Source organism: Opisthocomus hoazin, chromosome 13 (assembly GCF_030867145.1).
Source record: "Opisthocomus hoazin isolate bOpiHoa1 chromosome 13, bOpiHoa1.hap1, whole genome shotgun sequence".
Lineage (NCBI taxonomy): Eukaryota > Metazoa > Chordata > Aves > Opisthocomiformes > Opisthocomidae > Opisthocomus > Opisthocomus hoazin.
Genome location: NC_134426.1, coordinates 18,837,682 through 19,059,147, shown reverse-complemented (window position 1 = coordinate 19,059,147; position 221,466 = coordinate 18,837,682). Strand labels below are relative to the sequence as shown.

Sequence of the window (221,466 nt, the reverse complement as noted above, 5' to 3'; positions counted from 1 at the left end):
AAGATGCTCATGCAGGTACGTAAAACCAGGCAGGGCAAGTGCTGTTAGCATGAAGGACCCTCACGCTTCTGCCTCTGCCTGACGCATTCCCTTTTCACTGCTTCTGAAAAGAGGTTTGGTTTTAGGAGGGAGTTCTATAATTTTAATTTTGTTTTGGTGGATGGTTGGTTGGTTTGTTTGCTTCCAAATAAATACATCACATGTTTCCCAAGTGGGAAAATATGAAGAACTGCATTGGGGCCAGAACTGAAGGCTTGGTAAGGCTCGCTTGAAAGAAAGCGGGGAGGTGCCCCAGAATAATGGACAGCCAAATCGGGAAGATCCCTGAATGCCAGGCAGGGTTTTCTAAATACAGTGACTTTGGAGCCCTGCCTCAGCTATAAAAAGTCTAGATGGATTGTGACTTTGCTGTTGGCGAGGCAGAACCTTCTAGAAAATGGGCTTCCAGCTCTATCTGTGGATACTTTGGAAAACAATGGACCTCCTTGGCATCTTCATTCTAGGTGATCCTTCTTTTTCCTCCACATTAACTGTAAATCTGCTTTTTCTGTTAACGGAGAGCAGTCATTCGCCAGCGGTGAGCTCTTCTTGCAGATCAGCACTCCAAAAAGCTGCTAGAATTTCTGTTGCTTGGAAGAAGAAACCTTTGCCCAGCTCCAGTGTGTGTCTCCGCTGTCCAGGGCAGCAAGACTATGAAGTGTCCCACCAAGGCCATGCTGTGTGTATGAACCCTTCAGTACAGCAGGAAAATGATACCATTTGGAATGTGTCTGTTGCATGCTGACAGCCCTAGAAAGTGGGAGACACTGCCCAAAAAAGTTTATAATTTAAGAACAGGCATATTGGAGCTGTTGGGAAAAATTATACAGTTTAATTACTTCAGTTTTTCTCAACAAAATTTCTTACTGACACTATATGTTTTGTAAAATAGGCAAAGTCTAGGCTCTTTATTCCTGACTTTTATTCTCTCCCAGTGTTCAATCAGGTTATTAATCTAACAGTTTCCTTGGTCTCAGTCAACATTTCCTGTCTTTCACAATTTCTTTCTCGCTCTTTCCTCGTTTAAATTCACCCATTCTCCATCCTATGGGAAAGAAATGGCTAATGGAACAGCTTTTCTTAAATATGCTCTCATCAGTGTATTAATTTTGACAGTCCTAATTGAGTTCAAATTATGTGGGTACTAAAATCTGACTTGCTTGCCCTAAGATTTGAGCCCCAGATTTCTCTTAGAATTTCTTAGAATTCCAGTGTTTGTTTGCCTCTAATGTTTGTTGGCTAGATGGTGTTTACTGGCTAGTACGTTTGGGTGCCTTTGAAGAAAAACCCCTGCAGGAATTTCCTTCTGGGAAGCAACTGAAAAGGGTGCTGATGCAGTCCGCTCTTGGCTTCCAGTAAGATCCACAGTAATGTCGGTACTAATTTGCTGCACACCAACGCTCATAACGTCAGGTCTTGATAGTCTTAACTTTATTGCCCTATTTTCACCATTGCCTTGTGTCTGGGTTGGCCAATCCGTTTACATCTCTGACCAGCGGGCATCATCTTGGATGATGATGACAGAATTTTCCTTCCCTCTTTGAGTGAAGTCTAGGCAGAGACAGCCAATAAATCCAGCAGTATGATATAAATAGTAAGGTTACAAAACTGTCATGTAAGACACCAAAGGTTAAAACCTGATTGCATCCACCTGCTCATGGAGAAATCTTTATGAGGGAGGGACAGCATCAGCCTGTATTTTTCTTTCTGGAATAATACATGCAGGATGATGAGGACCGAATGTCCAAGGACTTGTTACTTGTAATTTGAATTTTGTGGAAAGCCAAGAACTCTCAAAATGCAAGAATTTGATGGAGACTGAGACAATTCTGGATTCAAAGTTCTGCAGCCTTCTGTCCTGAAAATATTTAGGCTGCTAACAACGCAGCAGAGGACACCTGTGAGTCATTTTATCTGCTTCGTTGTACATCGTTGGGTTACAGGCTGTTGACAGTTCTGGCATTTATTTTTATTCCCAAAGCTGCACTTGGTAATATAGGGGAGCTAGGAGCTAGCAGCATTTGTGGGTGCTAATCCTCAGTCCCTGCCTTTGGGATTCTCCTCACCTCAGCACGCGTGCTCAGAATGGCACCACAGGCAGGGTCAGTGACAGCGCAGCAGCCAGCCTCGCTGCGGCCAGCCTGCCGGCTGCCACCTCCCACCTCCTCTCCACATGCTCTGTGTTCGGTTGTGACTGAGCCAGGCAGAAAGAAAATGTTAATCACAAAAGACTGTATCATGATATGGAGAGAAGGATGTCCTTTCCTAAACAGCATAGTTGCAGTAATTCAGCGATGTGTTCATTTTTGTTGGTACGCGTGTAGCAAGATCTAAGGAAATGAAACTGAACTGCAATATTAAGCAAAGTGGGAAAGCAGGTGGGAAAACTCCTGCCGTGTTAGGGTCCTGTTACCAACGCACCAAACTTATTAAGCCACAGAACAACTCTAGTGTGCTACAAACTGGCATTTGTGGCACTGCAAAACTAGCCTTGTTCTCAAAAGACATAAAAATGGCCTTCTAGATACAGAAGTGCTTTAGCAGGGCTGCTTTCTCCCTCTCCTAATTTGGTGGCAATTGTCCCAGCTGAGCAAAAATATCACGAGGAACCTTTGTCCTGAATCACAGCAGAAAATATTAAACAGCGATTCCTCTGCTTTTTATGCCCATACTTCCTCTTCATGCTCACTTATATCAATCAGGGAATATCCTCCTATACCAGTACTGTTTTCAGAAATCCATGTAAATTATAATCTAGCTTCTCTATCTGACCCGTCATCACTACTGACTTTGAAAAGTTTTTATTTTCATATTTTCATGAGCCATATCCCTCAGCAATTTCATGTGCCTTCCACACCATGCATTCATTACTGAAATTTGTGTGATTTAATAATTTCCTGGCACAACGATTCCAAACCATGTGGGAGGAAAAATGGAGAAGGATTTTTCCATCTCCAGGTGTTTACTTTATTGCCTGAATCCTCGCTCTTGACCCTGTTGAATGGCTCTTTTGTTGAGCTGTGTCCTGCTTGTCCAGCTCTGCGTCTGAGAAAGACGATGCGGTCAGACTGTCGTCCTTGCATCTGAAGGTGGTGGAAAGAAAGCTCATTCTTAGGAATCTGTGCTTGACTGCTCTAGCATTTCTAGCTTTGAATTTCTGGAGCTGTCTTCCTTTCTGCAATCTCCATAAGCTAGACAAACACTTTTTTCAATAGCCTGCTTTGCTAATCAGTGTTTGACATGCAATATTGAGGTCTTATTCCCCACTCAAGCTAACGTGTTATGCTGGGTTTACAGTGGCAGCCTGCCAGAAACCTGAGGGCTTCACCTGTGCCCAAGTGAGGTAAGATTATGGAACCATTAAGGTTGGAAAAGACCTCCAAGATCATGAAGTCAAACCATCAGCCCAACACCACCATGCCTACTAAACCATGTCCTGAAGTGCCACATCTACATGTTCTTTGAACACCTCCAGGGATGGGGACTCCACCACTGCCCTGGGCAGCCTGTTCCAGTGCCTCACCACTCTTCCAGTAAAGAAATTTTTCCTAATATCCAGTCTAAACCTCCCCTGATGCAACTTGAGGCCATTTCCTCTCATCCTACCACTAGTTACATGGGAGAAGAGACCAACACCTGCCTCACTACAACCTCCTTTCAGATAGTTGTAGAGAGTAATGAGGTCCCCCCTCAGCCTCCTCTTCTCCAGACTAAACAGCCACAGCTCCCTCAGTTGCTTCTCATAAGGCTTGTTCTCTAGACCCCTCACCAGTCTCGTTGCCCTTCTCTGGACACGCTCCAGCAACTCAATGTCCTGCTTGTAGCCCCAAATTGAACACAGTACTCAAGGTGTGGCCTCACCAGTGCTGAGTACAGGGGCACGATCCCCTCCCTGCTCCTGCTGGCCACACTATTCCTGATACAAGCCAGGATGCTGTTGGCCTTCTTGGCCACCTGGGCACACTGCTGGCTCATGTTCAGCTGGCTGTCAACCAGCACCCCAAGGTCCTTCTCTGCCAGGCAGCTTTCCAGCCACTCCTCCCCAAGCCTGTATCATTGCATGGGGTTGTTGTGACCAAAGTGCAGGACCTGGCACTTGGCCTTGTTGCACCTCATATAGCTGCCCTCAGCCCATCGATCCAGCCTGTCCAGATCCCTCTGCAGAGCCTTCCTACCCTTGAGCATAAGACGAACAGCACAGCCAAAGCAGCTCTTCACCATGGGGTACAGCAGCACATTGCTGGTTTCCATGTATCATCAGACACCAGCAGCTAGTGGCAATGACAGAGCAGTGGGGTTTGGGTGCATTAGAAGGCAAGAAGCTAGAGCCTTAATCCAAGAATGTCCTTACTTAGAAATAGGTGCATATTTATGTTGAGCGCCACATTAAAACCATCAAGCTTCCTTCTGTCTTGGCAGTTCGGCACACGTAGATGTATTGCTGAGTCAGCCTGGCTGTGTTAATGATTTGCATGACTCTCCAGGGAATGTCTCTGCTGCCTCAGGTCTTTCAAGTGTCAGCATTATGAAGTTAAGTCCTGTAAGAACAATTTTCATTTGTTATTTGAGAGAACCATTAATTCTGACTTAACCCTCCTTGGACTGGTGATAAATAATGGAATGGAATTAGGTAACATTTGTCGAGAGATTTGTTAAGTCCTGTTACATACCTCCCCAAAAGTACTTAAAATTAACTTAAGAAAAGGAAGAGAACATCTGATGGCAGTCTTAGGTGCTCTGTTGTTTAATTATTCAGTCATATGTAGGCCATGTAGTATAACATAATGTAGTTTTATTTTGACTTTCATCAGCTGTTCTGCTGTTGTAGTACCCCTGTCTGTAGTAGTAGACTGGAAGATTGCTGAGTAAAGGCAAGGCTGTGCATGAGCAGCCAGGAGGGATAATACGTAAATCTGGTGGAAAGAGGCAATTCAAGGCAGTGTTGAGATACAATGGAAAATAGACAATATTGAGCCTCATCAGAAATACCAACGTAAACAACAGCTACTGTACACTGTCTCTGAAGTGAACTTCATTGCTTTAAATAACTGCATTCTAGAGAAAACAGATGGATTATGAAATCTGTGAACAGACTTACAGAAAACAGTTTGGTCTTCAGGAACATGTCCATGTTGATGTTCAGCATATCCTCCTGGCACAAGGGGACAAAAGGCTGCTTCTCCCTGCTGTTGTATTTACATAATGCAGAGAGGAGCTGGAAAGTTTGATTACATGCAGGCTAAATATAGCTGAAAATAATACTGCATATCATATGTAACTATGAGCGGAGATGAACAGAAAGGAAGTGATATCTGAGATAAGTAGTATAATAAATGCCACCTTGTTGCTTCGTAACCCACAGCTGAGGAGGTAACACACCAGTGAAACGAATCAGGAGGCCTGACTAACCAGAGGGATCATGTCGATAGCTTACCGGAATCTTGGTATCACCAGCAAATCCAGCTGCATTGTTGTTTGACACGAGTGGTTAGATCGGGAAGGGGCAGACCATTCCAAAATATTTAACTTTGTATTAAAATAAGGATGGATTCAGGCTGTATTTTAATCCTATGGCCTGTATTTGACCATGCTTGTTCTGGTATAATTGATCAAAAAGCTCAACAGGGTTTCCTGTATCCTATCAGACACTTCTACAGTGATTTGTTCGCTCACTTTGTAATAAGCATGATCAGTCACAGCCCAGACGTAGCAAATCAAACTCCTGTTTGCAGGCACAAACTTGGCAGTATGCATTAACTGAACACAGTTCTTGCATCAGGCAACACATCATGTGCTGTCTCAGTCACATTCTGAGCTAGAAGAGAAACATGCAGATATTTAAGGATCTCTGGAGGGCCCATGAAAGTGGTTATTTCTTAACACTAAACTTGTTTCTCTCAATTCTTTAGTTATCTTCTTCCAGCATAACCAAAGAAACAAAAGAAGAGCTGCTTACTATTCTGAACAGTTAGGTTCCAGTCTTCGTGAAATGAAAATGGATAGAAACACACAAAGACAGTCCAATTCTGATGTGCTCTGGGGACAGAGCCTTACTCGATCCAGAATCTTAACCATGTCCACGCTAGGCTCTGGCTGAGCCTGAGCAAATGGCTTGTGGAGAGCCAGGATGGAAGAAGGAGAGCTCTGACACTGGGACTAGAAATCATTCCTTTGCTTCCTGGATACAGTATCACGTGGTGCAGAAAGAGGGAGGCAACTAAAAGCTACTGCATAACTGGACCTCCACACATTCTTTTTTAAATCAATACTTTACTAGATCACATTTTTCCATGATGAGCACGAAAAATCTGCAAAGAAGCATGACCACAAAATGCTAAATAAATGGTTTAATAAGCACTTTGTATGCTCCCCCCTTTCATTTTTGCATTTGCTAAAGATACTCTACATATCTGGAACAGTATAGTTTGCCAAAAATTGATATCACTTTTTTATGTTGCAGGGTACCTCTCAGGCCTTTAGAAAAGCAGGCAGTACCAAACAGTCTTTAAATTCAGGAAGATCTTCCTAGGAAGACAGGTATTTATAAAAAGATTGTTTACACTCTAAAAAGACAGGATAGCAAATTCCCTCTGGTGCTTGTTAAGACTGCCTCTGCACAAGAGGTTTTCTCCCTTTACTTAGCAGGTAGTATCAGTTACACTGAAGGCCCTGGCACAAAGGGGCACAGTTGTCTTAATCATTGTGTCATCTAAATTTGTTCTAGTGACAGGGTGGCAAAAGTGCTTACATATTGCTTCTGCTAGCACCGGTAGGAATTTTTTTAAAGCTAATTTAGACATTTCATTAGGATGACTGAGCATCAAAGTCTTTACTTACCTACATTTTATTCTAGCTTGGCCATCTTGCCTGTTATTTTCTCAAAAATCTAAAAGGTAGCAAACATGTATGGCTGTTGAACATCTCTGGGAAAAACCTTTTTGTATGTTTGTGTCTTGAAAATTCTAGTTAAGACTGAAGTTCTAGTAAAGCCAGTCTGTTACATTCAGGTTATAGATGTCATTAAGAACCATGAAATGCAAAGAACTTCCATTATAACCTGTTCCACAAACAATTCAAGACAAAGAAACCCCACAGTGAGTAAGAAAATTCGGGTGACTCTTATCTTCAGCTTCCTGAACTCCTACAAGCTGATAGAAACAAAACAGGGCCTTTGTGTTGCATAAAATAGCATTACGTGGTCTAGTAAAAACCTGTTTTTGAAGGGGAGAACACAGTTCAGGAAATAATTGTGTTTTCAGGAAGGGATTTCTGAACCTATCTTTAAACTTAACGCAGACAAAGTACAGATCATACAAAAGCAAGAATTTGGACATGGAAAGGGAACAAAAATATTTCACAAACAGCAAAATAATTCAAGAAGGCACAGAACTTGGTCAAAGATTTTTTTCCCCATGATTTGGGTTCACTGTTTCATAGATTTGCCAGTAAGGGCTGAACTCTCACTTCAGCCATTCTTCCCAAATAAAAGTCTCTCTCCACTCTCTGGCTGCCTATTTTCACGAAACATGCAGAAATCTACTATCTTTGAGCTTATTCCTCTCCATCACATATAGCTGAATTTGGCAAATGGTCTCAAAACTTACCGTGGTGGGGAAATGGAAACAGGCAAACATAGGGAATGCACAGTCATAAAAGACTTGTTTCCTTCTGCGGATGGGGGAAATTCATAGCTTATGAATTTAGAGAGTGCTTCTTTCCAGGATTGAAAGAAGGGGAAATATATTGTAAAGGCCCTGTAGAAAATTAAAAGTCTGTTTACCATCTGCATGGTTTACTGCTATACTCTAAAACGTAATGGGGTTTCTGCTTTTCTTGGCTTTATTCGGTTTCCTGGATGATATAATAATGTTAAGAACTGAGGTTTCCCTGTCAAGAGTCTATTTCAAAGGAAATGGCTCAAAGGCCCCAACAGTCAATATATTCAGCATTTCCCAAATCACCCTGTTAATCTGCAGTTAGAAAACATTGGCTCATTCAGCCTTGCTGTAGGACCGAAGTAATAACCAGAAGACCCCTTCAGGTCCTTTCCAGCCTTTCATTCTTGTATCCTACTTATGCACACTTAGCAGTTATTCTCCTAAATGGTATTTAACCACTCAGACCATTTAGACTAAGATTTTACTCAATCTGTTTATGTTCTGTAGTTAGGTTTCTGTCATTCCAGAACTAGTGAAATTAGCAATAGATGCACACTTGATATATATTAGCTACCTCATTTCTTTTCATTAGTTATATTTTCAAAGAACATGTTCAGCCTCTATTCACTTGAGGGATGAGTTGCCAGAGAAAACATGCTGGAGGAATTCAGCTTCTAAAAAGGTTGACATAGCAAGCAGCCCTGACCCATCTGTCATGACTTTGAAGACAGATGTTGACTCCCATGCCCCTTATTCTGCTTTGCGTCACTGACCAGTAGACCTCTGCTTTACAAGGCTGGGCTGGAGGAGTTGCAATTTCAGCTAATATATTGCCATGCAAGTAATTCAGCATCTATGCTGCAAACACAAGTGTCCAGAGGAGAAGCAAACGACTACGTGAATGCACACAGAGCACGAATGTCAGCGCGCTGCAGAAATGGCTTCTTTCAAGGGAAGTGTTTCCAGGAGGAAAGACAGGCATATTGTTTGCAAGTTACAAGTAAATTATGTATCATCATGGCATTAGCTCTGTGGGGAAACTGAAGACCTCCAGCCTGCACTGCTACTGCCTCTAGACACTTCTGTTCATTTTGACATTAAATGCCATCAATATCTATCATCTCCAGCAGAGCTTTCCATGCACAGGGAACACAGGATGGGGCTTCACATACCAAATGGAATTCATAAAGTGACCTTTACCAAGAACATGTCAGGAGTTAAATCTACTATAACCGGCAATTCCTTTAAATGCTAAGTGTGTACAACGACATTCTCCAGCCAAAGAACTAGAGGGAAATCAAACATTAGACAGTTACACATAAAACAACTCTGCAACAAGCCCTTTACATTTCAAATAATTTCTTCAAAAACACTACATTTACAATTTTAACCAGCCTGCTCTCAGGAGCTTGTGCAATGACTTACAAAAAACACAGAAGAAACTCATCCAGAGCCTCAGAGTGCTTTGTATGACCCAGAGTTATGCATTCAATAAGAAGAACAGATGGGAAAAGGAGAATTGAATTCCAGGGGAAAAGAACATTATTTGAATGGAATTTTGCACTAAAATGGAGAATGACTGCAGGACAAATACAAGGAGTCAGTTCTGGATGGGAGACAATGAGAGGAGACAGCTCTTGACTCAGCAGTGAGGACCCTGTTGGAAGGAGAGAGAAGAGACGGAGGAAAGGGAAGGGCTACACCGTCTCCAGGAGACAAGCTGGAAAGAAGTCCAAGGAGTGAGGGTGTGGTTTGAAAAACAAGGAGTACAATTTCAAACTGGATCCTGAAGCAAACAGAGCAGTCAGTGAGGGCCTTCAGATGCAGGAAATGTCAAATTTCTCTGTGAGAGACCAAAGCAGAACTTTTGGAGTTGTTGTGACGCTCTGTCTTTGCTGCACCACACCACCTTCATGCTGCGACTGCTGATACAGCGTTCCTAAGGTTTGCATTTATCTGTTAGGCCAAACATTGACGCTCAGCCGGCACCCGTCAGCACACAGCTGGGAACAGACGCGGATCACACTTTCTGTGTTCAGTGCTGTGCCACGCACATCAGCTCTCCAGCAGTTTGTAGCGGTCAGCTGCAAGGACGGGCAAGGCCAACCTGCCTTGGGGTCACTTGAAGCTTTACTTGTTCACACGCAGGCAGGTCTCCCGCAGTCAGCGAGTGGATGCTCTATCCTATAGGCCAGACTATGTGCTAGTGGCTTTTTTTTTTTTTTTAATCAAAACAGTAAAGTGGCCAAACATTTGCAAATTGAACACTTTGGTAGTTAAACGGTGATTTGAACTGATGTTGTGGAGCAAGACTCGAAGAGGAACACGTAAGAGAAACACACGTTGCTTTTTCAGTAAGACTTCCTTGGCTGATTCTGTGAGAAGAATACTAGCACAATACATACAACATTTTTCCATGTAAATAACAGCCTCTCCAAGGCAAAAATGCAGCTCTTTTCAGGGCTGTTCTCAAAGACTGAGAGCATCAGGCTGCCATCCATAGGAGGAGCCAAAAAACCGAACATCTGGAGGAGAGCAACCTCTGAAAAAATAGAGAAACATTTACTAGGAGCTTTTCCATTTGCGTTTTTAAAGGATTGCTAGGGATTACACCCTTTTCAGCTGCTAAGTACTGGGGCTCTGCCTTTTGTGAAGGAGGAAGAGAGCAGCAGTTAGGTAATCAGAGGTGTACCAGCACAGCAAACAATTAGAGACTTGAGGCCCTTTAAATTTCCTTTTAATGAACTGTAGGAGAAATACCTTAAATAAGGCCAGTAGTGGCTTTCCATTGAGAGATCCCAAATTAAACACAGAAAACAAGGTTAAAAGACTCAGTTAAAGCATCCATGCACACAGCTGACTCTGCAGAGGTCAGTTTCTTTAGCTATGGAAGCTCAGCTGCTTGCAAAGTGGAGAAGAGATGGCAAAATACTTTTCCCATTTTTTTGATTTGTGTCCAGATTTCAAAGACTATCAGGTAGCTCTTCAGAGATGATCACACTTGTGAAGAATCTAACCCTTGTGATCAGCAAGGCCAGGTGTTAAAAGGAACAGGCAGTTAAACACAGAACAGCACAAGGAAGGTACAGGTGAGAAAGACATCAGCAGAGAAAAGTGTGGCAAAGCACGTTTACATAAAGTGAGACGCTTTTTTTACTACAGAAATTATGGGATGTTGTAATTAGGATTTGGCCAGCTGGGAGTGGGCATGAAGCATTATATTATTAAAACTGGATTGCAGAAATATAACAGACCTTTATTTTAATTATACTTTAAAAGAGTCTTGATTTCCTTAGCCAGTGATGTCCCTAGTTCATGTCAGCAGTTTAGTGCCAGACTAAGAGTGACTGCACACAGTACACAGGGATTTTTGTGCATTTGTAATCTTGCTAATAAAAATGTCTCCGAGACAAACCTGCTGTTTCTTTCCTTTGTCACAATTTAATATATAAATGATATAAAAATACATATTCTACAACTATCTACATTACTTAAGAGGTCCTACTTCATTTATGAAATAAGTGATAAAAGTCTGTGGCTCGTTTTTTTTTAACAGAGGTATTTAGCTATAAATTAGAAAGCAAAAGCTAGCAATTTGAGCTCTGGATATAAATAATTAGCAGCCATAAAGTGATTGTGAGGGAGGGCAGCTGACAAAGGCAAAAAGAACAGGTTTATCACACCAAAACGGGCTGGTGACAGATCATGTGCTGACACCCCACTGATGGTCTTGTCTCTGCAGCACTGCTGACTTGCCCTCATTTAGGAATTTAGAACTCACTGTAAATAAACTGCTACAGAGTAGATGCTACTCAGACCCCTTCTGAGAAAAGTTGTCTCCACCTCAGCTCCCTTTTTTTGCTTGCTTTTGAGAGAACAGACCTTGGTGCCGAACCTCAATTGTGAGTCCTCTGGGAAGAGCTACAGATCCCAGACTCCGCGAGGGATGGGGCTTTAGCAGCACCTCAGTCCCAGCACCTTCTGCCAACTGTTCAATGGGCTCTTCAGGCTTTCCTCAGTCCAGCCGTAGACCTTCACATCTCCCACGCATGGCAAAGGGGTCCCCACGGCTGCAGCCTGCGGTTGTCCCCACCAGTAGGAACCGAGGTGTCTCTGCAGAGCAATGCCTGCGATTCCTTTGGAAAACTAAACCAGTTCTGGCAATTCCCAGCTCCATGTATTGAAAATGAATGAGGTTAAGTAAAAATAATGAGGTTTTACATTGTAATGTATTTGGAATTGTTTTAATCTGCCTTCTGGTTTTGAGTCTTCAGGGGGCCATTCTTCAGCTTTTCTTTGCAACCCACAGCATGAGAAACTCATTTAGAAAGAATTAAACTGTAGATTCTCCTGTAATCTTGTTTCCCAGAGCTGGGCTCTCTGGGAAAATGTGACCAACATGATGCTCTGGATAGAACTGCTGGAGCTAGCAGCACCGCAGCAATCAGCTTCCATCTCGAAGGATTACTGTAATTTAAGAGAAATAGAATAGCAGTAATGTTACCTTCGCCTCCCTCATCTGATGCTAATGGACTGACTAGGAGCCAGGGTAAAAAAAAAAAAAAGGTGTTGGTATACGTCCTGCATGTTGGACCCTTCACGTCTTGGTTATTCAATAACTTTCCAATTTATGGTGTCAGCTCCCTGGGGAAGGAACCCTACCTCCATGTAGAAATTCAACAGGGGAGAGCAGCAGCACGGCTTTTCGAACATACCTGATAACCAGTCGTAAAACTCCTCGCCTACCCCGGGGCATGGCAGCGGGCACGGCCCGTGCGGCACTACGGCCCAGCGGCGGGCCGCGGGCAGCCAGGCGGCCCGACCCAGCCAGACCCAGCGCCGGCGGAGCCCGCGGGGCTGGCGGGGGCTGCCCTGGCCCTCCTGCCCGAGCCGGGGGCCGCGGCTGCCCAAGGCCACGCGTGCCTCTGCTTCCCTGCGGGGCCGAGCCGGTGCCCGCCCCGAGCGGAGCGGAGCCGCTCTCCGCCACGGCCAGCCACGGCGGCAGGTGCGCGGCAACCGCGGGGCCCGCGGGCACCGGGCGCGGGAGGCAGCGCCTGGGAGCCCCTGCCCTGCTCCTCACCCGGGGCGGGAGACCCGGCAGAAGCATCACCGCCGGCACCTCCGCCCTGCGGGAGGGGACCCGCGCAGCGCGGCGGGGCGGGCACCCTCGGGGTCCGTGCCCGGCTGGGCAGTGCCCTGCGGGGCCGGGCGCCCACCCGGGGGCCGCGTTACGTGAGTGCGTGTGGCAGCAGCGGAAGGATACCTGAGCTTTGGCAAGCCCTCCCGTCCCTCTCCGCTGGCCGCAGTCGGGGTGGAGGGAGCCCCCCCTCCCCAGCCCTGCCCCTCAGCGGGAAGCGGCGGGGGGAGAGGAGGCCGGCGCGGGGTGAGGGCGGGCGAGAGGCGGGGGCGATGGGGCGGGGGAAGAAGCGCGGCGGAGAGGGACTATTTGAGGAGACCCTGGAAGGCTGGTGAGGTGCGGAGTGATCCCGCCGCCGGAGTGAGCGGCCCCGAGCTGAGGCAGAAAAGAGAGACGAGCCCGCCGGGGCGCCATCCCAGCGAGGGCACTGCGCCTGCGCCGCCTCCCCCTCCCCTCCTCTCCGCCCCGCTGCCGAGTGGGGTGCAGCGGCCCCTGCCCCGCGCCCCTGCCGCGGGGAGCTCGCCCACAGCCATGGCCCAGATATTGCCCATTCGCTTCCAGGAGCATTTCCAGGTGAGCTGCAGGGAGCAGTGGAGGTGCAGGGCCAGGGGTCCCCCCGCTCTGCCTCACCCCGTCCCTCAGGGAGGGAGGGCTGCGGCCTAGCCGGGGGCGCGCTGGGGGGGGGGAGGGCCAGGCTGCGGGGGCGCTTCCCGCGGTCGCTATGGCGGGGAAACCCCTTCGCTCCCCCGCTCCGGTGCGGGGCCGCCGGGCGCCGCGGGAAGGCGCGCGGGGCCGAGCCCGCCCCCGGTGCGGGTCCCGGGCTGCCGCCCCCGTCCGTTCGCCCGTCCCTCGGGTGCCTCTCCGCGGCGTGCGGGGCGGCCGCGATTTGTGCAGAGTCACTCGCCGCCTGAGGGACCTCCCGCGCCGGGGAGGGGGAGGCGCCGGGTCGGGGCCGGGCTGTGGGGCCCAGAGACTGCGGGGCTCCCCCGCTTCGGCTTAGGTGGGCGCCTTAGCCTGGCAGAGGGGTCGAGGCTTTTCTCTTGGCACCTAAACGAACGTCAGTCTCCGGATCGCGGAGGTTCCTGGGAGCCTCTTGCCGTGCAGCTGCAAACTGGGAGGAAATTGGTGAGATGAGGTGCAAGAAACCATTTGGACTTGGAAGCTGTACAGCCTCTGTCCCTCTTTCCAAGCATAACAATATTAAAAAAAACCCAAATATCTCCCTGAAAATGACATAGTTCTGTTCTTAATAGCCTGTGAAAACCATAATGCCAGCGTTGGAAAAGATCCATGACTAATGGATGCAGCACAGACAAACCGGTTTATCTGTTTCCTTGTGAACTGGTGGTGAGGGAGGGTTGTAAATGGAGTGAGACAACAGCAGTCTCTGCACATGCAGTTTGAGGCAGGAATTAAAGGAATTTGCTAAATGAATGAGAGAACAGGAAGTGGACTTGGCAAGTCATCCTCCTGTCTCTGCACCGCCCCTGCCTGTCAAATCAGGCATCCATTGCAAACTGTGAACTGGGTATCATCCTTCCGTGTGGACTTTGTGCCACTTCAGGCATTTCAGCCTGGGAAATGGTTGTGGACACTTCCAGGTCCTTTTGGCAAGTCTTTTTCTGCTTGACTGGAAGAACAGTCTTGTTCACGCCGGAAGAAGCCCTAGCCTGAAAAAGAGTAACAGGGCTAGCAGAATCCAGCAATAGCTAATCTGTGTGTGCAAGGGAACAGACGCGCCTATCTCTTCAGAGTTTTTGTGTGTTAACAGAGTTTAACATAGTGTGAAGAATTATTATACTGTCACTGCCCCCCCCCCCCTTGCCAGCGTCCAGTATAGCAGTGATTGTAGTAACCTTGTGATCAAAGTGTTTTTGATGTCAGACTCTCCTTAGAAAGAAGCATATAGTTTTTAACAAAGTAACACTAGCAAATGTAATCAGTCCTGCTGATTGTGTTTGGTCTGTACAAGAATGGTGAGAGAACATCGTGCTTAATGCGATGGGTGTAGTGTGCTGCTTTGCATATTAGATGACTGCTTCTGTTACAGCTGGTGTTGTGTGTTTTGCAATGTTAGCATAGTAGTACTTCTGTTTTGGGTGGGGGGCTAACAACTTCTCAAGGGATTTGTACTGAAGTCATAGTCTATTTTTTGCTACCACCTGCTTTTGCTCTTAAATAATTTGATCTTACTGGAAGGACTAAACCTGTGCTTAAGGGACTTTTTTCCAGCATGGAGGCTGCATAGAGGAGTAGGGGGAAGCCTTGGGACCCCTGCCACTAATGTATAGGACCAAACTCTTCTTTGGGATTCACGCTTTCCTGCTGCTCCCCTCAGTTTGAGTGCAGTAGCTCCAAGAGTACTGAAGAGTACTAAACTGAGATTAGTTGTAGCTCTAAGTAGGAATGCAGTCACACCTCCTCAGTGCTTCTTCTGCGGTTGTCTGTATGTGGTGGGATAAATGGGGAGGGAAGTTGGAAGGAATGTGGGAACTAGTAGTGTTTGCTCTGGCTGAGTATCTGTAGTACAGTTTTATCAGCTCTAGCTTAATATTATGTGTTGTAAATGTCTAGAGTCATGAATGAATGATATGTGGTGCTTATTGTTGACTAGTAGGGAATTAATGAAAAGATTAGGCCTGCACTCCTAATAATGCTTCACTATCATCCATATTTAGCTTTACCAGCTTAATCTCTTCTGTTTCCCCCCCCACGGTACTCCTAAGAAATTGGCTTGGCTACAGTTAAATGTCATATTTAAAAGTAGTGTAACAGATCTGCTGCTCTGCTTTAGGATGTTAAATCCACAAAAATTACAATTCTTTAAACTCATGCTGTGTTTCAGTGATCCTACGTTAAATCTTTCTGCACCTTAAGCTGTTCAAAGTACTATTTATACCTGTAGCCATTTTAATTAATATAGCTTTAAGTAGCCAGAATAGCTGTTAGCGCTATAATTGCTCAATTCCACATCCAGACTGTTGCTTATGAAACATTTCACTTAAGTCCAGAGTCTTCCCCAAGATAGTTGTATGTACTTTACTAAAAGAAGAACCAAAGCACGCAGAAAGTGTTCTCCAGAGTAACTAAACATAAGTTGTGGTGCTAAATACTGAACTCTTCTCTCCCACGCTTTCTAGCTGGAAGTGGATAAATGATAGTGTGAAGTGAAACAGTGATCTTGGTCCATGTAAAATTGGAGGAGTACTAGAGATCAGCAGACTATTTACATTCCATGTGAAGCTCATTTTGTTTTATGTTGATCATTCTGCTGACTGAACTGTAGCTCCAAGCCTGTGCAGGAGGAATGACTGCCAGCCACAGGGCACATTAAATTTGAAGTTGTTGTAGCTTGTACGTTCAAGTCCTGTATGAGCATGTGGGCTGAAAGATGGAGAATAGCTGCAGTTAAAGAAAGTATCGAGGTCTTGATGTGGTAGTAGTCAAGCTGAGAATGAACTCAAGCCTTCCTGTTTGTTTAGCTCCGTTTAATGCGATGGAATGGTTGTGTTTAGATGTGGACTCTGTAGCTATGAGTCTTCACAAATTCATAAAGAACTTGCATCTTACTTATCCTTCCCACAGAGGGTATCGTAGTTAAGTCCCATAGTAAGGGAGGGGTATAAAAGATGAGGACTTGTTTTTTATCTGTCTGGTGGCTGACCAGCTGCAGCAGTACAAACTGTGCCAGCTCTGCTATAGTGAAGTACTAGCACACACTGCTTAAGCTACTGTGATTTAGTTGGGTTCTTAACTCCAGTGCTTCTGTTGAAGCAATGAATTATAAATTATTTACCAGCTTGAACTCTTCAAAAGGGATTGTAATTTACAGTGGAAGTGCTGTAGAAGACTAAACATACTGGTACACAGACTGGAAGCAATACTACTGGAATTCGGTGTGCAAAGTGTTCTTAATCTAAAATTAAACTTTTCCTTTACTTAGTCACTGGTTTGCTCATAAAAGCTTGTCTTTGTCCCCTTTTGAGCTTTCTGTCAGTCTTCACTAGCAAAAATCTGCTTGCCTGCAGAGAAAGCTGTTGCTTTTACAAAGTCTCAGGTTCCTGGGTTGAAGGCCTCATCGCTGAGATGGCACATGGATCTGTAGACAGGGTTCTGCTTTCTCTTGAGCAACTAATACGGGCTTTTGAGCACAGCCAACTAATGTGGAAAAAGCATGTGTGTATGACATGCTTTTGATGCACAGGTTTTGTGCATCTTGGTGTAGCACTGAGAAGATATCCTGGTTTTAAACATGAAGGATATAGACTCCTGTTGTTTTCAGGACAAAACTACTTTCTATTTGGATAGTCTGAGATGTCTTGTTAAGAATTACTATCTGTTGTGCAATAGGCATGACTGAGATGAAGTGTAATGGCTTTCATGAGTTTGCTTTGGCTAGACATGTGGACTTAAAAGCACTTGATATCTGCAAGCTGTAAATGACTTTTTTGACTTGTATTCAAAAGGTAGGGCTAAATATCATGACTTAATTCAGCTGTTTAGTATTGAAGAGACCATATTTGCTCACTGGATTGAAAAGTGCCCTACATGTGGTAGGGGGACTTGTTCAATAGATGATTTAATCCACATCACAGACACACAAGAACAGATTTTTGTCTAGGGGGTAACTATCATTTAAGATGAAAGCCTAATTGCAACTGCAACTAAAACCTGTGAGCTGGTGGTCTTGCATGTTTCAGCTCTTCCATACTTCCCTGATGTCCCTTGCTTGTCAGGATGGGAACAATAGCAGGAGATGAGGTGAGGGTGGGCAATTGAGAGGGAATATCCAGCAACTGTATGCAAATTTTACTGAGCATGATTGTAACTTTATATAGTCACATGAGTAAAAGAGTTCTGAGCAACTGTCTTACTGTATTCTCGGTTTGTGTTATGCTTAAAATGATATGCGCTTACAGAGCTTTTAGCAGACAGTTCTTAATATTTGGATACGTATAGCCTCTGTTCAAACCTTACTCTTTTCTAAAGGACTTAAAAAACAAAACAAAAAAAAAAGTTGATCACCTCTAAAAAGTATTTCCACTAGAGCTGTGTGGCATAAGACTGAAATGGGATGCTTACTGAACATTTGAGGGATCTTAAAGTCAGAGTTCCACTGACTCCAGCATTAAACTGGTGATATGTCCCAAGTATTAGACTACCAGCTTTGAATGGACAGTAAGTTAGGCCAAACTCTTTCCCATTAGAGAAATGGACTTAGTTTGAAGTCTGGTAGTATCGGTGTCTGAGCTGGTCTGTGCTGGCTCACTCTGAATCACTGTACTCCACAGAAAGTGAAGTGCATTAGAAGGCACAATATTCAGTAGAACTCTTGTGTTAAAATGTCTCAACTCCATTTCTTAGCAAATTGTACCATGTCAGTAAAGTATAATGGGGAAAGACTAGATCTCAGATTAACAGCTGTATTTTATCTGAAGTGTAGGACTTGTGTATCTTCATTCAGGTTGAGAATCAAATAGTGCATCTCAGGTTGATCTTTACAGTGTCAGTAAGTTCTCAGTATCTATAAAATACCAAACTTACTTTTACGTATCTAATCCAGCCTGCAGTAATACTAGATATCCATGAAGCAAAAATCTTTATCTGTTTCATTCAGCCTGATAGTGAAGATAGTTCTACCCTGTTTGTGTAGATAATGGGCATTAGGGTGTTATTTGTAGAACAGAGCGTTATCCTTTCCTCTACAGCGAGGCTTACAGTAACCTATGTGGGGATGCTTGGGAGGTTTAACTGGATTACCCAAAAGTAAAGTGTGGGGTAAAATCATGGAAGCAGGCTATCCCCATAGTAAATGTTCCCGGAATGAGTTTGTGATATTGAATCCTCTTCAGAAGAAGGCAACATCAGTGTGAGTACTGCTTGCATAAGAAGCATAATAAAAAAATCAAAACTTGGTAGCAATTGAGAGGCCTGATGATCACTCTTTATGAAAATAAACTGCAAAATCTCTATTTAATATATACCAACTTCAGTATTGACCTGTAGTACCTTCACCTGAGGCCTTTTAAGATACATAGCTAAATGCTTGCTACCTACTGTAATAGTTTTCTTAAATCTGTGCTTGAGGAAGGGGTGAAGGTGTTTTAGAACAACATAGTCCAGATTGTCTTGGCAGACTTGTTCCATCTAGGATAGAAGCAATGCTGGCTGATGTCCCTTAGTTGGTTGTAAAGGGATTGTGCTTATGTTATGTATAGTCATTAGGAAGATGCCTCTTGCACTGCTTCCATGTTACAGGAGCACATATGATCTGATGAAGATACTTATCACTCCCCTCATGGCAGGAATAGTCTTCAGTGTTTCAGACTTCTAAAATTTGAAGTGTTGTCATCATTCATTGAGGCTTGCAGTATTCACTGTCCTTTAGGAAATAGCGTCATTTTGCTTTTAAAAGGTGTGACTGACTTTCCTAATTATAAGGATGGCAGTGATACTCATGCGGAATTTAACATTGTTTTCTGAAAGCTTTGCTAGACTTTGACAGCTAAAACAGGAAATATTAATACCAGAAATTGAAGCAATATCTTACCTTAATGAAGATACCTAAAGTATTGTTCTTCAACATGGACCAGATTTTGGAGTTAATAACATTGAGCTTAAAGCTGAACTTCAAGTAGGCTAATGCCTCAAGATTTTCGCTATGCAGAATGAGTAGCCAGGGGCTGTCTCTTGAAGAGTAGGTCAAGCTGAAGCATAGTAATTGAGAAGAGACCTTGAAAAGGCTGTGTTTCTACTTCAGTACTCTGGAAATACATCTGAATTTGGATTAGATCGTTGGAACTCAGCTATGCTGCAGGTACGTCTTTTGACCGCTATTGTGACACTTAACTTAATCAGTCTCTTAGAACATGAGCCGGCAATGTGTGCTTGCAGCCCAGAAAGCCAACCGTATCCTCGGCTGCATCAAGAGAAGTGTGGCCAGCAGGGCGAGGGAGGTGATTCTGCCCCTTTACTCTGGTCTTGTGAGACCCCACCTGGAGTACTGCATTCATCTCTGGAGCCCCCAACATAAGAAGGACATGGGTGTGTTGGAGCGGGTCCAGAGGAGGGCCACAAAGATGATCGGAGGGCTGGAGCACCTCTCCTATGAGGACAGGCTGAGGGAGCTGGGCCTGTTCAGCCTGGAGAAGGCTCCGGGGTGACCGTAGAGCAGCCTTCCAGTACCTCAAGGGGCCTACGGGAAGGATAGAGAGGGACTTTTCACAAGGGTGTGTAGTGGTAGGACAAGGGGGAGTGGCTGTAAACTAAGAGGGCAGATTTAGTTTAGATATTAGGAAGAAATTCTTCCCCATGAGGGTGGTGAGGCCCTGGAACAGGTTTCCCAGAGAAGCTGTGGCTGCCCCCTCCCTGGCAGTGTTCAAGGTCAGGTTGGATGGAGCTCTGAGCAGCCTGGTCTAGTGGAAGATGTCCCTGCTGATGGCAGGGGGGTTGGAACCAGATGATCTTTAAGGTCCCTTCCAACCTTAACCATTCTATGATTCTATAATGGACTATAGTCTGTTGGTAGATGGACTGGGATCATGCTCGGTGTTGAAGTGCTCAAGTGTCTCCCATGTAAATGTGTAATTTGTCACAGTAAGTGGATGTCCAGTTTAGAGCATGTGACCAAGAACAGTGGAATTAAGAGCCCATCATTTACTCCTCTGTTGTCCAAGGTCACAGAAGTTGATGCAGCTACAACTTCTGTGTTTGAGTACTAAAACTTCCTACACTACACCTGAAAACTACGGGAGTTGTCTTGTTGTGGAAACTTCTTTCCTTACTGATACACCTGTAGTAGCTGCATGCCCAGTGGACTTGTTTTCAGAACTGTACTTGCAAGCAGTTTCTGATGTTCTTGTGAGTAAACTTTTATTCACTTTTGGAATGAATGGCACCTACTGAAGTTTACTATATTGAAGTATTTACCTATAAAGTGAGGTGTTAGCTGAACGGGTCTCAATTTTGCTGAGACACACTTGTGGGAGGAAGTAAATGTCTCTTTACACATGCATACATTTGGCTTGTATTGCATTACTGAAACCCGAGTATGTCGAGACTAGCAGGTACTGAGCTGAATAGCTTGTCATGAGTAAGCTGAACAGAAAACAAACAATTCCTGAGGCGTTCTTGGGCGCAGTCCTGACACCACACTTCTAGGTATCTCTGTTACGTACTCAATTTATGATTTAGTGAGTAGCTTTACAGAAGCTGTAACAAGGCATGATCAGTCAGATCAAAACACACTAAAACAATGTTTGTGACACCATCATGGGACTTATTGCCCAGGGGGTATACAAAGGCCCTGGTGGTATGTAGCAAAGGAGTCCAAACACCTTGGTGATGCTGGTGGTCGTTTCTGTCCTGTCTCCTTGAAGGCAGTCATTTTTCACTTGCAGTGCACTGAAAATCAGTGTAAGTTAATCCCTTAAGACGCTTCAGTGAAGCTGATACAGTTCATCTGCTTGAAAAGCATTGCTTTGGGGCATAAAGCAGGTGCTTGGGCTTGTCACAGTTACTGTTGTATAAAATGCAGCTTGCATACATACCAAGCTGGGGTGTGCTGCATAGGTAAATCTGTTTTACTGCAGACCAGTTGAAATGGTGATACTCTTTCACTGCCACCTCCCCCTGTTAACCTAAAATTAGAAATGAATGGAAACAAAGCTAATGCAAAAGGATGAAAATGAGAAATAGCTGTCTTCTAGGGCACTCTATTCAGTGGCACAAAAAGACTTTCAGTTACATTAAGAGTAACTGCTTTGTACCTACTGTCATGTGATCACAAGTTATGTTTTGAGAGTTGGACATAAGGCAGGAGGGGGTCTGCATTGCAATCCCTGCCTTTGTTGAGCCAAGTGGCGTGACGTGTTGGGCAAGGAGAGATGGAATGACTGATTATTTGAACAATCTTTCTTAGCTTTCACTGGTAAGAATTAGAACCTAAGAAGCAAGATAAACAAGTCCACTTTTAAAAGTAGGCCATTTGAGACATGCTGTGTAGACTTCATTCCATAATGTTGCTAGGAGTGGGTCACGTAAGGGTAATTGGCTCTTTCCATAAGACCCACTGATGCTGTCCATTGTAGTTCTGCCACTTAATAAGTTTACCAGCCTTGCTAAATCTAGAATAGTGATGCTACTGATAGTATACAGCCTATCGCATTACTAGAACAAGGTTAAGCAATAAATGTTTAAATTAAAACTCCTTTTAGTTTGCATCAATAATACAATTTTGGAATGTCTTTAGGACTTGAATACTGAGAACTCTGTAGCTCTTTATCTATGGAACAAAGAGAAGCAGAAGATAAATCGTAGTTCTATAATAGTCTTGTCAGAGAAGTATGCCGGTCTTGCATTTTCTTCTGGAGGAGACCTTAGATGTGGAGACTTGAGTTAGACCTTCAGCATGGAACAGATAATAAAGCACTCTCCATCCTCTTCCTAGCTCCAAAATTTGGGCATTAACCCAGCAAACATTGGATTCAGTACCTTAACAATGGAATCTGACAAGTTCATCTGCATCAGGGAGAAGGTGGGAGAGCAGGCACAAGTAGTGATAATTGACATGAGCGATCCAACGACACCAATCAGACGTCCAATTTCTGCCGAAAGTGCCATCATGAATCCAGCCTCTAAAGTAATTGCGCTAAAAGGTGAGTAACCCTTTATTATTGCACTATGAAACCTACTGTTTAGCTGTATTACTGCTTACATATATTCTCTTAAGATTTATCTGAACTTTCTAAGAAGAATGTGTATGAGGATAAGAATTCTTGCCTGAGCTTGCATGCTAGATTTTTGGCAGTGGATTTTTCATTAATATTTGGATAATTTGCCTCCAAGTAGGTGTGAGATGCTTCCTCTTGGCACTGCAACCTTCTGTTTTCACTATGGACCAGGTCAACATATGGTACACTTTCCATTTAAACAGGTGTTGTAAACATAGTGGACACTTCTAAAGGTGATTAGAGGTGTAAAGCCATTCTTGCTCTCTGCTCAGTCCTGGCCCTTTCTTGTAGCTCTGAATAGCTTACTAGATACCAACAAAATGTCATAAGGATGGCCAGTAACTGTGAAAGTCTGAATGTACAAGCGTTTTAAGTTTGGCAGTCATGAGATTGTGCAGATAGAAGACCTCTGCTTACTAGGACCTGTGGTGTTGATACTGCCTTTAAGTAGCACTCAGAGCTCAAACAAATAATTTTCCATACATCTCTGGCTCTTTTCTTAAATGACCAACTTCTGGTATTTAATCTCAATAACTGTTACTGACTATGTACTTTTCTTCCTGCATCTTATCTAAACAGATGGTGAGTGAACTTTGTTGTGGCATTTCATGTTTCGTAGTACAGAATGGTCTAATCTCATAAAAAGTACTGAACTGCAAGGTAGCCATTTGACAGCTCACTTCATAGCCAGGTGGGGGATCTTAATCCTCAACTGGTGTTATAGTGAAGATGTTCTCCCTTGGCTTGTTGCAAACCATTTGGTTGCTTTGGCTATTGACTGTACCAAGTGAAGGAGAAGAGTGTGCTCTTAATGTTTGTGTGTGTGTATATGTAAGGGAGGTACAGTTGATAGACAAAATCAAGTTGCAGTACTTTTATGAGAGACCTCTGCTAGCATGTCCTGTATGCTGTTCATTTCTGCCTGTGTTTTTATTGTGAAAAGTTGTGGTGAAATTACTTACGGGTCCAAGAAATAACTGTCCTCAGAACTGGCACAAAACCTGTAATTTTTTGTCTTTGATCTCAGGCTGTACTGACATTAGGGGAAAACTGGTGTGTTAATGTTTGACTTGAACTGAATCACGATTCAGCTGAGATACTTGTACATCTTGCAAAGGACTGCCTTACCTGGGGTGTGGGTAAAAGGTAACAATGTAAAGAGTTCACTGTTCTTAATCTTGGACCCCTTTAAACAAACAATATTGGCAAGGAAAGTGCCTTCTCTACACTAGCAGAGCTTCGTCTAGCTCTTAAAAAGAAACTATATCATCTGTTTTTAAAACTAACCTGCTAGCTAAATGGATTATCATCAGCTTTGAAGAATATAATTTTATTCTTGCCGGTATTAAGACTTGCTCAAAAGAAGTATTATTCTGTCCGTACAGAATGAAGCTTGTGCTCTGAATGTATAAGGTTGAGTAAATGATGTCACATTGACATGCAAAGTTGTGTTGTCAGGTATTGCAAACTCAGTGATCTCTTCTTCTATCCATAATCTAATGACCAAAGGGTTGAGGAGAAAAGAGGGTGAATAGAGGGTAGCTAGCCAATGTGTTGTTACGATAACCAGCAAGAACTACAGTGAACTGCACTGAAGATGTGGTTTAAGTCAGTCTGTCCCGCCAGGCTTTCCCTGCTGATTGACTGAGGCTTCAGTAGTCAAAATTGTTGCAATTGTGACTCAGTGTGCCATGATTGGGAATTGCTCATAATCTGAGGATTAATGAGCAATAAACATATACAAACCCTAAGAAAAAGAAATGAAATGGTTCTTGATTTAAACTGAAATATAGTATGCACAATTTCATTTCTGGATTGCATGTGGCATTCTTGTGGTGTACCAAGGTTTATGCTTTGTCCTTGTGTTCATGAACCTCTTGCTTTGCTCTGTACTGACAGTACTGCCCAGTTGGTGTAAGTGAAGAATGCAGCACTTGGGGTGCTTCCATTCTTTGTGGAATGGAGAAACTTCATGCTCCAGTGAACTGAAATGTAAATTCTTGTCCCAGTGTTCAAAAAATGAATCTGCTTACTTGACTACACCTGTAGAGAATAGTCGAAGTAGACTGATCAGTCTGGTAGCTTGATCAGGAAAACTTATAAGGGTCTGGCTTTTGGTCTCGGATCTTGTCTACTCGGAATGCTTTCTTAGGCCATAAGACTCACACTTGTTGTCACTGACTTTTATGGCACATTCTGCTCTCTTAATCCAAAGAACGGATTTCTTTTTGTAGTGTAATTACAACCTAGAGTTCTGAAGCTTGAGTTTGTTGCCACACTTAAGAAATTACATTGCCATGGCTCCTGTGGCACCCAACACGCAGAACTAGGTGCCTGATAAAGCTTCTAAAGCCATTTCCAACTGTAATATAGCAGTCAAATTTAGTCTAGGAAATAGAAAAGCGTGAGCTTTTAGCTTGTTTTAGTAGCTTATTGATTTTTTTCTATGTTCTTAAAACTAGGAAGGACATCCTGCTTCCTTTTCAGGAAGACTGACTTTGTGCACACAGAAACTGCTCTCGTATTGATATTCCTGTTTAGATAGTGACCAGAGCCCTTCCAGAACTGCTTATCTGCCTTCTGCATGTGAGGCTGCATACTGTGGAAGTCTGAAATCAATCACTTGATAGCACCACTCCACTGCTGGATAAATTGTTGCCCAATACAGTAAATATGCTGTTTCGAACTATCAGTTTACAGCTGGTGTTAGGCCTGGGCTTGTTACATTTGTGTAATGCAGTAAGTGCATATGCAGAGTAAGGTGGTCAGAAACAGGCTGCTTTTGGTCCTAGGAAAGCTAGCAGGCCGTCCTAGGAACTAGTTGATCAGGTTAGCAGTTCTTTATGCAGTTAATCCAGGGAGCATAAGTACTGCATGTGGTAGCTCTGAAGTCTTGTGTTGTATCTTGGCACTGCATTAAACTAATATGATTAATTTATTGTGTAAATTATGCTAAAACATTATAGAGCAGTCTGAGATGCATATTAACTTAGGGTTAGTATCTCTCGAGAATTATTCATCAGTGGCCAGCAGCCTTCATCTATCAAAACTTCACAGTAGAAGGAACATCTACCAGTTTGACAGTCAGAAGTGTTACTAGCAGGGAAAACACTTCTGAAATGTGGATAAAAATTATGGCATTACAAGCCAATACTCTAGCAGTCTGAGTGGGTGTCTTGTGAACAGAAAACAATATTCCTAGGGCTGAGTTGTGTCATCTGCAGTGAAGTAAAACATGACTTTGACTTTCTGAAAGGAATAGAGTTCCTTATTTGTTATAGGTTGGTTCAATTAACATTAGTTCTAAGTCCGTCCGTACTAGCTGCTTCTAGTAGTCCAAAGGAATACTGAAGTCAAGCTTAAACCTGCAATATTGTTACTTAAATCATGAAGCGGTAACCTTAACTGGAACTAAAGCTCCAAACCTTTCCATAATCTTTCTCAACTTTGGACTGGCCTCTTCAGTAGGCGCTTGATTGTATTACTGTTGTACAGAGCCTTTCCATCTCCTAGTTAAGTGCACAGTTTGTTCAACAGAAAACTAGTATGGAAGCTATGGCTGTCTCAAGACCTGCTGCAAGTCTCATGCTGTTGGACTCAGTCCAGGTCATCTACAGCAGCTACTAAATTGACACAAACTGGAGCCATTCTTTCTATTAATTATACTGAATGACATCTGCTAGACACCTACAATTTGGCATACCAGTGCTGCTACCTAAACGAGAGTTTACACAAGCTCTGTAGCTTTGACTGTCTTAACTACAGCTTATAGTTAGTTAAAATGTCTATGCTTGTCTGTTATTGGAATGTCCATGTAAGTGTCCATAAGAAGCAGACTTTCTTGTTTCAGGGATGGTAGAGGTGTTGGGTGTGGGGAGGGGATTCTATTTGATATGTCAAGTATCAAAGGAGACTCAGATGTGACAGGAGACCAACCTGTCTGTAGCATCACTGGAGCAGAGGGTTAAACAGGGTGCTTGTAAATAGACTACAGAATGGCCATTGTGGTAATCTGTCTGTGGTGTCTCTTGGGTTTTGTCATACTAGCTGGGAAAACACTTCAGATCTTTAACATTGAGATGAAAAGTAAAATGAAAGCCCACACGATGGCAGAGGAAGTGATCTTCTGGAAATGGATATCTGTGAATACAGTTGCCTTGGTGACAGAGACAGCAGTCTACCACTGGAGCATGGAGGGAGAATCGCAACCCCAAAAGATGTTTGACAGACATGCTAGTCTTGCAGGCTGCCAAATTATCAATTACAGAACAGATGAACACCAAAAATGGCTGCTGCTGATAGGAATTTCAGCACAGGTAAGTTACCTGGAAATAGCAGGCTATGAAAAAAATCAGGAAAGCCCTAGCCCTGCTTCCCTTAACAGTTGCTATAGTTTCTTAACTTTGGTTTCTGTAGATCAAAAATTCAAAAATATCTTTTGTGTAGGAATAACCTTTAATGGGATTAAAGCGTTGGAGGGGGGGTGAGAGGCATTTGCTGCTTTTTAGTTTAAAAAAACTAAAACTAAACTTTTTAGTTAAAAAAAAAAAAGAGGACTTGTTATAAACATTTGAAATCTTATCTCTGAAAGCTGACCTTTCTTCTTTCTAGCAAAATCGTGTGGTTGGTGCAATGCAGCTGTACTCAGTTGATAGAAAAGTCTCCCAACCTATAGAGGGCCATGCAGCAGCCTTTGCAGAATTCAAAATAGAGGGAAATACCAAACCTTCTACACTGTTCTGTTTTGCCGTGAGGAGTCCTGCGGGGGGCAAGGTAAAGACTGCAACTGTTGTCCTGTTCTGCTGTAGCAGAACTCTGTCCTACAGAACTCCAGTGATCAGTTTAGTATATGCTTTCTGAGGAACAGCTTGGGAAACATGTACGCAGCATATTTGGTCAGAAAAAAATACTTGCTTTCAATAGGATAGAAACTGCAAAATATCAGAGTTGCTTAGTGAAACTTAGACATAAGAACAAATGTAGATGCAGTGAGAACTGAGCTCAGGGTGTCAAAGCATCGGTTGAAGCCTGTGTGGAGTTTTATGTGTATGAAGTTAAGTCATGAAGCAGCCTCTTATGTCTTGAATCCAGTACAGAAAAAGACTCGATAAGCTTTAGTGCTGTAGGTAGGTTGTTTGCATCAAACCGATAGTGGAATTCAGTAGCAGTTGAATATGCTAGAACTGCTGAGCAGTCTGTGAAAAGCTGAGGTAACGCTAGTCTTAAGTTTTCTAGCTTTGTCCTGCAAAATTATTGATGAACTGGCAAGTCTCACTCAAAACATCTTGAACAAGTAGTCTTGAATAGAAATAGTCTGCTTTCATAGAAAGTGTAGGGTTTTTTCTTTTTTTGATCCTTTCCTTGTTTTTACTTGTATAAAGCTTCAGAAAACTTGTCCCCCTGGTGAATATCTGGAGCACAGCACCCCAGACAGTGTTGGTTTAGGATTGGGCAGATATTCATCGGCCAAGTATGGCAACTGACTTCAGTAGCATATCTGAAGAGAGGAACTTCTTTCATGAGGCTATACTTGCAGGCAGTCTTGTGACATGTACTCTTTTTCTTCCTAGCTACACATCATTGAAGTAGGTCAGCCAGCTACTGGAAATCAGCCATTTGTTAAGAAAGCTGTTGATGTGTTTTTCCCACCTGAGGCACAGACAGACTTTCCTGTGGCAATGCAGGTAAATGTTTGACCCTCAAAAAAAGCAACTTTATAGCCTGGCAGGTAGCCGCCATCTCTGTGGTAAAGAATGCTTTCTACTAGTGCTTTGCTGTCATTCCTTCTAGTTCTGGGTGGGGTAATAATAGATTTGTGGGTGGTAGCCTGGACATTAAAATGGTAACTCAAACACAGATACCTAGGCTGTTCCAATATTTGTCCAGCTATGTTAACTTAAGGTTGTAGTTTAAAAAAAAAAAAACACAAAAAAAAAACCACAAAGCCCCAACAAAACACATACCATATCCTTCCCCAACAACAACAAAAAACAGATCCAAAAAACACCCTCAGTAGTGTCTTCTGATACAATGTTTCCTAACGTTGCTTTGTCTGCTGAATTTCTACTAGTGTTCAGAGTTCTAGATAGGACTGTTATGGTGCTTGATGCATGGCTTCACATGAAAGCAGCGTTTTGTCTACAGTAGATGTCACTGTAAGAGACAAATGAAGTGGGGAGTCCTGCATCAGCGTACCTCCTGTAGTAGCAGCACAGAAAAGGCAATCTGGGGCATTAAAGAGAGGTGCTTTAGGAAAGAACATAGCTGGTTGCCTTCACGGACCAAACTTCACTTAGCATGTCTGTAGGACTAGGAATTGTGTAATAAAAGCATACTATCTCAAAGCATGCAACTGCTGTCCAGTCTAATAGACCAGCTTCATAAATGAACCGAGAGATGCCTTAAACTGAGGTAAGTAAAGCAAGCTGTTACACGGCAGGATTCATGTGGCTTTGTACTTCAGCTTGAGGCTTAATTAACAAAACATCTGAATACTTGTTACAAAGTGAAGATAATTCTTTGTCTGAAGACTGTTTTGGCTTGAAAGCCTCCTCAGTTTAAGTGACTTGACACGTAAACTGGGGTGCTCAGTAGCTGAGCTGCATGTTTAGGTTCTGCTGGTGCTTTGGGTAGACCTTGTTGGAAGAGAGTGGGATTATCTCATTAATATTTCTGAATATAAACTTGTACTGACATGTCTAGACTAGAATGCTAACTGTGCCTAAACTTTTTCCCTCAACTTGGCTCATTAGAATGAGGAGTATGTCCTTTGCTGCAGATGAATTTTAATTTCCCTTCAACCTCTCATGAGTGGAGCTGTGGCTCCAAGTGGCAAGCAAAACTGTTCATTGCTTTAAGTCTGTAAGGAAGAAGCCTGGAGCTATATTTGTTCTTAGTGTCAATGTGAAAGCATGCCACTGCAGTACTGTCTTGTGACTAGGCTAAAGGCAGCTGTTTTAACTGTTACACTCTTAGTCTTGACTAATAAACATTCATCTTTTGGCAGATTGGAGTTAAGCATGGTGTTATCTACCTGATCACAAAGTATGGATATATTCACATGTATGACTTGGAGTCTGGAGTGTGCATCTACATGAACCGTATTAGTGCTGATACTATCTTTGTCACAGCTCCTCATGAACCTACCTCAGGCATTATTGGTGTGAATAAAAAAGGACAGGTAACAAATCCAGCATTCTGTTTTTGAGCCTTCTAAAGCCCAGATGGAATGTAATAAACCTAATGAGTGACTTGAAGAAACAAACATCATGGAAGGGAGCAAGCAACTATTTGATTAGTCAGTTTTTAACCTCTCCTAGTACAGAACTGTTTGGGGAGTAACTTTATTTTTTAATAATATATTATTTCACTAATGGCCTGCATAGCTATTTGGTTGCTGTATTTCATAGTAGTTGTGGAAAGGTCAGTACTACTCTATATGCCTTTTGTCCTTTCCAGGTGCTTTCTGTATGTGTTGAGGAAGACAACATAGTGAACTATGCTACAAATGTCCTCCAGAATCCTGACTTGGGACTGCGTATGGCTATACGTAGTAATCTAGCTGGGGCAGAGGAATTATTTGCCAGAAAGTTCAACACATTGTTTGCTCAAGGAAGCTACGCAGATGCTGCTAAAGTAGCTGCATCTGCACCAAAGGTAAATAAATCCAAAGGTAAAGCTTAGAAGTCAAGGGGGTTTGCCTTAGCTTAGTGGTCTTGCTTAGCTCGCTTGCATTTCAGTACATGACATTCGTAAACTAAAGTGCTGTAATAATAGCCTTAGTTCTATGCAGTTTGGTGGTTGTTCTGACTAATGTATTCTCCTGTATCCCATAAAGGAGCATCTGCTATACTTTTCCAAACATAGAATGGACTTGCTGTGGCCGCTGACTTGTTGCTAGAATGTCATTGGTTTGAAGATCTCCACCTTGAAAGCCAAAGAGTAGATGCTTCAGTGTATAGCTTAAAGCCTGTTTTTGGCTGATACTACTCAGCCTTCACTAATTAAACATTGCTTCTGTCTTGTGCCACTTCAGGGAATTCTACGTACAAGTGATACAATCAGGAAGTTCCAGAGTGTACCAGCTCAGCCTGGGCAGGCCTCTCCCCTGCTCCAGTACTTTGGAATATTGCTTGATCAGGGACAGCTGAACAAGTTTGAGTCTCTGGAGCTCTGTCGCCCTGTCCTACAGCAGGGCCGCAAGCAGCTTCTGGAGAAGTGGCTGAAGGAAGACAAGGTAGGCTCAGTCATGACACTAGCTTAATTCTGTTGCTTTGTAACAATTGAGTGTGAACAATACATGTGTTGATACTACATCTCTAAATTCTGCTGCTTGACAAAATACCACTTCTGACTTCAGCTGGAGTGCTCAGAGGAGCTGGGAGACTTGGTGAAGACAGCTGACCCAACCCTTGCACTCAGTGTCTATCTTCGTGCTAATGTGCCAAACAAAGTGATTCAGTGCTTTGCTGAAACTGGTCAATTCCAGAAAATAGTGCTGTATGCTAAAAAGGTAAAGTTGTTTATCACAAACTGCTAGACTCTATCTTATGTTTAACGTGTACATTCTCAAGCTATCTTCTGTGAGATAAGTTTGATTTCTGTCACTTAAAACTGATAAGTAGGTAAGATTGAGAAACAGTGTTTTCTTTATTGTCCTAGTGTGTGACTAAGGTCTGAGCAGTTTGCAAAAAAATTAAATTCGGAACATCCAGAATTTTATGAACTATCAGATTAATGGACAAGCTCAAGCTTATTCTAGAGAATAAGGATAAGATTCTTCCTAAATTCAAAAGACTTTTTTTTTTTTTTTTGGACAGATTACAGAACAGTTTGCTTGATGTCCATTTGTAGGTTTGGGACCTTACTTGATAGTGCCTTAAAACTTTTGAAAGATTTTTTCTACCTAGCAGAGAAATGTCCTGGTGCAAGTTCAGTTACTAAGTAGGTGAATACTGAATTTCTGTCAAAAGACAAGCCATGCTTTTGTCTGAGAATTCCTAGAAGGTGGGGGATGGGCATGGCAACATGACAGCAGTTCATAGTGCCTCTGCTAAAGAACCTGAAGGCTGAAAAGATGTATAAAGCTTCCCAAATATGCATGATTCTTTCTGAAATCTCTAGGTTGGCTATACCCCGGACTGGATCTTCTTACTGAGAAGTGTAATGAGAGTTAGTCCAGAGCAAGGCCTGCAGTTCTCTCAGATGCTGGTACAGGATGAGGAGCCACTGGCTAACATTAACCAGGTGATGCCTACAACAAGAGTACTGGTCTCTTTCTAGACAGAGGTAATAGCATAGTACCATTTTGGGGACTGGTAAGGCCAGTTTTAGGTCTCTAGTTGGCTTGGTTAGAAAAGCGACTAAACTGTTCTAGTCAAGTTTGATTACCAATAAGCCTGTAGAGGCAAGTGTGCTCTCAAGTTCTTGTGGAAGCTTTCTGGCTTATTACTGTAATATTGATAGTGAATCTGCCATAGTCCTATTCTAAGCAATAGGGTGTTACTGTTGTACTGTTGGCTTTAACAGAGCCTACATTAACTCCTTCCATGCAGAGAATTTACAGGAAGATGAACAAATAAACCTAAGTTGAATGCTGACTGCCAGTGGCCACTTCTAGCTAAATGGGCAGAGAAATAAGGCAACAATTTGCATTATTGAATAATTGCAGCTGCTTAGAAAAAGTAGTTTTTCTTGTAGCAACTATCCCAAAAAAAGAGAGAAGGGATGGGGTTTGCATGATGGGTTGAAAATAGTGGGTGGCAAAATCTGGCATAACAGCTCAAGGTAATGTGCTTCTTACATTCTAGAGAAAAAGAAAACAGTGTGAAGCTTTTCTCTTACTGTGGTAGTAATCCTATGAAAACAAAGGGAATATAGCATGCTAGGTGCTGTGGTGAGCTGCCTGCCTAGCATTCTGGTCAGGCCATTAGTATGTACAGATAAATGTGCGTGTGTGTGTAGACCCCCTTCTCTAACTTGACCAATCTCAACAGATTGTGGATGTATTCATGGAGAACAGTCTTATTCAGCAGTGCACGTCCTTTCTATTGGATGCCCTGAAAAATAATCGCCCCGCAGAAGGCCACCTTCAGACTCGTCTCCTGGAAATGAATTTGATTCATGCCCCGCAGGTAAGACCCCTCAACCTCGTTCCTCCAAAAAGTGAAGCAGAGACAGTAGTAGGCTTGCACAAGAACATGATGTCTGATACTGGTATCTACAAGTAGTTTAGCAACATCAGACACTACTAATGTGTCACTGTTGTGACTTTTTGACAACTTTTAGGCTGAGTTGCTGTTATTCTCTGACAGTCTGATTATAAAATGTGACCTCCTAGGTTGCAGATGCCATTCTTGGAAACCAAATGTTTACACACTACGATCGTGCTCATATTGCCCAGTTGTGTGAAAAGGCAGGCTTGCTCCAGCGAGCTTTGGAACACTACACGGATCTCTATGATATTAAACGTGCTGTTGTTCATACTCACCTCTTGAATCCTGAGGTAAGTCTGTTTAAGAAAGTGAAAGCTTAACTGAATACTGTTCAGCACTTCTGTAGCTGCTAAAATACCTGCAGCCACTATAAGATGGTTTGTAGGTACCAAAGTAGCACACGTAGCTGTTTATTCATGAACATTTCTCTAGCTGATGATTAAAGTGTAATCTATACTTTCAATGGCTTAAATATGATCTCAGTTTCCCAGGTGGACATTTGACATCTTACTTCCAAACTGCATTTTTGTAATTGTAAAGATGGTGAGTGTGTTTCTTTTCTAGTCTTTGGTCTTAGCGCGTGGAAGACTTCTCTCTAGTCGCTGGAGTAGACACTCTGGCTAGTTGCCACATTTTAGAAGTCAGTCAAATTCTGTGTAAGTTCCTGAGTAAAATTTCTTTCTCTTTGCAGTGGCTTGTGAACTTCTTTGGCTCTCTCTCGGTTGAAGACTCTGTGGAGTGTTTACGTGCCATGTTGTCAGCCAACATTAGGCAAAACCTACAGCTCTGTGTGCAGGTTGCTTCTAAATACCATGAGCAGCTTGGTACCCAGTCTCTTGTGGAGCTTTTTGAATCTTTCAAAAGCTATGAAGGTACAGTATTGGAGGGAACCAGATTACTTGCAAACACTGCTTGATTGATGCTATTAGTAAGGATTGTAGCTTTTATGGGAGAGGTGCTTATCACATGGCTGAACCTTAGGGTGCACTTATCAAAGTGAGCGAGTTCTAGGTGTAGCTCTGTTCTGGAAAGTTTCTTAACCCTCTTGAGTAAAGATCAGAAAGAAAGATGAAACCTGAAAGAGGAGGGGGCTAAAAAATCCTTCTGATTTTTCCTGTAGTTGAATGAAAACTAGTCTCTCGGCAAGGTTGAACTAAGTCACAAGCTGAAGCCTGTAACAGTTTGCACTTGCTTCACTTACCTTTCTAACTGTGTTAACACATGACTCTTTCTAGGACTGTTCTATTTCTTGGGTTCCATTGTTAACTTCAGCCAGGATCCAGATGTTCACTTCAAGTATATCCAGGCAGCTTGCAAGACTGGTCAGATAAAAGAAGTGGAAAGAATCTGCCGTGAAAGTAACTGCTATAACCCAGAACGGGTCAAGAACTTTCTGAAGGTAAATATTCTGTCCAATAGATTGAGTAGTCCTCGGTATGTTTTGCTTGGCAGCAGAACTACAGCCTCCTAATGAAGGGAAATACCAGCTCAAGGTTTAGCTGGCGTGGCTGTGAGTAGTCTGCTGTGTAGCTAGAATAGGAGTCTGATCCTATTTGAGGCATATAATAAATCCTTCTAGGCTGTCTCTGGGAAAACAAGCCTGAATTCACCATTCCTTTAAAACTAGCCTGTGTGATACAACTTGTACCAAACTCATGTTGTCACCTAACAATAGGTGAATCCGGGTTGGCAGAAGGAAAGACTACGCTGAAGTATTCAGCAGGAGCTTTATCAAGGTTATTGGCTAGGCAAAGCTTGTTAAAACTGGAGTCAACGTGTACTATAACACTTCACATGCTTTGTGACTGGTAAAATGAGATTTTTAATGCCACTTCATTTTGCATTGTTAAGTTCTTGGCCTAGCAACTGTTGTTAATTAAGCATTGGTAAATGAACTGATAGTCATTTTGAAGCTAGCGATGTTGGTCTAATGTGGCACTTCATGAAGAGCCTAAACTTAAAATTCAGCTGATAGACTGGCCACATGATATTCATAGTGGGTAAATTGCTTTAAGTCAGTTGTCTGCTTGGCAGTCTTAAACTTGAATGTATTGTGATTTCTAGTGCTAAGGGAACTTGGTCAGACTTTCCTGCTTTGAAAACGCTTCAACAAATGGTGGTTGCTTGCCTTTCTTTTGTTTGCACAAAATATAGGAGGCAAAGCTCACAGACCAGCTTCCTCTGATCATTGTCTGTGATCGATTTGATTTTGTTCATGACCTGGTGCTCTACTTATATCGCAATAACCTGCAGAAGTATATAGAGATCTATGTACAGAAGGTAAGGAGAATCCAGTTTTAAGCTCTTTCTCTTTCCTTAGAAGGAACTTAAACTTTCAGTAAACTAAAGCAGAATCTGTTACGTCTCTCTTGTGCTTATACTTCTAGTGCAGAGGCTTTTCAATAAGCCTTTTGTCTATTACAAACCTGTAAGTGTAGTTTTTCCTGGAATGTAAGTGCAAATGTGTTAGTAACTTAAACTATGCTTTAGAGCAGTGAATTTTAAAAGATTAACTAGAACAAGTCCATGTGGAAGAGTGGGTGTGTTATTAGTAATGCTAATAACTAGTTTTGATGATTCTGCCTTATTCTAGGTGAATCCTAGCCGTATACCAGCAGTGGTTGGAGGGCTTCTTGATGTGGATTGTTCTGAAGATGTCATTAAGAACTTGATCATGGTGGTTAGAGGCCAGTTCTCAACAGATGAGCTGGTGGCTGAAGTGGAAAAAAGAAATCGGTAATGAAAATGCATCTGTATACACCAGTGTTAGGCTTTCCTGACCGTGGTATATACCTGAATTTTAATTCAATGCAGTTTTGTTGTATGATACAATGCTAATATTGTTTTATGTTTCTTACAGAAGAGCAGCTTAGATTTGCTAGTCAGTCTATTTGATTATTTGGGTCATGTAGAAATGCCTGACAGCACTGCATGATGGATAACGTGGCTTTTGAACAATTCCTGTACAGCTAACCATGGGATATACCTTTGGAGTAAATCTGGATAAAACTGTCTTGACGGTCTTGTTGTAGGCACACAGCAACTTGTGTAATTACTTGTGGTTACCTGTAAAATGAACAAATGGCTTTAAGCATGAAAAGCCGGGTAATAGAACAGGAGTTGAAAGGAAAGATTGCAAAACTAATGGCATCTACAACTTTCTCTGATGTTAAACTGCAGATCTGGCCTCCACTCATTTTAAGACTCATTAAAAATAAGTGGTTGGTCTCCATCTGCTTTTAAGTCTGACCAGCAGTCTTCCTTAAAGGGTATTAACGGGTAGCTGTCAAGCATAGCTCAGTCTGACTTCTAAACCTGAAATATTTGCTTCTTCAAAGGCTCAAGTTGCTGTTGCCATGGCTTGAATCAAGGATTCATGAAGGCTGTGAAGAACCTGCGACTCATAATGCCTTGGCCAAAATCTACATTGACAGTAATAATAATCCAGAGCGGTTCCTTCGTGAGAATCCTTACTATGACAGCCGTGTAGTTGGCAAATACTGTGAAAAGAGGGACCCTCATCTGGCCTGCGTTGCTTATGAGAGGGGTCAATGTGATCTGGAACTCATAAAGGTTAGCAAAACTGCATTTATAAACACGTTAAAGAACAACTTGCTGGCTGAAGTGGAGGCCTAGCTGCCTATTTGTCTTAACATTTGCAGAATCCTGTCTTGCAGTCTCACTCAGGAGTTGACGTAGGCAGGATTCTATATAGAGACAGTAATTTTTATGATCATAAAGAAAAACTCTTATGCTGTATGTCCAAACTAAAATTGTATAACTCTGCAGCTTTAAGGTACCATTCATGTGTCTCATACATGGATTTTGCCCAAAATTAAATTGTTTATTGGGCCTAGCTAGTGAATATGCTTACTGCTAAACCTTTGTTAATTTGTTTGGTTGGTTTTTTGAGCCTTGTGCCTTCGGTGAGCAGAGGGGACAGGCTGTTGTCTAGCCTTACTCTACAGTAGGAGGAAAAGCTTCCCTGAAACTAGAAGGGGCTTGTAATTTTCCCTTATTATGGTTGACCCTTAGGGTTGCTACAGTACCTAACTAGAAATGAGGAAAATAAATGTTGACAGTCAAACTGCAAGGACCTACTCTGATAGCATTCCTCTCCTATCTTAAACTTGTTGATTCCTAGAACCTCCCTCAGAAGTTCAAGGGTGAGTGAAATTCCCAGGGCTCTCCAAACACATCCTAGTCTCAGACTGAACAGCAGAACTTAATGACAGATTGTAGCGCTTGTGACTGTGAAGAATAAACAAGTTCTCCTACCTGCGCTTCTGCACTAGTATACGCAAGGAATGTCAGCTGTGTAGGGGTGAGAACTAGTTTGTTTTGCCCTTTGAAAGGAAGTAGACACTGTTCACTGGCAAGGCCTACCCTATGAGTGTTTCAGCAGCAAGCCTAGATTATACCACCATTCTAAGTGGATGACTTTCCAGCCAGAAGCTGTTATTTTTGAAGTAATACCTCCTCTGTAGCCTTAAAAAGAAAAAACAGCACGCACAACACCAAACCAAAGAATGGCTGGCTACATTTGGCTTTATTTCAGGGTATGAAGGTGGCTCAGAGTTGTTGTTTCGCTAGGGTAAGCTTTAACATTCTGGTTAACCATGAAAACCTGTCAGTACCAGTTTCTTGCTTGAACTGATGTTCTGAGCAGGTGTTTCTGGTTATGGGGAAAAGATCTTCCTGAAAGAATTATTGAGACATTATTGCCTCTTATAAGAGGGCTCATCTGCTGGAACTAATAGATGTACAATATAAAGCAAAACTGTACTACTACTAATTTGCTTACAGCAAAATACATGAGATTCCAAGAGCTAATTTGGATACTAACAAAACATGAATTGTTAGTAGAAGATGGAATAGGCCTTCAGGTTTCAACTCTTCTAGCTTGAAATTGAAGTGGTACTAATAGGCTCATAACTCTTCCTTGCTGCACTTTTTGTAAGTGATTTCATGTTTACTCTGTACCCTTAACACTTTAACAGGGGGAATCCAAGCCACTTGCTACTCTGCACGCTTCTAGTGTAAAGCTAATGACACCAAATATATTAACCTATTTCTAGCTTTAAACACCAGCACCATTTCTCAGTTCACTACTTAACACTGCCCAAGCAAGTGGCTTCCTTTCTAGATTAAAAACTTAAGTTCTTCAGGCTTCTGCAGGTCTTCACTTCAAACAGAAGCAAATAGTTACTGTGAGGCCACTGTCACAGTATTTGTGTGTCGGGCAAAACCAAGAGAAGCTATAGAAAGTCTGCTGGAGATCTTCTCAATGAGCCTTCCAGATCAGAGGTTGGGTAAGAACTTATCTGTGGCATTTAGCATTGGTCAGCAATTAGTTCTGGTCAGTCTTCTAGACTGTCTGGTTCATAGCCTAGCTAAACCTGTCTTGTGGTGCTAGCCCTTAACATTAACACTGATATTTGACTTCTTCAGGTCTGCAATGAGAACTCACTGTTTAAGAGTGAGGCTCGCTATCTGGTGCGCAGGAAGGACCCTGAGCTCTGGGCAAATGTTCTGGAGGAAAACAACCCATTCAGGCGGCAGCTTATTGACCAGGTACAGCACAAAGGCTAAACTGTCAGTATGAGGAGATCCCATGATGTCGCAGAAGCACTGTGGAGCATCATGGTAGCTGTCTTCGTCCACAAGGGTCCCTTAAGGCTCCATCTCAACCATACAGAAATTTCTAAGAGTTTGAGTGGCAGGTGTTAACTGACCTTCATAGTCAGAAAACTTAGTTACCAGTAAGATATTATTTCTGTCCTGTGGAGTGACCTACTTCTAGTGAATTTCCTCCCTATACAGACCCAAGGTGTGACTTTAATGCTGTGCCTAGTGTAGAAGTAGCTCTTTCTTGCTGTCTGTGACAAGATACTCTCGAAGTTCTGAGGCCTTAATTTGTAGTTCACTGGAATGGGTTGGCAAATATCTCATTTAGGGAAAACACTTAATTCTTTCCTGCCTTCAAATCCAGGTTGTCCAAACAGCTTTATCAGAGACCCAGGATCCAGAGGAGGTTTCTGTAACTGTGAAAGCTTTCATGACTGCTGACCTGCCTAATGAATTGATTGAGTTACTGGAAAAAATTGTCTTGGACAATTCTGTATTCAGTGAACACAGGTAAGGGGTGAGCTTTGTCCACAAGGTTAGCCTGTTCAGTGTCTTTGTTTAGGTTGTGAAGTGACCCAAGTTATTTGTGGGCCTCTTGGTTGCAGGACCTAAGTACTCTAAAATCTGCTTTTTCACCTGATTATACATATTTAAAAGTGTCCTGTGTTTTAAGAGCAGATCTAGTTCACACTATGCAATTGGCAGTGGTGAGAGAATAGAACAGTGTTACTGGTAAGCATTTTCGTTTTGAAAGCAAATATCAGTGCTGCTTGCTCTGGGGATGAAAGGTGGTTGCTAGTGACAGCAAGAAGATGTATTTTTTTGCACGTATGGTATGTGTCACTTAAGCAGGTGTTACCGTGCAATGCTTATAGTCTTTGCCTTCTGTTAACCAAAGGAATCTCCAGAATCTGCTGATCCTGACTGCCATTAAGGCTGACCGCACTCGTGTGATGGAATACATCAATCGGCTGGATAACTATGACGCCCCAGATATTGCAAACATTGCCATCAGTAATGAGCTGTATGAAGAAGCCTTTGCTATATTCAGAAAATTTGATGTTAATACTTCAGCAATTCAGGTGAGGCCTGGTTCTTGCATGAAAGTATAGAATGGTAGTAGTAGAGAGAATGGGAAGTGTACTGTTATATTGATTTTCACTTAAATCATTGGGACTTGAGAGTACAATTTCCATATGATACCAGGTTGCAGGAAAAAGTGGGATTATGCACAAAGCATAGCAAAACAAAGTCAAAATACTGACTTCAGAGGCTGATCTGTTCAAAGGAATCACAAAATATTGGGTTGTTGCACTGTACGCTTGGGGGGGGTGTGCTGCATTTGATTGGGAGTGGCTGCCATAAGGCAGAGGGAAAACAGCAGTAAGAGTCTTATTCTTGCTGCTTATACTTCACTGGACAGAAACGGCTGTTCTAAAAGCAGTTAGCTTCATATTGCTTACAGAGAACAGCATATGCAGTTGAAGGAAGAGTTCTGCTAAAAGGACAGTGTTAGAAAGCTTTGATTTTTAACCTGCAACTTCAATTTTCAAACAGGTGCTGATTGAGCACATTGGCAACTTAGACCGTGCTTATGAATTTGCAGAGAGATGTAATGAACCAGCAGTATGGAGCCAGCTAGCCAGAGCACAGCTTCAAAAGGACCTGGTGAAAGAAGCCATTGACTCCTATATAAAGGCAGATGATCCATCTGCCTACATGGAAGTTGTTCAAGCAGCTAATAGAAATGGTAAGGCAAAGCATCCTCAAACTAAAGACTGTTTGGATATGAGCTAGGCTATTGCATCTACATCGAGCAGCAGGGATTCTTGAGACTTACAAATTCTGTTTTGGAGGAAATGGGAGCAGTCAGTACATGGAATGGGTGAGTCAATTGGATGAGTTTAGTGAGATTCCCATCAACAAGCTCGTCTGTGTTGCTACACCAAAGATAGACCTTCACGTGGAGATAACTTACTGTTACATAAAATATAGCAAAGCATAATATTTAGTTGTTTGTGGCAGGATTGCTTGCCAGCTGGATTGTAGAATTGTTCCAAGAAGTTCAACCTTACATGAAGGTGACTTGGTGTTTAGCAGGGAATTTCTTAACTCAGATGCAAATGGCTTAGTATCATGGTGGAGTCGATCCTTGAAACTAGTGAAAACCCTAAGGTGAGCAATACAGAATGACTAAACAGGATCTTAAATATCTCTTCTCTCCAAGATAACTGGGAGGACCTAGTCAAGTTCTTACAGATGGCCAGGAAGAAGGCTAGAGAGTCTTATGTAGAGACGGAACTTATTTTTGCTTTGGCAAAAACTAATCGTCTGTCAGAACTGGAGGAGTTTATTAGTGGCCCTAATAATGCCCATATACAACAGGTATGTCTTGATCCACAGTTCTATGTATGACTTGCTGCTTAGTTGACTCCTGATTCTTGCTGTTACCCTTGTTACCGTGGACTCCTAATCCAGGTCGGTGATCGCTGTTATGAAGAGGGGATGTATGAAGCGGCAAAACTACTTTACAACAATGTATCTAACTTTGCTCGTCTGGCATCTACCTTGGTGCACCTTGGAGAGTATCAAGCAGCAGTGGACAGTGGCCGCAAAGCCAACAGCACAAGGACTTGGAAGGAGGTAACTTAACTTGTGGTTTTTAATAGTCTGCAGAATGTGTTCTACTGTTGTTTCTGAGCATGTTGCTCTAAAATGTAATTGGACTTTCTTGCTCTGTCAGTAATGAGGGAATTAAAGAATAGTTAATTCATAATGATTACAATTAGCTGTGATAGTAGCTTGGTAACTTTCTGGCTACAGAGTGTGTTTGTAGCTTTAAGGTGTCCTCTTAACCGTGATAATAGAGCTTAATTTCAAAACAGTGTAAAATGAATGCCAGAGATCTTAATTCTAGAGCAAACATTATGGAAGTACCTATTTGGAACTGTATGTAAATCTCAAATTTGTAAAGTTTTGCTAATTTTCCCTTTAAGGGGATTAAGCATTGCAGTATTCTCCTGTAGCTGACTGTTTGCTAACTCTGATTACAGGTATGCTTCGCCTGTGTGGATGGAAAAGAATTCCGCTTGGCACAGATCTGTGGCTTACACATAGTCATCCATGCTGATGAACTTGAAGAGCTGATCAGTTACTATCAGGTTAGATCATTGTTAATATCCTAGAGGACTTCAGACAGCATACTTTTATCCACTAGTAAAGCGTTCACAGATAAAACGTGATGCCCTGTGGGGTGATCTTCAAATTCTTCTTCCATCTCCATTTCCTAATAGCTGCATGTATTTTCTTCTGTAGTAAATGGAAGGATGATAGCTTTCGCTGTCCCTTCTTTCACAATTCTGCTGACTCATTGGAGTCATGTCTTACAAGTCTAAGCACTCTCATTTGGAGAGAAAATCAAAGCATGTTGAATTTAAGGAAATATGCATTTTAGCAAGCTTTAAGTGCCAGCTGGTCATGAATTTGTAATTAATCCTTATTTTCCTAACATCCAGGATCGTGGCTACTTTGAAGAACTGATTGCCCTTTTGGAAGCTGCTTTGGGCCTAGAGCGTGCTCACATGGGAATGTTTACTGAACTTGCAATCTTATACTCCAAATTCAAACCTCAGAAAATGAGGGAACATCTGGAGCTCTTCTGGTCTAGAGTTAATATTCCAAAGGTATGTAGTAAGGTAGCTACACTGCATGTGAAGTTGGGAAGCTGTCAGTGGATCAAGCTGACTGATTTCTTGTTGTATCAGGTGCTCAGAGCTGCAGAACAGGCTCATCTGTGGGCAGAACTTGTATTCCTCTATGACAAGTATGAGGAGTATGACAACGCAATAATTACTATGATGAATCATCCCACTGATGCCTGGAAAGAAGGGCAGTTTAAAGATATAATCGCCAAGGTGAGTAACTAGTTAACTGAATCGGTGCTGAAAGTTTCTTTAAGAACAGAGGCAAAAATGCACAACAGAATCACAGTTGCGAAAATGTTTGGTTAAGCTAATACTCAGTTTTTCTGCTGTACTTTGAACAACTTCCAGTCAGTTTAGTACAAGAATTAATCTGATAATCTTATACCCTTTGTCTGCTGCTGTGCAGTACATTGAGTGACAGCAGCTAGGCCAGGATGTTTTCAGAGACTGCTCAGGATCACAGGGCACAAGCAAGAGGCATAACCTCCTTAATACCTTTGAGCTGACTGCTGTCTTACTCCGAGGCCGTGACTGTGCTTGAAAGATCTCTGCAAATGTTTCCAGCTGTTTCGGTGGGACAGTTGCAGTGGGCAGTCCCATGAGTGCAGCAGACAACAGTGAATTGATGCATAGTTTAGACAAGGTGTTGAAGTCTCAAATCTTATTGGTCTTCTGGGTTTTAGGGTGACAACTTAGACTGGTTAAGACTACAGCCTTTACTGGCTTCAGAAGATCAACAAATGGTCACATTAATTCTAGTGGTCTGCTTGTGCCAGGATCTCTTAACTAGAGGGTTAGAGTTGGTTTGTACTACCCCTGGTACCTTGTGACTTCACTGTCTGGAAGCAGATGCCACAAAAACGATCATAAGATTGAACAAGAATTCTGCATGTAAGTGTGACACGTCTGGCCTCTAAAAGGAAACTTAAGCTTTTGAGTCATATAAACCTTGTGCTGAGTTAAGTGATCCAAACTAAGCACCTTAGGCTTACTTGTGTTTGAAACTAACTAGTTTCTAACCATGCAGGTGGCCAATGTGGAACTGTACTATAAAGCCTTGCAGTTCTACTTAGACTACAAACCTCTGCTGATCAATGATCTCCTGCTTGTATTATCTCCGCGACTGGATCACACCAGGACTGTCAATTTTTTCTCAAAGGTGAGTTTGGTATGTAGTAGATGAGTAAGAAATCCTGTTGGTTGAGACACTCCACTCCCTCTGGCTGGAAAAAAGGTTTGACATCCATCAGGTGGTTCTGCCTCCAGTGTAAAGGACTGAGAAGCAGTCCAATCATAGCTTGATATGGGAAACACTGGAAGAGTTAGCATAACTGTCTTAGGAGGCTGTTTTACTTCTGGCAATACAAGGTGCCTTGTCTGAAGGATCCTGATGGTAAGCACAAACTCTTGTAAATAACAAGTAGGAACCTGTTTCAGGAGTATGAAGTGACGGAATTGATATACTTAATCTTGTATTGGAATCACCTTAATTCCAGGTTAATCAGCTACTTTTGGTAAAGCCTTATCTGCGCTCAGTCCAGAACCACAACAACAAAGGAGTTAACGAAGCTCTGAACAACCTCTTAACAGAGGAGGAAGATTACCAGGTGAGCCCCATAAAATAGATTGCTAGGCCTGAGGGATGCTCCTCTTTCTGCAACAAAAACAGGCCACAGTTTGTTTGTTCCCCATCTGGCACAGTAATTCCCTTGTGTAGAAGATAACTTCTGCAATGCAACAGTAGTGGGGCTCAAATCAGACCCTTTGTGGGCAGGAGTCTTGAGACACTCATTATTTGCAGACAAAGCAGATGCCACAGTTATTTCTCTCAGAACAACAGACTTCAAAGATCTATATTAGGTATGTACTCTACTGGGCAGCACTTCTGTAAACACACTTGCTTCTGGCCCGATTGGCTGCTATTTGGAAGAATACGCTTTGTCTTCTGAAAGTAATTAGCTTTTCTGTTCTGTCAAGCGAAGTCAGTATGACTGAGTTAGCATCTTGCTTCGTTAAAAATAATCTTGTGGAGGGATACATGAAATAAGCAGGGTAAACAAGCTGTAGCCGTAGTGTCAACATCCAGCAGGCAGAACCTAAACACTTGTGCACCATGCTTAGATGCTTCTCTACTGTAGTTCTTGCCTGCTACCACCTGGAAGCATGTGTAACCACAGTTCTCTCAAACAGGGCTTGAGAGCTTCCATTGATGCCTACGACAACTTTGATAACATAACATTGGCTCAGCGTCTGGAAAAGCATGAACTAATTGAATTTAGGCGTATTGCAGCATACTTGTATAAGGGTAACAATCGCTGGAAACAGAGTGTGGAGCTGTGCAAGAAAGACCGTCTCTATAAGGTGAGTTGATGCAGCCTTTCTCTGACTGTCAGGAAGTGAGCCATGAAGTATAGATCTCCTGAATACTGAATGTGTTTTGTTAGTTCCAGATCTGGAGTTCTAATTAGTCTTAGCCCTTCAGTTGAAGTTTAAGGAAAGACTCTTAGAGCAGAAGCATTTGCAATTTGAAATGCATATCGTATATCTGATTTCATAATTTTATCCTGTACTTGGAGATCTGTCTGTATCAATCAATGGCATCTGTACAGTTTTCCATATCGGCAAGGAACATCCTCTGTGGAGCTGAAGACTTATGCCCTTGTCAGGATACAGATGAAACATGATTACAGTGGTATAGTCTTCAAGCCTGTAGTGAGTTCACATGGGCCGGTTTTTGACTACTCTGTAGGAGAGCTGGCAAATAGTCTTCTGTCCTGATGCGTAGCAAGCAGTTGATGCAATAATCTCTTCTGCTCTGGGTGATCTTTAATGTCTAATGGTGAAGTAGGTAGGATACCAGAAAGATTGTTTATCTTGTCTGTTACAAAACTAAGCAAAATCTCGTCAGGCCACTTCAAGTACTTGAGGAAAGCCTGTTGGATACTGTTAATACAAGTATCTGGGTTGCCTCAAAATACGATGACATAACTGAGTGTGTGTACTGTAGCTTGGCTTCTACAGAACATGCGTGGTGTTGTTAAAGACTAACTTCATGGTATGCCAAATACCTGGCTTATCTAGCAGTAACATGCACATAATCATAGAATCGTAGGTTGGAAACAATCTCTAAGATCATGAAGTCCAACCATCAGCCCAACACCACCATGCCTACTAAACCATGTCCTGAAGTGCCACATCTACATGTTCTTTGAACACCTCCAGGGATGGGGACTCCACCACTGCCCTGGGCAGCCTGCTCCAATGCCTGACCACTCCTCCAGTAAAGAAATTTTTCTTTATATCCAGTCTAAACCTCCCCTGATGCAACTTGAGGCCATTGCCTCTCATCCTACCACTAGTTACCTGGGAGAAGAGACCAACACCCACCTCACTGCAACCTCCTTTCAGATAGTTGTAGAGAGTAATGAGGTCCCCCCTCAGCCTCCTCTTCTCCAGACTAAACAGCCACAGCTCCCTCAGTTGCTTCTCATAAGGCTCGTTCTCCAGACCCCTCACCAGTCTCGTTACCCTTCTCTGGACACGCTCCAGCAACTCAATGTCCTGCTTGTAGCCCCAAATTGAACACAGTACTCAAGGTGTGGCCTCACCAGTGCTGAGTACAGGGGCACGATCCCCTCCCTGCTCCTGCTGGCCACACTATTCCTGATACAAGCCAGGATGCTGTTGGCCTTCTTGGCCACCTGGGCATACTGCTGGCTCATGTTCAGCTGGCTGTCAACCAGCACCCCAAGGTCCTTCTCTGCCAGGCAGCTTTCCAGCCACTCCTCCCCAAGCCTGTATCATTGCATGGGGTTGTTGTGACCAAAGTGCAGGACCTCATATAGTTGCCCTCAGCCCATCGATCCAGCCTGTCCAGATCCCTCTGCAGAGCCTTCCTACCCTCAAGCAGATCAACACTCCCACCCAGCTTGGTGTCATCTGCAAACTTACTGAGGGAGCACTCGATCCCCTCATCCAGATCATTGATAAATTTATTTAACAAGACCAGACCCAAAACTGAGCCCTGGGGAACACCACTTGTGACTGGCCCCCAGCTGGATTTGAGTCCATTCACCACCACTCTCTGGGCTTTGTCTTTCAACCAGTTCTTTATCCAGCAAAGAGTACACCTATCCAAACCATGGGCAGCTAGTGTCTCCAGGAGGATGCTGTGTCAAAGGCCTTACTAAATTCCAGGTAGACAACATCCACAGCCTTTCCCTCATCCACTAGAGCAGGTCACCTGGTCATAGAAGGAGATTAGGTTAGTCAGGCAGGACCTGCCTTTCACAAACCCATGCTGGCTGGGCCTGATCCCCTGGTTGTCCTTCACATGCCTGGTGAGCGCACTTAGGATGAATCGCTCCATAATCTTGCCCGGCACCAAGGTCAGGCTGACAGGCCTGTAGTTGCTGGGATCCTCCTTCTGGCCGTTCTTGCAGATGGGCGTTACACTGGCAATCCTTCAGTCATCTTGGACCTCCCCTGTTAGGCAGGACTGCTGATAAATGATGGAGAGTGGCTTGGTCAGCTCCTCTGCCATCTCCCTCAGCACACTTGGGTAGATCCCATCTGGTCCCATAGATTTGTAAGTGTGTGGGTTGCATAGCAGGTTGTTAACTGCTTCCTCCTGGATTATGGGAGGTTTGCTCTGCTCTCATTTCCTATCTTCCAGCACTGGGGGCTGACTACCTTGGGAATAACCAGTCTGACTATTAAAGACTGAGGCAAAGAAGGCATTAAGGACCTCAGCCTTTTCCTCATTGTTGGTGGCAGTATTCCCCCTCGCATCCAATAAGAGATGGAGATTCTTCTTGGTGTAGAGCAAGATGCTGACAGGCAAGGGTCAAGTTTAACTGTTGTTTTTTTCCGTAGGATGCTATGCAGTATGCTGCAGAGTCCAAAGATGCAGAACTAGCTGAGAAGCTGCTTCAGTGGTTCCTGGAAGAAGGCAAGCAGGAGTGCTTTGCAGCCTGCCTTTTCACATGTTATGACTTGCTGCACCCAGATGTAGTCCTTGAGTTGGCATGGAGGCATAACATCATGGACTTTGCAATGCCTTATTTCATCCAAGTGATGAGAGAGTACCTTACCAAAGTGAGTATTGCATAGGCTAAAAAGTTCAGACTTCTAGTCTTCTGGATGACTGGCATTATGCAAACCAGAGCTCCTTGCATGCATTTGGAATATTGTTGTTCCTCATAAATTAAGTCTGCTAGGAAGTTCTGTGGGTGTAATAGCTTCAGGCTAGCTAGTGAAATTGATAAATATATGCCTTGGGACTTGAAAGAGGTCTAGTTAATCTCTTGCTTTTAACAGTGGACATAAGCAACTGTGTGCTTTTCAGAGCAGATCCATAATTGATGAAGCTGAAGACTTGGTGAGGACAACCTGTATCACTCTGCTTCATGTAACTATGACAGTACTCTGATTTCTTGTTACATAGAAGATAGATTTTGAGTAACTAATAGTACACACTATTCCTGCATCAGCTGTAGGAGTAAACTGCTGAAGATGATTTCTTATTTTTTAAGTGGAAACAGAACTTTAGATGCATATTCTGGCTGTACAATTCGGGTACCAATATCCAGTCCTCAGTTGAGAGAGAAGAGAGATTCTGATCACGTGTGGTCCTGAAATGCTTGTCTCGACCAGCTCTAAGATAGTAAACTAAGATGCTTCCTTAGAAGGCTCTGGAGTTGCATAGGGCATCGCAGTAAAGAACTTTATTAAAATGAATAATCTAAAAGTGACTACTTCAGGTTGCCTCTAATCAGTCATGTTAAGTATTCCCCTCTGAATTTTCTTGCAGGTTGATGGGCTGTTCTATAAGGTGACACTCTGATTTCAAACTCTTTGTGTTCATTTGTGTCCCTCAATATCCTAGGATTCTTTTACAGGAATCTAGTTGTAGCTTCTGCCAGAAGAGCAGTGTAATTTAGCTCTAACTCATTTCCTGTTCACTGTCTAATGCTAAAGGATAACTATTCACAAGCAACTTGAAAATCCAACCAGATGGATGATTCTTCCCCTCCTCATGGGAAACAGAAGCAAGTGATTGAAGAGAACTTGAGTGTTTGGGCTCCTGTTCACTGCATTACGGATATCTTGTGGCAGGGAGGATGTTGTTCATGAGTAAACAAAAGTAGTTGCCACATAACAGGATGTGATCTAAGTGCACGTTGCTTATTATGCTGTAAATTACCAAAGTGTGCGACCTTTCAGGCATGGTGAGTTTGAACAGTAGCATAAAGCTTCTTTAAACTCCTTGCCTGTTACCGTGATGAAAGTACTTGTGCAGATCTTAAACTCCTCCTCTTCCTCATATTCCACTAAGGAGAAACTTGCCACACAAGCTCACCTGTACCATTCCATGTGAGGTTTAGGTCTATCATCATGGTATTTAAATGGCTGGTTGGATTTACAAGTAATCACGTGTACTAAATACGGGATAACTTGCCAGAAGGAAAATCTGCATGGTACAAGTGGTTTACAGCAGAACTAATTTAGTCTGTTGAATTAACTGCAAAACATGGAATTAGAGAATGGGCTTTATAAATGTGTTATGTCTAAAATTGTCATGTAACTAACTTCAAAAGTCTGAAAGAATAGATTAGTTTGTCAGCGGGGGTGTGTATATCTTCTAGAAGTTATCTTCCTTTTATGCAGAAGAAAGTGTTAAAGCACAGAATGGCATATGTCCCAGAAGGGGCCAGGCACACAGTGTGATGATACTTGTTTGGAAACCTTTTGAACAACTTCACTTCTAGGCAGCAAATCAGACGGATGTTTATAGGCTTTCCTGGAGAACCTTTCTTGTCCCTTCTTCAGGGCGGCTGCTCTCAGCATTCTTGTTGTTTCTCCAACAGAGGGAGTAACTGCACTTTTGTTTCAAGTTCCTTAGTGCTTTAGGGGCAGTAAAGAAGAAAGTGTAGTCCAGGAGAGAGTAGGAATCCCAGATCCTGAGTAAAGCAGTACAGTAGTTTGAAACTGGTAGCTGTCAATTGCTCTGATGGTAGTATGGATAATGTTTCTAATATAAATACTTAGTGTTATCCTGAAGAGCTGTTAAGCTGACATCTATAAATGAACCAGTTAAAGACCTACTGCCACTCAAGTTGTTGATTTGGGTTGCGGACTTCAAAAAGTCCAGGAAACCATTAAATGCCACATCTAGATAACATCTCGAAAGTATAATAGAGACCCCTCTTGCAGCACTCTTCAGACAAGATAAGATTCTTGCAAGGGGAAAGGAGGATGAGGAGCAGCTGAAATATAGCATTGGGCTAAATGTAGGTTTGGCCAGGGTGTTAGTACTGCCTGTATATACGCGTGAAGCTGTGTGATTTTTATGCCTGACAGTCTTAAATCTCGATGGTTTGTTTATGGAAGATATAACTTGTTAAACCTGAGAGAAGGAAGGTCTTGTTGCCATCTCAGATTACTCTCCCCACCCCCAATTCAAAGTTGTGTTCAGGCTCCTGCTTTACTGTAGCACTTTCACAAATGTGTTTAGCATGAACAGAGCTTTATTTGGCAAACACTGGGATCTGTATAAAGCTGATACTACTAGACCACTTTCCATGAGTGTTCTAGTTTTCTCTGAAAGGAGTCTATGTGAATACTAGTGCAGTTAAACCATTACCCTGCAGCCCAGGTTAGGCTGTAGACCTAGATAAGATCAAACTTCATGGGTCTGGAATATTTTGGCCCTCTCATTGAAGGGGAGAGGGATTGCATGTTAATAGATAAGTGTAGATCAGGCCCGTTTGAGATGATGCTTGAAACTGCAAGCTCCAGCTGAACAATCTGATGGGCTTGTCCTCTGGGCTGTAGAGTTACCAGTGACTAGAATAGGGCCCCAAAAAGTGCTTCATTTGAAGGTAATTATGATTTCTGCTGCATTTGACAACTGTTGGTTATTGCAATAAACCTAAAGCAACTGCAAGGGCAGGTTTACAGTGTAGCTTGCTCGGAACAGGCAGACTTTTGTAGTGTCCAACTTGGACTAATAAAAAGGACACCTTAGAGCTAAGGTACCAGGCATGAAAAGCCTCACATGATGGTGCAATTCCTAGACAAGGCCTTCATACATCTCCTGTTCACTTCAATGTAGGTGGATAAACTTGATGCTTCTGAAAGCCTAAGAAAAGAAGAGGAACAAGTAACTGAACCCACTCCAATAGTATTTGGTAGGTGAAAGACTTGGTTTTAATTGATTACCTGTTGACACTCTGGTCTATCTTTGTAGAGGTAACTTAAATGACTACCTCCCGTTGAAGTAAACTGGTTTCAACTACATAGTAAAATGGTTGTCTCTGCTAGATGAACTGCATAAGTTGAAGTGACATCTCACTCTTACAGTACTTCTACTCTTCAGCTAAAGTATTGCTCCTCTTACATGGCTTAGACCTCTAGCTTAGGAATAGTCTTTTAGTAACAGGATGGGGAATACCAAGGTGTGCACAGCCCCAGGAATAACTTACAAAGCATGCAAATTCCTCCTGTTATTCCTGTCTAAGAAGAATGTCTGCCTTCTGCTCTTCCAAGTAGAAAGGCAGACTGGCTTTCTAGTTCGCCCATTTTGAGACATGTGCAGCCAAAAAAACATGGCTGTCCTCAAGTGTGCTGCTATTTTAGAAGCCCTTCTGAAGAGGCATTCTGCTAACAAGCACCTAGAAGTTGCTGGTAAGGGAAGGATGTGACTGGTTCATGGTCTGATGTAAATGTTAACCTGAATTTAACATATGCATGAGGCATGTGTGCTCCTAGTGATGAAGATGGATCTGTCAAAGTATGTTTGGGCCTTTTGCAACACTCTCCAGTCTGAGACCTAACAGACCTAACTTTGCTTCAATTGCTTTACTTTTCATTTCTGACCACGCATGGGTTAAATAGTATCAGTTTGTTCTGATTTTCAGTATGGTCTCTTGAAAACAAGCCAGGTTTACCATGCCCTCAGGATCAGTTGATACTCATCTTCCCTCTGATTCCTGCCTTGCTTTTGTAGTTTCTGGTAGCAAGAGCAGATGGCCTGGGTGCACACTCTGTGGTGCATGTTGAGTAATAGTGTGACTTGCTAGCGTATGCTTGCACAGTGGCTGATTTTTAGCTAAAGCCTCATAATCCTGTCCCATAGTACAGCTAGCATTAGGGGAAGCTTGGGTTCTTGAACTAACTTTGTTTTTTTTCTCATGCTTTTCTAGGCCAGCAGTTGATGTTAACAGCAGGCCCCAGTGCAGTACCTCCCCAGGCAAACTTCCCATATGGATACACAGCGCCAGGATTCACCCAGCCACCTGTTTATGGTTTCAATATGTAACTAGTTCTGACAGACCTTCACTGTCTCTGTTCTCTTCCTTCCCGTCCCTTTTTAACTTCTCCAAGAAGTGTACAATGGTCCTAAAGGCACAGATGACCTTCAGTTGGCTGAACACACTTGCTGCCTGGCTCAGTGAGGAGACTTCAACAGGATGCCTGCTACTGTTATTTATTGATTATTGTCCGGTTACATTTCAGCCTCTGAAAGGCAGCTTTTGTTGATGACATTGTGAGACTCTTGTCTGAAGTTAAGGCACTATTTCACTAACTCATATAGCAATAACTGCTTGAAGCCAGGGGGAAGAGAGCATATTTTTCTTTCTTTTGCAAAGCCCATTGAAGGCAGCTGGGAAATTGCCTGGCACCAAGTTGTTAAAGCTTTAGCTGAAGCTACTGAAGTAGCAGGGTTGTTAACAATTCAGTGAAGCATCTCGTTAATAATGAATTGTTGAAAGCTTGTGTACATCTGACTACCCCATTTTATTTGCAGTCTTATGTGCAAAAGAAAATGGGCTTTCTAATTGTGCTCTGAATGTTTAGAGGAATATTGGGAAAGCTTCCATTTTCCTGGACAATAATGCTGTTGGGGTTTGCTGTTGGAGTCTGTTCTATATTTTCTGGAGTAGATATGAGACTTGAAGAAAATAAATCTTCTCATGCCAGAGAGCAAACACTTCCCAGATCTTTTTTGTATAACAAGAAGAGAGCATGTTACTTGTTGATGTTAAATGGTACTAAAGGAGACCTCAGCTATGTGTGGCAAGTGAACACAGGAGTGTGCATGGGTTGCCAAAGTACTGGAGATGCAAGAGCACAGTGTTAGGGTTGGGGAGGGGGACAGACTGCTAAAACATTGAGGCAATAGGCAGGGCCATAATCCTGACTCTTTATTTGCACCTTTAACTGATTCTGGCATTGGCTTCCTGCCACACCATGTTCTGACCCTTTCTGGTGGGCAGTCAGCACCACCTGAATTAACAGGGTGCAGTGACTCAGTTCTGCTATGCTGCAGTAGTATCAACAGCGTGTCCATCACCCACCTCTCTCTTTGAGAATGCCAACAGGGATGTATTATTACTTTGTGCCACTCTTCAAATACATGTATCATTAACGTTTTATGTACTTAGATAATGTATAATTTATGGTTATGAATCTTGTGCTAATTTTGAATATTATAAAAGTCCAACTATAAATGTAAAACTGCAGTATCCACTGTGTGGTTCTAGTCTTAATATCTGAGGGGTGGGGACCGGTTAGTAATAATACACTACCACTGCTAGCATCAGGTTTCTTCATCTGACAACTAAGGATGCCAGGCAGGAAAAAGGGAAACTGGTGGCAAGGCACCTAGCATAGATGGCTTAGCAATTAACTTGAAAGGGAGCTGCAGTCTTTTCACCAGACGCATCAGCACAGTGTCACGTGTGGAGGTCATGCTGCAGGAGGCAGTCACATGCTTACATGACTTCATTCACAGGACTGGAAAAGCTTCAGCCCAGTGCTGAGGGAAATGCTGCAGGTAGTCTTCCCCACTGAAATACATTAAGAGCAGGAGCAGTGGTAAGCTCCACCTCATACTGAATGCTGTTTGAACAGAGCAAAACATCTTTAAATGCCAACCACTAGAGACTGCCAGGGTGGTGAAATCGGTAGCAGCAGTGTCCACTTTCCTGCTTATGGGCCAGAGTGCGCCAAGAGTTGACGTAACATACTAACCTTAGCTTTGTACTGGTCAGCACTCAACAGCTTGAAATAATACTGAGCAGCTAATGAGTTCAGGCAAATCTGCACTCTGTCCAGATTTACTTGAGGCAGGAATTACCCAGGTAGCATGCTATTTTCCAGACACATGGTGCTTGTGTTTTCTAACTACTTCCTTGTGGGTCAAAAGTAATTTGGGTGAGGCAGCTGGAACTGAAGACCAGCTGGATTAGTAGGACTGTAGAAGTTTCCTTTCTTTCAACTTGAAAACTTGCTGTGAGTTCATAGCAACAATTACAAGCTGATGGTGGAATACAGTAAACTGCTAGATTAAATACTAGAACAGCTCATGACCTGTAGAGAATTGAGCTAGCCTGGGGATCTCAATAGCTGCAGTCTAGAAATCTAATTACTGGAATGACTGAGTTCTCAAGGAAAGGAAAGCTGCCAGCTCTGAACAGTCTTGCTTTAGTTGCTTTGGGTGGTGTCAGGAGGATGGGGCCAAGCTCTTTTCAGTGGTGCCCAGCAACAGGACAAGGGGCAATGGGCACAAACTGAAGCAGAGGAAGTTCCGTCTGAACATGAGGAAGAACTACTTCTCTCTGAGGGTGATGGAGCCCTGGAACAGGCTGCCCAGGGAGGTTGTGGAGTCTCCTTCTCTGGAGATACTCAAGACCTGCCTGGACAAGGTCCTCTACAGCCTACTGTAGGTGACCCTGCTTCGGCAGGGGGGTTGGACTAGATGACCCACAGAGGTCCCTTCCAACCCCTATGATTCTGTGATTCTGTGCTTTCCTGGCTAACTGTAATGGATCTTATAAATTTTGTGATTTTGCATTCTAAAATGCATCTGGAAGCATAAACTCCCTGCCACTGCAGTGCAGCTGTACCTAAAATGTGGAACAAACTCTTGCATACCACAGTACTTCACTGTTTCTGTAACAGTGAAGTCATTCTCAGCAGGAAATAACCCCTCTCTTAGTGGGTTAAGTGAAGGACTTAATCCAATTTATGGAGTTGTAGTGTCTGTCCAAGTTTCTGAAAACTTGGATAAGATTGTTTTGCCGAAAACCTTTAAAACTAAGCTCCTCACTAATTCCCGCTGCTTCAGTGAGATGGAGCTAGTGCTATCATGTAGAATGATCTGTTCACGCAGCACACAGGGCAGTGTGTAGCATCTGGAGACTACTGGGCTTATGATACTGTCAAATAGTAACTTGCTTGAACCTGCTTACAAGCTTTTATTGACTTACGCTTTTACTGTCAGAAACAGTATGGATTTTCTTCTGTAATAGCTCTTGCTGTTTGTTAGACCTCAGGGGAATTTTCTCCAATCTGGCAACGTTTGGGCAACTATAGATCTGGCATCAGAGGTGACAAGTAATTCGCAAGCATTGCTGTGCAGCTGCTTTAATGTCTTGTGAGCTAGGTGGAAACTGATCTCTCCACAAATGACTGCAAGGACATGTGCTCCTCTTGGCATAAAATTCTGAAGTGCGTTCAGCTGCTCACTCTGTGCTAGCGCATGAGCTTTTTTATACTGTCTTCTGCTCCCTTGCATCTTCAAAGGTTAATGGTTTCTGTTGGTACAAGCACCAAGCGAAAGGGGAGAGGAGGAAGAATGTCTAACAAAACTGCTATTAGAAGCAGAATTCTGGTGGAGGCTGCTGCTGTCTGCTCTGTTGGGCCAGATGAGCCAGCCCCATGAACTCGGGAGGAATGCATTGCTGGGTAAGTTCTGTTTCTTATCTACCTAATGTTGTATTTTACAAGATTTCTATTGCCCTTCTCTCCTTTTTAAGGCTCTACAATTAAATGGTAGTATAGCAGGAAAAAATGATCCGAAGTAATTTTGCTCATTATGAAAATTATAGGCAGATAAAGCCTATCCAAATTATGGGAATGACAGTGGAAAGACAGTAGTAACTAAGTTTTGGACCTTAATTTTGATTTAATAGTTTCTTTTATTAGCAACTGCAGTGCTGAGAGCTGACACTTACAGCATGACATGGATCCCTTTAATAAGGCTGCATGAAACAAGGAACAATTTTTTTTCCCTAGCAAAACCAGCAACAGTTACTCAGCAGTATGAAAGATATCTTCTGTTTTTTAAAACTGACAAACAAACCCTTTGTCTGATGCCCACTTAGAAGATCATGGATAACTTTCGTACTTGGGCACATATGCTATATTTGGGCAAAGCTGACTGTTCAACTGCTGTATAGTTAATGTTTATGCTTCAATGTCACACTTTAATTGGCAGGCTAGGACTTGCCACTGAGAAACTCTTGGTGTGATTAAATCAGCATGACAGTGGATCCAGTTTGGACTGAAAAAAATTGAGGCTAGAACTCTGGCAAATCTTTGAACAAGTAGCACTGTATATACCAGGTTCCCTACTACCTTGTGAGAGGGCATATTTCCTATCTGTAGAGCTACTTGCAGTCTTTCTGGGTCCTTTCTGTTCTGCTGCAAATGGTTTGGCTTGTCACTTGTTTCCAAACTATTTCTTTTTTGGCTCTATGGAGCACCCCAGTACTGCTTCAATCTCACTTGTTCCCACAAATTAAAATTGGGGCATCTTGAATTTGTGATAAAACCTTATGGAATATAAGGCTGGAAAATGTTTAATGACTCCAGAGTGCTTTGTGCCACTGATGTATAATTAGGCTGTGATTTGCTGAGTGAATTAACACTTGCTATGGCAACCTGCAGGTGCACTAGTCCAGCTTAATGGATCTGGAGTCGTCTTAGTCTGCTACATCTTACTTCAGCAAGCATTCAGCCTTCAAAGAGTTTGTTGCTAGTATAGCATTCATGGTTTTCAATACTATGCATTTTCTGTGGGCATCTTTCCAAAGGTAATGACAGATCCTGACTCATATTTACTAACAAAATGCTGCAAAATTGTTGGCAGAGGTGTGTGTTTCAGGCTATATCTTTCAGTCTGGAGCATTTGAGATCTTTTGAGAAGACAGCAAAATCCATCTGTTTTCTTCCAAGCTAAAATAGACAATAAAGTTGCCAGCTTTTAAGTGTTAAGATGGTGTGAATTTGAAATACAGTCAGTGAAGGGTAAGCCTTGTCTTGCATTTATGTGTCAGAATTTAAAAATTGAGTCAAATTCTGAGTTTATTCAGTCATGCATTCTCCTGCATGGTTCAATGACTCAAGGAGAATTTTTTTCCCCTGTCTGCTGTGGTTTTAATGAGGACTTTAAAAATCATCTAAAAATCTGTATTTCTCCTTTTTGCCCTAGTGGTTATGAAAGGAAGGAATTACAGACTCATCTCATGTGCTCTTTTCTACAGCAATGAGGTCTCCAATACTACGCAGAGCACAAATTCCCAAAGTTCTGGTTATCCAGCTGGGAAGCTAGGAGTGGGTTTGGGTGTGAAATGGCAGTTGGTACATCCTTCAATTCCTTTCTTTTTGGAAGACACATTTTTATTTTCAGTTAGAGGGTGGGGAAATGGTCTCATCTAGGGTAAACTGCTAACAGGGTTTCTCAACGGGAGTAGTTTCTTTCCATAATATATCATGCTGTGAGGGAAGCATGACCATGATCTGGTAGCAGAAGGATACCCTGTAAATGCTGTATGCGGTACGTGGATTTCACTCATTTGCTGAGATGAGCCAGGCCCACTCGGCTGCTAAGGTAACAGGGACTTCTCTGGGGCTCTCGAGGCTCAGTCTTGGTAATCTCAACGAATAATCTTGAGTATCAACAGGAGATCTTTGTGCATCTGTGCTCAAGTGGGAATCATGCAGGTTGTTTTGGAATAGCATCATCTTTCTTACAGTCACAGTAGCTCCTGCTGCACGCACTTGAAAGTTGGGGAAATGTTGAATCAAATCGTCAATGCAATCACTTCCCCTTGAAGCCTGTTATGCGCAGGATCTGTTATGCATAAAGGAGTTGTTTGGTCTTGTCAGAGAACTTGAGAGGAAATGAATTTTCTTATTTTACCATGAGACCCGGAGTTATGGGGATTAATAATGCATGGAAAGGTTTGTAGTAGTTAATGAGTTGTAACAATTCAGATAATACAGCTGTTTATTCAGTGAATCAAGAGATCCTCAGATTCGAGGGCATATAATAGGAAGTTATCTGCTCCATAGTGACTACTCATGGGCTCTGAAACCATGGTGTGCTGCCAGGTGCATCAAGCTGTGCCAATTAAATAAATTTAATAATTTGGGGGAGGGGCAAGGGGGGAGTAAGTTGGAACTGATCAAGTGTGGTCGCTGTTTACATGCTTCCTATGATCCAGAAAGCTCTGTCTACAATTGGTTTTCTGTTTAAAGGAAAAAAAAATCATGGAAGTTGCTTTCATCTTCATTAGTTCTCTTTTTAATTCTGATTATTAGGGCCTGGAGGGATGCCATGAGGTGTACAGGCTGCAATAGCACCTGACTATATTTCACAATTCTCCTATCTTTTTATGGCAGCAGAAACAAGCACCACCCATCAGCAATGGAAATGGGTTCAGGTTGTCAGAGGGTTGCTTCCATGAAAGTTCCTGAAGTGAGGGCAGCAAGATAGAGGACCTGATGTCCTGTCTGTAGCAGTAGCTTCTCTTTCATGATTTGACCACCCGTTTCCTAGGAGATGCTCTTGACCGTGCAAGTCTGGTCAAGTCTTTACTGTCATGTAAGTCACTTAAGGGACTTAAAGTGCACCTTTTGCAGCCTCTGGTCTTTCAGGGATTGCTTATCTTCATTAGATGCTCTTCTGCTTCAGGCTTTCTGCTGACAAGTGGTGTTAGAAGCTGCTTGGAGGTCAAGCTGAGATGGCTTGCAATCTGCATGCGATTAAACATGAATAATCCTTTCCCTGTTGAGCAAAGCAAGCACTGCTGTGAATCCTGTTGAGGCTGATGAGAATTAAGCATTTGGCATAGTATTTTATTGGGCAGAATGAGATTGTGCACAGGCCTTGCTGACTTGATTTGGGAATCTGTAGGATCCAGTGTTTGTTGTGGAGGTAATCACGGCCTCGCAGCAGTGGGTATACGTTCTACAAGCACACAGGAATGTTATGGTAACTTGATGGAAAGGTGGCGAGAAGGTGCAGAGACTAATTAGAAATCCAACTGCATTTCCATTTGTTTGCCATCTTTGAAAGGATTTATCTTATTTTTGCCATTCCAGTACTGCTAACTGGAACACAGAGTAGCTGCTCTGCATCTGTGACTGGGACTGTGAATGTTCATCCCTTCCATGTACCCTTCAGGTGTTAATTTTGTCCCCTTCCTTCCCAGCACTGGAGGTGGGTGGCTTTAGACTTGGCAGGAGGCCACCTCAGCGGATTTGCCGCTGTGACTTTTAGCTCTGTTCTGAAGCCAGGAGCAGTTCTGGCCTCATCAGGGGATGAGTTCTGCAATGCAAGTACATGTTTGTTTGCTTTTAATCCTGGCAGAATAACGGTGCTTCAGTTTCCCAGAGGGTCTTTCTGCAGCTGGTTCAGCCACGAAGCCTCAGCTGTATCACTGTGCGGTAGCTGCAGAGTTTGCTTTCAGCTGAGGCTGGCAGCCAGAATCCGGCTGCCTGATTGCTGAGCCTTGTTAAGCAAAAACCATGTCACAGAATGCACGGAGAGCAAGTCCCGACAGGAGCACGCTCTGTGCGTGGCCGGGGCAGCTTTCTTAGGCAATGTCTTCCCCCTTTGGACTAGGGCAGCTGCTCCAGGCGTGAGGGAGAACACAGCTCCGGCGTCCAGCTCCGGCGCTCCCTGCTTGCTGTGAAAGCCGGGACAGAAAGGAAACGGCGCTGGCTTCTCTCCCCAGCACTGCTGTAGCTACAGCTCTTCGCTATGAATTACGGAGGGCTGTCTTCCTACGGCTGCAGATACGGCGAAAGCAAGGAGGGGCGTGCATTTAGCAGCAATAGATAACAGATGCCCCCTTAAAAACTAAACATTATCTGAAACGAGCCCAAAGTGTCTCTGCGCTCCCAGGCACTCTTTTTATGGAGTATGTTTTGCTTTCTCTTCCGCTTACGCTGCCGGGCGGTCACATGCGCTGGCTGCCCTGGGCCTTCCCTTCGCTCCCCTCCGCACTACTGAAGCGTCGATGCTTCAAGCGAGGGGAGGAGAGGGGCAATACGCCCCGTTAAAGTGCCCTCAGCCCCCTCAGGGGCCCATCTCCCTGCGGCCGAGGGCAGCCAGCGTCCTGCTGGGACCATCTTACTGACCGGGGGCTTCTCCGGGTCGCCCTGGCCTCGGGGCCCCTTTCGGGCGCAGCTTGCCGCTGCTCCGCGGGGAGCAGGCACTGCTGGGCCCGGCCGGGGGGGGGGAAGGGGCTGGCACCTCCTCCGCCCCCCGCGGAGGGCTTTTTCCGTGCATTCTGGGGAGCAGGGTGCGATCCCCATTTTCGGGCGCGGTACCAGCCGAGGCGCGCTGCCCGCCGGCTGCTCCCCCCGCCCAGCCCCGGGCGGCCGTTCCCGCAGGCCGGCCCCGCCCCGCCGCGTGAGGACGTGACGCCGCCGGCCCCGCCCCTCCGTGGGCGCGGCCCTGAAATAGGCCCCGGCCGGCGGCGGGCAGCGCAGAGCGGCGGCAGCGCGCGGCCATGCCCGCCACCGCCGCGCCCCGCCGCCTGGCCGCCGCCGCGCCCGCCGGCAAGGCCAAGCTCACCCACCCCGGCAAGGCCATCCTGGCAGGTGAGCGACCCCGGCCGCGGGGGGCACCCGGGGGGGGGCCGGCACCCCGCAGGCCCGGGCGTCGGCTCTGCGGGCGGGGTCGGGGCGGGGCTGGCGGCGGGGGGGACCCTGGCTGCACCCCGGAGGCGTTACAGGGGCAGCGAGGCGGCGGCCGGGTCCCTGCCGCCCCTCGGCACCGGCCCCGCGCCTCCCCGCCCGGCCCCGACCGCTGCCGTGGGGTCCGGGCGGGCTCCGGGCGCGGCGGAGCTGCTGCCCGTCCGTCTGCTGGGGGCTGGCTGGAGCTCCGGGCTGAGCGGGGTCCAGGACAGCCGCGGGCCCGTTAAACCCCTTTGCAGCCGTTCGTCAGCTCCCCGCTTCTCCCGCCGCTCGCGGGACGGTTCCAGAGCAGAGATTCGCGTCTTCCCTCGAAAAGGAGCCGTGTGGCGTCGACGTGACTGGCATGTTTAGAGCTTTGGTGTTTCTCAGCCAGTTCCTCCTCCGACGAGCGTGCCTTTGTCTGTCTGTCCAGCTCCGCTGCGCTCGAGCGCAGAGCTCCAGCCTCCCGTGGCAGGGTCCGGGGGCAGCGAGGGTCTGCCTGCCCTCCGGCTGGGCACCGAGAGCCTCGCCTCGCCGCTCCGCCTCTGCCCGCTGGCGGTGGCCTCCGCCTCGCATCACACGGCGACGGAGAACTGCTGGAGACGGCCACGCGGCGGGACACGGGCGTGAGTGCTGGAGCCTGCCACAGGGTAATTGGTTACGGGCAGAGGTCCAGCCAAGCCTCTATGGCCTCTAATTGTATTAGAGAACCACAGAGATGGGAGAACGCTGCTGTTAACTCCCTGCCCCCCGGCCTGCTCAGCCCACCAGCCCATTGCTGGGGGGATGCACTGCCGTTTGTGGCTGTCTCTACTGGCTTTAAGAGGTTTGCTAATGCTCCCAGGGATTCTCATCTGACATCTGTTTGTACAGCATTGGGGTGTGCTCCAAAGCTCAGCCTTCTGGAGTGCTGGAGGTGTTCAAGATGGACCATTCCTACTGTGCTGTGCTTCCTGAGCCTTGTACTGGTGGAGTTAAATAAGCAGCCGTTATCCCTGCTTGGTTGCGTATCTTCTCCCAGACCTTGTGGTGACAGAGCTCCTCTGCCAGGGAGGCACAGCTCCCTTGCGCTGCCCGCACCTGGGCAGGCTGGGGCTGGCTCGCTTCTGAGGAGACGCAAGTGAAGCTCTGGCTGCCAAGGGCTCTTCTCCTTCAGTTGTCGCAACAGACAAACACAAAGTTAAAAATTAATTTGCTAATGGAGTCTCGCTTGTCCAAGCAGTTGTCGTGTGCCAAGACAGCAGTTCATCTTGCTGTGACTACACAGCCGGTGCTGCGGCCGTGTGTGGCCTGAGCACACCAAGGCAGCTCGGCTGTCCTGGTGTCGCTGCCAGGACTCGGTCTTGGGGGTGCTCCCTGCAGACTGCGCTTCCAGAGGGCAGAACGGAGTGGATGTGGGCCCCTGTCACTCCTCAACCCCTTCAAACCCCTCTTTGCAAGGGGAATAGCCCCCCAGGCTCTGAACTGAAGTTCGGAGTTGGTTTGGGGTACCTGGGACTGGATCAGAAGTGACACGGCTGAAGAACACTAATGTTTGGTGTAATGTGGCTTAGCTTAAACTGGCTTAAAAGACTGGTAAATATGCAGGCTTTATGCCAAAACCGGTATTGTCTGTCTTTCAAACTCATTTGCTGGCTCAGTTACCTGTTGTAAAGCTGGTGTAATTTTCCTGTGAACTCGTGAGCTGGCTTGGGGGCCAGCCCGTGTCTCTGCTGCTGGATGATGACCTGTCAGGAGGCAGACCCAGGAGTCCAGCCGTGTCTCTAGCCGCCTTACAGCCAGCTTTCAGCTTCTGTGCCGTGGTGTCCAAACAAGCCCTTTAGCCCGCCGGGCTCCTGTCCCTCCCAGCATGGGGCCAAGCTGCGGTGGGCAGGCAGGGAGCCGGAAATAAAGGCAGCAAGTGGTGAGACAGGAGCGCTGGCTGCGGGGCGGTCGCCCTGTGTCCCCAGCGGGCTGCTTGCTGGGCCTTCGGGCACCACCGTGCTGTTAGGTCAGCTGGAGCCAGCCCGTGGTGGATGATTTAGAGCCCAGCACAAATGGTCCTTGCTGTTTTGCAGGCAAAGCCCCGCACCCCTGCCCTCCTCTTGAGAACTTTGCTCCTGGTTAGCAGTGGCCATTTGATGAAAGGCTTTGCCTGCCCTGCGCAGAGTTAAGTACAGTCTTACTCTGTTTTTAGCCAGCTTTGAAGCCTGGGGTCTGCTCCCTCCCACGGAGAAGCTCCCAGCTGCCTCGCTCTTCGCATGGTACCTGTGCTCGCCCCGGGGCTGGTGCACAGTTGCTGTTCCTGCCTACACCTCATCCTACCTGGTCGGGGAGGCAGGACACCTGGATGTGGTCCTGCAGGGTGCTTGATTTGGAAAGAGCTCGCAACAGTCATGGCTGCTGCTCTGGTGTTTGCCACAAACATTGAGTACCACTGGGAAACAGCGGTGACGTGCACCAAGCTCTCAGGAGGAGCGTGGGCAGCGGGGAGAGGGACTCTGCGGGGAGGAAGAGGAGGGCCTGCAGGGTAGGGCATGAAGCACACATTTAGCAGAGAGCCCAGGATCACGTGAGAAACAAAGCAGTAATTAGAGCTTCGGTTTTTTCTTCTTTGTTACTCTCTTGATAACGATCTTTCTTAGGAAGTGCTGTACATACAGAGGAGAGGAGTCAGGGACTGGGTGTGAAAGCTGAGACTTGCTTCTTTTGGAGTAGGACTCCTTTACCAAAAGTCCCAAGTCCACCTGGGCTTCCAGGGCCATTGCCCTCCTGGGAAGGTGGGAGGGAGGTTGTGCTGCTGGGAATGGCCATGGTCTGGCACATGCTCTGGCTTTAGTTGGACGCCTGGTGCTCACAGCAGAGTAGGGGACGTTCACCCCCTTGATACTGAGCCGCAGGAGCCGAGTGGTGGGCTGAAGAGGGCCGTGGGGGAGGACTGGTGAGCGTGGAGGGGACTGGTGTCGTCACGTCTGTTGGCCCTTGGTGCATCACGCCTGGCCCTGGTTTCCCCTGGGGTTCCCTCCGCTGGCTGTCGTCTGGCTGGGGAGTGGGGCCCAAGGAGCACGCTGGCCTCGGGTGCGTCCTTGCCTGCCTGTGAGCCCTCGGGGACGGCGGCTGCTGCGGAGACCTAGAGCAGCCCCAAGGCTCCTGGTGGGCGGGCCTGTCAGCCCAGGACTGGGAAACCACATCGGAGTGCCCTGCTTCTTTGGTCTGAGTGAATTCCATGTGAGCTGGCATTTACCCTGGGCTTTGAAATGTGGGGTTCTGAGATTTTCACATGCCTGATGCTCTGCTTAACATTCAGCAAGCGACCATTTTCTCTGGGTTGACGTAAATGATCGGAAGGAGCCATCCATTTTCCCGGAGGCGATAAGCACCGCGAGCTGACAGCTCGGGGATGTTGCAGTGTCTCTCATCTCTGATGGCCTTGTGCGGTGCATGCCAATGCACCCTCCATGCTCCTGCATGGGCAGTGGTGACCCTGTGCTGGTGCCCTGAGTTCTCAGGTCACCGTCTGACAGCTGGGGTTGATTTTTTGCCATCTCTTTTCTCTCGCTATGCTCCAGTGCTTGGTACAGCAGTCATTCCCTTGCGCTGGTGGCGGGGGGGCCAGAGCCTGTCCCTGGGGAAGCCTTGGTCCCGGCAGTGGCTCCTTCACCCAGCTACAGGACTGTACAGGGGAGGCATCCAGCAGCCCTGGGCTCCGACGTCAGCTCCCTGTCACCTGTCTTTAGAATGATTTTTGGACTCTTAAAAACTAGGTGTCAGAAGCAGGGTGATGGGATGGCCAGGAGCCAGCTCACAGCAGCAGAGCTGGGCCCTTGAGGTGTGCAGCGCAGCAGGGTGAAGGTGAGTTGAACCAAGGTGGGGAATTTGGTTGTCCCCAAAGCTGGAGTCGGCACTGAAGGCAGATGATGTTGCGACTGCGAGCAAGGGAAATGGCTTCTGTCATTGTACTCACAGCCAACAAGTTTAAAATATAATAATGAATTATTGCAATGTTGGACCATTGAGAAGTAGATGCAAAGAGGTGATGAATGAGCGGGTTGTGAAAGGATGGCCTGTTGAAACAGGACAGTTCCAGTAAGATTAGGGACATATTACTCCATCCCATCCATGGCATTATCTGCAGCGCTGTTTGCACAGGGCTGTTTACCCACCCGATGTCACAGGGTACAGAGAGGCGTGTTTTGTGTTTGTCGTGCTGTGTATCCCCGGTGTGGGGATCAGACTTTCGCCAGCCTGGCCGTCGCACGCTCCCGTGACGAAAGCGGCCACGTGTGTATTTACCGATGGGCATGCTGAGCCCCCGTGCCCCCCACCGGCCTTGCCCCTGTCAGGCAGGAGGCTGCCCAAGGGCCCTAGCCCCAGCGCAGGGGATGGTTGCAGGACATGTTTCTCCCCTTCTCATGAAAACGCGGGTGATCTGGCGGTCTGGTTTGAGGGGAGCAGCCATCCCCAATCTCAGTGCAGTAGAAGACCTTTCCCCGTGGAGCAGGCTGCCGTGGTGGTTTTCCCCAAGGATGGGGCTGCAAGCGGGCAGTGAAGGGCTGTGTGCGGCTGGCAGAGATGCCCAGGGGAGGACTGTGGTGCCAGCCCTGCCGAAAGCCAGCTCGCTGGCAGAGCACCGTTCCCAGCAAGGCGCCCAGCGCTGCCCCGAGCCCGTTTCACAAGATGGCTCGCGGTGGGACTGTGCGGGGAGGGTGCAGCCCGTGAAACCCGTTTCACCACTGCAGGCGCGGTATGATTTCTCCACCGCCTGTAGCTGGGTTGTGTCAGTGGGACGGCTCAAGAGCAGTGTGAATGGCTGGAGGTGGGCATTTCTGGCTCGCTGATTTGTAGCACCCTGCTGGTCTCCGATTCTTTTTTATATTTTATTGCCCCAGTTCTGAAGGCTATCCTGGCTGACAGGGCAGGGCACCAAGTCCCTTGGTGAGGGTGGGAACCACGAGTGCAGCGCAGGGGAGGCAGGCATTGCCTGCTCTGCCCGCAGCCTGTGGTTTGCGTCAGCAGTCTCCGCTGCTCAGCTCGCCCCGTGTCAGCAGGCTGGGTGCCCTCCGAACAGGGCGCAACGCGGGGTTCGGCGCTCGCCGGTGCTGGGACTCTGGGGGGCTGAAAGCCGGCCTGTGCCTTCCCACCAGGCTCGAGCTGCACAGCCACACAAGGGGTGCTCAGGCATGGGTCGGCCATGCTGCTGCCACACCATGAGAGCTCTGCCTACCTCTTTGCTGCCAGGCCCTGAGGAATAATTTCCTCTGGCCTGAAAGGATCCTTCGAAATCTGAAGTCAAAAGGAGCTTTTTGTATGGAAATCAGGTGCTTGTGTAGCTGCAGGTGAAATTACCCTGAAACTGGAGAGGCTGAAATTGCTCTCCAGGTGCTCACTTCTCATCAGCGCTGCACAGACACCTGCTGCTCCATCCCTGGGAGTGGGATGCTTCTGCAGGCGCTTGCGCTGCTCGCTGGCTGGGGGCTTGCAGGGGTGGCAGTGCCAGCCCCGGCTGCGCAGCCTTGGTTTGCATCGGTCCCCGGGACCCCGCTCAGCTTCCCCGCTGTAGCTGCATCCTCCTGCCCTCGGCACCCACACTGTCCTGGCCAGCAGAGCTGGGGTCCCCGGGGCAGGCTGGTGGGGGGGGGGGCTGGTGGAGTCCCCAGAAGCTGCTCCCTGGTGGGGTTTGCGGTCATTAGCTGAACCTGTCTGCGCCAACGCCATCATGCGCTGCGTGAGCATCACAGGGGCAACACCCTCCCACTGTCCCCGAAAACCCTCTGTTCCCTCCTGCCAGCTCTCCCCAGCGGTGTCCAAGGGCTGCAGCCACATCCTCAAATAACTCTGCTGGCCCCTCCACGTCAGAGAGCTAAACTTTTTCTGGGAAAGCCATGCCAAGTGGCTGACAAGCAGGTATTTTTCCCTTCTCTCCCTTCCCTTGGAGCCTGCAGGGTTGGAGTTGCTGGCAGCCAGGGTGCTTGCAGGCTTGCTGCAGGCAGGGAGCCATTCCCGGTGCCCGGAGCGGGATCCCCCGGCCGGAGGCACCTTCTCTGGGGCCAGGCAGAGCGACCTTCCCCGAAGGACGTCCTCTCTCCTCTGGCTCCGCTGTATCCAGCTAACAGCCGAGAGCCTTGGCTCGGCATCTGGGCTGCCCCGCTTGCTCTTTCACCCCGTGAGCGCTCGCTGCTGCCTGTTCCTGCTGACTCCGCGGTGTTGCAAGAGCTGAAGCTGCGGGTTAAAGTCCTGGTAAACAGGTTGCAAAGCCCTCGGCAGCCCTGGCAAGGGAGAGGGGTTGGAAGAAACTGTTGCTCATGGGCAGTGGGGTGATTTATTTGCATAGCATAAAGTTTCCGCTGGAATAAAATAGGGTGGGGAGAGGACGCTGGACAGCAGAGCAGGACCGCCAATGGGTCTTGCTTCCAGGGAGCAAAGGGGCTATAGGGCGGGTGGTTTGTGCTGCCCTGTCTCTCTGCAGGCATAGGAAAACAGGATAAAACTACTCCAAGGCATGGAGTGCGTCTGGAGTTCCTGCTCCGTGCACCTTCCTGTGGGATCTGGAGCCTGAGCAACACTGGGGGGCAGGGAGGGCAGTACAAGCTCCCCTGCAGCGCAGGCAGCACAAGTCACCCAGCAGGGTGGGGGAGAAGATCCTCCTCTGGGTGGGTTTCCCTGAACAGACCTGTCTGCCTGCCCTGTAACTTGGCTAAGGAGCATCGGAGTCTGTCCCGGCTGGGCAGCAGCAGGGCAGCCTGCAGGCAGGGTCTGCTTGCCTGGCCGTCCCCGGTGAGCAGTGACGGAGGCAGTCCGGGTGCCAGCGTCCAGCCATGCCCCAGCCGCTCTGCGCAAGCCTTGGCGTGTCCCCTGCTGCGACGGGGCGATGTGTGTGCTGCGGCGTGCAGGGAGGCAGCCACTCTCAGTGGCTCTGGGATGGGGACACCTTTTGCATCCAGCTCCCCAGTTTGCTACAGGGAGCCAGTGTGGACAGCCCGTTCCTCCTTCCTCAGCTTAGGCAGCCCCAGTGCCCCAGAGGCTGCTGGTTCCCAGGTACAATGTGTTGTCCCTTTGCCGGGACACTTCACAGGCTCCTGTGGATGCAGCTTTGCCTGGGGATGCCGGGCAGAGCCTCTCTGCCTCCCCTGCAAGGAGAAATGCGGTTAATCCTGGTGGCTGCTGAGGCCGTGGGCAGGTTGCAGGAGGTGCAGCGTCCCTCCGTGTGCCGTTTGGTGTGGCTGCAGTGGCCAGGGTGCTGGGTGCCCCTGGGCTGGTGCTTGTCCCGGGTGTTTCCCTGCTGTCTGGCTCCCGGAGGTGCTGGGGCAGCTGCTGGTGCTGGGGGACCAAGAGGGAGCAAACATTTATGGCTCTTAAAATGTCTGGCCCTTCAGTTCTGCAGCGCAGGAGGGAGGGAGGTGGCCTTGGCAGCACCTGGGGTGTTCGTGTGGCTGTGGTGGCAGCGAGCTGGTGGCACAGTAGTGTGTGGCAGTGCAGAGGGGTGCAGCTGGTGCTCAGCTTTTCGGGGACTGTTGCACCTAGCTGGAGGATGTTGCTCCTCGTCACGCTGCTTGCCAGGGACCTGCCAGCTGCGCTCGCAGGAGCTCTTTGACATTGCAGGAGAAATGACAGCGCTTGGCAAGCCGCTGTGCCTTGGGGCCAGCAGTGTCTGCCGCCTCTTATGGACATGCCAAGGCCAGGCGAGGGTTGAGGGGGCAGCAGGAGAGCTCTGGGGACCCTGGGGCTGGTGGCTGTCCCTCCCTGGTGCCCCGGGGGAGAGCCGGCAGCTGGCCACGGTGGCGTGAGCTGGCCTTGCCGCGGCTGCCATGGCTTCCTCCCGCGCTGCCGGAGCACAGGGCGCGGCGGAGGCGTGAGGGCCGGCGATGGCTGCCCGTCGCTGCCTGGCCCAGGCTGAACAGCTCCGGCCACTCCTGGGAACGCCGGGGGAAACAAGGGGCCTTTGTCCACTGCAGCAGAGCTGGCCTGGCCTCCCGCCCCGTCCCCGGCGCCCCACGGGACTGGGGTGCTGCCAGCTGGGCTGGGGGGCTGGCGCTGGGTGCTGCGGCGTCCCCATCCCTGCCGTGCCTGCGGTGGGAGGGAGACGCTCCTGGAGCACAGGGCTGGCCGTTCCCGTCGTCCCGGGCGGTGCTGGGTGCTGGCACGGCTGCTGGGCTGCCGCGGGGAGCAGGGCCGCAGCCCACTGCTGCTTGTGCCTGCGGCAAAAAGAGGGGATGAGGCTGTTCGAAGGTGGGTGCTGCCCAGCTGCCGGAGGGAGTGCGGCGAGGCCGCTTCGCTTTCCCTCCAGAAGGACACGGCTGAGAGAAGGCAGCAGCGCCCTGAGGGATGCCAGCCTGCCCACGGGGACGTCCCCGCGCTGGGCGAGTGGCTTTTCTGGTGGCACTCTGCAGGGGAGAGCTGGAGGCAGTGCCAGAGAGACGAAGGGTCTCTCTTGTAAATTTGGAGGCCGTGCAGAAGAAACAAGACTATGTGAGAAACTGCTCTGGCCCGAGGAGCTGGGGCCACCTGCTGTTGTCACAGGGAGCAGCCGTGGCCCCGCTCCCCGTCTCGTGGGCTGCAGTGTTCCCCGTCAGTGTCCCCTCGCAGGGTGCTCTGGAGGGTGCTGATAAGCAGAGCTGTGCTCTGCCGCGTGGCACCACGGAGCAGGAGAACCCACTGCTGCGTCCTGCCCTGGCGCTGGCCCTGCTGCCACGGCAGCACCTGGGGACACCAGGCTGTCCCCTGAGCCGTGGCAGGGCTGTGTCACTCCGGGCTGTCCCCTGAGCCGTGGTGGGGCTGTGTCACACCCGGCTGTCCCCTGAGCCATGGCAGGGCTGTGTCACACTCGGCTGTCCCCTGAGCCATGGCAGGGCTGTGCCGATGTGGTGGCTGTGGTGGGAGCTGTGGTGCCGCTGAGTCACACTGAGGATGTGGCCGAGCTGGAGGGGCTGGCAGAGGTGAGATGGGAGCCCTGTGCCTGACTGGGAGCTGGCAGCCATCCTGACCCCATGCAGTGCTGTGTCCCGTGGGTCTGGGCCCCACGTCACCCTCCCTGGACAAGGAGCCGGGAGGCATCAGGGGCTGCTCTGGTGGGTGCCTGGCGCCAGCGGCAGCGTCCAGGGACTCCCCAGCGTTGCACAGTGCAGCACCCGGTCCCGGGGACGCCGCCGGGCGGGGGCTTTGCCCTGGTGCTGGCTCGTGCCCTGGCCTGGACGGCAGCGGGGTTTGGCCCTACGAGGACTGGGGGGGCTTGGCTGGGCCCCACACTGGAGCGGGCCCCACGCTCCCTCCTGGCACCGGCACACAGAGCTCCCGCCGCGCTTTGACGCGAGGAGCCGAGCTGCGCAGCCGTCTGCCGGCCGGGGCGAGCCCAGCTCCCGGGCAGCCCCGGCGTGGCTGGGCTGGGCTCTGCTCCCCAAGAGCGGCTCGTGGCGGGGCCGGCTGCGGAGCTCCACGCGAGCCGAGGGGAGCCGGGCTACCGAGAGCTGGCGTTGCTGGCTGCGGTGGGAAGGGCTCAGCTGGTGCAATCAGCACCCAGCAGCCGCTGCCGTGCGAGCCTGGAGCAGTGGATGAGCTTGATGATAATTGTGCTGGCATGGCCCCGTCTGCAACGGGCTCCCGCCGGCGCTGGGGAGCGGTGCCGGGCCTCATGCAGCGTCGTCGGGCTCTGCCGGGTGTACAGGTCCCCGTGCTGGCAGCTCGCCTGCGGGGTGCAGGGCTCCAGAGGGGAGAGGCACCTTTGGGTGGAAATGGTGCTGGAACAACGGCCATGTTTTGCTGGGTTTTCTCACCCCTTTGGCCAGTCCCCTGGCCAGCTCTCGCCACGGGCAGGCGGTTCTGCCCTGCTGCCGTGTGAAGTCCCCGGGGGTTTGGCGAGGACAGGGACACTGCATCCCAGCCCGGACCTGGCTGCCGGAGGTCTCGGGCTGAGCTGTGGTGGAGCCAGCAGCAGCCGCGCAGAGCTGGACAGGCACAGTGCTGCTCCGGGCCCCAGCGTCCCCTCCGCTCCCACCCAGGTGGCCTGGCCGGAGGGATCGAGATCTGCATCACATTCCCCACCGAGTATGTGAAGACACAGCTGCAGCTGGACGAGAAGGCAAACCCTCCCCGCTACAAGGGCATCGGTGAGTGCACGCCCGGCGCCCCGCTCCAAGCCGCCGGCCGCGTTCAGAGGCTCCTGGGAGCGGGGCTGGGGCTGGAGGAGGGCGCGGGGCGCGGTGGGGCTGGCACAGGGGTCCTCGGTGTGGGGGTGACGGTGGTGCCACTGTGCTCTGCCGCAGGGGACTGCGTGAAGCAGACTGTCCGTGACCATGGCGTCCGGGGGCTGTACCGGGGGCTCAGCTCGCTGGTGTACGGCTCCATCCCCAAGGCCGCCGTCAGGTAGGTGTCCCCCATGGCGTGGGATGAGCTGGGGGGGACCCCAGGCAGCAGCAAATGAGAGGGTAGGTTTGCCATCAGCGTTCCCAGCAGCACCTTGCCGAAGCTGGGTGCTTTCCTGGATGGGGAGGGTCCTCTTGCAGGGTGCGTGGCTGCTGCTGGGGACAGACCCAGAGCAGGGGGGTGCAGCCCCCCAGCCGGGTGCCCGGGCGTTGGCACGGCGGCTCCTCCACAGGTTTGGGATGTTCGAGTTCCTCAGCAACCAGATGAGAGACGAGCAGGGGCGGCTGGACAGCACGCGGGGCCTCGTCTGTGGGCTGGGCGCTGGCGTGGCCGAGGCCGTGGTGGTGGTCTGCCCCATGGAGACCATAAAGGTGGGTGGGAGGCAGCCACCAGCGTCCCCCAGTCCTGGCACCCCTCCCCTCGCTGGGATGGCGGAGGGGGGTGGGAGACAGGGATGCCTGGGTTTTGGGGACCGGAGGGCCACGTGGGGTTGCTTGGGGTGGTTTTGTAGGGGAGGACCTGATGCTGGAAAGCCCCATGAAGCCTGATGCTGGTCAGGCCCAGCAGCCATGGCCCCTTTCCTGCTCCAAGGAGGAGTCCCTCACCCGGGAACCATGCTGTCACCCATTTTAGTACTGACAAACCCAGACGGTCGCTTGCAGAGGCAGTTTCCCAGGTTTTCCTCTGCAAAATGCATCGCTGGCCGTAGGCACAGGCTTCCTCCATGGTCTCACCCAGCATTGCTTGGCCGTGTGCATCGGCTCAGCTCTCGGGACTGTCCCTGGAGCAAGGCGAGAGGCCTCCGGCAGCCTTTCAGGGATGCACCCCCCTCGCCTCGGCCAGGACAAGTGCGTCATCTCCCCACAGGTGAAGTTTATCCATGACCAGTGCTCCCCCAAGCCCAAATACCGCGGCTTCTTCCACGGCGTCCGGGAGATCGTTCGGGAACAGGGTGAGTCCTGCGGAAGTGATGTCCTGTCTCGGTCCGCTGCCCCCACGCTGTGGGGATGGGGTGGGAGGTGGGCGATGGGTGCAGGCTGGGACCGGCTGCCTGGGGAGGCTTTTCTGTGCCTGGGTGAGGCTGGTGCTCCGCTCCAAAACCGTCTCCTGTTGCAGGACTAAAGGGGACCTACCAGGGCTTAACTGCCACCGTTCTCAAGCAAGGATCGAACCAGGCCATCCGCTTCTTCGTCATGACCTCCCTCAAGAACTGGTATAAAGGTACGGTGTCCCCGTGCCCCCAGGGCACCTCACTGCTGCCGCTCCCCGAGCCCATCCTTGGGAGCCAGGATTGGGCTTTCCACCAGCGCGTCCTCCGCTTCTCGTGACTTGGCCTCTCACAAGGGTGGAAGGTGAAAGCCAGGGCGAGAGGGCCCCAGCTTGCGGGACTGAAGTGTCCCAGTGCTGGAGCGTCACCTCCACTCCCACCCTGAGCTCCCCAGTGCTGCGTGGGCTCTATGGGGCTGGTGCTGCTGGATGGTCCCCTCCAAATGCCCTGGGCCCCGAACTCAGCACAGCACCAGCCCTGACCATGAGCAGCCAGACCTTCCCCATGGGTTCCCTTGGGGATGCCATGCTTCATCCCCCCACCACCACTCTTCCCTCAACCTCTGCTCCTTCCCAGGGGACGATCCCAACAAGGTCATCAACCCCTTCGTCACAGGGGTGTTTGGAGCCCTCGCCGGGGCGGCGAGTGTCTTTGGCAACACCCCCTTGGACGTAGTGAAGACCAGGATGCAGGTACAGCACCGGGGCAGGGTGCGGGACCACTCTGCCTGCCGCAGGCGAGGGTCGCCTGCTGTTTGGGAGCCGTTCCGTGCCGCCCCAGGGGCAGGTGCCCGACACTGGGCAAGGCTTGGGAGATGCCCACGGACGCTGCCTGCTCGCAGCTGGGCCGTGGGAGTGCTGGGGGGTGTTCACACGGAAGTGGGGATGTCCCTGCCCAGTTTGGTGGCCTACAGTGGCAAAAGGGTGTCGGTTCCTCCTGGTGCACCCACAGCTCTTTCCTTTGCCATCAGAATCCCCCCAGATGCACCCCGGGCTCCAGCCTCTGACCCTGCTTCTCCTTTCCCGCAGGGGCTGGAAGCGCACAAGTACAAGAGCACCTGGGACTGCGCCTACCAGATCATGAAATACGAAGGGCCCCTGGCGTAAGCCCTGCGGCGGGTGCGGGCGAGGGGGGCAGCAGGGTCAGCCCCAATGTGGGGGCGGGGCAGAGGGTGGCATGGGCAGGGAGGGGGCTATGAGGGCACCCAGCCCCACAGACCCCCTCTATCCCTGGCAGGTTTTACAAGGGCACGGTGCCTCGCCTGGGCCGCGTCTGCCTCGACGTGGCCATCGTCTTCGTCATCTACGACGAGGTGGTCAAGTTCCTCAACAAGGTGTGGAAAACGGACTGAAGGGGGCAGGCCGGGTGGCCCCCCGCCGCCCTCACCCCGCGGGGGTGCAGCTGGAGACCCCTGACCAAGCCTGCAGCTGCCCGCCGGTGCTGCCCGGGGCCAAGTCTGCCCCACACGCACACCCCCCCCCCAAACCCGGCCACCTTCACGTTTAGGAACAGGCTCTGGAGCAGGTTCAGTTCTCAGTTGTGTGCTGAAAGGAGCAGGGAGGGAGCAGCATCCCAGCATCCACACCCCCAGCACCCCGCTTGCACCCACCTGGATGCCCTGGTGACGCTTCCCCCTGGTCCTGTGTCACCTGCAAGGTTATCCAGGGTGAGGTGTCCCCTGGAACGGTGGCCCTGCGCCCCCGGGGATCCCGGCAGCCATGAGCTGCCGGCTGCCCAGGGACCAGCACTTTTTGGGGGTGCTGAGAGCCCCCTGGAGCCATGTGGGTGCCAAGCTGTGCGCTGGGCATCGCAGCTGGCGGAGGCTCTAGGGGCTGACCCTGCTGGCTGGGAGCAGTGGGCCGGGTCTCACAGCAGCTCTGGGGGGGCCCCATCGGCCATGCACCCCCCAGGAGAGGAGGGCAGTGACCCGCCGGGCGCAGCCCCAGGCTCCCTCCCCCCTCCTCCACGCCAGCACTGAGACTCCCCAGGGTGCAGCATCGCAGCCCCAGGTTTCGCTCAGCCCGGGGCTGCTGAGCAGGCACTGCCCACAACTGCACATGCAGCCAGGCCTTTAGTTCTCCTCGCCGTGGAGCCAGGCTTGGGGTGAGCCGGGTGCCCTCATCACCTGCCATTTACAGTCAGGACGTGTGTGCGAGCTGGGGTGAGGACACACAGCCCCGTGCCGCAGACTTGGCCCCTCGGCCAGGGGTGCAAACCCCTTCTTCTGCCACATTCCCCCCGTCTGCCCTCCTGCCGCCTCGCTGCGGCCCCGTAGGTAATCCTGTAGCTTTTAGAGCTTCACGCTGACCCACTAATACCCATGGCCGTGGGGCCGGAGCTTTGCTCTGTCCTGTGCCGGGCTTGGCCCTGCCAGATTTGTGCCAAACTTCCCACGAAGGAGCCAGGGGGTCACGGGAGCAGGGGCTCGCCCCGTCCCTCCTCCCTCCTGTCACCAGTGACAAATGCAGCCTTAACATGAGAGGGCGAAGGAGGAGAAGGAAAGCTCGGGCGTGGTTTACCTGCGGCTTTCTGCTCTGAAGCCAGTGAGGGTTGGGTTGTTTGTTTTTTTTTTTATTATTCTGTTTTACATTCGCAATTTGAATAAAATCAGTCTGGCTTTAGCGGCTGCGTTGGCATCCGGACTGCGCTGAATGGGCAGCGAGCGGCTCCTGCAGTGCGGGTGGGGGTTGGGGATGGGGTCCCCCACTGTGCCCCAGTCCCACTGCCCTCTGGGGCCGAGCCGGTGCACCCAGGGCAGCCTCAGCATCAACCCAGCAGTGCCCGTCCACAGCTCCTCCTGACAGCTCCGGGGTTGCATTGGCCCGTGCACAATGTTTGGTTAACTGTCCCAGTTAATTTTATGAGTTCCTCACCCTGGCTGCGGAGCGAAGAGCCGGGCCAGCGAGGGTTGGTGGAGCAGAAGGGAACGGGCTTTGTCCCCCCGCCCAGCGCAGGGGCGGTGCGGTCGGGGTCCAGCCCTCGCTGCTTGCCCAGCGTTCGGTGGCGCGGGGGGAAGCCGTCCCTCGAGGGGAAAGCTGTCACCGGGTGCTCTGGGGGCCCAGCGGCATGTGGGGGCTGCTGCTCTGCGGGGGCTGGCTGCTGGCCGCCAGCTGCCCGGTGGGTGCCACGGGCGGCTGCCGGCACCGCTGCTGCCCGGGCAGGAACAACACCTGCTGGGCGCCGGGCACCCACCGGGCTCGCTGCTACTGCGACTCGTACTGCCAGAGGACGGGTGACTGCTGCCAGGACTACCACGCTGCGTGCCGCCGCGCCGGTGAGTGTCGGGTGGGGTGGCACCGGCCGGACCCCGTGCCGGGGGGAGCCCTGGGGCTGGGGACACCAGCCGGGGCTGCTGCTTGTGGGGACGGGTGTTTGCTGTTACCTGCCAGCCCCGTACCTTGAGCGGTGATGGGATGTCTCTGGGCATGCTGGTGGGACTGAAATTGGAGCAATACCCTGATTTTGTGCTTCTGAATGTCTGGCTGCTCCCAGTACAGTAAGAAGGCCCACAGAGGTGGCCTCTGGTCTGCAGCGCTGTTGTGGCAAGCCTCAGAGCTGTCGGCGTGGGACCTGAGTGGGACGAGCCCCAGTGTTACCCCTGCCATTGCTGCGGGCGATGCCTTCCATGGCGACATGGCGCCGGGGTCTGTGCTGGGGGTGACAAACAGGGAGCGGGGGCTTGCGGGGTGCAGAGCCAGCCCACCCTGGGGACCCAAACCTCAGGCAGGCGCCGGCCACAGCCCCCGGGACAATGGCAGGAGTCAGCGCTCCCTAATCTCCGGGAGATTAGCGGGGTCCCAGCTCAGCGCGATGCGGCATGGCGGGGGATAAAGGCCTGCGGCAGCCGCGCACAATGCCCCTGCCCGGGGCCTGGGGGAGAGGGGCTGCTGGGGTCACCCTGCCCCTGCCTCCCGTCTCCCCTCCTCTCCTCCTCCCACCCTTCATGCCACTGAAGCTCTCGTCCCTCTCCCCGGCCCGCCGGCAGCGGTGGGCTGCGCGGTGGGGCCCTGGGGGCCATGGAGTGGGTGCAGCTCCCCGTGCGGGGTCGGCAGCAAGGCCCGCAGCCGCCAGGTCACCGTCCCGCCCCGGCACGGAGGGGACCCCTGCCCCGACCTCAAGCAGCGCCGAGGGTGCCTGGGGGAGCACCCGACCTGCGGGACGGCCAAAGGTAATGGGGGGTCCCGCGGGGTCCCCACGCGTGACCGTCCCCGCTGCCTGCTCCGAGGCGTCTTTAACCGTCCCTGTGTTCCCCCTGGCCACTCTTCTGCCAGAGGTGGCCAAGATATTACCTGACTCCTTCAGCCAGGACTTCAGGGATCCCTGGCGAAGAGCTGGGCTGCTGCTGCCGGAGGAGCTGGCCAGGTAGGTGTGGGGCCCCTCTGCACCTCCCCGCCAGGGCCATGGTCCCTCTGCACCCCCCTACAGAGCCATGGCCCCTCTGCACCCCCCTACAGAGCCATGGTCCCTCTGCACCCCCCGACAAAGCCATGGCCCCTCTGCACCCCCCTACAGAGCCATGGCCCCTCTGCACCCCCTCCTAGAGCTGTGGCCCCTTTGCAACACACACACTCCACCCTCCCCCCCCCCCCCCGCCAAATCTGGGGCCCCTCTGCACACCCCTCTGCAGCCGTGGCTCCTTTGCAACCCACCTGGAGCCATGACCTCTATGCATGCCCCCACCCCCCAAAATCGTGGCCCCTTTGCATCCCCCCGCCTAGGTCTGTGTCCCTTGTGCACCCCTCCAAGCCATTATCCTCCACACCCACAGCCCCAGCCATGGCCCCTTTGCGCACCTCCAGAGCCATTCCCCTTCCCACCACCCAAACCATGAGCCCTTTGCACCCCCTACAAAGCCGTGGCCCCTTTGCACCCCCTAAAAGTCATGGACCTTTTTCCCAGCTCCCCAGACCATGGCACCTTTGCACACCCACAGACCATGGACCCTTTGCACCCCCCTACAAAACTGTGGCCCCTTTGCAGTCCCCTCCTAGAGCTGTGGCCCCTTTGCACCCCCATAGAGCCATTATCCATTCCCCTCCCCCAAACCATGGCCCCTTTGAACGCCCATACAAAGTGTCGTGGTTTAACCCGGCAGCCGGCAACTGGGACCAGACAGCCGCTCACTCTCCCCCCCGCAGTGGGACAGGGAGGAGAATGGACAAAAACTAAAACTCATGGGCTGAGATAGAGATGCTTTAATAAGACAACAAAGGAAAAAAAAAATAAAGAATACGCAAAACAAGCAACGCACAATACAATTTTTCTCACCACCCAACAACTGATTGCGCAGCCAGTCCTAGAGCAGCGATCACAGAAATCGCGGATTTTGCCAATCTCACAGACTTCGTGAAACTTGCCAGACTCACAGAAAAGTTCCTGCCCCCAGCCAACCCCTATTTATATACTGGGCATGACGTCTATGGTATTGTCCCGCTTTTGGCTGGGAGAGAGTTAATTTTCCTCCCAGGAGCTGCTGTGTTTTGAATTTAGTATGAGAAGAATGTTGATAACACTGATGTTTTTCGTTGTTGCTAAGAAATCAAGGACTTTTTCCAGTTTCTCAAACTCAGCTAATGAGCAGGTGTGCAGGAGCCGGGAGGGAGCGCAGCCGGGCAGCCAGCCCAAGCTGGCCAGCGGAAATATGCCATACCATAGACGTGGTGCTCAGTTCATAAATGGGGGTTGGCCGGGGGGGCAGGAACCCTCTTCTGTGAGTTTGATCCTTTCCATGAGTTCGATCCTTTTCTGTGAGTTCAGTGAAATTCGTGAGTTCCACAATCACTGCTCAGGGACTGGCTGCACAACTGGTCATCGGGCTGTGAGAAGAATTGTATTGTGTATCACTTGTTTTGCATATTCTTAGTTATTATTATTATTATTATTTTTATTTCCTTTGTTGTCTTATTAAACTGTCTGTATCTCAACCCATGAGTTCTTCTTTTTGTCCATTCCCCTCCCCATCCCACTGGGGGATGCAGTGAGTGAGCAGCTGCATGGTCCTAGTTGCCGGCTGACGGTTAAACCACCACAGGTATGGAATATTTCCGCTGGCCAGCTTGGGCTGGCTGCCCGGCTGCGCTCCCTCCCGGCTCCTGCACACCTGCTCATTAGCTGAGTTTGAGAAACTGGAAAAAGTCCGTGATTTCCTAGCAACAACGAAAAACATCAGTGTTATCAACATTCTTCTCATACTAAATTCAAAACACAGCAGCTCCTGGGAGGAAAATTAACTCTATCCCAGCCAAACCCAGGACAGTATCCACCTCTTATTCTGTACTATCTACATCACTCTTAGGTCCCACACTTTCCAACAAATCACCACCACTTTTCCTGTCTTTTGATAAATACAAGCAGTTATCATTCCCTTAGCCCATGGGCCATCCATTTGACATCTCCGTTGAGTTCATCTAGCTTGTGACTTTGCATTCCATCTGTCATAACAGTCTTTCAGGGCAGGAAAGATGGTGTGTGGTGTTGGATTGTCGCACACTGCATGTGGAGCTGGCCAGGCCACTGGTGTATCTGGTGCAGCCCACACCCACAGTCTGCGGGTTGAAGATTTTGGTCTCGTCAAAGTTGCTGAAGGCAGTTGTCATTCTGTCACTGCTGCTCTTTGCTCAGATTCATCAGCATTCATGCTTCATTAATCTGGGTGATTCTTACTGTAATGCCTTTGATATCTGTCCTGGTTTCAGCTGGGAGAGAGTTAATTTTCCTCCCAGGAGCTGCTGTATTTTGGATTTAGTATAAGAATGTTGATAACACTGATGTTTTTAGTTGTTGCTAAGAAATCAAGGACTTTTTCCAGTTTCTCAAACTCAGCTAATGAGCAGGTGTGCAGGAGCCGGGAGGGAGCGCAGCCGGGCAGCCAGCCCAAGCTGGCCAGCAGAAATATTCCACACCATAGACGTTGTGCTCAGTTCATAAATGGGGATTGGCTGGGGGGGAGTAGGAACCCTTTTCTGTGGGTTCGATCCTTTTCGATGAGTTTGGTGAAATCAGCAAAATCCACAAGTTCCACTGTTGCTGCTCCGGGACTGGCTGCACATTCAGTTGTCAGGCGGTGAGAAAAATTGTATTGTGTATCACTTCTTTTGCATATTCTTTATTATTATTATTCCTTCCTTTGTTGTCTTGTCAAACTGTCTATCTCAGCCCATGAGTTTTACTTTTTGTCCATTCTCCTCCCCATCCCACTGGTAGGGGGAGCGAGTGAGCTGCTGCGTGGTCCTAGTTGCTGGCTGCCGGGTTAAACCACAACATATGACATAAAGCAATTAATAGAAGTGATGACATACAGTATGATATAGCAACTAACATCATACAGTGCATCATACAGTTCAAATTATTGGCTATTCTCACCCAGTATCTTAAAATCATAGAATCATAGAATGGTGAGGGTTGGAAGGGACCTTAAAGATCATCTAGTTCCAACCCCCCTGCGACGAGCAGGGACATCTTCCACCAGATGAGGTTGCGAATCCCCATGAGGTACACGTCAGACTCCCCCATCCTTCCACATCTACCACCAAGTGCGCCCAGGTCCTTGAGCAAAAGCAAGCTTATGGATAGGTTTGCCTTTGCCTGAGTGGGACTAACCCAGATGGTCTTCGCTAACACATTCTTTATGTGCACTACGGGGACTTTATCGCCTTCTACAGTAGGTGGACATTTTTATTGGGCAGGGCCAGCTCGATTGGTCGATCCTCTGGTGTTAACCAACCAGGTGGCCTTTGCTAAATGAAATGAATATCCCAGTGGTTTAAAGCCCACCCCCAGTGCGCTCAGTGTAGTTTTAACAGTCCATTGTAACCTTCCATTTTCCCGGAGGCTGGCGCACGGTAGGGGATGTGATACACTCACTCAATGCCATGCTCTTTGGCCCAGGTCTCTATGAGGTTGTTACAGAAATGAGTCCCGTTGTCCGACTTGGTTCTTTCTGGGGTGCCATGTCTCCACAGCACTAGCTTTTCAAGGCCCGGCCTAGCGTTCCGGGCGGTGGCATGGGGCATGGGATATGTTTCCAGCCATCCGGTGGTTGCTTCCACCATTGTAGGCACATGGTGCTTGCCTTGGCAGGTTGGTGGGAGTGTGATATAGTCGATCTGCCAGGCCTCCCCATGTTTATATTTCAACCATTGTCCTTGCGTGGTTTAACCTGGCAGCCAGCAACTAAGTGCTAGACAGCCGCTTGCTCACCCCTGCCCTACCCCACAGCGGGGTGGGGAGGAGAATGGACAAAAGGAGAATCTTGTGTGTTGAGACAAAGACAGTTTAATAAGTCAACAAAGTAAATACTAATAATATTAATAATAGTACTAAAAGTAATAATGATTATAATGAATATGCAAAACAAACTGTATATGATACAATTTTCGCACTACTTGATGACCAATTTGCAGCCAGTCCCCGAGCAGCAATCACAGAACCCAGAAATCACAGATTTTGCGAAATTCCTGAAAAGTTTGAACTCCCAGACAACATGGGATTCAAATTCACACAAAAGAGAAGAGCTCCCTGCACCCCCAGCCAACCCCCATTTATAAACTGAGCACGATGTGTACGGTATGGAATATTTCCGCTGGCCAGCTTGGGCTGGCTGCCCGGCTGCGCTCCCTCCCGGCTCCTGCACACCTGCTCATTAGCTGAGTATGAGAAACTGGGAGAAGTCCTTGATTTCTTAGCAACAACAAAAAAATCAGTGTTATCAACATTATTCTCCCACTAAATCCAAAACACAGTAACTACTGGGAAGAAAATTAACTCTCTCCCAGCCAAAACCAGGACAGTCTTCCATACCAGAGAGGCTTTACCTGCTTGGCTTGCTTGATTGCAGCACATGTTTCACATTCATGGATAACCTGTGCAATGGTGTCCATGGTCAAGACCACTCCTTGGTCATGAGCCCATCTGTATGTCACGTCTCTTCCTTGGTGGCCAGAGGTGTCATGGGCCCACCGAGCAATGAATAGTTCACCCTTATGTTGCCAGTCCAGATCCGCCTGAGCCACTTCAATCTTGGGAGCCTGATCCACCTGCTTGTTGTTCTGATGTTCCTCAGTGGCCTGACTCTCAGGGATGTGGGCGCCCATGTGACGGACTTTTACAACCAAATGCTCCAGATGGGCAGCAATATCTTGCCACAATGGGGCAGCCCAGATAGGTTTGCCTCTGCGCTGCCAGTTGTTCTTCTTCCATTGCTGCAGCCACCCCCACAAGGCACTGGCCACCATCCAGGAGTCGGTGTAAAGATAGAGCACTGGCCACTTCTCTCGACTGGCAATGTCTAAAGCCAGCTGGATGGCTTTCACCTCTGCAAACTGGCTCGACTCACCTTCTCCCTCGGCAGTTTCCACGACTTGTCGTGTAGGGCTCCATACAGCAGCCTTCCACCTCTGCTGCTTCCCCACAATGCGACAGGACCCATCCGTGAACAGGGCATACTGTTTCTTATCTTCTGGCAGCTGGTTATACAGTGGGGCCTCTTCAGCACGTGTCACCTCCTCCTCTGGCGATGCTCCAAAATCTTTGCCTTCTGGCCAGTCCATGATTACCTCCAGAATTCCTGGGCGACTGGGGTTTCCCATTCGGGCGCGCTGGGTGATCAGCGCGACCCACTTACTCCACGAAGCATCGGTGGCATGTTGCGTAGAGGGGACCCTCTCTTTGAACATCCAGCCCAGGACCGGCAATTGTGGAGCTAGGAGGAGCTGTGCTTCAGTGCCGACCACTTCTGAAGCAGCTCGAACGCCTTCATATGCTGCCAGAATCTCTTTTTCAGTGGGAGTATAGCGGGCCTCGGATCCTTTGTATCCCCGGCTCCAGAACCCCAGGGGTCGACCTCGAGTCTCCCCTGGTGCTTTCTGCCAGAGACTCCAGGTTGGGCCATTCTCCCTGGCTGCGGTGTAGAGCACATTTTTAACATCTTGCCCTGACTGGACTGGACCAAGGGCTACGGCATGAACTATCTCCCGTTTAATTTGTTCAAATGCCTGTCGTTGCTCAGGGCCCCATTCAAAATCATTCTTCTTCCAGGTCACGTGGTACAGAGGATTTACAATCTGGCTGTAATTTGGGATGTGCATCCTCCAAAAGCCCACAACACCTAAGAAGGCCTGTGCTTCCTTTTTGCTGGTTGATGGAGACAAAGCTGCTATTTTGTTGATGACATCCATTGGGATCTGACGGCGCCCATCCTGCCATTTTATTCTCAAAAACTGGATCTCTTGCGCAGGTCCCTTGACTTTACTTCGCTTAATGGCAAAACCGGCTTTCAGAAGGAATTGGATTATTTTCTCCCCTTTCTCAAAAACTTCTGTTGTGTTGCCCCACACGATGATGTTGTCAATGTACTGCAGGTGTTCTGGAGCTTCACCCTGTTCCAGTGCAGTCTGGATTAGTCCATGGCAAATGGTGGGACTGTGTTTCCACCTGTGGGGCAGTCGATTCCAGGTGTACTGGATGCCCCTCCAGGTGAAAGCAAACTGTGGCCTGCACTCTGCTGCCAACAGGATGGAGAAACACACATTAGTGGTATCAGTGGTGGTGCACTGCTTGGCTGCCTTTGACTCCAGCTGATATTGGAGTTCTAGCATGTCTGGCACGGCAGCACTTGGCAGCCTCATGACTTCATTCAGTCTACTGTCAGTCTCCACTCTTCGTTAGGCTTTCACATGGGCCATACGGCACTCTTAAAGGGTGAGCGAGCCTTACTGATTGCTTGTATCACACCACATTGGGCGCCAAATATTACTGTCATGGTTTAACGCAGCAGCTGGCAACTGGGACCACACAGCCACTCGCTCACTCTGCCCCGCCCTGTGGGATGGGGGGAGAATGGACAAAAAGTAAAACTCGTGGGATGAGATAGAGACAGTTTGATAAGACAACAAAGGAAGAAATAATAATAATGATAATAAAAATAATAATAATAATGAATATGCAGAACAGCTGTACACAATACAATTTTTCTCACTGCCCAGCGACGGATCGCACAGCTAGTCACCAAGCAGCGATCACAGAACTCACAGAGAAGTTTTTGCTCCCTCCCGGCCAACCCTCATTTATGAACTGAGCACAACGTCTATGGTATGGCATATTTCCGCTGGCCAGCTTGGGCTGGCTGCCCGGCTGCGCTCCCTCCCGGCTCCTGCACACCTGCTCATTAGCTGAGTATGAGAAACTGGAAAAAGTCCTTGATTTCTTAGCAACAACGAAAAACATCAGTGTTATCAACATTCTTCTCATACTAAATTCAAAACACAGCAGCTCCTGGGAGGAAAATTAACTCTATCCCAGCCAAACCCAGGACAGAAAGCCATCACCCTTTTGCACCCCCCCTAGAGCTGTGGCCCCTGTGTGCCCCCTCAGAGCCGTTACCCTTCTTCCTCCCAACCATGGCCCCTTTACACTCCCAAACCCGTGGCCCCATCAATCAAGAAAACACCACATCTTCTGCCCTACCCTCCAACCCTCATTTTCTCACTTTTTCCCCTCATTTTCTCCTTTTTCCCCCCCATTTTCCCATTTTTCTCCCCCCCCCCCCCCCCCCCAGCTCCCCCCTCCCCAGCTACTGTGGCTATTTCCGCCTGACGCAGGTAGGGACCCCCTGCCGCGGGCAGGCCTGGAGCCGCCGGCTGCACCGGGACAGGCGGGTGTGCGTCGAGTGCCGGGGGGACACATCCCACCACCGGCCCCATTGCACTGGACATGGGCTGAAAGGAGCCAGGTAGGTGGTAATCTGTCTTAGGGACACCCCTTTAGTGTGTCCCCACTGCAAGAAGGACTATCTCTCCATACCCCTAAGGCATCTTCCTTTTATCTTCTTAATTATATATTTTTATATCTATAAAACTAATATTATAGTATAATGTGCCATGATATTATAAGAGTATTATAATATGCCATAATATGATAGGGTAATGTTATAATATACCAAAATATTATAGGAAAATATTATAATTCACCATAATTATAAGATAAATCAATAATATGTACTATAAATCACTAATACATAAGTGTATTTGTATAGAACATAATAGAATGGAGTATTTCAGTTGGAGGGGACCTGCAACGATCATCTAGTCCAACTGCCACTATCTTATTGTGTATATTATATGTTATATATAACTTTTAAAAATTATATTTAATTATTCACGCCCCAGCTCTCACCACCTTTCCCTTCCAGGACTTTCTGGGTTGCCACCTCCGTGGCAGGGTGCCAGGGCTCGTGGGTGCAGGAGGGGCTGCAGGAGGGTTGTGTCTGTCCCCCACCAGCTCTCATCTTTGTATAGGATTCCCCCAGGAAGGTGAGCTGAGCCCTCCCCACTACCGCTCCTTGCTGGGGAGGGGGAATGAAATAAAAACGTCCTGTCTTTTTTTAATTTCACCCTTCTGCAGGCTTGCTGCCCACCCTTGGAGATGACTCCCTGCATTTTCCATTAAGTATTTTGGAGAAGAATGGAAAGAAAACCCTGCTTATAAAGATTAAATATAAAGGAATTGCTGAAGTAAAGTATGGTGATTAACAGAGGAAGAACGCTGAGATTAAAACTGGGTGAGCAGATGATGTGATGGTGACACGGGAGGACAATGCGATGATGCCATGCTCAGCCGTGACATCACAGTGTGCAATGAGCTGCTCTTCACGAGCAACATGAGGGTGTAGGAGCATCCTCCGTCTGCGTGTTCAGGTCGGCCTGACTGCAGTGAGCCATGGGGTGAGCCACGAAGGGCAGCTCGGCTGCGTGCTGTGCTTTGCAGAGAGAAATTAAACGTAGGCACTCAAAGCCTGCACGTGGGCAATAATGCTGGTGGGTGTCTGGCTCCAGCCGTGGGGCTCAGCAGTCCCTGCTGGAGGCAGTGGGGTCGGGCTGGGCGATGCTGGACTGCGCTGGTGCCATTCCCCACTCTTCGCCCAGCATGATGTGACCTCCCTGGTGGGGTCCCCGGTCCAGCCTTGGCTGGTGGTACCCACAGCTGAGACGCTGTGCCGGTGGCCTTGGCACCTGCCTGCATCCCCCAGAACCACCCCGTGGGTGACTTCACCCCCACCCCTGACAGGCATAGCACCGGACGCTCGTCCGCAGAGATCACCTTTATTCAGACACGGCTGCCCGCAGCAACTGGCAGTGCCCGAGCCCCACGCTGCAATGGCCAAAACGCGCAGGGAGCTGCGAGCCATTGAACACCCCCAGGGAAATTGAGCGAGGGGCTGGAGGAGATGTGGGCAGCAGCGCAGGGTGGCCCTGCCTGCACTGCGAACACCCCCCCAGCGCTGTCCTTCAAAACCCCCACCTCGGCAGGATGAGTCTCCTGCAGCCGGACACTGTGCCATGCCCGGGCTGCCTCTCGCCAGGCTGGCCGAGAGCGGTGGGCAGGCAGGAGGGAGACTGCGGCAAGCGCAGCCTTGGGTCTGGGGAAGGAGGTGGGAAAGAGAGGGCAGCTCATGGCACTGCTGTCCCGGTCTCTTGCCGTGCGACCCCGGCTGCAGGTGGGCAGACAGTGCCCATCCCGGGGGGGAGCGGGCTGCCTCGCAGCGGGGACCGAGGCCCTAGGCCACCCCAGAGCCTGCGGAGGACTGCTAGGTGCCCAGCTCCCGGCGGAGTTTGATGATTTCCAGCAGGAGCTTCTCCTTCTCCAGCAGGATATTCTCCTTCTCCAGCAGGATCTTCTCCTTCTGCAGCTGCAGGGTCTCCTTCTGCAGCTCCAGCGTCTCCCTTTGCAGCTCCAGCGTCTCCCTTTGCAGCCAGCTCTGCTTCTCCCACTGCTCCCTGGCCGTGCCAAGGCAGCCCCACGGGCCAGGCGGGGACCCCTCCGGCACGGACAGACGGCCTGAGCAGAGCAGAGAAACCCGTCAGAGCCAGAGCGGGCACCGGAGCCTGTCCCCCGCTCCCGCCCGTGTCCCCGCCAGCGCTGCGGGGCTGGGTCGCGGTGCCGAGACCGGAGTCCGCGGCCGCTCCCCGCCAGCCGCCCCAAAGCCCGACGCTGCGGGGCTCGCCGTGCCCTGAGAGCCCCCCCGCCCGCTGCGGCGGGCCCGGCGGGGGGAGCGGGGCCGGGCGGGCGCAGCTGTCCCAGTGCCGGCGCTGGGACGGCTCGCTCGGAAACGCGCGGGTCCGGGGCGGCTCTCCGCGGCCCGGGGACGGGGCTGAGGGCCGCGGCTCGGCAGAACCCGGCAGCAGCGCGGGCGCCTCACCGTTCTCCGCCGGGGCCGGGGCGCCGGGGCCCGCCGTGCCCCCGCTCCGCGTCGCCGGGCTCGCCGTCACGCCGAGGCGCGGCCGGGCCGGCGCCGGGCTCGGCGGGCGCTTGATGCGGAAGGGCGCGGGGGGCTCGGGGGAGCCGGCCGGCGGCACCGGGGCCGGCCCCGCCGCAGCCCGGCCCCGCGGCGAGGCGGGCGGGGGGGCCGGCGCCGGGAGCGGCTCGGCCGGGGGCAGGCCGGGGGCCGCGCCGGGCGACGGCGGCCGCTCCCCAGCGCCGGGCCGGGGTCCGGCCGGCAGCAGGCTCCCCGCGGGGCCGGGCTCCCCGCCGACCGCCCCGAGCGGGCTCTGCGGCGCGGGGCCGGGGGCCGGCGGGCTGCCCTCGGCGCGGAGCGGGCCGCGGCCCGGCGCGGCGGCGCGGCTCTGCCCTGGCGGGAGCCGGTGCGGGGCGGTGCCCGGCAGTGCGGGGGGGTCGGGGGCGCCGCCGGCCGCCCTCGCCCCGAGGACCGCGGCGGGGAGCGGCGGGGCCGGGCCGGGCGCGTTGAGGAGGGCGAAGATGTTGCGGAAGAGCTTCTCCCGGGGCCGCTGGCGGAGCAGCGGGTGCTTCTCCACGGCCAGCTCCCGGCGGGCGTCCAGGACCATGTTGTCCCACTTCCTGCGGATCTCGTCGGGCGTGCGCTGGACCAGCGGGCTGAGGGAGTTGACGGCGGCCGCGATCTCCTCCCAGGCGCGCTGCCGCACCACCGTGTTCTTGTACCGGCCGCTCTTGGGGATCAAGATGTCCTTGCGGAGGCTGAACTCCTCCAGAATGAGGAATTTCTCCTCCTCCGAGAACTTGATGCGCTTCGACTTGGCCGCGCTCATGGTGCCGGGGCGGGCGAGGATGAGGATGAGGATGGGTCGGGGGCCGGTCGCGCCGAGCACCGCGCCGAGCCGGGGCTGCGGCACTGCCCGGGGCTCAGCAAGACCGGCGGCCCCGGGGGTGCCGGTGCCCCCCCCCGCCCCGGCGCAAGGCGGAGCCAGCCGCTGCCACCGCCCCCCTCCCGCCGGTGCCGGTACCGGTGGCCAGCGGATGGCCGCGGGAAGCGGATGTGGCCGCGTCCTGCTCTGCGCCGGGGCGGGGCCGGGGCCGGGGCCGGTACCGGGGCGGGGCGGCGGCGGGGGCGGCTCCGGGGCCAGGGCCGGGGGCTCAGCCGGGCGCTGGGCTGCAGGGCAGGGCCGGGGCTCCGAGCGGGTGGGCTGGCTGCGGGGCCGGCAGCTGGTGCCCGTCGGCTGCCCCCAGATGTGCCCGGCTCCCCCCCCGCCCCGAGCGGGGAAACGAAAAGGCTTCAACGCTGGGGGTGTTCTTGGCCTCTTTATTTAGGATAAAAACCCGGGTCGGCCACGAAAGACGAGCTAAAACGGTAGTTACAAAAAAGGTGGTGGGACAGAGAGTTACAGAACATGGGTGTCCTGGTTTTGGCTGCGAGAGAGTTAATTTTCCTCCCAGGAGCTGCTGCGTTTTGGATTTAGTATGAGAAGAATGTTGATAACACCGATGTTGTTAGTTCTTGCTAGGAAATCAAGGACTTTTTCCAGTTTCTCATACTCAGCTAATGAGCAGGTGTGCAGGAGCTGGGAGGGAGCGCAGCCGGGCAGCCAGCCCAAGCTGGCCAGCAGAAATATGCCATACCATGGATGCTGCGGTCAGTATATAAACGGGAGGTGGGCTGGGGGGCAGGAATATAATCTCTTTTTTCCCAGGAGTTTGAACTTTTCTGTGAGTTTGGTCTTTTTTGGGGAGTTCTGCAAAATCCACAAAATCTGCTACTTCCATGACCGTTGCTCAGGGACTGGCTACACAACTGGTAGTCAGGCAGTGAGAAAAATTGTATCGTGTGTCACTTGTTTTGCATATTTATTATTAGTAGTAGTCATATTATTAGTATTTACTTTGTTGTCTTCTTATTATCTTGTCTTTATCTCGACCCATGAGTTTTACTTTTTTTTTATTCTCCTCCACACCCCATTGGGGAGGAGTGCATGAGCAGCTGTATGGTCCCAGTTGCTGGCTGCTGGATTAAACCACAACAACTGGGAACGAAGAGACCGTGTCCAGCACGGCAAGCGGGGTTCCCCTGAGCTGCACCACCAAACCTGCAGTCCTGGCTGGCGGCCAGAGAGCACCTGGCAAACGGAGGGACGTGGCAACATGAACCAAGAGCCTCATGGCGGCGGGGCTTGGAGTGACGCTGCACCATGCCTGGAGCCATCAGGCAGCCCCGGACGGTGGTTCTGACTCCGCTGGCACATGACCCTGGCTCAGCGTGGGGGCCAGCCCGTTCTGTGCCAGCAGCCCCTGCACCAGCTCAAGCTCCTGCTCCAGCTCCTGCGTGCTGCAGCCCAGCCCTGGCACGGCGGCCGCACTTTCCCCCAGCACCTGCAGCGCCTGTGCCACCAGCCGGGCCCTCACCAGCAGCACGGCTACGGCCACGTCCAGCTTGGCACAGCCCAGCGCCTTCATCCCCCAGCACGCAGCAGCCTCTGCAGAGAGAGCAGGCAAAGGAGCTGTGAGCATGGCAGGGTCCCCCGTGGCAGAGCTGGCCCAGGGGATGAGGACACCAGCTTGCCTGTCCCAGGGGCTTTGTGCTGCACTGTACCTTGGCTCCAGCAGTGTTGGCAGTACCGCAGGTCACGCAGGACGCCTGGGCCCGTGGCTGCCAGCCAGCGCAGAGCTGCGGCATGGAGTGAGCTGTCGGCGGGCACCTTCTCCAGGAGCTGCAGCAGGACAGGGAGCAGCTGCTGTGCCAGAACGGCTGGCTCCGCAAAACTGTTGGGTTCGTCCTCCCTGTACAGGCTGGCAGCTCTGGGGAAAGAAAGCCGAGGTGCAGGTGAAGCTGAGGGCTGGCGTCATGGCCCCCCATGCTCCCTCATAGCCAGCCCCGGGGTCTGGCAACTCACTTCTTAGCCTCCAGCTCCTCCACAATGCCCCTGAGATCTAGGATGGGGAGATGCTGCACCAGCAAGTTGAAGGTTTCAGGGTGCTCCCCAAACTCTGCCAGGAGGAGCTGCAGGAGGCCCGTAATGCCCACGTTGTCCTGAACAAAGATGCAGCTGCCTCGGAGTGGCTTGCTGGGGTCCTGCTGCAGGAGGCTGGCAAAACCTAAGGCCTCGTGCCGGACCTCCCGCTCCTCGTCTTGCAGAAGATGAATGCCAATGTTTATCAGCCTGAAGAAAGGGAGAAGAGAAGGGGAGTGGAGTGGCGGGGAGGGAGAGGAGGGAAGGCCACTGTACTGCCCAGAGCATCCCCAGCCTGCCTGGAGGGGGAGGAAAGGATGAGACCCTGAGGGCAATGATTCCCCAAGCAACTTTTCTCCTGGATTGTGAAAGGCACCACTCAAGAGCTCACTGCTTGGGAGGGCAGAGACTGCGATGGGGATCGAGGGACCCATCAATGTAGTTTATTGCTCATAAAGGACTGACTGCTTCTATTAAAACACCACCCACAAATTTTTTGTAAGCTTCAAGCTCTTGAGTGTTAGTGATTTTTGAATGAGTGGGGTTTTCTTTAATGCCCTTGAATCTTTCGCAGAGGACATTGCCTTTCGCAGAATCGGCCTCTTAACCTGCAACACCCTGGGGCTGTGGGCAGCACTACTCCTGCAAGGACCTACCGCAGAGCCATGGGGATGAGCGAGGGACAGGTAGTGTGCCGGCACCGCTGCACCACATTGGCACCCGCCGTCTGCAGGGAGCAGGCGGCTGCCAGCCGCAGCACCTCGGACGAAGCAGACCGGCTGCACTCCTCCAGCGCCATGCACCATCGCTCGACCAGGGTGCTGTCCTTGTCCTCAAACCTGTCAGACGCCGGGGAAGGAGAGGGAATTCAGGCACATCTTCCAGCTCCATCCAGGGGTCCAAAGGCCAACAGCTGCCTTGAGACCACAGGACAAGGGCGCAAAGCTGGCTGTAATTTATAGGTGAGAAGTTGTGGCTCTGCTTCCAGCAAGGACTAAGGAGAAATCTCCTGGAAGTGTGAGGCAGGTCCCCCTGGCAGCGGCGGGGACCTACCGGTGGGCGAGCAGCAGGCTGGCAGCACACAGCGCCTGGAAGAGGAGGTCGGGGCCAGGACACTCAGCCTCCACCATGTGCAGCAGCATCTCCAGGCATGCTGCTGAGGAGCCCTGGAGCTTACGGGAGGCTTCCTGGGACCACGACGAGGGGTCTCTGTAAAGATGCAGCAAAGCCTCAAGGTACAATCTCAGGAACTCTTTGTCCCTTCTCTCTCGCAGCACTGACCCCAAGCTCTCCTAGTCGACAGCGGGAAAGAAGGTACACGGTTAGTATCCCTGGTACCACGGGGCAGCAACCTCAGCGCAACCAGGCAAGCACCCTGCACTCGTGCACCCTCAGCCTGGGGAGCACTGCGCTTCTCAGTGAGAACCAGGATCGCCTCTGGGCAGTGCACTGGGCACCCTCCGCTTTACTTCGTGACTTCTGAGCATCGTCGTACCAGTAGCGTCAGCCCAAGAGCCTTCTCCAGCTCCTCACACGTTCCTCCCTCCCCAGTGGTCACCCAGCTCAGGATGGCAAGCTGGACGTCGGGATTTGGCTGCCGGAGAAGCGAGCAGACGGCGCTGATCCACTCGCTGTCTGCCAGCCGGGCTGCCTCGCTGCACAGGAACCGGGCCATGGTTTGGTGGAGGACAGCTGAGCCCACCTAAAGGAAAACCAGGATCCCCCTTCCAATGCTCGGCCTCGAGTGGGGTGTGTGCCCCCTGAGTGGGGGGGGTCCCCACCTTCCACCCCCGGGCTCACTGCCAGGGAGCCCATGGCTGTGATTTTCCCGGCAGGCAGTGGTACCTGCGGCTCGGCACACCCCGGCTTTCCCCCCGGCGGGAGGCTGCCCAGCTCGGTGCTGATGGCGTCGCGGATGCTCTGGGCGAAGCTGGGGCTAAAGGATGTGGGCAGGAGAGCGAGGACCTGGAGGAAGGCGGCGCGGAGGAGCGGGCAGCGCTGGGCAGGGGTGAGCAGCCAGCCCCGCACCTCCAGCTGCAGAGCCACAGGGCGCAACGCCTCGGCCGACAGCCTGCGGGGAGATGCGTGGCCTCACCACGGGACCCCCAGCACGGGGGCTGCTGCCGCTTTTTGGCCAAAAAGCTGCATCTCAGCACAGAGTGACCGCAGGGGCCGTGGGTGGGGGCTGGCACAGGACCACTCACCCACTGGTGCCCGGCGCGGGGGCCAGCAGCGCCCGCATCTGCAGCAGGCGCCCGTGGACGGTGTTGTGCGAGCGGAGCTCCCCAGGCACGGCAGGGAGCAGCTGGGCCAGCTGCAGGAGGAGACCCCGGCGCCGGGGCAGTGGGACAACCGGTACCAGCGCCTTGGCGGCCATCGCTCGCACGGCGTAGATGGGGCTCCCTGCCAGCCCCAGCAGTGGCCCCAGGAAGCGAGCAGAGGGGCTGTGGAGCAAAAATGGCACCACACAGTGATGCTCCAGCCGGAGTGGACCCCCCCCCCCCCCCCCCCCCCCCGAGAGCCAGGGCTAGCCCTGGCACCGCAGGACCACCTCCTGCTGCAGGAGCATCCCCATGCCCCCTCACCTGCCGGGGCCGTCGGCGCCGGGCTGCAGCTGGGCCAGGAGGGTGAGGACAGCATGGAGTGCGGGGTGCAGGCGCAGCCCCCCCGGCACGGGCACCGCAGCTGTCCCCAGCTCACCCAGCAGCACGGCACCCAGCTTGGGGTGCTGCCCGAGGAAGGCTTGCAGGCTCACCCCCTCCATGGGGCAGCCCTCCACGCGTCTCCGCGGCTGGCCCAGCAGCCGGGATGTGAGGGCACCTGCAGTGACAGGGCAGAAAGCAGCGTCAGGTCCCGTCCACCCCCTGCCCGGCCCCCCGCACTCGGCCCCGGCCAGGGGGGTTGCATCAGTTCTGGAGGCATCTCTCCCCCTCGGTACTCACTGAAGAGCTGGATGGCCGCGTTCCTCATGGCCCAGCACGGCGAGCCCAGGCCCTGCAGCGCCAGGGCCACCATCGGCGTGGCATGCCGCAGCAGCGCGCCGCCCAGCCCCGCGCCACGGACCAGTGTCTGCAGCACGTGCAAGGCACACACCTGGGGAGAGCGCGCGGGGCTCAGCAGCACCGCACGGGGACGGGGCTCGCACTTCTGTGCAAAGGGAAGCTGGTGTGCAGAGACAGGGGAGCCAAGGAGCTGTCAGCGCTCAAGCTGCCAGCACAAGCAGCACAGCCAGGGCTGCAGTTCGTTGCTCACCCTGAGGTCTTCATGCTCATGCAGCCTCGCGCTGCGGTACCTGGCTCGGCTCCCTTTAGGGGACCTCGTGCAGATCACCCTGTCCCCAAACAGGCTACAGCAGCCAGGAGCTCAGTGCCCGCCGCACTCACCTGCGGGAGGTCGAGGGTCTGGTCCCAGTCCTGCGGCAGGGCCGTGGTGGCCAAGGCCAGCAGCGTCCGGACGCAGCGGGTCAGCAGCGGCCGTGCCTGCGCCGGGGCCTCCCCGCTGACGATGCAGAGGAAGAGCATGGGGAAGCCGGCAGCACGGCGCGTGATGGAGCTGCTCCGGGGTCCGCTTAGTGCTTCTAAACCCTGAGGAACAAAACCCACCCAAGATACGGTTGGAAACTTGCTGGCTGGAGCCAGCAACTGCTCTGCAGGTGAGAGGATCAGCTGCACTAACCCTGCACCACGGCATCTCAGCTGCCAGGTGGGTGCTTGCCCCAGGGTGAGGGAACAGAGGGACATGGCCCTGGGGGTCCCCAGGGCATGGGGGGGAAGGTGGGGCAGAACGAGTGCGGTACCTGCTCCAGCATGGTCTGCGGGATGGCCTGCAGCTCCACGTCCGGGTGGTTCAGCAGAGCGGCACAGAACTTGGTGAAGCCCATGCTGCAGCCCTCCACCGCTCCCTAGCGCAGAGCAGCGTCAGGCCCCCCAGCCCCAAAGGCTGCACCCGCCAGCCCTCCCATGGCCCCCAGAAACCTCTTTGCAGAGGGGAAGGAGAAAGCGAGAAGACATGATGGTGTGGGGACGTGACGGGGTTTGGCACTGGGATCCCAGCTGCGGGCTCGCAGCCGTGCCCCATGTCCTGCCCCAGAGCAGCCCCTGCCCCACGGCACTCGCCCTCCCTGCACACCAGCAAGAGCCCCCAGCTGTGGGCCTGGGGCAGGGATGGGGCTGGAGGGCTGGGCACGGGGCCGAGCCTCCCAGGCAGGACACGCTCTTACCCAGTGCCGGCACCGCAGCAGGATCTCCTGGAACACCCGCGCGGCCATCTGCAGGGCGGCGAGCGGCAGGAGGGGCTGCGATCCAGCGGGCAGCGCGGGCGCCAGCAGCCGCTCAGCCAGGCCCCCCAAGAGCAGCCCTGTCTCCTGCAGAGAAGCAGAGGGTCACCAGGACCGGCAGGTGTGTGTGGTGGAGATGGCCTTGCTCCAGGCAGCTGCTGGAGAGGCTGCGGAGCAGCCGGGATGGGGGGCTGTCGGAAAGGAGCTGTGATGGGCGGCCTCAGGGCTGCAAGTCGGGGAGCCCAGCTCGGCCACCGCTGGGGTCTGTCAGTGCCTGGGAACCAGCTGGGCTACAAAAGGGCACACAGGGAGGTGGCTGCTTTTGGGGAGGGTGGTGGTTGCATCCCCCCTGGCAGGGAGTGAGGACGGTCTGTGGCAGCTCCTCGGTAAGGGCAGAGATTCCCCCTTGTTCATCCCCAGGGAAGGTGAAGGCCCCGAGGGGAGATGAAGAACCCCGCTGCCGGGGCGGGCTGGGCAGCGGGTGCCGGGCTGCCCCTCTCCCCAGTGCCATGGGGACAGATGCCTACCTTCACTGATACCCAGCAGCAGGTCAGGATCAGGCTGTGCTCCTCCGACAGCAGGACTGAGTCCTCCTCCTCTTCCTCCTGTCCCTGGCCTTTCCCCAGCGCGATGAGGGCGCCGATGGCGTTCCCCATGTCTGCGAACGATGGGGCAGCAGCTGCAAAAGGAGAAGCCTGGTCTGAGCGGGGCGGCGTGGGGCAGAGGGAGGGATGCTGCTGGGGTTTGGGGACCCGCTGTCCCCTGTTCAGCGCGCACACAAGTGGCAGCGGCTCCTGGCCTGCAGCGTGTCCCGCTCAGGACTGCAGTTGTGCTTTGCCTCACTGCTCATTCTGAGCCATTGCTGCAAGGGCTCCGCCAGCCCCTGCTCTCCCAGCTGCTCCAGTCGAGCAAATGCCTCGCTGCTGCTGCAAGGCTTCACCTCTGCTTGTGCTGCTGATCTCACATGCAGTTGGGAAAGGGACCCAAAACCAGGCACTAGCTGCTTTGCTCCCATGGGTTCCAAGATCCTCTGCCCACGACCTGGAGCATCCTTGCCTGTGTATCCTGCTCTGGACCTTACTCCCAGGCCAACCTTCCCTGCCTGGCCCCACTGCTGTCCCCTGCTAGAGTCAGTGAGCCCAAAGCAAGTGCCTTCCCTGCAGGCTGGAGGGCTGCTGGGTCAAGGACCACCATGATGGATGTGTCTGTGGTTTCCGGGGCTGGTCCCTCCCTGGGGACATGCTCACCTTGCTCATCAGCGCCGGGGCCTTTCTGGCTCTGCAGGGCGGCCAGGAGGAAGGAGGTGATGTCTCTCGTCGTGGTTACGAGGCGGGTGAGGAGCTCCTGCCAGCTCTGCGCCAGCTCTGCTGTCCGCATGGAGGCGGCCACCTCGGGCACCTGGAGCAGACATCTCCGCAGGGCTGCGATGGCTCCTGCACGAACACCCACCTCTGGTCACAGCAGCGGCTGGCGCAGCCCCAGCTCTCCCGCCTGAGCCTGCGGCCGAACTGGCTCCCAGCAGGGGAGCGAGCAGGGCCCTAGCTGAAGGGCACGCTGGGCAGGTGGAGCAGCCATGCAGGGAAACCGAGGCAAGGACACGGCATCAGCACTGAGCTGTGGCCTCAGTCCTGCCTGTACGATTCCTGCCTGATCCAAGCTCCCCGAGAGAAACCCTGCCACGGGAGCTGCTTGCCGCCCTGCCAGGCCGGGGACGTACCGTGCATTGGTGCAGTGGCTGCTGCCTGCAGCAGGTCCTGGCACGCCACAGCATACTGCTCTTGCAGCACATGGAGAAGGTGCTGAGCAAAGCAGAGGCCTCGGTTGGGCAGCATTGGGGCTGCTTTGGCCTGCAGGGCCAGGCTCTTCATGGTGCCACTGTCTGACCTGGGGGAAGAGGCAGATGCTGCTGCAAGGACAAGGGAGTTTTCCGCTCGTCTTGTGCTGTGTGGCTCCTTCCTTCCCCAGCGCAGGCTCCTGCACCCCAGCCCTACCCAGCTCCCCACTACAAGGCTATTTCAGACCCAAGACATTGCTGCCCTGAGCTGTAAATGCAGCCCCCGATGAGACACCAGTGCTGCTAACACACTCTCGAGGAGAGGGAGGCTGTGAGCTCGTACTTCTGCAGGATGGTCTTCATCAGCACAGCTCCGGCTTCAGCCTCCTGCACTCGCGGGCTGCCCAGGGTATCCTGAGCCAGCTGGAAGAGAGCCAGGATGATGGGCTCGGGCAACGTGGAGGGGAAGTAGCGGACCAACAGCTCTGAGGACAAGTCTCTGATCTGCCAAGACAGGAGAAGTGGGGGGAATCGGGACACAAGATGGAGGGCTGAGGCAGCTGGGACAGGGCAGGAGGGGAAGCCCACCATGTGGAAAGCCCACTGCCCTTCCTCTCTGAGGCTGCTCAGGGCTGAGGCGCATGGCTTTATGACCATTAAGGCTCACCTCGTTAGTACTGTCCTGCAAGCAGCTCAGCAGCGCCAACAAATTGGGCTGAGAGAAGAAGTCCCAGCAGCCGCTCTGCCTGGCATAGCTCAGCAGCATGGCCATGGTCCCTGCGGTGGTGACATGGGGCAGTGGGACAGGGACAAGGAAGAGCACCCCTGCAGCTGCAGGGTGATGCTCTGGGCAGGCTGCCTGTACTCACGTGGGGGCTGGCCCTTCTTCCTCTCGGGGCTCCAGGTGTCCGTGCAGGTCTCCAAAATGGCAGCCAGGAGGAGCAGACCAGTCTTCTTCCTCTGGTAGCTGGAGCCCGGGCTGAGCGAGGTGATGCCGAGCTGCAGCAGCCACTCCACAAAGCCTGCGGGCAGAGTGCGATGCTGGGCTGGGCACCACACGCAGATCCCCTGCGGCTGTGCTGCAGGTGCCGGGGCGGCCGCCTCACCTACTGCCTGGGCGAGCTGCCCCGCTCCCTCGCCCGGCTCAGCACCTTGGGGTGCCTTCCCTCGCAGCTGGGCCAGCGAGCTGTCCCGTAGCCGGACCAGAACCTTCCTCACAGCCGCCTGCAGCAGCTGCCGGAACGAGGAGGAGTCACAGTTGAGGTTGAGGGGCAGGAACTCCCGCAGCAGCCGCACCTCAGTACCCGAGAGCGGCCGGTTGGTGCTGGGGCTGCAACAGAGCAGACCCAGCGCCGCCAGCCGAATGCCCTCCTCGCGAGCACCCAGGCAGCAGGAGAGCCGCTCCAGCACCTCGCCCTGCAGTGGCAGGGCGCCCGCCACGCTCTTCTGCACCTTCAGCAGCGAGACCCAAGCGCGGAGCGATGCCGTGTCCCAGCCGCTGAACTGGGCAGCCAGTGGTTCCTGGGCAGCCGGGAGCTGCCGCAGGGTCCAGGCGAGGAGGTGGTTGGCAGCGTTGCTCTGCAGGATGGGCAGGGGGGAGCGGAGCGCCGGGGCAAGCAGGGGCAGCCAGCGCAGTGCCCACTGCTCTGCCAGAGCCGCCTCCGTGCCCCGCTGCCCGTCCTGCCGCTCGGCACACTGCTGACGCACCAGGGCCCTGTAGACTTCGGCGGCTGCGGGACACAGGTGGTTGGTGGAGAAGCAGCTCAGGAGGTGCTGCGGCAGGTCTGGGTAGGCGTCCAGCACCTGGGAGAAAGGCAGACGACCCTCATCTCCTACCAGGCTGAAGGCTGTGTACAGTGGGGGACAGATCTGCACACAGGCTGTGCTCTGCAGTCACGCGTGTCACTGAGCATCTCTGGTACCCCAGGCTGCTTTTGGCCAGATTTTGGCGGGCATCAATGGGCAAAGCTTCCCTCCCTGCTGGCAGTCCCCAGCGATCTATTGTCATTGCTGCAGCTCACTACCCCACCAGGGATACTGTCCCTTGGGCGATGCTAAAATGGCCTCCTGAACTGGGAAGTCTGCCTGCCCGCATAGCTGAGCTGGGCAGGAGAAGGTGACAGGCAGCGGACAGAGGCTGTGCCACCTCAGCAGCAGTGCCAACCGGGACCAAGCCTCCCCATCCCCCTGCCTTCCCTACCTGCTGGCTGCCCATGTAGGGGACGATGGCACACAGGGGCACATATCTGGCTTTGATTTGCCATGGCATCGAGACCACTCTCTGCAGCATCTGTTGGTAGAGGGGTCTCTCCTGGTCCTGGAAGTGCTGGCACTCAAGGTGGTAGATCTCCAGGAGCAATCGGAAGGAGCTGTGGATGAACTCGGACACCCCTTCCACCTTGGGGGAGAACGACAGCAAGCAAGAGAGGTTAGGGTGGGCTCCCCCCTCCTGTCTTGCTGCTTCAGGAAAGACTCTTTGCCTTCCCGCAGCCGTGGACTTTCCGTACTGGCTGGTAACCACAGGGTTAGGAGCTGGGGACGTGGGGATGGCAGGCAGTGAGCCAGCAGATGTGGACAGGCTGGGACTGCACTGGTGGATGCTGCATGGGGAGAGCAAAGCACTGGGACACAGCCATGTGTGACAAGAGCCCCGGCCTCAGCAGCACAGGGTCCTCGCCCTGCCAGAGGAAGGCAGCCGCAGGCAAGGCGGTTGCATTCAGCTGATGGAGCTGAAACAGGCAGGGCTGTGTTACGGGCAGGTGGCTGAGCCAGGTGAAGGAAGCGCTGTTTCTGGCTGCCGTGGGACAGGCCTCTGGCACCCTGGCCTTACCGGGGTCTCGGCGTTGTCCCACACCAGCTGGGTGAGCTGCTCGAGCAGCTCGGTGCCCTGGGCCAGGACGCGGGTCCCCATCAGGCGCCAGACGGCAGGCAGGCTCTCCCGCAGGCGCTGCAGCCACAGGGCGCAGGCTGCAAAAGCAGAGAGCACCGCTGCAGCCCTCACCCCGAGACTCGCCTGCAGCAGAGCCGGCATGGGCTGCCGGGCTTAAGGACCCCGTGTACAAGGGGACCGGTTTCCCTGTTAGGTACACAAGAGCCCAAGAGGGTTAGTGTCCATTGGGCTGGAGCAGAAACTAGTAGCAGTTTCCACACCAGCCACCAGCAGAGCATCTTCCCTGGGAGAAGACGAAGCGCCACAGGGGCTCCGTGCATCATGAGCACAGTGAACCTTTAAACCTCCCCGCCATGGCAGTGTCGTCGTCTCCTACCTTGGAAGCAGTAGTAGTGGCAGTCCTTCTGCTCCCTGGTCAGGGCACACAGAGCGGGAAAGACCACGTCCAGCAGCAGGCAGGCCTGTGGGAGCACAGTGGCTCAGGGAACAGGCAAGCACGGGCCTTCGAGGGCGAGAAAACCCCACCATGAGACAGGTGAGGAGAGCATTGCCCGGTTTTCCTGCTCTTACAGCAGCTTATTGCTAGCTTTCGCTCCCTGTCTGGAAGTCCTCAGCTCCTGAGGACTCGGGAGACGCTGGAGATGGGCAGAGCTGGAAGCTGCACTGTACCCAAGGGGCAAGTACTGCTGCCGCTCTGCTTGTGCAGGGGCTAATTGTGGCAGCGCCTGGCTTCTCAGCCTCCCAGGCGAGTGAAATCCCCGCTCAGACATCTTTGGAAAAAGCAGGCTCCCAGCTAACACGCTGTGCTCAGCAGGACACATGGAGCTGCTGGTGCAGAGCGGTGCAGCCTGGCTACGTCCCCTGGGGATCCACAGCCCCACTGTCGGCTGCCAGCCCTGCACAAGGGGCTCTCCAAATCCATTGCCCTTGGGTTTGAGCTCTCCTACCTGGTGGGTGAAGCTCTCCAGCTGGCAGCTGAGGATGTCCATCTTGCAGCACGTCAGCAAACCTCTGGTGAGCACCAGCTTCTCCAGCCCATCTGGCTCCAGGACTGGGGAAGCCTGCACTGCCAGCTCCCCAAACTTCAGCTCCCCTGGTGAGAAATGGCTGCACTAGATGGCAGAAGGATGGCAAACCCAACTGCTGCTCCGAGAGTGAACTGCCCTGGCTCATCATTTCTGTTAAATATCTGAAGGGTGGGTGTCAAGAGGATGGGGCCAAACTCTTTTCAGTGGTGCCCAGCAACAGGACAAGGGGCAACGGGCACAAACTGAAGCAGAGGAAGTTCCAGCTGAACGTGAGGAGGAACTTCTTCACTCTGAGGGTGATGGAGCCCTGGAACAGGCTGCCCAGGGAGGCTGTGGAGTCTCCTTCTCTGGAGATATTCAAGACCCACCTAGATGCGGTCCTGTGCAGCCTGCTGTAGGTGACCCTGCTTCGGCAGGGGGGTTGGCCTAGGTGACCCACAGAGGTCCCTTCCAACCCCTATGATTCTGTGATTCTGTGATCTCAGAGTGACTGCAGGAGGTGGCCAGTGGCAGCTGGGGCTCCCAGAACCCAGACGCCAGATACAGCAGCAGAGTCTGGCTTGCACTGCTGGTGAGCAGCACTGGCCCCTGGCCCCTTGCACCCCAACACCCCCGTCCCCACCATCCCCTTCGCCAGAGGCTGGCCCTGGCTCGGAATGGAGCACACACCTTGGTCAGGGAGCTGGAAGAGGGCCAGCATGGCGCTGGCCCCGTGCTCAGGCTGCGGGGCCGTGTTCACCAGCATGCTCAGGGCCGTGCCTGCCAGCAGCCGTGTGTCCTTGTTGGGGGCCTGGATTCACAGAGGAGGCAAAGGCACAGCTCAAAACACCATTTGAAAACCAGAGCCCATTTAACCCTCCCTCCATGCCCATGCAGGCAACCACGCAGGGTCCCCCGGACTCCCCAGGTGTTGGGGCTGCCTCTGCAGGCTGCCCTCGGGGAGGGGAACGGTGACAGCACCTGGGAAGGGCGGCATTGCTCTGCTCCTTGGGACAGCCAGCCCCTCCCTTCCCCAGGCCATGCGCACCTTCCCCCACGCCACCTCCAGCAGCAGCCCCAGGAGGCTCTGCAAGGCTTCACTCTTGCCCGCTGCGCTCCATGCCAGGGGGGCCACGTCCTTCGGCAGCGCCTGGAAGAGCTGGAGACAGGCCTGGGAGAGAGGAGGAGTGGGGGCCACAGGGATGGCTGTCAGCACCCCTCACCTCCAAAAAAGCAGTGATTGCCCAGGGATGGGATGGCCATTCAAAGTGGCTCTGCTTGTCACATCCCTCCTGGGCATTGGTGCCCAGCCACTCGGCGCAGGGACCGAGCCTTCATGCCCTCTGAAATTTGGCCCTTACCTTGACGGCCAGGTAGCCCCACGTGCCGCCGGGTGCGGGCTGGCTCTGCAGCACCCAGTGCAAGGTGGTGGCCAGGCACTGCAGCAGCGGGGCCAGGTTCTGTCGCCAGTGCTGCCGGCCCGGGCGGCTCTCCTCCATGAACATGCACACTGTGGGCAAGGGGACGCCATCAGCTCCCAGCACTGTGCACGCAGCCGGCCCTGCTCCTGGTTAAACCAAGGGCTGTGTTGCCAGTGAGCGCGGTAAGAACAGGGCTGGGGGGCAGGGATGCTTTGGCTTGTCCAGTTTCCAGCCATCCCAGGCGGGTGGGCAGAGCCATTGTGAGCTGCGGGGACCTCTGCAGAGATCCCACGGATCCGTCTGATCCCTGCTCCCCCTCCCACAAGCACAGAGAACACAGTCTGGGTGGACAGGGGGTGTTCCGTGTGTTGGTGGTGTGGACTGGGAGAAGCCCCCAGAGGGGAAGGACCAGAGACTGACCTGACTGAAGGTCCTCAGGAGACAGCACCTGCAGGGCAGAAGGACAGTTCGTGCCATGTAATGACATGCTGGGGATCAGTGCCTTGGGCAGGAGGGTCCCGCCTGCGCCAGAAGCGGTCCCGGCGACGAGCAAAGGGCTGCTGTGACAGGCAGCCGCATGTCACTGGCTGCAAGCAACGGCAAGCCCTCAGCACAGTGGGAAGAGAAGCAAAGGATCCCAGGCAGCCCAAACCAGGAGGTCCCTGTTGCACATGGGCTCCAGCCAAGCCCCCACGAAAGCCGGTGCCACCGCACAACCGCGGTGCTCTCACCTCTCCCTGCAGTGCCAGGCCGGCCAGCAGCACGCCCACCTCCCGGGCCAGCAAGTCTTCCTTCCCCACTGCCAGCTGGGTCACGATCTGCCAAGAGACACCCCGAGTCCACCGGTCTGCCCAGACCCCCAAGAGATACCAGCTGCAGAGCCCTTTTAGGGGAGCTCTGCGGCGTCACCATGGCCGCTTTGCCGGTAACGATGCACCGCGCCGGCAGCAGGCAGAGCTGGGTGAGAGCCGGGTGAGACCACCGCTTACACTTCTGGCCGATAGCTGCTCTGAAGCTGCAGCCCAGCTGGTTGTTACGGACCTGTTCCAGTTTCTGGAAGGAACTGGAGCTGCTGGTTGCCTCCATCTGGAAAGCCAGGACGCAGCGGAGCAGGGGCTGTACCTCTGCCTCACCCAGCGCCTGCAGACCCTTGCTCAGCACCCGCGACAGCTTGAGAGCCTCCTCCAGGTGCTTGTCTTTGCATCTCTTGGTAGTACTCCTGAAACGGGATGGGGAGGGGGGTGAGGACAGCCTGGCTCACTGGGGGTTGGGGGGTGGGGTGGGGGAGGTCCTCAGCTCGGTGAAGATCAGGGTTGGGGTGCCCCAGCTCGATTTGGATTTGGGTGGGTGTGCCCTGGCTTGGTGGGCGTGAGGATTGGGCTGCCCTAGCTTGATTTGGACTGGGGGGGGGGGGGGTGCCCTGGCTTGACAGGGGTTAGGGTTGGGGTACCCCAGCTTGGAATGCTCTCCTCTCCCAACCGCACGCGGCACTGCACGGGACAGGGAACTCCTCAAAGCTCCGAGCCCGTGACCCAGCCTGCTCTGGCCAACGCAAGCCCGGGGAGGCGGGGGGGGGGGGGGGGGGGGACGGACGACGGGGGGGGTGGGCAGAAGGACCCGAAAAATTCTCAGACCTGGTGGGAAGGGACAGGGGTGAGTCGGGGTGGCTCGGTCCCCACACCGGATACCGCGCGGAGCCGCCCTTCCTCCCTCCCGACCCCCACCCGGGGGGATGCCCGGGGGGGGATGCTGGGGAGGGGGGCTCCACGCCGGGGGATTCCCGGGGGATGCCGAGGTCCCCCCCGTCCGGGGCCCGTCCTCTTACCCCGCGGATTGCCGCAGGCAGCGCAGGCAGGAGAGCACCAGCCCAGCGAGGCCCCGCGCCCCGTAGAAAGCAGCGCAGGCCCGCGCCTCCCGCTCGGCTCCCGCAACCGCCGCCATCGCGCTCGGCCGCGCTGCTTCCGCCGGCTCAGCGGCCCCCCCTAGCGCTGTCCCCCCCCGGGCAGGCTCCGGGGAGCGGCGGGGGCTCCGGCCGGCGCTGGTCGTGCGGCGGGCTGCGGGAGAAGGCGAGCCTCCCCGCCCGGCGTTGCCCCGCACGACTCCGCATCCCCCGCAGGCTGCAAATCAGGGATGAAAAAGCAGAATCCTCTGAAAGCTGTTGTGGCTGCAAGATCTCTGAAACGCCTCACGAGATGCTGCAGGGCGGAATCGCCGGCTCGGTCCATCGTGCCTCACCGCGTCGGAGGAGGTCTGGTCCCGCACAGTCCTCCTGCCACGCCGTGGGTACCGTCCCCGTTGGCCAACATCCCTTACGGCCGGTGGAGCAACTGCGCTTCTTCCCGCAGGATGGAACGGCCTTTGGAGAGAGAGAAAGAGATTTGTTATAACACTTGATGTCAGTTATCAAATCCAAACGAGTTTATTTGGATTCTTTTTCTCACAGGGTTGAACTCCTTTGATAGGCACAATTTGGAGGTTGGACTAGATGACTTTTAAAGGTCCCTTCCAACCCAAACCGTTCTATGATTTCTGTGTCTTTATTAAACGTAGGTATAACTCCTGACTAACACATCACACTGAACTTCACCCAGCAACGATCAAGAAAGTGCTCCTAGCTGGTTTTGACCATGAAGGATTGTTTTTCCCCTGGGTTGTTTCTCACGGCGGTGCTGGGGCGAGCGGTGGGCATTGGCTCCTTCGGTGAATCGGCGGCATGGGCAGCCCAGGAGAGCACGGCTGCGACAGGCCAGTGTCTGTGCTGGGTGACCGGGAGGATGCTGAGATGTGGCTCCCTGGCTGAGCGCTATGCTTGGGGACGGATAAGACCCAGCCTGGAGTTCTTGGCAACATTTGCCAGCAGCGTCCATCTCTGTTCTGCCTTAGAAATTAACTTGGATGCCCAAATCCAGCCAGGAGTCCAGGTTTGCCCTGACTGCTGCCAATATCAAGCGGTGCAACAGCCCAGCATTGCCCCAGGTAAGGCAGAGCCGTGTGGGAGGATGGTCACGTCCCTCAGACCTTCTCCTCTGCTCCCTGAACTCCGCAGACACCCCACATGGGTGAGGGAGAGGAGGAAGCACTGCCAAACCAGGGCTCCTATGGGTGCAAGTGCCAGGTAGGGGCAAGGCAAGGGAAGGTGGTCCCATGTTTTAGGGTCTCCGAGGCTCGCGTTCCCATCCCCTTGTGCTGCCTGCAGAAGGGAGGGGCAGGAGAGAGAGAGGGGGATATTTTCTGGTTTCGCCAGAGGAAGGATTTTCAAACCCTATAAATTCACTTTTGACAAGTGAATGGCTAAAGCAGATTAACCTTTTTGCTAATCCTCTATAATGGCTTTGGAATCTCCTTAACCAATAAGAAAATGATAAGAGCCTGTTTCTTTTCTTTTTATCTATATCTATATTGTCCTCCCTTGTCTGCATTTTTTTCTTTCTTGTTTTATTTTTCTTTCCTTTTCTAATATGAAATAGCCCAGCGATCCTATCTCCTGGAGGCTCAGTAAACAGAACATCAATAATCCCTTTCCTTTATTCCTCTCTGGTAACAGGGTGCAGAGAAGTGTCTGCCGATTGGGATTTGATTACCAGCAGCTATCAAAAGTCTCTTTGTAAGATCTGGGTCCTAAATCCCATAATTCTTTGATAAAAGAAGTATTACCAGTCCATTTTGTGAAGTGAAAGGTATGGGAGAAATGAAAGAAAGCAATCAGCGGAGATCCTAATAGGCTCAGTGCATGTGCGGTGGGAAGGCAGGGACGGGCAGGGGAGGCCAGGGAAAGGTGTCCTTTGTTAAAGATGGGGAATGAGAATTAATCTGCTTTGGGCCTATGACTACTACAGCTGAGAGCAGAAAGGGTCGGATCCTGTGCCTGCCCGTGGCACGTCCCAGCTCGCCTGCCCTGCCATCGCTCTGGGCCGGCACGGTGTGGGGAGCAGAACCTGGCCCCACATCTACCTCCCGTGTCAGCGTTTGTGTACATGCATAAAAGCTGGGAGCAGTTTGCGGTGATTCCTGGTGTTAGTGCATCCCCAGTGTCTCTCCAGAGCGCTGACGCCTTGGCAGGGCATCAGGGAACATATCCAAACCAGGCAGCTACAAAGGCTCCTCTCAAATCTACAGCAAATATGTAAAGATTCATAGAATATGGTTATAATTTATGTTATGCCATTGGAATAGCTGAAGGAGAGGCAAATAAAGAGTTAGAAGGAAAAACAGAGGCTTGGTTTTAAGTGACATTTTACAGATTCGAGGGTCAGAGGTAGTGAGGCTACGGGGCGTCTCTTCCCGGCTTTGGGAGACCAGCAGGGTGAGGACAGGCAGGCAGAAAGCAGGAGCAAGGAGAGAAGCGAGGGCCTGAGATGGGGCTGTTCTGGAGATGGGCTCCCACTTTTGTGTGATGCTGGAGGGGCTGCTGAGCGGTTCAGTGTGAAGTCACGAGGTGCCATGAGGACCTTTGATGTGCAGCGGTTTCACAGCGCTCACCTGGGTGTCTCCTCAGTGTACCGTGAGCGGGGCTGGCATCCTCTCTCCCCTGCAAAGAAACACCAGGTGGGAGAGAATTCCCCATGTCTCCCATTCCTCCAAAGCCTTGCTACCCACTTTGGCTTAAACCACACTAGGGGCAAGAGAACTTTGGTTTAAACTTTCCTAGAGCAACCTGAGCTCAACCACACCTTCCCTATTTTAACCCCAGCTACTCCTTTCAGTTATAAACCCAAGATGGAAGATGTCCTCTCTCCTCCTGTGGATCGCATCTGCCAGGCCTTGCTGTTTGCCCTCAGGAGGGTTGGTGCCAGGCGTCCCCTCCTGCCCCAAGTCAACGCTCTCGGCCATAGTCTCACCCCAGTTTCTCTGGATGGGCAGAAGAAGTTGGAATTGGACTGGCAAAGCTTCGGGAAGCCTGGCTGCCCCAGGCAGCATCCTGGCTGCTCTGGGCTCACTGAACTGCCCATTAGCTGTGGCACTGAGATCACGCTCCTGCCCGAGCTGCTGCAGGACCTCGCTGCCTGCCTGCCTGCACGTGGAGGCAGCAGGGGTACAGCTCAGCTGTGCAGGAGGTGGCTATGTGCCACTAAGCTCTGCCACAGAGCTGCTACAAGCTGCCAGTAATCTAATTTATTAAGGGCTTTGAATCCTTGCAAAGAGTACGTTGGATAGATGCAAAGCATCTGTATTATCACTATGATTAGGGCAGTGAGGTGGGAGAAAGGGGAAGGAGGGAAAATAAAATTTCTCTGCTTTCAGCAGAAAATAAATCAACTTTCATAGAGAGTTCTGGCACAGCCAAAGGCTGTGCTGTCATTAAAAATGATTTTTTATTAAGCTGAACTCTCTCCTCTCTCATATTGTATGATATGACAGCTCTCCTTTGATGGGAAAGCTTTCATTTGGCCAGAGAAAGGGATAATTTGCTTCTTTTAAGGAGTTAATCCTCTGGTCCATTTCCGGGCTGGGAACAGCTATCCTCCCCCTTCCTTGGATTGTAGGCGGCAGCACAATGGAGATCATAACCACCTCAAATCTACACCGAGATGGAGAAATCAGATTTCCTTCTCCAGTCATTTTTGTGGGATTAGCTAAATCTTAGATCCACACTAACCCTTCACAAAGCTGCCAAGATTAGTTAGAATTCATTTTATTCACAGGGGGGTTTACGGTTTTCTTTCCAAAGGGATTATATCTCTCTCTCTATATATATATATTTAGGGTGGCTTCAGTCATAAAGCCGCTAGGTCAGAAGGAGAAAAAATGCATGAGTGTATAAAATAAAAACTTGACTGTGAGAATGACAGTCACTTGAACTGCCAAGACAACGCAGCGATTCTGGATGGCTTCGCCGGTCCAGTTTAAAAGCTACGTAAGCTGTCTTTTTCATTGCAAGACCCCACTCCAGAGTTAGCACACAGAGAGCAAACCCCGCTCAGCCTGAGCTTCCCATCCCTGCAGTCACTGCTGCCGCCAGAGGATGTCTTCAGAGCCAGGGTCGGATGCCGACGCCGGCAGGAGAGGCCTCAAGAAGCCGTGTTCGTTCAGCATCGAGGACATCCTCTCCAGCCCAGCAAAGAAGAGCCCCCAGGTCCTGGTCCCGCTGTGCCTGCGGGGCGTCTTGGACTGCGCACCCAAGGGGCTGTGTGAGCTGCAGACCATCCCGGCCAGCTCCCTGCAGGAGGAGGAGGAGGAAGAGGAGGAGGAGGAAGAAGAGCTGGAAGGTGCAGGTTGCAACTGCTGCTGCTGTTCCCACACGAGTGCCCGTTCCCTGCAGGACTCGCCGAGTTGGCTGGGTGAGTATTTGGGTTTGATTCACGGCGTAGGACTCGGGGAGCGGCTGGGGCCAGTGGCGGGCGGAGGGGAAAACCTGGGTGTTGAGTGACAATATCACGTCTGGCGTCCGCCACGGTGGTCTCCTCAGACCTCAGCTCCGATGAGGGGCAGCAGGATCCATTCTCAGCACGGCTCCTAAGAGCAGGCAATTTTATCTGCAATGCTACCAGGTTTTTAAAGCAGCAGGGGCTATTTATTACTATATATTACTGTTTTATTGTAAAACACTTGAGAGGATGATGCTTCTAGGGGTGGAAGTTCGCTGCGGAGCGTGGGGCCCCACAGTCATGCTGCCTATGCACAGAGCTGTTCCTGCGCTTCCTGAAAACACCAGCCCTGAGGACCCTCTCTTGTCCCATAAGGAAAAGAGCTTTTGGCTACATCTAGCAAAATCACTGCACCTAGTAAAAAAGAAAAAAAAAAAAAGAAAAAAAAAAAGTAGCAAACCCCTAAAAACACAGTTCAAGAGCATCCTGAAAGTTCAGAAATCCCCCGTGTCGGGACTGAAATATAGCTCCTCACCAGGCTGTGAACCTCCAGCTATTTTCTGGAGCTGGCCACAGTACAGTCGGTAAGTAAACAAGGAAAACCCAACCAGTGCTCCCCACCTGCACACTCCTCCCCGAGTTATGCCCTAAGCCCTTCTCTCACTTGCACGGTGCTCACGCAGCTCGTCACCCACGCCAGCTGGCCGGCTGCCTCCTGCCAAGCCACACGTGTGGATGCACCTTGTGTCTGACCTGCCTTGAGCAAGGCGCATGCTTCAGCCCCCAGCCCTAACACTGCCCCTGTGCCTCTCCCCCTGCAGACACCCGGTTCCCCTGGCCCCTGCGGCTCTTCAACTCAGCGGTCAGGGTCTACAAGAGCCCCCAGAGGAGCCCCAGTGAGCTGCAGACTTTCCACCAGATCCAGCGCCGGACACGCCGGCATCGCACCATATTCACTGAGGACCAGCTGCAGGCCCTGGAGACGCTGTTCCACCAGAACCAGTACCCGGACGTCATCACCCGCGAGCACCTGGCAAATCGCATTCACCTGAAGGAGGAGAGGGTCGAGGTGAGATCCTGCCCCTCGGCGAGGTGCTGCTTGCCGCAGCCCCCTGACAGCACAGACCAGGGCATTGCACTGTCTGCTTTGGGAGCTGCAGAACCAGGGCCTCACTGTAAAAACCATTCTTGGGTATTTGACAAAACACAGCTTAGGTTTGGTAAGCAATGGAAGAGCGTAAAACAGTTCTACTGGGCTGATTTTGTCTGGTATCCGTGTCACCGAAAATCCGGGAATAAAACCTCCGAACACCAAGGTAGTGTTCAAAGGCAGGCATTCTTTATGGCGGCGCCGGATGCACGGGGGATAATTCCACCGAACGTCCATACCATGGTTCCTTTCCTCGCGGTTTATATAGATCAGAATATAAATATTCATTTGGTTACGTAACCCATTCCTTTCATAGTAAAATTAGTTCATTTCCATATGTCCCTCCTGTCCACGCTTGCGCAGTGCCACCTCGTGGTGGTCGTTGGGGGTCTTGGGCTGAAGGCTCCTCCTCTTCATCACGGTGTCCGCTGATTGAACCCTGTCTCCGTGCAAGCTCAGTCCTTTTCTGGCTCTTGTCCCTGCAGCAAGGTCGTCTTGACCGGTTCTAGGCGACTCCTAGTTTTAATTAAAACTAACTTCTTTGGTGGGAGATGTAAGACTCTCTGCTTCAGTTCATTTACACAATAGATGGGTACCACAAATGCACCTGCAACCATTAGGTAATGCTATTTCTATTAAAAATCCCCCTCCACCACTATTGTTTAACATTAATGATTACCTAGGGACTAGACCCTCTGCTCCCAGACCTAATGTCCAGATGGGTAGGGCTGTACAAGGGACATAACTAGCAGCATTGTTCATGTTTATGGTTAATGGATTCCATCACCTTGGTTACATCCGGTCCCACAAACTCACTCACTCCGTCTCTCTTAGATTCACCTACATAAACACACAGACGTGGCCAATTCTGCTCATCCACTGCACCAGAGCGTATATTCCTTATTTATATGCTTTGTGTGATTTCTGAATTTGCCGTGGGGAGTTCCCAGCTCCCTTGTGCCCCTTATGTGTGTCTGAGCAGGACTGCAGAAGAGGGACTGATGACATTTTGTATCAAGCTTTTATATCGGGAAAAACACTGCAGTCTCCTAAAGCTTACGCCGTGCAGCCCAGGCGTGTAACTGCCGGCCGCCCTCCAACTAACACAGGAAATGCAAAAGTTCTTTTCTTGTTTTGCACTTTCTAGGTTTGGTTTAAAAATCGGCGGGCCAAGTGGCGGCATCAGAAGAGGGCATCTGCTTCAGCGCTGGTCCTTCAAGGCACCAAGAAGCCCTCCGAGGAGAGCCGGTAGTGGTGGGAGGCCGCGCCTCGGCAGACCAACGCCCAGAGCGTCCATTGCCGCAGCCGACAGGTTCTGCAGGGGGGTAGCAATGAAGCAAAAGGGAATCTCTGTGGTTCCCAGAGGAGCAGGAGGACAGGTAAAAGCAAATATGCCACTTCCACCTGCATTTTTTTTCCAGACCTAGCTCCCGCGGCAGATACCTCACCAGACATCACCCTGGGATGCGCAAGCAGAAAGCACCGCCGAGAGCCGGCGCGGGGACAGCGCTGTACCGGCTCCACGCGCGCTGCGGGAGCCGGGAGGCTGCCCTCCTGGCCTCTGCTCTGCGCGGGCAGCGCGGGTGCTGGTTTTACTGCTGTGATGTGCAAAGCACCCTGCAAATGCATGCGTCCTGTTCTGGCACCACGACGGCATCCAGAGCTGGGTTTGGGGTCAGGAGAGGTGCGCCGGCGGGGGCCCGCTCGCCGCTGCGGCCGCCCGTGCCCGTGTCCCGGCGGGGCCGAGCGGCCGCCCTGGCCTGTAAAGCAGCAGACGAATAAAGCTGTCCCGTCACCGCTGTGCGTGCTGCGCGGGCCGCCGGCGGGGCCTGCGCCCGGGGAGCCCTGAGGGCGGCCGGGGGCGCCGGGGCGGACGCACCCAAGGCGCGGCCCGGGGGTGCCGGGGGCCTCGCACCAGCAGGGACGGCCCGGGCGCCCCGCGGCCGCCCCTTGCGGGGCCCGGTGTCCCGGCCGCAGCCCCCCGCGCAGCGGGACCCAAGCCGCGGGACCGGGCGGATCCTCCCCGCCGGCAGGGGGCGCGCTCGGCTCCGTGCGTCTTTCCTGGGCGGGGCGGCGGGTGCGAGACGCTGCGGCTCCCCGTGGCGCGGCGGCGTGACGTCACAGCTCGGCGCGGTCGCGACGGCGGCTGAGGAGGGTCAAGGCACTTACTGGCCGGCCAGGCTCCCGGCGCAATGGAGGTGGCGGCGGGTCCAGCGGCCTCCTCCGGCTCCTTGGTGCCGGCTGTCGCCGCGGGCGCCGCCGTGGCGACGGGGAAGGAGGCGACCCCGCCGGCCCCGAGGCGCCTGAAGAAGATCCTGGATGAGGAGGCCTACATCGAGGTAGGCCGGCGGGCCTGGGCCTGGACCTGGACCTGGACCTGGACCGGGGCCTGGACCTGGACCGGGGCCTGGGCCTAGGAGGTCCAGCTCTTCTGGCACCTGGGCCGAGTGGCTGCCCGCTCGGGTGTGCCCGGCTCGGGTCGGTCTGGCGTAACCCCAGGTCGGGCCTGGGGGCGAGGCAGCTCCGGGGCCGCCCCTTGGGCTCCCGTACCTCCCCCGGCGCTGGCTCTCAGCGCGCTGCCACCGCCCGTCCTCGGCTGGAAGCGCCCGTGGGCAGCCGGCCCTTCCCATGGGCTGCGGGCGACGGTCCCCGAGTGGAGCCGGCCCTCCGAGGTGTCCCAGCCCAGCCTTGCAGTTGTCTGTCTGTTCGTAGGGCTTAGAGAAAATCATTCAGCGAGACTTCTTTCCTGACGTGGAGAAGTTGCGAGCACAGAAGGAGTATCTGGAGGCTGAAGAAAATGGTGACTTGGAGAGAATGAGACAAATTGCTATCAAGTTTGGCTCCTCCTTGGGCAAATCATCGAGGGACACACCCGCACCCTGTAAGAACTGGCTCACTGGGGTGTAAGGGTTTCATCTCTAATGTTACTGCTCTGGTTTATCTAGCTGTGTGCAGGCAGTGCTTATCTTAAAGAAGCAAAATTGGCATTGCATGGGAATCAGTATATCAGATTGGGCAGTAACCAGTATCTGATGGCAGATGGTGGATTTCTCTTTGATGGTGTCAAATAATTCCTTCTAGAGGAAATGATTTTGGAAAAACAGCTATTGAATAACCATTCCTCATAGGCATCTTTGCCAATTTCCTGTTCCCTAGGGAAAGTTACACGCTCTAATGTGCAGTGTTATTCTGTCAGAAACTCTAAGCTGTGTTTGAACCCTCATGATAGTTTTAGGGGTTCTTGTTGCATCTACAGACATGTTAGATTTCATATATTGGGCACAGAAGGTGTTGGAAGCTCATGATTATCAGAAGTCTGCCTGGCAGGCTTCCAGTGCCCTGTTGCATGTTTGCTTTCACTTCAACCTTGGGTGTTTCTTATGCTCAAGCCCAGTCCCTGGCCAAGCTCTCGCAGTGGGGTTTAGGTAGCTAGCGTTGTTCTGGCAAAGGGCCTGTGTCACCAGGTGGTTTCCCTTCCTCCCCTGCGCCGGGTGCTGGCTCTGGCCTAGGCTAGGATTGTTACGCTGCTGCTTGCTGCCGTTGGTTAAAGCTGTAGGTAGGGTGGCAAATTTGCAGGAGAGCCACAGCGAAGTGTATTTTTCCCAGCAGGAGGAAAATAATGTGTTAGATGAGTGCAAAATCTTGTTCGGTGGTTGGTGCAGAATTGAATGGAATATTTTGGAGTCTTTTCACAACTTTTAAATTAAGTCGTTGTTCTCTTGATCTGTCTTTTGTAACTTGTTCAGTACATGACCCTTATGATGGTGGAAAATGTCACAGCAAGTGTCCTGTTCCGTGCTCTAGTAACCATGTAAGTCGGTTTGTTTTTTTTTTTTTTTCTGTCACAGATGTTACTCCAGCCACATTTGAAACCCCAGAAGTGCATCCAGGTGGTCTTCCACTGGGGAATAAATCCAAAGCTGGCATCAAAACTGCAGAGGAAGGTAGGAGAATGATGTTTCTTTAGCTGAATTCTTCAGCAACAGGAAAATACTTTCATGAGCTCTGTCTCCTGTAAGGGCATTGGGTGTTTAGGAGATGTTTAAGCAGTTTCCTTTAACTTTCTAGTAGGTGAAAATGATCACTCTGAAGTTGAACTTGATGTAATGTTTTACATTATGTGTGTGAAATCTCAATTATGGGCCTCTTTATGGCTGTGTAAATTCTTAACTCATTTGATCTCTTTGAAGGCAGTAAAGTTTTCTTGTGACACCTGAAATTAATTTTGTAAGTAAGCAAAAGATTGTAGGGACAAAGCTATTCATATAGTATATTAAAAATGTCTGCTAGCAGCTGGCCACTTGTGCATTTTCCCTTCATCAGAAATAGCTATAAATGCTGTAAAGGTTTTATGCAAAAGTTGGTTATATGTCTTCCAAACAAGAACTTATTATTGTACCAATCTGTGTGTGTGTATATATATGTGTTTGTTTTGTATTTTTTTTTACCAAGCTTCATGTTAATTATTAGCGGGTCAATAGAAGGCTCGCTATCAGAAGGGATTAAGAGTTGTGTTCAGTGCTCTCATAGAAAGGGAGGTATTAACCTTTCTTAGGCTTCCTCACTTCTCTTGTTAGGAGAAGCAGAAAAAGATGATAAAGATGAACTCCCCAGTCTGGACAGCTTCTTAGCAAAACACACAAGTGAAGATAACGCTTCGTTTGAGCAGATCATGGAAGTGGCCAAAGAGAAGGAGAAAGTCAAGCATGCTTGGCTGTACAGTGCAGAAGAGGAGTATGCCAAGGTAGGGAAAGGGCTCAGCTGTATCTCTGCTCTTCCAAAATAACACAACAAGGAAATACCATTTTACTGTATTTATTTCTTACTTGATTAGACAGAGTATTATCTTACCTTCTGTTTTTGAATCCTGCTATACATACAGATGAGAATTTGTGGGGTCCGAGCATGGGGCTATTATATTAGACTGTGAATTACTCTTATTATTGAATAAGAATAGCAAGGTCTTGATTTTGAATATTAGGTGCATGGGGATCACATCTGCATCTGAGCTAAGCCTGAATTTCCTCAGTCCTGTGACAGCTCATTGCTTCTTTTTGCGGTCCTGTTTTTTTCCCTGTGTGCAAGAACAGTGTTGACATAGTTGCTGAGGATCTGTCTCTTCCTAAAGCTCTGAGACTGTGAAGCATTGCACTGAGTGCAAGTGTTGCTATTCTTGGCAGTCTCCACCATAAGCAGCAATACCAAGAGCAGCTGAGAACAGTTCCTGTTGTTTGACTGTCAGACCTTTATTGTTTGCAGTTAGATTGTCTTTCTTATTTCATTTTTTAGTTTCTATTAGAAGTAATAATCCATTCAGCTGCCAAAGTACAGTATTGCGCGCAGTATAGTTGGCTGTGCTGTCTTCCTCAGCTGGCTTCGTGGGAGGCTCAAGAGCTGTGCTGGCACCACACACCTGTCAATCTTGCTCCATCAGCAGTGAGCAGCTGGCACTGTTGCCAGATGTGTCAGTGATGGATGTGGGCTGCAGAGCCTTTTAATGAAGTTTGGCACTGATGCATGAGTGTTTACTGCTGCTGTTGTGAGTGTTTTGGTTTTATCCCAGCTAATGTAAACCCTCGGAGTCTGTTACAATAAAAATGCCCTCTGTGTCTCCTTATGCATCATCTTTGCTCGAATGCTTTCATCCAGAATTTAAAGGCAGGCGGCAGGAGAACATTTGCAAAGCACAGGGATTGTTTCAGGTCAAGGTGAAGTTGCTGGAGCTGGTCTTGTGCTGATGTCGTGTGTCTTCCTGTCAGTCAGCACTTGCTCAGACATTGCATTTCCTTGCACAGCATGCCTGTTTGTGTAGCAGGCAACCTTGCTATGCTTCATTTAATGTGGTCGGTGACAATACTGCTGTGTAAATGTATATGGACAATACCTACTAAAGGCAACATCAGTTGATGTCTTTAAATGTATAGCTTATGGCAGTAATTGTCTGGTTTAATTAGTGTGAGAATTGTCCTGGGTTTGGAATTTTAAAAAGGAGTAACTTATCAGTGGCTGACTGCATTCTATTAGTTTCTTTTTGGTATCAGTGGTACTAGTATGCTGGTAACAGCATACAAGTAATCGTGTGAATATGTTGAATGCTTCCATACCTGTACTGCCTATGGAGAGGCTTGAAAACTCTTTAAATATTGAAGAAGTGTCTGTTCTTTTGTTACTGCTTGCCTCAGGTAATACAGTTTGCACGAGACTAGCGTGGTACAAATATTCTCCCAAGGTTACATGCCAAAGCCTTGTAGACTGCCTTTGTGTTAGATATAAGTGTCATGTGTTGCTCTTCCCTGGTTTAGCAATGAATGCTTCATTTGAATTTTGATTAGTAGATAGAGAAAAAACAGGAAAAGTTCAAACCATTGCAAGTGTTGTCACAAGATGTAATAAAATCATGATTGTTCTGAGAAGTTAATTCTTTAGTTCTCACTTGGCTTTATACCGGAACTTCATACGGGGTTGTTGTTTGGAAGCTCCCCTGGGAACAGAACAGTTTCTCAAATGCTGCTTGTTGGAGAGAGAGTGCTTGTGCCATGCCAAATACAAAGTGTGTTAGGGCAGGCAGCTGAGCTCGTGATTGAACTCTCCAAGTTCTGTATGCCTGATAAGAGATTGCAGGAGTCTCATTCAGACCTGATGGGGTTTTAAAAATTTTTTTTCCATCGCCCTTTCAGCGACGAAGTGAGAACCTGGCACTTCCTTCAGCAGAGCAGCAAGCTCTGGGGAGTGAGAAAGCTGGACTGGAGACCTGGGAGTACACGGCTCGAAACACCCTCATGTATTATCCAACAGGTGAGGCGCGTGGGTTTTTCAGGAGAGGCATTGATTCATTGGTGGGTTGACTCCAAACAGTGCTTATAGCACTGCTGTGGATGACTGAGCAGCTCTTAGTGGTAACACTGTGCTTTTCCTTCTGTGAAGCTCAGATATGTAAAGTTGTTTGGCAAAGTCTTTGGGTTTTTTTTGTTTGTGTGGTTTTTTTCTCACCCCCCCCCCCCCCGGCTTTGGACCTTGCTCCTTTGCCTCTGATTGCAAAGTTTGATCATGTTGTCTTTGTTGTTGAGAACCTCATTGTCTCTATTACAGGAGCACTTGTTTTCAGAAGCCAAAGCTCTTTCCAGTTTGGTCGATCTTATTTATGAACACTTTCTTGTCATTTTTATTAATTCTTTACTTCTGCTCAAAGAGTGCTCCTTGGGCTTGTTGGTCCCTTGGTTGCTATAGGAAAAGACATCATTTTGTAAACACAGTTTTCTTTTTGGCTATAAATGTACAATTGTAATTTCTGCAAAGCAGTGAAGTAGAGAAAAGAAAGTCTTGACTGTTTTTTTAAAAAAAGAAAAATTTATTCATTTCAAGTGTTACAAAGCATATGTCTAGTGCAAATTTTGTTTTAAATTGCTAGAGATACACACTGCAGTTGCTGGTGGATTCTGTGTTGTGTGGGAATGTGTGGCAAGTGTCATGCTGATCGGGAGCTTTAGAGCACACTGCCTAGTATTACCTGAGCCCTTTCTTAAAACATGTTTTGTTTTTCAAGGTGTACCTGATGAGGACGATGTATTTAAGAAGCCCAGGGAAGTTGTCCATCGAAACACCCGTTTTGTGAAGGACCCTTTTAGCCAAGCTGTGAGCAAGTCACAGCTCCAACAAGCTGCAGCCCTCAATGCCCAGGTTGGATAATTTTACTTCTTCTAACTACAACCTTGTTAGAGTCTGCCCTCTGGCGTTCTTCGACTGGGAGAACTGTGTGTGTGCGAGATACAGCTGACACATACCTTTCTCCAAAGGCCAATGAATGGCGTTACCTTTTTTATTTCAGTACAAACAAGGCAAAGTGGGACCAGATGGGAAAGAGCTGATACCCCAAGAGTCCCCAAAAGTAAATGGATATGGATTTGTGGCTACCCCCTCTCCTGCCCCTGGTAAGAGGATTTTCTTATTTTTTCTGGTATAAGAGGACTGCTACTGCACTTATTTTGATGCTCGGTTTGTTGAACACTGGGATATCGTTGTTGGCTTAGACAAGGAGGTAAACCTTCTGTCCGTATATGTCTCATGATCTGGTCATTTTCTTCTGTACCATGTATGGCAGCTCAATGCTGTGCTTAAATCCTAGTCCAATACACTGGCAAGAGAAGTCATGCAGTACCCGAGAGGCTCTGAGCAAGCTTCTGTGCCATTGCATAGGAATCATTTAGAGGGTGATGAGCCTCCCTAGGCACCTGGAATGCTTATTTTATCCCGAGGTGATGCTTCTCTAGAGCTTACAGATAAGAATTCAAAACATTTCACAAACATGAACCTTCCAATGAGTTCAAGTGCTCATTTTTCAAAACAAGGAGCATTTGCGTCAATGTGTCCAGTAGTTTGCTGAGTGATGGTTCAGCCTGACTCATAGGGATGTGGTGTATCTCACTTCCTTCACATCTAACCTACTGTTTTCCTCCAGGTCTACTGCTTTTTAGGTTCTTTCTTTGTCTGAGTACACATGTGTATTATAGAATCCTTTTGTTCAGATGTATTAGCTGCAGGATACTTTCAGTTAGAACAAACTGATTATTTTACTCCCAGCTGAAATAGAGTATCTGAATTTTTAGCATCTCTTCACCAGCCATTGTTTCCCTGTCTTTTGTCATTAAGCTAAAAGGTGAACATACTGAGGTTTTTCCTCCAGAAAGCCTGTAGGTGGCATTTGGAGTGCATCTCCTTTCTCTGCTGTAAATGCCTTTTCCAAACCTGGACAGCAGCAGGATTTTCTAGCCAGTGGCTTAGCCAGGCTTTTAGAATCTGTTCCGCAGCTGTAGCTGTTAGGCAAGGTGCAGAAACTGCTGGGTACAGGCTAGCCTCAAGATGAATGGAGGATATGTTTGGCTATTACATGTATCTTAGGTCCTCTGCTTGTTTCCCTGCTTTTAAGTAGTTCTCCATAGTTAAAGGAGTCTCATACAGTACGGAGGGGAAGACTAGTACTGTAGAGGGAAAAATGCAAGTGGTGCTAAGCAAAAGCTCACCAAATGGAAAAATAAATACATGGAAAGGACAGTGCTTGGATGTTGTAACCTAGAGGGTGACACAGCCACAGGCAATCCTGTGAGTTTAAGGTCATGCTCTTTTAGTGGGAACCACATGTTACTGTTCAACATTGGCTGTGATTTCCTCTGCCATGGAGGGGCTCCTTTGTGTATTGATGAATTTGCTGCATTTCATAACTTGCTTCTCTGGATTTTTTTGTGGTGAATGAATGGATAAATGTCTTGCATGACCATGACTTTTAAAATTTGGTTTTAGGTGTGAATGAGTCTCCTTTTATGACATGGGGTGAAATCGAAAGCACCCCTTTGCGTCTAGAAGGGTCAGAAACTCCGTATGTGGACAGAACACCTGGACCAGCCTTCAAGGTACTTCATGTCAGGAGTCAGCATGTCATTCTTCTTGGGGGGGGGTGGACTAAGAAGGGAAAGGCAAGTGAGTAACTAAGAGATTAACATTGTGGGAGTGTGACACATCTCTGGGCTGTGTTCCCAGTTCTTGAGACTAATAATCTACTTTCTGCTTGGAGGGTGGAGGTGGGCATGGCTGGCTCCACATGAAAGCTACTTGGTGGAGGTACCTGAGGTGGAACACACACTGTTGGCAGGAGAGTGCAACTCAGTATCTGATGATGGGCCCAGACAGAGGGGCTTTCAGAGGAGGCTGGGAGAGATGCCTGATTTCTCTGATTTTAATGTATGAGTGGGTAGAAACTGTAGGATTTCCCTCTGTCTTCATCTTCTGGCTCTCACAGCCTGAGGCAGGTGTCTCACTTCAGAGCAGAAAAGGTGCTCTGGCTTTGTTAATGGCACCTGACCCTGCATGCCATCTGTCTCCTGCTGGTATCATTGAATGTGAGCTGTCTGAGACTCTTAGTTTAAGAAAGGTGTAATTTGCTGTATGTGCCTCTGTTTTGTCAGACTCCGAAGCCCTTGACTGGTTATCCTGCTGTTCAGCAATGTCTGTGTTTGCCTGAGAGCTGACTGGCTACAGGCCAGGCTAGACAAGACACAGGTGACATTGTTTGTCTAGGAGAGACAGCAGGAGGAAATGCCAGAGGTCGCGGCTGCTTTCTTGACTGAACTGCTTTTACCATTGTTGTAACTTACTAAGGCATGTTGAAGGTCTCTGTGTCCTCTCTGCTTTTATATAGCAGCAGAGAGGTGTGGGCTGACCCCACTTCTCCCCGGTTTAGATCCCTGTAAGCTGGAATCCAACTGTGAAGGTGCTTAGACTCATTTATGCAGCACTCATATGAGTGTCTTGGCAAGTAAACTCTGTGATGCATTTATAGATCCTGGAGCCTGGGCGCCGTGAGAGGTTAGGACTCAAGATGGCCAATGAAGTGGCAGCTAAAAACCGAGCAAAGAAGCAGGAGGCACTTAGAAAAGTGACAGAAAACTTGGCCAGGTAAGACTTCTGTTCTGGCAGCAGAACAGGGGATGGGTATTTTCTGGTGAGATTTAGTCAACATATGTAGAAAGTGAGGAATGACAGGAGTACTGGAAGCAGGAAGAGGTACAGTCAAACGATAAGTTCTTAGAAAGAAACTTAATTCCTGAGGGAAGGTGGCTGTCCCTGATGCTCATCTTGTCAGCATTACTGTTCTGCCCTGCAGCCACCCAGCAATACGTCTGGATCAGTGTCTTGCTTCATTGCAAAGAGGAGACCTGATAAGGCTTGCTTGGCTGGGTCATGGGAAGGATGGAACAGGCTCATAGCAAAGGGCAAGCAGTGCCACTCGGGTTTGGGAGAGATGTAGGAGGTTTCTCTGTCACTTCTCTCTCTAGAGAGACAGGCTGCGTTTACCTGCAGGCAGAATGACTTCTGCAGCCAGTGGGTCTGGTCTGTGCAGGGAGTGGACAGCGAGCTCACCTGTGGAAGTATTGATGCTCTTCCTGATAAACAGCAGATTTTTACTCTAAAATCTTTTAAAACTGTTTATTCTGTTCCAGCCTTACTCCGAAAGGATTAAGCCCAGCAATGTCACCAGCTTTGCAAAGACTAGTAAACAGGACTGCAAGTAAATATACCGACAAAGCCCTGCGAGCCAGCTATACTCCTTCCCCAGCCCACACAGGAACTCCTGGTTACAAGACCCCAGCAAGCGGGCCTCATACACCCACAAACACCCCACAGTCTAGGACAGTATCTCAGACGCCAGTATCTCAGGATACTACATCAATCACAGACAATTTACTGCAGCTTCCTAAAAGAAGGAAGGTATCTGATTTCTTCTGAGTATTCCAGTCACCAGCAAGGCGACAGTGAACTGGCTGTGCTCATCTGCCTGCAAACTGGGTGTTGTAAGGGGTCTCCAGCTGCAGCTGTCGGAATGGAAGCCAGCAGTTACAAGATCTGGGACCAGCGCTACTCTAGACTATATAGCTGAAATGGCCTGTGATGTGCTTTTTAGAAGCAGAGTATCTCCTGCTGTGGTATAACTTCCCTTTGAACTGCGTGGGTTGGATGCACAGAGCTGCTGTAACAAAAGGATGCTTCCTGCAATGGCAGAGAAGATTCTGGACTATTGGAAAACAGCGATAACTTTTTAAAGATATATTTCTCTTTTTAAGATGGCTATGCATTTAAGTACCTTTCTGTACAGATATGTGCATTTATAAAATGTGGTAAGCCTTCCTAAAAGGTTGTACTGGACTTTCTTCCCACTTGTCAAACTTCTTTGGTTTTGTACTTTGCAGAAGAGAGGACACAACCACGCATATATTGAGACATGACCCAGAATTTTAGAGGGCTGCTCTTTAATTTGAGTTTAAACTGATGTTCTTGAACATATAGTTGGCGTGTCAAGAAACTTGGTATGTTATGCAAACAGCATGCATACAGTTGCAGACATCAGTTCACACTTCCTAATAACCTGCTGTCTTACTTACTGAGTCCAAAATGTGGTTGATGCACGTGTGAATTCTGCAGCTGATGTAGTCGGGAACTTGAGAAATGTGAACGTAAGAGCTGTTGACTGTCAGCAGCACTGAAAGAAACTTTCCAGTGTGTTTTGACAGTAGCTTCTTGACCCCGCAAACCATATCAGAGACAGGTCTTTTGAGAATAGTAGTGTTAAGCTGTTCGTTCACCTTAGCAGATGTACTGTGTCTTCTGTTGCTATACTTTGTAAAGCAAAAGATAAGGACTGTTTCTGAAAGGGTCCAAAGAAGCTGAAGTCAAAAACCAGCAGTACACAAGTTGGTCTAACTTTGTGATGTTGTTAAAGCCAGCCGTCCTTAAGAGGATCTGTTTCTTCCTCCTCTCTTTCCCTTTCTGCAGAAGCTTGCTGCTTGTGCTCAGGCTGTCCTTCTTGCAGATTTTGGGAACACTCGCCCTCTTCTGCAGCTGGCAGAGGGGAAGCAGTTGTGGATTTTGGAGTCTGCAGCCATGAGTGTTTCAAAACTTCATCTATGCACAACCTCTGAGACGTATTGGGCTGGAGCAAATGGCAAATGAGGTCCTTGCACTCTACAGTCAGACATTTTGATTTGGGGAAGGAAATCCTATGTTGTTTCTGATTACAGATCATTTTCCTGACATTGGAATCATCGAATGGCATTAAAGCGTAGACCATTGTATAGAGGATGACACCTAGACTCCATATGTCAGAAATCCTGGGGTCGCAAGGAATACCCTGTAGCACTTCAGGGGCTGCATATGCAGCAGACCCGCAGAAGGTTTTGCTGAGAATAATTCTTCCGTTTTCATCCCGAGACAAGGATTTGGAAAAGCCAAAGTCTGACAGCTTGATGTTGAGGTCTTTATCGAGAAGGATGTTCTCACATTTCAGGTCCCTGTGAGCAAAGTCCAAGTCATGGCAATGCTTGATGGCAGAAGCTAACTGTTGAAACATGGTGCGAGCGATGTCCTCTTTCATAGCTCCCGTGTTCGTGATGTAGTCCAGGAGGTCTCCATTCTCCGCCAGCTCCATCACAATGTACACTTTCCCAGCTGCTGTCTCAAAAATGTCATAGGTTTTGATGATTGAGGGGTGCTGCAAATGTCTCAAAGCCTCTATTTCCCTGGGGAGAAATCTTTCCAGGAAGTCCTGAGGAGTTTTCCTCTTGTTGATTATCTTGACGGCCACATTGCATTTCAGTGAGTTGCAGTAGGCAGATTTCACTTTTCCGTAAGACCCTGCTCCTAGAGTGTTGCCTAGGCTATAGCCTTTCTTTTCAAGCACTGCAGCATCATCCATGGTGGGAGAGCTGGGGGGACCTGCACGAGGTGGTGCCGCTCTGCATCATGCAGGGTGGCAGGTGGCATGCCCACACACCATGGTGGCTGCCTGGGGTGCCGGTATGGCGGGCGGGTGGGCCACCCAGCGCTGGTTGCTATGTGATGTCACCCCAGCGCTGGCCGCTATGTGATGTCACAGGCAGCCGCTGCTGTGCAGGGCACGGGGAAGGCGCTTTCAGTCCTGTTGTAAATCTACTGGATGATTGTTATCCAGCGCAAAACTGAACATCAGGTTCCTGACACATATCAGTTGTGCTCTGCCTTCTTCGCAAAATGATCTTTACATTTAGTTCTGCTAACAAGAAGGAAGTAGCTTAAATCTTATTCTTTCCTAAAATGTACCTAAGCCTTTTTATATTTATTCACGTTAAGTGAAATTTTGTCTGTTGTCTTTTTTTATGTCTCGGATGGTCTTTCAGGCCCCACATGGGCTTGCTTCTGGCATACAGTGGCCTTGCTCCTTGTCAGCCAGCTTTGCTCAGAAGGGATGGGATGCTGCTTGTCTTCACCGGGGCTGTATTCGAGAACTGGGTTTGTTTCCTCGTGGGCTTATTAGGGGAAGGAGATGGCTGCCCTAAAGTTTGTTTCCTTGTTCATCCAGCCCCTCCATTTTGTAGCTCTGATTGCCTGCTTTTGTGGGGTTTGCAGCTGGCTTTTTCTCAAACCCTTACTCAGTGGGGGATTTATATTTTGACTTCCAGCTTCTGGTGTTCTTGAGAAAGGCTCACACCAACACCTTCCTCAGAAGGGCTCTGAAGATTACTGGTTTGCATGTTGATTGCTTCTTTGTAATCAGCATCTGGGGCTTTTTGCTTTGTCTTAATTTCAGCTTTTTCAAATTTGTTTTTACAGCTGCTATATGCCTGACTCCAAAGACTGATGATGGTGATGACAACACAGGGGCTAGGGGCAATCCTGCCTTGTCCACCAGTATGGGTGACAATGTCATTCTGAAGAACAGAAGCGGTACTTCTGACAGCCACACTGGGGCTTTTGTTTGGTTTTTTCCCTCCCATTCTTTGAAACTTTTGGCTAATTTTTATAATTAGCCTAAAAAATGAAGAGCAATTTTTACCATACATAGCCTGCACTCAGAGCTGTGGTTGCTCCAGTATGAGCTGACCTTTGAGGGTGAGATGAACACTGGTGTGGTGTGATCCAGCCTGGAGAAGCACCAAGCACCTTTTAGCAGGAAGCAGGCATAACCAGATGTGTACACTTCTTGCACCAAGTCGGAGTACAAGACAGCTAGCCTGTGTAACACTTGGCAGCCTTGACATTTGCTCTAATCAGGTGATGTTTTACTGAGGAAGCATCCGTGGAAAATCTTATGCAGCTCTTCGAGCCGTGCCTGCAGCCTCCTGTAAGGTCTGGGGTGTTTGTTGCTGTTTGTCTTGGTGGAGAGCTTCCTCTTGTGTGGTTTCTGCTGCCACTTCCAAAACTCACATTCCTGGCTGTGGAGAAACCCTTCCAAGGGACTTGATTTTTACGGTTTATCTTCTAAAAATCAGTTGATTGATGTGGCATTGCTGGGAATCATGACTGCAAGAGATTAGTAACTTTTGCTTTTTTTAGTTCATAAATAATTGAGGGCTAGTTTTTTTCCTTAAGAAAAAAGGTACTCATGAATGTATGTAAAGGGAATCCATTTACTAATACTTCTGTGCTTTCAGAGATGTTCTTTAAGGACTGAACTGCCTAAATAACAATGAAGCTCTTAGGTAATTTTAAAACTAATTATTTCATAATGATCACACAATCTGCTTATGTCTATGAAATGTAGGAATTTGCTGTTAGGGTCCGCAGGCAGGTGGTCAGGCCCCAGCCTGCAGTTTGGGTCACTGGACTGATCAGGAGAAAGGAGCAGATGTGACATGAGAGTTGGCTGGATGCAGCAGGCAGCTGCTGGAGCACTACAGAGAGCACCCGGGGAGGTGGCTGAGCTTCACAGGTGATTGAGGAGGAGCACAGGGACCACCTGGGGCGTGGAACCTGGCGAGGTAGAGGTGATCCAGTGAGAGGTATCAGAAACTCCAGATTTGGCTACAGGTGTAGCAAGACTGGCCCCAACAGGAAAAAAGTAATTAGAGGAGGGTTATTTTGGGAGGAGACGAGGGTTAGAGAAAGGGAGGGATTAGAAGAGAACAAGCATGGGAACATGGAGAGAAGTTGTGATACGGGCTGGATGTGCAGAAGCAGGCTATCAACAGCATGTGTGCCGCAAGCCTGGTTCCTGATCTCCTCCCATCTTGTCAGATGATTCCTACCCATTCGCTGGGTGCAGGAGCATTCTCTTCTGGGCATGGGATGCACGTCAAGGCTGGACAGTGCTTGAGAGACCGTGGATGGGGGGGTACGCATGGGTCAGGAGCAGGATGGGGCGTGCGTCTTCTACAGCATTTCAAACTGGTCATGTTCATACCAAGATGTTGCCAGAATAACAGAGAGGGGAGTATGATATCTGAGAGTGATTAATTCCGTGTTGTGCTATTCATGTTTAAAAGCAGGTTGCATTAAATAACCTGTGGGACAGTGTTGGTTTTGTGCTTGCCCTCAAGTGAATTAACCTAGACAGCCCTAGTAAATCAGTCTGGATTCTGCCAAACTGAAGGGCCTTCATGTGTTTGCTGGGAATGTAATTTATTTTCAATGAAATGCTATAAAACTGGATCTCTTGAAGAGGATGTAGTGCTCTTCAGATGGGCTATTCCTGTAACGCCTGCTGTCATGTCTGGTCTCTGCTTCCTGCTGCAGTTCAGCCCCTGCTGTCTGTAATTAGGGAATCAGTAAACTCTTTTTTTGCCAGATATTTTTGCTGTTGTAGCAGATAACGTGCCTTACAGGGCCACATCCAGTGTGCAAAACTGTCTTGTTTCTTGATGATTTGTGATTTTTTTTTTTTTCTTTTTCCTCTCCCATTTTTCAGCGGGTTATTTTCCATTTGCTGTTCCCAAGTATCTGCACTTTCCTATGTGCAAGGCCCAAGAGTGCTTCCTCCCTCAGCCAAAATATCACCCAGAGCTCCCCTAAGGCCGTGAGGTGGTTGGGGGTGAGCGGCGTTGGCAGCGGTGCCCTCCTGGGTGGCAGGGCTGGCTGCAGTCATTACTGGCTGCTTGCAAGAAATCATGGGAGCCCCAGTGGTCCTGGGGACGTGAGGTGTGACGTGGGGCTGTAACACCATCACACGCAGAGGCTGTGGGTGCTTGCATGTGCGGTTTGGGGCTTGGCTCCTGGCTCCTTGCTCCATGCAGGAAAGAGGATGAGGGACCACAAGCGATTCTTGTTCTTGTAAGTGGATGGAAATGATGGGGATTATAGTTGATTTGGGGAACGGCAGGATGTAATTCTTAGAAAGCTGCAAGAACGGTTAGTGAAGAGCCAGTGAAGATGAGGGATGAGTTACTGTAACCTGCAGGAGAAGGCAGGCTCAGATGCCTTAGAGAAGCAAAACACCGATTACACCAGAGATGACTGCTGCTCTTTTCTTTGTGCGGCATGGGTAAGAAAATGCTGAGTAGGAGCCAAGCAGCAGCACAGGGTTTAGTGAGGCGAGTATGTGAGAAGAGAAACGCTGTCAGTCACCCCATGCCATGCTGTGAGCAAACAGCCAGGCTGGAGGGGCCAGGGGAGCGGTGGGGGCATTGCTTTGGGGCAGGAGCCTGCGCTCCAGCTTAATTTTACTGATCCCCCGCGGCCCATGTGAGCTGTGTCTTGCAGCAGGGCGCTGAGTTCGCAGCGGGACTCCCCAGAGGCACCGAGCCCCAAGCTGGTTCCCTCTGCGCTTCACCGTCAGGGCCGGGAGCATTTCCCTGCGGCAGAGGTGGCCACCCCACCATGGTGCAGGGGCTGCAGCTGTGCACCCACCCGAAAGCGGGTTCCAGTGAGGGCTGGGGCTCTGCACTGCTTGCTATTTCTCTGATAATTTAGCTCAAAAGGGAAGCTGTGGTTGGAGATACTTCGTTGTTTTGGAGGACTGGGCTATTTCTCTGCAAAAATAAACGAAATGGATCAGATTGCTCTGGGGAGGGGGAGATGGAGTAATTCCCACTTCCTCACATTTGCATTTGTTGCCTCAACCCCAACTCACTGCGGCTGGCCCCACAGCAGCCCGCTGCAAACCCCAGCTCAGAGCCAGGTTCAGCTGCCCTCCCGGTGAGCCCCTTCCCTCTGCTCCTCCCGGGCACGGCAGCTTTCCTGCTTTTTGAGCAGTCTGCGCTCGCTGGTTAGAGAAACACTTGCTCCCAGTAGGAAACTGGGAGTGTCTGGGAGGTGCCAGCTCCCGCACGCCCTGGGCAGAGGTGCTTGGCGTGGTTTTTGCTAGCACATTCTGTCCTCCCTGCTCCTGCCCGGGGCCTCGGGCTGCCTCCAGCTCCCCCGACGCAGCACCCTGTACCCTGGCCTCCTGCCTGCAGCTCGGCCAGGGCGTTGGCAATCCCGCAGCGTCGGTCTCTGCCTGCTCAGCATGGCACAGCCCGGGGAAATCGGGGCCTCTTACCCTTCACCTTTGTGCTGCTGTCTGGCTGGGACGTTTGCTGCCTGTTTGCTCAAGGGTGCGGTGCGGGTTGCGGTGCTCGCCTGGCACACATGCATGCTGTGGACCCACCTCTGTTCAGAGCTGGTGGGGCACCGTGGGCTGTGGCGTGAGGAAATGAGGTCTGTGCTTTCTCGGGTCAAAATCTAGGGAGAAGCAGGCTGTGCCCTGTCTGCGAGGGGAGCACTGCTCTTATGCTGGAGTCATCGCAGGGCATTTGCTAGTATGTGGATGATGGGATGTCATGGGCTTGGGGTGGAGAAGGAAGGTCCTGGATCAATCTGGGGTTGGCATGTGCGGCTGGGCTGCAGGAAGCCAGGCTGAGAACAGCCTCTCCCCACAGCATCCCTTGGCAGGAGCAAAGAAGGGGAGTTTGACGCTTGTGCCTTGATGCTGGAGAATGTTGTCACACTTCAGGTCCCTGCGGACACTGGGATCAGGAAGGTATTTGGCAGCACATGAGAGCTGGCAGAATGGATTTTGGCCTAAATCTTAAGGCAGCCCCCCCACTGCTTGTGACACACTCTACCATGTCCCCACGTCCCGTGCCATGCAGCTTTCCTGGGGCTCCGCAGGGCTCGCAGCTCCGGGCAGTGGAGGCATGGCTGCTACCCCAGCTCCAGGGAGCAACTGTTTCCCAGCTCTGCATGGGTACCAATTTGTACTGCCATGTTAAACTTCACATTTAGGTTTTGAAAAAGCATTTCTCCAATGCTGCTGACCCTGGGCATGGCAACAGCTCCTGCGGGACCGGAGGTGGCGAGTGCCCAACAAAACCTGCAGAAGCCCCCGTTCCCCCGCGGGCAGGTCGGCAGCCAGCGCCCAGCCCGGACAGTGGCTGCGGGCAAGCAGAAGCAGTGTGACAGCAGAGTACATCCGTTGGGAATAGCCTGGAGGGAGCTTTGCCACTGGGTATAGCAAGTAATCGGCATTAACAGGGCAACAGGGAGTGTGTAAGACTGAATCCTTGTTTCAATGTTTTATTTGAAAACTTCAAATTGTAGCATAGAAGTGGAAAACACTTTGTTGTAAACATAAAAAAAAAAATATGAGAACTTCCCAGGTAGCTTCTTAGGTTTTGGCTTTGACTCTGAATAGGGTTTTACTGAAAAGCTGAAATTTGCTGTAGGGGAAGGTGCCGGCTGTGTGACCCCAGCAGCCGCCGTGGGTCAGCTGCTGGGCCGAGCCCTGGCGCTGCCCGAACCCCGCTGCTTCGCTTCCCAGCGTTGGAGGAAATTCCAACTCACTCTGGGAAGCAGCGGTTGAAGGTAAAACTGTCTTGATCCCCAATGACGCCCAGGCTGTCCCCCCAGTGCCAGGAGCGTTGTGGCACCAGGGCCAGTGCCTCCTCCCCAGGCTGGGCTCCCCACAGGGACAGCCAGCACCCTGCCCAGCCTGACGTGCAGCATCACCCAGGGTCAAATTCCTGAAGGCACCTGTCATTTGCAGGGCCATTAAAAATGATCTGAGCCACACAAATAGCTTTATTTACGTGTTTCCTATCTGGCTGGGCCTGGGAACTGGGAATGCAGTATTTCCAGGAGGTGTGGGAACACCGTCCGGCTCCGGCACTGCTGCGGTGATGGGAGCCCCTGCTCTGGGGCTGTCCCAGCGCCTCGTGCTGGGTGTCGGTGTCACCCTGCCGACATGTGAAATCGGGGCCCGTCCCGCCCGCGGTGGGCAGGCAGGGGCACACTGATGACACGGGCGAATGGTGGTCAGCCTCGGAGCCCGCCGGGGCTGGGAAACCCTGGGCTGGGGGGACAGGCGGGGTTGCGGGCTGGGAAGCCCCCGCTGGGGCAGGGGAGGGCTGTCACAGTGGGGATGGCGGGGACCGGGAAAGGCCGTCCTGGGGGACAGGGGAGGCCGGCGGAGGCTGTTATGGACGGGATGGGGAAGGGCCGTCTGGGGTGACGGAGGTGAGCGGGAAAGGCCACCCCAGCTGGGGACAGGCAAAGGCGGTCCCAGAGGCACGGAGGGACTGGTGTTGCCGTCCTGGTGAGGACAGAGTGGACTGGTACAGGCCGTCCCGGGGGGGTGGTGGCGGCTGGCAGCGGCCATCCTGGGGGACAGAGGGGCCCGGTGGGAGCTGTCCCGGGGGGTGGGGGCAGAGGGCACCGGTGGAGCTCATTCTGGGGAGACGGAGGCGGCTGGCGATGGCCGCCCCGGGCGGTCGGCAGGTACCGGCGGGGGCCGTTCCGGGGGGCTCAGAGGGGCCCGGCGGGGCCGTCCCGGGGGGCGGGGCCGCCGCCGCCCGCCACGTCCCGGGCGCAGCCGCCCCCCCTCGGCCCCGCCCAGCCCCGTAGGTGGGCGTGGCGTGTGCGGAGACGGGCACTCGGCCCCGCCCCTGCGCCGCCGATTGGCCGGGCGGAGCGCGGTGAGGAGGGAGGCGTGGCGGCGCCGGGGGGAAGGCGGCGGGGAGGTGCTGCCGCCATCTTGTGCGTTGCTGGAGCCAGGCGAGCGGCCCGCAGCGTGGCGCCGCCCGACCCCCGCGCTGCTCCCGCCGCGGCCGCCGCCGTTGTCGGGGCTGCTGGCTCCCGCCCGGGGCTGGCGGCGGACCGAGGAGGGGAAGAGCTCGGTGCGGACAGGGGCCCCCCGCGGGGCCCGGCGGCGGCCCCTCCTCCCGCCGCTCCTCGCGTCCCTCCCCGCGGGTTTGTGGCGCTGCGCCGGGGGAGGATGAACGGAGGATAAATGGTGCCCAAGGCGGACAGCGGCACCTTCCTCCTCCTCTTCCTCCTGGTGCTGAGCATCACCGAGCCGCTGCGGCCAGGTAGGGGCGGCGGGGCCGGGGGTGCCGGTCCTCCCTCCGCAGCCTGCGGGCGGGTCCTGGGCCCGGCGCCGTGCGGGCGCGGGGGAGCGAGCGGCGGGCCCGGGGCAGGGCGCGGGGGGCCGGCCCGGCTGGGCTCCGGGCAGCGGCGTCCCCGAGGGGTCGGTGCCGCTGCCGCCCCCCTCCCACCGGGGTCCCGGCGCCGGGAGCAGCCCAGCTCGGCGGTCGCCGCGGCCCCGAGCCGGTCCCGGGCTCGGGAGTTGGTTCAGGCTCAGCTGGCGGCGTCTCCGCAGCCGCTTTGTACTGTTAAAAAGCGGTGGGACCTGGCTGGGTTGTGGGGTGAGGCGGTGGGCCCCTGTGCCGGCTGGCTGGCTCTTGAGAGAACTCTGAGTTAGAGTGAAAAAATTCACTTTAAAGTTGGAAAGCCTGGGTAGGAAACTATGTAGTCCTCCAGGTGGTTAGCAGTGGAAATGTGGCAGCATGACTTAAGTTTTCAGGTGCTTCTTACTTACCCACTCTTACGTTGCGGGCCTTGGGTGCCAACAAAACAAGACAAAAAATCTGTCTTCTGAAGGTGCCGTTTGATCATGCCAGAATGAGTAAAAACCCTGTTTGCGTCTCAGTTCACGTGTCGCCTTCCTTGTTCTGTTCTTGCTTCTTTCAGGGAAATAATATAGTGATGGAGTTTGTGTGGTGGTTACTAGGCTCAGTGCTTTAAAATGTTAAGATGATTGTCTTTGGAGAAATCTTTGGTGTTTGTTGGTTGAAAACTACAGCTTTTCTAGGTATGTCACTCGGTTGGGGTTGCTGTCTGGGTGTTGAACTTGCTTGGAGCTTGGCAGAGCCCTCGTGTGTCTTGGGCTGCTCTTGCCAAAGAGCATCAATAGCCAAAGCGTGAGGCTGCCTGGAGTGGCTTTACAGGTTTGGAAACGGTCCTCCTATTGCACCATGTGACTGCTCCCGGTGGTACTCACTCCTTTATAAACAGGAGAGTAAGAACGATGGTGTACTTTGAAATCCCCTTGTTCTTTCTCTTCAGAATAACTTTTATGACCCAGACTAATAAGACGTAACAGTCTTAGTGAACTGCGTTTAAGCGAGTTCCCAGTACAGCTGAAACACAATTGGGTCAGTGTAGGCAGTCTTACTGAAATACTACCTTAGATGTTGAAACTGCTCTCTGTGTGCCTTGTTTTGTTTTAGCTTGTTTTTTTTGGCAGTGCAGTGTATATATAGGGCTTGTGAGATGCTCTTAAGTAGCCAAAAAAAAAAAACCAAAAAACCAAAACCAACCCATGGGGTTGTTAACCCAGTATTATTACAGCTAGAGGCTTGTATGTGGGAGAAGATACTATGTAAAACTGGTTTCAAGCGACTTCCCTTACAGCTGGCGCCAAGCGCTACAGGCAGCTGAACTGCTAGTTGAAAAGGTTCAGCAGAGATGCATAGTTGTCTGTGTGTGTTTACAGGTGGGTGGGTTTGACCCTGAACTCTGCTGGTGTTGAGCACTGTAGCCAGCTGGAAATTAGAAAATGGCATTTTCCACGTTGTGTCAGAACATTTGTTGCTCCACTTTGAGATCAAATCTCTGTCAGCAGCTGATGCCTGATGCATGAAGACAAATTTTTTTGAGGTTTGCTTCTTAAAGGCAAATTAATGTTTTTCACTGGTGCTCTAGTATATCTGCTTTAAAGATTTGTGGTGCTGTAGCCACACTGGCAGAAGCACCCATCCTGTGGACAAACCCTAACTCTCATCTGCTCAGCTCATACACTGCTGGCTTTGAAACCTGTCGCGTTAGGATGCCGCCGTGGCAACTCCGGCTGCATCCCTTGATTTTTGCTCGAACCGTTTGCGTTCCCGAACCGTAACACGAAGTAGCCCAACTGAACGTAGTATTGCAGCCGGGGCTGGGCGCTGTGTGGGGAGGTTCTGCATTCGGTTTGGGCCGCGCTGGTCCGTCCCGCCGGCGCGCGGCTCGGGTCCGTGCGGCGCCTGAGCTGTCCATGGTGGTGCCCGGCCGCCCTCCGCCGGGGAGCCCTGGCTCCTGCCGCTGGTGTCGGCTGCTTTCGCTGCTTCCTTCATTTCGGAGCTTGAATCTGCTGTCTCAAATAGATCACCCGCTCAGTAGATTAAACAGTGGGTAGGTGGATCCGGAAACAAAAGGTGCAGGTAGGGTAAATCTGGTTCGTGCAATTACAGAGGATGTACAGAACCAAATTTATCATTTTAATCAATGGTGAAGAAGTCTCACTTGTCTATTTTGGGGGAGGTGCATGGATTTTTTGGGGGAGGTGCATGGATTTCCTCAGAGTATTTGGACTTGGAATTCATTTTGCTGATGGTGTTTGTTGTTCTTTCTGCTTCTTTAAACCTGTGTATTGTACCAACTGTCTTACTGGTTTAGAAAGGATGCCTGCAGCTTGCTTAGCTTAAATCTGTGCTTGGAGCTATCAAATGAGTGCTGCAGAGTGATGGGAGGTTTTATGTACTCTGAGATGAATGTGTAGTCCCTTCACAATTCAGTCCCAGCGAATCAGGCACCTCTTTGTACTTCCATGTTAGTTTGACACTAGCTTTGTATCCGTGTTCTTGCTGTGCTCTTCAGATAAATAAAACCTTCTTTTAAGCCTCCTCAACTGTAGCATCTTTTCAGGCAATCTGAAAGGCAGTGATATTTTATGTGGATCTATTTTTTCTGCATTTAGGGTTAATGGGTTTTAGTAAATTAGGAGAGAAATTAATTAAAGTTTCTTTTTTTCCCCTGATTTTTCTGTCTTGGTTACATGAGTCTGTTTTACACCACTGTCATCACTAACAGCATCAGGTGTGTCAGCCCTAGCTGTGGAGACTTCAGATCCCTTCCATGGGCAGTTAGATTTTTCTGAGCCTGTGGACTTTTAATGGTAGTTTTGTGCCTTTGAGAATCTCTGCTTGGATTTTTTTGTCCCAGTGTTTCCCTCTTTCCCGTTCTGTTTTGACCATAAGCTGCTTGTTTTGACTAGTTGCCTGCTTTATAATGCATCGTTGAAAGAATTCTTTCTTTTTTTTTTTAATGTAGGGCATTTCTCCTTGAGTTGTGTTACTCATTATATGTTTGGAAGCTGCTAATGTGAATTGAAGCCGAATGTATCAGACTTTTCCAACTACATGGGTGTACAGTGAAGGACTAACTTAATATTTCCTTTAAACATTTACTGAATTGATTATATCTGGTGTTCGGAGACTTGTTTTTGGTGATATTTACCACAGTAGGGTTTGGCTTAATAATATTTTTTCTGGGACAGCGCAGAACATCTGCTTCAGGTTATATGGTTAGCTGGCTGAGTTATCTTTATGTGAAGAGATATTTCTGTTGTGTGTTAACTGAGTTGCAATAAACTATACCGGTGCTAGTTTGGATTTAGACTGAGTTTCTGAACACTAGTGCATTTCTGTCGGTTGTCTACAGAGCATCAGAGATGTAAATTGTTATGAATTAATTTTTGCAGCATAGTTTGAGAATATGTAAGAAGTTCCTGTTTCTCTTAACATCTATTGCACAATCTAAAAGCAAAGGTTTCAGTGTTTTTATGTAATGTTGGGAACTTAAACAGTCTGGAACGATCAGGACGACATGTTTTGGAATAGTGTTTAGAGGATTAATTAAGATTATCATAGCTGAAGACAATAACATGTTCCCTAACAAGATATTGCTGCTTGGTAATGGAAAACACTTAAACGTGGTCAGGCTTTATATTGGGTTTTGTAATAGTGGTTTAGTACAGAGCCTTTTGAATGTAGGTCATCGGGCTTTCTTATTAAAGCATTTGCCAAGCAGCTAAAAGCCAATTGAGTTCTTGTTCTTGAAGCTTTTTTTATCCACTTCAAAGCTAGCTAGAGGAAGTAATTTCATTACCCAAGTTCTGTTTCAAAAAATTTTGCACAACTTACCTAATCGGCAATGCTTAGAAAGACTTGCCAGTGCAAGAGGTCTAATTAAAAGGCCCTACCACTTTAGCTTAAAGTTTGAACTTGTCATATGCTTTGGTGCTTGCTTGTTGTACGCGACTGACTTGCTCTAGAACTTAATCAATGGGGTGTTCGTATCTTGACACGATGAAGTCCACAAGTGTGTCTAAATTGCCAACTCTTTCTTGTCACTTAGTCAAAAGTTGTAGATCTTAAATGCAAGGCAGAGCTCTTCAGAGTAGAAGTGTAAACACATCTACAGTCAATGTGGTTTCAAGGTGATCTACTTGTCTGCTGGGACTGAACGTGTCTGGCTTTGGCTGGTTGAATTGTGTCAGTTAATAGGAGATCCAAATATATCAGTCATAAAATGTGACCGGGCCCCAGTATTCCTCTGCACTAAAGGGAGTTCGTTGGTAGGCAAATAGAAGTCCTTATTTTGCTTTTTGTTCACTGGTCATACTGTACCTTAGCGAGAGCTGTGGTGAGTAGTATTTATTTGGTTCCACGTCATTGCTAATGACAGTCCCTGTCTGTGTATTTAGCTGTCAGGTGAGGGCTTCTAGATGTGAGGGGCAGAAGGGGTTCTTACCACACCTCTGAAGTTGGGTTTTCTGAAAGTAGCGCTGGTCTATCTTCCAGTCTTATGTTCCCCTCTCATCCCTTTACTTCTTTATCTACTGGTTTTAGGTTTGTTTTTTCTTCCTACTGGTATATATTAATGTGCTCTTTTCCTGGTGTTCCTGTGCTCTCCTGTTTGCTGTTGTTATGTGCCGCAAAGTCAGGCTGATGGATTTGAAAAGTCTTGCGGCTGCTGTCAGTGTAGCAGAGACAGGGCAGAAAGTATCAGACCTTATTAGCACATCTGATACTTTAAGACTGGTAATTCCTGATGTTAATTATAAGGCAAAATTTTTGAGATGTGAGTGGGTTTGCTACTAGCCATGGCTACAAAGTAAAGGAGAAGAAAGGAGTCAGTAGGCAGAGGGCTGTTTGCATGCATTGCTCTGGTTCTGAGAAGTAACAAAACAGAAGAGGAACTTGAGGGTTTGCAAACATGTGACTTCTGTGTCCCCACAGTAGGTTTGGGAGCAGAGGAGGATTAGGCCAGAATGGCAGAAGTGATGGCGAAGAGAGCACTGCTGCAGCCTCTCTCTGTAGCGGGAGGAGGTGGCTGTACAAGTGCTGCTTCTTTCTCAGTAGTTAGGGGGAAGGCACAGCTAGCATGGAGAGAGAAGAATTTTGGATACTAAGTATGAAAGACATAAAATACCCCAGTGAATGTCAGAAAACCGGCCAAGACTTCAATGAATTATTCCATCCCCTGGAATTAGCTTTGTTAGGGCTGGTTTTGATGTTGAATTGTAATGCAAGAGTAGTAACTACCTTTGGAATCCGTCTTTGAGTAATGCCTGGATCTCTGGATTTTTACGTGGTGATTTCTTGCAACTTTTGTAAGGTCTCGTTTCATCCCATGGGATGCATATAAATAACTTCTTTCGTGATTAGCAGAACTTCTTCTTGCGTTTGCGTGCATCGCACCGTGCAGAGCCTGCATACCCTGAATTGAGCTTCTGGTACCTGCAGCATGGCCAGAGCAGAGCCTGGGAACAGCTCAGTGGCATCGCCGCTCCTGCTCTTCAGGGGTTAATGTGGGTGCTCGAGTTTGTTTTATATTTTGAAATGAAATAAGAGCGTGAAGGGTTCTTGCACTGATAGCCTGAACGAGGAAGTCCTTGAGATAAGAAAGAAACAGATGACAGCTAACGGCAGGCTTGATGAGAGGTTCTGCGGATCTTTGCCTGTGTGATCTCAATGGCTAACCTGTGATGGGAAAAGGCTTCTTAATCTTTTGTTCTGTGTAGACTGATAGAAAGTTATGGCTAGAAGGAGTGCGAAGAGATTGGGTCCTCTCTCTTCCTGTTCCAAAACAACATCTAGTAAACCCAGGCAATTCCTGAAGGGTATTTGTTTAGCACATTTTTAATGATTTCCTGTGATAGATACTCCAAACACCAGATTCTTTTGGTAAGTGTAGTTGCCAGTCTCATTGTTCTGCAGTTGCAGCTTATCATTCCTGTCTAAACACAGTGTTGTGCACATGTCCCTCTTATGCTACTGTTTGAAAGAACAGATCGACAGTTTCCCAAGACAGTTCGGGTGCCAGGACCCACCAGTTTTTCAGCAGCGATAAGTACGGTGAGTGCCTGGCAGTGCCCGTTCCTGGCTTTCCACTCCCTGGCAGGGTTTATGTACCATTCAAGGTCCTTATGTGGCAAGCTCACACTGTTGCATTGTACTTCCAGTGGCGATTTGTAGAGACCCCACTGAGTTGAGGAGAAATCACGGATTGTCTGGTGAAGTCATTGATTAGCTGTAGCAGAACTCTACCAACCGAGTTGCTTAAAAACGTGAGTTTGGGATTAACCTTTAATCCGCATCCCATGAACTGTGAAATCCGCTGGTATCTGGTGGTTTCCTGTGAAACTTTTAATTTTATCTTTGTATTAAAGGATCAGCCTGCTAATTGTGGCTTTGGGGAACAGCATTTTAATGATATTTGCTCCATGAACTCCTAAAGAAGTTAGTAGTGTTGACTGTCTACCATTTAGATTATTGAGAAGTAGTTTTAAGTTTAATCGAAATGGATAGTTACCTCATTAACTATAGCTAAACAAAGAAACATTGAACATCCTAGTAAATGAAAATTAGTTGATCTAGCCATTATATTTAGCTTCTGTTCTGTTTATTGATTTGTGCTTGACAATTGTCAGCCAGTTTGGTGGGTGGAAACATGGAATTAGCTTTTGGTGGCTGCGTTTGGGACGTTCCCTGCTCTTTTGCCCTTTAATTTACTGATTCTTCTTTGTCATATTTTCATTTGTGTAACGTTTTTTTCCTGTGTTGTCTTCTCTTTCATATACCTCCTCTGGTGTGCTGCCTTGTACCTTTCCCACTATGAGACTGGTTACTTGGGGTACCCAGTGAAATTATTTGGGAATCAAAGCTAGGAGAAAAATCAGATAAAGTTCTGTTTCTAGTAGAACAATACCAGGTGTTTGGGGCTGGCTGCAACTGTGTTTTCTGAAGGGAGCCTCTGATGTCACTTTGAAATGCTGAAGCCTCCATCGGTTTGTTTTGACACTTGAATCTGCAATTCAGAGTGGGCAGTACCACAGCTGCTGAGGTCTGGAGTGGGTGAGCGCAGCCCTTAGGTCGGTGTGGAGGGAGGTCAGCTCCAGCCTGCACTGTGGCTCCCCAAGCCCAGCTCTGCCCTCAGATCTCTGTGGGAAGATCGATGGGGTGATACAAGGATAGGTGTCAAGCATCGCCTTTGCATGAGTGAGAAGAATTTTACATAAACCAGAGGTAGTGTTGTCCTTCAGTATCTCTGTTTCATCTGTGCTAATATTTCTTTAGCAATTTAAAGAAAAGGGTTGCTTCTAACTTAAGAGTAACATGTCTACTTTTATACGCTTCAAAGAAAATGAATAATCCTGCTTCTAAACACCTGCTTGGTTTGAGTTTGTGCCCAAGTAGTATTTTGTCTTGTGTGTGCTAAATCTCTAAAACATGTTACAACTTCTTTTAATCTAGGGATGGTCAAAACGGCATTTGTGTTTTCTGTCTGAATTTGTGAAATTATTTGTTACATTTAAATTACTCATTACTTATTAAAATACAGTAACATAAATGTACTCTATTAATGAGATCTTGGAAGAATCTTTGTGAAAAATCTGGGATCTTCCAGGAGTGAGATCCAAGTGCAAAGACTTAATCAGAAGCATCGTCCCCCTCAATTCTGTTAGTAAGCAGAAAGGAGAGAAATGGTCCAAGGATGCTATAGTATATGAGCACTCATCTGTGTCTTTCTGAGCAATAATGGAGTTGAATGTAATTTTTCTATTGATGTGATAGCTAAAAAATGGCAAAGATCAAGTTTCATGGTAAAGTACCTGACACATGCACAGTAAAAGTTGGTTGAAGAGCTGAAGAGCACTGGCAGTACTTGAGCTGTTAGAAGGTGTGGGGAATGAGAAAAATATTCTTGAAGGGTTAAGTGGCTTTTTATAGATGGATTAGACTTTTATTTACTGACTTCTGATAGAGCTATTGAACCTAGGTGTTTGATATATGAAATTTCTGTTCAGGTATTTGTTTTACAGTGGAAGAAGAAAGCACAGTATCTCATAGAATGTGGACAGACTCAGCAGTGACTAACATTGGCTGAATTCCTGCCGTGTTCGGCTTCAGCTGAGCGGGAGAATGCTATTCAGAGCATGAGCCGTTTGCTCCTGTACACAACAGCCACTGCACTGGCTACTGTGCAAGGGATAAAAGGGATTTTCTGTATTTGAGGTCAAAATATTTCTGTGTATTGAATTTTTGCTTTTAAGTGTTCTAGGTACTTGCTTATCAAGTCTTGTACAAGATGTGAAGAAAAAAATGGAACAGGAGCAAAAGCTTTTTTTAGTGTGACCTGCATTTGCATAGTGCTCATGTGCAGGTTTCCTGTCTCCCTGAATTGTTAGATTCTTGTTTAAGACCATGACATTCCTTAGGGCCCTGTAGAGAGCTGCTTCCCTGTTCGTTTGTTTTTGAAATTAAGAAATGGCTTTAGCTTTTGAAGAGTGGAATGGCTGAAAATACCTGATTTCATAGGTAGGATTCTGTTTAGCATTAAATAAAGACTGTTGCAGTTGCTGTGTTTTAATTCATCAAGGCATTGTAAATACATACTTGGCCTTAAATTATGTATTTTTGTTAGATTTGTTTGGACTGCTCATGTGCTGAAGGTTTAAGGATATGCTGAAATACTATTGAATCCTGTATGGGGCAGGGAAAGGGAAGATGAGATACTAACTTTTTTGTTTTCTTGCAGAGTAGGAACGTGTGTTGTCTTGTTGAAAGTGAGTGGTCTTGCTAACTAGCAGTGCTGAAATCTAGCAATTGCTACTTTTGATTTAATGGTGGCTACAAATTAGCCTGGATTACTCTGACAGTTCTTGAATTGCTGTTACTGTGTTTTATCTGAATACTCTTCTTGTTGAAACCTGAGCTAAAGAAAATACTAATACACTGCATGTAAAACTTTACATTTTTCTTTCCTCTGTGGAAATGTTCAGATCTCTAGTATTTGTTGGTTTTTAATTTTTTTTTAGCACCTACAGTTTATTTGGTCAAAGGGAATACAGCTTCTTTCCCTGGTGAGCCTTCTGAAGTGTTTTGCGTAGGAACAAATACTGGTCCAGACTGACTTGACAGGATGTGTACTTTTCTAATCCTGTGAATCCGGTTGGTTGGAAGAGAAGAGGAACCATCTCACATGCTTAGATTTTTTGGGGTAATTTTGGGTAGGCAGCTGTGAGGTAATAGCTTAAGATACAGAAGTACTTCTAGATTACTTTTATCGGTGGTTTCTCTAGATCACTTTTTACAGGCTTTCCAACAAGCAGCTTGGCCAGAGACTGTCAGAAATTGAAAAAAGGAAATGTTGCTGGCATTCAGATACTTCTGATTACCAGACTGATCCTTCTAGGGTTGCTGGCATCGGCTGTGTAGTTCTGAACATCCCAGAGGTGACTTTGAAATGTACTGGAGATTACTGGTGAAGGACCAGTGCAGATGCCTCCTGGGAGGAAAGAGGTGCAGGTAGTGCTGAAAACTTGTGAAGACAGAGCTGAGAACCAGATATTTTTTCTTTGTTCAGAATGACCCCAGCTTTGTGAAGAACTGGAAATGAGCAAGAGTCACAGAATCACAGAATAGTAGGGGTTGGAAGGGACCTCTGTGGGTCATCTAGTCCAACCCCCCTGCCGAAGCAGGGTCACCTACAGCAGGCTGCACAGGACCCCGTCCAGGCGGGTCTTGAATATCTCCAGAGAAGGAGACTCCACAACCTCCCTGGGCAGCCTGTTCCAGTGCTCCATCACCCTCAGAGGGAAGAAGTTCCTCCTCATGTTCAGACGGAACTTCCTGTGCCTCAGTTTGTGCCCATTGCCCCTTATCCTGTCACTGGGCACCACTGAAAAGAGCTTGGCCCCATCCTCCTGACACCCACCCTTGAGATATTTGTAGGCATTTATAAGGTCCCCTCGCAGCCTTCTCTTCTTCAGGCTGAACAAGCCCAGTTCCCTCAACCTCTCCTCGTAGGGGAGATGCTCCAGTCCCCTCACCATCCTCGTAGCCCTCCACTGGACTCTCTCCAGTAGCTCTTCATCTTTCTTGAAGTGGGGAGCCCAGAACTGGACACAGTACTCCAGATGAGGCCTCACCAGGACAGTGTAGAGGGGAAGGAGAACCTCCCTCGTCCTGCTGGCCACACTCTTCTTGATGCACCCCAGGATCCCATTAGTTTTCTTGGCAGCCAGGGCACACTGCTGGCTCATGGTTAACCTGTCGTCCACCAGGACACCCAGGTCCCTCTCCGCAGAGCTGCTCTCCAGCAGGTCCACCCCAAGCCTGTACTGGTGCATGAGGTTGTTCCTCCCCAGGTGCGGGACCCTGCCCTTGCCCTTGTTGAACCTCATCAGGTTCCTCTCTGCCCAGCTTTCCAGCCTATCCAGGTCACACTGAATGGCAGCACAGCCTTCTGGTGTATCTACCACACCTCCCAGTTTGGTGTCGTCAGCAAACTTGCTGAGGGTACATTCTAACTCTTCATCCAGGTCGTTGATGAAGAAGTTAAACAAGACTGGGCCCAGTACTGACCCCTGGGGGACACCACTTGTCACCAGCCTCCAACTAGACTCAGCGCTGCTGATGACAACCCTCTGAGTTCTGCCATTCAGCCAGTTCTCTATCCACTTCACCGACCACTCATCCAGCCCACACTTCCTCAGCTTCCCTAGGAGGATATCATGGGAGACTGTGTCGAAAGCCTTGCTGAAGTCAAGGTAGACAACATCCATGGCTCTCCCTTCGTCTACCCAGCCAGTCATGTCATCGTAGAAAGCTATCAGATTGGTCAGGCATGATTTCCCTTTGGTGAATCCATGCTGACTACTCCTGATAACCTTCTTTTCTTCCACTTGCTTGATGATGGCCTCCAGGATAAGCTGCTCCATCACCTTACCCGGGATGGAGGTGAGGCTGACCGGCCTGTAGTTCCCTGGGTCCTCCTTCTTGCACTTTTTGAAGATTGGAGTGACATTGGCCTTTCTCCAGTCCTCGGGCACCTCTCCTGTCCTCCAGGACCTCTCAAAGATGATGGAGAGTGGCTCAGCAATGACATCCGCCAGCTCCCTCAGCACTCGTGGGTGCATTCCATCGAGGCCCATGGATTTGTGGACATCCAGATCACTTAAGCGATCCCTCACACAGAGTATGTGTACATTAATATGATGTTTTAGAGATGCAATGGAATATGAGGATCTTGTTGTAAGAGCTGTGTTTAGAAGGTGAAGGTTTGAGATGAGGACTGAGGATGGAATCTGGAAGTAGCCAAGCTGAGGTACCCGGGTAGTTTAAGTATTTGTGGTGTATGTGGGATAATCCATCTGTCCTGACCTGGGTATATGGATTGTAGGGAAAAAGTACTGTTTGTGATGGTGCTCTTTTCTGGACAGAACTGACGACTTGCTGAGTATTTCACTACTGATGTCATTCTTCATGGACTTTTTTGCTCTTGCTGCATTTGTTGCAAGAATTAACATATTGTATGTATGAGTGTATTGGAATTCTGTGTGAGGAATAGTGCTGTTTTCTTAGCACCTTGAGCATGTTGCAAAAGTCGTGGGGTTTAATGAAACCTGGGCTCCAAATGACTTGTCTCCTGTGTCCCTGTACTTCCTCAGCTGTAGTACCCTTGCCTGACGCCACTGATTTAATAAGGCTCTATCTTGCCCATGTCCCCTGTGTCTGTCTACAATGTGTCCTTTGGCACGAAGAAGCTGGGAGTCCTGTGGGGTCTCATGCAAGGGTTTGGTTACCCCAGCTCACTGCTTCCCTCCGCGAGCAGCTGGGAAGCCACCTCGCTGCAGTGGTGGCACGACGCGTGGATGTGCAGGCAGCTGCCGCGCACTGCGCACCGCGGCGAGGTCTCCGGCCCTCTGAAGTGCAAGGCGGCTGCCATTTCCTTCCCTTGCGCTGGCTCTAGGCTTTCAAAAATTTGCACCATTCATTGTAAATTTCTGGTCTTGACTTGTTTCTCAAGCTTGCTTGAAATTGGTTAGCGAATTTAATTATGAGGTGTGATTGGCACTTTCATTGAGCCACTTGCTGCTTGGGCTTTCTGTGGGGAAAGGGTCAAAAATTTAGTGCCGCACAGGTTTAGGTCACTTGTCGCTGTTGTACTAAAACACTGAAGTCCCACCTAAGATTGTGCAAAACATCTGTGAACAAGGTTGTTAGCATAGAGGAACTGTAGGCTTTAATTTTGAGCCATATTAAAGGGTTCGCTAGTACCCATGGCTTTGTTTGTTCTTGTACTGAGTGCTCTTTGTGCCAGTGCTGTATTTTGCTTTTCCCTTCTGCCTATTTAGCTACTATCATAATAGAACGGTTTCTTGGGGGTGGGGGGGGAAGCAAGCCTGGTGCTTAGCTGGTATCCCCATGGCTGTGAAAATAACCTGGTTTTCAGTCTGGAATGTTGCATTACCTAGTTCACAGTATTCTTTCGGCTTAGTTCAAGTAGCAAGTTCTGTTTGCTGTTTGGTTTTAGCAGTACTGGGGAATTGGGAAATGTATTTTTTTTGCTATTCAGTCTTAGAAATAAGTGTCCACATTCATAAAGCGTGAAGTCTGTATTTTAGAAGTCCTAGGAAATCATAGCCAGAGTTCCCATTCAAGAAGCTCTGATGTTGCTTTGGCTGAGTGCTGGGTCTCTTGCACTGCCTAAGCTTTTTTTTTTCCCAGTTCTCTTTTTTTATCCTTGCTGGCATTGAGTCTGCCCTCCAGACAAAGAGCAGACAATGAATTGCAGTGAATGACACTTGAGAGCAAGGAGAAATTGGGTCAGTTCCAAGCTCGTGCAGAGTGTAGGTATAATATTGATGAGAGCAACTGAGGGGAAGGAGACTGCCAGCATTCCTTACTGTGCAGGAAAATCTTTTGATGGACGCTGGGAACAACTAGCATAGCTTACTATGACAGAACGCTGAGTAATACAGGATGTTCATTAGAGTTATTCATTAAGGATTTACAGTTTTCAGCTGAAGTGCTGTCACAATTTTAATTACTTCATGAAACTTCACGCTGAGGTCAAGCAGAAAACGCAGATGCCTTGAACATGTTATTTGTCTATTTTTGGAACTGATGTGTTCCTGCCAAATGAGGTTACAACTCCAGAATATCTAATTTTCAGGAGCTGGATTTAAGTTTGAGGATAGGTATGGGTTGTGTTTGCCTCCGTGCGTAGCACAGAGCCCTGTTGGTTTCCCGGGCTCTGTGCCATCGTGCTTCCATACCTCCTGCATGCACTTGGGCCGTGATGAACGAAAGCTGCCTGACCTAGGGATCATGCTTAGGCACGTTTTCGGTGGCACAGATGAATGGCTGATCATTGTATGTAATGTGGAACGTGAAAATAGTGCTCTGTTCTTCTGTAGGCTTTTAATTTGAAGAACAGTAAACAACCCATTTTATTGGGAAACTTTAATATATGGAACAGATAATTGTCTGATCATGACTTGTGAGCTTGACAAATAGTTTTCTTCTCTGAAAATAAGGTGGTGTTATCATGGTCTGTTTTTCTTCTACTGTGGCTTTGTTGTAGAAGTACTGTGTGTGCTCATTCTGCTACGCTGAATGCAGTGGTAGGTGGGGTAAGAATAAATCTAGAAACATGTAATGGAAGTAAGATTCGCCAAGTGACATAAAGAAACGTGCTGGGAGATGAATGGATAGTCAAAATTCCTCTGTGGTCTGGAGCTGAAGGAAAATATCACTTGGGTATGGCTTCACTTGTCTGAGAGCAAAGCCTTTGCGTGGGATTGGTGATAACTCGGAGAAGTTAAAAACAAGAAAACCTGTTCAAACACTGTGTCAGAACATCCTCAAGTTTGCAGTCTGCTTCTCTGTCACTGAAAAAATCCTGTTCAGCAGCAGACTTCTGGCCAGGCAGGGCTGCCGTGCTGTTCCCACGCGGGCAGGTTGTCAGCAGTTCTGTGTGAGGTACGGTACGTGCTCCGGTGAGCTGCAGCAGTGGCTTCGAGGGAAGTCCGAGTTATGAAAACTGCTTTTCATGTGCAGAGGACGAGCTTATAGACAGTTTTCTCACGTCTCTGCTGAGGATGAAATTCAGAGAACCATTGCGGTGTTGTTGTATTTGGAATATTAAGAATATTACAAAGTTTCTGTTGCTTCAGTAAAAATGAATCAAGCGAAATATTGGTTATACTATGCTTCCGCTTGAGCATAAATATTAGCTATGGAACTGTATGTGTTTTTCATGATGATGGTTAGGGTGTGGTGTTCATTTTGTTGTTTTGTTTCTGGTGCTTGTGTGCAGGCATTTATTGAACACTGATACAGCGTAAAATCTCCAGGAGCTAAGGAGTTAGAGGGTTAGGCTGCTTGCTGGAGACACTAGGATCTGATCATGCTTGTTCAGTTTATTGTGGGGCAGGATATATAGAAACAGTGATTTAAGAAAAAAACAATTTTAAATTTTAGTAAACTTAAAATATGAAATGATAGTGCAACATGTAGGTCCAGGTCTTAAGTATAAGTTTAGTGTTACAAAATGAGACACACCTGTTGGACAAGTTAAAATCAGAAGAAGTGGAGTTACTGGGCTAAGCACCTGTAGTTAGAGTTTTTGTTAATGCTTAATAGACTTTTGATAGCTGTAATTGCTTCTTGAAATCTGAACAGACGATTTTCTTACAGGTTGCTTCATCTGGTTTGGGACAATGAGTGACTCACACTGAGAAAGCAGGAAGTTTTTCATCTCCTGTTTTCCTTCAGTCTGTAAATAAAAATGATACCAGAGGACCTACCAGATTCAGTCTTGAGAAATGTGACCACAAGAAGTGAAATACACGTGAGGTACACACAGAGCTGCCATCGTTCATTAAAAGCTTACGTACAAAACCAAACCATGTACGTCAAGCTTATCTTTTCCAATACATGCATTTCAGTTAGAGTAATAGCTTATAATTGAAATAACATTAAATGCTGGGTTTGTGCATTTAATCAGATTTTAATTTCCATACAAATGAAGCTCAGCAGACAAGAACAATTAGCATAGCAAATGAAAAGTGGCAATTCTTTGTATTAAAAACTAAAATAGATTTAAATCTATACTAGCTATGTAAATGCTAAAACCGAACATGCATCTGTAGTCCTAGTTACCAAGAGAATATCCTAATGTATCAGACTGTACTGACTGGTGAATCTCTTTATAGAGAAATTAAATCACTGCAACTGGAAGAACTCAAATTTTCATAATCAGTGATTGCAGTGACTGAGTTTAATCTTTGTATCAAAGCACTGTCCTGAATTGGGACTTATATTTTAGAGGCTTCAGTTTAGAGCTCTGGCTCCTCATCTGTATTGTTTCATGCATTTACCTACTTGTTAAATTGTGAATTGAAAGGCACTGAGTTTTTTGTACCACTAGTGGTTTAACTCTGATGAGTTAGGAACCTGTGGTTTCTAAGTGAGGGGAATCTTCTGTCTGTCAGGGATACATTCCTACCTCAGAAGAAGGGTTTACCTTAGAAGATGGGGCTTTCTAGTCGTCTTTTTTCCACTGGTACCTGTAGTGGTGAACTTCAGTGTCTTGGAAATAGAAGGCTGAAATTTAGATTTTGAAAACTTTGATGTGTTCACCTAATGCTTTACAGGAGATGTTTATTATATGTACCTGAGACAAAGCCTCTGGCATTTTTATCAGATGTAGCATTGCTTAGAGCAGAATTCCTTTTATATCTCTGTCTTGAATTGAGGGAGGCTAGATAATGCTGTGAAGATGGTATCAAAGCATTCTCATTCACCCACCAGCTTATCTTTGCAGAAGCATTTTGATGAGTAAATAGTGCTTGTAGACTGGAGGGGTGGTTTTTTTGAGGTTCATGGGCAGTTGGCTTCCGTCACTCAGCAGACATTTTTATAGCTTGCTGGCCATTCCAAAGAGCTATTTCCACCCCTGCTGCTTCTTGTACCCTTGTGGTGGTGTGACCTGGTGTAGCTTTTTGCGAGTCAGAGCTGTGACTCTGGTCAGAAATCAAGGCTTTTCTTACGGTATGGAGGTGAAGGTCCCAGCTCTGTTCACAGGGCAGCTTCTGGTAGCACAGGGCTGAAACTAGCTGTTCTGCCTCTGAGGAGATGGGTGTAATCCCAGCATATCAGCAAATCTCTTCTATTAGAGCTAATATTTAAAAAAACCCCAACCAAAACCACATTAGTCGACGTTCTAGCTTCATGGCAGGCAGCTATTATGAGGGCCCAATTTCACATTAATTGATACTGGATTTGTACAACTATATTTCTGCTGAATTAGCTGGAGCATGCAATCTTTCTGGTTGCAGGGGAACAAACCATAGCGGATCTGACTTAAAAATGTGGATGGACAATAGCTTAATTTTATCTGAAGCTTGCTGTTTCAATGCCAACTCATCAAATTCATTCAGAAAACTGAACTAGCAAGTTGAACTTGTATTGAATCAACACTTTTTCTTGTGTGCTTATTACAGTCGATACTGGAAGCTCTAAAATGAGATTTACTGTGCTGAAAAGTAATCTTAGATACTGGATGTAGATACTCTCTGCCTTTTTTTTTTTTTTTCAAATAAAATTATTTTAGGTAACTAATTATCCCTTATCTCTTGCATAAAAAAGGGGAAGATGAATAAGAAATTAGTTCCATTTTGAGTGTAGGTGTCCCAGCCCAAATGCACCTCTGAAAGACTTGAAGTAGAAAATACAAGTTGCAGGTAGTGTAAAGCCCAGGGCAGCATGCTGACCAAGTGTGCATGTGCTGCAGGAAGGATGCACTGTGGCTTCCCAGCACTCGGGCTCTGGAAGGAAAACGTTCTCAGTTACCTGGAAAGATTACACGAGCTGATTAAACCTGGAAGGGCTTTCTGGATTGTATCATAATGGCAAAAAGATTTTTGTTTTATGAAACAGGTGAAGCTGGCTGGAAATTAAAGCAGGGTGGGTGAGTGTATTTTCTTCATCTGTCATGAAGTCCTTCCTATGGGTAATGCTTATAAATGTCTATTTTGAGCACCTAGCAGAAAATCTGGAAATTAGCATACTGTAAAGAAAATTTTAAAAGCTAGTTGAGCCCTATGTGGAAATATGTGATCAGTGCTGTGAAACACCTGGCATTAAACATGTAATTGTGAAAATCTTTGGAACAAAAGCTTTATGTAAGTGTGTAAGCAACCACCATGAAAACTTAGTTTTTTCCTATATGAAACCTAGATTTTTCTTGTGGTCAAAAATCTTGTCTGTTTTGTCACTGACTTAGAAAAATAATAATTGGCAGATAAAGGAGATAAAGACTTCTTGTTTGTATGGCATTGTCTAAATTTATTTATAAGCTTGCCTTTTATTTCTGGTGCTTGATTAATTAAATTTTCAACTGTTTTGTAAGTTTTCTTTTAAACTTCAAATTACAGGTGCACGACTAGCTTTGGCAAGACTTCTTTCAGGTGAGTGCCTTGTGGACAGGTTGTATTATCTAATAATGTGTCCCAGCAAATTGGTATTCCGTTATTTGGCCCTCACTTGTCTGTAAGTGTTGCCTTGGCTTGTATATTAAGCTTATAGAACCGATACATGGTCTGAACCTGATTTCAAATTCTCTTCCTCTCTTTGTATATAGAGTTAATGAGTTTCTTACTCCCTCTGGCCAATTTGTAGCTCTTAATAAACTGTTGCTAGAGAGAACAGGTGAGGTGTTACCAGAGAATACATTGTTATTAATTATTGATATTTCTGAAAGACAAATACTGGTTCAGGTAGGAGTGTGCGGGAGAGCCTGCAGGTTGCTAGGGTTTTAGGGAAGAAACAGTGTTGTCATGAAAGCATGGAAGCAGAGTCAGGACAGCTGACTTCTGCTGGTAGGCTCATCTCGTCTGTAGCCTTTGGCAAGCTAGATAATTCTTCTGTACTTTGCTGTAACCACTGGCAGAAGGATGGAGCGGTTGGCAGGGTCGTTGAGGGTTAATGTTGTAGAAGTGCTTTGAGATCGCAGAGTGAGGAGGCTGTGTAATGACACCTTGCTGCTTGAAGTGTTTCCATGTTCTCACAATGCTTGAACTTTGTGATGTTTTGTATTATGCATAGTGCAAAAACTACGATTGCTGCTATTTCCAGTGTTTTATGTGCTTCCCTTCTTCCTGGCAAATGCCAGATGAATTTAATTGCTCCAAAATGAGATTTCAGTCTACTAAATTTTGTGCTGTAGCATAGCAAAGGCTGCATCTGATCCTTAAAAAGAAAAAGAAGCCTTTTATGTTAGAATTTCGTACGTGACTCATAATACTGCTGATGTAACTTGTCACTTTGTATATGAATGCTGGAGGTGGTTGCATTTCCATTTTTTCAATTCTAGGTGGTTGTTGATGCTGTTAGTGGATGTTGTATCGATGCCTCTGCTCCAATAGCTGCTTGCTTGCAGCTGAACTTGTGCCATTACATGTTTTCTAACAATACTGAAAATGCAAAATATTTCTGTTTCAACAGCTGGTGGAAAATACGGGGTTTTTTGTGCTGCTAGGAGATGATAGTTTAAGGTACTTATCCTTTCTTGTTGTGAGTTACCATCGATAGCTATGAACAGTGTGTGATATCTGGCTTTAGGGACAGAAGTGGGACTGGTATTTTTGAAACTTTGCTGTTCTTTTGAAGAACTGGAAATCTTGTATGTGTGAAGAGACAGTTTTTATTTACCACGCTCCTCAAAAGTACAAAGTCTGTGTGTGTTAAGTAATCACATTTCTGGAAAGATGGATGATTACATTGTGTTGTACTGTTGTTTTCTACTGCTCATATGTCTTCAGAGCTACACATGAATCCTGTTCTGCTGCTGGCAGCATGACTTGCCTTTTCTGCGGTAAAATGACAGGCTTGAAATGTTTTCATTTTTCTGCTGTTTTGACTTAAAAATAGGCTACTGAAATGAAATACTTGACAGGGTTGTGGAGACTAGCATCTATCCTGTGCATCCTTGCCTCCCCCAAATTTCTCTGTTGCTTGGCTGAGTATCTCACAGATGTGTTATAGGTCCCCTTGTATTTTTGTATCTGTATTCTACCTCTGAAGGCTCCTGCCCTGGCTAGCTGATGTGCTCTACTGGGGGAGTCTTGAGCCTGGCGCGCGGGGCTGTGTGGGGCACGCGGTGCTGAGGGGATGGTGTGTCCGCTGCTGTGCCTTGTCTGGATGACAGCCCACCGGTATGCTTGTGGTGGGGCTGTAGTGGAGATCGGTATGCCATCGATGGCAGGAGGTTTCCGAAAGAGCTGATCGTAAGCATCAGTCCTCAAGGAAGCCAACGAGTACGTCCAAACCCCCCTGAGCACAAGCGAGAGAGGCGGTCAGATTTTCTCAGAGGAGCGCATCTTGTTTCTCTTTGTGCTGAGCCACAACAGGCAGCACGTAGAAGCAAAACAATTCAGATGGAACTCTGCCAGAAACTGCACAATGACTTAGGTCAGTAATGCGTGGGGATGCGGGCTCTGGGTTAGGATGGCTCGGGAGGTATTATTGGCAGTGTTTGCGGAATATGGAGATTTTCATTTCGCAGTATTTATTGTAGTGTCGCTTTTCCCTCTCTCTGCAGTAGAATTGCGTAGCAGTTTGTGTTGTTTGGTGTGAAATAATTTGTGCGTCTGACATAGCATGGTTTCCTTTGGGAACAATTGTTCAGATGGTTTGAGTGGTGTTTTAATAGAAATGTTTTGTACTCTTCCATGTATCCACATTCTTCAGAGAGGAGTGTCTGTAATACAGGAAGCAATGACATTACAGCATCTAACTGGCATTTTTTTATTGCCCGTAATATTGGGATGGAGTCATCCTTTTATCTGAACCAGTCATATGTAAGTGTACATAAAACAGTAATAGTATGTATGAAATTGTAGAGACAAAAGTATTCTTTACAGTTTTTCCCATGTGCATGTTGGTTTGTAGTGCTTTCCTGGTGGATGCTGCCTGCAAAACCAGAGGGCTGCAGAATAGCTTTCTACACAGGGTGTGTGCATGACTTCTGTTAAAATCAAGCAGTAAAATAATTAGGAGTTTATTTAAGGTATTGAGTTTTGCCATAACTGCAGGTGGATGCAATGGAAACCTGGAGCCGGGCTGAGGATAGTCTTTCATGTGTTAAAATATCTGCCACGGGCTCCAGTGTAAATACCGTACTTGAAACTGATAGAACTTTTTATAAGAAACCTTCCAATGCACACTGACATTGCACAAAAGTGGTGAAAGAAGCTGCAATGATTTACTGAAGAGTTGTTGCTGAACTTGAAATATGATTTTTAATTTCAGGTTGAGGTTTTGTGTGTTTTGGTTCCCCCCTCCCTAACTTAAAGATATATTTTAAATTTTCTCTCTTGCTATATTGGGCAAGTGAATCTTAACGATTTATTTCACTGATCAGAGGAAATAAAAGGTTTTATTCCACCTTTCCCTCTTCGGGCTAAATAAATTACTTCAGTTTTTGTTCGGGGGAGGCAAAATTCTTTGTGACCTAAGCTGGTAGATTTTTTTGTTTTCATATTTTCCCTGTGCTTGGTCACTGTTAGCTGTTTGTACTGAGTAAAGCTCTAAACGGGTGAGAGCACGCTTGTCTTGCTGTAGGGTCTGTTGTTGCCGTCGGTAGCCTGGCAGGTCTGTGTGAGTTCTTAGCCATTTGGTGACCTGAATGTTTGCTCCGAGTAGGTGGTTGCTAAGGGGATGTGCTTGCTTTTATTTTTTTAGAAGACCAGGTCTGTGCTTTGCAGAAAAACCAGTACTAGGGCTGGATTTTAGTCTGCCATCGAATTAGAAGCCTGTTATGAATATCATATACCAATTACTAGGTGTACAAGTAGAGCTTTTGTTGAGAGTGCACGATGACTGGTTTTATGATGCCTGGTCATGTTGTCTGAGCCCTTAAATGTGACCTCTGTCTTGATTTAGTTTAGATGTGTGATTTGAGAAGGTAACAACTGCAATTACATCTCTCTTCTTAGGTTGTAAACTGTGAATGAGAGGGTACGTACCTGTATTTTAAATTTTCTTTTAGAGATTTCTCCCTGCAAAAAATAGTTACCTACTTAATTCTTTAAAAATCAGAGATGAGTGTGTTTTATATTAAAAAACTTTTTTTTTTTTAAAGAAAGGTGTTTGTTCTCTAGACATAATTTACCTGAGATTATTGTAGTTTGGGATGTTTAATGTGCTAAATTTTTCAAAACGGTTGGAAAATTGGCAACCCCTATCCAGAAGGAAGATGGGCGGTGATGGTCTGGTGGAAAAGAGAGCCCACGGATGCCAAAGGCGACTTGAATACCTGTCATGTGTAAAGAAGCTTAGAGTTATTCACTTGTACAGACAGTATAATGATGGCAAGCAGGCAGTACTCTTGCAGAAGCAGGAACTACATGTTTGCAGATATTGACAGTTTCTTGTGAAGGATGTGTTTGTATGGATGTCCTGGGTTTGGCCAGGACAGGGTTAATTTTCACCAGACTCCAGGAAGGGGCACAGCCGGGGGGTGGGGGCTGACCCCACCTGGCCAAACAGGGCCCGGTATTCCATACCATGTGACGTCACGCGGGGTTCCGGTGGGGGGGGGCGGGGCGGCGGGAAGGCACTCGCGGCTTGGGGGGGCGCAGCGCCGGTCCGGTTTCGGGAGAGCGGCTGTTGTACGGTTCGTGGTTGTGTTTTCTCCTTATTTGTATCGTTGTTGTTCCTGTTTTCCCTCTGTTTGCTGTTCTGTTAAACTGCCCTTATCCCGACCCACCAGTTTCTGCCTCTTTCTTTCCATTCTCCTCCGCACGCCGGCGGGGGGAGGGGCGGGCGCGTGGCGCTTTTGTTGCCGGCGGCAGCCGAAACCAAAACAATGGAGAAATTCAACAAAAGAGCTTAAGCTAGGAAGTAAAAACAGGTTCATGGATACAGAAATTGTTTTACAAATAGTTCTGTGAAATGGCTCTAAATTAGGCTGGACGTTTGGTCAAGTCTTAGCGGATCCTGGCATACGTACTGATTGGAATGGAAATAGGATTCTGAATTTATTGCATAATCTAGCACTTAACTACCATAGCACGTTTTTGTTGAACTTTAGTTCTGAGAAAGGTGAATGAGTAGTCCTCAGTACGGCAGAAGAATTAAATGGGTAACGCTGTGGTGATAGCTGCTTGCATGGTATCTTTATCAGGAAGATTTTATATGGATGTGGGAGAAATATTTCCCAAGCGCTGGAAGTTGGCCCTCCTGTCTATTAAAACCACAAGCATGCAGTTTAAAACATGGAAGTCATCTGAAGCAAAGCAGTTTTTAACAGGCTGAGTTATTGAGAGGTTTTGTCCATTATGCTTCAGTGATATGTTACGTGACGGATGATTGATATGTGTATAGACTTGCAAGAATAAATAACACTTCAAACAAAGCACAACTTTCTTCTTTCCTAGAGCTCCGCTGCATCCCAGGACAGTTTGCATGTCGGAGTGGTACCATCCAGTGCATCCCTTCAAATTGGCAGTGTGATGGATGGCCCACCTGTGAGGATGAGAGTGATGAAGTTGACTGTCCAGGTAAGTAAAGCTGAGAAGACTGCTCATCCCAGTGTCAGTGTGTTTTGCAGCTGTACTTTGACTCTTTAAGATCTCTTGCTTAATTTGATTTTAAAGTGGAGATTATTTGGTAGAACTGTACCCATTATTAACAAACTTCAGGTTGGCTTAATGTTGTGCAACTAATGCTATGAACATTTTTTTGCTTGTCTGAATTACCCTTCCATTCTTACAGTCTGGGTAGGTATCCTGGAGATGGGGCGAGTTGGTAGTGTAAAAGGAGGCTTTCATGATGAGAGAAAAATCATGTTGCAATTAAACCAAAATGACACATAAGTCTGTGGTTAAATAAAGAATGACTATTTTGGCTGTATATCACTCAAACTGTGCTGGGTGGCATTGTTGGACTTGGGTAGAGAGCTTGTTTTGTTGCTCGCGGTTCTGATTATGCTTCTTATGCTTAAGTGGAGAACTTTGTTCTGCCAAACAAGCTGATGTATTTACTCTTCATAAACTCTTTGTGATCATACACTTTCGGGAGCCTATCACCAGCAGTGGTTCTCTGCTAAAGTTACTGCATACTGACCTGTCTTTAAAGAAAAAGCAAACAGAATTTTTTGGTTGTGAACACATCATCACAATTTTGAACATTTTCACTTGTGCTTGACAGACCAGTGCAACTCCTTTTCTCTGTGTCTTAAAAGTGAAGGGACCTGTAGTTTTGTGGGTTGTTTTGGTTTTGTTTTTTTTTTTTGCTAAGAACAGTGAAGCAGGAATTTGAAAGCATGAATTCAATTGTGGCATAATGGAAAACTTTGATCTCTACCGTATGGCTAAATTACATTCATAAACTGTTTTAAGAAGTTCTTTGCCACTAAACAGTTTACTTGGGAGAGAATCACGTGAACTTTGCAGCATTGTCATCACAGTATTCAGTCTGTCATTCTGAGTTCTGAGCTATTTGAGAGATGCTACAAAATAATAACATCGGTATTTTACAGCAGCAGGATCTTCTAAATATTCGTATTTTCTAGTGGAATTGGGGAAGTAAATCTAGCACTCAAACTTTGAAACTGTGCTGTAGTTAGCCATATGCCCAGTGTGTGCTATGCACAAATAATTAAAAGACCACGTTCAGTGCTCTTTTTAGAAAGCTTTTGGTTAGTTTGTGTGATTGTGTATATTTGCAGCACACAGGGGAAAAAACTCTTGTTAGTTTCTTCTGACATTGAAAATTAAGCTGTGCCATTGATATTCTGCTTAAGGATATTCTTTACGATGTGGATGTCCTGAAGAAAGACACTTCCATAGCTGTGCTGTTATTCTTCCTCCTTTTTAGCTAACTTTGGCCAAATGGGAAAAACCAGGGAGCTAATAAAATTCTGGAGGTTAATGGAAGTCAGTAGCTAGGGGAAGGCAGAGTTGTGTTAATGTTTGGATTTACTCAAAAAGCACTGAAGGCTTCACTTGTGTGAATATTGGAACATCCATATCAGTAGAAAACAATATTTTTATCTTCTCTTGTAGTGTAGTGTATTAGTTGGCAATTGAAGTTGTTGCATGGAGGATGCAACAAGATGATGTTGACTCAAGGACTGGAGTTACAAAGAATATTTGGTATATGGCTAGGTAGAGGATTATGTGAAAGTAACATTTCTCAGTAGATAGGTTCTGCTTTTGTGTTTGGAGTTTAGGTCTCACTGGACTGTCTGGCCTGACATGATGAGAAGAACTTTAAGTTAAGGAAGGAAAGGAGATGCGTGAGAGAGACTTGATTCATCACCATGTCTGTACGCACGAAGAGGAGAATAACATACATAAAGAATACTAGAGGGGAAAATGATGAACAGCATAGAGAAGGAAAGTATTCCACCTGATGAGAAGAGTAATTGGATAAGTAATTGGTGAAGAGGCTGTGCTCAGTAAAACAGCCAGAAAGCTGGGTGTGGCATTTATGAAAGAACTGAGATATTTGCACAGTAATGCAAGGAGTGTAGCCAGCAAACCAGAGGAACAAGAACTACTGGTGTAGGATGTAAAAGCTCTATTGTACCAGTAACAACAAATTGGTGGGATAGTGTTTGTGGCCTGAAATGGGTGTTCAAGGGCATATGTTATTGAGAATTCTCAAGAATAAGGACAGGTTGGGGTGCTGGTGTGCATGTGAAGGGTGTGCTGGAGTGTAAGAAGGAATAGTGTGAATGAAAGTATATCTGAGGCCAGAATAAGTTTGGAAGAGCACGTTTTTCTTATGTTGAGGAAAAATATGTATGTGACCAGTCATAGGAGAGACTAAGTCCTGGGACGTTGATTGGGGAGCTAGTGCTGCTAATAATAGTATTGCATAGTCATACTCAGAAGGGGTAACTTTCTGTTTTGGCCACTGAATTAGCAAGAAATGATGCAGCTTTAAATTTAGAAAATACCTTTGGATTTAGATGAGCAACTCTGAGATGATTCAGCTAAATTTAAATACTCTTTAATTAAGGTTCTTAATTTCAATAAAGGCAAACTGAACACTAAAAGAACTAGTTAGTAAAGCCATCTGGGCTTGTGAAGCTTTAAATCTTTAAATTAAAAGGTTTGAAATCTCTCTGAAGCATGGAAAGAAAGGGCTCTGAATCTGGTTGGGAAGCGTGTTACTTTTCAGCCTTTGAGCTACTAATGGCACACTCCAGTGTGAGCGACTTGGAAAAGACCAATGGCAGTGAATTAGAGTTTTGTGGCGGTGAAGAAGGTGTGTTTCAATGACTACTTAGTTGTGTTAGTATTTTCAAAGATTAATACAAAGCCAATATGAGTTATTTGGCACTGTTGCTTTAGTTCACCTTTTTTAGGCCTAATATCATGCATGTTAGTAACAAAGTTCTTACTAAAATAAGATGATCATTATTTAATAAGTCAGTTTGGTAATCATGTGTTGTCTGAAGTACAAGAAACACCCCAAACCCTAAGACTTTTTTGTTAGAATAATTTTTTCTGGCATTTTTTTCAGAACGCAATTAAGACAGACATTAATTCATTGACAATCTGAATAAGCGTATGAAATGCCTATTTTTGCTAGACCATATATTTCTGTGAAGACAGTCACCATAGCCGTTTTTATTCTTACTGCCTCTTTTCAGAATGACCATTTTCCGTTAAAACATGGAATTCCTCTCAGTCCCAAACTGGTGATGTGTAAAGTGCCATTCCCCCTGCCCTTCGCACCAGGCGCACAAATGTTAGTGAAATCTGCAGCAGCGATTACCCTCACTTCATCTCTCTGGTAGACTAAAACCATTGGCTGCTTGCTCTTGTGAGCATACTAAAAATTGCTGGAGGGGTTTATGTAGCATGTGCCTGCAACTTCCGTCTACTTAGGCAGTGGAGACTCATGAAATTTGTGGGCTGTTCCATATCAACAGTAATTGATCCTAAGAAGAGTTTATCCCAAAGTGGCGTATTCTGTGGAATGGCAAAACCAGGCATTAATATCTTAAATGGGACTTTTACAAATGGGAATTTATTATTTCTACTCACTTTAACATTTCTATACAAGTAATCAAAGTAGTAACATAGCTTTTCCATCTTTATAAAAGCTCTGTGTTTAAACCCAGATGAAGGATGGGCTTTGAGGTTTGCTTTTGACTGCTCATTGGATTTCCAGCTTTGCTTCTACCAGATTATCAGATCAACTTCTCTGAAGATCTTCTTCGAAGGCCTTCTGGTCAAAACTAATTTTCAGCAGTAAGAGTGGAGCAGGGTTTAATGTAGCTCTGGCTGTTCACCTGTGTTTTGTTCTTATGCTACAGGCTTGATGTTTGTTATGTATGAACAGAGAACGGATGTCTTAAATTCCAGTGCCTTTCATAAATCCTATCCATACCAGTTTTTCAGCTTGCAGTTAGATTGGTGATCATTCTGTTTCCCCCATTCATTTATTTATATTTTTAAAAAATGGATTTCTTCCCAGGAATAAGTGATAAAATTGTGTTGTCAGCTGTCCTTGGACTTATCCCAGCATCTGGATTTGAAAACCTTCAGCTCGCCCTATGGTGCACACCCTTGCCTAACGTCACATTCTTCCTTTGTAAGGTATTTCTCAGTACTGTTTTCTAGACCTGCTTGGTCAGAAACAAGAACACTGGGAAGTTTCAGTAAGCTGAATTCTTAGTGTTTTTTTTTCACCGCCTGAGCCCACAGTTGACACTGAACAGCTGGCTGTCCTGGTGGCGGTGGTCCTGGGGCAGCAGTTGCAAGCAGTGGCTGACAGTAACATGAGCTGTCTTGCAGTTCCATGGCAAACAGTATGATTTTACATGTTTTTTATGTTGAGATTGAGAGTGTAACTTCATACAGAAACAATCTTGCTAGGCAGCTAACTGTAAATGCTGATCTTGGGCAATGTCATCTTGTATGCTGTTCTTGAGGACTTCCCCAGATACTGTATCAGGAAGAAATGTGCAGGCTTGGAGGTCACTTGCCCCAGCACATACACATGATATAATCTTTGAGTCTGCAAAGTCTCTTTTGTGGAGCCAGCTCAAGGTATGGCCAGTAACTGCAGCAGCTGCAGCACACTGTTTTGCAGTGATCATAAACAGCTTTGTGTTTTGTTTCACCAAGGATACCGTGTTTCGTGAAAGTGACTTATGACGTTTGTGCACTTTTTAGTACATCTCCTTTTTTAAAGCTAGATAGTAATGATAAGAACCTCTGATCATTTCCACGCCTTTTCTGAGCCCTTATTGATCTCCTGTATGATGCATCCTTTTTTACCCTACTTCATGGTGTTTAAATTATAAGCTCTTTACTGTCAGTCTATTACTTTGAATAGTGCTCAGCACAGCAGGACGCTGTTCGTGATTGGCATCTATTTCCTAGCATAATACAATTGATAACGCAGCGTGTGGAGCTGCTTGATCTGAGAAGAATCCCTCCTGTCGGGGGACTTCTGAACTGTATTTCCAAAACTTTAGGCACAAAGGTGGATTTAATTCTGAAGTTCTCTCACCTCTCAAATTACCAGATGGAATTAAAAGCTTTGCAAACTTTTAGTAGATAACGTGCTGGACAGAAAATTTGAAGCCTAGGGGACAAGGCAGCTTTTTATGTAGATTTTAAGAATTTATGTGTTTAAAGAGGAGCAACTCAAATTTTGGAACAAGTAAGATATGACAAGACCTGGCTGCTTCACCAACAGTTTAATTTTGACATAGTTTGGCATAGTACATCCGTCATTGTGAAAGGTTTGGCTTGAATGACTTGTCATCTGTGACACGGTAACTCTTGAAACTAGTTCAACTCCCCAAAATCCAATATTTGCCCTTTTATGAGTCCTGAGCCTAGCAGGACCTCTCTATATATTACAGTTAATATCTGCTGTCTGCCTGCCCTTTATTTTTGGTGCAAAGCACACCGTCGTGTGTGTGGCAGATTGCGCTTTCTCTTCTAAGCTTCTCCGAACACAGTTTTCCGTTTAGCATCATGTTTATTCCCCCCTGCAGTGCTGCTCGGCACGCGTATGTTCTAGCCTGTTCCCGCCTCAGCTGGTGCTGGCTTCCACTTTTGTGTGGTCTCAGCTCCTTGGCTCACGTTCCATTTGCACTGCTTGGCTTTTTGCTTCCTTTTACTTGGCCCAAATGATGGAGACACTGAGGGAGATGAAGAAGGAGCTTTCTGCTGTGCTTGTGTGCTTGGCTTCACCGAATGAGACACCACGTGCAAAGAAAGCATTGCTGATACCTTGTGGATAAATGCTGCAGGGTAATCTCCATGGATGTACACAGAAGAGTATGGACAACATAACTGAATTCCTTCTGGCCCATATGAATAACGGGCAAGCTTATATTTCTTTCAGACTTAAACTTGACTACATTTGTTGCCTCTGTTTCTTCCATGTTGCCAACGGGAACAGCAAAACTTGTACGCATGGCACAAAGCTTTTTCTGTGAGTTAGCAAGGCTGTGTTTTGCAGGCGGCAGTGGCAGTGCTTGTTCAACTAGAAGGTAGAAATGTAAGCAAAATTTCTTTCCCTTCCAATCTCTTAATTTTTGTTCTGAACAATTATTGAACTGTTTTGATTCAGATCTGGAAAAGTTTACCAATATAAAATGTAGTAGGAGCCACACAGCACGGCAAACTTTCATTCTGAATTGGAAGCCTGAAGTTTTAAACAACTGGAAATAGTCACAGAATCGGCAGTGTTGGGCAGCTTTCTTGATCTGTAGCACTATACTTAGACTGTAATCATGCTAGACTGAATTAGGTGGCCACTGTAAATTGGAAGGAGCTGGATGAATACTAATCGTGACTTGATCCATTTTGAAACAGATTGGAGGATGCTCATGTCCACCACACTATAGCATTCAAAGGGACAAAGAAATTCCACCCCATGAGTTTTTTCCTTGAACCTGTTTTTCCCTTTTCTCCACCAACTAACAAGCAAATTACACTTCTGGTATGATTGTGTGAAGTCAGAAAAAACAGATCTGTCTTGGCTAGTAAAAATACTACTGTTGCTGTTATTGCTTGTGATTGTAGTATCCAGAAGAATAAAGGTTTTGGAAAATTGCTGATCTTCCAATTTTTTATAGCTTTCAGAATATTAAATATGTACATAAGCAATAAAAGTGATGGCTTTTACTTTCTGAAACATTCAAACATGGTTAGGTTTTGATCTTCTGGCTTAGGTTGATATCTTAAAGCTTAGTCCATGGCACTTAATTTATTTTTAAAGATAAAAATATTTTTATAAAAGAAGCAGGAACAGCAAAGAACATAGAAAATTCTTCTGCACACTATCGGAAAAATGCAATAGAAAACCGGTCCAGTTACATCTTTGCCACTAGAATCTGCAACAGCTTTTCATAGCAGTTAAGAGACTTGGAGGCGTGTTAGCATCTCTTTCTTTATTGCCCTGGAAAAACTTGTCATCGTTGCTTTTCTCAGAGACCGAAAATTCAGCTCAAATAGAAGAGATTTAATATTTGCAGAGCACCAGATTATTAAACAGCTGACAGTGTTGGGCTTGAAGGAGAAACAACTTGTGGTGGCTGCTTTCTGCCTCTTCAGTCCTGCCCGGTTTCAGCAGTGAGTCTGCTGACACGGACAGATGCTGAGGGAAGAATGAGTGTCCTGCTTCCTGGGTGAGAACTGGTTGAACTCACTTTGTATGGGAACTGTGAAGCTCTTTTTCAAAGCATCTGGCATAAATTCTGTCAATTTGTTAGCTCAAGTAACCCTTTCTTAACCCTGCATGTTAAAACCTGTGAACTTGTGTTTTATTCCTGGGGGAGGTAAATTCTTAAGTCGTTGTGGGCGTTCTGTTTAGCCATGCAGGGTCAGCCATATGGTGTTGCATCTGCTCTTACTTCTGAAAGGGAACTAATTCTCCGTGTGTTTTGGTTCTTACTGGTTCTTTGGGTTTAGTTGTTACCATATAATGCCATAGGAAAACAGAGCTTCCCATGCTGAGCTCAGTTCATCTTTGATAAACCATTCTACGTTACTTAGTGTTATTTTTAAAGTCATACTGTAATTAAAGATTTGCTTTTTTAGTGTCTCGGTATTGCTCTGAAAATCATAGTGTAAATATTGCTAGTGAACCATTAGCATTAAGAACAGTCGAATTCTAAAACTAAAAATAGATTGATCTTTAAAGTAATAAAAAATAATCAGTGATCTTCACTGTCAAATTATTTTACCCTTTTGTGTCCTTTGAAATGTACCCTAACTGTATTTCTTGGCACTAATTCTTGCCTGTGATAAATAGTGTATTCTAATATTAAACAGTAGAATTACTACTTTATTCCTGTAGGGCCATGTGAGTGTATTATGCGCAGCCATTTTTTAATGGGTGATCTCTATAGATGTGTAATTCCGAGGATAACATGATAATTAAATATCCCTTGCTCATCGCATTAACTCAGGACAAACTCAGTACACTAGAGCCAGATGAATGCAAAGCTACTCTGCTGTTCCTGGGCTCCAGCTAGTGATTTTTTTGCTCATCGGTGCTGACATTTGTTCCAAGGAGTGCATTGGTTGATGGCGGGTCTTCTGGAGGTCTGTTGCCCCATGTAATACACCGAACAGTCTCCAACTCTGGGTATAAGTTATGAAATTGCTGTGGACCTCTTGCATTTTAAAGATAGTCTCTGAAAGGAGGAAGTTTTATTGACATAGTTTTGAATATATTTCAGACAGATGTAGTTAAACCTGTTAAAGAAGACTATGTAGCTCGTCTTTACTTGGGACCATGACTGGTTTATTTTGTTTAGCTTGGCTAAATAGAGCTAATCATCTTTAAAGGAAAATAAGCTGAATTTTTAATATAGAAATGAATATCTGCGTAGCTCTTTGTGCTGGTTAAACTCTATGACCTTTAATAACATCTGGTAGTATTAAATAACATACTGGTAGATATTTCTAATGCTTATATTACTGGGTTCTTCATTTTTCTCTTTTTGAGGTTAATACCTTATTTCCAGATTGATCTTTCTCAGTGCTCATCTCCATCTTTCTCAAAGATTTCTCCCCACCATCGTGCCAGCCTTCCTACTAGCAGCCTTCCTACTTAGGACCTTGCTAGTTTTGGCTGGCTACAGCCCATCCTGCAGTGTCTCCACCTCAAATGTCTGCTCCTTAGTTACTCCTGTAGGCATGTGGAGTGCCCCAGCCCCTTTTCTGGAATAACATCTCGCACTGTGTTCTTCCTAAGCTACTGAATCCGGTTGTCACGTACACCTGTTAGAAGCCCTGACACTGAGATGAGGGTGTGTATGTTGTTTCAGAAATAATGAACTAACATTTCCTTTAGAAGCTTGAGAGTGAATGAAAATCCTTGTTCTTCTGGTTGAAGATAGGTTTCCTTTCCTGGTTTTAATTTTGTCCTAGATCTCAGAGAATGTGTTGGAAAATGTATTGGAGAAGTTGTCTTTTATCCTTGAACACACAACTGAGAAACAAAGCAGCTGGAGAGTAGGTAGTTCTGTAAACAGGAACAGATAAAATGCACTGGGGATGATGCATTTGTTGCGGCGGTTGAAATGATGAGTATCAAGTCCTGTGTACAACTGCAGGCTGTTGAGAATCTGCCAAGATACTTAGCTTACTCTGCAAGACGCATGTAATGGCTAGTTGGTTTTTTTCAGTTGTAGGTGTTTTGGTTACCTACTGTGTAAAGTGGCCAAGCTCTTACTGCAGAGATCTACCATCTTTGTTTACCTATGTTACTTATCATATATGTCTTGAATAAAACCCAGAGAAAGTTTAATAAAATGAAATCTGCCTTTGCTTGCATCTTTCACCAGTACTGACTATTCATTCTGGTCCCCAGGCTTGACGGGGGACCAGCGAACCTACCATGGGAAGGAGAACGTGGACTCCAGGCACAGTCGAGGGAGAGGAGGAGAGACAACCCGCTTTCACACTGTCAATGTGGCACAGCCTGTCCGATTTAGCAGTAAGTTGCAGACTGGGAAATCTGGGCCATCTTTCTGCTAATTAATTTAGCAATTTTGGCCAGATTTTATTCATGTGCAGTGCTTTTTAGTGTTTTTGTACGTTCTGTTATATATGTCTTGTTATATTGCGTAGTTTGTATAGCAGGCCTATACATGCAAAGAATTCTACTTCCCTAGTGATCCTGTTTTTGTGAAATCAAAGTTGCAGTTTTCTGTTATAACTCATTGCAATTACAGAAAACTAAGCCCGTGGTTTAAGTGATGGTTTCAGTCTGCAGCAGGGGTGATAGTCTAGCCCTCGTTTCTTGATGTGAGCTTGCATGTAGGATTGTTCCCCTGGAACAATGGGAAAAAGTGGGAGGAAACCAAAATTGGTTGCTCTTGATTGAAGTAATTTTGAAGATGATCTTAAAGATGTTCACTATTATTAGTTAATTAGGTGCATCTCTGATGTTGTGAGTTTTGTATCCTTTTTAACAGGAAAAATACTCTTTAGGGAGTGGGGAACTTAACGCAATCCTTCACTTACTTCTCTGAAGACCAAGTTGGTCGAGGGAGTAACATGGCAAAACCCATTGAAGTGCTACATACTCCATCAGTCAGTCAGGAATCTTCAAAAATATCGCTTCAATGTTATCCTGCCCTCTCACCTGCAGCACTGCTAGTGCCACTGTCGACATCCTAGTCCCAACCTTATCTAAAGCGTTATAAATGTCCTGCAAGCGTCCTTCCCAGTGGTCATTGCTTATGCTGCCTCTGAATCTCTCCAGGCCCAAAACATCTAAGTCTCCCCTGCCTTCTCGCTCCCATCTTGGTTCTCTCTTCACTCCAGGGATCATCCAGTGATCTGGGAATGTGAGACAGGACTGATTAGCCTTGGAGGGAAGGATGGGACAGGTTAGGAAGAGGATGTCGGGGGGAGACAGTATGGCAGTAATTGGGAATGATTGCTTTGGACTATGGTCGTTTTCTGAAAGAGACAAGTGATTAGCACAAGTAAAAAGTCCCATCTTCCTTGATTTTTTTTTTTCCAATTTTTTTGACAAAAAATGCCTATTAAAATACATGTTTTGATTTGTCATGGATTCCGGTAGCTAAATTATGTTAATAAAATTTATAGAGGACAATAAAGCAATTTAGAAATTGATATAGCAATATGTAATATGCTGTGCAGTCTGATTGATGCTGTATCCTCTCCCATCTTAGTGATGTTAACAGTAGATTTAAAAAGATCGCATATAAATAGAGAAGAAGGAAAGATATTTAATTGAAGGGCTTCAAATCTAAGTTTGTACATCATTATTTGATTATAAGGATTGCTGTTTCTGAAGGGAATAAAGAGACTTGAGAATAGGAACTCTGTGAATGCATGCAATGCACATTAAACAGTTCATGACTTTAAAGTTCCTTTCTTAAGTGTTGTGCAAAATTAGTACTGGAAATGCAGATGCTAAAATCATATTTTATATCTGTTTTAAATTTCATCCACCTGTCTCTGTGATTATCTCTGTTGGTTACCCGTCACTCCCAAGAACACCAGTCAAAACCTCATGGGCCTGTTTCATCCAGAAATTCCTCAAGGCTTTTGTTGCATATTCCCTTAATTGAGTTAACTGAGACAAAGCAGAGACAGTGGTTCACAGCATCACCTTCTTACTTCCGAAAGACCCACTTTGCAGTGATGTTTTTCCAAGGCAAATAACAATTGCCCCAGGACCCCCATAGTCATTAGTGATGGACTGTGGGAGCAGGATTATGTGGATACTACTGAGACTGTGTAAAAGTAGGTTGAAAACTTCACAGCCAGTTGGATGTATTGCTAACCACCTGGTAGAAAGACAGAATCATTAAATTGGCCACCTCTGGTGTTTTCTTTCTGCTTCTTGCCGCTTGTTTTGACTTGGATTGATTGAACTGATCGGATTTTTGAAGGTGTGCAGGGAAATATCTTCTGCAGTAGATCATCAGTCTTTAATTAAAGACTTTAAAGGCTGTCACAGTGCAATGAAACATTACTAGGTGTCGCATCTTTTTAAATACATTTTAAAAAAATTTCCTTTATCCGGAGCTGTAGTGAAGTAAGTCTTGTGATCTGTAATGCATGCATCTCCTCGTGGTGAGGTGAGGTATACAGAGTACATTGTGTGTACACATCCAAGTGGTTATACACTGCATTGTCATAAACTGATTAGGATGCATTATCTTGAAGGTCCTAATTTGGGGGGAATGGTTTCCCTTCTATTCTTCATGTTTCCTAGGAAAGTGCCCAACAGGATGGCACCACTATGAGGGCACAGCCAGCTGTTACAGAGTGTATTTAAATGGGGAGAACTACTGGGACGCTGTGCAGACATGTCAGCGGGTGAATGGATCCCTCGCCACCTTCACTGCAGACCAGGAGCTAAGGTTTATCCTGGCACAGGAGTGGGACTTGGAAGAGAAAACATTTGTAAGGAAGGACCAGCGTAGGTGAGTAGGAAGGAAAAGACAAAGATCTTGTATTACATGAGAATGGTTTCTGTGTTACACAGATGCTGGTAGTTCAGTTTGCTTAGAACATCTAATAGTGAAATTGACTTCAGGTTAATAACCCAGCATGAGCATGCTGGCTGACTGTTTGGCAGTGGCCAAATTATGTTTTAATTAACATTAACAGATAGGCTACAATTCAACACAGTCTTTTTATCTTCAGGCCATCTCAGCAATGTACTGGGGTTCTTGAACTGCAACAGGGAAGATGGATTTTACAATATTTACTGCTGCACTAGCCTGTATAAAAATAATTCTTTAAATTTTTCAGTGGAATTTTTGTTTCCATTAAGTGCGAGTAGCTCAAACAAAGACTGCAAGTTTGAGATAAGGATGAAGTAAAAAGCCATTTTCAGTTGCAAGAACTATGTTCTAGCAGCTTTATATATTTCATTCTGTTAGTTCACAACAAACTTAATTCCTTTTTTTTTTTTTTTTTTGCCTGTTGTTTTTTTGTCAGGCTCATGGGCTGCCATGACAGAATAACAAGTAGTGGGTCAGTAATGGTGTATCTCTGTCTCTGGATGGTTTGTTCCAGAACAGTCTGATATAGATTGTATATGTTTGTAAAATATTTGACTTCTGGATTCTTTTGTGTGGTTTTTGGGTTCAAGATACAGAAGTACTGCCATAACAACAAAGTAAGGTGCTTATTATAAGTAGAAATAAAATACACAATGAGTTATCATTTGTAAGCATGGAATACTATCAAGTACTTTCCTCTGTTCCTCAGCTGTACTGTCTCTCTCTACATTGCCAATGTATGGGCTGAAATGTAAATGGAAAAAATCATCAGAATGTTTTGAAAGTTAGCTTTTAGGTATTAAGACATGGAAGGTTCTGTGTAATTTATTTTAATTTGTTAGTGTGTTTTTGGCTTGTATCTTTAGAACCTAACTCAATTTTTTTGGTAGGTTTTGGGTTGGATATCAGTATGTGATCACCAATCGAAATCACTCGCTAGAAGGTCACTGGGAAGTAGCTTATAAAGGTAGGCCTCTCAAATTATTACTTAGTTAAATGGCCCATGGAAACGGTCTTAAAGCATGAATATTATTTGCAAGAGCAGCATAACTTCTTTCAGTGACAGTGTTGAAATAGTGTAGGGGAACTGCTTTGCTTTACAGTATCAATATGGAAGAGTTTGATACTTGATACGCGTCTTATTTTCAAGTGTAAGAAGTTTCAGTTTTTCACATTGATGTCTGGTGGAAAGAACGTGTTTTTCAGTTTATTTGGGCTTTGACCTTGATTAAGCTGAGCAAAAGGAAACTACTCTGTAGTTTCTCATTCTTTATGGTGAACGTCTAGATGAACTGCTGATTTCTGATTCTAGTATTTGCACAGACTAGTGTAGGATATTTGGGGGTTTTGGCTTTTACAAATTGGTAGATTTTTATATACTTAAAAAAAAGTCTTGAATTTTGCACAAATTCCCAGATTTTTTTCATTTTAAAGTACTTTAGATAGTTTACTTAAACCAAGACAAAATTTGCCTAATCCCCCCAAAAAATCCCAGTTTATATGAACAACTGAACATTGATAGGCATCACTGGCTGACCTTTTCCAATTGCAAAACAAGCAGCTCCCTCTGCTGAAAATGCAAAGTTATGTTTCTCTAGCTTTTATTTTTGACTAATTCAGTTGAGGGATTAGTTAATCTTAAAGTCATGATGTGAACTCCAGTGTAGCATTTAAAAACTAATTTGAGTAGTTTTCTTCTTGTATGCAATTTTCAGTAAGGAAGAAATTTTTCTGTAAGGAAAACTGTCCATTAAGTACAGATAAATAATTATAGACAGAATGGGTCTTGAAAAATACTTCCTTTGACACATGAGAAGTAGTAGAACCCTGCATAGCTTTCTAGTGACAGTACTTGTTTACTGTGCTGCCGTGTGCAAGAATACTGATTTCTTTTGTCGTTTAAGTGAACAGAGTTGACTGAATATCCAGAGGAAACTGCTCCTTCTTGTGGAGGCAGGAACATTTTAATTAGTTTCTTAAAGTAAAGCACCTAAAGATGTCTTTGGACAGCAGAGGAAAGGCAGGGAGCAAAGTCCAGCTTTTTCTCATAATAGGGATTTCTGGCCTGGCCAGAAATGTTTATATAGGTAGGTTTCTTCTGTGAAACCCAAGAAGACAAACCATTCTGCTTAAAAGGACTCGTTTGCTCTTTGGAAAGTTGACTGCACTGCCATCTGCTGCCAGAGCGTTTGCAATCGGGGAGGCATGAATTATAGAAATATCATCATACATATTTTTATCACAAGTTTTATTTAATTTGATGCATTATATAAGTTTAAGCCTTCTTAATACAGTATATTCTTTTGTTTGCAAGCTATCTATTTAGTATTTCATAAAGTGATGCCTATATGAAATAAAGTACATATTAGTATGTAGTAGCATTCAGTACCTCCTGAAAAACTTGACTTAAGCTTCATTGACTTGTATTGAGGCAGACTGAATTTCTCCTGTCTGTTTGAAAAGTGATTTAGGGTCCTATAACTTGGAAATTTTAATCCATTATTGGGAGATGTGGGACGTAAGCCCTCAAAAAATAGTAGCAGAACCTAGTTACATTAAAAGAAAAGAAAAACCAAAAAAAAACCCCACCAAAAAAACCCAAAAAGCCATCATACCTAATGGTGTTTGAAAGGACCGTTATGTGAGAAGACTGTGTAATATGCTAACTGCAAGAGCTGTTAAAATCAATGTTTAAGCACACAGATTTGGAAAGTAGGCTTTATAAAATACATATAAATACATTTAATAATACATTAAAAATATTTAATAAAAACATATAGGCTAGTTTTCACAATTGCTCTGTCTTGGTCTCCCCATTAATCTCTGCAACTTTGCATACCAGCAGGTTTAATGGTGAAGGAATACACTGGCCAGCAATAACATTTTAGAAGTTATAAAATGCCACCAACACCTCTTGCACTGTTTGGAAACCAATGCTATACAGTCTCTTAACAATTACATAAATTGGAAGGAACAAATAGTGCATAGCACCGCTGGAGCAGCAGAAGCAGCGTTGCAGCCGTGTTCCTGCATAGCACTGCTCCGCACTCCGAAGGAGTGGCATGAGACTTGGCGGAGCCACTCTGTGGTGCGCTGCGCAGGGTGGATGTATAAATGTTTTTTTGGAAGCACTAGTAGGTGCTTGGAGTAGCAGGTACAAGATTGGCATGGGTTCTTGTTCTGCTAGTGTCAAGCATGGCCAAACTCAGTGTTGTTTGGAGGGGTGCGTAGCAGGCAAACTCCATGGGACTCTGGAAAGCAGCACTTGTAGAGATATCAGAACATCACTGCTAGTGGTGCAGAATGACAAAATTACCCAGTACTTTGAAAACAGCAGCCTCTTCTCCCTGTGAGTCACCCCTTCCCTCCCTGCTCTTTGCCTTCCCCCAGAGGAATGTTGCTAATGGAAGCTAAAGCTAGAGGATGGTAGCCTTCTAGCAGGGTTGGTGTGCATGAAGTGAGTGACATTACAGAGCCTTTCTAAAGCTTTGCATACCCTCAGGCCACTCATACCACTGCATCTTGTTCTAGGCTCTTCAGAAGTATTTTTACCCCCTGACCCTATCTTTGGTACGGCTATGTCTGAAAATGAAAACGTTCTTTGTGCCCAGCTTCAGTGTTTCCATTTTCCTACCCTTCGACACCATGGTTTACACAGCTGGTATGCTGAAAACTGCTATGAGAAATCTTCATTCCTCTGCAAAAGGAGTAAGTTTGGTTTAGTTCAGTGTTAACTGTGTTGTGTGTTTAAATATGCATATAACAAATATGGGGAAATTGTTTTGTTATCTTGTCTACCTTTTCGTAGTGAATTAAAAGAGAGAGGGGAGTTAAATTTCTGCTTGGTTTGAATAAATAAGAGCATCATAATCTGTGGTTGTCAGCCACAGTACAGATTTTCACTAAAAAAAGATTGTTAGGCAGCTATACAATCCCAAAAATAAAGTATACTTGGGGAAAAAAAGTTTTAAAAGTGCCTTATTAGTAAATATCACACTTAAATTATTAGCTTATTATATTATATGCTTATTTCTGATTTATTTTGAATATAGCAAATTCTATTAAATTCTTTCCAGCCAATTATTAGAACGTGGAGGAAATGAAAGCAAGTGGAGCTACTGACTTAAAGTGGAAAAAAAGGCTTTCATTCTGTGTCTTGCATTTCTTTACTCCAAGAGGCTTTATACCAATGGAGGCATTGGCAGTATTTTCAGGCAGTATTTAAGATATCTGATATATATGGTGCTTCTTTGCAAGAAGGAGAAAAGTTGATGAACTTCTGCTACAGTTCTTGAAGTTTATCTAGTTTGCTTTTTCTTTAAAGCAGGAAAAAGACTTACAGAATGACAGTGGAGGAAAATTCAGCCCTTCTTTGGGTGCTTTTTCACCTGAAATACTGAAAATTAGGAAGACAGGATATTGCGTTGTCTTCCTTGAGAAGTAATAAAATCTTGGAATCTGATATTGAAGAACATGTTTAGTCAAAATGATGATCAAAAGATGACCTTTTTGGTCCTCTTTCTGGGATGATGATGTAAGGAAGGTGACACCTCTGCCAAAGTGTTAACCAGAGGGTGAGGGTATCAGGTGTGCGAGTTGAGCAGAAGAACACTGTGTCCAATTTCAGGCCTTGCAGTACAAGAAAAACGTTGACAAATGGAGGTGAGTTCATGACAAGATGGTGATGTGGGCTGAAGCACCTGTCCTTTCAGGTGAGGCAGCGGAAATGGGGCTCCTTCAGCCTGGAGCATTCTCTCAAGGAGTTTTTCAAGCAGATGGAGTCAGACTCTTTCCAGTGGTGTGTGGTAGGAGTCAAGGGACGTTAAGTTGAAACAAGATATTTGAATTGATGCCAGGGAGAACTGTTTAGTTGTGAGGGTAGTCAAGAGTGGAACAGACTCTAGGGGAGGTTGTGCAGCCTCTGTCCTCGGAGGTTTTTATGACCAAATTAGGTAAAACCCTGAACAATTTGTTTGGATGTCATAGCTGACCCTGCTTTGAGCAGGAGATTGAACTGGAGACCTCCTCGGGTCTCTTTCAGCCTGAGCTTTCCTGTGGACCCTCCCAGCTGACGTGTGTTTGTAGGGTGGAAGAGGCAGGCCACCCTCCCTGAGCAGCTGCTTCATCTGGAAGGTCCCAGTGCTGGCTGTGTTCCCTGTCTCTGCTTTTGGTACCTGTCGTTAGGTCAGTGGAAAGAAAGGACAGCGGACAGCAGACATCTAAACTTTCTCCGCTGAGCAGGGATCAAGATGTAGCTGGGGCAGTGGAAGTACTATTCCCTGACTTCCCTTTTTAGGCCTGGCCTGTTAAGAGTGTCCTTCAGGTTTGGTCCATAGAAGATCCAGCTTTTCCGAATTACCAGGTGAGATGGAGGGAGCTGCAGCAGGCAATGACAGTGAAACTTAAACTTCTCAGACCACTTGCTTTCCTGTGTCTTGGAGAGGATGCCTGCAAGTGTGTCAATTCCATTAAATACTTAAAACTCACTTTGTCAGTTTTGAGCAGTAAATCATCCCTGTGTGCCTCCAAACTATCCATTATCTTCCCCACTCCTTGGAGATGCCTTTTCAAAGTTGCTTTAATGTGACGGTGTGGCTTTTAACTGGTGGTCTGCTTAGGTTTCCAAATCACTTAATGTAACAGAATAAGCGGGACTCCTGTGTGGCAGGCTCACAGACACTTGGATATTGATGTGCGTTTCTGTTCTAGGCCAGACTTGCGTTGATATCAAAGACAACATTGTCGATGAAGGCTACTATTTCACTCCAAAAGGGAATGATCCCTGCTTGAGCTGCACGTGTCACAACGGTGAACCGGAAATGTGCGTGGCTGCTTTGTGTGAACGGCCCCAGGGGTGTCAGCAGTATCGCAAAGACCCGAAGGAGTGCTGCAAATTTACATGTTTAGACCCAGGTAAGAGTTGACTGCTACATTTTTGTCAAGAAAAATTAGTTCAGTGCTCAACTTGGTTATCTTTGAGTATAGCTTTCTTTGAAATGATGCATCCTTTCAGTGCCTCAACATTGCTGGGTACAAACCCATTGTGGGGAAAGATCTCAAAAAATGGGAAATGCAACACTTCAAACTGTGGCTAGAAATAATGTCATCCTTGATGCTACTTATACAGGAGGAGCAGTAGCTTAGTTTATGGAGGTTGACACTACTGTGGATTTTTAGTAAAGCGTCTTGCGTGGTTCCTTTGTCATGTTTAGTTGTCATGAAAAGAAAATACTTCTCTCTTGAGTGCTAGTTAAGCATCTTTTTCTGGACATGAGCATTTCTGTGTGGAAGTTTGCATGCAGGGATCATGTGGGAAGCAAAGTTCATAAATAATATAATGCGTTTCAGTAAGAATTGGGGCATGCAGCCTTGCTTACTGGATTTGGCATCTCAGTACAGCTTGTTTTGGATCAGTGAAGTCTTCAGTTGACTCTGAACTGTTTGTCAGTCACCATTGGGGGATGTACTGTTTTGGGGGAGGTCTCTTTCTGTAAAGACTTGTGAAAAGAAGTGTATCTTGCTTGGAATTTACTGTGAGGGTGGTCAAATACTGGAGCAGATTTCTTGTGGACTCTCCATCTGTGGGCATATGCAACACCTGGTTGGACTCTGTCCTGGGCCACCTGCTCATTGACGCTGCTTGAGCAGGGGTTGGACTAGATGATCTCAGGATGTCCCTTCCAACCTCAGCCACTCTGTGAGACTGTTATTTCCTGGGGTTTTAAAAGAACCTAGTCTTATGTGAGTGCACTAAGAAACTGTTGTTCTGAACACCTATGGAAAACATGGATGGTCAGCTTTTCCCATCAGAGGCTTCCATTTCAGCCTATTATAAAAAAGGGGTGCTCACTGGCTTCCAAATTTGCAGTTTTTCTTATTTGTCTTAAATATAGAAATTAATCACTAAAGGCCACTGACTCCTTGCTGTCATTCGCATTTATTGTGAGGGTTAAACTTAACAGATGTTCGTAGCTAGTGCTGCAGGCTGGTCAGTGAAAGAGTGGGGGGAAAAAGCAGGAGTCTTCTTCCCACTCTTATCAGTAGAGTTAAGACTTCATATTCACTTTTTTTCATCTTCAGGAACAGTGTCAGCAAAGCATCATCCAGCAAACAGGATAAGATGACCTGGGATAACCTCATGCCGTGTTGTTTAATCCTTGCTTATTGCTGTGGGTCTTAACTATTTTGTGAATACTGATCTGGAGAGTGTATTTTACCATCCTTTCTGATCCTTAAGCTCTTCTTTCTGTAGTGATGCTAAATAAGACGGTTTCATTATACTCTTGCCTGAAGTGTTATGGGTTTTTTTTGTAACTTAGTTTTTGAGAGAAGAATCATCGAGCAGTTGTCAAAATGCCTTCATAATGAAGTTACTTCAGCTAGTGATAAACACTGAAATTTTTAAATGAAGCATTTCAGTTTTCCTTCTGGGTGTTTAAAAGTGACTATTCCAGATGACAAAATTAATGAATTACTTTCTTTAATCAGCATGTATTTGTCTTTGTCCAATTGTCACATATATCTTCCTTAACTTCTGTTCCAAAGGAAAGAAAACAGTTTACTAATCCACAGTAAGTAAATTAATCACCCAATGAGAGACCAGGGGGAAATAAATCTTGCTGCTGGGTTGACAGGTGATCAGCTCTTGCAGTGTGAGTGGGTGAGCAGTGATTATAAATGGATAACGAATATTACTCAAGGACTTGGTAGTAGGGGAATTTTTCAGTGGTAGGAGTAAGCTGAGCAATCGCAGCTATACTCTCTTGAAAGATCCTTCTCATTTAGTTCAAGATAAATAGCAGAGGAAAATCTTTGATGTACTAATGCTGAAACTGAGCTGGGCTGTCTATTTGCCACTCCATGGATATGGCAGAAAATATTTTTTCTGTGTGGCCGTTGTTTAGACAAACCTGCAACTCTTATTTTTGAAAAGGCAATTAAAAGAAATAAAATACTTTGAAAGAGCTGATGATGCAGAAGCTTTTCCAGTGATGAACTGGTGCAGTTACAGGGTATTACTACTGTATTGAGTGTAAAACAGCCTTTCTGAAATAATCTATTTGTACTTATGTCAGTTGGAAATCTCTGTGATGGCTTATCTTGTTCTGTACAAGCTGGGTTCTTTGTCTTTTCTTTAATCTAGGACTTGACAATAGCTTATCCAGCCAAACAGATTGAACGTTAGGAGCTCTCACAGGCTGGGAGCAGTGTGATAGAGGCCCAAGATGCCCCAGAAGGTCCAAGAGTTGCAGTTGTAGCTGGCCTAAAGAGAACACATGGCAGTCAGGCTTTCTGCCTACAAGATTGCATCATACTTGCTGATGTGTGTCTTTAACTGAAGTCACTTTATTCAAGGCAGTTGTTAGTACTAATTTATGATGTTCATGAAATCAGCATTGCCATAAACTGGAGGAGGGACAGTGGCAGGCCTGTGGTGTTCAGGAGGGTCTGTTGGTTGGTGGCTGTGTGGCTGCATCGGTTTAAGCTCTGACAGTAGGAGCTGCTGGAAGGTTTGACAGCACAGAGGCTTTTCCACTGCACAGCCAGATTTGAGAGGGTGTAATGTTCGAGCTCTATGCATGGTGCACTATTAAATGAATTTCTTGTTGCCAAGAATGCATTACGTAATAAATGCCAGCCTATTTAGCGACGTATAAATTAGGTGGATTTTTTTGTTACTAGCATTTGTAGCAAGTCAGCACTTAAAATTTTTGTGAGGCTTTTAGCTTCCTTTTATAAGGAATCTTTGATACAGCTTTAGCTGCTGTTTGTGAAAGGAAAATTGAGAGAGCTCTTGCAGCTGTGGTGGGTGTGGGAAAGGAGAGGTGGCCAGGATCTGGCTGGTTGCTGTAGGAAGTGCGGTGGCTGCGGAGTGGGGTTCCTGCCTCATAGTGCTCGTGTTCTGTAGCACTAGGTGACCAGGTTGTGCAGCTGCTTCATCTGTTTTCTTATCCACACCTAACCTGGGTGTATTTCTCATTTAGAGCTCTTCAGTGGGAAATTGGTGCAAAGAACACAGCAGTCATTTTTAGATAATTTTTCGTTGTGTAGAGTGTCTGTACTTGTGCATGCTACTTAAGCATAACCAAATGTGATTAGTTGAATTGTGAAAAATGAATACCTCTCATGTTTGGCACTGGTAGAACAGTGATAATTTGCTTGCAACAGCCTTCTAGGTGTGGAACTGGTTAGTAGTGGTATGGAGCTCTCGAAGTCCTAAGCTCCTGGGTCTGTGCCATGTTCTGGCACTTGCTTTCTGTGTGATTCTAGGAAAAGATTTAATTCCATTTACCTTAGCGTCTTCACTTCCTGAAGGATGATTATCGTGTTGATTCACCTGTTCAAGGCATTTTTAGTTCCTATTACTTAATGGTGCTAACCAATGTACTGATGACATATGGAATTTAGATGACCACATCTTGGTGATAATGACAATGTTTAGATATTTTGTTACTGGAAATGTAAAAGTTAAGATGTCCAGAAGTTGTGTAGAAATATTGTGTAGATATGCCAGTTTTCAGGCCTTTCCTATAGCTTCCAGGCTTGCTGTCCTCTTCAGTATAACATCATCAGCCATGCCAGGGAGACAAATGGATGTGCAAAATGCCGTTAACCTTTTCTTTTTCCCATTTTCAGAGACCTGGAGCCTTTAACATTTTTTCCCTTTTGCTGGTTAAGATATTTTTAGAAACGTTTAGATCTTCTTGCAATAAGTAGATAAATCACTTGATTATTCATAATTTTCTTACAATTTTGAAATATGGAGAAGTGTTAAACCAGGGTTATGAATCTCCACTCTGCATTTATCTCTCCATTACTGACAGAAGAACATCAAGAAAAATGAGTCTCGAACAAAAGTAACAGGCTTCTTTTATATGTTTTATGTAACAGATGGCAACAGTTTGTTTGACTCAATGGCTGGTGGAATGCGTCTGATCGTTAGCTGCATTTCCTCCTTCCTCATCCTCTCTCTGCTGCTTTTCATGGTCCATCGGCTACGCCAGAGGCGCAGAGAGCGCATAGAGTCTTTGATTGGAGCAAATTGTAAGTAGCTTGTGTCTGTAATGAGTCTTAGATATAAGTAGTGTATGTGCTTCAGAATAAAGAGAGCAGAAGAAATACAAAGTTGTGGAAAACAGCAGTGGAAGTCTGGTTATAGATTCTAGTCACTACTGCAGCCAAATGTAGCTCTGTGCTGGCTGCCTGAACTGGTCATGATTTGTACAAGTTTTGGTTCTCTGAAGCACTCCACATTGAAAGAAAGAGATTTTATATCAATACGTATGTTGTGCCCCGTGCTTATTGACAGATTGATGTACGTAAAGGTGAGAAATGTCATGGTCTTGCTTGGCTGCATGTGTCTTGGTAGGTTCTTCAAACTTGAACTTTTTTAGCTGATAATGGAAAAATATTATTTGTTTGTATGTGGTCCATGTCTGAAGTATCTTCCATGTGTAAATGATCTCCTTAGTTTGAAGAGGTTAGATTCAAATTTAGATGCGATGCAGGACAAACAGGCTTGGGAGCAGGTGTATTGTTGTGTAACTGCAGTGAGTTGACTTGTATAGGTTATGTAGACTTTTTTAGGTCTTCAGGAGACGGGAGTTCCTTCGGTGTGAAAAGTGGAAAAAGGTGTTGAGATCTGCCTTAAACTGAAGAAGAAAGCATGGGACAAAGTCACTTACTGCTGCTTCTTCTCTTGAAATAGTGCACCATTTTAACTTGGGCCGCAGGATGCCTGGATTTGATTATGGTCCCGATGGTTTTGGAACTGGCCTTACTCCACTGCATCTTTCAGATGATGGGGAAGGTGGGGCATTTCATTTCCATGATCCACCTCCACCCTATACTGCTTATAAGTATCCAGATATTCAACATCCAGATGACCCACCTCCTCCTTATGAGGCTTCTGTCAATCCAGACAGCATCCTTTGTTCCACTCCAGGTATGCAGGCAATAACTTCTCTTTTCTTCCTCTTTTTCATTTTGGCTGGAGGGTAGATGTTTGGGGGGTTTTTGTTGTTTGTTTGGTTGGTTTTTTTAAACTAAAATAATGTGTTTTAGTGATTGTGATGGGAAAACAGATTTCACAATAACATCTATATCTGCGACGGAAAAGTCTTTTGTTAAAATGTATCATTAAGCTTGATTTTTCTCAAAGGTTCTTTGGATAACCTAGATTACAAGTGGAACCCATGCTGCAAGCAGTTTAACCCTTAGACCTTACTTATTTTCAGGCCTCGCCTTGCATGGGTTATCTGGTTACCTAGTTTCCACTATGCTGGTACCTTTTCTGGTGCTTTGGAGATAGGTCTATAGAGATTGACATTTGTTCTGCTTTTTAACACCAAGTACAAGAGATTTTGAATAAAATATATCCATCATCTTCTCTCCTCCCCACTTCCCCCACCCACACCCCCCAAAAATTGACCAAAAATATCACTTTCTAATGATTCACCCAGTGCTTTTCAGTTTTGCAGCTGCAATAGTCGCATACTGTAGAAATCATTCCAATTTGGGATTTTATAGAAGCTTATCTCACAAGATAAGTGAGCCTGATTAGTGCAAGTATCTTTTTATATATCAAAGTTTTATTTTTGCTACCTAATTTTCTGCTTTTGCAGTGTAATCTCTGTGCATTAATGCAAAACCAGGAAAAACTCAGAGCTTCCAGAAATACAGATAGTAAATCTATTTGGGAATGTGAAATGATACACTTCACGATCTGATTCTGCATGTTTTTTGTCCTTTGCAGATGGAGTCCTTTCTCAGACTGTGCAAAGCAGTCCTCCATCACTAGGAAACTGTGATGTATCCCCACAGCTTACAGAGGGATCGCTTCCTCCCTCAGTTGGTCCTTCTCCAGTGGAGCTGGAAGACTCTGCTGACAGCAGCACCTTTCTTGTCCCTCCTGACACACCGCTAAATGAAAACACACCGGCAGAAACTCTTACAGGCAGCCGTCACAGCCACTGTTCTCTTAATACCATTGTATAAAGGAGTAAAAAGCTGGCTGCCGATCAGAAATAGTTCTAGCAACTGTTTGCACAGACAAACACTAATCCGTGGTTTGAACTTCAGAAGGAATCTCCACTTTGTTTTTTGAACACTACTTTTATGTTCTAGATTAGGATTGTGCCTCTCGTTTTTTGGCTGTCGTTACTCATTCACTAATCGGTTTGTCCTGTAAATATGGATTGTACAACTGCTCTTTTTTTTCCATTGGCCATGGAAAAGATTGCAGAGAATACCTTTGACTTCTAAGGAGGTGAAAAGTATGGGTAGTTTTTTCTTAACCTGAGAGGAAACAAAATCTACATCAGAAAGAAGCTGCTCGGATTTGGCTGGATACCACTGGACCCAGGCAACAGATGATGGAAAAGGAGGGTGGGGGCAGTCACCGTTCAATCGATTGCTTTCTCTCTTGCTTCAGTGCTACACGTGGAAAAGGCAGAGAAGATGGAACTGCAGGGAAAGGGGCTGGGGTCTCTTTTATGGAGTGGGAACACTTGAGGAGGTAAAACGCATGCCACCAAGTAAGAGTTACACAGTATAAAACATTTGCGTGTGTTGATCTGCCTTGCTGTTTCAGAACACCATAGGGTCTGGAGGATGCATGCTCTGCACGGTATGTGACAAGTGGGTACTAAGAAAACTAGTTGTTTGTTGTTGGTAGCTGCAAAATCTCATGTTGTCAGGTAAACTACTGGCCCATAAAGAAAACTGAGTCTGTAATGCTTGTGTCCCTTCAGTAGAATCCTCATATGTGTTAGGCAGTACTTTAGGGAAGAGACGGGGAGCGGTTAACTTTCATGCAGTCTGACTTCTCTGTCTGAAGCCCCTGTTTGTTACAATCCCATAAGGAAGACTGAAGTATTTTTCTTTGTAGGTTAACTCCTTTACAGTGAACAGTTGCACAAGACTGGCCTGGATAAAAGACTTTGCTTTTCTTATTGCGTGCTATATTTAGCATCTAAGTGTGTTCCCTCCCCTCCATTTCATTTCTTTACAGTTCTACAAATACCACTTAAAAACAGCGATCAACACGCACTATACATGATGTTTAATTCTAATTGGATACTTATTCCTTATCCGGGTCCCATTAAATTGCCAACCCCATTCTAGGGATTTCCCCTGTGCCCCCCAAACTACTTATCCAGGTCTCACGAGGGGTTATAATGAGGTTGGTGTACATAAATCAGTAAAGCAGTTTGCTTCAGTCTGATATGTCATCTTAAATTTCCCCCTCAGGTTGAACTCTTTAAGTTAATTTACAGACAACAAAAAGATACATTCACTCCCTCACTAAACCCAAAGTCAAGCACTGTTGGTTTTGATAACGAGTGCAAAATAATTTTTACAGGTGATTTTAAATTTAAGTTTGAATTTCAGTGTACAAATAGTTTACCCTTTCCCCCCATCCTCTTCTTGCCTCTGCTTCACCTTGACTTACTGTAGCAGTCAGCAGATGAGATGAATTGTAAGGAATTTGTAAAGAATTCCCCTTGCGAGTGTTCTCTTATTACCTTATGAAGGGTACAAGCCTAGAGGGACAGGAAGAAAATACTGCCTGGGGTTGTGTATGTGATCTATTTTTCTAGTAATGATGAGAAATCCTGCTCGTATGACAAATCCTAACCCACTGTTGTGATTTCCCGCTGCAGCTGACTCTTTCCCCATTGAATATGCTGCTACTTTCTATTCTGTGTCTTGCCTATAGGCTTATACTGTACTTGGGGATTGGTCTTGACAATTCTTTGCACAGAAAACTGAGTTTCGTTATTGAGATCCTATCTGGTGTCTTGACGTTCAGACACTCGCTAACAATCTTGAATCCATCGGAGAGCGTGAATCACAGTTCTGGGGTGCGCCGGTGGCACATGAGTGGGAGGAAGCACTGTCAGGAAGCCTCTTGGCCTGGAGCCGTACCGTCGCCCGCGTCCTGCTCTCTGGTTTGACTGGCTCGAGCAGCAGTGGTACAAAATGAGAGGAGCAATTCTCTGCCCTGTGGGATCTCTTACTGTTTCCTCTTCTGACTTCAAGTCCTGGTCTAATGAAGTGGATGGATAGCAGTAGTCAGAACCATGCCTACAAATTATTGAGCATTTCTGAAGTATGAAAATAAAGCGGGTTTTGTGCATTTTTGAGCACATTCATACGTTTTATACATTGTATGTACTGATCTTTCTTTAGTTTTATAGGTACGAATGTGTGTGTGCGTGTGTGTGTTTCTGGGTGGTGATATATATAAAAATATATACATACTGTAGACGGTAGCCTTTGTGCTGTGTCCAGCTAGGTGAAGCTAAGCACTGGGATATAAGCTAGGCTCTTAGGGTTAATACTTCTCTCAAGCTGGCTACACTCTGTTGTAGGACAGGCTGTGACAGTGTACACTTAAGTAGGATGCAAAGTCTATGCTACTACAATCTGTTCCTGAAAAATACTTTGTTAGCAGTGCAAAATAGAAAACTTCCAATTTCTTTTGAAGCCAGATGGAATATTTGTTCTTTGTAGTATCCTAGCGCAATAACAAAAGGCCTTTTGGCTTGGTTTAGTCTCTGAAGCTGTGTTTTGTGGCTGAGGTGAACAGATACCTCACCTCATGCTTTGCCTAACACTGAGGGAATCTGTTAGGTTTTTTTTTTATTTTACTTTTGATTCTGTGGTGAATTTTATTTGAAAATAAGCTGTTACAGCTGGCAACTTCGTGGTTGGCTCCTGGTTGTAGCTATTCCAAATGGCGGCTTCTTTACAGAAGCCTCAGTGCGATATTTTCCCCATTGCTTCTGAGCCTTTTCCCACTTGTATATTGGCACGGAGGATGCTGTTTTCTCTCTTTTTCCCCCTATCCTTCTTCGTCTTAACTGTAAACAAGGAAATTTTTGCCTTGAACAGAGCAGCTCGCTAAGTATGGCTCATTTACCTTTTGGTGAGCTTCTAATTTGGCAATAAAATTGTCATTTTGTTCCCTTTTTAATGTAGCTTTTTTACTGAGTACTTTCTCTTGGACTAAGAGCCTTTGTAGCAGAAAATGTCACAGCTACTCAGACTTCTGGACCAACTAGGGAAGCGTTAAGTTTTCTTGACAGCAGTTGACTGCTCAGCAAACCTTTCTTGCCCTTGGCAAGGCGACTGGTAAGCAGTTAGTTCTGAGCACCAATTACAGAGGGTTGATGCTTGCCTGAGGAAGACCTTTCTGTTTTGATCTCCATTAGATTGGTGAGATCATTGGAGTTTTGTGCATTGATTCTCCCCCCCGCCGTTGACTTCTCTGGATGTTTTTCTTAGCTACTGGTGCATCCGAAATGTCCCTCCAGACGCAGCGGGGGAGATGGCATTAACCCATCATTCCCAGCAGCACGAGTGAGCAGAGCGTGTGTTGCTCTTGGGATGTCTTTGACCACAGTAGTTGTGAAGTCGCAGCACTCAGTTCTGCACAGGGCTTCCACCTCCCGTTGTGGCCTCGGGCAAAACTGCTCCTCAGATTCCCCATCCTTACGACGTGCTGTGGTGCCATATCGAGGTCTCTGCTGTTCCTTCAGGAGCAGCCCTAGATACTCACTTCTGTCAGTGTTACCGGTGATACCCGTACGCAGTCTCACAGCAGCCTCTAGTTTTTTACTAGGTGAGTTGTAGAGTATTGTGATGGTCGAAGGACGGGGGGTTTCATTCTGTGCTAGAAGATCAGAACTGTCATTCAGATGTACAGAGAGTTTGTCTGCGTCGGGTTCAGTTTTGTCTAGTTTTGAGCCTCAGACTATGCCTTTACCCATCCATGGCAGGACACCGATCTAGAAGAACAACAAAGTAGATGGAAAATTTTTTCTGAAGGCTTACTCTTACAGTCAGCGGGTGCTCTGCTTCCGCAGATGTCATGGGGTGGTTGCCTGCTCACAGGTCTCTTGAGTTTCACTTGAGAAGAAAATGTCCTTGTGACCAGTAATTACTGTTCTTTTCCCATCTAACATTAAATGAATTTGAAGCTGTTTTTAAAAATGGTTTTATCTTGCAGATGTGGATTTTCAGTGGCAAAGCACTGAAGTTTTAATGTTGCCTCACACGATCCATAAAATGCATCTCTCTTTTTTTCAGTTGCTGAAACATCTTTTTTTCTCCCTAGCTAAGGAACATGCAATATACAGAAATGCCTTTGAAATTTCCCTTGCAAGTTGGGAGCTGGACCCTAAAATTAGAGTAAAGGAGGCAAATCAAAGTTCATACATTTTGCTTCTGACGTTCCCCAGTTCCAAATGAAATACACATTTCTTTGCAATAGACAGTTTGGCAGTAAAGATCTGCTTCCCCTGACAAGAGCCTGCATTACCGGCCTGCTACGGTACGACATAGCTTTAATTTTCCAGTATTGTGCACCTTGAACGTGGGGTGGGTTGGAGTCGATGCCAGCGGAGATGCTGTGCTTGCAGGTTGCGTGCGTGGCCGTGCTGCGCCGGGGAGGCTGCGAGAGAGAATGAGACACTGCTTTTTACCTTCTCCTGGAAAATAATTTTAGCCAACGTGGCATTTGCAGGCTTCTCTTGTGTAGTTGGTTTGTGACTGGACTTAACTGTGGCAGTGTATAAAAGATTTTGATATTCTGTGAAATACCATGTAGAATTTAAATTTGATACTATAATAATTCAGTCCCTGTGACACTGGGTTTTTTTTTTTGTTTTAACTTCTTTCTTTGGGGTTGGCACTAATCTTTCTGTTTTTCTCAAGATGCTGTGAGAAACATTTCATCCAAATGCCAAATAAATTGTGTTCTGTAAGAGAAATGGCCTGTCCCAATGTCTCCTGATTTCTGCATTGATGTGATTCCTCAGCCTTACGAAGGAGGGTCTTGTTAAATCACGCTTCTGAGCTGTGATCTTGCAAAAAGATCAATAGACGCGTTTAACTTCAAGCAGGGAGACTGCAGAGGTCCATTTTTTGTACAAATTCCAGTGGAATTTACCTGTGTTAGTGTAGTTTTAAGAAAGTCTTGGCTGCGTACCCAAGAAAGTGAAGTGCAGCCTACTCCTGCTGCCCTCTCCAAAGCTGTGGGGAGCAGGCTGAGCCTCCGGGCAGGAGGTGCTGGGCGTTGGGTTGGGTGGGAGGGTTGTTCTGGACCCCCAGCTCCCGGCATGGAACTGCACGGCTCTGGGGAATGAACTGAATTGGTCGGAGAGTTGAGATGGATCAGAGGGGGACGGTGTTAGCACGGAACCATGCTGCCTCTTCAGCTGTTCCATAATTCCAGCTCCAAACTTTTCATCAAATCCCTGAAGGAACGGTTTGGGTACTGCACCCTTCCTTCGGCTGTGTTTGTGCCCGCAGCGTGGTACAGGGGCTGGAGGGAGGGCCTTGGGGTGGCTGTCGGTGGGCTGGCGGGAGAAGCCTTGGCTGAGAGCTGTGTTTGGGGGCGTGCAGGGGGTTTCCCGTCTGTCTCGGGGGGAGGTGTATGGCAGATAGTGTTTCTGCTCGAACCAGTCCCAGCTGCTTTACATTTTCGTTTGGAACCAACGGGAAAGAAACTGAGCTGGGGTGTGCAGTGGGAGAGGCAGCTCTCCTGGCCCCCAGTCCCCTTGGCCTGCGGTGAGCTGGGAAGTGACGCTGCCTCTCTTGAGAGCCTGTAACTCTAAATTCTGTAATAAAGCTGGCTGACAGCAGGGAATATTCCCCCAAATGAACTTGCTGGATAAATAAGCCTCTTAAAACAGTTGTGCTGCTTTAGCAATGCAGGCTTGCAGCTGGAGCTGGCAGGCTGTGGGATGCGCGATGGAGCAATACCAAGTCCCAGTCAAAAGGCTGCATCTCTTCTGTCCTGGCGAGGTGCGTTCAGCATCGCTGCTGGGGTCACTTGTCCCGTAGTACGTACTCACGGCGACATGACTGGAGACTCCAGCATTGGTGTGGTCAGCGTGCTGGTCGGAGCATGTGTCCCTTCGGAGCCCCTGCCTCGTCTGGAGCCCTCTGGGCAGCGAGTGCACTGCCATGGGGCTGCAGAGCCCCTGCATCCTCACCCCCATCCTGGTGACAGCTCTCTGCACGGCCTGCGGTGGTACAAATGCTGGAATCGGATTTTCCAGAGCCGTGCAGGATCAAATCCACTTTACCTGTGGGAAGTAGTTAAAGAATTAAAAATTGGCCTCCTGATCCCAGCCTGCCATGACAGGGGCTAGTTTTGGGTGCAGGGAAAGAGCAGCAGCTCCTTTTGCGTGGTCTGGACCCGGTCCTGGTGACGGCTGCTGACGGCTGCCTGCGCTCTGGGCTGGGAGCACAGGTCCTAGAACCATTCGGTTTTTTACGAGCTACTGGGCTCACAGTGTTTCCTGTGAGTGCTGCGGAACAAGTCCCTGCAGGATTGCTCAGCCGTCCCCATGCCCCGCTCGTGGCCACAGGATGCGTTCATTGCTGAAAGCCGTCCAGCGTGCAGTGTCATCGTCACCGCGGGTGCCACCGAGGGCTCCGCTCTCCCTTTCCTGTGCCCGCAGAGGGCAGCTGCCACCGCAGCCGCCTCGATCGCTCCTGGACCTGAACCAGCGCAGCTCCCAGAGCTTCATCTCTGGGCCGGTAGATGGTGGTTCACCTGAGGGCGATGGGATGCAGCACTTCTTTTGCTGCTGGTCTTGGGGGGACAAGCATCTCTCTGTAGCAGCTGCCTGGTGCCCTGAGCGCTTGGGGGAGGCTCAGTGTGGCAGGGACCCCGTGGGGCTCCACTGACGCTGCAAGACCCTGTGCAGATACAACTTGCCTGTCCCTCCTGCCCTGTCGTTGCCTGAGGACAGGGGCGATGCTGCAGCTGCAGGGAGCAGCCCGGAGTGCCCAGAGCACAGCCACCGCTCTCGGGGCTCACCGCTGCTCCCTGGGGACGTGCGCCTGTGCGTGTCCCTGCGCCCTGTGCGAGGGGGGAAGGCTGTTGGCATTGGTGCTCAGGTGTTGTGGCAGGGTCATTGCTGGGCAGCCTTCTGCTGTAAGCTCTTACCAGCTTAAAATGCATTTTCCGGGGAGGGTAATTAGGAGCTGTGCTCAGCATGGTGGGTCCAGGGCGCTCAACCCTGGGAGAAGGCCGGGGACTTGGGGACGCTGCTCAGACATGTGTAGGGGCCGTGCACTGGCAGTGACCCCAGGGGGTGCCAGGCCGTGGGGGGCTGGCTGGCAATGCCAGGCGGGGGGAGATGTCGCTGACCCTGGTGACCGTGGGAGCACGGGAAGAATGACAGGGCTGTGCAGCGGCGTGTGGCCAGCGCGCATCTGCTGGCCACAGTGCCTGCTTTGTGCCGGTGCCGGCTGCACTCCCTGCCCTGCTCCCGGCTTTGTCCCCGGGCTAGCAGCAGCTTATTGCGGAGATCAAAGATTTTAGCAGAAAATCAGAAGTGGCTGGAGTATTTATTCCTCTTGAACTTCACCTCCCCACTGCACTTGCTTCTTTGGATGCCCACAATCCTTTGTGCACCCGTCCCTGGGCAATGTGCACCATGCTCTGGCAGCTCAAATCGTCTTGTCACTGTCCCCAGCAGCCCAGGTCCCCAGGCCAGGCTCCCAGGCAGCAGCACAGGATTTACCTCCAGAAGTCATTCTTAGCATCTCCGCTGTGTGCTGGTGCAACGCTTGCTGACGGTGCACGTGGTGGAGGTTCCCAGCAGGGTGGCACCATGCCCACAACCGATTGATGGCTGCAGCTTAAGTAACTATTTTTATTTTTCAGTGGTATTTTTTCCCCTGTCATGGCTCTTGCCCTTGATGCTGTGAGTGCGCGTGTCTGCGGGGATCTCAGCTGCCTCCTGGCTCCCTGGCGGCAGGATGATGGATGTGGTCTCTCCCTCCGAGGACAGCGCAGAGCTGCAGGATGGGCTCTGAGCTCCACGCCACCGCGGCAGCAAGAGACTGGCAAGTACAGAGCAGCTCTTTCAAGGTTTGATCTCGTTCCTATAGAAACCAGATGTTGCTCTTGCCTGGTGCTGATGCCAGCAGCCAGCAGTGTCCCCCTGGGAGCAGGGCAGCCGGGGACAGGTGGAAGCGGGGTACGGCACAGTGCCTCGGTGCTGCCACTGCCTTTCCATGGGCCTTGGTGCCCCCTCTGCTTCCTCGCACTGCTCGTGCCCCTTGGTGGGGCTGTGTGGAGCCCCACGCAGGCTCTGCATCCCTCTCCAGCCGTGCGGGGCTCTCCAGGCCCTGTGGGACCCTGGGCTGGGCGTGCTGCTCCTTGCCCTGGCAGGGCCCTTTGTGGGAGAAGGGACTCAGTCCCTGCTGTGTGCCAGATTGTGTGCTGCGGCACAGTGCTGCTGGTGCTCCCAGCCACGCGTTTTCTGCCGTGACGCCTCTGTTCCTGCCCTCATTGCCAAAAATCGCCACTGGAGAAGCCTGAAAACCTAAAAGGATGTCCTGGGGAGCACGTCTGCCCTGGCCGATGCCCTGGGGGACAACAGCCCAGAGACAGTGGGTCCCATTGCCTCCCAAGCCTGAGGGTCTGGGCTTTTCCCCTGCCGCCTGGCACCATAGGCTGTCCCGGCGCGGGCAGGTGGCAGAGGTGCTTGTGCCACTTGGTGGGCTCAGCCCTCCAGGGGAGGTCTCAGTGTCCCCCGAGTGCTGGAGCAGCTCCTCTCCTTCCCAGCAGCAATCAGTAGCAGGCTGCAGGCCTGGTGAGACTCTCTGCCTCGCCTGCCCACCCTTTGCGGCTTGCTCCGGAAGGATGATCGCAGCCCTCTGCAAACTACCTCATCCCCGGAGCAGGGGCCAAGTGTCAGCCATGGCGCAGACCCAGAGCAGCTCGGGGGAGCCCTGCGCCGCCGCCCTGCTCTGCGCCCTGCGTCGGTGCCCAGGTGTGCAGCTCGGCGCTGCCCAGGCACCTGCCTGGGGCTGGCTCTGCCCGACGGGACGAAGGTGCCCCAAAGAGCCCCTGTCGGGACGAGCCCCAGCGGGTGCGCCGTCCCCTTGCGGCACATGGCAGCCAAGTGGCTCTGCTGAGCCAGAGCCCGTCCCCGGCCAAGGCAGCAGCAGGAGGCTTCTTCCCCGCTGCCCTCATGCTGCTGCCAGGTTTGTTCATCCTGGCAGTGTCTCGGCAGCTCTCCCAGCCAGGGCCAAGTGCTGGTGAGAGGAGCTGCAGGCTGGGCCCCATGGCCTCCTTTCCACTGCTGCCTGAAGATGGCAGGGATATTTTAGGAGAATGTGACAACACCACTCTCCTGTGTTTTCACTCTCCTTCCTACCTGCCCCCTGCAAGTGTGTAGCTCCTCTGGCGAGATACTAGCTCCCACGGGACCTGCGTGTGGGGACGGCACGCACTGCCTCCGTGCTGAGGAGCTGAACACCCGTGTCCCCAGCATGGGATATCTGTGCTGGGCTCCTGCGATGCCCAGGTGGGTGCCGAGGCTTGTGCCCTGGCGCTGCCCCCTGCCCTGCCCGGCTGGTGCTGTGTGGCGGTGAGAGCCAGAGCAGCCACAGCAGGATGCAGGCTGGTGCCGGCAGGAGGGGGAAGGGCTGAGACCTGCCCCACCGGTGTGCTGCTCCTGGGGGACCCTGGGGGCTGGGGGACCCCCATGGCGCGGCTGCAGAGCCACCCGTGCCCCGAGCCGGGGGGCTGCAGCTACCATGGCCAAGGTGCCACGGGCATGGGCACCTCACCTTCGTTGGCTGTGGAGCCTCTGTTTGCGCGGCTGAGCTGGATTCGGCCCCAGGGTCCCCACGGCACTGCCTGCCCCACACCTGGTCACTGCCGGGAGCCGCTGCTGGCTGGGGGGTTGCCATGTCTGGGGTGGGGACAGGCAGTCCCACGGCGTGTGCCTGCCAAGAGTGGGGAGGGGGTGGGGCAGAGCCCAGCCCCCAGCCCCTTCTGCCGACGGGCAGCCCCCCACCAGCCCACCCATGGCCCCGCAGCACCGGGGAGGGGGCAGGAGGGGGCACAGCGGGGACGCTGCCAAGCCCCTGCCCTGGGGACGGAGAGCGGAGCGGTGCCCGGGGCCACCCCGCGCCCCTCGGAGGGGAGAGGGCCGGGGAGCCCCCGCTCCGCTGCCTCGTCCCCCCGCGCTGGCATCGCGGGCAGGGCCTGGCACGGCGCAGGGGGCTGGCTGGGGGCCGGGCCGCTCCCCCGCTCCCTCCTAGCAGCCGAGGAGTTAAAAACTCAGCCCTGGTGATGAATATTTAACGGCAGCGCACAGGCTGGAGCGGAGGATTCCTCCGGGCTGCCTGGGCGCTGGCAGAGCTGCCGCCCGCCCCAGCCTGCCCGGGCGTACCGCGGAGGAGGAGGGGGCTGCCTGCCCCTCCTGCCCCCGGCATGGGGACCAGGGGGCTGGGGATAACTTTTCTGACTTTGCCTCTCGTCGTGCGAGCAGCCGCGGGAGGTGAGATGCTCTCTGCCTGCTCGCCCTCCTCCCGGGCGTCTGGGGAGGCCGGAGGGGATGGGGGTCCCCACAGTGGGAGAGGATGGCGGGTTGCGGGGCGCCGGGCTGGGGTATTTCTGTGCCAGTCCCATTTATCCCCTTCCCTTTCCCACGTGCTGGGGGGTGACGCGGGGCCCGGGTGCTGACGGCAGCCGCACCCGTGGGGCTGGATTGGGGGACCTGGTCTGGCCCAGGAGCCATCTCCTGCCCTACGGTCCTCATCCCCACTGGAGGATGTCCTTGCTCTGCCGCCGGTCTCTGGGAGGTCTCAGCCCACCCGGAGCTGTCTGTCCTGGCGGGAGGTGTCCAGGATGGGGTCCCCTTGGGGTGGGTGGGCATTCAGGCATTTGGGTCTTGGGCTTCAGCCCATTTGCCCTACAGACCTGCACCACTGGGAAACACTGATGAGGACGAAACTTGCAGGCAAACTGGCACTGCTGTCCCGGGGCCGAGGCGCTGGGGTACTCACCTGCGCTCAGTCCGGGCTGGCGGCAGCGAGCACTTCCCTGGCCCCTGCTGGAGGATGCTCGAGGTTGGTTGAGGGCTGGTGGGTGCAGATCCAGTGGTCTCCCAGGAGCTCAGCTTCCTGCTGGACAGGCAAGAATGCTCAAGGTCCCTGCCTTGGGGATTCTGAGTCCTGCACTGTCCTGCTCCAGCTCTCCTCTGGGGTTGGTGTCTCCCGTACCAGTGTAGTGAGGATTTGGATGCGGTGCTGCAGGTGGGGCCACGCTGCCGGTCTGAGCAGCCACGGCTGGCATGAGAGCGTGGCTTGGCTTGCCTGAAGCCAGCCTGCTAGGTCGGCCCCTTGGCCGTCAGCAGGGACTGCTCACATAGGCTGGCCCCAGGCGGCACTCGGGCACCAGCTCTGTGCCTCCTGCCAGGAGCAGGATGGGGAGCTGAGGAGCGAAGGGCTGTGCTCCCTGGCTCCCATCGCAGGGCTGATGGCCCCGGGCGGACGTGCAGACAGCAGGAGCTGCGCTCTGGCTTCCTCAGCATCCTTTCGGCATCCCTTTAACACCCCCTTGGCATCCCCTCATCATCCCCGCATCTGCTGCACCGGCACCCGGCATCAAGCGCGCTGTCCCCGTAGCTGCCTCGAGCGCAGGCAGCAGTGCTGGCGGGAGCACGGCAGCTCTGGCTGAGGTGGCCCTGAGCGACGGGGCAAGCTGTCGTCCCCGCAGCGTGGGCGCAGGCCTGCCCACCACCATTCCCTGCCTGCCGCAGCCCCCAGCAACTGCCTTCTGCTGCCAGCCCACCCGTGGGAAGCACCGGGGGAGCACTACGGCAGCCCCCCCTCAGCTCCCTGCTCGCCCAGGGCTGCTGGGGGGGGGATGAGGGGCTTACTCAGCTCCCCAGGATGGGTAAGGGGGCGGCTGGCCACATAGCAGCTGGGAAGGGAGCCCAGCAAGCAGCGAGGTTTGGCCGCCATGGAGCAGAGCAATGCTGAGGGAGGTTTCCCTGTGGGGTGGCCGGGGGAGGCAGGGAGGGTGTGAACACATGAAAACACCAGTGCTGAGAATAACTGGGATGAACATGAGCGCCGGAGGGACCCCCAGCTGCAGTGAGGGGTGCCCTCGCCGTCGGGGGGCTGGTCATGGCTGTGAGTGGATTAGGGGAGAGGGCGCCTGTCTCCATCACCTGCGCTGAGCTCTCCTCTCTCCCTCAGGGCAGTGGTGTTACGACTCGCAGGACCCCAAATGTGGTGAGTGATGCTGTGCATGGGATGTGGAGGGGGGGGGAGCGGGGGTCGGGGCTGTGCGGGGCTCAGACCCCTGCATCTGCCTGCAGTGCGTGGCCACAGGCACCCTGGGCAGCATCAGCGAGGCTGCGGCGGGGAGCGTGGCTTGGAGAAGGGCAGATTCACCCATCTCATGCCAAGGTGGGCATGGTCAGAGGAGCTTCGCTTTCAGGTGTGCTGATGTAGAGACTGGAGGCAAGCGCTTGAGCCCCTCTGAGTGGCTTTGCCCAGGCCCCCTGCCCCAGCCAAGTCCAGGTGCTCCCGGGGCAGCACCAGCCTCCCCTGTTTCATCAAATTAAACCCTGGATTTAAAATATGCTATTAGCAGCCCCAGCAAGGCGTGGGCATCGGTGGGGCTGTGGAGCAGAGGGCCCCGGTGCCAGGAGGGGTGGCTGCGTTTGGGCAGGCAGCAAGCCCTGCCTGCCCGCGCCGGCGAAGGGAAGCATGGCTGGGGGCACTTTGTCTCAAAGCATGCAAATAGCTTGTAAAACGTTAATTAAGGATCATCGAGCATTTAATCATCCATTACGGCCCAACTGTTTTATAGCCCTTGGGTGCACGCGCCCCGTGCCCAGCTGCTGTGGCACGCTGGCTGTGAATTGCCGGGCTCTGCTTATCCCTGCCAGACCAACGCTCGGTGTCACCAGCAACTGAACCCCATCGGGCCGGCGGCGAGGGCAGGTTTTGGCCGGGCAGCGGGGCCAGCGGGAAGCGGCTTGGGCAGCGTGGAGCCGGCCACGTACCTGCAGCAGGGCCGCGGGGAACGGTCCCTTAATGAAAGCACCAGATAACTTGTGGGGCCACCCAGTAGCACCGTGCTAGGGAGCTGGTGAGGTGGTGGCATGGCCAGGCTGCAGCTCCCAGGGTTTCCAGGCAAAAAGCTGCCTGAAGTAATGAGAGGAGCAGGGAAGGAGACAGGGACAGGCGGTGGGGCTGAGCCCGTGTCTGTGGTTTTGTCTGCCTGAGAGGAAGGTGGATAAAGGCGAGAGCTATGGGGCATTGCTGGGGGCACGGCCCCCCAGACCCTGGTTGTAGGGGATACAGGTGGTAACGGCGTGTGAGGCAGCTGGAGGCTGCCCACCACAACGGGCGCCACAGCAGAAAGAGCCAGGTGTGCCCGTGGAGGGACGCCCTGAGCTCCCCTGGCACTGGGGGTGCCTGGGGTGGGTGGTGCTGGAGACCCCAGCGGAGCACCCATTCCCCAGCTGGAACCACAGCCTAACTGCCGGCAGTACCCAGTGCCAACACATCTGCCCCGGGCAGCTGCAGCGTGGGCTGCCCCGAGGCCACCAGGCGAAGGATTGGGGTGTCACAGCAGCTGCACTGGAGCGGTGACCAGCAGGGTGGCTGGCTGTGTCCCATGGCCGTGGACCACAATGAGAGCTGCAAGAAGAGATGACACTAGGGTGAGCCGCAGGTACGGGATGTGTGAGGTCTGGCTGTGGTGGCAGCTGTGGGCACCTCCGCTCACAGTGCCTGCGCAGTGCTGTGGGTCCGCAGCAGGTCCGGCCGGCTGTGTCCTCGCGCAGCTCCTGTCATGGTGACCCCCCACCGCGGGAGCTGCCGACAGGCATCGTGTGTCTACCCCAAATCCCGCATGGGATTTGCCCCAGGATGAGTTGCGTGGCCAGGATCTGCTGTCACCTGCCCCAGCTGGACAAGACCAGCATGGGTAGGGTAAAATGTGGTTGAAAACCAAACCGTGTGCTCTGCGAATGGGCCTAAAGCGCTCTGTCGCCCGTTCTCCGTGGCTCCCGCCTGTCCTTCCCTCGCAGACGCTGTGTGGGGCAGGTTGTTCCCTCTGTGTAGAGCAACCCCCCGCCCAGCCCTGGCGTGAGCCCCAGCCCGGGGGCTGCAGGGGGGCCGAAGAGCCCCGCAGTGGGGGTTTGGTTGCGGGGCCAGGCAGCAGGCGCTGGGAGAAAAGCCTGCCCTACGCTAGCGGCAGCGTGGGGGGAGAGACACTGCTGCCAGGCTAAATATAGCCCCCGGCCCCACGAGGAAATCCTGCTGAATTATGGATGAGGCTGCAATAAGTCCCCACTCATCAATAGGGGGGAAGATTGGCTGGGCAGGAGGGCAGCTCCCATGGGATGTCGGCGAGCGCAGCAGGGACAGCAGGGCTGGCTGGGGACCCAGCCACTCCCGGCCTCAGCGGCTGCCCACCGTGCCCCTGCTTGTCCCCTGCAGGCCCCAGCCACTGGAAGGAGCTGAAAGCCACGTGTGGCGGCGACAAGCAGTCCCCCGTGAACATCGACAGGCACCGGCTGCAGCGGGATGGTGGCCTTGGGGACATCCTCTTCGAAGGCTACGACCAGGCCCCCCCGGGCAAGTGGAGGCTGGCAAATGACGGGCACACGGGTTCGTGCTGCGGCCGGACACCCTCCCCTGCCCCGGCTCCCTGGGCACTGTCCAGGCTAGGGCTGCTCCCTGGGGCTCTCTGCCCTCGAGCTGCAGGGCCCTGGGGCAGCTCCTGCCCTGGGGGCTTGCGTTAGCGCTGGGATAAACCCTGGGGAGGACGAGCCCAGCCGTGCCAGGGCCGTCCCCCATCCTAACCCCCATCCTTACCCCATCCCGCTGCCCTCGCAGTGATGCTGAGTCTGGCGAGCGAGTCGGCCTCTGAGCACATCACCATCAGCGGTGGGGGCCTCCCCGGCAGGTACCGCGCGCTGCAGCTCCACTTCCACTGGGGCAGCCCAGCAGGGAATGGCTCCGAGCACACTCTCGACGGGCGCCAGCTCCCCATGGAGGTAGGCAAGAAAAAGCATCCATCACCCTCCCTGGGTGGCCCAAGTCCTTGGTGTGACGGGAAGGGTGATGCTGGGGCATCCCAAGGCTACCGTGCAGCAGGGTGACCAGGTGTGGTGACACTGCACCAGCGGGTTCGGCCGCGCTCCCCATCGCTGCAGCCTTGCTGATGGCAGGGTATGAACAGCCGCTGCACAGGGCACCTGGGTGGTTAAAAAGCAGCTGGCACGAAACTCCAGGTTTTTCTTAAGCGTGTGTGGGCCAAGCAGCCTTGTTGGAGGCACTCAGCGGGGTCTGGAGGGCTCTGCGCCCTGCCGGGACCGCACGCTGAGTCAGTGAATGCAAGCAGGAGCGTGTGGGAGCATGCTGTGCCAAGCGCCTCGGGATCCTTCTGGGTGAAAGCAGCGCTGTGCCTCTAAAATATTAATTACCTGCCAGAAGAGAGCAAAATTTATGTATTGCGGCTGGTGGGTGCCCCGGGACCGCTGGCTGCCTTTCCCCATTGCCTTCAAAGGACGCTTGCTTCATTCTTCCGAGCGACCGCCCCACGGAAGCACCCATGGGACCGGGAGGGCTTTTCTTGGGGTGGTTGGCTCAGTGTCTGGCTGCCCGAGGCTGGCCGGGGGCATCTATGGGCAAGCAGCCTGCTGCTGGGGGATCGGTCAGGGAACATTGCCAACACTTGGCCCCTCCATGCTTTTCCCAGCTGCACATTGTCCACATCAACATCAAGTACCGGACGCTGGCAGAGGCCAAGGGGCATCCCAACGGGCTGGCCGTCCTCGGCTTCTTCTTCCAGGTGGGTCTGTGGGGGCTCACGCAGCCAGCGGGAAGGGACCCCCCGGGAACAAGCTGCTTGCGGTGTGGCTGAGGGAGCATTGTATGGCTGCCTCAAGGGAGGGGGAAGGGGCAGGAAGGCTGGGTCAAGGCCAGGAGGTGCTGGAACCTCAGTGGTGAAAGGTGCCATGACCCCCCCCGCCAGTTTTGTGCAAGGGGGTGCTGGCTCGGCACTCACCCGTCCCCACCACTGCTCTGTGGTGACACAGGGCCGGCTCTGCCAACACTCGGCAGCGCAGGATGACCAGGCTCTGCCCTGCCCCAGCTGCTTTACTCTCCTCCTCCACAGGTCTCAGAAACCCCTAACGCCAACTACAACACCATTGTGGCAGGGCTGAGGAACGTCTCCCATGCTGGTGAGTCGCCTCCTTGCCAGGGCAGGGGCAGAAAGAGGAGAGACCCCGGTGCGGAAGGGCAGGGGTGCTCCCTGGGGGATTGTGGGGGGGGACCTGCCGGTCCATGGGGCCATCTGGCTGAAGGGAAACTGCCGTCCCCCCAGTGTCCCCGGCACGGGACGGACTGAGTGCCCATGTCTTGCCCCGCAGGAGATGCCGTGGATTTGGCCTCCACCTTCCGCCTGAGCAACCTGCTGCCACGCACCAGCCGGCTCTCGGGGTACTACCGCTACCAGGGCTCCCTCACCACCCCCGACTGCAGCGAGGTCGTTGTCTGGACCGTCTTCGAGGAGCCAGTGGAGATTGGCCAGGAGCAGGTACTGGCATGCACAGCCCTGTGCTCCAGCGCCGGAAGGGCTGGACCCCCTGGGTGGCCCCTCTCCTTGCCCTTCCTGACCTCTAAGTAAAAGCACAGGGAAAGTCATCTCTGTAATAACGCTCTGGGAAACCTGGCAATTAATTAATTTTATGAGGGTTAAGTACAGAGCCATGGCCATCTGCCAGCAGGGAGAAATCCCGTCTGTAGGGCTCACCTGCCCAGCCCCAGCATTCAGAAAGTGAAATGGGAGCAAACCCGTTGGAGCTCTGAAGGGGCTCCAAGGAGGTGGGTGGGTGCATGCACAGATGGATGGATGGATTGATAAAGTTCTTCTCTGCTGACCAAGCATCTTAGTAGACGTGTCTCCTCGAGGGAGTCACGGGCCAGCCACTCTTCAAGTGCTCAGCGCAGGCACTGAAACACAATCAGCTCCTTTAAAACTCAAGACCCGATGCTTGTGAGGACCTGCCTTGTGTACCTACTCTACGGGCCTGGCTTTGGGCGAGCGGTGAGGGGTGGTGGGAGGACGTCTGCCAGCACGGGGCCATGCTGTGGGTCCTGTGCTACCGGCTGTGGGGCAGCACAAAAAGGGGCTGATGAGTGGGCAGGGGCTCGGGGTGCCCGGGGAAGCAGCTGCCCACCCTGCCTCTCCCTCTGTACAGCTGCGGGCGTTTGTCAGCACCCTCCACTTCCCGGCTGCCGGCTCCACGCTCCTAAAAATGACAAACAACTTCCGTCCACCGCAGCCCCTCCGCAGCCGGAAGGTCTTTGCCTCCAGGGCGGCCACAGCCAGTGGCGGGTCCCCGTCTGGGGGCCACTGCCAGCTCCTCTCCCCCCTGCTCCTCCTGGCCCTGCTCGGTCCCTTCTCGCCAACTCATTAGGGTCTGGCACAGCCTGTCACCAGCCTCCACAGGAGCATCGCCCTGCTGCAATGGCGACAGCGAGGTGATGCATCTGGTTCATGGGCAAACAGGAAAAATACATCACAAAAAAAGCACGTCGAGACCTTGGCTGGGTGAAGTTTTTTGCAAACCTGGATCCCTGCAGAGGAGGCTCTCTGCAAGCCCGGAGCTGCCTTGCGATGCCCCTGTGGTGGGAGCTGCTGAGAGGGGATGCTGGAAGGGCTGGAATAAAGCCGACGTCCCTGCCGGTGGCTGCGGGTCGCTGCCTCTCTGTGTCCCTTTGGCATTGCTGGTGCAGGGTGCTTGGCACAGGGGTTAGTGGGGAGGGAGCTGGAGGATGGTGTCTGGGTGGCAAGCGGAGACACTGGCCCTGCGCGAGGCTGTGCGGGCAGGGGTGAGGCTCCCCTCTCCCCCCAGGCGATGAACCCCAGGGTGCGTGGCTCGGCGGCTGGCCGAGGGCCGCGGCTGTCCCCGGCGTCCGGGCAGCCCGCAGGGGCCCAACGGCCCTTCCCACACCGCGAATTTGACGCCGGCAGAAGGAGCTGCAGCTGCTCCTGCAGAGCCGGGCCCGGCGAACCGGGCGGTTCGTGTTAATGTGCTGGAGCCCCCGGCACGTCCCGTCTCCCCCGAGTTACCGGGCTGAGAGCACCGGCCGGTCCCTGCGAGCAGGGCGGGGGTTCGGTCGCTTCTGGGGTGACCGGCAGCCAGCACAGGGCTCCGGCCCAAGGGGTGGCTGCTGCACTGCACCCTCCCGTCGCCGGGCTGGGGCTCCCTGCGCAGCCCGTGGCGCTCGGACCCGTCCCCGGCGGGCGGATGGGCCGCCCGCAGCTGCCCGCTCCCCGCGCCGGGCTGCTGGCGGGCCGCTGCCGGGGCCCCGCTCACCCGGCCCGGCCTCGGCCCCGCTGTCCTGCGCGGCGCGGCGGGGCCGGGGCCGGGGCCGGGGCCCAGCTCGGTGACTCCCGCCGGGCTCCGGCTGCCGCCGACGGGAAGTGGCAGCCTCGCTGGCGGCCCCCGTGCCGGTGCGGTAACGGCTCCGGCCGCGGGCGGGCCCGGGGCCGCGCTCCCCGGTGTGCCGCAGGCTGCCTCCGCCTGCGTGTCCGCGCCCGTGTTCCCCCCGCAGACCCCTCCCGTCTGCCGCCGGCGCCGCGCCCCGGGGCCGCCGCGGGCCGAGCCCAGCGCCGCTCCCCCGCCACGGGGCGCGGGACCGCGGGGGCGGGCAGCAGGCGGCTGCCAGAGCTGCGCGACGGCCGCGAGGGGGCGCCCGCCCCCCGCCTGCTCGCGCCCGGGCACCCCCGGGTCCCCGTGCCACTGTCCTCGTGCCACTGTCCCCATGTCCTCGTGCCACTGTCCCCCCATGCCCCTGTGCCACTGTCATCTGTGTCCCCGTGCCACTGTCACCCACGTGCTCGTGCCACTGTCCCCGTGTGTCCCCCACACCCATCTCCCCTGTGTCCTCATGGCACTGTCACCTGTGTCCCCGTGCCCCTGTCCCCTTGTGCCCCTGTTCCCCAAGTCCTTGTGCCACTGTCACCTGTGTCTTCATGGCCCGTCCCTTGTCCCCTTGTGTCCCCATCCCCTGAGTCCTTGTGCCCCTGTCCCCCATGTCCTCATGCTCCCTGTGCCCCCACTCTACATCCTCTCCACTGTGCCGTTTCCTCCCGTGTCCCATCATGTGTTCCTGTGTCCCACTGTGCCCCCCATGTCCCTTGTCCCCCTGTGTCCTCCATGCTCTCTGTTCCCCTGTGTCCCACCATGCCCCCTCTGCCTGTGTTCCCCCATGTCCCGCTGTGCAGCCCAGCCCCTCACACCCGCAGGCTGTGGGGTGGCTGCCCCATGGCTGCACAAGAGGTGTCTGGGCAGCTGGGCTGGACCCTGGGGTCTTCGGGCTGCAGCGCTCCAAGGACAGTGGGACTGGAACAGCCCCAGGCGCTGGCTGGCAGGAGCCCCAGGAGCAGACACCCCTGCGCTCAGGGTCCCCGTCCCCAGGGGGTCCTGTCCCTGCCAGACGTGGTGCTGCTGGCAGAGGCATGTGACGGCACTGGGCAGGTTCTGGCAACTGAAGCCTCTGGTGCGGTTGGACAGCAAAACCACCCTGCGGGCTCAGTGCACGCTGCACAGCCCGCTGGGACCCCAAACCTGGGGAGATGTGGTGCTTCGCTCCAGGAGCACTGGACTGCCCTGGTTGCCTGGAAAAGGACCTTGACAACCCTCCCCCCCTCGCCAAGACCCATTGCTAAAATGGCGCCAAAAAATGGCTTTCTCTGCCTCCCACCCTGCCCACGGCACGGCTGGGCAGCAATGCTCTGGGTGCCACGTGCTGGAAAGTTTCTGCCGAGGAAGCGGCGCGTGCTGAGGCCGGGGCTATTCCTGGCTCCCAGCTGGTGTTTGGCTGAAGCGGGCTCTTGTTTTCAGCCAGGTTGTAATTTTAGCGAAGGCTGTTCCTGAGCAGCGGGGCTGCGGTCGGCACAGCTGCCCGGGGAGAGCGCTGGCTCAGCTGGGGGGACAGTGATGTGCATCAGCACCCCCTGCCCACGGCCAGCCCGAGGTGCTGGGCAAAAGCGCCCAAAACATGGCAGAAATGCTTAAACCCAGTGTTCTTCCCCCAGTGTGGCTCAGAGGAAGGGGAAAGGGCTGGGGGCCCGCTGCGGCCGGGGCGGGTGGCATTTGCTCAGGGTGGGGAGGCTGCTGGTGAGGGTGGCGCTGGCTGGGGTGCAGGATCCAGCCTGGGGTGCACCATGCCTTCCCGTCCAGTCCCCCCCGCGCTGGCTGCAAAAGCCGTGGCATTGGCACTGCTCACCCCGGCAGGCTGTGGAAGGGGAGGAACCCAAACATGGCTTAAAGTCCTCCCCAGCTGGTTGTCAAACACTTCTGTTTCCTCCTGAGGGCCCGGTGAGGACCGTGGCGGCTGCCTGCATCACATCCATCAGCCACCACTGCCACCACCTTGCCATCACCCTGCCACCAATGTTCCCTACCTAGAAATTTCATAAAATTAAGTTAAAAGCTCCACATCTTGGGAATCCTCACAAGGGCTGAAACTTAATGACCGTATTTCTCCAGATGAGCAGTACCAACCCTGTGATAAAACCTCTCCATCAGCACACCTGCCTGGGGAGACAAGGCTGTTTACACCAAATATGAGCAGAAAACAAGGGTTTGCTTTGTCCCCAGACCAGGGCTGAAGCTCTACTGGGAACTTTATTTTATTGTCATGCTAAGCTTGAGATGACAAATTTTTTGAAGCAGCTGAAAGGTGTTTATTTTTGAGCTTGTTCAGCTTGTTTACAACCTGTTTACAAACCCGGGCATTTATCTTTGGGGCTGTTTACCTCTCCCCAGGCAGTGGCTAGAGTTTGATGCACACCTAAATAAACCCCCGTTGAGGGGTCCAGCCATCCCTCCCAGTGCCTTCCTGCCAGCTGCGTGCCGTGGCGGTTTGCTGTTTTGACAGAGTTATGCAAATGCTCTTGTCTTCGCAAGTGCGCTTGATTGCTCAGGTTGTGTTTTCGACCACGCCAACCTCAAACATTTATTTATTTCATTTAATTCTCTTTCAATTGGAGGGCGAGAAACCTTGGCCTTGGGCACTGTGGCTGTCCCCATCTGGGGCTTTGACCCAGGGCTGCCTGTGGGGTGTTTCATAGTATTTAATAATTCATAACCTATAGTGTATAATTTATATCCCACATTTTATTAAATCATAACCTGTATTTTATTTCCCTAAATGGGGGAAGTTTGCTCTGTGTTGTGGGAGTCTGGAGGCGGCCCTGTGCGTGCCGTGGCAGGTTGGACTGCTGGACAAGCCCAGCTAAAGGGCTGCCTGGCAGGAGGCAGAGGCTGATTATTTTAACTCAGTTAATGAGAGAGGATTTGGGGTGACCTGGCAGTGGGGTGGCAGCAGGAGGCCAGGACTGGTCCTCCTGTGGCAGTGGCACAGAGGGACAAGGCCATGAGCTTGAGCAGTACCAGGGTGAGCCCTGGCCCCGAACCCTTTTTGAGGGGTCAGCACTGCCCAGCCTAGGGGCCTGGATGCACTGGGGATCACTGCGGGGGGGAAGTGTGCGTGCATGTGTGTGTTTGTGCAACTGTGTGTGTGCCCATGCTTGCAAGTGTGTGCCCATGCAGCAGCTGGGACACCCCACATTGGGCAGGGACCACTCTGCCGAGTGAGATGCCGCTGGGGAGAGCCCTACCAGGGACCCTCCAGGAGACAGGAGGTGTCACCCTGGGCTGGGGACGTGCTCCCTGGCACGAACATGCAGCCCCACCAGCCTCGGCACCAGCCCCCAGGCGGGTCCCTCGTCCCCCACCACCATCCACACTGCCAGTTTTGGGCAGCTTCAGGCTGCCCCAAAACCTGTCCCCCCGCTGCACTGGGTGACAGCCTGGTGAGGTGACAGCCTGGCAAGGCAGAGGCAAAGCCCACCGCAGTGAAGAGCTGGTGGCCATCTCAGGGCTGAGCTGACTCGGGGCTCGTCTGCGTGGCACCCGCTCACCTTCACATGTCAGCACCCACTGGAGATGGTTTCGCTTCCTTTTTTCAGGCCCCCCTTTCGAGTTTCTGATTGGAGATTGTGGTAGGCGAGGAGTAAATTTAGCCGGGGGATGCCCCGTGGCTGCACAGCTGCGCGGCAGTGCCAGTTGGGGAGCCGGGGGGGGGGCCAGGGCTGGCGTGGCACAGCCTGGGCTCTGCACAGCCTTCCCCCAGACCCTTCAGAGAAGCTACGTGAGTGGGGTGGGGTCGGGATAGGGTGCAGGAGCCACCAGCTGCCCCTCCGGGTGCTCAGGGGTGGCAGCCCCTCGGCTCAGGCAGGGCAGGGGCCATCAGGTATCACCCAAGCTTGGCACAGCCACAGAGCCAAAGCGAGGGCACTCCTGCTGCTGTCCCATGGCAGCCCCGGCAGGGTCTGGCCCTGCCCCACTCTCCCCAGCCTGGGCTGGGGCTATTCTTGTCCCCAGCTCTCGCTTTCGAGTTCCAGCCCTGCTGTCTCCAGGAATGGGGGCTGCTTGGGCAGCTGGAGCTGCCGCGGGGAGGGCAGGCAGGACCCCCCCGGCCCCTGCGGTGGTGCCACGTCACTCATGTCTCTCCAGACGAGGTGTTTCATCAGCCCCAGGTGCACTCACTCCGCTCCTGCCACGTCCCCACACAGGGAGCCCTCAAATTCTCCCCGCACAAGATGCTGGGGCTTGCCATGGCCTGGGGAAATCAGAGTGATGTGCAATGAAAACAAGCAAGCCTGGTCTGGTTTAGAGGGGGCAAACCTGGCTGGGCATGGTCCCTGCGGAGGGGCTCCAGCATGGCCACCCCCAAGTGCAAGGCCGTGGGTGCAGGAGCTGCGCTGGCCCCAGGGCAGGGTTAGAGGACCAAAGCAGAGCTTTGGCCTCCGGGGCCGGGTGCTGTTTTGGGGAAAGGGTTGCAAGCGCTCCCGTGGGCCCACACCCCTCTGCCTCCATCCCCACGTCCCTCCCTCTGGTCTTGGCCATGGGGCCCCTCCAAGCCCAAAACATCTAAACCACGAGGGTTTATTAAAGCCCCCAAACGCCTCGCTAAGCCTTCGCCTGCGAGCCTCAGCCTCAGAGAGCAGCTCTCGTCAAGCCCCGACCCCGTCGTGGGACCTGCCACCTCTCTCTGCAGCTAATTAAAGCCTTCCTGAAGCATCTCATTTACTAAAGTATTTCTCTCTCAATTTAAAATTAATGGCAATCCGGGAAAACAAAAAAATGAATGACTGTTTAAAATGGCACCGGAGACAGCAGAGCGAGAGCTGCAGCTGGGAGAGGCGCAGGTTTCGGTTTCGCTCAGCACAGTTGCTCAACAGAAAATCCCACTGAGGGCGGCTGCGAGAGCAGAATGGGCCTTTTCTTCCCAGGCACGGCTCCCCTCCCCTCCACGGGCTGGATCAGGCCCTGCACTCCAGTGTGATTCCCAGCAGCAGCTCTCCAGCCCCGCTGACGTGCTCATCACCGGCTGGAAATTCGCTGTGCTGTGGGTGGTGGGGGAGTATGTGGGCCCTGGGGCGGCCAGGGCCACTGATCAGTAATTCAGCAGATATTTCCTTGCCACTTGTTGCTTACAGAGAGGATTTAGCAAAATCTTCTAATCAATAACTAATAAGGTTTCCTGCACTCGGAGCTGGAGATGTGCCTGTGCTCTGCTCACCCAGACCCGAGCCGAAGCGAGACCCCGGCTTGTGGCCCAGCAGGACCTGCCCCAAACTGAGCCTGTGAAAAGCTTGGTTTGGTGTCCTGTAACCAAGGGACAGGCTTTACCTGTGGGACATTGAGATGGGTTTCAGGCCCCATGGAAAGCACTGCCCTGCTGCCCCCCTCCCCACCAGCCACCCCCCCAAAGTGTGGCACATGCAGGGCTGGGACGGAGGCTCCTGTGTTACCCGATCGTTCACTCCGGCCTCAGCTGCTGCTTAAAGGTGTGATTTGCCAACTACTGGGATCAATGATTACTGAGGCTTCAGCTTTCTCAGAGGAAAAAAGAAGCGAGCTTCCTTCCTGGCAGCAGGTCTCGGTCCTTGGGGCATTTTTGGCTGGCAGAAACCCCGGCAGCAGCTCTCCCTGCTGAAAGCCCTGGCAGCATCACAAGGCTGGGGAAGAGGATGCTGCAGGCAGGGGTTTGCCGAGGATTAATCTTACTTGAGCATGGAAACGTCGGGGCGAAAGAGCTGGTGCCGTCTCTGAGTCCGTGACCCCCAGCAGCGAGCCAGGATGAGTGTGTGTGGCCACACTGCGGGGACACTCGCATCCTGGACCCTCACCACAGGCACCGCATCCCGGCAGCCCCCCAGGACTAACTCTGCTGGCTCTCTGCTGCTGTGGGCTCTCTCTGCCTGGGAAACTCTGTCTTAAAGGAGCTCATCCTGAAGCACAGCAGGACAGATGCCTCCACTGCCCGCCCTTCCTTCCCCTGCTGTGACGCAGGCTGAGCATCCATCCTGCTGTTGGTTTCTTCCCTGGATCCAGCCGCAGCCCAGAGGGCTGTGATCTGGCCTGGGGATGGGTTTACTCGGTGGGCATGGGGTTTTCTGGCAAAACCCTGAGCCTGTCACCCCACTCATGGGCAGTGACACTGTGGGACTGCCTCCATGCAGGGCAATGGGAAGAGGGTTTGCCCCACACATGGGGCTGTGCCATGGCAGGGTTTCCCTTGCCCAGCTGGGGAGCAGGATAAAGCCAGAATAAAGCCAATAAATTTTCTGGAGAACAAGGTGCCTCTTGGCACCTATGGTGGGGTCCAGGCCCCGCTGCCAGCTCCCTGCTGAAAAGCAAGAGGGAAGGAGTGCCAGGGCAGACCAGAGTTTGTGTCCCCTCCTGTCTGTGCCCTGCCAGGACTGCACAGTGCCCACGGCCTCCACAGGGCTGGCACACATCCCTGCAGGGCTGGCATGCATCCCTGGAGCTGCTTGGGGTGCCTGGGGAAGGCTCGGGCTGTACTCTGGTGAGGACAAAATGGCTGGTGCAGCTGGAGAAACCCCAGCAGCTCTGGAGAGGAGCATCCTGGGGTGGCCTCAGGCACAGTGAGGGGTGAGGGTTTGCTGGTGGTCAGAGCAGGGCTGTGCTGCGGGGACTGAGCCCCTGCCTGTGCCAGCCAGGATGACCCCCTTCAGCGGTGCATGGGCAGGGAGGCAGGCTGGCAGAGGCCTGGGGCACTCAGTGCATCTCCCAGTGCTCCTTCATCCCCAGGGACTGCAGGGTCACTGGGCAGTGAGAGAGAAATGGCAGCTGTAAACAGCCCTGCTACTTCGCAAAAGCTGATCTTAGTGCACGTGGAGACAACACCAGCATGTGAATCGGGTGGGGGATGCAGGAGATGTGGCCATCCATGCAGAGCCAGCGCAAGCTTGGTGGCCGTGTTTGTTTGGGTGACCCCTGCGTGCAGGGCACATAGGCGGGGCGGGGTGGGAGGGTGGGAATGGTTTGGGCATGGAGATGTGGGGACAGCATGGAGTGGGGATCTGCTGTCTCCAGCAGCACTGGGGAGGGATGGGGACAGCGACAGGGATGCTGCTCCAGCCAGGAGCATCGGGCTGGTGCTGCAGATGTGACCATGGACCCGGAGCTGGCTTGACAGCTGCACACCCTGCAGAAATGCACACTTGGAAAAGCGCCTTATCTGAGTAGTGAGCAGCATCTTCCCATCAGAATAAAGTCTTCTGAAATGCTAAAACACTGTGTTGCCAGAGTTGCGGAGGGACACGGTGCTCCTTTCACCAGCAGCAGGACCAGGCCACCACTGCCCACTCCGGCATGTCCATGTAAGCAAGAGACGGATGAAAGAAACTGAATTCCACTCAAAGTTTCTCTTTGGTATTTGCTCCACAGGTAAGTTAGTGGTTGCTGCTGCAGTGCTTGTTCCCTAGGAGGCTCCACTCCCTTAGACGTTTTGCCAGACAAGGCACAATGCAGACAGCAGAAACTGTCCCCTCGGATCTTTTCTCATAGAATTTGAGTTTGGCAGAAGATTTTTGGTTTCATTTTGGCTTCATTTCCTGAGAAATCCTTACGTGGTTACTGAACAGCTGGGTAAAAAAGAACATTAAAGATCCGGGGTGGGCAGCTCCACCAGAGCTCTCCAGCATGGATTGGGGCATTGGGGTGCGCAGGGTGGATGGGGGCATTGAGGTGGAGAGGACAGAGGCACTGGGGTAGACAGGACAGATGGATGCAGCACAGACACATGGTCAGCAGCACTGCACAGAGCAGTGCTGCTTTCTCCTTGCAAGCTGCCGGGAGGTTTGCCCCAAGCAAGGCCAACGTGGGGAGTGCCCATCCCACAGTGAAGGTGTTGGCTGGCCCCCGGCCTTCTCGAGGCAGCTGACAGTAGGAGGCAGGGAGGACCCACGGTGGTGGTGGGGGCCCAGGTCCCTGGGATGGGCACAGGGGTTGCCCTGAGCGGGGCTGACCTCTGTGCCTCTCTGTGGGGCACTCCCCATGCCCGGGCTCCTGGGGTTCGGTCATCCCTCCTGTGCCCCGGTATCAACACAGGCTGGGGGATGCAGGGATTGAGAGCAGCCCTGCAGAGAAGGGCTTGGGGATATTGGTGGATGAGAAGCTGGACATGAGCCACCAATGTGTGCTCGCAGTCCAGCAGGCCAACCCTACCCTGGGCTGCACCAGGAGCAGCGTGGGCAGCAGGTGAGGGAGGTGATTCTGCCCCTCTGCTCTGCTCTGGTGAGACCCCACCTGGAGTCCTGCATCCAGCCCTGGAGCCCTCAGCACACAACAGACCTGGAGCTGTTGGAGCGGGTCCAGAGGAGGCCACGAAAACAATCAGAGGGATGAGAGACCTCTGCTGTGAGGACAGGCTGAGAGAGTTGGGGCTGTTCAGCCCGGAGAAGAGCAGGCTCTGGGCAGACCTTATTGTCACCTTTTGCTACTTAAAGGGGGCTTACAAGAAAGATGGGGACAAACTTTTTAGCAGCACCTGTTGTGATATGACAAGCGGTAACGGTTTTAAACTGAAGGAGGGTAGATTTAGACTGGATATAAGGAAGAAATTTTTTATGATGAGGGTGGTGAAACACTGGCACAGGTTGTCCAGAGAGGTGGTAGATGCCCCATCCCTGGAAACATTCAAGGCCGGGTTGGACGGGGCTCTGAGCAGCCTGATCTAGTTGATGTCCCTGCTCGCTGCAGGGGGACGAGGCTTGGAGTAGACGACCTTTAAAGGTCCCTTCCAACCCAAACCATTCCGCGTTTCTGTGATTCTGTGTCCCCAGGAGGCATCTGCAGGGACATGTGGCAACCGAAATCCTGGCTGGGGTGGGCACCCCGCTGGCGCTGACACAGCCTGGGGAGGGGGCTGTGTTGTGGCTGTCCCCCCCTTTACCAAGAGGCTGGGGAGGGGACAGCTCCCCCAGAACCTCACACAGCGTGGCTGGGTGCCCCATCCCCTGTCTGGGGGTGGCTCCTGGCAGCTCTGACGGGGTGCCTACAGCTGAGCACTAGCGCTCTCGGCACAGCTGTGGCTGTGAGTTGCTTTATGTGCAGGGCCTCAGGGAAGATTTCCTGGGGCTGTGCCAGGGACAGGGCATGTGGCACGTAGGGGACTAGGCTGACATGGCACAGGGTGGAAGGGACAGGCTGGTGCATGTGCATGTCCCGGTGGCTATACCAGCACCCCCATCCTGGGAGACAGAGGGGTGACCAGGGAAATGGGGACAGAGGCAGGGCTGGCCAGCAGACATGGCTGGCCGTGGTCCCACCACAAGCCATGTGTCCCTGCATGACCTGGTGCCCAGAGGCCAGCGAGTGAGGGACAAGACTGGCACAGCCAGGGCCATGTGCTTGCTGCTGGCGTGGGAGCTTAGACCAGGCTGATGCCCCAGGCTGCTCATCCCCTGGACCTGGCATGTCAGGGGTGTTCAGCAGGGTCCTCAGGGGCAAGCAAGAGCTCAGGAGCCCTGGGCACCCCCAGCAACACAGGTGTGTACACATGCCTGTGTGTTCCCAGCCCACCCTCCTCCATGCTGGAGCCACTGGGGCGATGCCGGGCACGTTGGAAGGACACAGAGACAGGGATGCTGAGCCAGCGCTAGTTCAGTGTCGGTGTTTATTTGAGTGACACTCAGGGCAGGGGGGGACAAGAGCAGGGGACAGCAGGGAGGGACATCTGTGTGGGGGAAGAGGAATGGGGCTGGCAAGGGGCCACTGGGTATGGCGGGCGGGGGCTCTCGGCAAGGTTAGGAGCACTCGGATCTCTTCAGGCTCTTCTCCACGTTGCCAGCCTCGTGCGTGACCTTGCAGGTGTAGGACTCATGGCTATTCCAGTCGGCGGCACTCAGTGTCAGGTAGCTGCTGGCCATGTACTTGCTGTTGCTCTGCTGCTGGGCATTGCTGGTCTGGATGCCACTGGTGAGCGTCTGGCCATCAGCCGTCCAGGTCACCTGCACGGTGCCGGGGTAGAAGTCTTCCAGCAGACACACCAGCGTGGCTTTGCTCTGCGTGGAGATCTCCTCGGTGGCCGGCGGGAAGAGGAGGAGTTCAGGGGGGGACTGGGGCCGGCCTGTGAGGGGGGAAGAGAGAGTGACATGGGGTCAGGGATACCCTGTGCCCCACCATACCCCCCTCCCTGCCTGCCCTGCCTGCCCCTGCTGTCACTGCCACAAACTCCTCACTTCCTCCACAGCGAAAAGTTTAAAATTTATAACTCTAATGCATTTAGATTTGGTACACATTTTCATATTTTTAATATATATATATGTATATTAAAAAAGTGTGTGTGTGTGTGTTTGTAATACACACACATATGTGTACATACCGTCTATATTGTACATAAGTTATATTTATGCTATATGTGTATATATGTGTCTATACACATTATGTATCATAGATTGCTCTATAAACAGCTCATATACATCATATATTTATATTTTATATTACATATAAAAGTATACAATATAATACATATATATGTAGTATGTATTGTTATACAAATATGTGTATAATTATATACCACTTACATAATATACATGTTTGTGTATTTATATCTCTTTTCATATAATATATGTTTTATATATATTATATTATTATTGTTTATATTATATTATTTATATATTTTATATAATATAAAACAAAATCTCTGGTTGGTTGCCATAAACTCATTTCTTTCCTTTTGCAACGCAATTTTTTAAATATCAAAATTTCAAAAGCAAACCGTCCTGTTTTCTGCCCAGTTCTGCTTTCAGACACTTTCAGACTTGTCTCAAAAAACTACAACCATGAATCACCCAAAGGAAGATGAAGAAAAGGTGTTCAGTCTTTCCGAGGCCGTTCTGCTGCCTCTTCAAATGTACAATGTCTCTATATCGGTCTCTGTCTCTATCTATGTCTCAGTGTCTATCTCTATGTGAAAACCACAAGGATTTCACCATTAAAAACTTTCTGCTGAAGATATTGGCATTTTCTTGATCTTACACCCCTAGTAATTTGGTTCAGATTGAGATTTTTGGTCAAACTCTTATGAAAATTACAGACAACGACACACAAACCATGTTCCCGGTAGCATTTTGAAAACAATCATCTCCATTTTGGACATGGCTTTCCTGGACAATGTGCTCTTTAAGATCCCCCTAAACACTTTTGGTTAAGATCCCCGGGAAATGCCATTTTAAGACCAAGTTGGATGTGACTTCAGCCAGCTGGCAGCCAAAGACAGGCTGCCTTTTCGCAGCGCCCGCATCCTCAGCTGCGGGACCTTGCAGAGAAGCCCCTGCTCCTCACTGAGGGCAGTGGACTTAGGACTAAGAGTTGAGGACTTAGACCTTAGACTAAAGGCTAATTTCTTTAACAAAGACAAAAATTGACTTTCTTCGAGACCGAAACCTGAGTTTCTGAAATAGGCTCCCTGAGAGCTCAAACACATTTCCTGGCCAAATTTTAAGATCTTTCAGTTGAGACAATACACCCCAATCCTCTGTGGTGTGCACCAGAGCCCTCCGAGTCCGCAGGGACAAGACACACCCCGCAGTGCTGCACTTAGTGCCTGTCCCCAAACCGGCAGCAGACCCCAGCCCACAGCCAAGTCCGAGAAAAAAAACCCAAATCACCAAAATTTGACAAAATGTCACAATTTCGCAGTGGGGAAGGAAAGACCGAGAAGAAGTCAGCGACTCACCTGCGACAGTCACTATAGTCCCGGACCCGAATATACCACACAGTGATACAGGGCCATGCAAAAACTTCCTGCCCCATGGCAGGAACAGTCCTGGGGCCCATGGATGTGGCAGGAGGATGGCGATGGGGTGGAGGTGCCAAGAAGATCCCAGCAGGAGGAAGGTGATGAGATGGAGATGCCCCGATGGACCCCAGCAGGAGGAAGGTGATGAGATGGAGGTGCCCCGATGGACACAGTGGGCTGCATGCATGGTGCTGGACGTGTCCCAGTGGATGTGTCAGGGCAGGAGCAGCAGGACAGACATATGAGGACAGCTGCATGTCCTTGCTGGAGGGGCCACGGGAAAATGGGATGGCTTTGGCCCCACCATCCCACATGGACCATATTGGCTGGGCTCTCCAGAGCTGCGGCCGTGTTGTCAGCTGCTCCAGGGACACACTGCTGCCCAGCACCACAAGCCTTGTGCGTGTTACAAGCCCATGTCCCTGCCCATGGCTTAGTCCCAGGTGAGGAAGGGCTGGTGGAAGCTTTGGGTGCTCCTAAGGAGCGACAGGCAGCGCCTTGCTTGACCTGTGCTGCTGCCACGCGGGTGGCTGTGGCTGCCCTGGGGCTGTGACCTGCCACTCCTTGGGCCACACCGTGGCTGTGGCTGGGGCCAGCAGGGACCACCTGCCATCGGACAGTGTGTGTGCGGGTAAACTTCATGAAGAAACCATCCATCTGTCCTCCCACTGCCCAGGAACACCGGAGCTGACATAGGCGCTGCGGTTTCATAGGGGATCCCACCGCCTGGCACCCGTGCCACGCTGCTGCCTGGCTCTGCTCTCCAGGGCAAAAGCAGACCCTGGCACAGCCCACGGCCTTACCTGGGCAGGACTTTTGGTGCCTGGCGGGCGAGCGAGCCTCCTTGCAGCAGCGGTGTCGGGGTGCCCTGTGCAGGGGCAGCCGGCGGCAGGGGAGCGGTGCAGCCCCAGCTGCTGTCGCACTGCGCCTGCCGCTGTGCCAGAGCTCAGCCCTGCACTCGGGGCTGGGCACGGGGCACTGGGCCATCCCACCGCGGCTAGATAAGCACTTCCCTTCATCACACCTGGCACCCTGGCGCCGGCAAAGGCACTGGTGCAGGGTTGCCTCTGGTGTGGGGAAGTTCAGAGCCCCCCTGAGCCAACGAAGCCTGCCAGCCATGACGGAGGGTCACACCCTTGCTGAAGGCCCCTGTCGCTGCATCAGTGGGTGGTGACCGAAGGCTGAATTCACAGGGGTTTTAGTTCTGCCCTAACAGAGCTCAGCACAGGTTTCAGCGCTTAATGCCCTGCCTGGGTTGGGAGGCCTGGTCCGCAGGCAGAGGGGAGGGCTAGGGCCATTGGCCAGCACTGGACACTGTAGCAGAGAAGCCCTGCCCGGCTGCTTTCTCCAAATTAATTTAGCTCCTGCCTTTGCTGCGGGCGGTCAAGCCAGTGCCCACGGACCAAACTCAGGGCTGGTGCAGCCCCAGCACCTGAGATGGCTCCTGCCCTGCTCCCCAGGTGCAACAGAACTTGGGGCAGGAGCAGGGGACACCTGAGGACCAGGCACAGACCATTGCAGCTGAAAATGCAGCAACACAGCGAGCTCAGGACACGGGAGCGAGCAGTTGACCTCTTGCTGATTGGGACCACGTTTTGTTGCAGCATCATGATCCTGTATGATCAAGGAGGAAGGACTGGGAGACGTGGAAGCAGGGACAGCGCTAGCTCAGGGTTTATTTCGATGATGCCCAGAATGAGGGGACAAGGCAGGGCAGATGGGAGGGATTCGGGCACAGGGATAAGGAAGGGCCCACAGAGATGGCAGAGACTTGCACAGAAGCAGGGAACAGGGATGGGGCAGACGGTGAAGCACTGTGTCAGGGGGTGTGATGTTCCAAAGCCAGTGCTGTCCCTTCCCCTTGGGGGTTAGGAGCACTCGGATCTCTTCAGGCTCTTCTCCATGTTGCCGGCCTCATGCGTGACCTTGCAGCCGCAGGTCTCGTGGCTCTTCCAGTCGGCGGCACTCAGTGTCAGGTAGCTGCTGGCCATGTACTCGCTGTTGCTCTGCCACTGGGGCTGGCTGATCTCGCTGCTGCTGGTGAGCGTCTGGCCATCAGCTGTCCAGGTCACCTGCACGGTGCCGGGGTAGCAGTCTTCCAGCAGACACATCAGAGTGGCTTTGCTCTGCGTGGAGATCTCGTCGGACGGCGGATAGAGGTGGACGGTGGGAGAGGCCTTGGGCTGGCCTGCGAGGGGAGAGAGAGTGGCACAGGGAGGTGGATGTGGAAGGAGGAAGGTCTTTAAAGTGTGGACAAGGCTGTACCTGCGAGGTTTTGGTCCTGGCTGGAGGCTTTCAGCGCAGCTCCGACCACCACCAAAGGAGCTAACAGCTCAAGCTCTCCGCAGTCAGCTTATTTTTTAATGTTCAGCCTAGCAATCTGAAAACACTGCTCTGGAGGTACGAGGCCCCAGCTGTCCGGAGGACACCCAGCACACGTGTCTGCAGGATTCCCTGTCCCCAGCATCCCACGCCTCGGCCCTGGGCCATGCGTGTGTGCAGGTGTAGCCAAGCCTCAGCTACGCGGCTTTTTGGAGGCTGAAGAGGCAGCCATCCTGCCGAGTGCCACTGAGACAGGAAAAGGCAACCTTGTCCTCAGCCAGCAAGCCCAGCCCATCTGCTCAGACTTGAAGCCTTCCACTTCCACCTTCTGTATTATTTCCTCATCGTACCTTAAAGCATACCTGAGAGCTTCTGCTTTGGAGAAAGAAATGTTAAGATATTTCTATTTCATAAACTCAGTATAGGCTGGCTGTCTGGCAAATATCTAGGTATACTTTGATCCTGTAACTCCTGCACTCGGACAAGTAGAACGAGACCCAGAGCATCAGTAGAGGGTCTACAGATTTGAAAGGACCGAAAATGAGTTGCAAGCAGTAAAGCCCAATTAGCCCATAAAACCTTGTTTCCTCCTGTCAAGGAAAGGCACACGAATATGTTTCACTGTGGTTAGACAGATGGAGGATATGCTACTATAACCAAATGGAGAAGTTGAACAAAGAAAAAAAAAACCCAGCCCAGGAAAAGCCTGTATAGCCCCTGGCATGGGGAAGACCCTGAGTGAGCATCAAAGCGACTTACTGAGGATGGTCAGCTGGGTCCCACTGCCAAAGAAATAAATGCAGAGACACATTGCTGCGCAGAAGGAGCCCAAGCAGCCGCTTATGCCCAGCCAGAGGCCCCGGCGCCCCGTGAGCATGGCAGGGAGGCAGCCAGCACCCCAGCCACAGGCGCAGCTTGTGCGGTGCTGCTTGCTGAGTTTGACAGAGTAGGGATGGTATTTGTGCATCCTCCCGGACCATTCGGAGTAGGGATGGTATTTGTGCATCCTCCTCTGACTCTTTGGAGTAGGGATGGTATTTGTGCATCCTCCTCTGACTCTTTGGAGTAGGGATGGTATTTGTGCATCCTCCTCTGACTCTTCGGAGTAGGGATGGTATTTGAACATCCTTCTCCGACCCGTCTCTCCCAAGGGATATCCAGCAGCTGTGCCACTGTCTTGGCTGAAATCACATGTCAATACCCCTCCAAACACCCTACACAGAAAATGCTTGCTAGATTGCAAGGTTTAGTGAAGGTGCCACCATGTTTCGGCCAGTCTGCCTTTGGTGGCCTTAAGATGAGTCCAACCCTGTCCCTGGGGAGGGGGTATCAGCTTGGCAGGTCCAGCTTTGCCCTATTTGAGCACTCTAGCACTCCTCGGCAGCACTCCTCCCTGGGCCGGGCTGTGCGGAGACCCCAGAGATGCATCGAGCACGGGCAGCCCCGAGCTGGGGGCAGGGTCCAGGCTATGGGCAAGCCAAAGGCTGGGGGGTGCGCGGAGCACAGAGTAAAGGGCGAGTGAGGGCAGCAGGTCCCAGTGCAGGTGTGTGTCGAGGGGAGACACGTGTTACTGCCAGGGTGAGCACAGGCGGAGGGCAAGCAGCCCGTGCGCTGCTGGTCCTGCCCTGGGCATCCTCCTGCCTTCAGGAGACGAGCTGGACGGTGCTGCAGCAGCCTTCAACGCCAAGAGGAGCACTTCTACCCATCTCACCAGGTTCTGTCGAGGTGGCGACTGCTTCCCAAGGCACTGGGGGCGGAGGATGGTGCTGCTCCACCAGCCAAGCCAGCTCCGGAGCAGCAGGGAGGAGCAGCATGCACAGAAAGGCATGGCAGGCATGTTTTCCTCGCACAGGAGACACACAGACCGCAGAGACCTGCAGGCTTGCTCCAAGCACCCTGCCAGCAGTATCCCCTGCCCACCCAGGAACTCAGCTTCCCACAGAGCCGCCCCCGGTCCATTCTGCATTTCCCATGCTGCTGCTCCTGGCAGGGCCCTGCCTTCACAACCCCTTGGAGCAGCAGCCCTTGGGTGAGGGTCCCGGCAGCATCTGACAAGGGCCAGGGCACAGAAAAGGGGTTGGAGAGGAGGCATCAGAGGCTGTTTGTAAAGAGGAAGAGCTGGGACTAGCAGAGAAAAGCACGCAAGAGATGCGGATGCCTACATACAGTTGCAATAGCCAAGGCAGGGCTGAGCCAGGATGGCTTTCAGCAAAGACTGATGAACTTCAAATTCCCCAGGGAAGGCTTGGATGCTGCCTTGTAAAGTGCTTTCCCAGCATGGTGTCAATCTCACAGGGCACATGGTGCTTGGCTGGGAGCAAACAAGCTCCTGGAGAGCTGAATTTCAATAGCACCAACTTAAACTGAAGTCAAAATTATTCAAATGCTGTGGTTTGTGCAAGTGGTTATAGAAAGAGGCAGAGTCACAGGACGTCCTGAATCACTCGAAAATAAGTGATGCTGCGAAGATTTTGTGGTTCGAGACACTTTTTGTGTTCCAGAGGTTTGGTTTGTCTCAGGGTAAGGTTTGCCTTCTTCATTGACACAAAGGCTGAAACCAGCCAAAAAAATCCCTGAAATTTTCCTATGCAAAGCATTTACCTGAAGCTGATGCCATCTATTGGGGACGACTGATTTCTGACAATTTCTCAGATTTCTATGGCGTTTTGGTTCCATTTTAGGGGAGGACAAGAAAGGGGAACGAGATGCAGCTCGACTGTCCAGCTGCTCTCCTTGGAGGGAGGTGTGGAGGAGGACTGATGCTGTGCTGGACGTACCAGGGGTGTTGGTCCCTCAGCACTTCCCTGACACGTGGCCTCAGCGGGAGCAGGGGCAGGTGAAGGGGTGCTGGTCCCTGCCGGGCACTTGGGACGCTGCGTGCAACTGCTGTGTCCCAGCTGCTGGGGCTGAGCAGCGGAGGCCATGCTAGGAACTTTCTGCTGCTGCCATGTGGCTTGCCCAATCACGCAATGGTGGAAACGAAGGGAAAGGTTGGGACATGCCGAGAAGCCTTGCAGTATAAAATGTCCTGAAATGTCCCTGGCATGGCTTGTACAAGCACCGATCCCAGGAAAACGCTTCCTTCATGGACGAAAAATCAGCACTGGCTGCGGGGAGCAGGTGCCCAGTGCCTGGGGGTTCCTGGCGCAGCTGGGCTGGGAGGAGGGCAGGGAGGCACCCAGCAGGGCCCTGGGTGCCAGCCGGGGGGTGCATGGGACATCGGCCCCACGGCGTGGGGCAGGGACAGGGCTTCTGGCGGTCATCCCCTCCCCAAATGACACGGCGTGGGGCACACAGGCCCAGGGCTGCAAGGAATGTCTGAGTTGGGACACCAGGCACAGCCACCTGTAGCACAGGGCAGCGAGGGCAGGGCCATGGCGGGTACGTGACCCACCATCAAATGGGGACAGCAGAGACTCCTAACCAGCCACCTGCGATGGTGGGAGGTTCTTGTATCACTTCCCTATTGCTCTGTGTCACCGTGGAGACAAAAGTGCTGCCGTCGTAGCCACCACAGTAATAGACAGCCTCGTCCTCGGCTTGGACCCCAGTGATGGTTAACGTGCCCGTGGTGCCAGACTTGGATCCAGAGAATCGTGAGGGGATGCCTGAGGGTCTCTGGTTGTCATTGTAGATCACAGTGACAGGGGCACTGCCAGGGACCTTCTGCTGGTACCAGCCAGCATAGCTGCCGCTGCTAAACCCGGAGCAGGTGATCTGGGCGGTTTCTCCCAGGTTCACTGACACCGAGGGTGGCTGAGTCAGGGCTGCCTGGACCAGGGAACCTGCAGAGGGAGAGGAGAGAGGGCAGAAGATGGAGGTCAGTCAGTGTTCCGCAGGCACAGCCGTGCCCGGGCAGCGGGACAGAGCCCCTGTGCTCAAGGGTCACGGGCAGGCGCAGCGAGTCTGGCCAGGGCACCTGAGCTGTGGGTGAGCACCGCGAGGAGGAGAGGGGCCCAGGCCATGGCGCGATCCCACCAGCTCTGCGTCCCCACGCCGATGGAGATGTTTTGCGGACCCCGACTCCCTTTTAACCCCCCGCCTGTCCAGGGCACGGCCCCTCCATGCAAATCTGACTCCACGCTCAGGGCCGCATCCTCCCCACGCCTCTCCCCAACTCCCTCCCTCCCCACTCCCGCCCAGCCCCACCACCCCAGATGCAGTGGAGCTTGTCCCCAGGCACAGCACGGAGACACGTCCCAGCTCAGAATCCGAAACCCGCCAGCACGGATCCCCGTGCCCAGCTGTGGACGAGGGCTGTAGGGCCAACGGGTGCGGGGAGTCGGGCGCTGGGGCAGGGTGCAGGGGGGCAGGCAGCGCCCACAGCTCCCAGTGGCAGGGCTGGGACGACGCCAACCCCCAGCACCCCCCGTCCCCACTTTCGGCATCTGCCCCTCCTGCGGGTGTCCCAGACCCCACACAGGGCTCAGCCCTTCCTGCCCTTTCCTGACGCACCTGCAGCCCCGCAGCGCTGCCCCTGCCCCTTCCCTTGCAACAGCCATGCAGCGCCCTGCCCCTGGGCGCGCAACCCCTGCCCGGGCACGCTGGGGCCGAGCGGCTGGCAGCCCTGGGGCAGACAAGGCCCCGAGGGGGCTGGGAGGACACCAAGTTGCACACGAGCCAGCAAAGCGCCCGTGGGCTGCGTTCGCAGGAGCCTCGCCAGCAGCTGGGGAGAGGATCCTTCCCTCAGCTCAGCACCCTCAGGCACAGCCCAGTGCTGCGTCAGCTCTAGGCTCCCCAGCCAGCGACGGCAACAGGTGTGAGCGAGGCCGGCCAAGGGCCCTGAGGATGATGAAGGGCTCAGAGCACCTCTTGTACGGAGAGAGGCGGAAAGAGCCGGGGTGGCTGAGCCCGAAGGGGGAAGCCTCAGGGGCATCCTATGAACATTATGTCTCCTGGGGCAGGAGAGAAGATGGAGCTGGGCTCCTCTCAGAGGTGTCCTGTGACGGCACGAGAGGCAATGCGCACAGTGTGGGACACAGGAAAATCTGCCCAGACATAGCAAACCCTTTTTTCTGCTGCAGGGATGCTCAGACACTGGAACGGGTTGCCCAGAGAGCCATGAAGTTGCCATCCTTGGACATATTCAAAACCCCCCTGGGACAGGCTGTGGGCAACCGGCAGTAGCCGACCCAGCTTCGAGCAGGAGGTGGGACAGGGGTAGTCTCCAGAGGCACCTCCAGCCCCAGCGATTCTGGGATTTCCCCCGCAACAGCAGCAGGCGGCACCTGAGGGGCTGTGGGGCAACAGCGGGTTTGTGTCTCACTGCCCCTGTGCTGGGAGATGCAGCGACTCTCCTCAGCACTGGTGTCCCAGCTGGCACAGTGAGAGACAGCCTCCTCGTCTTGCCTTGAACCCCAGGATGGGTAACGTGGCCGTGGAGAACATCACGTTCCCAAGAGTGCATATCCCCTCCCCAAGGACAGGGTATGGGCACAGACCTTGGGCTCTAAGAAACGGCCCACCTGGGACACCAGGCATAGCCGCCTGCAGCACAGGGCAGCGAGGGCAGGGCCATGGCGGGTACGTGACCCATCATCAAATGGGGACAGCAGAGACTCCTACCAGGCCCTGCGATGGCGGGAGGTCTGTGTGTCACTGCCCCATTGCTCCAGGTCACCAAGATAGCTGCTGTCATCACCACCACAGTAATAGACAGCCTCGTCCTCGGCTTGGACCCCAGTGATGGTTAACGTGCCCGTGGTGCCAGACTTGGATCCGGAGAATCGTGAGGAGCTGTCTGAGGGTCTCTGGTCGTCATTGTAGATCACAGTGACAGGGGCACTGCCAGGGACCTTCTGCTGGTACCAGCCAGCATAAGCATAGCTGCTGCTGTATAGCCCGGAGCAGGTGATCTGGGCGGTTTCTCCCAGGTTCACTGACACTGAGGGTGGCTGAGTCAGTGCTGCCTGGACCAGGGAACCTGCAGAGGGAGATAGGGCAGAAGATGAGTTTTCACCAGTGCCCCAGGGGCACAGACCTCCTCAGTCAGTGGGATGGGGACAGGACACCCTGTTCCAGAAGGTCCTGACGCCACACAGGGATACTGAACAACACACACTGAGCCCAAGGCCAGACTCCCACGGCCCTTGGGAGGATAGCTGGCAGAAGCAGCGACAGGCAGGGCCCGAGTTGGAGAAGGGACCCATCACACTGTGGGCGCGTTATGGGGGATCAGACCCCTGCACAGGCCCGTCAGCTCCTGGTGAGCACTGCAAGGAGGAGAGGGACAAGGCCATGCACGTACCAGGTCCCAACAGAGCACAGGGATGGGGTCCGGGTGCTGGGCAGACCCTGCTGTTGTGGGGCCATGGGGGGAAATCAGCCAGGGTCAGGGGCTTCCCAAGAAGGCAGATGTGCTGGGAGGCTCGGGCACAGGCTGAGCATGAGCCCCGTGGGCTGGCACTGCGCAGACACAGCCAACGCTGGAGGAGCCCGTGGGCTGCTCTTGCAGCACAACAGAGCAGCTCCTGGCCAGCCCTGCTCTGCCCCGACAGCCTCGTGCACGGCCCTGAGCTGCTGTGCCCAGGGGAAACTTCCCTTCCCAGGGCTTGCAGGCAGTGCTTTGGCCCAGCTCCCCCGCCCATGGCACGTCCCCACCTCTTGGTGATGGGGCAGCACTTTCAGCAGGGCTGAACCCCCCTCGGGTGATGCCCCGGGGGGCTCCTGGCGCAGCCGGGCTGGGGGGAGGGCAGGGAGGCACCCGGCAGGGCCCTGGGGGCCAGCTGGGGAGCGCAGGGGACCTCTGCCCTGCAGAGAGGGGTTGGATAGGGCTGCTGGGCTCATCCCTGCATTGCTTTACAGACACGGTGGTCAAACACTGGACAGGCTTCCTGGAGAGGTGGTCGATATCCCAAGCCTGGCGGAGTTCTAGAGGATATTTGGACAATGCCCTTAATAACAGGCTTTCAGGTTTGGTCAGCCTTGAAGTGGTCAGGCACTTGGATGAGATGATCGTCGGAGGTCTCTTCCAGCTTAAATTCTATTGTATTGTACTTATTCTATTCTATTCTATTCTATTCTATTCTGTTCAACTCTATCTGCTCTCCTCCACAAATGACAGGGGATGGGCACAGACCTGACGCTCTAAGGAACGGCCAAGCTGGGACACCAGGCACAGCCGCCTGCAGCACAGGGCAGTGAGGGCAGGGCCATGGCGGGTACGTCACCCATCATCAAATAGGGACAACAGACACTCCTACCAGGCCCTGCGTTGGCAGGAGGTTCTTGTATCACTTCCCCATTGCTCCCTTTCACCGTGGGGACATAAATGCTGCCGTCGTAGCAACCACAGTAATAGACAGCCTCATCCTCAGCTTGGACCCCACTGATGGTTAACGTGCCCGTGGCACCTGACTGGAATCCAGAGAAGCGCGAAGGGATGCCTGAGGGTCTGTTGCTGTTATCGTAGATGACAGTGACAGGGGCACTGCCAGGTGTCTTCTGCTGGTACCAGCCATAGTAGCTGCCGCCACAGCGGCAGGTGATCTCAATGGTTTCCCCCACATTTGCTGTCACCGAGGGTGGCTGAGTTGCTGCTGCGTGGACCAGAGAGCCTGGATAGGGAGAGGAGAGCAGAGAGGGGAGAAGATGGAGGTTAACCAGTGCCCCACAGGCACCACCTTCCTTGGGCAGCGGGACGGAGCCCCTGAGCCCAAGGGCCGTGGCCGGGCGCAGCGAGTCTGGCAAGGGCACCTGAGCTGTGGGCGAGCATCGTGAGGAGGAGAGGGGCTCAGGCCATGGCGCGATCCCACCAGCTCTGCGTCCCCACGCCGATGGAGATGTTTTGCGGACCCTGACTCCCTTTTAAGCCCCTGCCTGTCCAGGGCACGGCCCCTCCATGCAAATCTGACTCCACGCTCAGGGCCGCATCCTGCCTGGACCGCCTAGAGCACAGAGAGGCCGGGGCAGCACCAATGCCTTTCTGCTCCCCAGCGTCAGACGTCAAGACTGATCCTCCCATTCCCCCCCTCCTTCCCTCGGGTCCTGCTGCAGCCTTGCCCCCTGCCTGGCCCTTCTCCTGCCTGGTCTTGGCCTTGGGTGAGCAGAGCACCCAGTGCCCAGCACCACGCCTTCAGGCTCTGTCCCACAGCCCAACACCATCCGGATGGGCTCCAGCCTCTCACCGACAGTCCCCAGGGAACGTCGGCTGCCTGTGGGGCAGCTGCAGTGGGCAGTGTCCCTGGGCATGTGTTGTGGATTTGCATGAAAAGGTTTTGGTAGCGGGGGGGGCTATAGGGGTGGCTTCTGTGAGAAGTTGCTAGAAGCTTCCCCCATGTCTGATAGAGCCAATGCCAGCTGGCTCTAAGATGGACTCACCGCTGGCCAAGGCCAAGCCAATCCGCAACAGTGGTAGCGCCTCTGTGATAAAATATTTAAGAAGGGAGAAAAAAAACCTGCAGTCAAAATGGCAGTCGAGAGAGAGGAGTGAGACTATGTGAGAGAAACAACTCTGCAGACACCAAGGTCAGTGAAGAAGGAGGGGGAAGAGATGCTCCAGATGCCAGAACAGAGATTTTTCCCCTGCAGCCCGTGATGAAGACCACGGGGAGGCAGGCACCCCGTGGGAAGGACCCATGCTGGGGCAGTTTGTGAAGAGCTGCAGCCCGTGGGAAGGACTCACGCTGGAGAATTTTGTGGAGAACTGTCTCCCCTGAGAGGGACCTCACGCTGGAGCAGGGGCAGAGTGTGAGGAGTCCTCCCCTGAGGAGGAAGGAGTGGCAGAGACAACGTGTGATGAACTGACCGCAACCCCCATTCCCTGTCCCCCTGTGCCGCTCGGGGGGGAGGAGGTAGAAAAATGGAAGTGAGCCCAGGAAGATGGCACGGGTGGGGGGAAGGCTTTTCAAGATTTAGTTTTATGTCTCATTATGCTACTCTGAATTGATTGGTGATAAATTAAACTTCCTTTTCTCCCCAAGTTCAATCTGTTTTGCCCGTGACAGTAAATGGTGAGTGATCTCTCCCTGTCCTTATCTCGTCCCACGAGCCTTTCATCATATTTTTTCTTGCCTGTCCAGCTGAGGTGGGGCAGTGACAGAGCTGCTTTGGTGGGCACCTGGCATTTATCCAGTCCAAACCAAAGCAGCATGGAGCCGCAAGCTTCCCTGGCCTGCAGCCCTTGGTAGACTGTCGGCTGCCCAGGCTTCCCACCAGCACCACTTTGCTCTCCCAAACTCCTCATCCTGGGGGTTGGAGGTCAAGCTTTGTCCTGGCTGCTCGTCCGGCAGCACGGTCCTGCCTGTCTGTGATGGGGCTGAGCTTTCAGCAGGCTGAACTCCCCAGCAGGTTTGCCCAGGACCAGGGCACAGACCTTGCTGTGGGCAGGTCAAGCCCAAGCATGGCCAGGCACCCCTCTCCTGCAGCCCAGCCCAGGTGGGCTCCCCCAGCCTGCACCCAGACGCACCGGTCACCCCAAACCAATGGCTACGGCTCCTCAGCCCATACCTACCCCTGCCCAGGACTTCAGTGTCCCACAGCACAAGGGCCTCTGCAACAGCCCAGCAGCACCACGCTCCCTCCGTGCTGCGTGGCTGCAGTCAGAGCCCTTTGGCTGCCGGAGCAGTCAGACATTTCCATGCCGGTGCTCGCACAGAGCCGTGCCAGCTGGACACCTCCAGGCCAAGGAAAAGCCCGTCAGCAACCACAGCGCGTCACAGCAGCTCCAGGTCCAAGGGAAGGGGAGAGGGTGGTGGGGAGCAGGTGCCAGTGACAAGAGGGGCCGTGGTGCAGGAAGGCACAGGGGCAGGTGCAGGGCTGCTTGGGGTCATCCCCTCCGCAATGACAGGGGATGGGCACAGACCTGGGGCTCTAAGCAATGGCTGAGCAGGGACGCCAGCCACAACCACCTGCAGCAGAGGGCAACAAGGTCAGGGCCATGATGGGGACCTGGACCACCATCAAATGGGGACAACAGATACTCCCAACCAGCTCCGGTGATGGTGGGAGCTTTCTGTGTCACTGCCCCATTGCTCCATGTCACCATTATAGCTGCTGTCGGCACCACCACAGTAACAGAGAGCCTCATTCCTCGGCATGGACCCCAGTGATGGTTAACGTGCCTGTGGTGCTGGATCTGGATCCACAGAATCGTGAAGGGATGTCCAAGGGTCTCTTGTTGCTGTTGTAGATCACAGTGATGGGGGCATCGCCGGGGACCTTTTGCTTGTGACAGCCAACACGTAGCTGCTGCTAAACCCGGAGCAGGTGATCTGGGCAGTTTTTCCCAGGTTCACTGACACCGAGGGTGGCTGAGTCAGTGCTGCCTGGACCAGGGAACCTGCAGAGGGAGAGGAGAAAGCGGAGAAGACGGGGGTCAGCCAGTGTCCCGCAGGCACAGCCCTGCCCGGGCAGTGGGACAGGGATAGGACCCCTGTGCTCAAAGTCCCCATCTGGGCACAGTAAATCTGGCCAGGGCACCTCAGCGGTGGGTGAGCACCATGATGAGAAGAGGGACAAAGCCACCCAGGCACCTGGTCCCAACACATGACCAGGAACGCAGGCTGCTGGGCAGCCCCTTGCTGTCGTGGGGCCATGGTGGGATATTGGCCAGAGTGAGGGGCTCCTGCACAGGCTGAGCATGAGCTCTGTGGGCTGGCACTGGGCAAAACACAGCCCTTGGTGCCAGCCGGGGAGCGCAGGGGACCTCAGCCCTGCAGCTCAAGGCAGGCACGGGGCTGCTGGTAGTTATCTCCTTACCGAATGACAGGGCATGGGCACAGACCTAGGGATCCAAGGAATGTCCGAGCAGGACACCAGGCACAGCCACCTGAAGAATAGGGCAGCAAGGGCAGGGCCATGGCATGGATCTGCCACCATCAACTGAGGACAGCAGTGACTCCTAACTGGCCCCTGTGACGGTGAGATGTTCTTGTATCACTTCCCTATTGCTCTGTGTCACCGTGGCACCAGTACTGCTGCTGTCGTAGCTTCCACAGTAATAGACAGCTTCGTCCTCGGCTTGGACCCCAGTGATGGTTAACGTGCCCGTGGTGCCAGACTTGGATCCGGAGAATCGTGAAGGGATGCCCGAGGGTCTCTTGTCGTTAGCGTAGATCACAGTTACAGGGGCACTGCCAGGGACCTTCTGCTGGAACCAGCCATAGCTGTAGCTCCTCCTGGAGCAGGTGATCTGGGCGGTTTCTCCCAGGTTCACTGACACCGAGGGTGGCTGAGTCAGCACTGCCTGGACCAGGGAACCTGCAGAGGGAGAGGAGAGAGGGCAGAAGATGGAGGTCAGCCAGTGTTCCGCAGGCACAGCCCTGCCCGGGCAGCGGGACGGAGCCCCTGTGCCCAAGGGCCACGGCCAGGCGCTGAGGAGGGCCAGGGCTGGCGTGGCACAGCCTGGGCTCTGCATAGCCTTCCCCCAGACCCTTCAGAGAAGCTACGTGAGTGGGGGGTGGGGGTCGGGATGGGGTGCAGGAGCCACCAGCTGCCCCTCCGGGTGCTCAGGGGTGGCAGCCCCTCGGCTCAGGCAGGGCAGGGGCCATCAGGTATCACCCAAGCTTGGCACAGCCACAGAGCCAAAGCGAGGGCACTCCTGCTGCTGTCCCATGGCAGCCCCGGCAGGGTCTGGCCCTGCCCCACTCCCCCCAGCCTGGGCTGGGGCTATTCTTGTCCCCAGCTCTCGCTTTCGAGTTCCAGCCCTGCTGTCTCCAGGAATGGGGGCTGCTTGGGCAGCTGGAGCTGCCGCGGGGAGGGCAGGCAGGACCCCCCCGGCCCCTGCGGTGGTGCCACGTCACTCATGTCTCTCCAGACGAGGTGTTTCATCAGCCCCAGGTGCACTCACTCCGCTCCTGCCACGTCCCCACACAGGGAGCCCTCAAATTCTCCCCGCACAAGATGCTGGGGCTTGCCATGGCCTGGGGAAATCAGAGTGATGTGCAATGAAAACAAGCAAGCCTGGTCTGGTTTAGAGGGGGCAAACCTGGCTGGGCATGGTCCCTGCGGAGGGGCTCCAGCATGGCCACCCCCAAGTGCAAGGCCGTGGGTGCAGGAGCTGCGCTGGCCCCAGGGCAGGGTTAGAGGACCAAAGCAGAGCTTTGCCCTCCGGGGCCGGGTGCTGTTTTGGGGAAAGGGTTGCAAGCGCTCCCGTGGGCCCACACCCCTCTGCCTCCATCCCCACATCCCTCCCTCTGGTCTTGGCCATGGGGCCCCTCCAAGCCCAAAACATCTAAACCACGAGGGTTTATTAAAGCCCCCAAACGCCTCGCTAAGCCTTCGCCTGTGAGCCTCAGCCTCAGAGAGCAGCTCTCGTCAAGCCCCGACCCCGTCGTGGGACCTGCCACCTCTCTCTGCAGCTAATTAAAGCCTTCCTGAAGCATCTCATTTACTAAAGTATTTCTCTCTCAATTTAAAATTAATGGCAATCCGGGAAAACAAAAAAATGAATGACTGTTTAAAATGGCACCGGAGACAGCAGAGCGAGAGCTGCAGCTGGGAGAGGCGCAGGTTTCAGTTTCGCTCAGCACAGTTGCTCAACAGAAAATCCCACTGAGGGCGGCTGCGAGAGCAGAATGGGCCTTTTCTTCCCAGGCACGGCTCCCCTCCCCTCCACGGGCTGGATCAGGCCCTGCACTCCAGTGTGATTCCCAGCAGCAGCTCTCCAGCCCCGCTGACGTGCTCATCACCGGCTGGAAATTCGCTGTGCTGTGGGTGGTGGGGGAGTATGTGGGCCCTGGGGCGGCCAGGGCCACTGATCAGTAATTCAGCAGATATTTCCTTGCCACTTGTTGCTTACAGAGAGGATTTAGCAAAATCTTCTAATCAATAACTAATAAGGTTTCCTGCACTCGGAGCTGGAGATGTGCCTGTGCTCTGCTCACCCAGACCCGAGCCGAAGCGAGACCCCGGCTTGTGGCCCAGCAGGACCTGCCCCAAACTGAGCCTGTGAAAAGCTTGGTTTGGTGTCCTGTAACCAAGGGACAGGCTTTACCTGTGGGACATTGAGATGGGTTTCAGGCCCCATGGAAAGCACTGCCCTGCTGCCCCCCTCCCCACCAGCCACCCCCCCAAAGTGTGGCACATGCAGGGCTGGGACGGAGGCTCCTGTGTTACCCGATCGTTCACTCCGGCCTCAGCTGCTGCTTAAAGGTGTGATTTGCCAACTACTGGGATCAATGATTACTGAGGCTTCAGCTTTCTCAGAGGAAAAAAGAAGCGAGCTTCCTTCCTGGCAGCAGGTCTCGGTCCTTGGGGCATTTTTGGCTGGCAGAAACCCCGGCAGCAGCTCTCCCTGCTGAAAGCCCTGGCAGCATCACAAGGCTGGGGAAGAGGATGCTGCAGGCAGGGGTTTGCCGAGGATTAATCTTACTTGAGCATGGAAACGTCGGGGCGAAAGAGCTGGTGCCGTCTCTGAGTCCGTGACCCCCAGCAGCGAGCCAGGATGAGTGTGTGTGGCCACACTGCGGGGACACTCGCATCCTGGACCCTCACCACAGGCACCGCATCCCGGCAGCCCCCCAGGACTAACTCTGCTGGCTCTCTGCTGCTGTGGGCTCTCTCTGCCTGGGAAACTCTGTCTTAAAGGAGCTCATCCTGAAGCACAGCAGGACAGATGCCTCCACTGCCCGCCCTTCCTTCCCCTGCTGTGACGCAGGCTGAGCATCCATCCTGCTGTTGGTTTCTTCCCTGGATCCAGCCGCAGCCCAGAGGGCTGTGATCTGGCCTGGGGATGGGTTTACTCGGTGGGCATGGGGTTTTCTGGCAAAACCCTGAGCCTGTCACCCCACTCATGGGCAGTGACACTGTGGGACTGCCTCCATGCAGGGCAATGGGAAGAGGGTTTGCCCCACACATGGGGCTGTGCCATGGCAGGGTTTCCCTTGCCCAGCTGGGGAGCAGGATAAAGCCAGAATAAAGCCAATAAATTTTCTGGAGAACAAGGTGCCTCTTGGCACCTATGGTGGGGTCCAGGCCCCGCTGCCAGCTCCCTGCTGAAAAGCAAGAGGGAAGGAGTGCCAGGGCAGACCAGAGTTTGTGTCCCCTCCTGTCTGTGCCCTGCCAGGACTGCACAGTGCCCACGGCCTCCACAGGGCTGGCACACATCCCTGCAGGGCTGGCATGCATCCCTGGAGCTGCTTGGGGTGCCTGGGGAAGGCTCGGGCTGTACTCTGGTGAGGACAAAATGGCTGGTGCAGCTGGAGAAACCCCAGCAGCTCTGGAGAGGAGCATCCTGGGGTGGCCTCAGGCACAGTGAGGGGTGAGGGTTTGCTGGTGGTCAGAGCAGGGCTGTGCTGCGGGGACTGAGCCCCTGCCTGTGCCAGCCAGGATGACCCCCTTCAGCGGTGCATGGGCAGGGAGGCAGGCTGGCAGAGGCCTGGGGCACTCAGTGCATCTCCCAGTGCTCCTTCATCCCCAGGGACTGCAGGGTCACTGGGCAGTGAGAGAGAAATGGCAGCTGTAAACAGCCCTGCTACTTCGCAAAAGCTGATCTTAGTGCACGTGGAGACAACACCAGCATGTGAATCGGGTGGGGGATGCAGGAGATGTGGCCATCCATGCAGAGCCAGCGCAAGCTTGGTGGCCGTGTTTGTTTGGGTGACCCCTGCGTGCAGGGCACATAGGCGGGGCGGGGTGGGAGGGTGGGAATGGTTTGGGCATGGAGATGTGGGGACAGCATGGAGTGGGGATCTGCTGTCTCCAGCAGCACTGGGGAGGGATGGGGACAGCGACAGGGATGC

General features: G+C 50.6%; 11 protein-coding genes, 2 long non-coding RNA genes and 1 pseudogene across 23 annotated transcripts; 8 read left to right on the top strand and 6 right to left on the bottom strand.

The window, feature by feature from the left end:
* The first annotated feature begins 13,138 nt into the window (after window positions 1-13,138).
* On the top strand, window positions 13,139-52,103 carry CLTCL1 (clathrin heavy chain like 1). Of its 5 annotated transcripts, XM_075434270.1 has the most exons (34): window positions 13,140-13,407; window positions 22,283-22,490; window positions 26,613-26,881; window positions 27,177-27,338; window positions 28,136-28,249; window positions 29,572-29,745; window positions 30,024-30,221; window positions 30,601-30,801; window positions 30,925-31,077; window positions 31,689-31,811; window positions 32,561-32,698; window positions 32,905-33,069; window positions 33,471-33,651; window positions 34,015-34,178; window positions 34,934-35,059; window positions 35,373-35,515; window positions 36,118-36,352; window positions 38,231-38,353; window positions 38,772-38,917; window positions 39,306-39,489; window positions 39,965-40,157; window positions 40,635-40,792; window positions 40,886-41,050; window positions 41,461-41,568; window positions 41,923-42,090; window positions 42,172-42,321; window positions 43,139-43,270; window positions 43,608-43,718; window positions 44,302-44,472; window positions 46,987-47,208; window positions 47,924-47,944; window positions 50,228-50,307; window positions 50,711-50,799; window positions 51,318-52,103. In XM_075434270.1, the coding sequence occupies exons 1-34, from the start codon at window positions 13,366-13,368 to the stop codon at window positions 51,431-51,433; spliced, it is 5,133 nt and encodes a 1,710-aa protein (XP_075290385.1). In that variant the 5' UTR covers window positions 13,140-13,365; the 3' UTR covers window positions 51,434-52,103. The 5 variants fall into 5 exon arrangements, with proteins under 5 accessions (XP_075290383.1, XP_075290385.1, XP_075290384.1 ...); XM_075434268.1 differs by lacking the exon at window positions 51,318-52,103 and having other exon boundaries at window positions 13,139-13,407; window positions 50,228-50,303; window positions 50,665-50,785; XM_075434266.1 differs by lacking the exon at window positions 50,711-50,799 and having other exon boundaries at window positions 13,141-13,407; window positions 50,228-50,303.
* Window positions 52,104-54,770: 2,667 nt separating this feature from the next.
* Window positions 54,771-73,872, top strand: SLC25A1 (solute carrier family 25 member 1). 2 transcript variants are annotated; one of them, XM_075434380.1, is made up of 9 exons: window positions 54,771-54,864; window positions 69,840-69,947; window positions 70,104-70,203; window positions 70,436-70,574; window positions 71,071-71,155; window positions 71,320-71,424; window positions 71,828-71,943; window positions 72,280-72,353; window positions 72,488-73,872. In XM_075434380.1, exons 1-9 carry the CDS (start codon window positions 54,825-54,827, stop codon window positions 72,600-72,602), a joined length of 882 nt encoding a protein of 293 aa, XP_075290495.1. In that variant the 5' UTR covers window positions 54,771-54,824; the 3' UTR covers window positions 72,603-73,872. The 2 variants fall into 2 exon arrangements, with proteins under 2 accessions (XP_075290495.1, XP_075290494.1); XM_075434379.1 differs by lacking the exon at window positions 54,771-54,864 and adding an exon at window positions 59,696-59,793.
* On the top strand, window positions 59,801-63,849 carry LOC142362965 (uncharacterized). The gene is made up of 2 exons (XR_012765412.1): window positions 59,801-60,518; window positions 60,742-63,849. It is a non-coding gene; the product is annotated as an uncharacterized LOC142362965 (long non-coding RNA).
* A 445-nt stretch (window positions 73,873-74,317) lies between the features above and the next one.
* Window positions 74,318-83,977, top strand: LOC142363030 (somatomedin-B and thrombospondin type-1 domain-containing protein-like). The gene is made up of 6 exons (XM_075434857.1): window positions 74,318-74,525; window positions 75,237-75,419; window positions 75,523-75,613; window positions 82,806-82,979; window positions 83,439-83,559; window positions 83,651-83,977. Exons 1-5 carry the CDS (start codon window positions 74,318-74,320, stop codon window positions 83,542-83,544), a joined length of 762 nt encoding a protein of 253 aa, XP_075290972.1. The 3' UTR covers window positions 83,545-83,559; window positions 83,651-83,977.
* A 357-nt stretch (window positions 83,978-84,334) lies between these two features.
* On the bottom strand, window positions 84,335-85,530 carry LOC142363017 (uncharacterized). The gene is made up of 2 exons (XR_012765434.1): window positions 85,446-85,530; window positions 84,335-85,084 (listed from the first exon to the last, which is right to left on the bottom strand). It is a non-coding gene; the product is annotated as an uncharacterized LOC142363017 (long non-coding RNA).
* A 351-nt stretch (window positions 85,531-85,881) lies between these two features.
* On the bottom strand, window positions 85,882-87,655 carry LOC142362977 (uncharacterized; the record flags this gene model as incomplete). Its single annotated transcript, XM_075434443.1, has 2 exons — window positions 87,536-87,655; window positions 85,882-86,553 (listed from the first exon to the last, which is right to left on the bottom strand). Coding segments are annotated over exons 1-2 (792 nt in total), but the record flags the coding sequence as incomplete, so codon positions are not given.
* On the bottom strand, window positions 86,800-101,771 carry LOC142363016 (tRNA (32-2'-O)-methyltransferase regulator THADA-like). 3 transcript variants are annotated; one of them, XM_075434796.1, is made up of 31 exons: window positions 101,637-101,771; window positions 100,853-101,030; window positions 100,543-100,629; window positions 100,232-100,259; window positions 99,752-99,900; window positions 99,439-99,561; window positions 99,081-99,201; window positions 98,331-98,476; window positions 97,760-97,844; window positions 97,324-97,460; window positions 96,694-96,891; window positions 95,600-96,296; window positions 95,363-95,515; window positions 95,161-95,270; window positions 94,837-94,997; window positions 94,437-94,603; window positions 93,967-94,152; window positions 93,247-93,398; window positions 92,663-92,806; window positions 92,240-92,344; window positions 91,827-92,027; window positions 91,386-91,536; window positions 91,029-91,263; window positions 90,648-90,887; window positions 90,289-90,514; window positions 89,939-90,145; window positions 89,497-89,735; window positions 89,100-89,282; window positions 88,387-88,653; window positions 88,086-88,291; window positions 86,800-87,969 (listed from the first exon to the last, which is right to left on the bottom strand). In XM_075434796.1, exons 1-31 carry the CDS (start codon window positions 101,750-101,752, stop codon window positions 87,698-87,700), a joined length of 5,670 nt encoding a protein of 1,889 aa, XP_075290911.1. In that variant the 5' UTR covers window positions 101,753-101,771; the 3' UTR covers window positions 86,800-87,697. The 3 variants fall into 3 exon arrangements, with proteins under 3 accessions (XP_075290911.1, XP_075290912.1, XP_075290913.1); XM_075434797.1 differs by having other exon boundaries at window positions 93,247-93,377; XM_075434798.1 differs by lacking the exons at window positions 86,800-87,969; window positions 88,086-88,291; window positions 88,387-88,653; window positions 89,100-89,282 and having other exon boundaries at window positions 89,532-89,652.
* A 4,002-nt stretch (window positions 101,772-105,773) lies between these two features.
* On the top strand, window positions 105,774-108,894 carry GSC2 (goosecoid homeobox 2). Its single transcript, XM_075434754.1, has 3 exons — window positions 105,774-106,089; window positions 106,938-107,185; window positions 108,414-108,894. The coding sequence occupies exons 1-3, from the start codon at window positions 105,774-105,776 to the stop codon at window positions 108,516-108,518; spliced, it is 669 nt and encodes a 222-aa protein (XP_075290869.1). The 3' UTR covers window positions 108,519-108,894.
* A 514-nt stretch (window positions 108,895-109,408) lies between these two features.
* Window positions 109,409-119,256, top strand: ESS2 (ess-2 spliceosome associated protein). Its single transcript, XM_075434935.1, has 10 exons — window positions 109,409-109,605; window positions 109,979-110,147; window positions 111,115-111,210; window positions 111,844-112,010; window positions 113,944-114,061; window positions 114,810-114,943; window positions 115,092-115,194; window positions 116,561-116,670; window positions 117,597-117,712; window positions 118,258-119,256. Exons 1-10 carry the CDS (start codon window positions 109,459-109,461, stop codon window positions 118,541-118,543), a joined length of 1,446 nt encoding a protein of 481 aa, XP_075291050.1. The 5' UTR covers window positions 109,409-109,458; the 3' UTR covers window positions 118,544-119,256.
* A 272-nt stretch (window positions 119,257-119,528) lies between these two features.
* Window positions 119,529-120,506, bottom strand: TSSK2 (testis specific serine kinase 2). Its single transcript, XM_009940727.2, has one exon. It carries the CDS (start codon window positions 120,504-120,506, stop codon window positions 119,529-119,531), a length of 978 nt encoding a protein of 325 aa, XP_009939029.2.
* Window positions 120,507-127,518: 7,012 nt separating this feature from the next.
* DGCR2 (DiGeorge syndrome critical region gene 2) lies at window positions 127,519-179,253 on the top strand. 3 transcript variants are annotated; one of them, XM_075434609.1, is made up of 10 exons: window positions 127,519-127,848; window positions 150,372-150,494; window positions 159,796-159,923; window positions 162,174-162,391; window positions 163,366-163,442; window positions 166,007-166,183; window positions 168,185-168,388; window positions 172,367-172,519; window positions 173,184-173,420; window positions 174,231-179,253. In XM_075434609.1, the coding sequence occupies exons 1-10, from the start codon at window positions 127,770-127,772 to the stop codon at window positions 174,470-174,472; spliced, it is 1,638 nt and encodes a 545-aa protein (XP_075290724.1). In that variant the 5' UTR covers window positions 127,519-127,769; the 3' UTR covers window positions 174,473-179,253. The 3 variants fall into 3 exon arrangements, with proteins under 3 accessions (XP_075290724.1, XP_075290725.1, XP_075290726.1); XM_075434610.1 differs by having other exon boundaries at window positions 127,521-127,848; window positions 159,796-159,921; window positions 162,181-162,391; XM_075434611.1 differs by lacking the exon at window positions 127,519-127,848 and adding an exon at window positions 147,354-147,402.
* Window positions 179,254-184,612: 5,359 nt separating this feature from the next.
* LOC104335058 (carbonic anhydrase 15) lies at window positions 184,613-192,017 on the top strand. 2 transcript variants are annotated; one of them, XM_075434774.1, is made up of 8 exons: window positions 184,613-184,797; window positions 186,503-186,538; window positions 188,762-188,932; window positions 189,161-189,321; window positions 190,026-190,118; window positions 190,446-190,512; window positions 190,702-190,868; window positions 191,533-192,017. In XM_075434774.1, exons 1-8 carry the CDS (start codon window positions 184,731-184,733, stop codon window positions 191,749-191,751), a joined length of 981 nt encoding a protein of 326 aa, XP_075290889.1. In that variant the 5' UTR covers window positions 184,613-184,730; the 3' UTR covers window positions 191,752-192,017. The 2 variants fall into 2 exon arrangements, with proteins under 2 accessions (XP_075290889.1, XP_075290890.1); XM_075434775.1 differs by lacking the exon at window positions 184,613-184,797 and adding an exon at window positions 186,050-186,197.
* A 10,302-nt stretch (window positions 192,018-202,319) lies between these two features.
* On the bottom strand, window positions 202,320-210,772 carry LOC142362976 (uncharacterized). The gene is made up of 8 exons (XM_075434442.1): window positions 210,705-210,772; window positions 210,274-210,570; window positions 207,545-207,577; window positions 206,342-206,651; window positions 205,267-205,571; window positions 204,768-205,131; window positions 204,401-204,654; window positions 202,320-202,789 (listed from the first exon to the last, which is right to left on the bottom strand). Exons 1-8 carry the CDS (start codon window positions 210,748-210,750, stop codon window positions 202,467-202,469), a joined length of 1,932 nt encoding a protein of 643 aa, XP_075290557.1. The 5' UTR covers window positions 210,751-210,772; the 3' UTR covers window positions 202,320-202,466.
* Window positions 210,773-212,346: 1,574 nt separating this feature from the next.
* On the bottom strand, window positions 212,347-214,526 carry LOC142362975 (immunoglobulin lambda-1 light chain-like; annotated as a pseudogene).
* Between the last annotated feature and the right edge of the window lie 6,940 nt (window positions 214,527-221,466).

Coding starts and splice junctions, on each gene's coding strand:
- CLTCL1 (XM_075434270.1), top strand. CDS start 13,366: ATGGCCCAGATATTGCCCATTCGCTTCCAGGAGCATTTCCAG. Junction 34,179..34,933: donor GGGTCAAGAACTTTCTGAAG/GTAAATATTCTG, acceptor CACAAAATATAG/GAGGCAAAGCTCACAGACCA. Junction 50,308..50,710: donor ACTCCAATAGTATTTGGTAG/GTGAAAGACTTG, acceptor AGACATGTGCAG/CCAAAAAAACATGGCTGTCC.
- SLC25A1 (XM_075434379.1), top strand. CDS start 59,703: ATGCCCGCCACCGCCGCGCCCCGCCGCCTGGCCGCCGCCGCGCCCGCC. Junction 59,794..69,839: donor CGGCAAGGCCATCCTGGCAG/GTGAGCGACCCC, acceptor GCTCCCACCCAG/GTGGCCTGGCCGGAGGGATC. Junction 70,575..71,070: donor GCCCCATGGAGACCATAAAG/GTGGGTGGGAGG, acceptor ATCTCCCCACAG/GTGAAGTTTATCCATGACCA.
- LOC142363030 (XM_075434857.1), top strand. CDS start 74,318: ATGTGGGGGCTGCTGCTCTGCGGGGGCTGGCTGCTGGCCGCCAGCTGC. Junction 74,526..75,236: donor CGCTGCGTGCCGCCGCGCCG/GTGAGTGTCGGG, acceptor GCCCGCCGGCAG/CGGTGGGCTGCGCGGTGGGG. Junction 75,420..75,522: donor GACCTGCGGGACGGCCAAAG/GTAATGGGGGGT, acceptor CTCTTCTGCCAG/AGGTGGCCAAGATATTACCT.
- LOC142363016 (XM_075434796.1), bottom strand. CDS start 101,752: ATGGCGGCGGTTGCGGGAGCCGAGCGGGAGGCGCGGGCCTGCGCTGCT. Junction 95,271..95,362: donor GAAGAAGGGCCAGCCCCCAC/GTGAGTACAGGC, acceptor TCACCACCGCAG/GGACCATGGCCATGCTGCTG. Junction 88,654..89,099: donor CTCATCCCCATGGCTCTGCG/GTAGGTCCTTGC, acceptor CCCTTTCTTCAG/GCTGATAAACATTGGCATTC.
- GSC2 (XM_075434754.1), top strand. CDS start 105,774: ATGTCTTCAGAGCCAGGGTCGGATGCCGACGCCGGCAGGAGAGGCCTC. Junction 106,090..106,937: donor GGACTCGCCGAGTTGGCTGG/GTGAGTATTTGG, acceptor CTCCCCCTGCAG/ACACCCGGTTCCCCTGGCCC. Junction 107,186..108,413: donor TGAAGGAGGAGAGGGTCGAG/GTGAGATCCTGC, acceptor TGCACTTTCTAG/GTTTGGTTTAAAAATCGGCG.
- ESS2 (XM_075434935.1), top strand. CDS start 109,459: ATGGAGGTGGCGGCGGGTCCAGCGGCCTCCTCCGGCTCCTTGGTGCCG. Junction 116,671..117,596: donor CACCTGGACCAGCCTTCAAG/GTACTTCATGTC, acceptor ATGCATTTATAG/ATCCTGGAGCCTGGGCGCCG. Junction 117,713..118,257: donor GTGACAGAAAACTTGGCCAG/GTAAGACTTCTG, acceptor ATTCTGTTCCAG/CCTTACTCCGAAAGGATTAA.
- TSSK2 (XM_009940727.2), bottom strand. CDS start 120,506: ATGGATGATGCTGCAGTGCTTGAAAAGAAAGGCTATAGCCTAGGCAAC.
- DGCR2 (XM_075434609.1), top strand. CDS start 127,770: ATGGTGCCCAAGGCGGACAGCGGCACCTTCCTCCTCCTCTTCCTCCTG. Junction 163,443..166,006: donor CTGGGAAGTAGCTTATAAAG/GTAGGCCTCTCA, acceptor ATCTTGTTCTAG/GCTCTTCAGAAGTATTTTTA. Junction 168,389..172,366: donor ATTTACATGTTTAGACCCAG/GTAAGAGTTGAC, acceptor TTTATGTAACAG/ATGGCAACAGTTTGTTTGAC.
- LOC104335058 (XM_075434774.1), top strand. CDS start 184,731: ATGGGGACCAGGGGGCTGGGGATAACTTTTCTGACTTTGCCTCTCGTC. Junction 186,539..188,761: donor CTCGCAGGACCCCAAATGTG/GTGAGTGATGCT, acceptor TGTCCCCTGCAG/GCCCCAGCCACTGGAAGGAG. Junction 188,933..189,160: donor GGCAAATGACGGGCACACGG/GTTCGTGCTGCG, acceptor CTGCCCTCGCAG/TGATGCTGAGTCTGGCGAGC.
- LOC142362976 (XM_075434442.1), bottom strand. CDS start 210,750: ATGGCCTGGGCCCCTCTCCTCCTCGCGGTGCTCACCCACAGCTCAG. Junction 210,571..210,704: donor GGTGCTCACCCACAGCTCAG/GTGCCCTGGCCA, acceptor CTCCCTCTGCAG/GTTCCCTGGTCCAGGCAGCC. Junction 205,132..205,266: donor GCACCAAAAGTCCTGCCCAG/GTAAGGCCGTGG, acceptor GTTCCTGGGCAG/TGGGAGGACAGATGGATGGT.